We start from the raw sequence: 229,072 nt of genomic DNA, 5'->3' as shown, positions 1-229,072 counted from the left end.
AAGTTTACCAACAGCTTTTGGGGGTGAGGGGAAGGCTTCTGGAAGCACGTGCCATCTCCCTGCCTCAGTTACCCAGCCAAGGGGACGGTGACCATTTCTCCCACTGCTGAGGATGAAGACAGTCCACAACGCAGGAAGAACAGGCATTGAGGGCGCAGGATGTTCTGTGAGTGCAAAGTGCCCTTGGCCCCATGTACTAGAAAGGATTTTCTGTATTTCTCTGAGAACAGTTTCCACAGACTTCACCTTGGCTTCCGACACCACCACAACCACGGAGCTCAGCCGCTAGAGGGAAATCCGTAGCACCTTGGCCGACTACAACGGGCTTGCGTCAGGACTCAAGTTCTGAACTTCCCTCCTGTCTCCTTTAGACGTATGGAAGTAGCCGTCCTGCCAGCCTCCCAAGAAGCTCAATGCTGATTGGGCGTATGGGTCCAATGGGAGGCTGCGCTCTGCGAAGACCCGCCTCAGACGGGTCGACTGCTCAGCGACAGGCGGCCGTTGCCGAGAAACCGAGTAAACACGAGTCCGGCAGGCCTGCCCCTGTGCCTCGGGAGGTGGTGGCTCCGGGAACCGGAGAGGGGGGTTTACCTCTGCCGAGATGGTGAGCTAGTCGAGGATGTCGGAGCTACTTGTTTATTAATTGGCTTAATTGTATTTTAGAGATAGTCTGCTTCTAAAGAAGGATTCAAAATGCCTAACTGGAGAATTTAGTGGGAAATGCGTATATTTGCTTTCAGAGGCCTCAGGTGCTGCTGTTCAAGCAACGGCTGGCTTCCAGCCTTTACTCATTTTCTCCACACATTAGCTCTGCCTGGTAAAAATCTTGTTTCCCTTATTTCTGGCAATTTGGGGGAAGAATAAGAACCGCTGAACAAATGAGTGGAAATGAAAGTCCAGGACAGCGAATAAATAACAGCGGATTGATCTCTTGAATCTGTTAATACAGATTTAAGAAAATCTCACCAGCTTCTGGACTGCATTTTGGCCGAGGGGGAAGCGGGAGGGGTGGAGAGGAGGAATTTCCCACCTGGTGGTCAAGAGCTAGGTTTGTAGAGCTCGACTGCATGTTTTTGAATCCTAGTACTGCTATTTAGCTGAAGAATATTGAGTAAAGTTGCTTGTACTTTTCATGCCTCATCTATAAGATAGGAAATAATAATAGTACCTACTTATTTGATATATCTACCACGCATACTCATTTATCATGGTATGGTTTTCTGAATTTAGAAAGGAAGCCAAAGGCCCTTCGTTTATTACTGTTACCTATATTTCTACCATTTGTTTCTGGATCGTATATCAGCATATTTTTAAAAATTAGATTTTGGAATACCAAAATGTGCACACTTTTGTTTTTTTGGCATTATAGGCCTCCAAAAGAAGAACTTTGAGCTTCCACGAAAGGCATCAAAAATTAGTAAATGAAAACTACTGCCAAAAATTGCATGTAGACGCATTAAAAGAGGTAGAGCATCACATCAGAGACCGAATGGGGCAAAGTGAAAGTGATGAGCGTGTGGAACGCAAGAGGTTCCTCAGATTACTACAGAATGAACAGTTCGAGTTGGATATGGAAGAGGCCATTCAAAAGGTAAGTTTTACTATTCGTTTTTACATCTTTTTTTCTTCATTTTCTCCTTGGAAATGATAAAAACCAACTGATCATACTGGAATTAAATAGACAACAGCCTCAGGCAAAGGATGCCTCCTGAGTCAGCCCAGTGTAGTGGTGAAGACTGGGTTTTTTTAGAGCTAGACTAGTATTTAGTATCTATGAGTCTAAATACTAGCCTCCTAATACTGGAACTTTGGATAAGTTGCTTTTACTTTTATATCTCATCTATGAAATGACAATATTTATAATACCCACTTCATAGGATTGTTTTAATTATTAATGAGTTAATACATGCAAAGCCTTTGGAATAGTGCCTAGAACAAAGTAAGCACTCAGGCTTTTTTTTTTTCATAAGTAAAATAAAAATTTCATTAAAAAATGTCATGAATGAAATCCATAAGTACTAACTTCCACAGTTTTGTTCATGTAAGTACAATTCTGTTGTTTTCCATAATATTCTAGAGACAAAAATTTAAGAATATCTTTTTTGATTTAATGGAGATTTAGCATGTACATTATTAAGTAGTAGAAAATGAACACAGGTATGAATTTACTCATATTTTTAATTTTTGAAGAACTGCCTTGAACAGTTCAGGTACTATATATGTATATAAATCCTAAAATATGGAGATAATTTCTCAGTGGAAACTGCTAAATATTTTAAGGGATGAGAGTGGCAAAAAAAGGAAAACTGGTAAGAAAAATATGTTCTCGTGAAAAAGATGTTCAGCATTTTTTTAGTTCCTGCTATGTGTTCAACATTTTGTAGGATGTTGTGGGGAATGGCAAAAACAAATTTTAAAAGTGGTATTCATCCCTCCAAGTTCCAAATTCCAGAAGCTTAGACATGATATTTTAACCCTGAGCAGTAAGCTCCTAGGGGTTAGATATTTTTCTTATTCTTTTTATTCTTTTTTTTTTTAATTTTTAAAGAAAATACAAGATATGTCAACTCTCTCCTGCATGGTTCAGTATGCATTTTATAGAAATGGGTAATTTCTTACATAGTAGTAGTATAATGCCAGTATCTCACCTGGTAGAATTATCATTAAGTCCCAGGTATCACTTAATACAATGCATAAACCAGTTTCTGTGATTTTGTCAAAAATCTGCTTTCACAGTTGGTTTGTTTTAATCAGGATCCAAATTCACACAGTATATTTGGTTATGTCTCTTTGGTCCCTCTTAATCTAAAATAGCCCCTTCCTCATCCTTTTTTTTTAACTTCACATTTTTAACATTAAAGAAACAAGGCCAACTGTTTTATAGGGTATCCCCCATTCTGAATTTATGTTTGCTTTCTCACTGGATTTTTTAATTTGCTGCCCTCTCTTTTCTATTTCCTCTAAATATAAGTTACCCCTAAATGCATGACTAAATTTAGGCACAACTTTTTTGGCAATCACTACAGATAGTGATGCTATCCTTGATACACAAAAGTAGGCACATGATAACTGGTTGTTCTACTTTTAGTGATGCTAAGGTTGATCAGTGGGTTTAGTGAGACATCCTGCTTCCTCCATTGTAAAGATCCCCCTCAAACTTTCATCTCTGGTTTCACCAATATATCTTTTCTTCCTTTAGGCATTGCAAAACATTGATTTTCTAATTTTGTTACTGCTTTCACATGTAGCTGAAATTCCTGTATAAAGAACTTTCCCTCATCAACTACTTGGTACCATGAAATACAGTTTGTACTGGAAAGGAAGGTAATTAATTTTCAGAGTAAACAATTGGTGCCCCAGTCATTTCTGTTAGTGTCTACCTATGCTTTTTTTTTTTTTCAGTAGTATCTATTTATTTAGTTATTTTTTTTTTGGTATAATTAATCTACTGTTACATGAGGAACATTATGTTTACTAGACTCCCCCCATCACCAAGTCCCCCCGACAAACCCCATTATAGTCACTGTCCATCAGCGTAGTAAGATGCTGTAGAATCACTACTTGTCTTCTCTGTGTTGCACAGCCCTCCCCATGCCCCCCACCCCCCACATTATACATGCTATACATGCTATTAGTAATGCCCCCTTTCTTTTTCCCCGCCCTTGTCCTTCCCTTCCCACCCATCCTCCCCAGTCCCTTTCCCTTCAGTAACTGTTAGTCCATTCTTGGGTTCTGTGTTTCTGCTGTTGTTTTTTCCCTTCAGTTTTTTCTTTGTTCTTACACTCCATATGAGTGAAATCATTTGGTACTTGTCTTTCTCTACCTGGCTTATTTCACTGAGCATAATACCCTCTAGCTCCTTCCATGTTGTTGCAAATGGAAGGATTTGTTTACTTCTTAAGGCTGAATAATAATCCATTGTGTATATGCACCACATCTTCTTTATCCATTCATCTACTGATGGACACTTAGGTTACTTCCATTACTTGGCTATTGTAAATAGTGCTGTGATAAACATAGGGCTGCATCTGTCTTTTTCAAACTGGGCTGCTGCATTCTTAGGGTAAATTCCTAGAAGTGAAATTTCTGGATCAAATGGTATTTCTATTTTGAGTTTTTTGAGGAACCTCCATACTGCTTTCCACAATGGTTGAACTAATTTACATTCCCACCAGCAGTGTAGGAGGGTTCCCCTTTCTCCATATCCTCACCAACATTTGTTGTTGCTTGTCTTTTGGATGGTGGCGATCCTTACTGGTGTGAGGTGATATCTCATTGTGGTTTTAATTTGCATTTCTCTGATGACTAGTGATGTAGAGCATCTTTTCATGTGTCTGTTGGCCACCTGAATTTCTTCTTTGGAAAACTGTCTGTTCAGCTCCTCTGCCCATTTTATAATTGGATTATTTGCTTTTTGTTTGTTGAGGTGCATGAGCTCTTTATATATTTTAGATGTCAACCCTTTATCGGATCTGTCATTTATGAATATATTCTCCCATACTGTAGGATGTCTTTTGTTCTATTGATGGTGTCCTTTGCTGTACAGAAGCTTTTCAGCTTGATATAGTCCCACTTGTTCATTTTTGCTTTTGTTTCCCTTGCCCATGGAGCTATGTTCATGAAGAAGTTGCTCATGCTTATGTCCAAAAGATTTTTGCCTATGTTTTTTTTCCAAGAGTTTTATGGTTTCATGACTTACATTCAGGTCTTTGATCCATTTTGAATTTCCTTTTGTGTATGGGGTTAGACAATAATCCAGTTTCATTCTCTTACATGTAGCTGTCCAGTTTTGCCAATACCGCTCTGGTTCGTTGAAGAATGCATTAGGAAATTTGATAGGGATTACATTGAATCTTTGGGAAGGATGGGTAGATTGCTTGGGGCATGATGGCCATTTTGACGATATTAATTCTTCCTAGCCAGGAGCATGGGATGAGTTTCCATTTGTTAGTGCCCCCTTTAATTTCTCTTAAGAGTGACTTGTAGTTTTCAGGGTATTGGTCTTTCACTTCTTTGTTTAGGTTTATTCCTAGGTATTTTATTCTTTTTGATGCTATTGTGAATGGAATTGTTTTCCTGATTTCTCTTTCTGCTAGTTCATTGTTAGTGTATAGGAAGACCACAGATTTCTGTGTATTAATTTTGCATCCTGCAACTTTGCTGAATTCCGATATTAGTTCTAGTAGTTTTGGAGTGGAGTCTTTAGGGTTTGTTATGTACAATATCATTGTCACCTGCAAATAGTGACAGTCTCACTTCTTATTTACCAATCTGGATTCCTTGTATTTCTTTATTTTCTCTAATTGCCATGGCTAGGACCTCTAGTACTATGCTGAGTAACAGTGGGGAGAGTGGACATCCTGTCTTGTTCCCAATCTTAGAGGAAAAGCTTTCAGCTTCTTGCTGTTTAGTATGATGTTGGCTGTGGGTTTATCATATATGGCCTTTATTATGGTGAGATACCTGCCCTCTATGCATATTTTGCCGAGAGTTTTTACCATGAATGGATGTTGAATTTTGTCAAATGCTTTTTTGCATCTATGGAGATGATCATGTGATTTTTGTCCTTTTTGTTTATGTGGTGGATGATGTTGATGGATTTTCGAATGTTGTACCATCCTTGCATCCCTGAGATGAATCCCACTTGATCATGGTTTAGGATCCTTTTCATATATATATATATATATATATATATTTTTTTTTTATTAGTTTTATTTTGGTATCATGAATCTACAATTACATGAAGGACATTATGTTTACTAGGCTCCCCCCTTGACCATGTCCCCCCCACATATCTGTTCACAGTCACTGTCCATCAACATAGTATGATGCTGTAAAATCACTACTTGGCTTCTCTGTGTTGCACAGCCCTCCCTGTGCGCCCCCCACACTATACATGTTAATCATAATGTCCCCTTTCTTTTTTCCCGCCTTTATCCCTCCCTTCCCACCCGTCCTCCCCAGTCCCTTTCCCTTTGGTAACTGTTAGTCCATTCTTGGGTTCTGTGCTTCTGCTGCTGTTTTGTTCCTTCAGTTTTCTTTTGTTCTTATACTCCACATGAGTGAGATCATTTCGTACTTGTCTTTCTCTGCCTGGCTTATTTCACTGAGCATAATACCCTCTATCTGCATCCATGTTGTTGCAAATGGTAGGATCTGTTTTTTTCTTATAGCTGAGTAATATTCCATTGTGTATATGTACCATATCTTCTTTATCCATTCATCTACTGATGGACATTTAGGTTGCTTCCATATCTTGGCTGTTGTAAATAGTGCAGCGATAAACATAGGGGTGCATCTGTCTTTTTCAAACTGGAGTGCTGCATTCTTAGGGTAAATTCCTAGAAGTGGAATTCCTGAGTCAAATGGTATTTCTATTTCGAGCATTTTGAGGAACCTCCATACTGCTTTCCACAATGGTTGAAATAATTTACATTCCCACCAGCAGTGTAGGAGGGTTCCCCTTTCTCCACAACCTCGCCAACATTTGTTGTTGTTTGTCTTTTGGATGGTAGCCATCCTTACTGGTGTGAGATGATATCTTGTTGCGGTTTTAATTTGCATTTCTCTGATGACTAGTGATGTAGAGCATCTTTTCATGTGTCTGTTGGCCACCTGAATTTCTTCTTTGGAAAACTGTCTGTTCAGCTCCTCTGCCCATTTTATAATTGGATTATTTGCTTTTTTTTGTTGAGGTGCGTGAGCTCTTTATATATTTTGGATGTCAACCCTTTATCGGATCTGTCATTTATGAATATATTCTCCCATACTGTAGGATGTCTTTTGTTCTATTGATGGTGTCCTTTGCTGTACAGAAGCTTTTCAGCTTGATATAGTCCCATTTGTTCATTTTTGCTTTTGTTACTCTTGCCCGGGGAGATATGTTCAAGAAGAGGTCACTCATGTTTATGTCTAAGAGATTTTTGCCTATGTTTTTTTCTAAGAGTTTTACGGTTTCATGACTTACATTCAAGTCTTTGATCCATTTCGAATTTACTTTTGTGTATGGGGTTAGACAGTGATCCAGTTTCATTCTCTTACATGGAGCTGTCCAGTTTTGCTAGCACCATCTGTTGAAGAGATTATCATTTCCCCATGGTATGTCCATGGCCCCTCTATCGAATATTAGTTGACCATATATGTTTGGGTTAATGTTTGGAGTCTCTATTCTGTTCCATTGGTCTGTAGCTCTGTTCTTGTGCCAGTACAAAATTGTCTTGCTTACTGTGGCTTTGTAGTAGAGCTTGAAGTTGGAGAGCAAGATCCCCCCACTTTATTCTTCTTCTTTCTCAGGATTGCTTTGGCTATTCGGAGTTTTTGGTGTTTCCATATGAATTTTGACGATATTAATTCTTCCTAGCCAGGAGCATGGGATGAGTTTCCATTTGTTAGTGACCTCTTTAATTTCTCTTAAGAGTGTCTTACAGTTTTCAGGGTATAGGTCTTTCACTTCCTTGGTTAGGTTTATTCCTAGGTATTTTATTCTTTTTGATGCTATTGTGAATGGAATTGTTTTCCTGATTTCTCTTTCTATTAGTTCATTATTAGTGTATAGGAAAGCTATAGATTTCTGTGTGTTAATTTTCGAATGCTGTACCATCCTTGCATCCCTGGGATGAATCCCACTTGGTCATGGTGTATGATCCTCTTCATATATTTTTGAATTTGGTTTGCTAATATTTTGTTGATTATTTTTGCATCTACGTTCATCAGGGATATTGGTCTGTACTTTTCTTTTTTGGTGGGGTCTTTGCCTGGTTTTGGTATTAGGGTGATGTTGGCTTCATAGAATGAGTTTGGGAGTATCCCCTCCTCTTCTATTTTTTGGAAAACTTTAAGGAGAATGGGTGTTATGTCTTCTCTGTATGTTTGATAAAATTCCGAGGTAAATCCATCTGTCCTGGGGGTTTTGTTCTTGGGTGGTTTTTTGATTACCAATTCAATTTCATTGCTGGTAATTGGTCTGTTTAGATTTTCTGTTTCTTTCTGGGTCAGTCTTGGAAGGTTGTATTTTTCTAGGAAGTTGTCCATTTCTCCTAGGTTTTCTAGCTTGTTAGCATATAGGTTTTCATAGTATTCTCTAATAATTCTTTGTATTTCTGTGGGGTCCGTCATGATTTTTCCTTTCTCGTTTCTGATTCTGTTGATGTGTGTTGAGTCTCTTTTTCTCTTAATAAGTCTGGCTAGAGGCTTATCTATTTTGTTTATTTTCTCAAAGAACCAGCTCTTGGTTTCACTGATTTTTTTTATTCTTCTCAATTTTATTTATTTCTTCTCTGATCTTTATTATGTCCCTCCGTCTGCTGACCTCAGGCCTCATTTGTTCTTCTTTTTCCAATTTCAATAATTGTGACATTAGACTATTCATTTGGGATTGTTGTTCTTTCTTTAAATATGCCTGGATTGCTATATACTTTCCTCTTAAGACTGCCTTTGCTGTATCCCACAGTAGTTGGGGCTTTGTGTTGTTGTTGTCATTTGTTTCCATATATTGCTGGATCTCCATTTTAATTTGGTCATTGATCCATTGATTATTTAGGAGCATGTTGTTAAGTCTCCATGTGTTTGTGAGCCTTTTTGCTTTCTTTGTACAATTTATTTCTAGTTATGCCTTTGTGGTCTGAAAAGTTGGTTGGTAGGATTTCAATCCTTTGGAATTTACTGAGGCTCTTTTTGTGGCCTAGTATGTGGTCTATTCTGGAGAATGTTCCATGTGCACTTGAGAAGAATGTGTATCCTGTTGCTTTTGGATGCAGAGTTCTGTAGATGTCTATTAGGTCCATCTGTTCTAGTGTGTTGTTTAGTGCCTCTGTGTCCTTACTTATTTCTGTCTGATGGATCTGTCCTTTGGAGTGAGTGGTGTGTTGAAGTCTCCCAAAATGAATGCATTGCATTCTATTTCCTCCTTTAATTCTGTTAGTATTTGTTTCACATATGTTGGTGCCCTTTGATGTATTTTTGAATTCGGTTTGCTTTTATTTTGAGTATTTTGCATTATGTTCACCTGGGATATTGGTCTGTAATTTTCTTTTTTTTGTGGGTGTGTTTGCCTGGTTTTCGTATTAGAGTGATGCTGGCTTCATAGAATGAGTTTGGAAGTATTGCCTTCTCTTCTATTTTTTGGAAAACTTTATGGAGAATTGGTATTATGTCTTCTCTGTATGTCTGATAAAATTCAGCGGTAAATCCATCTGGCTCAGGGGTTTTGTTCTTGGGTAGTTTTTTGATTACCACTTCAATTTCTTTGCTGATAATTGGTCTGTTTAGATTTTCTGTTTCTTCCTTGGTCAGTCTTGGAAGGTTGTATTTTTCTAGGAAATTGTCCATTTCTTATAGGTTTTGCAGCTTGTTAGCATACAGATTTTCGTAGTATTCTCTAATAATTTTTTGTATTTCTGTCGGGTCTGTCATGATTTTTCTCATTTCTGATTCTGTTGATATGTGTAGATTCTCTTTTTCTCTTAATAAGTCTGGCTAGGGGTTTATCTATTTTGTTTATTTTCTCAAAGAACCAGCTCTTGGTTTCATTGATTTTTTCTGTTATTTTATTGTTCTCAATTTTATTTATTTCTTCTCTGATCTTTATTATGTCCCTCCTTCTGTGGGTTTCCTTTGTTCTTCTTTTTCCAGTTTCAATAATTGTGACTTTAAACTATTCATTTGGGAATGTTCTTCCTTCTTTAGATAGGCCTGGATTGCTGTGTACTTTCCTCTTAGAACTGCCTTTGCTGCATCCCACAGAAGTTGGGGCTTTATGCTGTTGGTGTCATTTGTCACCATATATTGCTCGATCTCTTTTAATTTGGTCATTCATCCATTGATTATTTAGGAGCATGTTGTTAAGCCTCCATGTGTTTGTGAGCCTTTTTGTTTTCTTTGTACAATTTATTTCTAGTTTTATGCCTTTGTGGTCTGAGAAGTTGGTTGGTAGAATTTCAGTCTTTTTGAATTTACTGAGGCTATTTTTGTGGCCTAGTATGTGATCTATTCTGGAGAACGTTCCATGTGCACTTGAGAAGAATGTGCTGCTTTTAGGTGTAGGGTTCTGTAGATGTCTGTTAAGGCCATCTGTTCTAGTGTGTTGTTCAGTGCCTCTGTGTCCTTACTTATTTTCTGTCTGGTGGCTCTGTCCTTTGGAGTGAGTGGTGTGTTAAAGTCTCCCAAAATGAATGCATTGCATTCTATTTCCTCCTTTGATTGTGTTAGTATTTGTTTCATGTATGTTGGTGCTTCTGTTTTGGATGCATATATATTTATAATGGTGATATCCTCTTGTTGGGCTGCCCCCTTTATCATTATATAATGTCCTTCTTTATCTCTTGTAGCCTTCTTTGTTTTGAAGTCTATTTTGTCTGATACCAATACTGCTCCACCTGCCTTTTTCTCCCTATTGTTTGCATGAAATATCTTTTTACATCCCTTGACTTTTCGTCTGTGTATATCTTTGGGTTTGAGGTGAGTCTCTTGTAAGCATCATATAGATGGGTCTTGCTTTTTTATCCATTCTGTTACTTTGTGTCTTTTGATTGGTGTATTCAGTCCATTTACCTTTATTGAGAGATACGTACTTATTCCCATTGCAGGCTTTAGATTCGTGGTTACCAAAGGTTCAAGGGTGGCTTCTTTACTATCTAGCCATCTAAGTTAACTCTCTTATTAAGCTATTATAAACACAGTCTGATGATTCTTTATTTCTCTCCCTTTTTACTATTCCTCCTCCATTCTTTATATGTTGGTTGTTTTATTCTGTACTCTTTTATGTTTCCTTTGACTGCTTTTGTGAGTAGTTGATTTTATTGTTTGACTTTAGTTAGTATTTGGCTGGTCTGCTTTCTTTGGTATGATTTTATTTTCTCTGTTGACATCTATTTAGTCTTAGGAGTGCTTCCATCTAGAGCATTCCCTTTAAAGTATCCTGTAGAGGTGGTTTGTGAGCCACAAATTCCCTCAACTTTTACTTGTCTGGGAATTGTTTAATCCCTCCTTCATATTTAGATGATAATTGTGCTGGATACAGTATTCTTGGTTCCATGCCATTCTGTTTCATTAAATATACCATGCCATTCTCTTCTGGACTATAAGGTTTTTGTTGAGAAGTCTGATGATAGCCTGATGGGTTTTCCTTTATAGGTAATTTTTTTCTCTCTCTGGATGCCTTTAATACCCTGTCCTTGTTTTTGATCTTTGCCATTTTAATGATTATATGTATTGGTGTTGTCGTCCTTGCGTCCCTTGTGGTGGGAGATATGTGTGCTTCTATGGTCTGAGGGACTGTTTCCTTCCCCAGCTTGGGGAAGTTTTCAGCAATTATTTCTTCAAAGACACTTTCTGTCCCTTTTTCTCTCTCTTCTTCTTCTTCTTCTGGTACCCCTATAATGCGAGTATTGTTCCATTTGGATTGGTCATACAGTTCTCTTAATATTCTTTCTTTCCTGGAGATCCTTTTATCTCTCTCTTCCTCAGCTTCTCTGTATTCCTTTTCTCTGATTTCTATTCCATTTACAGTCTCTTGCACCTTGTCCTGTCTGCTCTTAAGTCCTTCTATTGATTGTTTCATTTCTGTTATCTCCCTCCTGACTTCATCCCTTAGCTCTTGCATATTTCTCTGCAGGTCCATCAGCATGGTTATGACTTTTGTTGTGAATTCTTTTTTAGGAAGGTTTGTCATATCTGTCTCAGCAGACCCTCTCTCTGGGGTTGTCTGAGTGATTTTCACTGTAACAGATTCTTTTGCCTTTTCATAGTGATAGAAGTGGTTGCCGGCAGGTCGTGCGTGTGTCAGTTGGGGGAACAAAGTCCCTTCCTGCTTACAGATTGCCTTGTCCTTCTCTGCTGCCTGTGCCAGTTTCCCACACACCAGGAGCAGTCTCTGGGATAATCTCCTGAGCTGCTGTGCGTTGGGTGGCCCTCAGGATAGCCTAGGGCCCTGCAGGGGGTCACAGACACACCGTGTGTGTCTCCTGCGAGAACAGTGCCCCTTCATGCCTTCTGGACCTTGCTCTGGCTTCTTCTGTCTGTGCTGGGCAGCTGCGTGCCAGCGGCAGCTTCTGGGTCTGTCTGGGTTTGCTGCATGCTGGGAGAGGACTGTCTGATTGCCCTGGGTGTGGCTGTTCCCCTGGCTGCTCCACAGCTGTGGCAGTTCAGCTGGTTTGCTTGCAGCGCTGGCAGGAGGGAATAAATGGCATTCTGCTTATCGCCATGAGGGGCTTTGAAGCTGCATTACCACCCAGTGGGTTAGGTTGGTCACCTGAAATTCCTTAAGATTCCCAGCCTGCTGGGCTGAGTGTGCTGGTATGATTTTGTCCAGCTGTTAAGCCCCTGTCCCTTTAAGACTTTTAAAATGTGCCCACTTTTCTTTTGTCCAGGGTAGCCAGCTCTGGGGACCCGCTTGCAGTCTCCATCTTGGATTTTACTTTTCCATTTCTGTAATATACTGTACACTGTGTTTGTGCTCCTGGTGGAGATTACTAGGGCTGGTTATTTAGTAGTCCTGTGCTTCTACTCCCTTCCCACTCTGATTCTTTTCCTTCCATCGGTTAGCTGGGGTGGGGGATAGTGCTTGGATCCCACCGCCTAACGGCTTTGTATCTTACCCTTTTCATGAGATGCTGAGTTCTCACAGATGTAGATGTAGCCTGGCTGTTGTACTGTATATTCTGGTCTCTCTTTTAGGAATAGTTGTATTTGTTGTATTTTTGGAAACATATAATTTTGGGAGGAGATTTTCACTGCCCTACTCTCACCACCATCTTGAGCCTTTGCTAAGAGGTTTCTTTTAGGTATTTAATTATTTTTGATGCAATTGTAAATGGAATTGTTTTCCTCATTTCTCTTTCTGCTATTTCATCATTAGTGTATAGGAATGCAACAGATTTCTGTGTATTAATTGTGTACCCTGCAACTTTGCTGAGTTCTAATAGTTTTTTGGTGGAGTCTTCAGGGTCTTCTGTATATAGTATCATGCTGTCTGCAAATAGTGACAATTTAACTTCTTCCCTACCAGTCTGGATGCCTTTTATCTCTTTGTCTTGCCTGATTGTCCTGGCTAGGACCTCCAGTACTATGTTGAATAAAACTGGTGAGAGTGAACATCCTTGTCTTGTTCCAGATCTTAGAAGAAAAACTTTTCAGCTTTTTGACATAGAGTGTGATGCTAGCTGTGAGTTTGTTGTATGTGGCCTTTATTATGTTGAGGCATGTATCCTGTACAGCCATTTTGATGAGAATATAATTTTTATTATGAACAGAGTTTGAATTTTGTCAAATGCTTATTCAGCATCTGTCAATGCTGAATTTTATCTTATTCAGTTTATGTGGTTTTTATCTTTTTTTTTGTTAATGTGGTGTATCACATTGATTGATTTACAAATATTGTATCATCCTTGCATCCCTGGAATAAATCCTACATAGTAATGATGGGTGATCCATTTGATGTATTTTGAATTTGGTTTGCTAATATTTTGTTGAGGATCTTTGCATCTATGTTCATCACGGATTTTGATCTGTGATTTTCTTTTTTTGTAGTGTCTTTGTCTGGTTTTAGTGAGTGATGCTGGCCTCATAGAATGAGTTTGGAAGTACTCCCTTCTCTTCTACTTTTTGTAATACTTTAAGAAGGATGGATATTAGGTCTTCTTTGAATGTCTGTGCAGCCATCTAGTACTGGACTTGTTTGCTGGGATTTTTTTGATTACCAATTCAGTTTTGTTGCTGGCAGTTAGTCTGTTTACCTTTTCTGTTTCTTTCTGGTGAATCATGGAAGGGTGTACTTTTCTAGGAATTTGTCCATTTCTTTAGGTTGCCCAATTTATTGGCATATAATTTTTCATAGCATTCTCTAATAATTGTATTTCTGTGATATCCATTGTCACTATTCCTTTTTTCTCCTTATTTTGTTTATTTTTGTACTCTCTTTTATTCTTGATAAGTCTGGCTAGCTGTTTGTCAATTTTGTTCATCTTCTCAAAGAACTGGCTCTTGGCTTTACTGATATTTTTTCCATCTTTTTATTCTTTATTTATTTCTGCTCTGATCTTTATGACCCTCCTCCTGCTAACATTGGGTTTCATTTGTTCTTTTTCAAGTATCTTTGTGAGTTTAGACAGTTTGGGATTGTTGTTCTTTCTTAAGGTAGGCTTGTATTGTTATGTACTTGCCTCTTAGAACTGCTTTTGCAGCGTCCCACAAATTTTGGACTGTTGTATTTTTGTTTTCATTTGTCTCCATGTAGTGCTTGATTTCTGTTTTGATGTATTCATTGATCGATTGATTATTTAGAAGCACGTTGTTTAACCTCCACGTTTTTGTGAGCTTTTTTGTTTTCTTTGTAATTTATTTCTAGTTCATACCATGTGGTTTGAGAAGTTGTTTGATACAGTTTAAATCTTTTTAAATTTATTGAGGCTCTTTTTGTGGCCTGCTACTGATCTGTTCTGGAGAACATTCCATGTGCACTTGAGAAAAATGTGTATCCTTCTACTTTTGGGTGCAATGTCTGTAGGTACGTTAAGTCCATCTGATCTAATGTTGTTCAGTGCCTCTGTTTCCTTACTTATTTTCTGTCTGGTTGATCTGTCTGTTGATGTAAATGGCATGTTAAAATCCCCTAAAATGAATGAGTTGCAGCCTATTTCCCCCTTTCATTCTGTTAGTATTTCTTTTAGGTGCTCCTGTGTTGGGTACCTAGATATTTATAATTCTTGTATCCTCTTGTTGGACTGACCCCTTTATCATTATGTAATGTCCTTTTTTGTCTCTTGTTACTTTTGTTTTGAAGTCTATTTTGTTTGATGTAAGTGCTGCTGCTTCTGCTTTTTCTCATTATTTGCATGCAATATCTTTTCTGTCTGTTCACTTTCAGTATGTGTGTCTTTAGGTATGAAATGAGTCCCCTGTAGGCAGCATATAGGTGGGTCTTGTTTCTTTATCCATTCTGCCACCTTATGTCTTTTGATTGGTACATTAAGTCCATTTACATTTAAGGTAAGTATTGATAGGTATGTCCTTATTATCAGTTTATTAATTGTCTTCTGGTTGTTTTTGTAGTTCCTCCATGTTCCTTTCTTCTTCTCTTATAGTCTTCTCTTTTTACTTAATGGTTTTCTTTAGTATTGTGATTGCATTTCTCTTTTTAAATTTTTTGTGTATTTGTTGTAGGTATTAGGTTTGTGGTTACCATAAGGTTGAAGGTCAGCTTCCCAACTATATAACAGTCCATATTAAGTTGATAATTACTCTATTTCGAGCACCATCTAAAAGTACTTTTTTATTCTTTTTCATACTCCACACTTTATGTATTAGATGTCATAATCTGCATTTCTTGTGTACTCCTTGACTGATTTTGTGTATAGTTGGTTTTACTACTTTTGTTTTAATTTCATATTTGCTTAGTAAGTAAATGGTCTATTACCTTTACTGTGGGTTTATTTTCACTGGTGAAAACTATTTAGGCTTAAGAACATTTTATAGAAGTCCCTAACATATCCTCCAATGCCTGTTTAGTGGTTACAGATTCCTCCAGCCTCTGTTTATCTGTTTAATCTTCAAATTTGAATGATAATCTTGCTAGGTAGGGGATTCTTGGTGGAAGGTCTTTCTGTTTCAATACATTAAATATTTCATGCCAGTCGCCAGTCCTGTCTGCTAATAGCCTGATGGAGTTTCCCTTATAAGTAATCTTTGTACTCTTTTTGGCTGCTTTCAGTACCGTCTTTTTATCCTTCTCTTATCCCCTTACTGTTCCTCTTCCTCTGCTTGTGGGTTGGGTTGGGGGAAGAGCTGGTGTCTCAATTGATCCAATTGATCATGCCTTTGCCATTTTACCCTTCTCTGTATGGTCTTTTCTTCACCAGGTGCAGGTGGTCTGTTCTGTACAGCAAAGAAAACCATCAGTAAAATGATGTCTTCTCGCTGTTCTCTCATTCTGGTTTTGATTTGCATTTCCCTGGTGATTAGTGAGTGAGCATCTTTTCATGTGTTTTTTGGCCATCTGTGTGTCTTGGGGAAAATGCCTATTCAGAAGTTTTGTCTATTTGTTAATTGAATTATTTATTTGTTATTGAGTTGTATGATTTCTTTATATGTTTGGCCATGAACCCCTTTTCCAGATATATTATTTGCAGAGATCTTCTCCTATTTAGTAGGTTGCCTTTCATTTTACTGATGGTTTCCTTTGCTGTACAGAACCTCTTTATTTTGATGTAGCTCCATTTGCTTATTTTTGCTTTTGTTGTTCTTGCCTTGGAAGCAGATCCAAAATAAGTATCACTAAGATTGGTCAAGGAGTTTACTGCTTATGTTTTCTTCTGGGTGTTTTATGGTTTTGGGTCTTACATTCAAGTCTTTAATACATTTTGAGTTAATTTTTGTATATGGTGTAAGATAGTGGTCCAGTTTCATTTTTCGCATGTAGCTGACCAGTTTCCCCAATACCATTTATTGAAGAGACTGTCCTTTCCCCTATGTATATTTACTTCCTTTGTCTTTAATTAATTGACAATATAGGTGTGGGTTTATTTCTGAGCTCTCTATCCTGATGCATTGACCTATGTGTCTATTTTTAGGCCAATACCATACTGTTCTGATTGCTATAGTATAGTTTGAAATCTGGGAATATGATACTTAAAATGTTGTTCTTTCTCAAGATTGCTTTGGCCCTTTGGGGTCTTTTGTGGTTCAAAGTAACAGTCATTAAGATGCTCACCAAATTTGGGAGATGGACACACTTGGGAGAAGTACCAAACATAACTGAAGAATACAAGAGAACTGTAAAATACACTAGAGAAGTTCAGCAACAGACTGGATGAAACAGAAGAATGGATCTGCATACTGGAAGACAAAGCACTGGAAATCACCCAGACAGAACAGCAATTTAAGAAATAAAGATAAGAGAGCCATGAAACAACATCAACTGCAATAATAGTTGCAAAATAGAGTTCTCAGAGGAGAAGAGAGAGAATGGGATAAAAAAAACTTATTTGAAGAAATAATGGCTGCAAATTTCCCTAACCTGGGGAAGGAAACAGACATCCAGATCTAAGAATCCCAGAGAGTTCACCATAATGCTCTTGAGAGTCATCTAAGTTTTAGTTGGATATGTCAAGTTATTGTGTAGTAGTGTATGGTAGGGATGTTCTGGTTGTTTTCTTTAAAATTTTGCATATTACATTTCATTCTTTGTGATGTACAGTTCTGTCAATCTTGACAAATGCACAGATTTATTTCTGCCATTGATAAATATCATGCAAAACAGTTGCATCACACCAAAAGTTTCCTTTGTAGTGAATCCCTACTTCCCCACTAAATCTCTGGAAACCATTGATTTTCTCTTTGTCCCAATAGGTTCACCTTTTCCATAGTATCATATAAATGGAATTATACAATATGTCTTCTTTTGGATCTGACTTCTTTTATTTAGCAAAACAAATTTAAGATTCCATGTTGTATAAATCATTCCTTTTAATTGCTGAATGGTATAGTAGTGTCCTATTACATGGTTGTATATAGTTTGTTTATCCATTCACAGGTTGAAGGAAATCTGAGTTGTTTCCAATTTGGGGCAATTATGAACAAAGTTGCTATGAACATTTGATTGCAAACTCTTTTATGAGCATACGTTTTCATTTCTCTTGAATTGATATCTGGGAGTAAGATGGATAGATCATATGATAAGTGGGTGTTTCATTTTATGAGACTGCCAAACTGTCTTCCAACGTGGTGTACTATTTTGTATTTCTTCAAGTAACGTATAAGAATTCCATTTGCTTTGTGTCATCATACATACAAGCTGTTCTTCCTGTTAATTCATATTTTTATTGAGATAATTATAGATGCATGTTCAGTTGTAAAAAAATAATACAGAGAGATCCTGTATACCCTGCACCCAATTTTGTCAATGGTACATCTTGCAAAATTATAGTTCAATATCACAAACGATATCAACAATATACAATCCACCAATCTTCTTCAAATTTGCCCAGTTTTGCTTGTGTTCATGTGTTTGTGTGTGTGTATTTACTTCCGAACAGTTTACCACATGTGTAGGTTTATATATCCAGTACCACAGTTAATATCCAGAAGAGTTTCATGACCACAAGGACCCTTCGTTTTGTCTTTTTATACTTTTTTTATACTTCTTGTTTTTATGTCTGTTTATACTTTTTAATGGAGCATACTTTTTCTTGTCCACCCCTACCTTATCTCTTACTCTGGCAACCACTTATACGTTCTCCATTTTTCATTTCAAGAATGCTATATATACACATAACTCAACAATAAAAAGGTTAAAAAAATGTTAATGGGCAAAGGATTTCAATAGCCATTTCTCCAAAGAAGGATTTCAAAGCCATTTCTCATTAGTCATTAGAGAGAAGAAAATCAGAACCACAACTGAGATACCACTTCAGACCTATTAGTATTTCTATAATTTAAAAAGAAGTAAAATTGGTGTTGGCAAAGATGTAGAGAACTTGGAACCATCGTACATTGCTGTTAGAAGTGTAAAACAGTTTGGTAGTTCCTCCAAGAAGTGGAAAATGGTTTGGTAGTTCCTAAAAGTTTAAACATAGTTACGTATTACCAAGCAGTTCTACTCTTAATCATATACCCGATAATTGAAAACATGTCCACACCAAAACTTGTACATGAATGTGCATAGCAGCATTATTCATGATAGCCAAAAAGTGGAAACAACTCAATGGCCTACCAGCTGATAACTGGATACATAAAATGTGTTATAGCTATACAGTAGAATATTTTATAGCCATAAAAAGGAATGAATTACTGATACGTGCTGCAACGTGGATGAACCTTGAAAACATTATACTGAATGAAAGAAGCCAAATACAAAAAGGCCACATACTATATGATTTCTTTTAATGAAATATCAAGAGTAAGCAAGTCCATAGAGATACAAAGTAGATTTGTGGTTTTCTGAGGCTCGCAGGGCTAAGGGGAATTGTGAATGACACTATCAAATATGGTGTTTCTTTTTGGGATGATGAAAATACTCTGAAAACTTGCATCCACCTAAAAACCTGCACATTGATGTTTGTAGCAACTATTCATAATTGCCAAAATGCATAAGCGACCAAGATGTCCTTCAGTAGGTGAATGGATATATAATACAGATAATAGAATATGTCAGCACTAAAAGAAATGAGCTATCAAGCTGTGAAAAGACATGGAAGAACCTTAAATGTGTATTACTAAGTGAAAGAAGCCAATCTGAATCCAGTTACATGACATTCTGGAAAAGGCAAAACTATAGAGACAGTAAAAAGATCTGTGGTGGGGCGGAGCCAGGATGGCGGCGTGAGTAGAGCAGTGGAAATCTTCTCCCAAAAACACATAGAGCTATGAAAATATAACAAAGAAAAATCTTCCTAAAATAGAGACCACAGGACACAGGACAACATCCAGACCACATCCACACCTGCAAGGAACCAGCGCCTTGCGAAGGGGGTAAGATACAAGCCCCGGCCCGGCGGGACCCGAGCGCCCCTCCCCCGGCTCCCGGCGGGTGGAGAGAAACCGGAGCGGTTTTTTTTTTTTTTTTGGCAAGCGCTTTTTGGAAGCCTTAGAGGGACGGGCCCCCATTGCTGGGGAGGCAGGGTGGCGGGACCGGTGAGCAGGTGCCTGGGAACGGCGCCGGAGGACAAAGAATATCCCGCGTTTCTCCCTGCGGGACCGGCGGACGGGCGCCTGAGACCAGTGCCTGAGGACGGAGGAGGTTGCGCGTTTTTCCCCCCTTTTTTTTTTTTTTTTCTCTTTTTGGCGAGTGCTTTTTGGAAGCCTTGAAGGGATGGGGACCCCAGTGCTAGGGAGGCAGGGTGGCGGGACTGGTGAGCGGGTGCCTGGGACCGGCGCCTGAGGACAAAGAACATCCCACGTTTTTCCCTGCGGGACCGGTGGGCGGGTGCCTGAGACCGGCACTTGAGGACAGAGGAAATCGCGTGTTTTTCCCCTTTTTTTTTCTCTTTTCTGCGAGTGCTTTTTGGAAGCCTAAAAGGGACAGGGACCCCGGTGCTAGGGAGGCAGGGCGGCGGGACTGGTGAGTGGGTGCCTGGGACCGGCACCTGAGGACAAAGAATATCCCGCGTTTTTCCCTGTGGGACCGGTGGGTGGGTGCCTGAGACCGGCACCTGAGGACGGAAGAAATCGCGCGTTTTTCCCCTTTTTTTCTCTCTTTTTGGCGAGTGCTTTTTGGAAGCCTTGAAGGGACAGGGACCCCAGTGCTAGGGAGGCAGGGCGGCGGGACTGGTGAGCAGGTGCCTGGGACCAGTGCCTGAGGACAAAGAATATCGAGCGTTCCTTCCCTGCGGGACCGGTGGGTGGGTGCTTTTTGGAAGCCTTGAAAGGACAGGGACCCTGGTGCTAGGGAGACAGGGCAGCAGGACCAGTGAGCGGGTGCCTGGGACCGGCACCTGAGGACAAAAAAAAAAAAAAAAAAATCGCTTGTTTTTTCCTTTTTTTTTTTTTTTTCTTTCTTTCTGTTCCCTCTCTCATTGTTGCTGTTGTTGTTTTGGTTTGGAGAGTGCTTTTTGGAAGTCTTAAAGGGGCAGGACAGGTCACTTAGACCAGAGGCAGGGAATCTGGGGATCTCTGGGCACTCTAACCCCCTGGGCAGCAGGGAGCACAGAGGCCCTTTACGGAGATAAATAGCCTCCCGGCCGCTCCCCCTCCAACGGGGCTTCACCATTTTGGAGGAACAGCCCCAGCCAGGCCAAGCCCACAGCAACAGCGGAGATAAACCCCAAAGCAACTGGGCAGGAAGCAGAAGCCCTGTCTGCGTACAGCTGCCCAGCACAAGCAACTAGAGGTCGCTATTCTCCCAGGAAAAGGCTACAAACCAACAAGAAGGGAAGCTCGTCCAGCGGTCACTTGTACCAGCTCTGCAAACTATCTCTATCACCATGAAAAGGCAAAACTACAGGCAGACAAAGATCACAGAGACAACACCTGAGAAGGAGACAGACCTAACTAGTCCTCCTGAAAAAGAATTCAAAATAAAAATCATGAACATGCTGACAGAGATGCAGAGAAAAATGCAAGAGCAATGGGATGAGATGCAGAGAAAAATGCAAGAGCAGTGGGATGAGATGCAGAGAAAAATGCAAGAGCAGTGGGATGAAGTCTGGAAGGAGATCACAGATGTCAGGAAAGAGATCACAGAAGTAAAACAATCCCTGGAAGGATTTATAAGCAGAATGGATAAGATGCAAGAGGCCATTGAAGGAATAGAAGCCAGAGAACAGGAAAGTATAGAAGCTGACATAGAGAGAGATAAAAGGATCTCCAGGAATGAAACAACACTAAGAGAAATATGTGACCAATACAAAAGGAAAAACATTCGTATTATAGGGATACCAGAAGAGGAAGAAAGAGGAAAAGGGATAGAAAGTGTCTTTGAAGAAATAATTGCTGAAAACTTCCCCAAACTGGGGGAGGAAATAATCGAACAGACCATGGAATTACACAGAACCCCCAACAGAAAGGATCCAAGGAGGACAACACCAAGACACATAATAATTAAAATGGCAAGGATCAAGGACAAGGAAAGAGTTTTAAAGGCAGCTAGAGAGAAAAAGGTCACCTATAAAGGAAAACCAATCAGGCTAACATCAGACTTCTCAACAGAAACCCTACAGGCCAGAAGAGAATGGCATGATATACTTAATGCAATGAAACAGAAGGGCCTTGAACCAAGGATACTGTATCCAGCACGACTATCATTTAAATATGATGGTGGGATCAAACAATTCCCAGACAAGCAAAAGCTGAGGGAATTTGCTTCCCACAAACCACCTCTACAGGGCATCCTACAGGGACTGCTCTAGATGGGAGCACCCCTAAAAAGAGCACAGAACAAAACACACAACATATGAAGAATGGAGGAGGAGGAATAAGAAGGGAGAGAAGAAAAGAATCTCCAGACAGTGTATATAACAGCTCAATAAGCGAGCTAAGTTAGGCAGTAAGATACTAAAGAAGCTAACCTTGAACCTTTGGTAACCACGAATCTAAAGCCTGAAATGGCAATAAGTACATATCTCTCAATAGTCACCCTAAATGTAAATGGACTTAAAGCACCAATCAAAAGACACAGAGTAATAGAATGGATAAAAAAGCAAGACCCATCTATATGCTGCTTACAAGAAACTCACCTTAAACCCAAAGATAAGCATAGACTAAAAGTCAAGGGATGGAAAAACATATTTCAGGCAAACAACAGTGAGAAGAAAGCAGGGGTTGCAGTACTAATATCAGACAAAATAGACTTCAAAACAAAGAAAGTAACAAGAGATAAAGAAGGCCACTACATAATGATAAAGGGCTCAGTCCAACAAGAGGATATAACCATTCTAAATATATATGCATCCAATGCAGGAGCACCAGCATATGTGAAGCAAATACTAACAGAACTAAAGAGGGAAATAGACTGCAATGCATTCATTGTAGGAGACTTCAACACACCACTCACCCCAAAGGATAGATCCACCGGGCAGAAAATAAGTAAAGACACACAGGCACTGAACAACACACTAGAACAGATGGACCTAATAGACATCTATAGAACTCTACATCCAAAAGCAACAGGATATACATTCTTCTCAAGTGCACATGGAACATTCTCCAGAATAGACCACATACTAGCTCACAAAAAGAGCCTCAGTAAATTCCAAAATATTGAAATTCTACCAACCAATTTTTCAGACCACAAAGGTATGAAAGTAGAAATAAATTCTACAAAGAAAACAAAAAGGCTCACAAACACATGGAGGCTTAACAACATGCTACTAAATAATCAATGGATCAATGAACAAATCAAAATAGAGATCAAGGAATATATAGAAACAAATGACAACAACAACACTAAGCCCCAACTTCTGTGGGATGCAGCGAAAGCAGTCTTAAGAGGAAAGTATATAGCAATCCAGGCACACTTGAAGAAGGAAGAACAATCCCAAATGAATAGTCTAACATCACAATTATTAAAACTGGAAAAAGAAGAACAAATGAGGCCTAAAGTCAGCAGAAGGAGGGACATAATAAAGATCAGAGAAGAAATAAACAAAATTGAGAAGAATAAAACAATAGCAAAAATCAACGAAACCAAGAGCTGGTTCTTTGAGAAAATAAACAAAATAGATAAGCCTCTAGCCCAACTTATTAAGAGAAAAAGAGAGTCAACACAAATCAACATAATCAGAAATGAGAATGGAAAAATCACGACAGACTCCACAGAAATACAAAGAATTATTAAAGACTACTATGAAAACCTATATGCCAACAAGCTGGAAAACCTAGAAGAAATGGACTTCCTAGAAAAATACAACCTCCCAAGACTGACCAAGGAAGAAACACAAAAGTTAAACAAACCAATTACAAGCAAAGAAATTGAAACAGTAATCAAAAAACTACCCAAGAACAAAACCCCGGGGCCGGACGGATTTACCTCGGAATTTTATCAGACACACAGAGAAGACATAATACCCATTCTCCTTAAAGTGTTCCACAAAATAGAAGAAGAGGGAATACTCCCAAACTCATTCTATGAAGCCAACATCACCCTAATACCAAAACCAGGAAAAGACCCCACCAAAAAAGAAAATTACAGACCAATATCCCTGATGAATGTAGATGCAAAAATACTCAATAAAATATTAGCAAACAGAATTCAACAGTATATCAAAAGGATCATACACCATGACCAAGTGGGGTTCATCCCAGGGATGCAAGGATGGTACAACATTCGAAAGTCCATCAACATCATCCACCACATCAACAAAAAGAAGGACAAAAACCACATGATCATCTCCATAGATGCTGAAAAAGCATTTGACAAAATTCAACATCCATTCATGATAAAAACTCTCAGCAAAATGGGAATAGAGGGCAAGTACCTCAACATAATAAAGGCCATATATGATAAACCCACAGCCAGCATTATACTGAACAGCGAGAAGCTGAAAGCATTTCCACTGAGATCGGGAACCAGACAGGGATGCCCACTCTCCCCACTGTTATTTAACATAGTACTGGAGGTCCTAGCCACAGCAATCAGACAAACAAAGAAATACAAGGAATCCAGATTGGTAAAGAAGAAGTTAAACTGTCACTATTTGCAGATGATATGATACTGTACATAAAAACCCCTAAAGACTCCACTGCAAAACTACTAGAACTGATATCGGAATACAGCAAAGTTGCAGGATACAAAATTAACACACAGAAATCTGTAGCTTTCCTATACACTAACAACGAATCAATAGAAAGAGAAATCAGGAAAACAATTCCATTCACCATTGCATCAAAAAGAATAAAATACCTAGGAATAAACCTAACCAAAGAAGTGAAAGACTTATACTCTGAAAACTACAAGTCACTCTTAAGAGAAATTAAAGGGGACACTAATAAATGGAAACTCATCCCATGCTCATGGCTAGGAAGAATTAATATCATCAAAATGGCCATCCTGCCGAAAGCAATATACAGATTTGATGCAATCCCTCTCAAATTACCAGCAACATTCTTCAATGAATTGGAACAAATAATTCAAAAATTCATATGGAAACACCAAAGACCCCGAATAGCCAAAGCAATCCTGAAAAAGAAGAATAAAGTAGGGGGGATCTCACTCCCCAACTTCAAGCTCTACTACAAAGCCATAGTAATCAAGACAATTTGGTACTGGCACAAGAACAGAGCCACAGACCAGTGGAACAGATTAGAGACCCCAGAAATTAACCCAAACATATATGGTCAATTAATATTTGATAAAGGAGCCATGGACATACAATGGCAAAATGACAGTCTCTTCAACAGATGGTGCTGGCAATACTGGACAGCTACATGTAGGAGAATGAAACTGGACCATTGTCTAACCCCATATAGAAAGGTAAACTCAAAATGGATCAAAGACCTGAATGTAAGGCATGAAACCATTAAACTCTTGGAAAAAAACATAGGCAAAAACCTCTTAGACATAAACATGAGTGATCTCTTCTTGAACATATCTCCCCGGGCAAGGAAAACAACAGCAAAAATGAGCAAGTGGGACTACATTAAGCTGAAAAGCTTCTGTACAGCGAAAGACACCATCAATAGAACAAAAAGGAACCCTACAGTATGGGAGAATATATTTGAAAATGACAGATCCGATAAAGGCTTGACGTCCAGAATATATAAAGAGCTCACACGCCTCAACAAACAAAAAACAAATAACCCAATTAAAAAATGGGCAGAGGAACTGAACAGACAGTTCTCCAAAAAAGAAATACAGATGGCCAAGAGACACATGAAAAGATGCTCCACATCGCTAATTATCAGAGAAATGCAAATTAAAACTACAATGAGGTATCACCTCACACCAGTAAGGATAGCTGCCATCCAAAAGACAAACAACAACAAATGTTGGCGAGGCTGTGGAGAAAGGGGAACCCTCCTACACTGCTGGTGGGAATGTAAATTAGTTCAACCATTGTGGAAAGCAGTATGGAGGTGCATCAAAATGCTCAAAACAGACCTACCATTTGACCCAGGAATTCCACTCCTAGGAATTTACCCTAAGAATGCAGCAATCAAGTTTGAGAAAGACAGATGCACTCCTATGTTTATCGCAGCACTATTTACAATAGCCAAGAATTGGAAGCAACCTAAATGTCCATCTGTAGATGAATGGATAAAGAAGATGTGGTACATATACACAATGGAATACTACTCAGCCATAAGAAGTGGAAAAATCCAACCATTTGCAGCAACATGGATGGAGCTGGAGAGTATTATGCTCAGTGAAATAAGCCAAGCGGAGGAAGAGAAATACCAAATGATTTCACTCATCTGAGGAGTATAGGAACAAAGGAAAAACTGAAGGAACAAAACAGCAGTGGAATTACAGAACCCAAAAATGGACTAACAGGTACCAAAGGGAAAGGAACTGGGGAGGATGGGTGGGCAGGGAGGGGTAAGTGGGGGGAAAAAGAAGGGGGTATTAAGATTAGTATGCATGGGGGGGAGGGAGCAAGGGGAGGGTGGGCTGCACAACACAGAGAGGACAGGTAGTGACTCTACAACATTTTGCTAAGCTGATGGACAGTAACCGTAATGTGGTTGTTAGGGGGGACCTGATATAGGGGAGAGCATAGTAAACATAGTATTCTTCATGTAAGTGTAGATTAAAAATTTAAAAAAAAAAAAAAGAAAGAAAGAAAGAAAGAAAGAAAAGGGGGATTACTCCTTAACAGGATAAAACTATTGGTAAATCAAAGATCAACGCATGCTTTAAATATCCTTAATGTTGATCACTTAAAGGGTGTCAGATGATCAGCTATGGAGGTACTCTTTTCTGATAATATTCCTTTCTCTTAATTTAAAAAAAAAAAAAAGCAGTTACTGTGTGCTGACCTCCAATGAGTTCTGCACAATGGTATAGAGGGCATGTCAAAGTGTGGGCAAAGGGTCTGTTTGTTTCTATGCAGAAGATCAAGGCCTAGCTTGGATACCCAGAAAATGAACTAAGATACGATATGAGGAGGAGCTTCCGGCATCAGCACTCTCTGGAGGACTTGTGCCGGGGGATGATCATCAAAAAGCCTCCACAGGGATCCGGACGATGCTGCAGTTGTGGCTGCATCCAGCCCACCGTCTCCTGGACTTGCCATAAGAATGAGGAGGGAGATGTCTAGGCTGGCATGTGCATACAGTGAGACAACGAATTTGACCGGATCTGTACTGTTGGAACTCAACCAGGAGTTGGGAGGGGTGCAAGTTGTAGCACTCCAAAATCTCATGAGTATAGACTATCTATGGTTAAAAGAACATATGGGATGTGAACAGATCCCAGAAATGGGCTGCTTTAATTTGTCTGATGGTTCAAGTACAGTTGGACAATATCCATCATATCATAGATAAATTTTCACAAATGCCTAGGGTGCCTAAATGGTTTTCTTGGCTTCACTGGAGATGGATGGTAATTATAGATTTGCTTTGTTTATGTCACCGTATTCCTATTATGTTAATATGTGTGTGCAAATTAGTTAGTAGTTTAAAACCTATACATACTTAAGGTACTATACAAGAAGATATGTCAAAGAAATAATCAATCCTCCCAAGTTTCCCTCATATGCTACATCTATAGCTTTTCTTCTTCCTTCCTAATTACAACCCTTAAATAGAATTCGTGCCTCATATCGAATTTACCGAGTATCATAATTCCTCCAGGTGGTAAAGATACCTCGAGACAAGTGCTGGGCATAGAAGCCACAGGGCATAAATCTGCAAAGAAGTAAAAAGCTAACCTTTGCAAACAATATGGCTTCTCTCTGACTTACCAACTTTACATTTCCCTGTATGGCCCCGGAAGATGACTGGTTAGCCAGAGACGGGTAAGATTCCTCAAGGGAGGAACAACCTAAGACAGGCACAGTCGCAGGGGGGCCATCAGGTGAGAATTTGGGGATCAACAGAGGTGAGGCTCAGAACCTCACCCCCCCTGCTTTGAGAGAAATCTTCTGCATCCGTGGATGTCTTGCTGCCCTTGTCTAGCCTGGATTAATACTTAGTCCATAGGCACACACCTGATCATCTGATCATCTACATTTTCCCTCTTACAGCACTAAACTATGTTTTCTACCTTTATCTTGCATCTACCTACCACTTCAGCATTTTATTAAAAATAAAAATAATAATAATAATAGGAGAAATGTGGGATCAACATATAAATCAAGTACAAAATTCAAACAAATATTCATATTTGACCTGATTGTTTATAGGTCATAATGCGTGATCAAAACCGAAAGTTTCTGTGATGAATGCCCTTGTACTGTTCACCATGTAAGAATTTATTCACTATGTAAGAATTCGTTCACCATGTAAGAACTTGTTCGTTATGCTTCAGAAGATTGGAGACTGACGAGAATTAGGCTTGAGATGGATTAATGATTGTACATTGAGCGTTGACCCCCCTATACTGAATTTTATTGTTGTTAACAACCATTTGATCAATAAATATGAGAGATGCCCTCTAAAAAAAAAAAAATATGAATGGATAAAAAAAAAAAAAAAAAAAGATCTGTGGTTACCAGGGTTGGGGGGAGGGAAGAATGAACAGGTAGAGCACAGAGGATTTTTAGCGTAGTGAAACTATTCTGAATGATACTGTAATGGTAGATATATGTCATTAGAAATTTGTCAACACCTGTAGAATTTACAACAGGAGTGAATCCTACTTTGAACTATGGACTTTGGGTGATAATGGTATGTCAATGTGGGTTTATTGATTGTAACGAATGTACCATTCTCCTGTGGATGTTGATTGTGATGGGTTGCTGTGCATGTGTGTATATGGGAAGAGGGTATATGGGAATTCTCTTTATGCTTAATTTTGCTGTGAACCCAAAACTCCAAAAAAGTAGTCTTATTAAAAGACAAGTTCCAGAGCTAGTTAGTGATTGCTGCCCAACACTGTGAATGTACTAAAAATCCACTGAGTCGTGGATTGTGAAAGGTGAATTTTATGCTATGTGAATCATACCTCAATTTTAAAATAAAGAAACATGTTCCAAAATCATTACATAAATGGGATCAAACAGTATTATATATAACTTTTTGGGATTGGAATTTTTCACTCAGCATAATTCTTAGAAATTCACCCAAGTTGTTGGTTGCATTAGTACTTCATTCCTTTTTGTTAAGCAGAGTATTCCATGGCATGTGTGTACTACAGTTTATTTGACCACTCATCTGTTGAAAGATTTCTGGGTACTTCCAGTATTGGCTATTTTGAATAAATATGCTGTAAATATTTGGGTACAGGTTTTTAAATAAACAGAAATTTTCATTTCTTTGGGATAAATGTGTGAGTACACTTGAGTTGTATGGTAATTGCATGTTAGCTTTATAACAAACTACCAAATGACACCAGAATGGCTGTATCACTTTACATTCCCACCAGCAATGTGTGAGTAATGCAGTTTCTTACCAGTATTGGTTTTGCCACTATTTTCATTTTAGCCATTCTCATAGACATGTAGTGATATACCATTGTAGTTTTAACATGTATTTGCTGATGGCTAGTGATGTTAGCTATCTTTTCATGTGCTTATTCTTTCTAAATATAGACTATAATGATGCCTTTAGATCTTTCTACTATTTTACAGGCAATACAAAAGAGAAACAAGTTAAATGATATCCTGGGGAAGCAATCAAATTCAATATGTGGGACATTATGGGACATATGTCCTAATTCCTACTCAAGCTGATCAGTGGCTTGGAAAAAAAAGTGTGTATATTGTGGTGCCTATTACAGAATAAAAGAGACTTAAAAGAAATAATAGCCACTTGTAATATTTGGATTTTGATTTGAACAAACAACAAAAACATTTTTGTGGCAACTGGAGAAACCTGAATGTGGACAAGGTTAATATTAGACCTTACTAAGGAATTTTTATCTATAATTTATTTAGGCATGTTAATGATATAGTTGTTAAATAAGAAGAGAGAGAGATCAATACTGAGTCATTTACATGGTAATGATATGCCTAGGATTTGTTTGAAAATATTCCAGCAAATACAAAAAACAAAAAGAAAGACTGGAGAGGAAGAGTAGAGAAAAACAATTGGCAAAATATTGATAATTGTTGAAGATGAGTGATGGCTACCTGAGGGTGTATTTTAATACTCATTTTACTATTGGTGATCTTTGTAATTTTCCATTGTAAACTATTTGGAAAGGTATTTTGTATTTTAAAATAAAACATAGTAGATTGTTGCTGTGAGGGCACTTGTCATTTTCTTTTATAAAACAAATAAATTCAACCTTGATGAAAAAAATCTGATTCTGGAAGACAAACACCTTAAGTTAATTTTTTTTTATTCAGGCAGAAGAAAATAAAAGATTGAGGAAACTCCAACTTGAACAAGAAGAAAAATTGGCTACAGAATTGGCAAAACTTAAACATGAAAGTCTAAAGGATGAAAAGATGAGGCAACAAGTAAGGGAAAACAGGTATCTTGTTTTCTATACATTTCATTTATTTAGTCTTTATCTTTAAAATTTTATGTAATGCTTTGCACCTGAGAGTGAAACTTCTTTCTTTTTACCATTGCACTTAGTTACCCTTCTGCTTGGAAATATGTATTGCTTAAAGTCCTGTCCATTCATTTGAGAAAATTATTCATAGAAGTAAGGTGTACCATTTAAGTTGGAAATAAATGCCAGTCCCCTCTGCTCTTTCCTCATAATTCTTAAAATGACCTTTAATAAAAAGCTGATTCATGCATCCTCCTTTTAGAGAAACCTTAGGCTATACCTAAGTTAATTTTATACCCCTATGTAAATTTCCTACAGTATTTCTGGAAAGTGCCTGGTCAGCTGTGGTGTAACACCTCTGACTGCAATAGGAACTTTCTTTTTCATTCAACCCTAAGTTTGATAATATTTCCCCCCTATTGTTTCAAAATTGATATCCCTGTAATCCCCCCCATGCATTTATCTCAGTTCTGCTGTCAGAGGAAAAAAAAGACAAATTAATTTAGTTCTTCTGAGAACTAACAAATTAATTTAGTTCTGAGAACTAAAGCCTTTCATATTTATGAATACAATAAATTTTTTCTTGTGTATATTAAATGTCCTTCATTCCTTCATTTCTTCCTTATGTAACATGGTTTCAAGTTTCTTCACTATTCGGGCTCTCTTCTATAATTTATGTTACTGGTGTTCCTTAACAAAATATGCCCCCACAATTATGTATAATACTCCAGGATACTGCTTAGTACCCCTAAGAGTGGGACTATTAGCCACATTGTTCTAGATTATGTTTCTTAATGTTGCCTAAGATTGAATTCCTTTTCCATCCCTTCACTTTTAGTCTGTGTATGTCTTTGGGTTTGAGGTGAGTCTCTTGTAGGCAGCATATAGATGGGTCTTCTTGCTTTTTCATCCATTCTGTTTTCTATTACTCTGTGTCTTTTGATTGGTGCATTCAGTCCATTTACATTTAGGGTGATTACTGAAAGATATGTACTTACTGCCATTGCAGGCTTTGGATTCGTGGTTACCAAAGGTTCAAGGGTAGCTTCTTTACTATCAAACCGTGTAACATAACTCTCTTATTAAGCTATTATCACAGTGTGATTATTCTTTATTTCTCTCCCTTCTTATTATTCCTCCTCCATTCTTTGTATGTTAGGTGTTTTATTCTGTACTCTTTTGTGTTTCCTTTGACTGCTTTTATAAATAGTTTATTTTATTTTCTGCCTTTAGTTAGTATTTCGTTCATCTGCTTTCTTTGCTGTGATTTTATTTTCTCTGGTGACATCTATTTAGCATTAGGAGTGCTCCCATCTAGAGCGGTCCCTTTAAAATATCCTGTAGAGGTGGTTTGTGGGAGGCAAATTCCCTCAACTTTTGCTTGTCTGGGAATTGTTTAATTCCTCCTTCAAATATAAATGATCATCATGCTCAATAGAGTATTCTTGGTTCAAGGCCCTTCTGTTTCATTGCATTAAATATATCATGCCATTCTCTTCTGGCCTGTAAGGTTTCTGTTGAGAAGTCTGATGATAGCCTGATGGGTTTTCCTTTGTAGGTGATCTTTTTTCTCTCTCTGGCTGCCTTTAATACTGTGTCCTGGTCTTTGATCTTTGCTATTTTAATGTAATATGATCTCGGATTTTACTTTTCCATTTCTCTAATATCCAGTACACCATGCAAAGTGTGTCTGTGTTCCCGGTGCAGATTACTAGGGCTGGTTATGTAGCGTCCTGTGCTTCCACTGCCTCCCCACTCTGATTCTTTTCCTCCTGCTGGTGAGCTGGGGTGGGGGCAGTGCTCAGGTCCCACCGGGTCGTGGCTTTGTATCTTACCCTTTTTGTGAGATGCTGAGTTCTTGTAGATGTAGATGTAGCTTGGCTGTTGTACTGTATCTTCTGGTCTCTCTTTTAGGTGTAGTTGTATTCATTGTATTTTCAAAAATATATCTGGTTTTTGGAGGAGATTTCCGCCGCCCTATTCACACCGCCATCTTGAGCCTCCCCCACTGACTTCCTTTTGAGGGGCAGCCGTGTCACACTGTTTATGAAACATCAGGGCTGAATAAATGCCCATCCTGTACTTATGTAGTTGAATATATTGGAAATTTACTTTGATAGTTGTTACATTTTATCTTTATTGAACAGGGTTTCTGTAGATTATATGAGCCACAGATGAGCTTCAGGAGTTCGGAGCCTCATTGAATTATGTTCATATATTTGGGAAATGTACCTGTGTGTATGCTTTCCTGAGTCCACAAATCCTATCGAAGTTTCTAATGGATTACTAATTCTTAAAAAAAAAAAGATTTAATATTACTGCTGTTTTCATATTGTTTTGGTCTCAGACTATCTTTTGGGACCTTAATTCTTCAATCATTGTTAGTTACCATTCATGGTTTTATATTATCTGAAGATGAAAAATACTTTCATCATGTTTTTGTCTAATCCACTGATAAAAGAATTAAAATAGGATGGACAGTGACTGTAATGGGGTATGTGGGGGGGACTTGGTGATGAGGAGTCTAATAAACATAATGTTCCTCATGTAAATGTAGATTAATGATACCAAAAAAGAGAGAATTAAATAGAAGAGCTTTACATTTCTAGCGGTTTCAGACTAGGTTTTCAGATTAATGTTTGTTCCCTCTGAGAACAGACTATCTGGAGACAAAATAAAAATAAATTCTGGGAAAGGAAGAAAACCAGAATGGTGAGCCTGGCATCTGCAGCTACATTTCTCCTGGTGGTTTCTGCTAATTCCAAAAGTATGGCTGAGAGTTAAGAAGTGGAGCAGAGTTTGTCCAGTAAGTGTATGGCAGGGTGTTCAACCTCATTCTACAAGATTTATGCTTAAGATTTGCACACTTTAGTCCATGTTTTACTTAAATAATACAGAATTTAATTAGATTTTATTAGATAGAAACAGATGAAAGATAATGTTGAACAAGTTAGTGGAAAATACCCAGAATAAACCATGGCAAGATGAAAGAACAGAAAAATACAGAGAACTTAAAATTTGAGATACTTGCTATGCTCGAAAGTTCTAACTTGTATAATTTTGATCCTGGTAGTAGAAATGAAAGAGGTGCTGCAGAAGCAATATTTGAATTGAGAAAACTGCTCAACCAGAAAGGTGCCTGCAGGAGTCAGCTCCTAGCACTGTGTTCTCGTCCCAAGCAGCCAAGCCTGGGCGCAGTGCACCCAAGCATCCTGCTGTTCTGCACCCCCTGCCATCATGTGCCCACACCCCCCATCCGGCCCTGAGCCCATCCCTTCCACCCTGTGAGCCAGCAGGCAGTGCCTTTGCTGCAGGGTAGGCAGAGGGCGGCCCCTTCCACAATAATCCCAGCACATAATTTTTTTAATTCAAGAAAATATTTACAAGACAATTTAATTATTGTTGGATTTATGATAAAAATACATAAAGCACAGGTTAGTATACAATAGTAATGAAAACCACAACTATACTCATCTTAGTCAAACTCTTGAAATCCAATGGAGAAAATCATAAAAAATAAAAAAATCACAAAAGTGCCACACCCTAAAGACTACTACTTTCAAAGGAGCAGCAATAAGGAATGACTGAATTTTGAAAAGAAACACTAGAAACTAGAAGGCAGTAGATTTAAAGGACTAAAAGGAAATAACAGTCAATCTAGAATTTCTCCCGTGAAAATTTTCTTCAAATTTAAGACAAAAGTCATTCAGTTGAGCACTCTTTCATATAAAGTATGCTGCCTCTCAGCAGTGTCAAATTGCTAAGAGTTTTATTTTGTACATAAGCCATGGTAAAATTTTGACTGACATGCAGAAATGGGCCATTTCTCTGATCAGTGTATTCATATGCAAATCAGGAAGTTTAAATTCAAGGAAATGTTTGCTGTGGTGCTTAAAATATATCCTAAAGAGTTCAAAATTACTATATTAAGATTAGCCTCTTTAAATTTAAAAGAGATCAATTTTCAAAACCCAGGGTTAATTTTTAAAACTCATAGAAATTTATTTTGAAAATAGCTGTTTGAGTTCTGAAGTCATGGGACTCTTCTGTTTGATTTTTGAACATAATTTTTTTAATTAAAGAAAATATTTAAAAGACAGTTTAATTTTATCAGTGCTTTTAACTGGAGAGGAGAAACTCACTGCCCATTTTTAGAAATCCTGTTTTAATTTTAGCACTAAATATAATTTATAATTTCAATTATAATTATATAATTGTTAGAAACTATATATTTATAACATAGTTAACACATAGCTTTATGAAAGCAAAAACAAGTACCTTATATACAATTTGTATTTTAGTTGAGCAAAAACTAGCTCAAAGAAGAGACAGTCTTTCCTTATTAAATATATAACCAGTTCCTCACTTATGCCAATACAGTTACATTTCTGACTGATAATCAAGATGTTAACTGTCAAGTAAAGTAGTGGAGGTGGATGAAAAAAATAACATTTCAGATAAACAAAACCAGAGAATTGATCACAATAACCCTGTATTAAGGGAAATACTAGAAGTTGTTCTTCAGGTAGAAGAATGAAATTGATCCCAACATTAATTTCAGAACTTCAGGCAGGTAAATGTGTAGTAAATATAAGTGAAATTTGAATGTGTAAGCATTCTATTATGTCTTTTGGCACTGAAATATATATAAAGTTTAAAATACAACTATAATAAAAGTAAGATAGGAAGTAAATACATGGAGTTAAAGTGGTCAAGAAGCTTTTATTGTTTAGTAAAAAATAATGGACAAATTTTATTAGATTTGTAATCTCTAATAAAAAATTAGAAAAGAGAATATGCAATTAAATTAAGAGAAAAGAAAATATGATAAATGGTGAATCTAAAAAGACACTATGTAGTAAACAGTTACCATAGCAGGCCTGAGACTGATAGCCTTTGAAAGTACTGCTTGCAGGTTTGGTCTTGGCTGGCTTGGGAAACTTGGATTTGGGAAAGGTTTCTACCACTCTGTGATAAGAGTACCTAAACTGTTTCCCTTCTGGGAGTCTGGAATTTTGGTATGTGCAAGGCAAAGGGTGCCTCCATGACTAGCCCCTTATATAAACTCTAGGTACTAAGCCTCCAATGAGCTTTCCTGGTGGACATTTCACTCATGTTGTCACGACTCATTGCTGGGAGAATTAGGCATGTTCTGTGTGACTCCACTGGGAGAGGACTTTTGGAAACTTGCAGCTGATTTCCTCCAGACTTTGTCTCATGTGCCTTTTTCCCCTTACCGATTTTGCTCTGCATTTCATATTTCATTGTGATAAATCATAGCCATGATTATGAATACATGCTGAGTCCTGTGAGTCCTCCTAGTGAATGGCTGAACCAGGGGAGGGGGAGTGGTGGCCTTGGGGACACTCAACATAGGCAAAAAGAAAAGAGAACCTAAAATAGAACAAATAGAAATAAAATATTAAGATCGTAAATGTAAACCTAACTATATTAGTAATTATAAACATATTTGAAACATTACCAAAATAGACTATACGTCATGCCAGAACAAATTATCAACAGATTTTCAAAGCATTTAAGTCATAGATAGTATGTTCTCAGACAACACTGGAATTAAACTAGATGCAGTAACAAAAGAGATACCTAGACAATCTTTGTATGTTTAGATATTTTAAAATGTACTTCTAAATAACCCTGAGGCCAAGGAAGTAATCAAAATTGAAATTAGAAAGTATTTTTAACAATGTTAATAAAAATACCATATAGTAAGGTTGCAGGATTGGATTGACTTCAGCAAAATGGTGAGGTAGTTAGCTCCAAATGCCTGTCTAAACAACCCCAAAACCTCCAAAAAACAGGCAGAAACTTTCAGAACCAACTTTATAAGAACTATGGGCAACAGTCAAAGGTGTGTAGCAACCAAGTGAATGCTGAATCAAGAAAAGTGCAGTTTAGAAATGGTAGCAAAGCTTTGTGATATTTTGACTTGTCCTTGCTTTGTCCCCTCCAAGCTCTGAGGCAGTCTTGAAGACAGTAGCCCTATTGTATCTGCCCCTGGTTATGGAGGGAGCAGAGCAGATCTTAGAATATTATTGTGTATTTATGTTGTAACCTGCCTGGAGGCTACCTGAAAGACTGACACAAGACATTCATCTGTTTTGCCTAACTCACAACTCACTCAGGCCAGAGAAGCAAATTGTACCTCTGGTAAGGACTTACTTTCCAGAATGTATAAAGTATTCCTACAATTTAATAACAAAAGATAAGCAACCCAATTTAAAATGGGCAAAGTACTAAGAGATTTTTCCGAAAGAAGAGAGACAATGGGCAATAAGCACATGAAAAAATACTCAACATAATAAATCATTAGGGAAATGCAAATGCAGATCAAAGCTACAAGGTACCATTTCACACTTACTAAGATAGCTACAATGAAAACAACAGAAAATAAGCAAATAGTATTGGTGAAGATGTTGATAGATTGGAACCCTTGGCCATTGCTGGTATGTAAAATGGAGGTAGGCACTGTGGAACACAATATGGTGATTAAAAAGTTAAGTATAAAATTACCATATAATATAGCAATTCCACCCTTAGATATACACCCAAAGAATTAAAAACTGGGACTTAATCAGATACTTGTAAACCAATGTTCAATGATGGATCATTCATAATAGCCAAGTGTTAAAAATCACCCAAGTGTCTGTCAACAGATGAGTAGATAAATTGTGGTGTACACATACAATGGAATATCATTCACTTATAAAAAAGAATGAAGTTCTGATACATGCTACATTATAGGTGAACCTTGAAAGCATTGTCAAGTGGAGTGAGCCAGACACAAATGGCCAAATACTGTTTAATTCCACTTATATGTAATATCTAGAACAGGCAATTTATAGACACAAAAAAACATAGATTACAGAGGTCACCATGGAACTAAGGGGAGGGAGGAATGGGGAATTATTGCTTAAAAAGGTACAACATTTCTGTTACAGGTAATGAAAAAAAATTTGGGAAAAGTATTGGTGGTTGCAGAATATTGTGAATGTGATAAACACTACTGAACTGTATACTTAAAAATGGTTAAAGTGGAAAATTTTTGTTATATTTTAGCACAGTAAAAAAAGTTACAGGATTAAAAGAAAAACTCCAAATTTATGGGGTGTAGCTAAAGCTGTTCCTTGAGAATACTTATAATCTGAAATGACTACTAAAAAGCACTACATCTGGAATTATTAGAAGATGAAAAGCAAATTTCTATCTGGAAAGATTACAAAAGAGTAGAAATGAATGAATTAGAATGTAAACATAGAATCAACAAAGCTCAAAAGTGTATCTTTAAAAATGCTATTGAAATTGATAATAATTCCTGGCAAGAATGATAAAGTGTAAAAGAGAATGCATGAATAACCAATTTTAGGAACTGATCATGGAATATCACTCTAGGTCATACAGATATTTACTAGATCATAGCATGTTATTGTGAACAATTCTATGCAAATAAATTAGAAAATTTAGATAAAATTCCTAAATAGCAAAGTTTACCAAACTGACTGGCATAAGTAGAAATAGAATGCTAAATGTTCCTGTAAGTTTTAAAGATACTGCATCTATAATTACATAAACCCACATGGCTAGGTGGTTGGTAAATGTTATAAACCACTTAAAGAATAAGTAACACCAATCTTTAGGTATGTAGTTTTTCAGAATGAGAAAAGAGGGAATAATTCCCAATTTTTAATCAGGTCTCTACCTGAATAGGATAAGAAAATTGTAGACTAATTTTTCTCATGAATTTAGCTATTATAATCTGAAACATATTAGTCAATATCAAATCCAGTGGTATGTGAGAAAGATAAAATATCTGACCAAATTTAATTCATTCTAGAAACATAAAGTTGGTTTAATATTAGAAAATTAATAAGTTTAATTCAACCCATTAACAGAATATAATAGGAAAAAACCTTATGAGCAGAAAAAGCCAATGACATAAAAAACCGTATAATTAAAAAAAATTGGCAAATTTAGGAATAAAAGGGATTTACAGTAACATCATATTTAATGACAAATGTTAAACACTTTTCCTCTGACTTTATGAATCACTGTATTGGACACACCAATTAAGTGCATCCAGTGCAATAAGGCGAGAAAAGTAAATGAAAGATGTTAGTATTAGCAGTAAAGAAATAAAAGTTTAATCATTCACAGATGATATGATTATGTACACAGAAAACCCAAAAGCGCCTACATATAAATTATAAGGTTAGCAATGCTGTTGGATATGAATTCCATACTACATTAATTGTATTTCTGTAAATCAGCAACAATTAGAAATCAAATTCATTTTCTCACATATGACTAATTGATCCAGTACATTTATAAAAATCTCTTTCTAAATCACGGTACTGCCAGCTATGTCATAAAGTAAGTATGTGTATTTGCATGGATCTATTTTTGAATTTTCTATCCCATCCTTCTGCAACTGAAGTTCCATAGGAGAATTAAGCACCACAGAAAATTGAAATTTTTCAGATAATTTATATGAGCATAAAAATAAATACCTAATGAAATAGGTGTAAAATTTCAATACAAAACAAAACAAAAATAAACCATTATTGATAGACTTTTTAAAAACTAAATAATTGGAAGGATATACCTTGTTTATTTAAACATTTCAGTACTCTCCAAATTTATTTTAAACATTTCAATACTCTCCAAATTGATTTATGCATGCAGTAGAATCCTAATCAGAATCCAAGACAGTTTTGTATATATTATGATGTTTGACAAGCTGATTATAAAATATATATAAAAATACTAAGTATCAAGAATGGCTAAGACAATCTTTAAGAAGACCAAAGTTGGAGAGTACCTCTCCAGGATAGTACTACTTTATGTCTGTGGGGTAGGCAACATTTCTTAAAACATGATACAAATGTCCCTGACAGTAAAGAAAAAGATTGGTAAATTAGAAGACTTCTCTTTCATCTAAATAAACTGCTATGAGAGTAACCACAGATGGTCGGAGGTATTTGCAATGCGTATAACCAACAAAAGACTCGTATCCAGAACATACAAAGAACTTTTATGTAGCAATAATTAGTAGACAATTCAGTATAAAAATTGGCAAAAAAATACTGAAAAGAACTCCACAGAAAATACATGAATCAGACATATGAAAAGTTCTCAGTTCCATTAGTAATAGAGAAACATAAAACCTCAGCGATATATTACATACCCACAAGAGTGATTAACTTAAAAATAATAAAAAGAAAATATTTTTTACTAAGGATGTATAAAGCACTTAGGTAAAATTTATGAGAGTGTAAATCTCTAAAAGCATTGGAAAACTGACATCTACTAAGTTTGAACACAAGTCTATCCTGACTCAGAAATTTTACTTCTAGGTATATATCCAATAGAAATGTGTGGACTTGTTCTTCAAATGAAGATCATTTATGTACATGTTGGTTGTTTGGAATTTGATGCATTTTTTAAATACAGGCAATGTTATGAATTGTGATTGGATTTGTACATTGGTTTATGCACATTAATACTCCAACAAAAACCCCCTTTAAACATCTCAATATCTTAGTAGAGTAAAATACGTAGGCTAACCTAGAAAATTATTTCTCATTTATATTATTATTTTTATGAAAGAAGCCAATCTTATGTCATATACATTTGTATCTACAACAGTAAAGGCAAGAAGGACACAACACCACCAGGAATATCTCCCTTTCCTTACCCATTAGGACTTTCTCTTTGTAGGTATGGGATACTTGTAAGTTGAGTTTATAATAGGTAAGTGACTCTGTGTTCCAGTAAAAATTATGTAGTACATCTAGGTGACATCTAAGGACCCTTTGAACTCATAATTCATATTATGTCATATTCAGAATTATGACTGGCACATTAAAATGAAAAGTTTTAAATGGCAATTTGTTTTCACTAAGGTTAGGGACATGATAGATTCAAAAGCAGTTCAGAGATTGTCTGAGGTCAATCCCCATTTTTTAGCAGGTAAGTAAAGAAGCCCAGAGAAGTGAAGCAAACTTACCCATGATCACTCTCTCTTCATAATCATCATTAAAAAAAAGTTACTGTATAACGGGTACTTTTCTAATCTCTTTATACACATTAACTAATTTAGTTCTCACAATTACTACTTTTACAGATAACAATTAAGGTATTAAATTTAAGTAACTTGCTTAGGTTTAAACCCCTCCACTATAGATCTTGATAGTGATAGTATCAGTAGCTGGACAGGAATTCAAACCAATAGTGATAAGCACCTCTGAGCCAGGAACTGGCAAGGAAATTTTTAGTGGTGATTATTGAAAACAATAGGGTTGTTTTGTCCAGAAAATCAATTAAAACATTCCATTTTATACACATTCTGATTCGTTTTTGGATGAAGGGAGAGAGGGTATTTTCAAAATATTTAAGTAATAATTTAAGTGTATTTTACACATTTAGAAAAAATTCTTTTAAATTTCAGATATAGGTTATTTTTAAAATTAACATAGTCCTCAATTTTAAATTTCTGTTTTTTTTAAACAGTATTGAGCTCAGAGAATTGGAGAAGAAATTAAAAGCAGCTTACATGAATAAAGAAAGGGCAGCTCAGATTGCAGAGAAGGATGCCATTAAATATGAGCAAATGGTAATCATGTTACTGTTTTCTATATTTTTGCTTTATTATGTTTTAAAAAGTCTAATTTTTCTAATTATGTTTTCTATGTATTTTGCTTCATTTAGACAAAGGTAGAACAAAGTTTTGAAAATTATTACATATCATAAAGGATTTATGCTGTTATATTTCACAAATACTTTTATGCTTTTCAGATCCTTAGGTATAGGACCTCATGTTTTATTTAATATTGAAACTTGTTTAATTTGATATTAGAGCCTTTTGGAGATACAAAGAATTAGGTTGCTACTTGGAAAGAACAGCTATATTCAGTAAGTCCCATCATTCCTTATGGTCTCTAACTAATTATTCTTTCACAAACCAATGCAGTACAAGTTGTTAGCATGATCAATATATTTTAGAATGTCATTATATTTTTTATTTGTTAAATGCTTTAAAAAGTAAACTATAATTTTAGGTGGAAAACTTTCCTACTTTATAAACAGAAATCTCTTCTTCTCATGTTTTCTTCTATTTTTAACTCTTTTCTAACTCCTGTTATACTGCCACGTTCATGGCAAGAGTTACACTTGGGCAAAGGAGTTTCAGACATATACACCAATAGAGTTATACAGCATGATGTAATTTGGGGTTCATTTGAGTGAGCACTTAAAAGCACATCATCACTTGAGCTCTCATTGTCATACAGGGAGGTTAGACATAGATAAAAGGTCTGGTTGTAGTATTGCAGTCTTTTAAGCTCCCGTCTCTCATTTCTCTATTATTTCATAGATCACCTTGGTGGTAGAGTCACCTCTCTCCTAGATCCCTTTCAAAAATATTATATGGCATTTAAAGATGAGCAGGTAGAGTAGAGGTAAATGTTCTGGCTTTTAAAATTGACCAGAATGTAAGTTGAAAGAAAAAAAGCAAGTTACAGAAAAAGAAGTTGGCCAGTAATACATATCAGACCATTTTTATTTTTTAAACCTATTCATATATGTATGTCTTTATCAACACACATGCATATTATCTGTGTGTTATATATCTCAACACCCATTTGTTCACAGACACACTTAGAGGGATGATACAAAAATATGTAACTAGTGCAGTGCAATATAGGCATCAAATAAGAACAGGTACTGGACATAGTGACGTGTGCATGTGTGTGTATGTTAGTATAGAAAAAGTCTGCAGGCTTATACAGCATGATGTTAATGGATAGCCTTTGGTGTGGCAGACAATAGGAGATGGTGAGGAGATTTCATTTCCTAAGCCATGTACTCTACCCATTCAAAATACAGCAATCAGTAATAAACTAAAATAAAAGTTGAAGAGCAGGAAAAAAGATGGTGACATGAGAACTGAGGCAGAAACCTCCTCCTAAAAGCACATATAACATGAAAATACAGCAAATATAACTAATCCTGAAAGAGCAACTGGAAAGAAGGCTGCAACAGATGGCCTAATCTGGGAAAAAGAGAAGACCTCACAGAAAAGGTTAAAGCAGCAAAGCCATGATCTGGTGGGACCCAGGCCCTCCCACAACCCCAGGTCACAGGCAGGAGGAAGAGAAACAGAGTGGGGAGAGAATAGAAGCCCACAACTACTAAACACTCACCCCTGGAGATCTGCTTTGGGAGCACAAACCCACATTATGTGATGCTCTGGATATTAGAGGGGTTGGAAAGCAAAGACAGGCAGAATACTCAGAGAGACTGAGATTCCACCACTTGTGGAGAACAGGTACCCACAACCAGCCACTCTGGGACAAAAGAAAGGTGGGCACTTTGAAAGACTTCCCAACAGCAAGAGGGCTGTGAAAGGGGCAACGACTATACAGAGCTTGCAGTTTGGGAGAAAGGACAGGTGGAAAAATCATCTCAGAACACTCAACCCAGCAGGTTGGGAACTCCCAGGATCTTCAGATGCTCCATCCCCCTGGCTAGCAAAATAGCACTGAAGCCCCACACTGTGATATGCAGTGTGCCACTCCTTCCTCCCGACAGGCACTGGTCAGCACCCTGCCATCGTGCCAGGCCTATCAGAGGGTGGCTGTGCCTATAGCAGCTACAAGGGCATAATGCAGACACCTCCCTGCGTGCTCGGTCCACTAGCCCTGGCAGTGGAGGCAGGCACTGCAGCCAGGAAGCAGGAAAGAGCTTTTTCCTCCCTGTAAGAGCTGGCACTGCACACATGTGACCCCTATCATCACTCCAGGTGCTGGGCAGCTCCAGAGAGTAGAGCTGGGCACTAGAGGCTGCCACCTACAAGAAGTTGTTATTCCATAGACATCATTAGAAATATGAAATAGCATAACAATTTTGTGCAAACCAGAATCCCTCAAACACCAGAAAGCAGGCTAAGTGAAGTCACCAATCTTCTTGATAAAGATTTCAAAATAAAAATCATAAACATGCTCATGGAGCCACAGAAAAATATTAAAGATATCAGGGAGGACTTTAAGAAAGAGAGAGAAACTTTGAAAAATATAGTATTTGAAATGAAGCATACAATAGAGGGATTTAAAAGCAGATTAGATGTGGTAGAGGAAATGGAAATGAAATAGAGGTTAGACAACAGGAAAACAGAAGCTGAGGCACAGAGAGAAAAAAGGATCTCTAGGAATGAAAGAAAAATAAGAACTATGCAACCAATCCAAATGGAACAATATTTGCATTATAGGTGTAAGAGAAGAAGATGAGAGAAAAAAATGGGATAGAAAATCTCTGTGGAAATAATTGCTGAAAACTTCCCCAATTTGAGGAAGGAAATAGTCTCTCAGATCATTGAAGTGCAGAGATCTGGCACAAGGGACCCTAGGAAGACAACACCAAGACATATAATAATTAAGGTGTCAAAGGTCAAGGACAAAGAGAATATTAAAAGCAGCTAAGAAGAGAAAAAAGATCATGTACAAAGGAAAGAGTATCAGGTTATCAGCCAAAACCTCACAGGCCAGAAGGGAGTGGAATGATATATTTAATGGAATGAAATAGAAGGTCCTCAAACCAAGAGTATTCTACCCATGATATTTAAATTTCAAGGAGGGATTAAACAATTTCCAGATAAGCAAAAGTTGAGGAAATTTACCTTCCACAAACCATCTCTACAGTGTATAGATGGAAGTGCTATAGGTGGAAGTGCTCTTAAGACTAAATAGCTGTCACCAGAGAAAATAAAACCACGCTGAAGGACATAAACCAATTAATAAGCAAATGCAAAATTAAATCAACTACCCACAAAGTCAAGGGATACACAAAGAGTACGGAATATGACACCTAATATATAAAGAGCGGAGGAGGAATTTAAAAAAGGATAAAAAAAAACACCTTTAGATAATGTTTGAAATAGGATAAGAGGTGAGTTAGGTTAGACTGTTAGATAGTAAAGAAGCTGCCCTTGAATCTTTGGTAACCACGAATCAAAAGCCTGCAATGGCAATAAGTACATATCTTTCAATAATCACCCTAAATGTAAAGGGACTCAATGCACCAATCAAAAGACACAGAGTGACTGAATGGATAAAAAAACAAAACCCATCTTTATGCTGCCTACAAGAGATTCACTTCAAACCCAAAGACATACACAGACTCAAAGTGAAGGGATGAAAAAGATATTTCATGCAACTACTAGGGGAAAAAGCAGGAGTTGCAGCACTTGTATCAGACAAAATAGACTTCAAAACAAAGAAAGTAACAAGACAAAGAAGGACATTACATAATGATAAAGGGGTCAGTCCAACAAGAGGATAGAACCATTATATCTATGCACCCAATGTAGGAACACCTACATATGTGAAACAAATACTAACAGAATTAAAGGGGGAAATAGAATGCAATGCATTCATTTTAGGAGACTTCAACACACCACTCACTCCAAAGGACAGATCAACCACAGAGAAAATAAGTAAGGACACAGAGGCACTGAACAACACATTAAAACAGATGGACCTAACAGACATCTACAGAACTCTACACCCAAAAGCAGCAGGATACACATTCTTCTCAAGTGCACATGGAACATTTTCAAGAATAGGTCATATACTAGATCACAAAAAGAGCCTCAGTAAATTCAGAAGGATTGAAATTGTACCAACCAGTTTCTCAGACCACAAAGGTATGAAACTAGAAATAAATTATGCAAAGAAAACAAAAAAGCCCACAAACACATAAAGGCTTTTCAACATGCTCCTAAATAATCAGTGGATCAGTGACCAAAATAAACAGATCAAGCAACATATGGAGACAAATGACAACAACTCAACACCCGCAAACCTGTGGGATGCAGCAAAGGCAGTTCTAAGTGTAAAGTATATTGCAATACAGGACCTTAAGAAAGAACAACAATCCCAAATGAACAGCCTAAACTCAAAATTAATGAAACTAGAAAAAGAAGAAAAAATGAAGCCCAAAGTCAGTAAGAGGAGGGACATAATAAACACCAGAGCAGAAGTAAATAAAATTGAGAAGAGCAAGACAATAGAAAGAATCAATTAAATCAGGACCTAGTTCTTTGAGAAAATTAACAAAATAGATAAACCCCTAGCCAGACTTACCAAGAAAAAAAAAGATTCTATACACCTAAACAGAATCCAAAATGAGAAAGGAAAAATCAGTTAAGACACCACAGAAATAGAAAGAATTATTAGAGAATACTATGAACAATTATACACTAACAAATTGGTTAACCCAGAAGAAATGGACAACTTTCTAGAAAAATACAGCCTTCCAAGACTGACCAAGGAAGAAACAGAAAATTTGAACAGACCAATTACCAGCAATGAAATTGAATTGATAATCAAAAACCTATCTAAGAACAACCCCTGAACCAGATGGCTTCACTGCTGAATTTTATCAAACATTTAGTGAAGACCTACTACCTATCCACCTTAAAGTTTTCTAAAAGTAGAAGAGGAGGGAATACTTCCAAACTCATTCTATAAGGCCAGCATAACTCTAATAGTAAAACCAGGCAAAGATATCACACAAAAAAGAAAATTACAGACCAGTATCCCTGATGAACATAGATGCAAAAATACTCAACAAATGTTAGCAAACCGAATTCAAAAATACATAAAAAAGATCATCATGATCAAGTAGGATTTATTTCAGGGATGTAAGGATGGTACAATATTCAAAAATCCAACAACATCATACACCACACCAGCAAAAAGATGGACAAAAATCACATGTTCATCTCAATAGATGCTGAAAAACATCTGACAAAATTTAACATCGATTCATGATGAAATGGGTATAGAGGGCAAATACCTCAACATAATAAAGGTCATATATGACAAACCCACAGCCAACATCATATTTAACAGTGAAAAGCTGAAAGCTTCCTCTTCAATTGGGAACAAGAAAAGGATGCCCATTCTCCTCACTTTTTATTCAACATAGTAGTGGATGTCCTAGCCACAGCAATGAGACAAAACAAAGTAATAAAGGTATCCAGATTGCTAAGAAAGAAGTTAAACTGTCACTGTTTGCAGGTGACATGATATTGTGCACAAAAAACCCTAAAGAATCCTCCCCAAAACTGTAGAACTAATAACTGAATTCAGCAAAGTTGCAGGATGCAAAATCAATACACAGAAATCTGTTGCATTCCTATACATTAATGATGAACCAATAGAAAGAGAAATCAGGAACACAAGTCCATTCACAATTGCATCAAAAAGAGTAAAATACTTAGGACTAAACCAAACCAAGTAGGTGAAAGACCTATACCATGAAAACACAAGACACTCATGAGAGAAATTAAGACACCAATAAATGGAAATATATCCCATGGTCATGGATAGGAAAAATAAGTATTGTCAAAACGGCCATCCTGCCTATAGCAATCTACAGATTCTATGGAATCCCTTTCAAAATACCAACAGCATTCTTCTACGAACCAGAACAAACCATTCTAAAATTCATATGTAACCACAAAAGACCCTGAATAGCCACAGCAATCCTGAGAAGGAAGAATAAAGCTGAGGGCATTACGCTCCTCGACTTCAAGTTCTACTATAAAACCACAGTAATCAAGACAATTTGGTACTGGCACAAGAACAGACCCATAGATCAATGGAACAGAATTGACAGCCCAGATATAAACATATCATATATATGATAAAGGAGCCATGGATATACAATGGAGAAATGACAGCCTCTTCAACCACTGGTATTGGCGAAACTAGACAGCTACATGTAAGAGAATGAAACTGTATTACTGTCTAACCCCATACACAAAAGTAAACTCAAAATGGATCAAAAACCTGAATGCAAGTCGTGAAGCCATGAACCTCTTAGAAGAAAATACAGGCAAAACCTCTTGAATATGAACATGAGCAACTTTTTCCTGAACACATTTCCTCGGGCAAGGGAAAGAAAAGCAAAAATGAACAAATGGGATGACATCCAACTGAAAAGCTTCTGTACAGCAAAGAATCCATCAGCAGAAAAAAAAGGCATTCTACAGTATGGGAGAATATATTCATAAATGACTTATCCAACAAGGGGTTAACATCCAAAATATATAAAGAGCTTACAGGCCTTAACAGTCAAAAGCAAAAAACCTGATTAACAAATGGGTAGAGGATCTGATCAGACACTTCTTCAAAGAAGAAATTCAAAAGGCCAACAAGAACATGAAAAGATGCTCAGGGAAATGCAAAGTAAAACCACAGTGAGATATCACCTCACACGAGTTAGGATGGCCAACATCCAAAAGGCCAGGAACAAGAAATGTTGGTGATGATGTGGAGAAAGGGGAACCCTCCTAACACTGTTGGTGGGAATATAAGTTGTTTAACCATTGTAGAAAGCAATATAAAAGTTCCTCAATAAATAGAAATACCATTTGACCCAGGAATTCCACTCCTTGGAATTTACCCTAAGAAAACAAGATCCTAGAGTTAAAAACACATATGCACCCCTATGTTTATCACAGCACTATTTACTATAGCCAATGTATGGAAGCAACTTAAGTGTCCATCACTGGATTAAATGGATAAAGATGATGTGGTACACATACACAATGGAATATTATTCAGCCATAAGAAGAAAACATCCTATCACTTGCAACAACATGGATGGAGCTAGAGGGTGTTATTCTCAGTAAAATAAGGCAGGTGAAAAAAGACAAGTACCAAATGATTTCACTCATTTGTGGAGTATAACAATAAAGAAAAACTGAAGGAACAAAACAGCAGCAGATTCACAGACTCCAAGAAGGGGCTAGCGGTTACCAAAGGGAAGGTGTTGGGAAGGGTCGTTTGGGAGAGAGGGAGATAGGGGATTAAGGGACATTATGATTTGCACACATAATGTAGTTGGGTTATAGAGAAGGCAGTATAGCACGGAGAAGACAAGTAGTGACTCTCTAGCATCTTACTACACTGATGGACAGTGCCTGCTGTAGGGTGTGTGGGGGACTTGATAATATGGGTGAATGTTGTAACCACGATTTTGCTCATGTGGAACCTTCATAACATTGTGTATCAATGAAACCTTAATAAAATAAAAAAAATAAATAGAAGTTCAATATTCACATTGAAAAAACAATAAAGTAGAACATAAAAGCGGTAATATTTTACCATGTTTGCAGTTTTAAATATTCTGATAATTGGAGTTATTCAAGGCTATTGAAATCATTTTAATCTAACTCCTGAAATAACGGCTACTATTTTCTAAATAAAATCGATAATATTAAAGTCAAGTTCTCCTAGGAATTGACTAGATGTCAGGATATCTAGGTGCCAGTTTTGGCTTTGTCTCTCTGAGCCTTAGTTTCCTTCTCTGTGAAATGAGAACACTGTATTTCCGTAAGTGTGTGGTAATCTGTACATGAATATTTTTGTCACTTCATATTTTTCCTAGAGAACCTAGTAGAACATGTACTAAGAAAACAGAAGCAAAGAGAATTTTGGTCCAGTCACTAATAGTGTACATGTTAAAGGCATCAGTTAGATAAGGAATGGCATTCAGCATTTGTATTTTAGCTGTTTCTTCTTTTATGTGTGATGCTGGTAAGCATTCTAGTGCTTTGGATGTGATCATACTGATAAAGGGTAATAACTATTTGCCCAATATATTTAATTTAATACTTTATTATGTGATTTCAAAATGCTCAGAACAAGTAAGAGGTTTAACTCAGTCAAGGGGCAAGTTGTCTCCGACTCAGGAAATGATCTTGAAGGAGTGAATTAAAAGGTGCAGAAAACAGGCACAGTGTATGTGACATAGTGACTCTTTTAAGTTAAAGTGATTACAGAGGGCCTTTACTAAATGAGAACCGGAAGACTTCAAAGGCCAATGGCATGAAAGAAAGTTTAGGCTGGGAGAAACTTAAGAATTGCTCAATGCTATTTTATGGAAGACTTGTATAAAAAAGAGTACCATCCTTTAAATAGCAGTTAAAGTTAAGTTTTAAGTTTGAAAATTGCTTACATCCTCTTAAATAGAAGAAAAAGACTACTGCTTTGGCAACACAGTTACTAATAAGTGCTTCTAATTTTACTTGTTTTCAAATGTGGAGTTATTAATTATCCTTATCCTGTACTGCCTTGAGAGAGCTACTTGAAGGATTAGGAAAACCTTTTTAAGATTTGATTCATCATTCAAATCCTTCAGGTAACAGCAGCTTATGTTGGCTTTTTACCTAGACAGATGAAAATATTTTATGTAAAAGCTTTAGGATATTCAATTTCATTTGTTTAAAATATTCTAGCACACTATGGCGAAATTTGAAAATGGAAAGTTTAATTTTGTTTTAATAACAGAAACGTGATGCTGAAATAGCCAAAACCATGATGGAAGAACATGAGAGAATAGTAAAGGAAGAGAATGCTGCAGAGGACAAACGAAATAAAGTAAAAGCACAGTATTATCTTGACTTAGAGAAACAACTTGAAGAACAACAAAAGAAAAAGCAGGAAGCTTATGAACAATTGTTGAAGGAGAAACTCATGATTGATGAAATTGTTAGGAAAATCTATGAAGAAGATCAATTGTAAGTTTATCCCACCTTTCTTCCATGCCTAAACATTTAGATGAGATTTATCTTAGGCTTGTTTTGAAGAGGTATAGCACCAAACAATGCTACATAGTTCAGTGCTTAATAAATTTTATGATTACATAGATGAGTCCAACTCATATTCATCTTTTAACATCATAATTGATTACCTAATAATTAATGCATATGAAGTGACAGAATGACTAAACCTTTGTGTTTCTTAAATTTGTGCATGTCATATGTCAGATGATGTGTTTTTTGACAATTACCTTGGTAGCTGAAGTTCAGAGTGATGCAAGGCTTATGTAAAGAGGTTGTAGCCTTTCTGAAATGAGATCATAAAACTTAATCAATAGGTTAGAGAAAAGCAAAGTAGTATTTTACTTGAAAATTCTTAGGTGTCATTCTATATGGTGGCATCTAGTGGATACTCAAAATGTTTGTTGCATGAATGATTGAATGAATAAACTATAAATAGGGAAGCCATTTCCCCCACATTGTCATCAACTGAAGGAAATGACACTTCTGTTTTTTAATATTCTACTATTATAGCTGTTACTATAAAGCTGCACTATTACTTTTTAGGGAACAACAACAAAAATTAGAAAAAACGAATGCAACTCGAAGGTATATTGAAGAGTTCCAGAAAGAGCAGGCTCTTTGGAGAAAAAAGAAACATGAGGAGATGGAAGAAGAAAACAGAAAAATCATAGCATTTGCCAACCTGCAGCAACAAAGAGAAGAAGATCGGATGGCAAAAGTTCAAGAAAGTGAAGAAAAAAGGCTACAGCTTCAGAATATGGTATTAAAAAAACCGCTTCTTTTAACATTGGAGAAATTGTGAAATATTTGTTATGAAATTTGATTCTTATAAATGTTGGTGTGTGTATTTTTTATTTAACAGCTGACTAAGAAATTGGAGGAAATGCTGCAGCAACGTGAAGATTTGGAACAAATGCGACAAGAATTATACCAGGAAGAACAAGCGGAAATACATAAGACAAAATTAAAAGTAAGTTTTGTAAATGGAAATAATGATTAACATAGAAAAGAATATCATTTTGAGATGTAACATTAGAAAGATAATAGATTTAAACCCAACCACATCGATAATTGCATTATATGTAAATGGTAAAAAAACACAATTAAAAAAGAAATTTTCACGCTGAATAAACAAGCTAGACTACCTCAGCAGCAGTTCACAACTGCCAACTATGTTGCCTTCAAGAAATACAATTTAAATATGAAGATACATACAGTTTAAAAACAAAAGGATGGAGAAAGATCTACTATGCAAACATTAATCAAAAGCAAGCTAAGGTGGAAATCATGGTGTATTGGGTAAATTAATCTAGAGAATGTAATAGTTCCAAAAGTATATGAACTTAAATAAGGTTCAAAATTCATGAAGCAAAACAGAAAGGGGAAATAGACAAATCCATAATTATAGTTGAAGACTTCAATATTCCTTTTTATTAACATATAGAATAAATAATCAGAAAACCACAGGATATAGTGTTGAACAACAATATCAACAAACTTGATCTGAAGCCAAGATAATTTGCTGATTTTCTGATTGGGTTATTTGTTCATTTCTTGTACAGTTTTGAGAGTTCTTTATATATTCTAGATACTTGTCCTTTGTTAGGTTTATAGTTTAGAAATAGTTTCTGCTAGTCTGCAGCTTGTCTTTTCATCCTCTGAACAAGGTCTTTCTCCAAGCAAGTATTTTCCATTTCTATGATTTTGTTTTTATGGATCCTTCTTTTGGTATCAGCTCTAGGAAGTCTTTGCCTAGATGTTGAAAAAAAATTTTTTTTCTTCTGAAAGTTTCCCATTAAGTTTGTGATCCATTTTCAGTTAATTTTTTGTGTAAGGTATGAGACTTAGGTCATTTCAATTTGTGCTTTTGGATAACCAGTTGCTCCACACCATTGTTCAAAAGGTTATTTCTCCTTATCTGAGTTGCTTTTTCACCTTTGTTAAAACACAATTGAGTGTATTTCTATGAGTCTGTTCTTGGGATATCTATTCTGTTGATCTATGTTTCTATCCCTGCACAGTTTTGATTACTGTAGCTATATAACAACTCTTCAAAATTGCTTTAGCTATTAGAGTTACTTTGCCTTTCCATATACATTATAGAATAATCTTGTCTCTATCTGCAAATGGTCTTCTGAGATTTTGATCGGAGTTGCATTAAATCTGAGTATTAGTTTGGGGAAAATTGACATGTTCACTATGTTGAGTCTTCCAGTCCATGAACACAGTATGACTCTCCTTTTATCTAGACCACCTTTGAATTTTTTCCACCACTGTTTTACATCTTTTAGTGTGTAAATCCTGTATTTTGTTAACTATTTAATTTTTGAGCAATTATACGTGGAATTTTAGTTTTAATTTTAATGCCCATGAACTCATTGCTAGTGAATTGACTTTTTTATATTGTATCTTGCAACCTTGTTGAATTCACTTAGTAGATGTTGGAATTTTTTTTCCCCCTTATATACTCATGTCTTTTGCAAAAAGTGACAATTTTATTGCTTTCTTATTTATATCCCTTATTTTGTTTCCTTTTCTTGCCTTATTATACTGGCTAAAACTCCCACCACTGGCTAGTGCTGTGTTGAGTAAGAGTGGTGAGAGTAGACATCAACAATCTCTGCCTATTTTAGGGGAAAAACATTCTGTTAATTGTAGGATTCTTTATAAATGCTGTTTATTAAGTTGAGGAAGTACCCTTCCATCCCTATTTTTTGGAAGATTTTTATCATGAAGTGGTGTTGAATTTTGTCAGATGCTTTTTCTACATCAATTGATATGATCATATGCTTTTTCTTCTTTAGGCTAATGCATTATAATAATTGATAATTTTGAATACTGAACCAGACTTGCATCACTGGAATAAATCCCACACAGACATGGTGTATAGTTCTTTTCATATAGGCTGGATTCTATTTTCTAATATTGTGTTAAGGGTTGTTGTATCCATATTCATGAGGTATATTAGTTTTTAGCTTTTTATACTGCTGTCAGGTTAATACTATCTTCATAAAATGAATAGGGAAGTATTCCCTCATTTTCTACTTTCTGGAAGAGATTGTGTAGAATTGGTGTTAATTCTTTTTTTAAACATTTGGTAGAACTGTCCGGTGAAATTATCTGGGAGTGAGGTTTAATTTTTTTAGAGTTTTAAATTATTAATTCAATATATTAATAGTCACAGGGATATTCAAATCATGTTATTTCATATTTGGTGAGTTTTGGTGACTTGTGTTTCTCCAGGAAGTAATCTATTATGTATAGTTGTCAAGCTTATGTGTGTACAGTTGTTCATTCTATTCCCTTATCCTTTTGATGTCTGCAGGATCTGTAATGCTCATTCCTGATACTGGTAATAATGTCTCTTTGCTATATCTTTCCTAAACCTTTCACTTTAGGTCTTTTAATTTCATTAATTTTTTAATTGACACTTTCTTGAGGTATAGTTGACATATAAAATTGTAGGATAAAGTGAACATTACTGTGATTTGATATATGTTTATATTATGAAAGGATTCCACCCATCTAGTTAATTAACAAATCTATCACCTTATTTTTGGTGAAAAAATTTACATTCTACTTTCTTAGCAAATTTTAATTAGTCAGTTCAATGTTACCACCTCTAGTCATCATAGTTTACACTAGAACCTCAGACCTTATTCATCTTATAGCTGAAAGTTTCTACCCTTTACCAACCTCTCCTTATTTCACCCACCCCCTAGCCTTTGGCAGTCATTTTTCTACTCTGTTTCTGAGTTTGATGTTGTTACATTTCACATGTAAGTGCTACTATGATTTTTTGTCTTTCTCTGTCTAGCTTATTTCACTTAGCATAATGCCCTCAAGGCCCATCCATGTTGTTGCAAATGGCAGAATTTCCTTTTTTTTGTGTGGTTGAAAACATTGCATGTTAGATATCTTACACATTTTCTTTATCCATTCATCCATTGGCAGACGCTTAGGTCATTTCCATGTCTTGGTTATTTTGAGTAATGCTGCAGTGAACATGGGAGTGCAGGCATCTCTTTGATATCCTATTTTCACTTCCTTTGGGTAGAAGTCTGATTGCTATATCATATGGTAGCTCTATTTTTAATTTTTTGAGAACGTCTATACTGTTTTCCATAGTGGCTGTACCAATTTATAGTCCCACCAACAATACACAAGGGTTCCCTTTTCTCTACATTCATGACAATACTTATCTCTTTGTTTTTTGATGATAGCCATTCTAAGAGGTATGAGGTGGTATCTCATGCTTTTGATTTGCATTTCTCTGATGATTAATGATATTGAGCATCTTTTCATGTATCTGTTTGCTATTTGTATGCCTTTGGAAAAATGTCTACTTAGATCCTTTGCCCATTTTTTAATTGGATTTTTTGTTCTGTTCAGTTGTGAGTTCATTATAGATTTTGGATATTAACCCCTTGTTGGATATATGATTTGCAAATATTTTCTCTCATTTGGTAGGTTGCCTTTCCATTTTATTGATGGCTTCCTTTGCTGTGCAGAAGGTTTTTAGTTTGATATAGTCCCACCTGTTTATTTTTGCTCTTGTTGTCTTTGCTTCTGGTATCAAATCAAAGACCAGTGTCAAGGAGCTTACCCCCTATGTTTCCTTCTAGGAGTTTTAAGTTTCAATTTACTTATTTTTTAAAAAAGAACCTGCCTTTTATTTCATTAATATTGCCTGTTGGTTCTGTATTTTCAATTCCACTGATTTCTGCTCTTTATTTCCTTCCTTTAGCTTATTCTGAGTTTACTTTGCTTCTCTTTTTATAAGTTTTTGAAGTAGGAGCTTATTAGATTAATGACTTGAGACATTTCCTACATGCATGCATTTAGTGCTAATAATGCATTTTCCTAAATATATGCATTTAGTACTACAAATTTGCCTCAGCACTGTTTTAGTTGCATCTCACAAGTTTCAGTGTTTCTTACTTTTATTTTCCTTAACTGTGATGTATTTATTTTCCTTAATACTTCTCTTTGATCCATGAATTATTTATGTGTGTTGCTTAGTTCCCTAATATCCAGAGATTGTCCTGTTTTTTAAAAAATTGATTTCTAGTTTGATTCTACTGTGGTCAGAGAACACATTCAATAGGATTTCATTTTCTTTAAATTTGTTCTGTGGGCACTTGAAAAGAATGTGTTTTCTGCTGTTGGATGAAATGTATGTTCTGCGAATATCAATTAAATCCTATTGGTGGTATTGTTGAGTTCTTCTGTGCCTTTGCTGATTTTCTGTCTAGTTCTATCAGTTGTTGAGAGAGGGTTGTTGAAGTTTCTAATCATAATTGTGGATTTCTGTATTTCTTTTTTCACGTGTCTTTTTAATTGAGGTAAATTCTGTCTAGTTCTGATTTTCTGTCTAGTTCTATCAGTTGTTGAGAGAGGGTTGTTGAAGTTTCTAATCATAATTGTGGATTTCTGTATTTCTTTTTTCACGTGTCTTTTTAATTGAGGTAAATTCACATAAAATTTACCACCTTAACCCTTTTAAAGTATACAATTCAGCATTTAGCACATTAATAATGTTGTACGACCATCACCTTTGCCTAGTTCCAGAACATTTTCTTTACCCCTTGCACCCATTAAGCAGTCACTCCCCACTCCCTACTCCCCTAGTGCCTGGAAACTACTAATCTGCTTTCTGTCTTTATGGGTTTGGCTATTCAGATACTTCATATAAATGGGATTATAGAATATGTGACCTTTTTGTGTCTGGCTTTTTTCCTTTCATGTAATGTCTTTAAGGGTCATCCATTTTGTAGTATTGAATTCAGTAATTCACTCCTATTTTTAGCTGAATTATGTTCCATTGTATGGATATACCACATTTTGTTTATCCATTCAACAATTGATGGATATTTGGCTTGTTTCCAACTTTTGACTTTTGTGTATGTTGCTGCTTTGAACACTTGTGAACAAGTTTTTGTTTGAATATCTTTTAAAAATTCTTTTGGATATATACCTAGTAGTGGAGTTTTAACTTTTTGAGGAACTGCCCAACTGTTTTCCACAAAGGCTGTATCATTTTACCTTCCTGCTACCAATAAATAAGGGTTCCAATTTCTCTACATATTTTTCAACACTTGTTATTTTCCATCATGTACAAAAATTAACTCAAAGTAAGTAAGACATAAAGCTGAAACTAGAAAACCTCTAGAGGAAAACATAGGAAAAAGTCCTAAATGAACTTAAGAATGGCAAAGATTTCCTTAGTAGGACAAAAAAGATGAGACATTAAAGAAAAAGTTTATGATAGGGCTTCATCAAAATAAGAATTTCCTAACATTGTTGCAAAATGACAATTTAAGCCACAGTCTTGGGGAGAATATTCCCTATACATACATCTTACAAAGAACTTACCTAGAATATATAAAGAATACTTATAACTTGGTAGTATACTATAAAGAACCCAGTTTTTTAAATGAACAAAAAGTTTGAACAGACACTTCATAAAACAAGATACATGAATAGCCAAGTACACAATAAACTGTAGCTACTAGGATTATTGTTTTTAATATTTTTAGCTACAGCAAAACATTTTAGATACACTGTTTCATCAATGAGGAAGGAATAGCATGTATTTATATCAAAACCAGTTGCATATATATTCTTAATGATTAACTGCATAATGTAAACTGTATACATTTCTTTTAAAAAACATGTTAATGCAGTCCACTTAAATATATACCTAGTATCAAATTACCCCCCAAAAATTAAGAATAAAATGATGGATAACAAGCATATGTGAACAGTTGGGAAGCAGATAAGCAGAGTCATCACCAGGTAAATAGAATGCCAAATTAACTGCAGATGTCACTGATAAAATGTATAACTGATAATGTCGGTATAACAGAATAAATGTGTAATCTTCCGTGTAACATTGCATTAAAGTATGTAACTTTAAAAGCTATGAGATATCCAGAGAAAATTTACTGGAATAATGCAAGGGGAAAAGGTGTTCAACACCACTAGAAATTAACCTATTAATTTTAACAAATATTTTAACCTATTAACTGAAAATTTAAAGTATTCTTTTCAGTTATTATTGGCTGAAGGTGAAATTTGCAGACAATTTAGAGGATGAGATTTTTTGTAAATCCGTGAGATTTTGTAAAACTGACCTCTGAGGCTATTATTAAATGAGAAATAGTGGAAAAAACTATTTAAGTAATCAACTTAGTAATTTAGTGAAACAATACAAATTCAATTTGAGGCAAGAATATGTAAGGAAATTATGCAGATACAAGTGGAAATTAACTAAGAATCAGGAATATATTAGCATTAATTAATCCAATTGCTTTATATTGGGGGAAAGATTTTACTCTGAAAAAATAATAAAGAAAACAAAAACAAAATTAAAAAGAATAAAGGTTCTGTAAAGAGATTAGAAAAAAGGTTAATACTAATAAATGTGAAAACCTTGATGGTACAATTTTCTAAGTTAGAAATACAGTGATTTCAAGAAATGTAGAAAAGTCAGACAAAATAAGATTACTAAGGATATCTCCTATATCAAAAGCCTTTTGTGCCCTGCCTCATATCCTCTCAGCCTCACCTTTGACTTCAGCGGCAGCCGTGGAAAACAGTTGTGAGGACTTAGACCGACTCTGCTGACAGCTTCCTAAAATGTGGGAGTGTGGTTGGGGGCAGGGAGCTAACATTCTCTGGAGCATCTTTCCACCCACAGAGGACAGAAATGAAGTCTTCCTGCCAGCCTTCAGGAAGGCTCTGAAAGGCAAGCACATTCCTCATAAGGTGCTGGCAGGACTAAGCCTCAGCGCCATGATGGTGACCAGCTCCGTGAGGTGCCCTTGTGTTGGCTTCCCTTCCTTCCCTGTTCTGTCTCTCATTGTACTTCCCGAGATTATCTCCCTTATAAAGTATCTATACACAAGATCTTGTGTAAGGCTCTGCTTTCAGAGAACCGAGACTAAGATAACCTCTAATGGTTTCCAGTCTCAGATATTTTTTATTAAGGTATCATTGATATACAGTCACATGTGCAACATTGTGGCTACTAGACTCCTCCCATTATCAAGTCCCCACCCCATTACAGTCACTGTCCATCAGCATAGTAAGAAACTATAGAATCACTACTTGTCTTCTCTGTGCTATATTTCCTTCCCTGTGCCCCCGTTACATTATGTGTGCTAATCATAATGCCCCTTAATCCCCTTATCTCTCCCTTCACCCACCCTCCCCAATCCCTTTCACTTTGGTAACTGTTAGTCCATTCTTGGGTTCTGAGTCTGCTGCCGTTTTGTTCCTTCAGTTTTTGTTTTGTTGTTATACTCCACAGATGAGTGAAATCATTTGGCACTTGACTTTCTCTCTCTTGCTTGTATCACTGAGCATAATTCCCTCTAGCTCCATCCATGTTGTTGCAAATAGTAGGATTTGTTTTCTTCTTATGGCTGAATAATATTCCATTGTGTATATGCACCACATCTTTTTTATCCATTCATCTACTGATGGACACTTAGGTTGTTTCCATTCTTGGCTATTATAAATAGTGCTGCGATAAACATAGAGGTGCATATATCTTTTTGAATGTGGGATCCTGTATTCTTAGGGTAAATTCCTAGGAGTGGAATTCCTGGGTCAAATGCCAGTCTCAGATAGTTTTATAGCAATTTGCTTTAAAACTTGAATGAGCAGCTATTTCTCAAACTATATAATGGTTATTATATATAACTATATAATCTCAAACTATTTAGAACATGAGATAGAAAATTATGCAGTTCATATTATGTAACTATAATCCCAATCCAAACATATCAAAGAGCACATGAACTCTTTTCTAGTTGAAAAACTATAATGAATTGTATATTTTGTTTTGTCAAACAATTCCCTGATTTTTAGCTAGAAGTCTTCACCATTGGATTAAACTAAAATTTGTTTTAGAGATGGATGTTAGGAAATGTCAAAGTTCATTTGGTTCAATAGGTACAAAATTTCTGTGTGCAAGGTATTATGATAAGCTCTGGACCTTTTCTACTTCTATACAGCAAGTGGCAAATAAACACAAGCAGTATATTATAAGAAAAATTATGTGCCCAGCATCCGAAAGACAAATAAGATATGCCCTTTAGGAATTTATTTTTAGTAAGGAGAATAAAGCATGTACATATGAAATAAAATTAGATGACAGAAAAATTAAATCGTATCAGAGGCCGAAAAGAGAGGTACATAGGAGTAGAGTCATTAGAACAGATTTTTGGAGGAGGTAGATTAGACAGGGATAAGTGGAGAAAGAGAGGTTGATACTCAAGGTAATGCACAAAGTTGCAACAGCTGGTACTGCAGATTGGCTCACATAAACCCCACTCCTATCCCTTTTAAAAACATTTATCTTACTTTTATTATAAAGACTATAAAGTTAAAATGACATTTCTCTAATTTAGCTAGAATTCTTCATATGACCCAAAGTTATCTCTAACAGTTTTCCCCCTTCTTGAAGGTGGAAATGGGCAAAATGAGATAATAGCCACATATAATAGGAAGATCGAGTCATTGGGGATAGCTTTGGTAGAGTTATGATCATGGCTCAAATTCCATGATGGTGACTCTACCAAAGATAGATGGTAACCAAGGTGGTAGCTTGGTTTCTGGCCCCCTTGGAAGTTATTATATATCACCTGATGGCCTATAGTAAATCCTTTTTAGTCTGTGTTATTTGTAAGTAAGAACTCTGACCATATGGCTGTTGTTAAGGCAATATATTGAATGCCTTAGGGATACTGGTCTTTCTGGATGGAAACTGGGCAAGTTTGGTTCAATTAGAGGATTTAAAATTTGCATCAATACTAATTGAATAGCTGCTAAAGCAAAAATAGTAAAATGTTACTGGTAGAATCTAGGTGTTAGGTATATGAATGATCACTGTAAAATTCTTTATATTTTTTAGTTACATTTGAAATTTTTCATAAAATGGGAAAATTAAAGCTTGCAGGGAAGGACTTTAACTGCTCCAAATAAATTCGAATTTCCATGAGAAACTTCTGTCATTGCTAGATTATTCTGAAAAATATCAATAGACTTTTTTTTTTTTTTTTAGGCAACAGTCTAGAATGATTCATAGTTGGTACAGATTTCACAGACCACAGATTAATAAACTCAAGTGTGCAAAAAAAGTTTTTACATGCTCTTTTTCAGCTCTCTTTAAAGGAGTTGGTGTTAATTCTGAGTACAGAAACAAGATGGTAAATATATACAAATTAAAATATAAAAATAAGTAACTAAAAGCAATCTAAATGTAGTATGTCATTTATCCAACTAAAATGATGGGGGAAAGTGTTATCTTGAGAAGGTGTAAATTTTTCAGTTTTATTTCATATTGTAACACTAAGCTTAACCACGCTCTTGTACCCTTTCTTTGTAAATCTGCTGTAAAGAACAGTCACTGAATTAACTTTCATATGTATTATTATTAGGAGGAAGCAGAAGAGAAATTGAGAAAGCAAAAGGAGTTGAAACAAAATTTCACAGAGCAGATGGCCTTGAAGGGACTGGCACTGCAGGCTGCAAAAGAGGAAGAGGAGGCCTTTAGAAAAGCCATGCTAGCTAGACTTGCTGAGGATGGTCGCACAGAGTTGATGAATGCTCAGAAACGACGGATGAAGCAGCTAGAACACAGGAGGGCTGTGGAAAAACTTATTGAGCAGCGTCGCAACCAGTTCCTTGCAGACAAAGTAAGAAAGTTTTTTGTTTTGGGGTGTTTTTTTTTTGCTCATTATCATTGAACAACAATCAGCTCATCTAGTCACCCACTAAACATTTAACAGAGGACATTTTATGTGCCAGGTGATGTTAGATATGTTTACTTATGATATATAAAATTTCTGGCCAATTTATGCATCTAGAAAATATGTTTGATGCTTCTATGTGCTAGGCACTGGTTGGTGTTGAGAACATAAAGATGAATACAACTCAGTTCATGTCATCTATGAGTGTATGGTCTTGGTTTAGAAAAGTATATAAAAACAATGGCTATAAAGAGATCAAGTGCATGTGATAATAATTATACAGTTATGGACATCTTGGTATGGTAGAGAGGAAGACAGATCACGAATGCCCTGGATCCTATTTTAAAGAAAGTGGACCTTATGCGAAGGGACCCACTGAAGAATTAAGAAAGCTACTTGATAAGATATGCCCTTGAAAAGATGACTCAAATAGGATTGAGGATAGATGTGAGAGGGCTAAGACTGGTACAGGGAGACCAGTAAGGAAATTATTACAGTATTCCCACCGATGTTGATAAAAGCCCAGGCAAATTGAGAAGGGATCTTAGAGATGTGAAGGAGACAGAACTGATGCAACTTCATGACCAGTCAGGTCTGGAGAGGAGAGAGAACTAAGGCTACTACTACTACTACTAAATAAGGCTATTGCTTCTGTCTCCAGTGAGTGGTGGGTGATGCCCTAAAGAAAAATACTCTGAGACCATATATAATTCCTTTTTGTCCACATTGATTTTAAAGCCCAGGGGGGCATTTTGTAGTTGGAACTGTGGATTTGATAGTCGGAGAGGGAACTAGTTTTGTGCCTTGGGACACATTGATTTGTGTTCCAACCGTAAAACAAAACTTATGTAATCTGCCTCACTAGATTGTGCTTTAGGAACCAAATGAGGTAACATTTAAGTACTTTAAAAAGGTAAACAGCTCTAAATATGAGAGTACAGATTAGGCATATGGTAATATTTTTGAATAATAATAGAGGAGGTAGTAAACACAACTAACATTTATTGAGTATTTACATATGTCATTCACTAGTCTAAGCTTGTTACAAGCAAAGTAATAACTTTCAACTTTCAATTCTGTGAGTTAGGTACTAGCACTATCCCCATTTTTAAAGTTGTGGAAACTGAGGCATAGATTATTTACATATATATTGCCCAAGGTTTCACAGGAAGTAGGTGGCAGAGCTGGGATTAATAAGTCTTTTCCTGCATGGGTAGACAAAAAGAAATTCCAGAATTTTCTTCTAATCAACAAGTACTGACCTGCTAGGCATTCTGCTGAGTGTTGGTAAGGGAACCAAAACAAATAAAAGTTATTCTGGTAGCTTCTAAATCTAGTGCAGAAAATAAGGTATAGATACCCCTAACGTGGGGTTCAGTTTTTGGTTCCCCTCTATTCTTATTCACCTCATGCCATAGTTGTTAACATATTTCTAGATGCCTAAATGACACAGCTAGATATATAAAACTATGAAGAATGCATTTCTTAAATGTACAGTGTAAATATTAATAGAATCTGATAATGTATAATTCACTAATTGTGCAATACATTTATGGCAAAACTGTGTGGGTTTATCTGGAAATACATAAAAATGAATAAAAAGTCTGTTCTAAGTTGGCAGCATATGGAATTACCACATGGAAAAACTTGAATGATTGAGTTTAGACATGGTACAGTAGGAAATTGGTTATCATGATATATGGTCTTTAAAAAGAGGAGAAAGTAATAATTCAAGACCGATGTGATGAGCACCTGGTATAAGTTAACAGCATTGGAAGGAGAGAGAAAGAGAAGAGTTTAAATATTTTTAAAGAAAGAATAGAAAAGACAATTTTTTTACCACATAGGGTGGTGTGGAAGAAGGAGTCAAAATAACACCAAGATTTCAAATATGAGAAACTCAAGGAATACAAATGCTGTTAGGTTTTGAGTTGGAACAAAAGATAAAATGACTTCAGTTTTAGTCATGTTGAGTTTGAAACAGAAATGCAGGTTGAAAATATCCTGAAGATAGCTGAACTGAAAAAGCTTAGGTCAAGTTTTCTAAGAAGTGTGTATCTGGCATTAAGCAGGATAGAGAGGTTCAAGCTAGGATGATTCCCCAAAGTATATATTATAATAAGAAACAATAAAAGGTCCATAACTGTGTCTTGGAGAACATTCTAATTTAGGAGGTAAAAGGAGGAGAAAAAACTGACAAGACCAAGAAATGATCATAAAGGTAAGAGAATCTAGATGGTGTAGTCACAGAAAACCAAGAGAAATCACCTCTGTCTTTTGCCTGCTCCATGAAATGCTGAGATACGTGGGGTTCAGTTTTTGGTTCCCCTCTATTCTTATTCACCTCATGCCATAGTTGTTAACATATTTCTAGATGCCTAAATGACATAGCTGGAAATCTTGTAGGTGCCTTAGAATTTAGGTTTCCAAAAGTGAACATACCATATAAACCTTTCCAATTTCTGTAGCCTGAATCTTGGTTAAAGACAGCACATTCACTCACTCCACCGCCCAAGCTTATCACCTTGGAATCATTCCTGGGTTTCCCCCCTTTCTTACCTAGTAATTTTTAATCAGCCACCAAATCCAGCTGACACTACATAAGTAACAACTCTTAAGTCCAGTTTCTCTTTTTCATAAATTAGTTCAGACATTCAAAACCATTCCCATGGGCTGCTGAAGCTGCCTTCTACCTGGTCTCCTTGTGATTCCAGTCCATCTGCCATTAGTTACCATGTTTTAAAAAAACTTACCATGTCCCCCTCATGCTTCAGACGTAAGTGGATTCCTACAGGATGAAATCCCAATTCCTTAGCTTTGACATAAACCAGTGCTCTGCTCTGACTTCATTTAAGGGAGGTGATTATCTATTAACTATCCAGCATTTGCCTGGCAAGTGATAAATGCTTAATAAATGATTGTTGAAATAAGGAGGGTGATCAACAGCATGAGACACAGCAGAGTAATTAAGGAGGCTGAAATTAAAAGGCTTTTGAAAGTGACCAGAAGGCTTTGAATATTATATGCCTAGAAGGAGGTAGAACGAGCAACCGATTGTCCTATCTCGCGGCTTACGGAGCTAATCAGAAAGCTCCTGGAAAATTAGCAAGAAAACTGTAAATGAAACCAGATAAAACTACCTAAAGCACAGATACCCTATAATATATTTATGTCTTAAATTTAAAAAAATTATGATGTTCCCAATATGAAGCTGTGGGTTTAGCATTAAGTGTTGGAAGATTGGGTCATATTTTTGTTCTGGCTCAAGGATAAGGGTGGGTTTTCATGATCATGGAACTCATTAATCCACCCCATCACACAATCCTTTAAGGCTCTATTTTTATTTCAGAGATATTCCTAAGTAGGTGTCTATCACTGTGTCTATATATAAAAAGTCATGTGGTTAATCAGACAAAATCTGAAGCTTCCCCAGAGATCGTTTACTACTAGCACTACTACTATTCAGAATTTGTCCTTAATGGACAAGTTGGTTTCATACCTATCTAAACCATTTAATTTACTATAAAATGTTTATTAGAATAAATACCTAATGAGATGTACCATATCTAAGGAGAGAAATCCTGCATTATTCCTAAATTAGAGACTATATACATCATTGGACAAAAAATCTAACAAGTGAACTTCCATTAAATTATAGAACTTCTTGCATCTCCCTTTTAAAGGGGATAGATCAGTTAGGATTAGGTTTGGCTATGAGTAGTCTCAAAGCAACAGTGGCTTAGTAGTTTACATTCTCTCAATAGAAGTCTAGAGGTAGGTAATTCAGAGTTGGAACAGAGGCTTTATTCAGGCTTCAGCAACCCAGGCTCCGCCTAGCTTTTCATTTACGGCTTCTGTAGGGGATAGCCTTTAACTTCATGGTCTAAATTCTACTTCAGCCTTTATATCCATGTTGCAAGCAGCAGATGCATATGGCAGAAGAGAAGGGGGGGGATAAAGGGTGCATTAAGATTGATTCCCAGAAACTGCCATATGACGCTTTTGTTTATATTGCATTGGCAAAAATCTACTCCTGTTGTGAGCACACCTGACTGAAAGCCTTAGAAATGTAGCCTTAAAAAAAATTCTGAAAACTACTTCATGGCAGATTCTATTACCCTATATCATCAAAGATATAAAATAAGAGCATCTGAACTCTGGATCAGCAGCAAGATGGGTGATGTCTTTTATCCATTAGCTATCAGTGCTGCTTCTGATTCTGTAATAGATAAAATACATAGTAAACAGCATATTCTCATGTGAAACAATTCCAGATTTAAGTGGCATTGCATATGGCTGTGTCCTAGCATCCTTGTTTATCTTCATCCAATTACTTTGAAGAGTTATTAGGTCATTTAGAAACCTGCCTTCCATTGTAGCAAACAAGACAGATAATCTCTTTTCTGGTTTACATGACTTTGACAAAATCGTCTGAAGAAATAGTGACTCTAGTAAACTAGTTACTTGAAAGACAAGCTCAGCATTAATACCACTTTAATTCATCACTGTTTTAGTGGTCTGCCTTTAGCATCCTTCCTTATCCAGCAGGATTACTTGGATTGGCAACAGGATTATTTGGATACAGGATTATTTGGATACAGGATTATTTGGATACAGTTCCATAAGCGTTCTTTTAAGCCCTAAAACCTTTTAAAGCAAATCATCTCTTCCATATTATATGGCACAGGATTTTGGTGTAGTTATCTTAAAGTATTCAGAGCCCTTTCCTGAGAAATACTGGTTCTCCTTTTGGAACTCTTGCTGCTACTCTTGTACTTCCTTTAAGGTTTTTTTTTTTTTTTGGTATCAATCTACAGTTACATGAGGAACATTATGTTTACTAGACTCCCCCCATCACCAAGTCCCCCCCACATACCCCATTACAGTCACTGTCCATAGCGTAGTAAGATGCTGTAGAATCACTACTTGTCTTCTCTGTGTTGCACAGCCCTCCCCGTGCCTGCCCCCCCACATTATACATGCTAATCGTAATGTCCCCTTTCTTTTTCTCTGCCCCTTATCCCTCCCTTCCCACCCACCCTCCCCAATCCCTTTCCCTTTGGTAACTGTTAGTCCATTCTTGGGTTCTGTGAGTCTGCTGCTGTTTTGTTCTTTCAGTTTTTGCTTTTTCTTATACTTCACAGATGAGTAAAATCATTTGATACTTATCTTTCTCTGCCTGGCTTATTTCACTGAGCATAATACCCTCTAGCTCCATCCATGTTGTTGCAAATGGTAAGATTTGTTTTCTTCTTATGGCTGAAAAATATTCCATTGTGTATATGTACCACATCTTCTTTATCCATTCATCTACTGATGGACACTTAGGTTGCTTCCATTTCTTGGCTATTGTAAATAATGCTGCGATAAACATAGGGGTGCATATGTCTTTTTCAGACTGGGCTCCTGCATTTTTAGGGTAAATTCCTAGGAGTGGAATTCCTGGGTCAAATGGTATTTCTATTTTGAGGAACCTCCATACTGCTTTCCACAATGGTTGAACTAGTTTACATTCCCACCAGCAGTGTAGGAGGGTTCCCCTTTCTCCACAACCTTGCCAACATATGTTGTTGTTTGTCTTTTGGATGGTGGCCATCCTTACTGGTGTGAGGTGATATCTCATTGTGGTTTTAATTTGCATTTCTCTGATGACAAGCGATGTGGAGCATCTTTTCATGTGTCTGTTGGCCATCTGAATTTATTCTTTGGAGAACTGTCTGTTCAGCTCCTCTAACCATTTTTTAATTGGATTATTTGCTCTTTGGTTGTTGAGATGCATGAGCTCTTTATATATTTTGGATGTCAACCCTTTATCAGATCTGTCATTTATGAATATATTCTCCCATACTGTAGGATGCCTTTTTGTTCTATTGGTGGTATCCTTTGCTGTACAGAAGCTTTTTAGCTTGATATAGTCCCACTTGTTCATTTTTGCTTTTGTTTCTCTTGCCTGGGGAGATATGTTCATGAAGAAGAGGCTCATGTTTATGTCCAAGAGATTTTTGCCTATGTTTTTTTCTAAGAGTTTTATGGTTTCATGACTTTCATTCAGGTCTTTGATCCATTTCGAATTTGCTTTTGTGTATGGGGGCTACAGGGTTTTAAAAAATTTATAAAATATATATTATCCATTTCTTTTTGTCTTATACTGTAAGATGCCTTTAGCACGTGGTGTATGGTAAGCATTCAACAAATATAGGTTGAATTAATTAGGAAAGCACTGTTTTGAACATTTTTTCCTTTGTAATGAAGATACTGTCCTGAAAATAGGTGCTTGCCTCCCTAAAATAGTTTTGACAACTTCTTAAAAGATTAATGTATTTCATGACAATTAATAAAATTGCATTTACATTTCCAGCAACATGAACTGGAAGAATGGCAGTTGCAGCAAAGACGACAAGGATATATTAATGCAATTATTGAAGAAGAAAGACTAAAACTTCTCCAAGAACATGCTACAAAATTACTAGGCTATCTTCCTAAAGTAAGTGAGATTTTAGTCATGGTGTAATTTTGATGAACTCTCGTAGTGGGGAAAAACCATGGTAATAAGGATTTCAGAGGGCCTGGGTTTCGCTCCCTTCTTGTTGTGAAGCAGCAGTGGGAACTTGGGCAGTCACTGAACATCTCTAAAATGAGAGAGTTGGTCTTGGCACATTCTTAAAGTATAAGCTTGATTTATTGAATTCAAATTTTAGAGATTCTTTTCTCCCCTTTCAGTGTAGGAGGTCTAAATCCAAACTACTTTAAAGTAATAATTATATATTTTATACCAAAGCTGATAGTAATACAAGAAATCTTGTAATTGATAACGCTAGTAACAGACATCCTCTGAGACAGATGTGCCCTATAACAGTAGAGTCCTGGGGTTTAGATATTTTTGTAGGGAAATAATTATGTAGATGGAGAGAGCCCAACAAACCTGATATCCTAAAATGACTTTTATCTTTTAGGTCCTAATGGCCCCTAATGACCTAAGTTATTCTTTAGATCCTTTAGATTTTTCAGAGGGTAAATGGCTTAACTGCAAACCTGGATGGACTCTTTCCTGCAAGACTGAATGCTGCTTAGCCACAGAACTGAGGCAAGAGCTAATTCCATGTATATGAATCTGGCAAAGCTCAGTCTCATACTATGAGCTCCCTAATGTCATATTGTAGGGCTGTTTCAAGACAAGGGTAGGGTACAGTATATATGTAAAATTCATTCCCCTTTAGTCAACCCAAGCAGTGGTCCTTTTTAGTAGTAAAAGCCCAGATTCCTATCACAAGTTACTACTCTTGAACTGATAAATCAGGAAATCAGGTCAGTCTAAGAAAATTCTGTCATAATTTTCAGAGAATAGAAATGATTTTTTTCATAAATCTATAATTAGACTTTATTATCTTGGGGATAACAGTCTTACAAGCACTGAGTGAAATATTCTGGCCTTCAAAGTAACCCACAAAATATTTTTCTTGTAGGGAGTATTTAAAAAAGAAGATGATATTGATATGCTTGGTGAAGAGTTTAGAAAAGCATATCAGAAAAGGCATGAAATTTATGAAGAGAAATAGTATCAAGATTTGGTAAAACCTGGATTTTTTTACATTACCACTAGATGTCAGTGTAACCTTTGTTTTATAGTTCAGTGACGGCAATCCATTGTCTGGATTTTCTGAAGTACCTCTGTATTTCATCATTTGTAAACAATTATCTATAAGAAAATGTTTTCTGATAAAGCAATTCATTTTGCAGTTATATATTCAGAATTTAAAAAAAATTTTTAAATCAATCAAACTGTTGTTTTTGTACTGATAATTTGAAGAGCTGAGTTCTACACCACATTACAACACTCCAAACCCAAGAGGCTGCCTTCTCCATACCACTCCTACCATTCAGAGCTTTTTCTGCATTTGGCTACAGTTCTGTATTTATATTTAGCAATGTCCCTAATTTGTCCAGGGAACTAAGTGTCTAAAATTAATTTGGGTTTAAAGCATCTTTTATACTATCTTTAATAAGGGAGGAGAAAAGTAAAGAGCAAGGAATTTCAAAGTGTTTTACTACCTAACTTCAAAACAGAATTTCTCAGATAAGCTATCACCTATGAACTAAACCTAAATCGCCAGAATATATTTTCTATTCAAGCACAGTTAAAAAAGCATACTCAAAAGTTAAATTCTTATTGGTTTATTTTACAAAATACTTAGGAATTACTCTGATTTCATTTCTCAGTAAAAATTCAAACCATTACAATTGAAATAAATTATATATCTGTCACACAGTTTTAGTTATACAGACTAATTAAAGTAGATCACTTATGAATCTCCCCATTCAAGTGCCTTCATAAATTCCTCTTCTGTGAAAGACAGCATCTTGGCAGCTTCAATATGCATCTATATATTTTTAAAAATATTGATATTGTTTATTATTAAGAATAGATCACAAAAACTAGAAATCTGTACAAGTGTGTGTATGCTATCAAATTATAAGCTCTGTAATAGGAATGTGTACTATAAGTCCAATAAACACACTTGAAATGGTAATTATACCCAAGGGCCTATAAAAAGTCTGCTTGTCTAACAGTGCTATTGAAACTAACCTGTTAAGAGAACACTAATGCCTAACCTTTGCATAAAGGAAAAGTGGCAGAGCATGACTTCATATCTTCTCACCACCAGGTAATTGATGTGTAGAGAAGGGAGCGATAGTGGTTTTCAGTCAGCTTTCCCTGAGGTTTCAAGAGGCAAACCAATCCCCTAAGATAATCGTCATTCCTGCATATGGTATTTTCTTCAGTTAGGGAGTACCCACACTGTATTTACCAGTCCCAGTTTCCACATTACTAATTTACTTGGATGACACATTATATATATATGAAGATTATAAAATTTTGTGCCTAAGCATGTCAAACAAAACATACCTAAAGTAGAAATACTACCTATTTTAGAGGTTCAACTGTTTCAAATACTCACCTTCTGCCTTTTTAAAACATCAATTAATTTTAATTGTTTCTTGAACCCTATCATTAATTCTCCTTTTTGCTTTTCTAGCTTCTTGTTTTCTGCTTTTAATGCTTCAATTTTCTTGTGTTCTTCATTTGCTATATCCTGTAGAAGAGAAATATTCCCATATATTCTTTGCAGTCTTTTCATGGAAAAATTATAACTATCATCACTTCAGTAATAAAAACTTTATCTGAAAAATTTTTTTAGTTTTCTTTAAACTATTAAATTACCGTAACTTTGATAACTTGGTGCTCACCTCTCTTGCATTTTAAACTTTTAAAAAATAACTCATTCTAATTCCAGTAATGGCATAGTAGCTTGTATTGGAGCAACTCTCCTGAGAGTAACAAATATGAACTCTGGACACAATTTTAAAAACATATTTGAAGGCACAGATGAATAATAAATAGTAAGCAGAAACTGGGTGATATGATCCTTGAAAAAACAGAAGCATTCTGGTTGAGATCAACATTCAACTGGCTTCTTACTGGGCTAAGGAATGACTAACGTGGCTGCCAGGATGGTGGGAAATACCCTGGAAAGAAAGGATCTCTCAAAATTCCCTCAAACCCTTGGTATACACTTAATTACCATATATGCAGGGTGAGACTCCTAGGAACACATGAACAGCAACAGCTATGTTTTCTAAAGAGTTGAACAGAGAATAGAACCACCAGACATCAATAAGAAGAGTACTTGAACAACACTACATATACACTAAATGTTATATACAGAACAAAAGTTAAATACAGAGCATTCCACTCAACAGTAGCAGAATACACATATTTTTTTCAAATGCACATGGAACATCCTCCAGAACAGATCATATCTTAGGCCATAAAACAAGTCTAAGTAAATACAGACAGACTGAAATTATACAAACTATCCTTCCTGTTCACACCAGAATGACACTAGACATCAACAGCAGAAGGAAAACTAGAAAATCCACAAATAGGTGGGAATTAAACAGCATACTCTTAAACAACCAATAGGTCAAATAAGAAATCACATGGGAAATTAGAAAATATCTTCAGCCAAATGATTATGAAAATGCAATATAACAAAACTTATGTGATGCAGTGAAAGCAATGCTACAGGGGAAATTTATCACTATAAATACTTATATTAAAAAAGAAAGATGTCAAGTCAACAACCTAGCTTTATAACTTAAACTAGAAAAAGAACTAAACCCAAAGCTAGTTGAAGATAGGAAATAATAAAGATGAGAGCAGAGATAAGTGAAAGAGAGAATAGAAAAACAGTATAGAAAAAAAAAATCAATGGAACCAAGAGTTGGTTCTTTGAAAAGATCAACAGAATTGATAGGCTTTCCCTAGACTGACTAAGAAAAAAAGAGAAGATTTAAATAACTAATACCAGAAATAAAAGGGACATTACAACTGATTTTGTAGAAATAAAATTATGAGAGACTTTACAACTAATACCACAGAAATACAGAGGATCATAACAATACAGTAACAGTTGTACAGCAGCAAACTGGGTCACCTAGATGAAATGGATAAATTCCTAGAAACTCACAACCTACCAAGACTTAATGAAGAAGAAACAAAATCTGAACAAACCTATATAACTAGTAAGGACTTTGAAGGAGTAATTAAAAACATCAACAAATAACAGCCCTGGGGAATTCTCTCAAACATTTAAAAAATTAACACCAACCATCCTAAAATTCTTACAAAAAACTGAAAAGAACAGAACACTTCCATACTTATCCTATGAGGCCAGCATTAACCTGATACCAAAGCCAAACAGAGACACTACTAGAAAACCACAGACCAATATCCTGGCAAATACTGAAGCAAAAATCCTCAACAAGATAATAACAAACTGATTTCCATAGCACATGAAAAGGATTATACACAATGACTGAGTGAGATTCATTGCTGGAATGCAAGGATGGTTTAACATGAAAACTAATCAGGGTTAATACTTCACAGTAACAGAATGAAGGGAAATGACACGATCATCTCAAATGATATAGAAAAAGCATTTGACAAGATTCGACACACTTTCATTATAAAAGCACTCAACAAACAAGAAATAGAATGATAGATACTACTACAACATAATAAAAGCTGTATGATGAAAAGCCCACAGCTAACATCATACTCAATGGTATAAGATGGAAAGCTTTCCCTGAATGATGAGGAATAAGACAAGGATGAACTCTTGTCACTTTTATCCAACACAATGCTGGAAGTCCTAGTCAGAAAAGCAAGAGAAGAAAAATATATAAAGGGCATTCAAATAAAAATGATTATCTCTATTCATCTGTCAGAACCAATAAATTAGTTTTGGCAATGTTGCTGGATACTGAACACACAAAAATCAGTTGTGTTTTAATATGCTAAAACAATGAACATTTCTTAAAAGAAATTAAGAAAACAGTTCCATATTTAATACCATCAATAAAAATAAAATATTTAGGAATAAACATAACCAAGGAGATGAAAAGACTTACCCTGAAAACTTCAAAACATTGCTGAAAGTATTTAGAGACAAATAAATGGGATGACATCCTTTGTTCATGGATTGGAAGACTTAATATTATTAAGATGTCAAATAGATCTACAGATCCAGTGCAATGCCTACCAAAATTCCAATTGTGTTTTTTCTAGAAATAGAAAGATTCATCCTAATATTCATATGGAATGTCAAGGGACTACGATAGCTAAACAATCTTAAAAATGTAACAAAGTTGGAGTTCTCATACTTACTGATTTCAAAACATTAAAAAGCTACAATAATCAAAACAGCATGATACTGACATCAGACAGACATATAAACCAATGGAACAGAGAGCCCAGAAATAAACCATTGCTCATGGAAACAAATTATTTTTGACAAGGATGCCAAGACCATTCACTGGGAAAGCACAGCCTCTTAACACAAACTATTTTAGGAAACTGGATAACTCCATGCAAAGGAATGAAACAATACCTCTGTATCATACTGTATACAAAAGTTAACTCAAATTACCTAAATGTAAGCTATAAAACTATTACAAGAAAACACAAGAAATGATTCATGACATTAACTTTGGATATGATACAAAAAGCACAAGCAACAACAAAAAGTAAACTACTACATCAAAGGACACTAGACTGAACAGGCAAACTATGCTATCTGCAAATCATATATCTGATAAGGAGTTAGTATACAAAATATATAAAGAACTGCTACAAATTAGTGACAAAACACAAATAAACAATTTTAACTGACAAAGGAAGAATATGTAACAGGGACCATATGTAGCCCACAAAGCCAAAAATAGTTATTAGCTGGCCCTTTACAGAAAAAGAGTCCCTAGCCTTGGCCTATGTAGAATCCTAAGGATTCTAGAGTAAGGGACTTTGATACAAATTCAGTATATGAAAGTAAACTGTATTACTCTATTCTAGCAACAAAAATTAAAAATTAGAATTTAAAAAATTCACATGAGAAAAGATGAAATATTAAAGAGATAAGTATTAAAAGAATATATAGAACTTGTATACTTAAAAGTACAAAAACACCATTAGAGAAAATGACGAAGGCTTAATAATTAGATATACTCTATTCATGATGTGAAAGACACTATTAAGAGGTCACTTTCCCCCAAATTGCGAGGTGATTCTGAAATTATGTGGAAGTTACACAATCTATGAAAAGAACAAAATTAAAAAAGCTTTTTAAACAAAATTTGAAAAACAAAGAGTAAAATTACACTATGATATTAAGATTTATTATAAAGACATAATAATCAAGATAGTATATTATTACCATAAAGATGGACATACAGATCAGTGGAACAGAATAGAGATTCCGAAAATAGTTCCAAACATATTGGAGGATCTGATTTTAAACAAAGGTGCCAAAGCAATTCAATGGTGAAAGGCTAATCTCAACAAATAATGTGCGTATATGTCAACAATGAACTTTGACCTTATATCATATACAAAAACTCACATAAAACATAAAGCTCAAGCTATGCATCTTCTATAAGAAAACATAAGAGAAAAATCTTAATGACCTTAGGTTTAGCAAAGAACTCTTTAGGACATAAAAAGCACAAATAATTAAAGAAGACAACAGAGTAAATCTCATCAAAATTTAAAATTTTACTCCTCAAAAAAACTGTTACAAAAATAGAAGGCAAAGGATAAAATATCTGCAAAGCATATATATGTACATATATGACAAAAGACCTAGGACATATGCATATAGGGAACTTATAATTCATTTATTGTAACTAGTCAACTCAATTAAAAAAATGAACCAAAGGGATAAAAATGAAGGACATATTAAGAAAGTATGTTCTTTAGTTAATGATGCTGTTGCGATTTGTTCATTAACCATACTAAATGTACCACATGAATTTATATGTTAGTTTCTAAGGAAACTGTGTGATTATAGAAATGCTCTGTACTAACTCCATAATTTTTATGTAAATCTAAAACTTAAAAAAAATAAAGTTCATTAAAAAAAACAAATCATTTGCAACAACATGGATGGAGTTAGAGGGTATTATGCTCAGTGAAATAAGCCAGGTGGAGAAAGATAAGTATTGAATGATTTCACTCATCTGTGGAGTATAAGAACAAAGAAAAAACTGAAGGAACAAAACAGCAGCAGAATCACAGAACCCAAGAATGGACTAATAGCCACCAAAGGGAAAGGGACTGAGGAGGATGGGTGGGAAGGGAGGGATAAGGGGGAAAGGGGGGCATTACAATTAGCACACATAATGTGGGGGCTGGGGGGCATGGGGAAGGCAGTATATACAGAGAATACAAGTAATGATTCTATAGCATCTGACTACGCTGATGGACAGTGACTGTAATGGGGTATCTGGTGTGTACTTGATAATAGGGGGAGTCTAATAACCATAATGTTGCTCATGTAATTATACATTAATGATAAAAAAAAATGAGCTAAAGACTTATATAGACACTTCACCAAAGATACCTAGACTCTCCTGAACAACCACTGAATCAAAGAAGAAAATAAAAATTACCTTGAGACAAATGAAAATGGAAACACAACATACCAATTATGGGATACAGCAAAAGCAGTTCTAAGAGGGAAGCTCAAAACAATAAACATCTACCTTAAGGTACAAGAAAGATCTCAAACTAACTCTATGCCTTGAAGAACTAGAAAGAGAAGAACAAACTTCTGGTTGAGAACCAAGCTAACAGAAGGAAGGAAATAAGCCCAAAGCAGAAAAAAATGAAACAAAACAGGGAAACAATAGAAAAGCTTAACAAAACTAAGAGCTGATACTTTGAAAAGATAAAATTGGCAAACCTTTTGCTAGACTAACCAATAAAAAAACATAAAGAACCCATATCAACAAAATTATAAATGAAAAAGGAGATATTACAACTGATACCACAAAAGTACAAAGGATGATTAAGAGACCACTATGAATAACTATTTACCAACAAACTGGGCAATCTGGAAGAAACAGAAATATTCTTAGAAACATGTAACCTACCAAGGCAGATCAGGATGAAAGAGAAAATCTGAACAGACCAATTAAAAGTAATCAAAAATCTCCCAACAATGCACAGTCCTGGACCAGATGGCTTCACTATGGGTTTTACCAAACATTAAAAAAAAAAATGAATTGCAATCCTCAAAATCTTCCCAAAAATTAAACTGCAGAAAATACTCTGAAACTCATTTTATAAGGCCAATATAAAGGACATTACAAGAAAAAACTACAGGCCAATATCCCTGATGAATTATAGATGCAAAAATTCTCAATATAATAGTAGTAAATGGGACTCAGCAGCGCACTAACAGGATCATGCACCATGACTGAGTGGAATTTACCCCTGGGTGGTTCAACATAGGCATTATACATCACATTAATAGAATGAAAAAGAAAAACCACAAGCCCATCTCAAGACAGCAAAAGCATTTGACAAAGTTAAACATCCATTCATGATAAAAACTCTTAACAAATTAGTTTTACAAGGAAGACACCTCAACATAATAAAGGCCATATATGACAAACCCACAGCTAACAACATATTTCATAGTGAAAGGTTGAAAGCTTTTCTCTAAGAAAAAAACTTTCCCTCTCACCACTCTGATTCAAGATATTATCAGAAGTGCTAGAAAAATCAGGCAAGAAAAAGAAATAAAAGCCATCACAATTGGAAAGGAAGAAGTAAAATAGTCTCTACTTACAGGTGACATGATTTTATATGCAGAAAACACTGAAGACACCACCAAAAAAAAAAAACCCATTAGTTCTAATCAAGAAATTCAGTAGAGTTGTAGGATACAAAATTAACGTTCAAAAATCAGTCACAAACAAATTATCTGAAAAATAAATAAATAACCCCATTTATAATATCATCAAACCAATAAAATACCTAGGAACAAATTTAACCAAGGAGGTGAAAGATCTGTACACTGAAAACTTTTAAGATACTCATGAAACAAAACAAGGAAGACACAAATGGAAAGGTATCTTGTATTCATTGACTGGACGAATTAATATTGTTAAATTGTCTGTGTTACCAAAGCCATCTATAGATTCAATGTAACCCCTATCAAGATTCCAATGGCATTTTTTTATAAAAGAAAAAATGCTCTGAAAGTTCCCAACCTGCTGGGCTGAGTGTGCCAGGATGATTTTGTCCACCTCTCCTTTCTCCTGAGCAGCAAGCTCTGTGCAATTCTTGCCCCTTTTGCAGCCCTCTCACTGTTGGGAAGTCTCTCAGACTGTCCGTCTTTCTTTTGTCCCATGGCAGTTAGACAACACAAAGTAATAAAAGGCATCCAGATTGGTAAGGAAGAAGTCAAACTGTCACTGTTTGAAGATGATATGATATTGTACATAAAAAACCCCTAAAGAATCCACTCCAAAACTACTAGAATATCTGAATTCAGCAAAGTGGCAGGATACAAAATTAATACACAGATATCTGTTGCATTCCTATACACTAATGATGAACTAGCAGAAACAGAAATCAGGAAAACAATTCCATTCACAATTGCACCAAAAAGAATAAAATACCTAGGAATAAACCTAACCAGGGAAGTAAAAGGCCTATACCCTGAAAACTACCCCATGCTCTTGGGTAGGAAGAATTAATATTGTCAAAATGGTCATCCTGCCTAAAGCAATCTCAGATTCAATGCAATCCCTATCAAAATACTGACAGCATTCATCAACAAATTAGAACAAATAGTTATAGTTCTAAAATTCATATGGAACCACAAAAGACCCCGAATAGCCAAAGCAATCCTGAGAAGGAAGAATAAAGCAGGAGGGGTCACACTCCCCAACTTCAAGTTCTACTACAAAGCCACAGTAATCAAGACAATTTGGTACTGGCACAAGAACAGACCCATACATCAATGGAACCTAATAGAGAGTCCAGATATAAACCCACACATAAATGGCCAATTTATATACAATAAAGGAGCCATAGATATACAATGAGGAAATGACAGCTTCTTCAACAACTGGCATTGGCAAAACTGGACAGCTACATGTAAGAGAATGAAATTACATTATTGTCTAACTCCATACACAAAAGTAAACTCAAAATGGATCAAAGACCTGAATATAAGTCATAAAACCATAAAACTCTTAGAAGAAAACATAGGCAAAAATCTCTTAAATATAAACATGAGCAACTTTTTCTGAACACATCTCGGGCAAGGGAAACAAAAGCAAAAATGAACAAGTGGGACTACATCAAACTAAAAAGCTTCTGTACAGCAAAGGACACCAACAGACCAAAAAGCCATTGAACAATATGGGAGAATATATTTGTAAATGACATACCGGCAAGGGGTTAACATCCAAAATATATAAAGAACTCACAAGCCTCAACACTGAGAAAGCAAATAACTGGATTAAAAAATGGGTGGAGGATATGAACAGACACTTCTCCAAAGAAGAAATTCAGATGGCCAACAGGCACTGGAAAAGAAGCATCACGTTGCTAATTATCAGGAAATACAAATTAAAACCACAATGCAGTATCACCTCACACTAGTTAGGATGGCCAACATCCAAAAGACAAGGAACAACAAGTGATGGTGAAGATGTGGAGAAAGGGGAACCCTCCTACACTGTTGGTAGGAATGTAAAATAGTTCAACCATTGTGGAAAGCAACATGGAGGTTCCTCAAAAAACTAAAAATGGAAGTACCATTTGAACCAGAAATTCCACTCCTAGGAATTTACCCTAAGAAAACAAGATCCCAGATTCAAAAAGACATATGCACTTCTATGTTTATTGCAGCACTATTTACAATAGCCAAGACATGGAAGTGACCTAAGCGTCCATCAGTAGATGAATGGATAAAGAAGATGTGGTACATATACATAATGGAATATTATTCAGTCATAAAAAGAAAACAAATCCTTCCATTTGCAACAACGTGGATGGAGCTAGAGGGTATTATGCTCAGTGAAATGAACCAGGTGGAGAAAGACAAGTACCAAATGATTTCCCTCATTTGTGGAGTATAACAACAAAGCAAAACTGAAGGAACAAAACAGCAGCAGACTCAGACTCCAAGAAGGGACTAGTGGTTACCAAAGGGGAGAGGTGGGGGAGGGTGTGGGGGGAGGGATGGAGAAGGGGATTGAGGGGTATTATGACTGGCACACATGGTGTGTGAGGGTTCACAGTGCAGCACAGAAGACAACTAGTGACACTGTGGCATCTTACTACACTGATGAACAGTGACTGCAATTCGGTGTTGGGAGACTTGATAATATGGGTGAATGTAATGACCACAATGTTGCTCATGTGAAAACTTCATAAGAGTGTATATCAATGATACCTTAATAAAAAAATTTTTTTTTAAATATAAAACTCAGACATACGGCTTTTGGTATCTACCCAAGATAAATGAAAATATATATTCAAAGGCTTACATGACACTTCATGGCAGCTCTATTTCTAATACTAAAAAATTGGAAAACAAACTTAATGTAATCAACAGGTCATATAGTTTGGTATATTTATACCATATATAAAATTATTAAGAGTAAACTGCTGTCACATGTAACAATGTGGATGAATCTCAAAATAACTGTATTGAGTTACAGAAGACACATTTTTAAAAAGACTAAAAAGTTCTAAGAAAAATGCAAATAAGTTACCTGGAGATGGGGGTTAGAAGAAAGGCATGAATCTTAGAGAGACACAAGGAAGCTTTAGGGGGGTGATATATTCATGATCTTTATAATGATGATTATTTCACAGGTATACACATCATCAAATTTTATACTTTAAATATGTACAGGTTTACTGCATGTCAATTATACCCCAGTAAATGTGAAAAAATATATATTGAAATATATATACCTAAAAATATGCAAATAAAAAAAATGTGCCACACAATTAAAGTATCACTTTGAAGGTTCCTTCTTTGACCAGCCTTGTTACTGAGTTAACAATAAATCTTTTCAAAGAACCAGATTTTGGTTTTATTTTCTCTATTGTCTGTTTTCTATTTTCCCTGAATTATGCTTCTTATTATACTCTTATGTCTACTTGTTTCAGTTTTTAATTTGCTCTTTTTCCTTATTAAATTGAAAGCTTTGACCATTGATTTTCAACCCTTTTTTTTTTCTAATACAGTATTCAAAAGATAAAATTCCTGGATGAAAAGTTTATCTTGAATAAATCTAAACTGTTTTTATGGTGTGTTGCTGGTTTTACTTATTTTTTTATTTTATTGGAGAATCATTGATATACAATATTATATTGGTTTCAGGTGTACAACATAGGAATTAAACAGTTGTGTACATTACAAAGTGTCGATGGCTTTAAACTAAGTTGTTCACCAAGTTCTCATTACCTGAATTTGCAAAATGACTAGCCAGAATTAGGAGTCATTTATTGTTATGGAAACAGGTTTTTCCTTCTACTTCTCTAATGTATGTGCTAAAAGAGAGATCAAATCTACAACCATTATCAGCAAATCCTGACATACACACGTTGTTTCTTCATGTTACATATACATTATATTGTCTTCAAAATCTCTTCAGAATGCACCAAACTGGAAATAATACTCTAATAAAATGCTAATTATTTGCAGGTTTGTAAAATTACTTCCTAACTTGTTCACGTATAACTTCTCTTAACATACTCCAGTCATCATGCTGTCAGTGACAGCTCTTGAACGTGAACATACTCTCAACATATGGCATAAACTATCTCACAAAAGAGATCTTAAAAGTCTACAGTCACTGTAACATATTTGCCTCTGTTACAGCTTTTGGAGGATTTATCAACAACAGTTTAGTTCTATATCCTATAAGTGTTATTCACTTAATCCAAAATGTATCATGTGTGTGTAATGAGGGTGGCTCTTAATTAAATTAATCATCCAAGCCATTATTAAATCATTAAATATTGTCCTAAGGGAGAGATTCCACTGGAGTATCACTTTCAGGTTGAAAAAGACTAATAGCCAATATTTATACAGTGTACAAAAGGCCTTCTCATACACCGATATTGGAGCCTTCATTCATTCAACAGATAATTCAGAAATTGAGTGCTAATTCAATGCAATCATTGGCTAGAAACTAGGGATAACAACAGTGATCCTCACAATAACACCTTAACAGTGGTTATCAAAATGTCTCACAACAAGGCGCATCGGCATCACTTGGGAACTTGTTAAAACTGCCCATTTTCAGGCTTTACCTCAGAACTACTGAATTAGGAACTCTTGGCTTGGGGCCCAGGATTCTATGTTTTAACAAGCCCACCAGGTAATTCTGATACATGCTCAAGTTTGAGAGCCACTGCCCTCAAGTAAGCAGCCTCTTTGCATTATAGATTGGAAAACTGAGGATCAGAGAAGAGATACAGACTTGAGATACAAGAGTCTTTTTCCACCATTTGTCCCCAGAGATTAGAAAAGCATCTGGCATATAATATGTGTACACAAAAAAGATCTGTTGAATGAAAAAAAAAAGAATGAATCCTCCAAAAAGTTGTGCTATTATCCAATTATGGTAATACCCAAGCAATATAATCCTAACTTACTATGTACACATTGATAATGAATGTATTTCTTCTGAAAAGAGAAGTGTTCATTATGACATCAAGAATTATTTTTAAAAACTATTATTTTTGACCCTTGCATAAAAGAAGTTAAAGGAGATCACTACCCGAAACTATTATTTCCATACCTTGTTATTTTGCCTTAATTTACTTAACTCCAATTTATACTTTTCTGCTTCCTCTAGAGCTCTATTCAAGCGAACTTCTGTAGCACTTTGATTAGTGGCAGCCTGTTTTTGTAGTCTTGTTTTACTTTGTAATTCCTGTATAGTAAAAGAGATATATGGAACATTTATAAATATACCATAAGTTCTATTATTTTACAACATTTTCCATGACCATATTCCTTATTTTCTCCTACATTTATACATAATACACACACACACATACACACAGCATGCCAGAGGTTGAGCACTGAGTGACAGAAGTCTCAGGAAATTCTAACCCTGACAAGTTTTAAGGAAATATATTCTTAAAGATGTAGCTGCAAATTAGGCTTTCAAACTTCTTTTTGGTTTGGAATTTTCTGCCTGTTTTTATTGACTCCAAAATAAAATATACATGTCCTGCACATTTGTTTTATAAGCAATTCTTTATTACTATTGTTCTTCCTTTGGAAACCTCCCAAAATACTTATGTAAGGCACAAACTCTCTTATAAATACTGTGTTTATGTAAGCCTGAAAAATACATCACTTAAGATGTTTTTGTTAAATACAGAGCATTTACATTAGCCTTATATGAAAATCCCAATTCTGAACAAAAACAACAGATCTTACGGATTATTTTCCACATCTTGGGGTGGATTTAGGCCTGCACTTCTGCAAACAGTCTGAGATACTGTTGTAGAGAGTCTACAGGCCACACTTGAAGAAACAAACATACAGGATAAACTCCAAACTCTACCATAACTTGGTACTATAAATTTGTTCTCATGCCGCAGATGTTCCCTTTGGCTCTGTCAACATCACTTGACTCTGTTCCAAACAGCCAAGATGTTCCTTGCCTGAGCCTTTGCTCACATTCTTCCTTGTGCCCTGACCCCGCCCTATTCCTCATCTTCACTGGCTAGCACCTACCTATCTTTTAAGACTCAACTAGTGCTTTATACTAGGGTTCTACCTCTTTTCAAGAAGCTTTCCTCAGTATCTTCCTCACTCTCTTCCCTGGTTGGATTAGGTTCCCCTTTTCCAGAGCTTCTATAACACCTCGGTATACATACATCATAGTACCTGCTGTGTAGAACTAAAGCTATCCATTTACTTCATTTCCCCCATTACAATGTAAGTTCCTTGAGGATAGGAACTGTCTAATTTCTGTATTCCCAGCACTTTAGTGGCAGGTAAAAGGCACTAGTTTACTTAACCAAATTTATTTTGTAATAACAACTTACTCTTCTTTGCAACCCCTACAATGCCTAGTACAGAGCCTTATACAAAACAGATACTTAATAAATATCATGGGATTGAAATGATGCAGTTAAAAACACAGTTGTCTGTTTTCTTCTTTTATAATTTTTTTCTCCTGGCTGTTATCACTATGTTTTATTTAAAAACTGATCTCCCTGGCTCTGAGTAATTAGGGGCAAAACAAAACAAAACAACACACATGCTGCTCTTTATGTACATTTCTAAACAAACCAAACTGTGTATGGATACCATCTGCTTTCACCAGCCTTCTTCACAGCTTTGTGGGTGGTAACTGCACTAAGAACAAGCTGGTTTTATCTCACTGTTCACATGGAAAACGCAGAGATTCTCATTAGTTACAAAGTCCACAATTTTTGCTGCCTCATTTCAGCCTCCTCTCACAGAAATATGGAAATGGATCTGTGCCCTTCTCTTTCCTCCTGGTGACTTTGTAACTTACTACACAGAAAAATGAAAGCCACCCTCTACTAAATGATAACTCCCTACCCCTGCATCAATATTGACCATTTCTTGGGAGAAGTGAAAAAGAAAAAGAATAGCCAGAAGAACAGTAAAGGAGGACATAAAGTATTCCTATATGAGTAAATCCACTAAAGAAAGAGAAAAACCTTATCAAAACCTTGGAAACATTTCTGTTTTCAACCATACACAAGTACTTTTTACAAAGTTCAGACAAGATACTGAAAGTGTTATGAGAGCACCTGCATCCTGAAAATAATAAAGTGAATCTATTGTTAACAAAACAATCAGGCAGTTTACATAGTGCTAGAGAAAAATTTTCTGAAAAATCTCAAGCCCTGAACTTTACATTAATTTTAAAAGAAAAGGCTGGATAGCTTAAAAAAAAAAACAAGTCTAACTTTAAAATTCAAATACTACAAGGTCAAAGAGGAAATAATTTGCCACTCTCTCATCATTTTTAAAGCATTCCTAAGGCACTGAAAGAGGGCAAGGAGAGAAGTATCTATCAGTAGACACTGCACAAGATAAAATGTAAATGTTTTAAGAGTAACACAAATTACCATAGTAATTCGGATGAAGAACAAGCAAGATGACACAAACGATCAGATAAGGTTCTAGAAACAAGTGGCTTAAGCACAAAAAGCAATAAACTTAGAACCAGAGAACCAGCCAGCTGTGGCAGACTGTTCCCACATCCAAAACTGGGAGTAACAGTATCTATACTAAATAGGTTTTACTTATTCAACACATTTATCAAGCACTTCTACATGCCAGGCACTTCTACATGATGGGCACAGAATAGTTAACCAAAGTTCCTCCTCTCATAAAGCTTGCATTACAGAGGAAGGGATAGATCGCATATACATACAGCACACACACACACTCACTCATCTGTAATATATGGTAGTGATTTAAGGGTTATGAAGAAAAATAAAGAAGGGTAAAAGGACAGAGCAATGGGGGCAGGGAGGTGTGAATACTTATTTAAGACAGAGTAGTTAGGGGAAGACTTTCAATCATGTGAAAATGATTAACATAAAGATCTGGAGGAAAGAATTACAGACGGGAAGAACAATGAAGACAAAGCATTCATAAGGCACTGAGAGAGGGCGAGGAGTAAAGTATGTATCAGTGGACATAGACTTGAGGCGGGAATTCAAAGATCAATGAGGTGGTGAGTGTGGCTTCAGTTGAGCGACACAGGCACAGTATTAGGTATTAAGAGAAAAAAGCAGGGTGGGCTTAGGTAGGCCTTGCAAACCCCGCTAGGAGTCTGTACTGTATTCTCAATGGCATGGAACGTCTTTGGAGGATTTTCAGTAAGGCGTGCATGTGTGTATGTATGCCATGAGCTAAGTTGTTTAAGGATTACTCTAGCTAACGTGGTATTCTACTGAGTACAAGAATACCAATTTGGAGGTCATTGGAATAGTATAAGTGAAAGATAGCTTGGACGTGGGTAAAATAGTGAGTTTTTAGTAAGTGGTTAATTCTATGTATTTTAAAGACAGAATTGACAGGACCTGTTGGTGGGCAGGATCTAGGTGTGGGGAAAGAGAAGGATCCAGATGACTCTTGGATTTTGGCCTGAACAACTGGATGTCTTTTACTGAGACGGGCAAAAGGAGAAGCAGGTTTGTAGAGGTCAGGGAAGCAGAAGCTCCACTTGAACACAGGAAGGTTGACATACCAAGCAGATGTACAAAGGGGGTAGCAAGAGATGAGTCTGGAGTCAAAGAAGAGGTGAGAGCAAGAAATAGAACGTAGGGGTGATCAACATATGTATTGTATATAAAGCCCTGGAAATGAATGAGAACATCTAAGCATTGGACGTAGACAGAGAAAAGAGTCAAAGACTGAGTACTGGATGTTTCAACATGTAAAGGTCATGAAAATGAGGGAGAAAATCATGAGTGTGGTGCTCCAAAGCCAAATAATAGTGTTTCAAAGTAATATGTGAAATATTGCTGAGATATAAATTATTACAAGGAATAATAATTGACTAGAACTGGCAATGTGGATTACTGGTGACCTTGCTGAAAAGGTTTCAGAGGCAAAGTAGAGACAAAAGCCTAACCAAGTAGTTTCAGGAGAGAATGGCAAATGAGGAATAGATATTGAACAAAGACAAATATTTTAAGAAGCTTCGCTATAAAGGAAAGCAATGAAAGAGAGCTAGAGGTAGATGTGAAATGTTTTGAAAAATATTTATTAAAGATTCTATAGCATGTTTGTATGTTAATATGAATAACCCAATAAAGTAAATTTCATTTTTGCAGGAGAAAGAAAGACAGGATAATTACAGGAGTAAAGTCCCTGAGCAGGAGAGAGGGTAGGGGATCCAGTGAACAGTTCTTTAGTGAAGAGTCTAACACTTTAGACAGAAGAGGTAATAACTCCTTGCAATGAAGGGGAAAGCAGAGTAGATGAGTATAGTGGTTGATGGGTAACAATGATAGAAGGAAGAAAAGTTACCTTTTGATTCTGTTTTCTTAGTAAAATGGGGCAAAGTAATGAATTGAAAATGGGACGGTTGGGAGACATATTAGAAAGATGAGAAAAGATCTATTTAATAATGACTTCTTAAAGTGGGAGAGGGAACTGAGTTCTCAAAAAGTGGGAGAGGAAAATGCCATTACACTTTAGATTTGTAAATACATTTAAAGTGGGACCAATTCACTTGGCTGTGTTATTTCTGTCCAGCCACAATCACTGCTCATGAGTAGGCATGCCACAGTAAAATTGTTTAACTAGGGTTGGGTTTTGTACACACACTACATTGGCAAGGAAATTAAAAACATATGCAAGGCATAATTAAGTGCTATACCATGGAACCTGTGTGAGGGAAGAAGGCAATAAAGAACATGGGGGAAGGGGTAGATCTATATAATAAAAATACATGACTAACATATGCACCCCTATGTTTATCGCAGCACTATTTACAATAGCCAAGAAATGGAAGCAACCTAAGTGTCCATCAGTATATGAATGGATAAAGAAGATGTGGTACATATCACAATGGAATATTATTCAGTCATAAGAAGAAATAAATCCTACCATTTGCAACAACATGGATGGAGCTAGAGGGTATTATGCTCAGTGAAATAAGCCAGGCAGAGAAAGACAAGTATCAAATGATTTCACTCATCTGTGGAGTATAAGAACAAAGAAAAAACTGAAGGAACAAAACAGCAGCAGACTCACAGAACCCAAGAATGGACTAATAGTCACCAAAGGGAAAGGGACTGGGAAGGATTGGGGGGAAGGGAGGGATAAAGGGAAAAAAGGGCATTATGATTAGCACACATAATGTAGGGGGTGGGGTATGGGGAAGGCAGTATAGCACAGAGAAGACAAGTAGTGATTCTATAGCATCTTACTATGCTGACGGACAGTGACTGTAATGGGGTATGTGGGGGGACTTGATAATGGGGGGAATCTAGTAACCAAGGTGTTGCTCATGCAATTGTATATTAATGATACCAAAATAAAAAATAAAAATAAATACGTCACTACACACAACTATCATTATGTATGTGATAGTAGTTTGTAAACTATACAGTATTAAACAAAGGTAAGGTACCATTAATAGAATGACATTACAGGATAAATATAGGTAAAAATGTTAAAAGCTTTCTTTGCAAGATAAGGAAATGACTTGAAGTAGTTGAGAAAATGTTTTTGACGATTTCTTCTATGAAAGCAAAAAAAGAACAAAGCATTTTAGGAAATAACAGCTCGGTTTTAGCTGGAGCAAAAGATAACAGAGAGCAAACATCTTTTATAAAGGTGATGATGATAAGAATATTATGTTACTAATGATAGGACTGTTCATGTATCTATGGTGAGAGAAACTTGTGCAATGTACCTACTGACTTCAAGATAACTAAAAACACAAAACAGATTAAATCCTCCAGTGATGATAAAATAAGGACCTAACATAAAAACTCACTGTAAACAACTAGAAAAAAATGGACAAAATATAATAAATGTTTAGAGATACTGGAAAACAGTAGGATTGTCATCCTGAGAGAAAATAAACAAATGAGGTAGTCCTACAATTATTCTTGAATTCTATCTGGAAGGAATATTCACAGGGAGAAGAAATACAAACAGCCCTAGATGTCCACTGAGTTGAGGAGACAGAGATCAGAGTTGGAGGAGACTGAGGGAGCTGAAAACTGTGTGGTGGATTCAAATCAGGAGGAACTACATTAGGAGAGAGCTTCAGAAATGTACATAGGAAATCCCTTGAGTCTACTGAGGACTAGTACAAACCTGCATACAGGAAAAATCAGTAAGGCCAGCCAAAGAACAATTAGGGAATTGTAAATAGAACAGGTTCCATAGCTCACACAGGGTAGGAAGATATATGAGCTCTAACTAGCAAGAATGGAGAGCCCTCAGTGATCATCTGGGGCACTGAGTGGAGATTCTGGAATATTTCTTTAGGGTAAGTTTTAGTGGTAAAGCTAAACTATTTCTGGATGCTACTCTAGACACACCCTAGCGAAACTTAAAAACAGACATCAAAGGGACTTAACTGGAAAATAAGTACCTGTCAAAACCCAACATTATCTTCAAAAAATACACTAAACATGGATACTTAATATTCAATTAAAAAGAGGAAAAAAGTAACAAAGAACAGTTGAGGAAAATAGAAAACAAACAGAAACAGTGTTCACAATGTCTAGCATCCAGTATAAAATTACTAACCAAGCCAAGAAGCAGGAAAACAAGACTGATATCCAGAAGAAAAATCAGTCAACACAAATAAACCCATAAATAAGAAATATAATGGATCTGGAAGAAAGGCTGTCAAAACAGCTATCTTAATTATATATAAGTACTTAAGCAAAACATTAATATAATAAAATGATAAACTGAAGATATAAAAGAGAATCAAATGGAATATCTACAGATCAATAATATAGCAATATGAGCATCTCATTAATTAGGAATAAGAGCATATTAGACACTGCAAAGAAAAGATCAGTTGAACTACTGAAGATGCAGCAACAGAATATATCCAAATAAAGAATATGAAGAAAAAAGGGTTAAAAACTAACAACTCATCAGTTACCTAATATCACTGATATACTATCACTGTGATAATATCAACTGGTCTAACAAAAGTATAATGGGAGTCAGGTTAGGGGACAGAGAAAGGAGATACAGGAAAAAAGTATTTGAAGAAATAATAGCCAAATTTTTCCAAATTTAATGAAAACTATAAATACAGATTCAAAAAGTCCAACAAATTTCAAGTAGAATAAACACACTCCCCACACAAAACTCAGAAGCACATCATTTATTAGAAATTGCTGAAAACCAGTGACAAAGAGAATGTCTTATGAACAGAGATAAAAGACACTAACATACAAAGGTAGAGAGAAAAGAATTACTGTGGACTTTCTGTCAGAAACAACACAACTCAGAAAACAATGGGAGGACATCTTTAAATACTAAAAGTAAACAAACGCTGTCAACCAAGAATTCTTTATCTAGTGGAAAATACTCTTCAGAAATTGAAGGGGCAAACACACAAGTGCAAAACTGGTGAAATCTGAATAATATCTGTGTATTGTACCAATGTCAGGTTTCTGGTTTTGATATTATACTACAATTATGTTAGATGCTACCACTAAAGGAAACTGAGTGAAGGGTACACAGGACCTTGCTGTATTATTTTTGCAACTTCCTGTGAATCCACAATCTTTTCAAAATAAAAAGATTTTTCTTCTACGTAAGGAAAAAAATATTTTTCAGAGAAACAAAACAGAATTAGTGACTAGCAAACTGACACAACAAAAATTTAAAGGGTAGTTATTTCAAGCAAAATGTGGAAATAAAAGATCTACAGAAAGAATACTAAAAATGGTAAATATAAAGGCATTTTTGTATTATAACCTTTTAAAAATATAATTGATGATTTAAAGAAGAAATATTGTGGGATTTATGACATTTAAAAGTAAATATATGACCACAAAAGTATAAAGGAAAGGAAAGAAAAAATGGAATATATTGTTGTGAGGGTTTTATATACAGTATAAGGAACAGTATGATGTAATTTGATGGTAGACTGATGTGTACTGTACATATTAAATCTATGACAAAAATATACAACAAAGAGATACAGCTGATAGTGAAGAAAAAATGGAATACTAAGAAATATTCAATTAAAAAGATGAAAAAAGTAACAAAGAACAGTTGGGAAAAATAGAAAACAAACAGAAAGATGACAGATTTAAATCCAAACATCATAAGCTGCATTAGCATAAATGGTCTGAACATTCCAAAAAGAGATGGAGACTATTACAGTGGATGAAGAAGCAAAACCCAATTATATGCTATGTATAACAAACCTATTTTCAATATAAAAACAGATTAAAAGTAAAAAAGATGAAAAAATATATGCCATGCAAACATTAAATATAATAAGACTGGAATTACTATACTAATATCACATAAAGTAGACTTTGGAAAATGGATATCATCAGAGATTTCAAAAACAGTATTTTATCATTATAAAGTTGCACTAATCAAAACACTATTATAATCCAAAATGTGCAGGTATCCAAAACTAGACTAATACATGAAGGCAAAACCAATATAATTGAAAGGAGAAATAGATAAACCCACAATTCCAGACAGAATTCAGCACCAGTAACCCTCTCTCAATAATTGACAGAAAAAGAAAATCAGTAAGGGTATAGAACACTTGAACAACACTATTTGTTCAACAAATTTGGCCTAATTAATATTTGTAGAACAGGACATTCAATGCAACATAATTCATATTCCATTCAAGTACAAATGAAGCATTTACCAAGAAAGGCCAAATGCAGGGTCACAAAACTAGTTGAAACAAATTTTAAAAGGATGAAATCATATTGAGTAGGTTTTCACACACCACAGAATTAAATTAGAACTCAATTAACAGAAAGACATGAAAAAAACACCCAATTATGTAGAAATTAAACAATACACTTCTAAATAAGCCAATGGTAAAGAAAAATCAGGAAGGAAATTAGAAAATACTTTGAATGAAATGAAAATAAAAACATCAAAATTTGTGGGGTTTAGGTAAAGTAGCACTTAGAGGAAAATTTATAGCTTTAAATGCTTATGTGAGAAAAGAAAAAAGTAGAAAATTAATTATCTAAGCTTCTACCTTAAGAATCCTGAAAAATAAGACTAAATTAAACTCAAATAAGAATGAAGGAAAAGCTAAAGATAAGGGTAGAAATAAATAGAAAATTGATAAACAGTAGAAAAAAATCAACACAGCCAAATGCTGATTGAAATGTTCAATGAAATTGATAAGTATTTAGCTAGACTAAGAACAAAAGGGAGAAGAGACAAATTATAAATATCAAGAATGAAATGGGGTCATTACTATAGATCTTACAGGCATTATATATATAGCAAAGGAATATTATAGACAAATTTATGCAAATAAATTTTACTTTTATGAGATGGCAGAATTTCCCAAAAAACACAAACTACCAATACTGAGTCAAAAAATAATAATCCAAATAGACTTATATCCATAAAATATGTGAATTGGCAATTAAAATCCTTCCCAGAAGAAAACTCTGGTCTACATAGTTATTACTGATGAATTATATCAAACATTTAAATCAATGAACATATAGATGAATGTAACAAAATAGAGAATCCAGAAATAGACCCACAAATAAAGACAATTCATTTTCTCCAAAGGTGCAGTGGTAATTAAATGAAGAAAGAACATAATTTTCAATAAATGCTGCTGTTGATTACCTGTATGAAAAATAAAATGAAATTTGACCCTTATCCTCATGCCATACACAAAATTAACTTGAAATAGATCAGATTTCTATATGATACATATATACATAAAGGCTAAAACCATAAGACTTCTATAACATAGGAGAAAATCCCAATGACCTTTAAGAGGGCAAAGATTTTTTGAATAGGATGAAAAAAGCACAAACCCTACACACACATACAATCTGGAATTAAGTTGCTGCCTTTTGAAAGACACTGTTAAGAAAATAAAAAGCCAAGTAATTTCGGGAGAAACTATTCACAATAAATAGTCTTCTAGCAAAGGAATTATACAAAGAAACATAAAAAAATCCCTTACTACAACCCAGCATTTTTTAAGTGACCACAAGATTTGAACTAACAAAAGAAGATATATTAGTGGCCAATAAGCATACGAAAAGATGCTTAAGATCAATAGTTATAAGGGAAACACAAATTGAACTATAATGAGATACTACTTCTGCCCCTTGAGAATGGCTAAAAACACCCTGACAATACCAACTGTTGGTGAGGATAGAGAGAGAGAGCAACTGGAACCTTCATATACTGCTAGTGGGAATGAAAAATAATACAATCACTTTGGAACACTTTGGCAGTTTCTTAAGTTAAACATACACTTTCTATAATACCCCCAAATTCTACTCCTAGGTATTTATACATCACGAATGATGTTGAATGTGCCTACACAAAAATATTTATCTACACAAAAGACTTCTACATGAAAATTCATAGTGGTATTATTTCTAATAGTCCAAAGCTGGAAACACCACAAATGCCCAGCAAATGGTAAACAAACAAAATGTGGTAAATCCATAAATAAATACTACTCAGCAATACAAGGGAATAAACTACAAAACATTCAACACTAATGAATCTCAAATCACTATGCTGAAAAAAAAAGCCAGACACAAAAAAGTACATACTATCATTCCATTTATGCAGAACTTTAGAACAAGGAAAACTAACTAGTGAAAAAATGCAGATCAATGGTTGCCTGAGGCCATGGTTAGAGGCTGGAGATTTATGGGTAAGGGACACAAAAGCAATTTTGGGGGATGATAGAAATTTTCTTTACCTTGATTGTGGTGATGGTTAAAAGGATGTGCTAATTTGTCAAAACTCAATCAACTGTACGACTAAAAGAAGTATATTTTATTGTATATAGGTTATTCTTCAATAAAGTTGATTTTTAAACAGAAATTAACAGAAAAAATCCAATGCTGAAATAAAATATTTTTTGTTTTTATATTTTAGTAATGACTCCATCTGTATCAGCAGCTAACATAAGTTAATGTACATAGTAATTTTTTAAATTTGGAGATGGTTTAGACATTTATTTTTCCTTATACCTTTAGCTTTTACAATCCACCATTTCATATTTCCACACAGCAACAAGCCAACAATAAACACTGATATTTTGAATATATGTTTTGCCATTTAATTTGTATTACCTATTTCCAATTAAAGTGTCTCTTTTTATTGACACATGCATTAATCTTACATGTTAACCAATAATAGAACTACACCCTTGAGATGGTTCATGAGGAGAGGGTTTTTATTTTTTCATTTTTTTTCATTTTGGTATCATTAACCTACAATTACAGAAAGAACATTATGTTTACTGGGTTCCCCCCTTCACCAAGTCCCCCCCACATACCCCTTCACAGTCACTGTCCATCTGTGTAGTAACATGCTGTAAAATCACTACTTGTCTTCTCTATGTTGCACAGCCCTCCCCGTACCCCCCACGCACTATACATGCTAATCGTAATGCCCTCTTTCTTTCTTCCCGCCCTTATCCCTCCCTTCCCACCCATTGTCCCCAGTCCCTTTCCCTTTGGTAACTATTAGTCCATTCTTGGGTTCTGTGATTCTGCTGCTGTTTTGTTCCTACAGTTTTCCTTTGTTCTTATATTCCACATATGAGTGAAATCATTTGGTACTTGTCCTTTTCTGCTTGGCTTATTTCACTGAGCATAATTCCCTCTAGCTCCATCCATGTTGTTGCGAATGCTAGGATCTGTTTTTTTCTTATGGCTGTGTAATATTCCATTGTGTATATGTACCACATCTTCTTTATCCATTCATCTACTGATGGACATTTAGGTTGCTTCCATATCTTGGCTATTGTAAACAGTGCAGTGATAAACATAGGGGTGCATCTGTCTTTTTCAAACTGGAGTGCTGCATTCTTAGGGTAAACTCCTAGAAGTGGAATTCCTGGGTCAAATGGTATTTCTATTTTGAGCATTCTGAGGAACCACCATACTGCTTTCCACAATGGTTGAACTAGTTTACATTCCCACCAGCAGTGTAGGAGGGTTCCCCTTTCTCCACAACCTCACCAACATTTGTTGTTGTTTGTCTTTTCGATGATGGCGATACTTACTGGTGTGAGGTGGTATCTCATTGTGGTTTTAATTTGCATCTCTCTGATGATTAGCGATGTGGAGCATCTTTTCATGTGCCTGTTGGCCATCTGGATTTCTTCTTTAGAGAACTGTCTATTCAGCTCCTCTGCCCATTTTTTAATTGGATTATTTGCTTTTTGTTTGTTGAGGCATGTGAGCTCTTTATATATTTTGGATGTCAATTCTTTATCAGATCTGTCATTTATGAATATGTTCTCCCATACTGTAGGATACCTTTTTGTTCTATTGATGGTATTCTTTGCTGCACAGAACTTTTTAGCTTGATATAGCCCCACTTGTTCATTTTTGCCTTTGTTTCCCTTGCCCGGGGAGATATGTTCATGAAGAAGTCACTCATGTTTATGTCCATGACATTTTTGCCTATGTTTTCTTATAGAAGTTTTATGGTTTCATGACTTACATTCAGGTCTTTGATCCATTTGGAGTTTACTTTTGTGTATGGGGTTAGACAGTGATCCAGTTTCATTCTCTTACATGTAGCTGTCCAGTTTTGCCAGCACCATCTGTTGAAGAGACTGCCATTTCCCCATTGTATGTCCATGGCTCCTTTATCAAATATTAATTGGCCATATATGTTTGGGTTAATGTCTGGAGTCTCTATTCTGTACCACTGGTCTATGGGTCTGTTCTTGTGTCAGTACCAAATTGTCTTGATTACTGTGGCTTTGTAGTAGAGCTTGAAGTTGGGGAGCGAGATCCCCCCCACTTTATTCTTCCTTCTGAGGATTGCTGTGGCTATTAGGGGTCTTTGACGGTTCCATATGAATTTTTGAACTATTTGTTCCAGTTCATTGAAGAATGCTGTTGGTAATTTGATAGGGATTGCATCGAATCTGTATATTGCTTTGGGAAGAATGGCCATTTTGATGATATTAATTCTTCCTAGCCAGGAGCATGGGAGGAGTTTCCATTTGTTAGTGACCTGTTTAATTTCTCTTAAGAGTATCTTGTAGTTTTCAGGGTATAGGTATTTCACTTCCTTGGTTAGGTTTATTCCTAGGTATTTTATTCTTTTTGATGCTATTGTGAATGGAATTGTTTTCCTGATTTCTCTTTCTATTAGTTCATTATTAGTGTATAGGAAAGCCACAGATTTCTGTGTGTTAATTTTGTATCCTGCAACTTTGCTGAATTCCAATATTAGTTCCAGTCGTTTTGCATGGATTCTTTAGGGTTTTTTATGCACAATATCATGTCATCTGCAAATAGTGACAGTTTGACTTCTTCTTTACCAATCTGGATTCCTTGTATTTCTTTGTTTTGTCTGATTGCCGTGGCTAGAACCTCCAGTACCATATTGAATAACAGTGGGGAGAATGGGCATGTCTGTCTTGTTCCCGATCTCAGAGGAAAAGCTTTCAGCCTCTCGCTGTTCAGTATGATGTTAGCTGTGGGTTATCATATATGGCCTTTATTACATTGAGGTACTTGCCCTCTATACCCACTTTGTTGAGAGTTTTTATCATGAATGGATGTCGAATTTTGTTGAATGCTTTTTCAGCATCTATGGAGATGATCATGTGGTTTTTGTCCTTCTTTTTGTTGATGTGGTGGATGATGTTGATGGATTTTCGAATGCTGTACCATCCTTGCATCCCTGGGATGAATCCCACTGGTCATGGTGTATGATCCTCTTCATATATTTTTGAATTCGGTTTGCTAATATTTTGTTGATTATTTTTGCATCTACGTTCATCAGGGATATTGGTCAGTACTTTTCTTTTTTGGTGGGGTCTTTGCCTGCTTTTGGTATTAGGGTGATGTTGGCTTCATAGAATGAGCTTGGGAGTATTCCCTCCTCTTCTATTTTTTGGAAAACTTTAAGGAGAATGGGTGTTATGTCTTCTCTCTATGTTTGATAAAATTCCGAGGTAAATTCATCTGTCCCCGGGGTTTTGTTCTTGGGTAGTTTTTTGATTACCAATTCAATTTCATTGCTGGTAATTGGTCTGTTTAGATTTTCTGTTTCTTTCTGGGTCAGTCTTGGAAGATTGTATTTTTCTAAGAAGTTGTCCATTTCTCCTAGGTTTTCCAGCTTGTTAGCATATAGGTTTTCATAGTATTCTCTAATAATTCTTTGTATTTCTGTGGGGTCCGTCATGATTTTTCCTTTCTCATTTCTGATTCTGTTGATGTGTGTTGACTCTCTTTTTCTCTTAATAAGTCTGGCTAGAGCCTTATCTATTTTGTTTATTTTCTCAAAGAACCAGCTCTTGGTTTCACTGATTTTTTTATTCTTCTCAATTTTATTTATTTCTTCTCTGATCTTTATTATGTCCCTCTGTCTGCTGACCTCAGGCCTCATTTGTTCTTCTTTTTCCAATTTCAATAATTGTGACATTAGACTGTTCATTTGGGATTGTTCTTCCTTCTTTAAATATGCCTGAATTGCTATATACTTTCCTCTTAAGACTGCTTTTGCTGCATCCCACAGTAGTTGGGGCTTCATGTTATTGTTGTCATTTGTTTCCATATATTGCTGGATCTCCATTTTAATTTGGTCATTGATTCATTGATTATTTAGGAGCATGTTGTTAAGCCTCCATGTGTTTGTGAGCCTTTTTGCTTTCTTTGTACAATTTATTTCTAGTTTTATACCTTTGTGATCTGAAAAGTTGGCTGGTAGGATTTCAATCTTTTTGAATTTACTGAGGCTCTTTTTGTGGCCTAGAATGTGGTCTATTTGGGAGAATGTTCCATATGCACTTGAGCAGAATGTGTATCCTGTTGCTTTTGGATGTACAGTTCTATAGATGTCTATTAGGTCCATCTGTTCTAGCATGTTGTTCAGTGCCTTTGTGTCCTTACTCATTTTCTGTGTGGTGGATCTGTCCTTTGGCGTGAGTGGTGTGTTACAGTCTCCCGAAACGAATGCATTGCATTCTATTTCCTCCTTTAATTGTTAGTATTTGTTTCACACATATTGGTGCTCCTGTATTGGGTGCATATATGTTTATAATGGTTATATCTTCTTGTTGGACTGAGCCCTTTATCATTACATAATGTCCTTCTTTATCTCTTGTTACTTTCCTTATTTTGAGGTCTATTTTGTCTGATACTAGTATTGCAACACCTGCTTTTTTCTCACTGTTGTTTGCATGAAGTATCTTTCTCCAGCCCTTGACTTTTAATCTGTGCATGTCTTCTGGTTTGAGGTGAGTCTCTTGTAAGCAGCATATAGATGGGTCTTGCTTTTTTATCCATTCTATTACTCTGTGTGTTTTTATTGGTGCATTCAGTCCATTTACTTTTAGGGTGATTATTGAAAGATATGTACTTATTGCCATTGCAGGCATTAGATTTGTGGTTACCAAAGTTTCAAGGTTAGCTTGTTTACTACCTTACTGTCTGACCTCACTCGCTTATTGAGCTATTATAAACACCATCTGATGATTATTTCTTTCCCTTCTTTTTCCTCCTCCTCCATTCTTCATATGTTCGGTGTTTTGTTCTGTGCTCTTTTTAGGAGTGCTCCCATCTAGAGCAGTCCCTCTAAGATACCCTAAAGAGGTGGTTTGTGGGAGGCAAATTCCCTCAACTTTTGCTTGTCTGGGAATTGTTTAATCCCTCCTTCATATTGAAATGATAATCGTGCTAGAGACAGTATCCTTGGTTCAAGGCCCTTCTGTTTCATTGAATTAAATACATCATGCCATTCTCTTCTGGCCTGTAAGGTTTCTGTTGAGAAGTCTGATGTTACCCTGATGGGTTTTCCTTTGTAGGTGACCTTTTTACTCTCTCTGGCTGCCTTTAGTACTCTGTCCCTGTCCTTGATCTTTGCCATTTTAATTATTATGTGTCTTGGTGTTGACCTCTTTGGATACTGTCTCTCGGGAGTTCTGTGTGCCTCCATAGTCTGAGCAACTATTTCCACCCCCAGTTTGGGGAAGTTCTCAGCAATTATTTCTTCAAAGACACTTTCTATCCCTTTTTCTCTCTCTTCTTCCTCTGATACCCCTATAATGCGGATATTGTTCCTTTTGGATTGGTCACACAGTTCTCTTAATATTGTTTCATTCCTGGAGATCCTTTTATCTCTCTTTGCATCAGCTTCTATGCATTCCTGTTATCTGGTTTCTATTCCATCAATGGCCTCTTGCATCTTATCCATTCTGCTTATAAATCCTTTCAGAGTTTGTTTCACTTCTGTGATCTCCCTCCGGACATCTGTAATCTCCCTCCAGACATCTGTAATCTCCCTCCAGACTTCATGCCTTAGCTCTTGCATATTTCTCTGCAGCTCTGTCAGCATGTTTATGATTTTTCTTTTGAATTCTTTTTCAGGGAGACTGGTGAGGTCTGCCTCTGCAGATCCTTTCTCAGGTGTAACTATCTTGGTATGGACTAGATTTTTTTGCCTTTTCATGGTGATTTCAGTGGCTGTAGGCAGGTTGCAGGTGTGTCAGCTGGGAGAAGAAAGTGCTTTCCTGCTTGCTGGATGCCTTGCCCTTCTCTGCTGCCTGTGATGGCTACCTGCACTCCTGGAGCAGCCCCCGGGTTAATCTAAGCTGCTGTGGGCAGGGTGTCCGTCAGAGCAGCACAGAGCCCTGCGGGGAGTGGCAGGCACACCAGGTGCACTTCTGTGTGCTAGCAGCGACCCCGCTGGGCAGCTGTGTGGCAGCAGTGGCCTTTGGGTCTGGTCGGGGTGGCTGTGCGTTGGGCTGGGATTCCAGTCGGCTCCTGGGAGCATGCCTGCTCCCTCTGGCTCCGCTGCTGGTGCGCATGGGGCTTTTCCGTGCAGGCTTCTACTGGGCTCTGGCTTCACTGCCGCCGGTGCGTGTGAGCTGCGCCCGGGTTGTTCGGTTGCGCCGCTGCAGGCTAGCCCTACGGCACACAGATCTGCTCTCGGTTCCTTCTAGCGCTTCCGACTGCGGCGCGCGCTGCCACTCTCCTGCTACTGGGCCCATGTGTCGGGGTCTGTGCCAGTTGGAGGAACGACTGGCAGGCTGCCTTGTTCTGTGAGGGGCTTCAGAGCTGCACAGCCTCTGTTTAGGGTGCCTGTTTCCCCAGTACTCCCAGCTGCCGAGACAACTTTGTCCAGCTATGGGGTCCCTGTTTCTTTAAGACTTGCAGAAAGCATTCACTTTTCTTTTGTGTCAGGGGCGCCAGTTGCGGGGACTGCCCCCAGGTTTTGCTTTTTCGTTTCTCTAATATCCAGCACCCCATGCACCTTGTGTCTGCGTTCCGAGTGCGGATTTCTAGAGCTGGTTGTTTAGTAGTCCTGGGCTTTCACTCCCTCCCCATTCCAACTCCTTTCTTCCCGCTGGGTTTTGGGGTGAGGGAGCATTTGGGTCCCACCTGGCCGTAGCTTGTATCTTATCCCCTTTATGTGATGCTGAGTTCTCACAGATGTAGATGTATCCAGGCTGTTGTACTGCATCCACTGGTGTCTCTTTTAGGAATAGTTGTATTTATTGTATTTTCATAAATATATATGTTTTGGGGAGGAGATTTCCTCTGAACTACTCACACCACCATCTTCCCATGATCCCCAGTAATTTTTTAAATAATTGGCTTTTTCAGGTTTATAGAAGGAGCTCCATTAAACTCAAGGTCTCCCTTGCATTTCCGTGATGTTCACACTGAGATTTGTGTCTAGAGAGATATAAAATAAATGGAACTAGCAGAAAGATTCAATCTCGCATTCCACATAACCCATGAGGTTTTTTTTATTATGAAGGTATCATTGATATATACTTATGAATGTTTCACAAGAAAAATAATGTGGTTGCTACATTCACCCATACTATCAAGTCCCCCCCATACTCCACTGCAGTCACTGTCCATCAGTGTAGTAAGATGTCACAAAGTCACTACTTGTTTTCTCTGTGCTACACTGTCTTCCCCATGACCCCCCACGCACACCATTTGAACTAATTACAATGCCCCTCAATCCCCTTCTCCCTACCTCCCCACCTGCACTCCCCTACCCCTTCCCTTTGGTAACAGTTAGTCCCTTCTTGGAGTCTGTGAGTCTGCTACTATTTTGCTCCTTCAGTTTTGCTTCATTGTTATACTCCACACATGAGGAAAGTCATTTGGTATTTTGTCTTTCTCTGCCTGACTTATTTCACTGAGCATAATACCCTCTAGCTCCATCCATGTTGTTGAAAATGGCAGGATTTGTTTCTTTCTTTCTTATGGCTGAATAGTTTTCCATTGTGTATATGCACCACATCTCCCATGAGAGTTTTTATACCTCTCTGGCTGACAGGTAAGATAAGTATGCAAGCTGGAAAGTTCAGAGCCAATGAAAGTTTTCATAAAAATATTCTGATAGCCAGTGTATTTTATAACTGTGTATCATAACTGTTTAGCACATTCACTGTGAACCAAAGTTTTAAATATTTTACTCTAAACAGCAATCAGATTTGGGGATAGCTGTGTGTTTATGTCCATTTAATTTAGGGGGACTGGAGAAAGCGTCTACATGATTTATAGAAACAACACAGACTTTGGAGTTAGAAAAACATGGCTTGAATCCTGCTCTGCTACTACTGCATAACCTTGGGCAATTTGCTTAACCTCTGAGAGTCCATTTTTCTTTCTGTAAAATGTGTTTTGCCTGGCACACAGCACTCAAAAAATGTTAGTTCCATTTCTGCCTATACAGAGATAGATTATAATCAATGTAGCTCTTTAGGAACATTAATCTATGGGCAGAATACAGGACAATGAATATGGAAAACAGTAAGGACAAAAAATAATCAGTGAGGAAGTTTCAGAAATAAAATAATAGCTCAAACCAAGTAGTGGCAATGGGAACTGAAAGAAATAATGAATGAAAACATCTGGAAGAATGCACAGAATTGGGTATGAGGACCAAGAACAAGAAGAACAAAGCTGTAGGCAAGGTTTCTAGATTATGCAAGACTATAGCAGTGATATGACCAGAAGCTTGGTTGCATGATGACAAATGGTAAGGTGTCATGACAAATTTAAAATTGTTTCCCAAATACAACAGCTTTTTTTTTCTTAGACCACTTGTCTGTATTACTTAAACCAACAGAAATATAACACAAACCATATATATAATTTTTAATTTTCTTGTAACTACTTTTAAGAAGAAACAGGTAAAACTAGTTTTAATACTACATTCCTCTTATCCCAGTATATCCAAAATATCATTTCAACATGCAACCAATATAAAAAATGTTAAAAAAAGAATATTCTTTATTCTTTTTTGTATTAAGTCTTCAAAATCTAATGTTTATTTTACACTTAAAGCACATCACAATTTGGACTAGCCACATATGATTCATGGCTATTGTACTGGACAATGCAGGTTTATACAATTAGATTCTATAATTTTTATTTCCAGATGAATAGGTAAACAAAACATGGAACCTTCATTCACTGTTATACTACTAGCAATGGAAAGGACTAGACTATAACATGGATGAAGCTCATGCTTTATGCTAAGTAAAAAAAAAAAAACAAAAAAAAAAACTTGAGAGTACTAAGTGATTCTATTCATATGACATTCTGAAAAAGGCTAAAATATAAAAAACAAAACAGATCAGTTGTTGCCTGAGACTGGAAGTAGGGACTGGACTTGATTAAATTCACGTGGGGAATTTTTTGGGATCATGGAAATGTGCTACATGTCAATTATGGTGATGGTTATACAACTACACATTTGTCAGAACTCATACAACTATAAAAAAGTGATTTACTGTATGTAAATTTTAATTCAATAAATCTAAATTTAAAAAATTTATTACCAGGAGATAATGCTAATTATACAAGACCAAAATGTTTAAAAATAGGCTCTTTTATATGAACACAGTAAAGAAAAATATGACATGGTAATGAAGAAGGCATAGTTTATGTAAACCTTAATACATGCTAAATTGTATAATTTTTATCAATTTTTTAAAATTGATACTTTAAAATTGATTACTTTAAAAAGTAATACTGTACAGTATGTTTTATTTTCACTATCACAATGGTGCACTAATACAACAAAAATTTAATGGGATGTAATTTACAATATATTTTCCCCTTATATATGTCACAAAAACACAAGCATGCCTCCCCCAAATTAAAAAATTAAAAACTTCTGTGCTTCAAAGGATACCAAAAAGTGAAATGACAACCCAGTGAGTGAATGGGAGAAATATTTGCAGACTGTACATCTGATAAGGGACTTGTATCTATAATGTATAAAGAATACTTACTACTCAATAATTTTAAAAATGGGCAAAGGATCTAAACAGACATTTCTCAAAGAAGATAAACAAATGGCCAATAAGCATATGAAGAGATGTTCAACATCATTAGTTTTCAGGAAATGCAAATCAAAATGATAATGAAAAAACCATATCATACCACTAGCAAGGCTATATGTGAAAAGATAGATAATCTAACATGTATTGGTGAGGATGTGGAGAAATTGGAACACTTACAGACTGATGGTGGAAATGTAAAAATGGTATAGTTTGTTTGGAAAACAGCAGTTTCCTCAAAAGTTTAAACATAGGGTTACTAAGTGATCCAGGGATTCTACTCCTAGATATATAACCAACAGAAATGAAAACATTACGTCCACACAAAAACTTGTATATGAAACGTTCACAGCAGTATTATTCAAAATAGCCCCAAAGTGGAAATAACTCAAATGTCCATCAATTGAAAAACAGATACATAAAAAGTGTTATATCCATAGAATGGAGTATTACTCTGTACAAAATAATGCAGTACTGTCATGCACCACAATGTGGATGAACCTTGAGAACTTTATGTGAAGCAAAAGATGTCAGTCACAAAATACCACATGTTGTATGATTCTATGTACATGAAATGTCCAGATCAGGCAAATCTATCAGTGAAGAAAATACATTAGAAATTTCCTATGGCTGGAGGGGTTTGGGGAAAGAGGGCACAAGTATGGTGGCTAACGGTATAGGATTTCTTTCTGGGGTGATGAAAATGTTCTAAAATTGATAGTGGTGAAAGTTACAAACTGTGAATATCCTAAAAGCTACTAACTGTACACTTTGAAAGGGTGAAATGAAATTATATCTCTACAAAGCTATTAAAAAATACTCTCCTCTATATGATGGAGTATTTAGTAAATACTAACAAAATAACTGAACCAGAAGTTGTGTCTATACGAATGTGTAACTTTAATGTTTTAGTGTATCTTTGGCATTAAGTTAGAAAAAAGAGCAAAATTGTTACCTTTTCTAATGAAGACAGCTGTTGGTATAATCCATCACATTTTTTGTTTGCTTCTTCAAAAAGAGTTTTGTATTTTTCTGCTTGAGACTGTTGCAAATTAATTGTTCGCTGCTGTCTCACACAATCTTCTTCAAAATTTTTTATCTGAGACTTTAAATCCTGAATTTCATCCTTCTATAGTTATGGAATTATAGATGTGAAAAAAAGCACAAGATCTATTGTCAAAACATAAAGTAGAAAACAAAAAGGAACTTCATATGATCTTTGGTATTTATACCCATGAAGAAAAACAAATTACATTCCATTTTCATCTTCAAAAATATAACTCAGATGTTTTGTTTGCATTTAATAGCTTATACTTGTAAGTCTAATACAGAGAATTCTAATGGCTAACAAGTATTAAAATTCTTTAGCTCTGAAAATTCAACATCTCAGAATAAAGTTCAATATTTACGTACAATTTTTCAATTCAAATTTAATTGTGAATTATATCTTAATGAAGCTATTTTAAAAATAATTGAAATTCCTCCTAAAATGTCTTTGAATATTAGACATTTATTTGGAGGTCTTAAAAAACTTACCTTTTTATTGCATTCACATACAACATTATCCAATTCCTCCTGCATAACACGGAGTTTGGCCTTTAGAAATCTGATCTGTGCTTCTGTGGATTTAAATAATTATTTATTGTCTTTCACTGAATCTAAGATGCTTTCATTTTAAGAGAGAATTAGTTTATGAGGAAAAAAGTGCTCAAGAAAGGGTGTCTGACAGGAGGTCCCTGTTTGGGACACTAAATACCCCAACATAAAGGTGAATGAAAAACAAATTCACCAACACAAAGTAACTATTTACAACCTGACACTGGAACTGGATAAAGAAAATGGGAAAGACACAAAAATCTCTCCTGAGAATCTGAACCACAAGCCAGTATTCACACAAATTTTCAGATTGAATTCATACTTACCAAGGTAGTCCAAAACACATCTAACAGAACTTAAAGTGGTTTCAGGTCAGTAATGTCCCCAAATGTTTGGCAGAAACAAACACAAATCCTCTCTAGTGAAACTCAGTCTCGACTGCTGTGGTTATAAAATTCCATTGATGGTAACACTCCAATTTCACAGAAGTTAAAAAATGTAGTATATGTGTCAGAATCAAAGAAATACCTTTCTGCCAAAGCTTTCTCCCACAAACCCTCATTAAGATCTACTTTTTGTATTTCATTGCTAGCAAAAGTTCTTTATTCTATAATATCAGCAGTAAATCTTTGAAGTTTAGAGGCCCAAAAAAATAAAATGAAAACTGAACTTAGAACTCACTTGTTATTCATTTGATCATTCATTCAAAAAATATACATTAAGTCTCTACTATGTTTCAGGCATAACAGGGGAATTAAAATACAAGCTTTGCCCTCATGGAGCTTATCTTGAGTAAACACTCTGAATTGCCTCTTAGAAATCTTCGGGATAAATCCCACAGAATACAAAATATCCCCACATACACTTCCTGTTGAAAGCTCTTCTTATGAAGTGGCCCCCCTGTTACCGGGAGCTCATGAACCATAGTGGCTCTAACCCCACTAAGATCTCTCTAGCTGCACCTCTCCTTCCAGCATTTCACGTAACTCCAGGTTAGCAGGGGACAGAAGGGAAATGATAACTTTAAAGGTGTGAAGTTTGTGGTAGTTGGTCTCTAGAGGGAGAGAACAAAGAAAGAATGGAAGAGCATGACTTTTACCATCTCTTTCCCCAACTCTAACCTGAATAGTATCATCAAGGAACGGGGTGCTCCTGTCTCTGCAGGCTCACAACACTAAACTCCTCTCCCCATCTGACTCTGACTTCAGTCTTACCAAGAAGTCTGTGCTACTAAACTACTTTTTAATCTTTTCTTCCCACAGGTAGCATAGCCATTTTAGGCAATTATCTGGAATAAGAGAAAACTCCCCAAAAGGGGAGAACTTAGGCCAAAGATTTTGAAAAGGGAGATAGGGAAGTAAAGTGGCAGAGAGGTGATTCAGAAATAAGAAAAAAGTAGCAGTTTAAGGTAGTCTATCTGTGCTGGTTCCATATATCTGGGAGCAGGAACACTGTAACAGGGCCATGGGTGACTGTGTACTGAGGAATAGTCAACATGTGATCATTGTGTCCTTGAAGGCATCTTAACAGAAACAAAAGGCAACTTCCTGCTTCACTTACCTTCTCTTCTGATAACTACTCCCAGAAAGCTTAGAAAGGTCAGTAAATGTAATAAATTCATAAAATGAATTGCTCCTCATTTATGACTAACTAGCAGGCAGCATAATAATCATTACACATATAAATTTTTATGCTTTTTACAGAATCAGAGAATTTTAAAGATAAACTTTATGATTCTCTAATACAAACTAAATTTTCAAATGAAACTGCTATTACAGAGATTGTGTAAGTGCCCTGACTGGTCACAACTGAACAACATTAGAACAAAAAAACACATAAGAACACAAAAGAACACAATAACTATGTTCTATATACACTCAATTATTTTACTTTTGTTTACAATAGCATAGGTGGTTCCTCATAAATTCAACAATTTTAGAGGCTTTACTGATACGCTGTTTTTTAGATTATCTAAACAATATTGATTTTCTCGTGATATGCAGAGAATGAATTTATAAAAAAGAAAATTACATTCATTAGAAAAGTCATTTATTTCACCTGATGCTACATCAGTAATTCATCCTTTTGCAGGTGTTGATTTAACACGCACTAAGTAAAATACAGTAACATTAAATGACAGAAATTTAAAGACAGAAATTTAACGAAATTTAAATGTCATTAAAAAAAATCATTTTAGTGTTTTAATGATAAGCTATAAGGCACTTTAACCTTAGTTGAAAAGTGGTCAATGTAACCAATATCATATAGTCTTTTTTGTTTTTACCTTTTATAATGGAAAATATAAAAAATACACAAAGTTGAAGATACTAGTTCAATGAAACATTACCTATACATCACCCATTTTCAATTATTGACTCATAATGAATTCTACTTCATCTATAATCTTCCACTATATCTTATAGAAGATATTGAAATAAATGTCAGAAATAACAATATATTTTTTAAATGCAAGAAAAATAGTCCCCAAATATCTTTTTCTAAGTAATTGGAAGGAAAAAATTAAAGGAAAGCTTACCTGTTCCAATGTCTTTACTAACACCACAAAAAATATCATCATCATCTGTATCACCAGAAAAGCCTTCTTCCTCCAGTTGCCCTTCAATTTTGCTAATTGTTTTTATAAGAGAAAAGTCTGAGAAATCCTCTGGAATGGCAACATCATTGGCAGTTGGTACATCAGAGTATTTTGATTTTATACTAAAAAATATATATATATATATATATATATATGGGTGTATGTACACTGTATATATGCAAAGGAGATAGGACTCTTATCCAAATAAGCAAAATTATAAATTGTATATTTATGATGAAATCTACAATTGATACTTTCAAGAACTACATTTTAAGAAACTTAGTAGACTTTCAATCTTTATGAATCATACAACCACAGAGCTAGAGCTAGAAAAGCCTTTATGAAACCAGTTAGTCTAGACTTTACCTCTGAACCCGTGAACATTAAAACTAAGAGTAATGAACTTGGCCTTCTAAGTCAAATCCAGTCTTTGGCTTTTACTTTTATGTGCCACTGTAGAAAAACTATACAAGTTGGTATCACTTCTAGCAATATGTCTGCAAAAGCTGAAGAATAATACCTCTTAAGAAAGAATTATAGAATGAACAGTTATTTTTCTAAACTCACTATTTCCTTTCCACCCTAAAAAAACACATGTTAACCAGGATCAAAGTCAATGAAAAAGTTGGATTTGACTTTTTTTAATGAGGCAATGGAAGAAGCATGAAATAGAAGTCATGTCTGAAGGTACTGAGCAATGTGCCAGGCCTAACCCATCAAATTTATGAATTTGAAAGCCTTACTTTTCACTTTTTACTTACTTTTAAAGCCTAACTTACTTTCAGCAAATAAGCAGAATTCCATTTGGAAAAACAACCTTTCTTTAAAAAGTAAACTTAAAGTCTGAAAATAAGACAGCCCTTTCCAGTTATGCATGTATGTATGTACTTACACATATACTGTATGTTCTCTTTTATCCTATCAGTCTATTTTAGATTTCTTTTTGTTAACTTTTCACTCTATTTTTTCTCTTTTATTAAAAAAAAAAGTTCTTTAGCCAGTTAAGACACAAAAATTAGCAAAGATTTTTCCAGAATTATAATGCAATTATCAGTTTGGGTAAGTAATAGACATATAAATTTAATAACTTACTGTGAATAAGAAGCTGATTGGTACAATCCACTGTAGGTGTGACCTTTTTCTAGAAGATCTCCTACCCTAGAAAGCCTCTTGTATCCCCTTTTTAGGTTTAAAATACTAAGAACAGTCTTGAATTCTTTCTCACCAAAACCAACAGAATGTAAATTATAATTATACTATAGTCTTATTTAGAGAAGGCCAATCATTTTCTATCTCAATATACACAACAATGTATGGTGCTCTGTTAAATGCTCAAAAAGTAAAATGTTTAGTCTATTTGAGTGAACTGGGAAGATAAAGACACCTAGGTTATAGTCTTAATTCTAAGAAAATATCTCACTAAAAATAATATGTAAAAAACATTTGAAATGTGGCAATTTTGCTTAAGAGAACACCACAAAATATTCAGTAATAGCTGTAAAACATTTCTATGTAGAAGGTGTCTTAAATTATTGGATAAGATATATACACTATAATTTTATATATTTTAGGTATAAAAATATTTGCAGAAACAGAAAGAGCTTAATAAATAAGAATGATGGAACTGTGGATCATAAAGCTAAAAAAGAAAAGTAACATTTTAAAACTGTACTATACCTTAAATGTGTTTTCCTTCCTTTACTTGCAGAGCGTAGTTTGGTTTGAACTTTGTTTACTGGATTATTGTTTTTGTTCTTTGACTACATGAAAAGAATTTAAACTATTGATTAGATTCTAATCATTTGCCAAGGAAAGCAATTTTGTAATAAACAGAATTGCTGGTTTCCTACACAGAAGAATGGCTATTGTCATGGAATTAATCAAAGTGTATTTTAAAGAATCCCATTATTGTCCATACTTACTACTTTATTCAACATAGTACTGGAGGTCCTAGCCATGGCAATCAGATACCACAAAGAGATAAAAGGCATCCAAATTGGTAAGGAAGAAGTTAAACTGTCACTATTTGCAGATGACACTAAAGACTACACCAAAAAACTGTTAGAATAACCAGATTCAGCAAAGTTTCAGGATACAAAATTAATACACAGAAATCTGTTACATTCCTATATACTAACAACAAACTAGTAGGAAGAGAAATCAGGAAAACAACTCCATTTACAATTGCATCAAAAAGAATAAAATACCTAGGAATAAACCTAACCAATGAGGTAAAAAACCTATACTCTGAAAACTATATGACACCCATGAGAGAAATTAAAGACACCAAAAAAATGGAATCTATCCCATGTTCATGGACAGGAAGAATCAATATTATCAAAATGCCCATCCTGCCCAAAGCAGTTTACAGATTCAATGCAATCCCTATCAAAATATCAACAGCATTCTTCAACAAACCAGAACAAATAGTTCTAAAATTCATATGGAACCACAGAGATCCTGAATAGCCAAGGCAATCCTCAGAAAGAAGAACAAAGCTAGGAGCATTATGCTTCCTAACTTCAAGTTCTACTACAAAGCTACAGTAATCAAAACAGTATGAAACTGGCACAAGAACAGACCCATAGATCAATGGAACAGAATAGAGATACCAGATATAAACCCACAAATATATGGTCAACTAATATACAATAAAAGAACTATGGATATAGAATGGCAAAATGACAGCTTCTTCATATGTCTCAACACCCAAAAAACAAGTAACCCAATTAAATAATATGCAGAGGAACTGAACAGACATTTCTCCAAAGAAGACATACAGATGACCAACAAGCACATGAAAAGATGTTCCACACTAATCATCTTGGAAATGCAAATCAAAACCACAATGATTAAGATATTTACCTCACACCAGTCTGAATGGCTACTATCCAAAAGACAAGAAATAACAAATGTTGGAGAGGATGTAGAGAAATGGGAACCCTCCTACACTGTTGGTGGGAATGTAAATTGTGTAACCACTGTGGAAAGCAGTATGGAGGTTCCTCTAAAAACTAAAAACAGAAATACCATTCAATCTAGTAATTCCCCTTTTAGGAATTTACTCAAAGAAAACAAAATCCCTGATTAATAAAGATACATGCACTCCTGTGTTTATCACCAGATTATTTACAATAGCCAAGATATGGAAGCAATCTAAGTGTCCATCAACAGATGAATGGATAAAGAAGAGGTGATATATATACACGATAGAATATTATTCAGCCATAAAAAGAAAATAAATCCTGCCATTTGTAACAACATGGATGGATCTAGAGGGTATTATGCTAAGTGAAATAAGCCAACAGGAGAAAGACAAATACTATATGATTTCACTTACTTGTAGAATATAAAAACAAAGCAAAACAGAATGAACAAAACAGCAGTAGACTCACAGACATTGAGAAGTGACTAGGGGTTACCAAGGGGGAGGGGTTGGAGTTGGGGGAAAAGGGTGAGGAGGATAAAGGGGCACAATAATTCACCATCACAATATAAGCTGGTCATGAGGATGGTAGTACAGCATGAAGACTATAGTCGATGATTGTGTAACATCTTTCTATGTTGATAGATAGTAACCATAGTAGAGGGGATGAGAATTTAATAATATGGGTAACTGTTGAACCACTGCGTTGTACATTTGAAACTAATATAAGATTGTATATCAATACTTCAATATAAAAAAAAGATACCAGAACTATACAGCTGGAAAAGACCTAGCTATCTCCAGGACCAAGAGATTCAAAGATAAGGAAAATGAGTCCCCAAATTCAAGGATATTCAGCTCTCTAGTAGAACATTAAACTGGGTGTTGTGACTCTCAGAATTTAGTTCTTCTCACTGATTATTCCCCAGAAAGGCCTTCATATATGCTGTTCCCTTGGCCTAAATCCCCTGGGTGAGGAACTTGTAGATACCAGTATGCCCAGCAGCGAAAATAGTTACCTCTTACTGTAAATATTTAAATGAATGAATTAAACTTTCAAATCACCTTCTTTTTATTCAAATTTTCTTTTTCAGTTTTTTTCTAGTAAATTTGGGCTTCAGAGACAAAACTAAAAGTCCTTAGGTTATAGACTCATTTCACTTGGAATTTTTTCCAGTGTACCTCCAAACTGTTCAGTGAAATTATGAGACAAAAAAAGATTCAATTTATTTTATGAGCAACATTTCATGAAGACATCTCTTCTGAGTATGCTATTTCTATAGAATCATAATCCTCTGTTTTGTCTAGAAAAAGTCTAAAAAATAAACTAAATGCTACAGAATGTAAATGTAGTTACATGAAAATAAACTAAATTCTACAGAATATAAATATAGTCATATGAAAGTTTGATTTCATACCTTAGTTTCTGAATGTAGATGAACTGTCCCTTCAGATATCAGACCTCTACAGACCAAAAATAAACATTATGCATTAACAGATGAAACTAAGCCAAGAAACAAAATAATTCAACAGCAATTATATTTTAAAAAGAAAATATACAAACATCAACTAGCCTTTCTATAATTCTAGTTATGCACATGCTAATTTATTTTGAATGAGTGTCACAAACAAGCAAAGTGCTTAGGCTAAATAATTCATTTTTGAGAAGATATACTATAATGTCACTATTTTGTAGGAAAATTAGCACAACTTCTAACTAATGGAAACATAAGGAGTGATAACTGGCCATACAAAGAGCTTCTCTGTTTCACAAAATGACTCACCAAAGGGCTTTCTATTGTTAGCCTACTCAAGTGTTAACCTTTGTCTGATGCATTAAACAAATGACTTGGTCCTTGTCTGTTTTCTCCATTACACTGTGAACTTAATTAGGGTAGGAATCATGTCTGCCTTGCTCACAGCTCTGTACCTAGTACTTAGCAGGGTACCTGGCATATAAGCTCTTAAATCTGCACTACATATTTTTTAAGTGCATAAATAGATCTAAAATGCGATTCATTTTTATGCTCATGTTGTCAAAATACATTTGTAGTTTAAAACTAGTGTTTATGGGGGTCTTCAAACTATGGCCCACAGGCTGAGTCCATGCACACCCACTCATTTGTGCACTGTCTACAGCTGTTACGGCACCAAATAAACAAAGCTGAGTAGCTGCAACAAAAACCTTATAGCTCACAAAGCCTAAAATATTTACTACCTGGTTCTTTATAGAAAAAGTTTGCTACCCCTCAGCACAGTCTAGATCATCCCCAACACATGATTAATACTTCTGAAAAATCTGCCACAATAGTACCTATTGTTGCTATGGAAAAGAGAAAGAAATTAACTCCATTATATCCCCTGAGAACTCCAAACCATAGCAGAGGACATAAAATTATTTTCCATCAGATGCCCCCTACTAAACTAGTCAGACATAGGTTATTTTCCTATTAAACACAAAGATGTACTTTGATAAATAGTATTAAATACAACCTCTTAAAGAACTAGAAATAGCTCTGGGAAGAAAAAAATCATCAAAATATCTTAAAATTACAATCTAAAGAATCATTCTCACGTGACATGAAAATGTTACCAAAGTTAATACAAATTTTAAGTGTCTCTTTAATCACCCTCATGTTAAATAACATTTGCCATTTCCATACTTTTGTTGCATTTTCCATCTCCTTTCCCTTTGCCATATACACACAGATATCAACAAAAAGACATTTAATGGTTATCTGTTTTGCTCAGGTTTAGCAGAGTGACATTACTTTGCATTTCCCTGAAAAATGAACTAAAACACATTATTCTGATTATTTCTGTTGAAATTTTCCATTAAAGGAAAATATGATTGAAATGATTTGTGTCATAAACTTTACTTCCAACAGACCAAAGGATATATATACCTTACCATTAGGAAACTAAATTCTGGTTTCCCTACCATAGTGTTTGGTAGAGTAAACCTGAATGTAGAAGACCTATTATAATACACACTGCCTCACTGTAATCATTTAGGTGAACTATTGTTGTTACAAATTGAAATAGATTGTCTCTTTACAGAATTATCCCTTCAGCAATTCCTGCTAATAGTCAAGTATTATGTTTCATGTGGTAAATGCCACCTACCTGTTCAAAAAGTAGCATTAAAAAAAAAACCTAAGTGTCTATCAGTAGATGAATGTATAAAGAAGAGGTGGTAAATACACCCAATGGAATATTATTCAGTCATAAAAAGAAAACAAATCCTACCATTTGCAACAACGTGGATGGAGCTAGAGGGTATGATGCTCAGTGAAATAAGCCAGGTGGAGAAAGACAAGGACCAAATGATTTCCCTCATTTGTGGAGTATAACAAAGAAGCAAAACTGAAGGAACAAAACAGCAGCAGACTCATAGACTCCAAGAAGGGACTAGCGGTTACCCAAGGGAAGGGCTTGGGGAGGGTGGGTGGGGAGGGAGGGAGAAGGGAAATAAGGGGCATTATAATTAGCATTCACAATATAGGTAGGTCACGGGGGAAGGCAGTATAGCATGGAGAAGACAAGAAGTAGTGACTCTATAGTATCTTACTATGCTGATGGACAGTGACTGCAATGGGGAGGGGGGACTTGATAATATGGGTAAATGTTGTAACCACAATGTTGCTCATGTGAAATCTTCGTAAGATTATATATCAATGATACCTTAATTTGAAAAGAAAAACCACCTGATTTATGTAAGCAGAGGTGTCATCACCTCTTTACACTTCAGGAAATTTTAGTAAAAGAAAATCAACAGATTTATTTTTATGCTTGTGAGATCAGTCTCTCACTTGCTTCAAAAGAAACTAGGGATTAGCTGCTGTTACCATAATTTCAATCTTTTAATTTACTGGATAAAAGCCATGCTAATCTTATTTGCAATCCAAATTTTGGAATTTTTTAAACTGTTAAGCATCATTTCCCATAAAATATCAGAAAACATTATATATATGGATAAGTAGTTTCACGTTATATGTACACATAGAGAAGTGTATATCAAATGATGATGTAAAAAATATTTTTATGGGAAAATTCTTTGAATTAAAAAGTAAAAAAAAAAAAGGCAACACACTAGGCATTAACTCCCTGGGGGTAGGACCTGGTCAATTTACTAACCATTGTACCAGGTGTAGGTAGACAAGGCACTAATGGTGTTAAAAATTTTTCAAGTTTATTGAAATGCAATTTACATATAGTAAAATATACCCTTTTTAGGTATATAGTTCTATAAATTTTAACAAACATAGGGTAACATAACCACCACAACAGCCAAGACAGAGGATATTTCCATCACCCAAAAAATTCCCCTGTGTCCCCTTGTAGTTAATACCCTCCACTAAGCTCCACACACAACTAATCTGATTTCTGTCCCTATAGTTTTACCTTTGTCAAATGTCAAACAAATGGAATCACACAGAATATATAGTTTTTAGTTTGGCTTCTTTCACATCTATGTTGTTGTTGTAACAGTATTTCATTACTTTTTATTGTCAAGTAGGATTTCATTGCATGGATATGCCATAATCTATTTATCCATTCACTACTTAATAAATATTTGATTATTCCCAGTTCTTGGCAATTTGAATAAAACTGCTATAAACATTTGCATACAGGTTTCTTCTAGGACATACGTTTCATTTTTCTTGGGTAAATAGCTAAAGGGGAATTGCTGGATTGTACGTAAAACTATTTTTGAATAGATGAATAATGTCCCAATATTTCAAGTATGAGTCAAATATATTGCACTTAAATAAAATTTTTTTTGTTGTTTCTAAACCCTCTAAAGTATTTAAACATTGTATCTTCTTAGGGCTGTGTAACTCTTACAGCCTGCTTCTTCATCTTACAAGATTGGGAGGATCCATAGCTGTTTTAAGATAAACAAACCCAAATAGTTTTAGTCTGTCACTCTTAAACTTTTTTGCAGGTACAACTCTCAAAAAGCAGAGTTTACCTATTTGATTCCAGTCAGTTTCATGTACAGTACCACATGCACAGTTCTTTCCAAGACTATACTTTTTTGCCTTGAACCCTCCCCTGGTTCCCACCCCCCAGTTCACACTTTGAGGTTGTTAGATTTTATGGGGAGACTATACCTTTAGTTAGATCTTTGCCCTGAGCCCTTTTATCCACTGGAAAGTTAATAAGTGCCATTTAAAATTATCCTTGCCATGAAGAACCTTAATTCGCTGGAAAATGTTATCAATAGTTGTGAAAACTAACTTGTAGTCTGATCTTTGCCTGAAGGTTGAGCTTTAATAAGCTTTTGTTCTTCAAAGATTTTCTCAATTTTATCTCCTAACTTTTGAGGTCTAAAAAGCAGCTGACTCTACAAAGTAAGGGTAATCAAGACAGTGTGGTGCTGGCATAGAATTGATATATAGATCAAATGTAAGAGAATTGAGAGTCCAAAAATAAAACCATGTGTCTCTGGTCAGCTGGGTTTTGACAAGAGTACTAAGACCATTCAGTGGGGGAAAGAACAGTCTTTTCAGCAAATGGTGCTGAGACAACTGGATATCCACATGCCAAAGAATGAAGTTTAACCCTTATCTCATACCAGGTACAAAAATTAACTCGAAGTGGATCAAAGACTTAAATGTTAGAGCTAAAACTAAACAACTGTCTTCAAAGAAAGCATGTGGCAAATCTTAATGACTTCAAGTTTAGCAATGGATTCTTACATATGACTCCAAAAGCCCAGGTAACAGATGAAATAAATAGATAAACTGAATCTCATCAAAATTAGACGGTGACTCTTTCAATATTACAAGGCTTCTAGTTTCTGGAATCTCCACATTCCCATTCACTGTGCCTCCAAAACAGCTAACTCTTTCCCAAACTTGTCTCTTTCTTATAATCCATGCCAAATACAGCTAACAGTAACAGTGCATATTACTAATATTTTGTTTTCCAACCTCTCCCCCTAAGAGCACAAGTTCATTAATACTTGTTCTGCCTCTCAAATTACCAAAGAACAGTTTTACGAAATCTGTTGCCGCTACCTAACAGTATTCCTCTACCTTTCCAGCCTCCAATATCAGTTTACTTGCTGGCTTAATTTAAACCTAACTGCAAAGCTAAAGCCACACTTTTAGAGTTTTTGTTATACAACAACTGACTCTCAATATCAGTTGCTATGCTACTTAGGATAGGCTAGGATATTAACCCCAAAATCTCAGTAGCTTACACTTGAAGTAGCAGTAGAGAGGAAGAAAAAGCCTTTTTCCACATGTTCCACATCACCCAGAGACTAGGCTGGGAGGTTTCATTCACCAAGTAGATTTTCATTGATCATGGCACAGAAAGAGTCAGCTGGAGATTCACACAGACTACGTCTGTTTAGGCTTAGAAGAGAAGAATTGGACTTCTACTCATAGCAAGAGACTTGGAATGTTTGATGATCACCACCATATCTACTGTAAGATTTTATAGTTTTATTCACACAGATCCTGTACTTTTCCTAAATTTGTTTCCAAATATCTTTTTCACTAATTTCTTCACATATCTGAAGTTCACATGAAAATCAAGGAAAAATGGATTTAATACATTGTTTTTACTAATTTATTTATTTTTACATCTTCATAAGCGATTTTAAAAGAAAGGCAGTATAGTATGTGAGAACAGGTTTAAAACTCTTATCAACTGTGGTTTGAACCTCAGTGAAATCACACACTATCTATATCCTTGGGCAAGGTACTGAACTTCCCTAAACTCCAGTTTTCTCATTTTTAAACTGATGACAATAATACTTATTTCAAAATAGGAATCTGGGAATTAAATGAGATAAAAATAGGTAAAAGGTTTATATTGTATCTGATTGGCATAAGTGCCCACTTGTTTGTATATCATACACGATTTTACTCTTCAGAAAAGGATTTCCAATACTTACATGCAAAAAGATTTAATATTAAGATTCACATACATCATCAAAAAATGGCATTAGGTAATTTAAGTCACTTACCTTAAACTGTTATCATCTTCCTCTTTATGTGATTTAATTTGTGTTGAAACAGGCCTAGATTGTACTTCTTGCTGCTCTCTCTAGTTAATTGAGTAAAGGTAAGTCATATAGAAGAAAACACAAAACTAGAATACACTCAAATACCTTTCTGATCATTAATCATTTCAGACTTGTTCACGGTTTATATGAAATCAAGGCACAGAATTCTAAATGCTGTGGTATAAAAATAAGACCTGTAGCAAAGTAGTTTCACATTCCATTTATTTTGAATTAAAGAAGTCAAATGCTGAGTTTAAGAAATTACCATCTGAGTATTAATGATGATTGTTTTCCTTTATTCAGCTTATGTCCAGAGAAAATGTTACTTCTATTCTTACTGAATTACCAGTGTTAATTCTATATAGCTACTCTCCAATATTAATCTTGAAGCAAAGGGAAAGATTATGAAATATTAATGTTCTTAGTGATTAGATTGGAACATCTAAATGGAAAACACTTTTTCAGTGACTTTCAGAAAATGCTTATCAAAAACATATAGGAACATATGTACATACACCTATACATATATTCATGTTCCATTTGTGATGATTCATTGAGCTGAAAATTTTTGCCCTGGGTACTTGCTTTTGCATGTATGTTATATATCAAATTAAAAAGTTAAAAAAATTGCACTTACAAGAAATTACTAATAATGTACATTTACTTACTATTACTTCCTCAGCTTGTCGAACCAGATCAGCTGTTTTTGCCTCCAATTCTGCATTTAAACGCCTAAAAGCAGAAAATAGTATTGGTATATACTGAAGATGCTACGGTACACTTTAGCCAAAACATAACTATTAGAATACTATCTCCAATTTTCCATGATTCCTCCTGCTTTGTAACAGAAAGTCAAACAGTGTAGCTCTGACCTCTCTCTGGCCCTCACTTAAGGTGGAATGACTTATTTGAGAAGAATAAACTTCTTTAAGTTCAACTCAGTTCCACTCTCTGTCTTCTTGGGATCAGCTTCAGCTGGGGACGGGAAGTGGAGCAGAGTCAGGAAAGGGTCTACTTTGGTCTGGGGCATTGCTGTGCCCAGCCAGACAAATCTGGGGTTTAGTGAGCAGACCTAATGTGGCTCACACCTCAGCTATGTATTTCGATAACAGCTTCATCAGAAAAAAAAGGTGATTATTTTGACCTCTACCTGTCACTCTTTCTTTTTAAAAAATTTTTCAAGGCAGAGCCAAGATGGCAGCGTGAGTAGAGCAGCAGAAATCTCCTCCCAAAACCACATTTATCTATGAAAATATAACAAAGACAACTCTTCCTAAAATAGAAACCAGTGGACACAGGACAACATCCAGACCACATCCACACCTGCGAGAACCCAGCACCTCATGAAGGGGGTAAGATACAAGCCCCAGCCCAGCGGGACCCGAGCGCCCCTCCCCCCAGCTCCCAGCGGGTGGAGAGAAGTCAGCAGGGAGGGAGAGGGAGCCCAGGACTGCTGAACACCCAGCCCCAGCCATCCAGACCAGAGCCCAGACACAGTGCATGTGTGGGGTCCTGGATACTAGGGAAACAGGGCAGCAGGACCAGTGGGCGGGTGCCTGAGGCGAACTCCGGAGAACAAAGAAATGGGAGCAGCCTTTTTTTTTTTTTTTTTGGCGAGTGCTTTTTGGAAGAATTAAAGGGACAGGGACCCTAATACTAGGGAAGCAGGGAAGCAAGACCGGTGAGCGGGTGCCTGAGACAGGCGCCTGAGGACAAAGAAATCGTGCGTTTTTCTTTCTTTTTTAAAAAATTATTTATTTAATTTTTTTTCTTTCTTCTTTTGTTGTTGCTGTTGTTGTTTTGGTTTGGAGAGTGCTTTTTGGAAGTCTTAAAGGGGCAGGACAGGACACTTAGTCCAGAGGCAGGGAATCTGGGGATCTCTGGGCACTCTAACCCCCTGGGCAGCAGGGAGCACAGAGGCCCCTTACAGAGATAAATAGCCTCCAGGCCGCTCCCCCTCCAAGGGGGCTCCACTATTTTGGAGCAGCGGCCCGAGCCAGGCCACGCCCACGAAACAGCAGAGATAAACTCCATGGCAGCCAGGCAGGAAGCAGAAGCCCTGTCTGCACACAGCTGCCCAGCACAAGCCACTAGAGGTCGCTATTCTCCCAGGAGAGGAAGGCCACAAACCAACAAGAAGGGAAGCTCTTCCAGCGGTCACTTGTACCAGCTCTGCAAACTATCTCTATCACCATGAAAAGACAAAACTACAGGCAGACAAAGATCACACAGACAACAACTGAGAAGGAGACAGACCTAACCAGTCCTCCTGAAAAAGGATTCAAAATAAAAATCATGAACATGCTGACAGAGATGCAGAGAAAAATGCAAGAGCAGTGGGATGAAGTCTGGAGGGAGATCACAGATGTCAGGAAGGAGATCACAGAAGTGAAACAATCCCTGGAAGGATTTATAAGCAAAATGGATAAGATGCAAGAGGCCATTGAAGGAATAGAAGCCAGAGAACAGGAACGTTTAGAAGCTGACATAGAGAGAGATAAAAGGATCTCCAGGAACGAAACAACACTAAGAGAACTATGTGACCAATCCAAAAGGAACAATATTCGTATTATAGGGGTACCAGAAGAAGAAGAGAGAGGAAAAGGGATAGAAAGTCTTTTTGAAGAAATAATTGCTGAAAACTTCCCCAAACTGGGGGAGGAAATAATCGAACAGACCACAGAAATACACAGAACCCCCAACAGAAAGGATCCAAGGAGGACAACACCAAGACACATAGTAATTAAAATGGCAAGGATCAAGGACAAGGAAAGAGTTTTAAAGGCAGCTAGAGAGAAAGAGGTCACCTATAAAGGAAAACACATCAGGCTAACATCAGACTTCTCGACAGAAACCCTACAGGCCAGAAGAGAATGGCATGATATATTTAATGCAATGAAACAGAAGGGCCTTGAACCAAGGATACTGTATCCAGCATGACTATCATTTAAATATGATGGCGGGATTAAACAATTCCCAGACAAGCAAAAGCTGAGGGAATTTGCTTCCCACAAACCACCTCTACAGGGCATCTAACAGGGCCTGCTCTAGATGGGAGAACTCCTAAAAAGAGCACAGAACAAAACATACAACATATAAAGAATGCAGGAGGAGGAACAAGAAGGGAGAGAAGAAAAGAATCTCCAGACAGTGTATATAACAGAGCTCAATAAGCGAGCTAAGTTAGGCAGTAAGATACTAAAGAGGCTAACCCTGAACTTTTGATAACCACGAATTTAAAGCCTGCAATGGCAATAAGTACATATCTCTAAATAGTTACCCTAAATGTAAATGGACTTAATGAACCAATCAAAAGACACAGAGTAATAGAATGGATAAAAAAGCAAACCCCATCTATATGCTGCTTACAAGAAACTCACCTCAAGCCCAAAGACAGACTAAAAGTCAAGGGATGGAAAAGCATATTTCAGACAAACAACAGTGAGAAGAAAGCAGGGGTTGCAGTACTAATATCAGACAAAATAGACTTCAAAACAAAGAAAGTAACAAGAGATAAAGAAGGACACTACATAATGATAAAGGGCTCAGTCCAACAAGAGGATATAACCATTCTAAATATATATGCACCCAACACAGGAGCACCAGCATATGTGAAACAAATACTAACACAACCAAAGAGGGAAATAGACTGCAATGCATTCATTTTAGGAGACTTCAACACACCACTCACCCCAAAGGATAGATCCACCGGGCAGAAAATAAGTAAGGACACACAGGCACTGAACAACACACTAGAAAAGATGGACCTAATAGACATCTATAGAACTCTACATCCAAAAGCAACAGGATACACATTCTTCTCAAGTGCACATGGAACATTCTCCAGAATAGACCACATACTAGCTCACAAAAAGAGCCTCAGTAAATTCCAAAATATTGAAATTCTACCAACCAATTTTTCCGACTACAAAGGTATAAAACTAGAAATAAATTCTACAAAGAAAACAAAAAGGCTCACAAACACATAGAGGCTTAACAACATGCTTCTAAATAATCAATGGATCAATGAACAAATCAAAATAGAGATCAAGGAATATATAGAAACACATGACAACAGCAACACAAAGCCCCAACTTCTGTGAGATGCAGCGAAAGCAGTCTTAAGAGGAAAGTATATAGCGATCCAGGCACACTTGAAGAAGGAAGAACAATCCCAAATGAATAGTCTAGCATCACAATTATCGAAACTGGAAAAAGAAGAACAAATGAGGCCTAAAGTCAGCAGAAAGAGGGACATAATAAAGATCAGAGAAGAAATAAACAAAATTGAGAAGAATAAAACAATAGCAAAAATCAACGAAACCAAGAGCTGGTTCTTTGAGAAAATAAACAAAATAGATAAGCCTCTAGCCAAACTTATTAAGAGAAAAAGAGAATCAACACAAATCAACAGAATCAGAAATGAGAATGGAAAAATCACGACAGACCCCACAGAAATACAAAGAATTATTAAAGACTACTATGATATGCCAACAAGCTGGAAAACCTAGAAGAAATGGACAACTTCCTAGAAAAATACCACCTCCCAAGACTGACCAAGGAAGAAACACAAAAGTTAAACAAACCAATTACAAGCAAAGAAATTGAACTGGTAATCAAAAAACTACCCAAGAACAAAACCCTGGAGCCAGACAGATTTACCTCGGAATTTTATCAGAGACACAGAGAAGACATAATACCCATTCTCCTTAAAGTGTTCCAAAAAGTAGAAGAGGAGGGAATACTCCCAAACTCATTCTATGAAGCCAACATCACCCTAATACCAAAACCAGGCAAAGACCCCACCAAAAAAGAAAATTACAGGTCAATATCCCTGATGAATGTAGATGCAAAAATACTCAATAAAATATTAGCAAACAGAATTCAACAGTATATCAAAAGGATCATACACCATGACCAAGTGGGATTCATCCCAGGGATGCAAGGATGGTACAACATTCGAAAATCCATCAACATCATCCACCACATCAACAAAAAGAAAGACAAAAACCACATGATCATCTCCATAGATGCTGAAAAAGCATTTGACAAAATTCAACATCCATTCATGATAAAAACTCTCAGCAAAATGGGAATAGAGGGCAAGTACCTCAACATAATAATGGCCATATATGATAAACCCACAACCAACATTATACTGAACAGCGAGAGGCTGAAAACTTTTCCTCTGAGATTGGGAACTAGACAGGGATGCCCACTCTCCCCACTGTTATTTAACATAGTACTAGAGGTTCTAGCCACGGTAATCAGACAAAACAAAGAAATACAAGGAATCCAGATTGGTAAAGAAGAAGTTAAACTGTCACTGTTTGCAGATGATATGATATTGTACATAAAAAACCCTAAAGACTCCACTCCAAAACTACTAGAACTGATATCGGAATATAGCAAAGTTGCAGGATACAAAATTAACACACAGAAATCTGTAGCTTTCCTATACACTAACAATGAACCAATAGAAAGAGAAATCAGGAAAACAATTCCATTCACAATTGCATCAAAAAGAATAAAATACCTAGGAATAAACCTAACCAAATAAGTGAAAGTCCTATACCCTGAAAACTACAAGTCACTCATAAGAGAAATTAAAGGGGACACTAATAAATGGAAACTCATCCCATGCTCCTGGCTAGGAAGAATTAATATCGTCAAAATGGCCAACCTGCCCAAAGCAATATACAGATTTGATGCAATCCCTCTCAAATTACCTGCAACATTCTTCAATGAACTGGAGCAAATAATTCAAAAATTCATATGGAAACACCACAGACCCCAAATAGCCAAAGCAATCCTGAAAAAGAAGAATAAAGTAGGGGGGAATCTCATTCCCCAACTTCAAGCTCTACTACAAAGCCATAGTAATCAAGACAATTTGGTACTGGCACAAGAACAGAGCCACAGACCAGTGGAACAGATTAGAGACTCCAGAAATTAACCCAAACATATATGGTCAATTAATATTTGATAAAGGAGCCATGGACATACAATGGCGAAATGACAGTCTCTTCAACAGATGGTGCTGGCAAAACTGGACAGCTACATGTAGGAGAATGAAACTGGACCATTGCCTAAACCCATACACAAAAGTAAATTCAAAATGGATCAAAGACCTGAACGTAAGTCATGAAACCATAAAACTCTTAGAAAAAAACATAGGCAAAAACCTTTTAGACATAAACATGAGTGACCTCTTCTTGAACATATCTCCCCGGGCAAGGAAAACAACAGCAAAAATGAGCAAGTGGGACTACATTAAGCTGAAAAGCTTCTGTACAGTGAAAGACTCCATCAATAGAACAAAAAGGAACCCTACAGTATGGGAGAATATATTTGTAAATGACAGATCCGATAAAGGCTTGATGTCTAGAATATATAAAGAGCTCACATGCCTCAACAAACAAAAAACAAATAATCCAATTAAAAAATGGGCAGAGGAACTGAACAGACAGTTCTCCAAAAAAGAAACACAGATGGCCAACAGACACATGAAAAGATGCTCCACATCGCTAATTATCAGAGAAATGCAAATTAAAACTACAATGAGATATCCCCTCACACCAGTAAGGATGGCTGCCATCCAAAAGACAAACAACAACAAATGTTGGCGAGGCTGTGGAGAAAGGGGAACCCTCCTACACTGCTGGTGGGAATGTAAATTAGTTCAACTATTGTGGAAAGCAGTATGGAGGTTCATCAAAATGCTCAAAACAGACATACTATTTGACTCAGGAAAATCCACTCCTAGGAATTTACCCTAAGAACGCAGCAATCAAATTTGAGAAAGACAGATGCACCCCTATGTTTACTGCAGCACTATTTACAATAGCCAAGAATTGGAAGCAACCTAAATGTCCATGAGTAGATGAATGGATAAAGAAGATGTGGTACATATACACAATGGAATACTACTCAGCCATAAGAAGAGGGAAAATCCTACCATTTGCAGCAACATGGATGGAGCTGGAGGGTATTATGCTCAGTGAAATAAGCCAAGCGGAGAAAGAGAAATACCAAATGATTTCACTAATCTGTGGAGTATAATAACAAAGGAAAAACTGAAGGAACAAAACAGCAGCAGAATTACAGAACCCAAAAATGGACTAACAGGTACCAAAGGGAAAGGGACTGGGGAGGATGGGTGGGTAGGGAGGGATAAGGGGGGGGAGTAGAAAGGGGGTATTAAGATTAGCGTGCATGGGGGGGAGGGAGAAAGGGGAGGGCTGTACAACAGAGAAGACAAGTAGTGATTCTACAACATTTTGCTATGCTGAGGGACAGTGACTGTAAAGTGGTTTATAGGGGGGATTTGGTATAGGGGAGAGCCTAGTAAACATAATATTCTTCATGTAAGTGTAGATTAAAGATTAAAAAAAAAGAAAAGGGGGATTACTCGTTGATAGGATAAAACTAATGGTAAATCATCGATTAACACATGCTTTAAATATTCTTAATTTTGATCACTTAAAGGGTGTCAGATGATCGGCTATGGAGGTACACTTTTCTGATAATATTCCTTTCTCTTAAAAAAAAAAAAGCAGTTCCTGTGTGGTGACCTCCAATGAGTTCTACACAATGGTATAAAGGGCATATCAAAGTGTGGGCAAAGGGTCTGTTTGTGTTTATACAGAAGATCAAAGCCTAATTTGGCTACACAGAAAATGAACTAAGATATGATATGAAGAAGAACTTCCAACATCAGCACTCTCTGGAAAACTCATACCAGAAGATGATCATCAAAAAAACTCCACAAAGATCCAGGCGATGCTGCAGTTGTAGCTGCATCCATCCCACCGCTTCCTGGACTTGCCATTGGAATGAAGATGGAGATATCTAAGCTGGCCTGTGCATACAGTAAAACAACAAATTTGACTGGATCTATACTGCTGGAACTCAACCAAGAATTAGGAGAAGTGCAAGTTGTAGCACTCCAAAATCTTACGACGATTGACTATCTGCAGTTAAAAGAACATATGGGATGTGAACAGTTCCCAGGAATGGGTTGTTTTAATTTGTCTGATTTCTCTCAGACTGTTCAAGTACAGTTGGACAATATCCATCATATCATAGACAAATTTTCACAAATGCCTAGGGTGCCTAACTGGTTTTCTTGGCTTCACTGGAGATGGCTGGTAACTATAGATCTGCTTTGGTTATGTAACTGTATTCCTATTATGTTAATGTGTGTGTGCAATTTTAGTTAGTAGTTTAAAACCTATACATGCTTAAGTTACTCTACAAGTAGATATGTCAAAGAAATAATCAATCCTCCCAAGTTTTCTTCCATCTGCTACCTCTATAGCTTTTCTTCTTCCTTCCTAATTACAACCCTTAAATGGAATTCGTGCCTCATATCGAATTTACCAAGTATCATAATTCCTTCAAGTGGTAAAGATACCTCAAGACAAATGCTGGGCATAGAAGCCACAGGGCATAAATCTGCAAAGAAGTAAAAAGCTAACCTTTTCAAACAATATGGCTTCTCTCTCACTTACCAACTTTACATCTCCCTGTATGGCTGGTTAGCCAGAGACGGGTAAGATTCCTCAAGGGAGGAACAACCTAAGAGAGGCACAGTCGCAGGGGGGCCATCAGGTGAGAAATTGGGGATCAACAGTTGTGAAGCTTAGAACCTCACCCCCCCTGTTTTGAGAGAAATCTTCTGCATCCGTGGATGTTTTAATGCCCTTGTCTAGCTTGGATTAACACATAGTCTACAGGCACACACCTGATCATCTACAATTGCTCTCTTACAACACTAAGCTATGTGTTCTACCTTTATCTTGCATCTACCTACCACTTCAGCATTTTATTAAAAATAAAAATTATAATTATAATAAAGGGAGAAATGTGGGATCCACATATAAATGAAGTATAAAAATCAAACGAATATTTATATTTGACCTGATTGTTTATAGTTCATAATGCGTGATCAAAACCGAAAGTTTCTGTGATGACTGCCCTTGTACTGTTCACCATGTAAGAACTTATTCACTATGTAAGAATTTGTTCACCATGTAAGAACTTGTTTGTTATGCTTCAGAAGATTGGAGACTGACAAGAATTAGGCTTGAGATGGATTAATGATTGTGCATTGAGCACTGACTCCCCTATACAGAATTTTATTGTTGTTAACAACCATTTCATCAATAAATATGAGAGATGCCCTCTCAAAAAAAAAAAATTACATCATGACCTCAACTTGTTAAATAAAAGTTAAAAATAAAAATAATAAAATAAATAAAAAAAATTTTCAATCTATTTGGAGTCTAGCAAAGAATAGGAATACCATTTGGCCCCATCTAGACTGCAAGAATGGCAATACTACTGAAGAAAACTTTGAAGGAAAAATTGCTTGTAATACTACTACCATTATCCAATTATTTTTATTTTTAATATTCCCTTCTAATTTTCATGTATATACACAATTCTAAGATGTTTTCCTATAACAATATAGAAGCAATATGTTTATCTCTAGAAATCTTTATAATTAGTGCCTTAAATGGGTATACAATATTTTAATGAGTTACAGTTTACATAATGCATTAAATTGTTCCTACTGTTAGTTTAAGTCCCTTTTTTTACTTTTAAAGGTTAACACTATAATAAACATCTTCAAAAGCATGTTTTATTCTAGTCATAGGTCACATATCTAGACCATCTAGGCTCTTCTGAAGTTATATGAAGAAATTGTTGAGCAATTTTAACAGTAAGGTATCTTGATGTTTCTTCTTAGATACGTGATTCAGAAATAATCCAAATCACCACAAATCCCCACTCCCAGAAAAAAAAAGTACCATATTCATTCCTAAAAGAGTCTGCTGCTTTAAGAAATATTCTTAGGATGAGTTAATCAAAAGAAAAATATTAAGACTTGAAGTTGCATTTAGGGTGCCAGTACCTGATTTTTCACATTTCCCTTACAAGAATCATGAGAACTTAAATAGAAGCTCTGATCAATATAACAGACCAAGATGACTCTGAAGACTATTCTTCTGCTCCAAATGCAGGGAAATGCTGGATAAAATGTAATGAAAGAAATATCACTAAACTCGAAGTCAGGCACGGGAAATACCCTGGCCCTAAAAATAAAGCTGCAAGTCAAACTGAGAGCAGTAAACAGGAACAGAAGGCAAAACAGCTTACCAGCTAGAAACTGACACGAGTGGGAGTCATGAAGGGTGACACCTGTAAAACGCAGGCCACAAAAACACTACCCATAACTTACGTGAACGGAAATGAAACTAGAGCCATAGGTAGAAAAGACTCTCTTGTGGGTTAATTAGAGCATACAGGAGTACAGTCCAAATTCACCTTATCCAGATGGTATAGAGACACGATGCCAAAACTTTAGTATAGAAAGCTGGACTGAAACCAGTGAAAACTCTGATAAGCTAGGACAGGTCAATGTGAAACCACCCTAGAGGGACATTTCATCTAGAACATATGGAGCTTCCTCAGAAAGCAAATCCTACTAAAGACAACTTCACAAAGATAACAAGTTGCATGAAAAAAGAAGTCACAAAAACAGAAAATCAGCAAATGCAACCAAATCTGTACCATAAGAACTGGAAATAAAACAACCTAAAATAGATTTTTAATTAAGCATTTTTCATTTACAAAAGGAAAAAAAAGAGGAAGAGTAGAAAACATGAGGGAAGAACCACTATTGACTACAAAAGAACACTTAATTTGGAAAAGAAACAAACAGAAATTATCTTAAATGAGAAATATAGTCATTGAAATAAAAAACTCAAACTCAGTGGATAAGCTGAACCACAGAATGAACTGAGGAGGGAATGAATGAATTAGAAGGCAGATAAGAAAAAAATTACCTGAAAGGAGACACAGAGAAGCAAAATGACAAAAATACAAAACAGAGGTTAACATCCATTAAAGACAGACTGAATGACAAAGATGTACATCTATCTAATAGAAGTTGCAGAAAGAAATCCCAGAGGAGAGAGAATGTCAGTATTTGAAAAGATGCTGAGAATTCTCTAGAAATGAAAACATGGATCTCAAGTAGAATTAAGAAAACAAATACGTATCTATACACATCTAGTGAAACTGCAAAACTTCAGAGACAAAAAGAACACTCTATAAATTGCCAAAGCAATTATTTTAAAAGAACAGAAGAAAAGTAGTCTACCAGCTATGGAACCAGCTATGGATACAGATTGTCAGTCCTGATGAACGCTCTTAATTCATTCTGTAGAGTCCCTTGCATTTTTTTTTATAACAACAGTTATATCATATACAAATTATGATAGTTTTGTCCCATTACAGTTTCTCCATACACTTTCTTTTCTTCTCCATCTGGTTAGAAGCTCCAGTGCAGTATGGAAATAGGAAAAGTGATGGTGAGCATCCTTTTCCTATGGAACATTTAGAAAAATTGAACACATCCCTGATCACAACAGTATATACATTGTTTGATTGTAGGACAACTAAAAATAAACTTTAAAATAACTACAATAAAAAAAACCCCAACAAACCAACCTACGGGCTTGGCAACTAAAAAACACACTCCTAAATAATCACTCTGAAAATAATAAACTATTTAAAACTAAGAAACAGCAGAAGAAATACATATATCTAAATGGGTGCTAACATACAGAAAAGCTATAATAGGGGAGAAATTTATAGAAATTAATGTATTTATTAAGAAATAAGAAAAAAACTAAAAAATGAAACTAAAAAAGAAAAAACTAATCCGCCACAATTGGAAGAGATAGAATATATACCAATAAAGAAACAACAAATCAGCAATAAAATCAACAGCTCGTTCCCTGAAAAGACCAATGAAATAGATAAACCTTCCAGCAAGACTGAAAGAAAAGACAATATTGCAAAGTTCTCAAAAGGTGTGTATGATTTTACAAATTCATTCAAGTTTGAAACTTAAGAGCATAATTAGAGTAAATTTATGCTAATACATACATTAAATGGACACTTTTCTAGAAAACTATTAAGTGACCAAAACTTATTCTGGAAGCATTAGTATATCTAAATAAATGAATAACTGTTAATGATCCAGAATCAAAAGGCAAAAAAATTCCATCAGCAATACCAAAGAATATCAGACTCAGCTTCACACTTTTAATCAAAGGATCCCTTTACAAAAAGCTTGCCAGAATGGAAAAAGCAGAAAACGAAAACTATTCAGTTATTTCATGTGGCTAGGGTAATACTGCTTTCAAAATCAGAAAGAAAAAGACCTAGAGAAAAGTGCAATACCTATCACACTTTTGTTCATAAATGCAAAAAACATACACTAAACTATAGCAATCAAATTCAGCAGTCTTGAAAAGAAAGTAAGAAATCTGCTCTGCTGTTCAGTATGTCAAAATATTAAATGGGAGTAGTGGGTATTCACCAAAATTCTTTTGGGAAAAGTTTTGATAAGATTTAACATTCAAAATAGGAAAATTAAAGGAAACAGTGTCCTTAAACCTGATACAAGAATCTACCAAAAACTCTACAATAAAACTTAAATATTGGGATAAATTATTAAAAGTGGGTTCCTGAAAAATCATAACCAACGTAAGGATGCTCACCATCACTTTTCCTATTTCCATACTGCACTGGAGCTTCTAACCAGATGGAGAAGAAAAGAAAGTGTATGGAGAAACTGTAATGGGACAAAACTATCATAATTTGTATATGATATAACTGTTGTTATAAAAAAAATGCAAGGGACTCTACAGAATGAATTAAGAGCGTTCATCAGGACTGACAATCTGTATCTATATAAATATAGGTGTAGGATCAACATAAAAAATCAGTAATGTTCCTACACATCAAACCAATTAGAAATAGAGTAGAAAAGCCATTCATCATAGCAAGAAAAACTGTAAGATGCCTTGTAATAAATTACATATACAAGACTTTTACATAGAAATAAAGTAAACTATTATTAAGGGACTCCACCCCATGAGAAAAAAAAGCCTTTGTAAATGAAGATGTACCATATTTGTGGAAGAGAAGATTCAAAAGCACAGAGATGTCAGCTCTCTGCAAATTAATCTACAAATCCAACGTAACTGGCATATACCAGGAAGGGGTGTGGGGAATGGGGGGCCTGCCTATCAGTTATCAAGACCAGTTAAAAGAGATGTGACATAATTTTGTTGTTTAGTTTTCTGGCTTTAATACAGGCATGAAACTACTTACTTCAGTGATCAGCATATTCCTTAGTTTAGCCTCACAGATAGTGATTATTTCCTCCAACTATTTGACAGGAGCTGATTATAGAAGATTCTGGACTGGGATCCCTGGGAAGTGCTGTTAAAAAAGACATGCCTATGCTTTAAATATCCTTAATGTTGATCACTTAAAGGGTGTCAGATGATCAGCTATGGAGGTACTCTTTTCTGATAAAATTCCTTTCTCTTAATTAAAAAAAAAAAAAAGCAGTTACTGTGTGCTGACCTCCAATGAGTTCTGCACAATGGTATAGAGGGCATGTCAAAGTGTGGGCAAAGGGTCTCTTTGTTTCTATGCAGAAGATCAAGGCCTAGCTTGGATACCCAGAAAATGAACTAAGATACGATATAAGGAGGAGCTTCCAGCATCAGCACTCTCTGGAGGACTTGTGCCAGGGGATGATCATCAAAAAGCCTCCACAGGGATCCGGACGATGCTGCGGTTGTGGCTGCATCCAGCCCACCGTCTCCTGGACTTGCCATAGGAATGAGGAGGGAGATGTCTAGGCTGGCATGTGCATACAGTGAGACAACGAATTTGACCGGATCTGTACTGTTGGAACTCAACCAGGAGTTGGGAGGGGTGCAAGGTGTAGCACTCCAAAATCTTATGACTATAGACTATCTATAGTTAAAAGAACATATGGGATGTGAACAGATCCCAGAAACGGGCTGCTTTAATTTGTCTGATTTCTCTCAGACTGTTCAAGTACAGTTGAACAATATCCATCATATCATAGACAAATTTTCACAAATGCCTAGGGTGCCTAAATGGTTTTCTTGGCTTCACTGGAGATGGATGGTAATTATAGATTTGCTTTGTTTATGTCACCGTATTCCTATTATGTTAATATGTGTGTGCAAATTAGTTAGTAGTTTAAAACCTATACATACTTAAGGTACTCTACAAGAAGATATGTCAAAGAAATAATCAATCCTCACATGTTTCCTTCATATGCTACATCTATAGCTTTTCTTCTTCCTTCCTAATTACAACCCTTAAATAGAATTTGTGCCTCATATCGAATTTACCGAGTATCATAATTCCTCCAGGTGGTAAAGATACCTCGAGACAAGTGCTGGGCATAGAAGCCACAGGGCATAAATCTGCAAAGAAGTAAAGAGCTAACCTTTGCAAACAACATGGCTTCTCTCTCACTTACCAACTTTACATTTCCCTGTATGGCCCTGGAAGATGACTGGTTAGCCAGAGATGGGTAAGATTCCTCAAGGGAGGAACAACCTAAGACAGGCACAGTCGCAGGGGTCCATCAGGTGAGAATTTGGGGATCAACAGAGGTGAGGCTCAGAACCTCACCCCCCCCTGCTTTGAGAGAAATCTTCTGCATCCGTGGATGTCTTGCTGCCCTTGTCTAGCCTGGATTAATACTTAGTCCATAGGCACACACCTGATCATCTGATCATCTACATTTGCCTTCTTACAGCACTAAACTATGTTTTCTACCTTTATCTTGCATCTACCTACCACTTCAGCATTTTATTAAAAATAAAAATAATAATAATAATAGGAGAAATGTGGGATCAACATATAAATCAAGTACAAAAATCAAACGAATATTCATATTTGACCTGATTGTTTATAGGTCATAATGCATGATCAAAACCGAAAGTTTCTGTGATGAATGCCCTTGTACTGTTCACCATGTAAGAATTTATTCACTATGTAAGAATTCGTTCACCATGTAAGAACTTGTTCGTTATGCTTCAGAAGATTGGAGACTGATGAGAATTAGGCTTGAGATGGATTAATGATTGTACATTGAGCATTGACCCCCCTATACTGAATTTTATTGTTGTTAACAACCATTTGATCAATAAATATGAGAGATGCCCTCTCAAAAAAAAAAAAACAAAAGAGAGGGAACTAAGATATAAAAAAAAAAAAAAAGACATGCCTACCATGACAACATGTGGCAAAATACTCATATTCGTGCTTCATATAATAAAGGCCAGACATTTTACTCTTCTGTACGCCACAGAAGTAATCTACAGCTTCAGGCAGACCCAGGAAGCTACGTAGTTCTTATGTCTCAGATTTGCACATCCAAGAACAGGCAACAGAAGAAGTAATAGCTGGCCACCTTTACTGCAAAACAATTACTGTTAAAATAGAATAGCTCCTGTAGATGTCTTTAAGGTGTCATTAAGTAGGACGATAACAACACACCAGAGCCAGGTGCAAAATATACCCTTAAATAATGATATGAATTAACCTAATCAATGTATGTGCTATTTGGGGCTACCTGGTATGTGATAATGAAAATAACCATTCTGGGTTGATCACAGCTTATTCATAACTGTACATGGACAGTAGGCTAATTGCTTAAGATCCACTGCATCAGAGGGGGATGTTATCTTCCTGCATACTATGGCAAGCTGGCATATGCCTAGTTCATCTAAAGACAGTGAATGTCAGTTTTAACTTTACGCTTTAATTTTAAGTATAGATCATGTGGTACTCCATGTTTAACCATTAGAGGAACTTCCAGATTGTTGTCCAAGTTTTAAACGAAATTAGTCATTTTAAAATAAAAAGAATTTGAGTTGTTAAAATATTTTATTTTAAGGGCAAACAAAAGACATGGTCTCCAACCTTATGGAGCTTACAGTCCACTGGAGGAAACAGACAAAAAGTAAACTAATAAATGAATTCATTTTCACAAATTACTCGAATTCAAAGAAAAATTGGTAAGACAATAAAAAGAGAGCATAATTAAGGGAGGGAATATGTGACTGTCCCCGAGGAAAAAGTTTGGCGAATTTAAAGGCCACAGGGACGCGTAGTTAATAGGCAAAAAACAGAGATATGATCAAATAGGAGAGGAGCCATATCTGACGGAGCTTTGAAGTACAAATGGAAACCACGGCAGTTTTAGTTAAAGAAGTGACACGATCAGACTGAAAGCTACTTCTGGCTTTTGTGTGATACCTGGGGGGTGAAGAGTGTAACGGTCCAAGAATGAAAGAACCCGTGTCAGGTGTAATTCACTAAGAGCAGATACGGGGAAGGAAATCCTCCTCCCAACTCCACCAAACTGCGATGAGAATGATCATTCCAATTGCACTGAGACTCATGCTTTCAATTTAGAAACCAAGCCTAAAAGAAATTTACATACGTAAACTCTAGGAACTTGGAATTAAGTGGACTTCCTTAAACTGGAAACTTAACTATTATTGGCAATTTCTGCTATCCAAATCACTTCTGATGAATGTTTACTTGGGCTGAGTTTTCACCTCCTTCAAATACCTGTTAAGACTCAGGTGAGCGTAAGTGAAAGAACAGTGAAGAAGAGCAAGAGAACAGGACGATGAGAAGAAAATACTGGACGGTGAGGGTCCCAGAGGTCCAGTCAGGCATCAGGAAAAGTACTTGCAAGCAGCCTCCTTTAGATAAAAGAAAGAAAACACAGAGCCGCCGAATTTCTTACTTATACTCCTCCTCCTTGGCGAGGAGGTCCCGGCGAGGTACGGTAGGCTGCGGAACGCGCGGCGCGAGCGGCGCCCCTGGAACGCTCCGTCTCTGCAAAAGAGATGAGACTTTCAGACCCCCAGGTTGGATGAGGTTAGGCGTCCTCGGGCCGGCCCAGAATCCAGTCACTCCCGAAGTTAAGGGTTGAACTGACCCCGGAGCCAAGACCTTTCCCCGCCATCTTTCGCGACCAGGACGCCGTTCCCGAGGCAACGACGCCCCTTCCCGCGAGAGTTACCACCTCCCGGGCAGCCTCCGGCCTGGGCGCAGACTCAGTCCGCTCCCGCCCGCAGGGCTCGAGAAGGGCCTGAGGGCTGGGAAGTGGGCACAGCCGAGGCTTTACCCAAGGGTGGTAAACTCTAACTATACGATGCGTTGCCCCGGGAGCCAAATCGATGCGTTGATTTGTCAATTCTTAAGTTGGGGTTGGAGGGGTTGCAGCCGTGGAAGACAGGTCCGTTTCTAATACTCAATAGGAAGCAAGCTAGTTTTAAAGCCCCTGCTCTGTTGTGCTTTTCCAACTGAGTGGCAAACCCGACCTACACGCCTTTAGTTTAAAATGAACTCTTCAGAGGAATTCTAAATTCTGCTTTCTCGTTTATTTATAGTATTGTTAAGGAGCTAGGCTGTCAAGTCAATCAGGCTAAGTTCCTGTCCTGGCTCTGCCCATTTACTATCTGTCTGGTCTTTGGGCAAATCACACTGTATCTGGGCTACTTGATCTGTAAAGTGGGAGTAAGAATAATGGCCATCTCACAGAGTTAATATTAAGAATGTGTGCTTAGATTAATGCCCAGAAGACAGTTAGCAGTTAAAATGTCCAACTTTTTTGGAAAAATTACTGAGAGTGCAGAAATAAACCTTCACATTTAGGGTAAACTGATCTTACACAAGAGTGCCAAGACCATTCAGGGTAAAGAAGTCTTTTCAACAAATGGTACGGGGATAAGTAGATAATCTCATGCAAAAGAATAAAGCTGAACCCTTACCTCAACTCAAACTGGATCAAAGACTTAAGAACTAAAATATAAATCTCTTTGAAGAACTCACTGGTGTGTGTCTTCATCACCTTGAATTAAGTAATGATTTCTTAGATATGACACCCGTAGGTAAAATTGCAATCTTTCCAGAATCTCTTGCCTGGCTTTAGTGCATCTCCATATCGACAGCCGTTTCTGAGGGATGGAGAGAAGTAGTCCAACTCCGTATCAATGGGTAATCACTTGGGCAATTGATGGTTTACGTGAACCTGACAGGTTAGGGATACTATTTGCTGGGTTCTTCCACAGCAGGAGAGAAAGAGAGAGAGACGCCAGACGCTTTTTGTAAGCAATAAACGGGTTTTAAACTTTATTTCTCCCTTTGACTAATTATGGTTTCCCCTAGGTATTTTGCCCTGGCATTTCCTCTCTCCGGAGTTAATCTGCTAGTAGTCGGCAGGACCTCTGAAAATGAAATCTGTCTACATGGGTGCAAACTTTGGGTGGGCTGCCCCTAGAATGGATGGGAAGATTCCCCGAACCCCCTGAACCCCTGTGGTTGGTGGGGAGGCCCCAGTGGATGCAGTAGCAGAGGGTGCAGCTTCACCTGGGAGCCCCCTATCTGTGGGGCTTCCAATTTGGGAGCCCCTAGTGGAGAATTGGTCTAGGGTAAAGCACCTCCTGCAGGGGTGGGGCCTTCCCTAGAACTGGGGAAGGGTAGAGACACTGGAAGCTGCAAAATTAGCCCTCCGTGCAATAGAAGGCTGCTTAGAGGCCCTGAGTGGCCATGTAGCAGCTGGCATTATAGGGTCTCTTTCTCTCAAGATAGGAAAATGTTATCAAGGAGAGAGAATTATACAGGAGAAAGAGAGGGCTGTCGAGAAAGAGAGGGTTATCAAGAGGGTTATTGACGAGAGAGAGTGACGTCGGCAGGATAGACACGTACTTCAGCACTGCTTGGAGGAGCTGGGTGATTACCTGTGGGATACCCTTAAGGAAGAGAGACCATTATTGAGCAGATGGATTGCGCTCCTGGAAGATTCCTTAGCAGCAGCAAGGGGGGAGGAGGCAGGAGAAGCCATGTTGCAGGAGGCCATGGGGGAGGGGGAGGAAAGACTGGTGCCTTCAGCCCAGAGATGGTGGAAGAACTGAGGGGAGAAGATGAGGAGGCGGAGCCATGAGCCAATCTGCTGCTGAGGTCACCACCTGAGGTACCAGCCTCTCCTGTATTAAAGGCCCGCCCAGCGTAATTAAAAAAATAAAACAACCGCAGGCTCCTCAGGGGGAGGAGCCACCCCCTTTCCAGGTTGTGGAGCACTCTATGCTCCGCCCCTGTACCCAGGATGAGCTGGTGGACATGAGTGTCTGGTAGAGGCAGAAGCCATCAGAATCTCTGCCTACATGGCTTTTATATCTCTGGGATATGGGAGTGGAAAGCATTGTTATGTCAGGTACTGAGATGAGTAGACTGGCTTCCCTGGTGACTCACCCTTCCCTCTAGCAGGGTTTGCAAAGTGCCCGTCACACCTCAGGAAATCAGACACTTCTGGAATGGCTGACAGCTGCCATCAGGGAAGTTTGGCCTAATTAGGGTGATTTACCATATTTATCCACTAGCTGGAAAATGCATGTGGAGCTCCAAAAGGTATTGTGGGAAATTGGGGCATGAAAAATATCATCTATAATATGGACCCCTAGAGCCCCAGTGAGTTGTTGTTCACCGTAGGAATGAGAAATCTGGTGCCCCATACAGCTCCCACATCTCTTTTTGGGTCCCTACTTGTCCACCACATAGGGCAACCCATAAGTGAGACTACTTATACTTTAGCACATCTGGGGAGGTTGAAACAATAAGGGCATGGAGGGACGTATGGGCTACGACTGAAAGAAGAAGTGCAAAAGACCCTGTGAAGGTCTCGAGGACCTAGATGTGGGTTGATTTGATAAAGGCTGGGGTAGTGAAAGAAAAACTTTATGGGCAGTGCAATAGAATCTTGTTAGAACTTTGGCACCAATTAAAGCCAGAGCAGCAGTTCCAGTCGCTGAGGTCCAGGACACGGAAACTGGAGTCAAGGCCTCATGCCAGCCTGTGTCCCTACAAAACTTCCTAGGGGACAGTGCTCAGGATTCGGCTGGGCCCTCACTCCCACAGGAGGATGATTGGGCATTGCGGTTTGACTGAGGTAGGGTTCAAGGTCTCCACCTTGGGGGATGTGGTGGGAACTGGAGGCCACATGTAGAATTAGCAATTCATTGGTTCCCTGTGAATGTACAATGTGGACACAGGAGCTGAGTGTTCTCTGATTCATGGCAACCCTGAGCATTTTCCCGGAACCCCTGCTGTAATAGATAGCTATGGGGGTAAGGCAATTAAAGTGATGAAAGTCCAAATCCCAAGGGGGATAGGGTGTTTACTCCCAAAGGAGTGTACTCTGTATACATTTCTCCCATCCCTGAATATATTTTGGGGGTAGATATCCTGCAGGGTCTATGGTTATAGACGACTAAAGGTGAGTTCAGACTGAGGGTATGTGTGGTAAAGGCAGTCCTGAGGGGACACATTAAGCACCCACCTGTAGCTCTGCCTGTACCTAGGCGAGTGACAAGTACTAAGCACTATAAATTGCCTGGGGGACACAAGGAAATTGGAGAAACTCTACAGGAGTCGGAGAAACTGGGCATCATAAAGCCCATTCATACTCCTTTTAATTCCCCAGTGTGGCCAGTGAAAAAGCCAGACGGCTCCTGGCATATGACCGTGAACTACAGGGAATTAAATAGTCACACCCACTTTGCATGCTGCTGTTCGCTCTATAGCAACCATTCTGGACACCCTCGGCCATGAACTGGGAATGTTGTAGACCTTGCTAGTGCTTTCTTCCCTGTTGACATAGCACAGGAAAGTCAGGAACAGTTTTGCCTTCACATGGGAAAGCTAGCAATGGACATTCACTGTCCTTCCACAGGGATATCTGCACAGTCCCACCATCTGTCATGGACTTGTAGACCAGGACTTGGCCACATGGAAGAAACCACAAACAATGTGGTAGTATCACTACATTGATTATATTTTGCTCACATCTGATTCTCTTGCAGATTTAGAAGGGGCAGTTCCTAGGCTGCGGCAACATCTACAGGAGAAAGGATGTGCTGTGAACAGCACCAAGGTTCAGGGACCTGGTTTTTCTGTAAGATTCTTGGGGGCTGTATGGCCAGTTAAAACTAAAGTTATTCCTAAAGCACTCATAGACAAGACCCAAGTTTTCCCTACCCCTACCACTGTGGCAGTATTACAAGAGTTTTTTGGGTCTTTTGGGCTACTGAAGAGTGTTTATCCCACACTTGGCACAAATTCTGAATCCCTTATACTGGTTGGTACAAAGGGCATCAGGTGGGACTGGGATGAGACATGTGCAGCTGCTTTTACTGCTGTTAAGTGAGCAGTCAAGGCTGTACAAGCCTGAGTGTAATGGACTCATCAAGGCTCTGTGAGCTAGATGTTCATGTAACCAAAGGTGGTTATGGATGGGGTCTTTGGCAGCAGCTTGAATGGACATGCCAACCTACTGGATTCTGGTCACAACTATGGAAAGGGGCAGAGGTCCAGTACACATTGATAGAGAAGCAACTGGCTGCTGTGTACTATGCCTCGCTAGGTAGGAAGCCCATCACTGGAACACCTCCAACCAAGGTAATAACCACCTGTCCCATCACGGAGTGGGTGTGAGACTGGCCCCAAAGGCCATGGAGTGGCATGGCACAGATGCCTAGACTGGCCAAATGGGGCACATTTTTACAGCACCATAGTGTCCTCTCTATCAGCCCCTTAAGTGGAGAACTCCAACACTTATTGGGGCCAGTGGCCTATACCAGTGGAAAGCAGGGAGAACTTGCTTTTGAGCCACTGGTATCAAGAGTCCTTATCAGGAGGTAAAAGCCCCTATACCTGAAGATACTTGGTATACAGATGGCTCCAGTCATGAGCAGCCCCCAAGTGGAGGGCTGTGGCTTTCCATCTTAAGACTAAGACAATATGTATGGAGGATGGAGAAGAGAAGAGCAGCCAGTGGGCTGAGTTGCGGGCAGTATGGCTCATGGCCACCCAGGAGCCTTCCCCCATAGTTGTCTGCACTGACAGCTGGGCTGTCTATTGGGGCTTGACCCTGTGGCTATGAATGTGGTACCATGCCAACTAGATGGTTGGTCTCTTTGGGGGCAAGAGTTGTGGCAAGACCTAGGGGCCTCTGGTCAGACAAAGACTGTTACTGTATATCATGTGACTGGTCATTTGCCTTTGGCATCCCCAGGGAATGATGAAGCAGACACATTGGCCCAGGTGCATTGGCTAGAAGGAAAGCCTGCCTCTGATGTAGCCCAGTAGTTACATCAGCGTTTGTTGTATGCAGGGGAAAAGACAATGTGGGCTGTAGCACATTGGTGGGCCTTGCTGTTGACTTTTGAAGAAGTCAGCAGTGCCCAGAAGGAGTGCCTTGTGTGATCTGGGTGGGACTTACACCGAGTTCCACAGCAGCATGAGACAATAGCAAATGAGTTGATACCACTTGTCAGGTAGCAGATAGACTACATTGAGCCACTGCCCATATCAGAAGGATATCGGTATACCATGACTTGTGTGGACACAGCTACTGGCCTGTTGGTTGCTTTCCCTTCACATCATGCAGATCAGCAAACCACCAAAGGGGGCCTAGGGTATCTCTTTGCAGTCTATGGCCAGCTGCAGGTGATTGAGAGCAATCAAGGCACCCACTTTACTGGACATGCGTTACAGGAATGGGTGCAGCAATTAGGAATAAAGTGGAAGTTTCATGTACCTTACAACCCTACTGGGGCAGGCATGATAGAGAGGTACAATGGTTTGTTGAAATCTGCCCTGAAGTCAGACACCAATAGTCTACAAGTCTGGTCAGTTCACTTATGGACAGTATTATGCATTTGAATGAGAAGCCCTCAAAAGGAACCTTGAGCCCTGTGGACATGCTAACACACATTGCTGCCTCTCCTATACAAATGTATATGCAAACCCAAGAGGAGTTGTTGAAGCCAGGACATGGCCAGCAGAGCAACATCCTGCTGCTAGCCCCAACTGAGTTAAGCGCTAAAGACTCTGTTGAGTGGATGTGGCCCTGGACATTTTGACACATGGCCCAGGAATGGCTGGCCCTTCTGTTACCTTGGGGAAAAGGCCTGGAAGCTGGCCTCTTGGGTGTTTCTGAAGTGACAGTAGAGTGGCCTTCAAAGATCACAGTAGTGTATTCAAAATGTCCAGGAGATAAGAGCATCTTATGGGGAAGTTCTGTTTTACTCTTATGGCCACTGCATTTTCTCCCATAGCCCATCTATAACTCCCACAGGAAGAGGGGGTGTTAGTATGGTATACTAGACCAGGAAGAGAATCCCATTCCTGCCACTTTCCTATCACAAAACCACTCTCTTGCATGCATCTTACCTGATGGATAAGATTTACCTATCCTGGTGTTATTAAAACATGTATCATATTTCCCTTAAGCTTATTTTTTTTTTACACTCCCTGTGGTCTGGACCTACCCCCTGTCTGTAACTGCCACAATGATTGTTCTGAACTCCCTACCTGTTCAGCTACTGACCACCTGTGGAGTGGGCAAGCTATGAACTGAATCTGCATAGCACTTTGAACCTAGCTGAATCTTCCAGCTTAAGGATTATCATGATTTTATTCTTTTTGCTATTTTATGTTATTAGTTTTGTTACAATACTCCAGTTTTCTCAAACAGGGGCCATTGCAGAAGATGGGTAATGAACAGTTTGTAAGGTGAGATTTCTGGAGGGGTGGACTGTGGGGAAAATTGCAAAATTTCCATAATCTCTTGTGTGGTCTTAGTGCATTTTCATATCAATAGGTGTTTCCAAGGGGGTGGGGAAAGAAGGCCATTCCATGTCTATAATTGATTACATGGGGGAGTGAGGACATATCTGGACTGCAGAGGATGGGTGGGGTCCCCTTTTCTGCAACTGGGTTGTGAAAGACATGGGCAAGCAGAAGTGGATGACTGTTTGTAAGCAATAAACTGTTTTCTTCCACTTTATTTTTCCCTCTGACCAATTTTGGTTTCAAAGGTATTTTGCCCTGGGCTGGGAAAATATTCTACCCCCCAACCAAGTTATGACTACTAAAACTCAAACCCAAGTGAAAAATGGGCAAGGTGGAACCAAGATGGTGGCATGAGTAGGGTAGTGGAAATCTCCTCCCAAAACCATATATATTTTTGAAAATACAACAAATACAACTATTCTTAAAAGAGAGACCAGAAGACACAGGACAACAGCCAGGCTACATCTACATCTGCGAGAACCCAGCACCTCACGAAGGGGATAAGATACAAGCCACGGCCCAGGGGGACCTGAGTGACACCCCTACCCCAGCTCCCCAGAGGGAGGAGAGGAGTAGGAGCGGGGAGGGAGAGGGAGCCCAGGACTGTTAAATACCCAGCCCTAGTCATCCACACCAGGAGCGAAGACACACATGTGTGGTGTACTGGATATTAGGGAAACGGAACAGTAAAACCTACGAGTGTGTTCCCATAGCCGGCAACCTGGGACAAGAGAGAAGAAAGTGCTTTTTGAAAGTCTTAAATGTACAGGAGCCTCATAGCAGGACGGAAGCATGTTGGCACACTCAGCCCAGCAGCTGGGAATCCCAGGCAACTCTGGGCACCCTAACCCACTGGGCGGCAGCACAGCTCTGAGGCCCCTTATGGCAATAAACAGACTCCCATCCATTCCCCCTTTGGTACAGTCCTGCCCAAGCAGAGCAGCAGCCTGAGGCCAGCCATGCACAAAGCAGCTGTGCAGAGCTTCCTCCACAGCAGCCTGGGCAAGAATCAGAGACCCTATCTGTGCACAGCTGCCCAGCACAAGTCACTAGGGGTTGCCATTCTCCCAGGAGAAGAAGGTGAGGAGCAAGCGGGAACAGACTCTGTTCTCTCAGCTGACACATGCACCAAATTTCCACGACTACTTCTATCGCCATGAAAAGGCAGAAGAATTTGATCCACACCAGAATCACACAGACATACTCCCCTGAGAGGGAACCTGGGGAGATAGACTTAGCCAATCTTTCTAAAAAAGAATTCAAAATAAAGGTCATAACCATGCTGATGGACTTACAGAGAAATATGCAAGAGCTAAAGGAGCAAGTAGGGAGGGACAATACAGAAATAAAACAATCTCTGGAAGGACTGAAAAGCAGACTGGATGAGGTGCAAGAGGCAGTTAATGGAATAGAAATCAGAGAACAGGAACACAGAGAGGCTGATGGAGAGAGAGATAAAAGGATCTCTAGGAATGAAAGAATATTAAGAGAAATGTGTGACCAACCCAAACAGAACAATATTCACATTATAGGGGTGCCAGAAGAAGAAGAGAGAGAAAAAGGGATAGAAAGTGTCTTTGAAGAAATAATTCCTGAAAACTTCCCCAAACTGGGGGAGGAAATAGTCACTCAAACCACGGAAGCACACAGAACTCCCAACACAAGGGACCCAAGGAGGACAACACCAAGACACATAATAATTAAAATAGCAAATATCAAGGACAAGGACAGAGGATTAAAGGCAGCCAGAGAGAGAAAAAAGGTCATCTACAAAGGAAAACGCTCTAGGCTATCATCAGACTTCTCAAAAGAAACCTTACAGGCCAGAAGACAATGGCATGATATATTTAATGCAGTGAAACAGAAGGGCCTTGAACCAAGAATACTATATCCAGTACAATTATCATTTAAATAATATGAAGGAGGGATTAAACAATTCCCAGACAAAAAAAAAGTTGAGGGAATTTGCCTCTCACAAACCACCTTACTTTAGAGAGACTACTCTAGACGGAAGCACTCCTAAGGCCAAATAGATGTCACCAGAAAAAATAAAACCACAGCAAAGAAAGCAGACCAACCAAATACTAACTAAAGGCAAAAAATAAAATCAACTACCCACAAAAACAGTCAAAAGAAACACAAAAGAGCACAAAATAAAACACCTAACATATGAAGAATGGAGGAGGAGGAATAAGAAGGGAGAGAACTAAAGAATCATCAGACTATGTTTATAATAGCTTAATAATTGAGTTAAGTTAGACAGTAAAATAGTAAAGAAGCTAACCTTGAACCTTTGGTAATCACGAACCTAAAGCCTGCAATGGCAATAAGTAGATATCTTTCAATAATCACCCTAAATGTAAATGGACTGAATGCATCAATCAAAAGACACAGAGTAATAGAATGGATATAAAAGCAAGACCCCTCGATATGCTGCTTACAAGAGACACACTTCAAACACAAAGACATACACAGACTAAAAGCCAAGGGAAAGAAAAGGATATTTCATGCAAACAACAAGGAGGAAAAAGCAGGTGTTGCAGTACTAGTATCAGACAAATAGACTTCAAAACAAAGAAAGTCACAAGAGATAAAGATGGACATTACATAACGATAAAGGGTTCTATCCAACAAGAGGATATAACCATTAGAAATATATATGCACCCAATACAGGAGCACCAGCATATGTGAAACAAATACTAAAAAAATTAAAGGAGGAAATATAATGCAATGCATTTATTTTAGGTGACTTCAACACACCACTCACTCCAAAGGACAGATCATCCAGAAAGAAAAGAAGTAAGGACACGAGGCACTGAACAACACACTAGAACAAATGGACCTAATAGACATCTATAGAACTCTACACCCAAAAGCAACAGGATACACATTCTTCTCAAATGCACGTGGAAAATTCTCTAAAATAGACCACATACTAGGCCACAAAAAGAGCCTCAGTAAATTCAAAAAGATTGAAATTCTACCAACAAACTTCTCAGACCACAAAGGTATGAAACTAGAAATAAATTGTACAAAGAAAGCAAAAAGGCTCACAAACACATGGAGGCTTAACAACATGCTCCCAAATAGTCAATGGATCAATGACCAAATCAAAATAGAGATCTAGCAATATGTGGAAACAAATGACAATAACAACACAAAGACCCAACTTCTGTGGGACACAGCGAAAGCAGTTTTAAGAGGAAAATATATAGTAATCCAGGCATATTTAAAGAAGGAAAAACAACCACAAATGAATAGTCTAAGGACACAAATATCAAAATTGGAAAAAGAAGAACAAATGAGGCCTAAAGTCAGCAGAAGGAGGGACATAATAAAGATCAGAGAATAAATAAATAAAATTGAGAGGAATAAAACAATAGACAAAATCAATGAAACCAAGAGCTGGTTCTTCGAGAAAATAAACAAAAAGATAAGCCCCTAGCCATACTTATTAAGAGAAAAAGAGAGTCAACACACATCAACAGAATCAGAAATGAGAAAGCAAAAATCATGATGGACCCTACAGAAATACAAAGAATTATTAGAGAATACTACAAAAAACTATATGCTAACAAGCTGGAAAACCTAGAAGAAAGGGACAACTTCCTAGAAAAAATACAACCTTCCAACACTGACCAAGGAAGAAACAGAAAAAACAGACCAATTACCAGGAAAGAAACTGAAGTGGTAATAAAATAATACCCAAGAGCAAAACTCCCGGGCCACATGTATTTACCGCCGAGGTTTATCAGACATACAGAGAAGACATAATGCCCATTCTCCTTAAAGTTTTCCAAAAAATAGAAGAGGATGGAGTACTTCCAGACTCATTCTATGAAGCCAGCATCACCCTAATACTAAAAACAGGCAAAGACCCCACCAAAAAATAAAATTGCAGACCAATATCCCTGATGAACATAGATGCAAAAATACTCAACAAAATATCAGCAAAACGAATTCAGAAATACATCAAAAGGATCATAAACCATTTCCAAGTAGGATTCATTCCAGGGATGCAAGGATGGTACAACATTAGAAAATCTACCAATATCATCCACCACATGAACAAAAGAAAGGACAAAAATCACATGATCATCTCAATAGATGCTGAAAAAGAATTCAACAAAATTTAACATCCATTCATGATAAAAACTCTCAACAAATTGGGTATACAGGGCAAGTACCTCAACGTAATAAAGGCCATATATGAAAAACCCACAGCCAACATCATACTGAACAGCGAGAAGCTGAAAGCTTTTCCTCTAAGATCGGGAATACGACAGGGATGCCCACTCTCCCCACTGTTATTCAACATAGTACTGGAGGTCCTAGCCACGGCAATCAAAGAAATACAAAGAAATACAAGAAAAACAAAGAAATACAAGGAATCCAGATCAGTAAAAAAGAAGACACTATTTGCAGATGACAGGATATTGTACATAAAAAACCCTAGACTCCACTGCAGAACCACTAGAACTAATATTGGAATATAACAAAGTTGCAACATACAAAATTAATACATAACAATCTGAGGCTTTCCTACACACTAATGATGAACTAGCAGAAAGAGATATCGAGAAAATCCATTCACAACTGCTTCAAAAAGAGTAAAATACCTAGGAATAAACCTAACCAAGGAAGTGAAAGACCTATACTCTGAAAACTACAAGACACTCTTAAGAGAAATTAAAGAGGTCACTAACAAATGGAAACTCATCCCATGCTCTTGGCTAGGAAGAATTACTATTGTCAAAATGGCCATCCTGCCCAAAGCAATCTACAGATTCAATGCAATCCCTAACAAATTACCAACAGTATTCTTCAACAAACTGGAACAAATAGTTATAAAATTCTTATGGAATGACAAAAGACCCCAAATAGCCAAAGCAATCCTAAGAAGGAAGAATAAAATGGGGAGGGAGGGAGATCTCACTGCCCAACTTCAAGTTCTACTACAAAGCCACAGTAATCAAGACAATTTGGTATGGCACAAGAACAGAGCCACAGACCAGTGGAACAGAATAGAGGCTCCAGACATTAACCCAAACATATATGGCCAATTAATATACGATAAAGGAGCCATGGACATACAATGGGGAAATGACAGCCTTTTCAACAGCTGGTGTTGGCAAAACTGGACAGCTACATGTAAGAGAATGAAACTGGATCATTGTCTAACCCCATACACAAAAGTAAATTCAAAATGGATCAAAGACCTGAATGTAAGTTATGAAACCATAAAACTCTTAGAAAAAACATAGGCAAAAATCTCTTGGACATAAACATGAGTGACTTATTCATGAACATATCTCTCCAGGCAAGGGAAACAAAAGCTAAAATGTACAAGTGGAACTATATAAAGCTGAAAAGCTTCTGTACAGCAAAGGACATCACCAATAGAACAAAAAGGCATCCTACAGTATGGGAGAATATATTCATAAATGACAGATCCAATAAAGGGTTGACATCCAAAATATATAAAGAGCTCATGCACCTCAACAAACAAAATGCAAATAATCCAATTAAAAAATGGGCAGAGGAGCTGAACAGACAGTTCTCCAAAGAAGAAATTCAGATGGCCAACAGGCACATGAAAAGATGCTCCACATCGCTAATCATCAGAGAACTGCAAATTAAAACTACAATGAGATATCACCTCACACCAGTAAGGATCGCCATCATCGAAAAGACAAACAACAACAAATGTTGGCAAGGTTGTGAAGAAAGGGGAACCCTCCTACACTGCTGGTCGGAATGTAAACTAGTTCAACCATTGTGGAAAGCAGTATGGAGGTTCCTCAGAATGCTCAAAATAGAGATACCATTTGACCCGGGAATTCCACTTCTAGGAATTTACCCTAAGAATGCAGCACTCCAGTTTGAAAAAGACAGATGCACCCCTATGTTTATCGCTGCACTGTTTACAATAACCAAGATATGGAAGCAACCTAAATATCCATCAGATGAATGGATAAAGAAGATGTGGTACATATACACAATGGAATATTATGCAGCTATAAGAAAAAAACAGATCCTACCATTCACAACAACATAGATGGAGCTAGAGGGCATTATGCTTAGTGAAATAAGCCAAGTGGAGAAGGACAAGTACCAAATGATTTCACTCATATGTGAAGTATAAGAACAAAGGAAAACTGAAGGAACAAAACAGCAGCAGAAGCACAGAACCCAAGAATGGACTAATAGTTATCAAAGGGAAAGGGACTGGGGAGGATGGGTGGGAAGGGAGGGATAAGGGTGGAAAAAAAAGAAAGGGGGCATTATGATTAGCATGTATATTGTGGGGGGGCATGGGGAGGGCTGTGCAACACAGAGAAGACAAGTAGTGATTTTACAGCATCTTACTACGCTGATGGACAGTGACTGTGAAGGGGTATGTTGGGGGGAACTTGGTGAAGGGGGGAACCTAGTAAACATAATGTTCTCTCTGTAATTGTTGATTAATGATACCAAAATAAAATGGGCAGAGGAGCTGGACAGACAGTTCTCCAAAGAAGAAATTCAGATGGCCAACAGACACATGAAAAGATGCTCTACATCGTTAATCATCAGAGAAATGGTAATTAAAACCACAATGAGATATCACTTCACACCAGTTAGGATGTGCACCATCCAAAAGTCAAATAACAACAAATATTGGTGTTGATGTGGAGAAAGAGGAACTCTCCTACACTGCTGGTGGAAATGTAAATTAGTCCAACCATGTGGAAAGCAGTATGGAGGTTCCTCAAAAAGGTCAAAATAGAAATACCATTTGACCCAGGATTCCCACTTCTAGGAATTTACCCTAAGAATGCAGCACTCCAGTTTGAAAAAGACAGATCCACTCCTATGTTTATTGCAGCACTATTTACAATAGCCAAGAAATGGAAGCAACCTAAGTGTCCATCAGTAGATGAATGGATAAAGAAGATGTGGTACATATATACAATGGAATATTATTCAGCCATAAGAAGAAAACAGATCCTACCATTCACAACAACATGGCTGGAGGTAGTGGGTATTATGATCAGTGAAATAAGCCAGGCGGAGAAAGACAAGTACCAAATGATTTCACTCATATGTTGAATATAAGAACAAAGGAAAAACTGAAGGAACAAAACAGCAGCAGAATCACAGAACCCAAGAATGGACTAACAGTTACCAAAGGGAAAGGGACTGGGGAGGATGGATGGGAAGTGAGGGAGAAGGGGGTGCAGTAAGAAGTAAGACGTCCTTACGATTAGCATGTGTAATGTGTGGGGGGGCACAGGGAGGGCTGTGCAACACATAGAAGGCAAGTAGTGATTGTACAGCATCTTACTACACTGATGGACAGTGACTAATGGGGTATGGAGGGAAGACTTGGTGAAGGGGGGAGTCTAGTAAACATAATGCTCCTCATGTAATTGTAGGTTAATGATACCAAAGTAAAAAAAATTATTTAAAAATGGGTAAGCATCTTGAATAGACATTACTCCAAAGTAGAAATACAAATAGCCAAAAATCACATGAAAACTATTCAATATCATAAGTGTTCAAGGAAATGCAAATCAAAACCATAACGAGATACCACTTTACAACCACTGGAAAGACTATAATAAAAAAGACAGGCAATAACAAGTGTTGGGGAGGATGTGGAGAAATTCAAACCCTCATATGCTATTGAGAAGGTAAAATTATGTAACCACTTTGGAAAAGAGTATGAGAGCTCCTCAGAAGTTTACACATAGAGTTAACACATGATTCAGCAAACCACTGCTAGGTATATGCCCAAAAGTATGAAAACATACCCACACACACAAAATGTACACATATGTTTATAGCAGCATTATTCAGAAGAGCCAAAAAAGTGAAAATAATCCAAATGATCATTAGTTAATGGGTAAGTAAAAAGTGAATAAATATTATTTAATATAAATAAGTGGACTATAATTCAATACGAAAAAGGAATGAAGAATGGTTATGTAGTATAACCATGGATAAATCTTGAAAGCATGAAATGTGAATGAAGCAATTCACAAAAGACCACACATTATATGATTCCATCCCAATATGACCACATATTATACAAAATGTCCAGAATAGGCAAATCTATAGAGACAGAAGGGACATTAGTGGTTGCCTACCTCTGGCAGATAATAGGGGACTGCCTAAGAAATTGCAAAGGCTTTTTTGGAGAGGGGTAATTAAAATGTTCTAAAATTATCATTATGGTTGCACAATTTCATGAATACACTAAAAACCAATAAATAGTATACTTTATATTGGTGAGTGAAGAGTAGGTATGTGAAATACATCAATCAAGTTCAAATGTTAAAGAAAATAAATTATTAAAATGAAAAACTCAAGGCATGGACAAACTATACCATACTAATTTTAATACAAATAAACTGGGGTAGCTCTATTAATTTCAGAGAAAACTGGTTTCAGAACAAAGAAAATTATCAGTGACAAAGAGCATTACACAATGATAAAGAGGTCAAATCTCTACAGAGACATAACAATCCTTAATGTGTATGCATCTAACAATTGACTGTCAAAATGCATGAGGCAAAAACTAATAGGACTTCAAAGAGATAGATAAATCCACTGATATATCTGGACACTTCAACACTCCTCCTTCAGTAATTGATAGTTCAAGCAGGCAGAAAATCAGTAAGGATAAAATTGTCCTGAACAACCAATTTGATCTAACTGATATTAGGAAAATACTCCTTCCAACAAGAGCAGAGTACACATCCTTATCAATGTCACATGGAACATCACCAAATATACCACATTCTGGCCCATAAAATGTACATTAATAAATTCAAAAGAATAGAAATTTTCTAAGTTTCCTAGGGTTGCTGCCACAAAGTACCAAAGAAACTGATTATCTCACAGTTCTAGAGGATGGAAGTCCAAAATCAAGGTGGCAGCAAGGCCATGCTCCCTTCAAAAGCTGTAGAAGAGAATCCTTCCTTGCCTCTTCCCAGCTCCTGGCGGGGGCTTCCGTGCACAGGCATTCTTTGGATTTTAGCTTCATCACTCTGATCTCTGCCTCTGTAATTACACAGTGTTCTGCCTGTGTGTCGCTGTCTTTATGTGGCATTTCCTTTTCTCATAAAGATTCTAGTCATATTGGCCAAGGAGTCTGTTTTATGTCAGTCTCAGCCTATCAATAGTAATGCTGTTAAGTAGGAATATCTGGGCCCTCACTACTGTGATGAACCCCCACAGACATATCTCCAACTGGAGCTACTGTTGTGCCTGGACTAATCCATGTGGTTCTCATAATGATTGCAAGATGCAGCTCAGCAACAACTGCCAGGGAACTTTGAAAGAACATGGTTCATTACTCACAAGTCTGGGGGATACACTGCATGCGCAAGGGTCATGCACCAAGGTCACAGGTAGAGAGAACATGGACCTGGGGTCCTGTCTTAATTGGCATCGAGGGTGGGTTGCTTGGGTTTTCCCCAATTCACTATTTATTGGAGAATTTTAAACCATAAGAGTGGGAATTAGGGTATGGGAAGGGAAAAGTAGGGTCACTCAAGAAGCTACCTGGGTCACCCAGAGATTTCTAAAAGGGGAACCTCATTGAGTGGCGAATACCAGGCTCCTTAACTAGTTGTTTAGCTAGAAGCTGTATCATCTTGGCAATATGTTCATTTGAGATGGATGTCCTTGAAATGGATCCTTGGCAATAGAAAACTTAACATCAGGCACTCACACTACAGACCCACACTCATGACCTCATCCCAACTTGATTACATCTGCATAGACCCTAGTTCCGAAGTAAGATCATATTCACAACTTAGTGGGCTTGGGGTAGGTTGAGGGTGTTAGGATTTCAATGTATCTTTTAATGGGACACAATTCAACTTATCACACAAATCATACAAACTATGTTCTCAGACTGTAATATAATTAAATTAGAATTTAGTAACAGAAAACTAGCTGGAAAATCCCCAGATACTTGGAGATTAAACATACTCTTCTAAGTAATACAAGAGTCAAAGAAGTCTCAAGAGAAATTTTAAAACACTTGAAACTAAATGAAAATACAACTGAACAAAACCTGTTGGATGCAGGGAAAGCAGTACTTAGGAGTGCTTAGATTTAAGGGCATATATTAGAAACAAAGAAAAATCTAAAATAAACAATATAAGGTTTCACCTTAGTCAATGAGAGAAAGATTATGGAAACAATTTAGTCTTAATTTATCTCTTCTTGGTTACAAGTTTAGTAGAAAAACTTTAAATGTGTTTTCCAGTTTCAGTTATTGAAGAACTTTGTAACACAAATTCATATAAGGAAGTTCTCACTTCCTCTATATCTATAGAAAAAGCTACTGTTATTAAAAATATGGATTATCTCCTCAATATTTTATGATAAATGCAGATGCCTAAGTAAAACCCATCTATTCATTGAAATAACTTGCTTTAAAATTATCAGAAAAAAACTTTTTAAAGATTATTTCAATGTTATACAATAATATGCTATAGAAAAGTCAACTTCTTATAACAGTCATGCTGAATACATAAAATGAATAGTCAAGAAAAATTTATTTCCATCTCACCACTGTCCCTTACCATGATTACCTAATCTATTTTGGAATGGAGAGATGATTTCTGGTTGTTCTTCCTCAGCAGACAGAAGCAAACCAGAAGACACACTTACCCCTCCTTATTCTTTGTATTTTTGAGCACCTTCAAATATTGTGTAACTAATGTCAGATGAGGTCAGACAAGAGTGTGTTAAATCCATAGCCTTTCAGGAGCAAAAGCAGAGCATTAGCTGTGATTATTCAAAGATCTTCTCTATGCCAATGTTTATGTGAAATAACTGTTAGATCTGGTTGTAAGGCTACACCATACTTTTGATTGGGTTATCATCCCCCCCAAAATCACCCCCCAAAATCACAGAAATCTCTTCAACTCATGCCTCCATAATACCAATCTTCTGATGTCTTTCAAATGATACTTGCTACCTAATAAATGTCTAAAATACTCAGCTGTAAGTCAAGTCATGGGTGGCACACATTATCATCTCTCACGGTGCTCCTCTTGAATAAGGAAGTACTTCACAATAAATTTTTCAAAGTACTTTTGATTTCTTCTACTTTAAATGGACATTTTACATTCAGAACTAGTCTTCTATAATTCCGTTCCCCAAATACTTGACAAAAATTATGAATGTTTATATTTATATGTAGCCACCACATCTATTTGGAAATAATGTTTCAGGGTAATGAGAAAGTATAAAACAGAGCATTTAGCTATGGAAACATTGTGAAAACAAACAGGAATTTAAAGGATTGAATTCTGGCTGTTTATCCAATAAATTTCACCACTTTGAGAGTTATCTCAAATAAACATTTGTAGTTAATTCAATAATTGGAGCTGGTAGCTGGATAGAGAAAAGTCTTAAGTGGGGCGGGGGCGGGGGATGCTAATGGGAATTCAATTCAATGTGTGCATAAAGCAAACACAACTTGGAAATTGTGAGTATCTGAGATATCGTTAATATTAGCCAGACCAGAATTCCAATCTATTTAAGATGAAGTGTTTTTAAAATTCAGATTAAATTATACACAAAATCATAGAATTTTAGAGCAGTACCTAACCTTACATAAGCCTCTCATTTTATAGTAATGAGGAAATCAATTTCTAAACAGATTTAAAAATTCACTTAAGGCTGCATGGTTCATTAACAAGTAGATTTGGGATTAAAAATCAGATTTTATGACCCCAATCCCATTGTTTTTTAATACAATTTAAAAAAATTAGAGTAGTAATATTTCTCTAATGTGCTACACAATCAAAATTCAACCCCTAGAAATGCTAAAACTAAAAAGTTTGAAATATAAAAATAAAATACTTGTTATTTCAGAGGTGAAAACTGGGCTGGATAGGAAAATTCCTTATTTATAAAGTTGTATGTTAGCACTCCATAAAATGTTTAAAATGATGATGGTGAAAATGAGACTGAAAAATTGCAGAAGTCAAGACAACAATATGTTAGAATTTGTGATTAAGGAAGAGCTAAAACATGTAGTAGATAATATAGGAATTCAAGAAGGGAGAACTGGAAATCTTGAGAAATAAGGAAAAACTTATGGGGAAGGAACGATTTGATCTGGGCCTTGAAGAACTTATAACATTTGGCAAGCACTGGAAAATAAAAGAATCATTTGCTTGTAAAGGGAAGGGGAGCCTGGGATGTCTGGGGTGGAGGTTGATGGTGGGTAGCAGTGAGTAATAAGGCAGAATGATAGTCAGAAAAAACAATGAAGCCTCTTGAACCTCAGAATAGTACTCTATGTTTTTTTAAGGAAAATTCACCCAATGCTAGTTAATAAAATGAATAGGAGGATAAAGACCCTGTGCAAGGGTCCTTGCTAGAAACTATTTTGGTAATCTAGACATTTAAAGTATTTGAAAGAAACAAAATTGTACTTTGAAAGACAATACAGTATTGTGCAAAGAACATGATTTTAGACTCAAATTCTGAGCTAGATTGTTTGTACTACTACCTAATAGCTTGTATTGATCCAATACCTAATACCTAATGCAACCTTCAGTAAATAATTTACCTATCCTGAGCCTCAATTTCTTATCTGTAAAATGGATAAACCCATATTGTAGGGTTGTTATGACAATCAATAGGTGGTACATACAATTATCCTTAAATACTCTATGATTCATAGTTTTTCCACATTTAATCTAGTTTGGTCCTACCTTTGAGATGCCTCATAACCAGAATCATTTACTAGTAGAATGGACTGTGTTGTAGGATATGAATTTCTTCAGCACCAATAGGAATTCACAGAGAGGCTGAATGGGAATATATAGTATGGATATTTTGAAAAGATTCTGGCATTGTTTGAGACATTTGTTATGGACTGAATGTTTGTGTCCTCTCAAAATTCATGTTGAAACTCTATGCCCCAATATAATGGTATTAGGAGGTAGGGCCTCTGGGAGGTAATTAGGATTTCATGAGGGGGATTAGTGCCTTTATAAGAAAGAGTCACCAGAGAGTTTGCTTCCTCTCTCTACTCTCTGCCATGTTATGATACATGATGTCAGCACTCTGTAGTTCAGAACAGCGCATTCACAAGAGCTCAACCACGCTGGCAATCTGACGTTGGACTTCTACCCTCCACAACCGTGAGAAATAAATTTGTTGTTTATACACCAGCCAGTCTATGGTATTTCTGTTACAGCAGCCTGAATAGATGAAGAGTAATCATGGAACTAGATGATTTCTCCAGTGTTGAGATTCCATTGTTGGAGACCCAAGGAGGACAACATCAAGACATATAATAATGGAAACAGCAAAGATCAAAGACCAGGACAGAGTATTAAAAGCAGCCAGAGAGAGGAAAAGATCACCTACAAAGGAAAATCCATCAGGTTACCATCAGACTTCTCAGCAGAAAATATACAGGCCAGAAGGAGTGACATGATATATTCAATACAATGAAACAGAAGGACCTCAAATGAAGAATACTGTATCCAGCAAGATAATCATTTAAATTTGAAGGAAGGATTAAACAATTTACAGACAAGCAAAAGTTGAGGGAATTTGCCTCCCACAAACCACCTCTACAGGGTATTTTAAAGGGACTGCTCTAGATGGAAGTACTCCTAAGGCTAAATACATGTCACCAGAGAAAATAAAACCTCAGCAAAGGAAGTACACCACCTAAATACTCACTAAATGCAAAATAAAATCAGCGATCCACAAAGTCAGTCAAGGGAAACACAAAGAGTACAGAATAAAACACCTAACATATAAACAGTGGAGGAGGAAGAAAAAGAAGGGAGAGAAATAAAGAATCATCAGACTGTGTCTATAATAGTATAATGAGTGAGTTAAGTTAGATGGCTAGATAGTAAAGAAGCTGCCCTTGAACTTTGGTAACCACGAATCCAAAACCTGTAATGGCAATAAATATATATCTATTGATAATTACCTGAAATGTAAATGGACTGAATGCACCAATCAAAAGACACAGAGCAATAGAATGGATAAAAAAGCAAGAAGACCCATCTATATGCTGCCTACAAGAGACTCACCTCAAACCCAAAGACATACACAGACTAAAAGTGAAGGGATGGAAAAAGATACTTCATGCAAACAATAGGCAGAAAAAAGCAAGTATTGCAGTACTTTTATCAGACAAAATAGACTTCAAAACAAAGAAAGTCACAAGAGATAAAGAAGGACATTACATAACAATAAAGGATCAGTCCAACAAGAGGATATAACCATTATAAAATATAGATGCACCGAACACAGGAGCACTGACATATGTGAAACAAATACTAACAGAATTAAAGGAGGAAATAGAATGCAATGCATTCATTCTGGAGACTTCAACACACAGTTCACTCCAAAGGACAGATCCACCAGACAGAAAATAAGTAAGGACACAGAGGCACTGAACAACACACTAGAACAGATGGACCTAATAGACATCTATAGAACATTCCCCCCAAAAGCAGGAGGATACACATTCTTCTCAAGTGCACATGGAACATTTTCCAGAATAGACCACATAATAGGCCACAAAAGGAGCCTCAGAAAATTCAAAAAGATTGAAATCCTACCAACCAATTTCTCAGACCACAAAGGTATAAAACTAGAAATAAATTGTACAAAGAAAGCAAAAAGGCTCACAAACACATGGAGGCTTAACAACATGCTCCTAAATAATCAATAGATCAATGACCAAATTAAAACAGAGATCAAGCAATATACAGAAACAAATAAAAACAACAGCACAATGCCCCAACCTCTGTGGGACACAGTGAAGGCAGTTGTAAGAGGAAAGTATATAGCAATCCATGCCTATTTAAAGAGGGAAGAACAATGCCAAATGAATAGTATAAAATCACAATTATTGAAACTCAAAAAAGAAGAACAAATGAAGCCCAAAGTCAGCAAAAGGAGAGACAAAATAAAGATCAGAGAAGAAATAAATAAAATTGAGAAGAATAAAAAATAGAAAAAAATAATGAAACCAAGAGCTGGTTCTTTGAGAAAATAAACAAAACAGATAAACCCCAGCCAGACTTATTAAGAGAAAAAGAGAATTTACACACATAAACAGAATCAGAAATGAGAAAGGAAAAATCATGATGGACACCACAGAAACACAAAAAATTATTACAGGACAGTATGAAAAACTATATGCTAACAAACTGTATAACCTAGAAGAAACAGACAACTTTATAGAAAAATACAACCTTCCAAGATTGGCCCAGGAAGAAACATAAAATCTAAACAAACCAATTACCAGCAATGAAATTGAATTGGTAATCAAAAACTACCTAAGAACAAAACCCACAGACCAGATGGATTCACCGCTGAATTTTATCAGACATTTAAAGAAGACATAATACCTATTCTCCTTAAAGTTTTCCAAAAAATGGAGGAGGAGGGAATACTTCCAAACTCATTCGATGAAGCCAGCATCACTCTAATACCAAACCAAGGCAAAGACATCACAAACAAATAAAATTGCAGACCAATATCCCTGATGAACATAGATGCAAAAATACTTAACAAAATATTAGCAAACCAAATTCAAAAATACATCAAGAGGATCATACACCATGAACAAGTGGGATTCATTCCAGGGATGCAAGGATGGTACAACATTCAAAAATCCATCAACATCATCCACCACATCAACAAAAAGAAGGACAAAAACCACATAATCATCTCCATAGATGCTGAAAAAACATTTGACAAAATTCAACATCCATGCATGATAAAAACTCTCACCAAGATGAGTATAGAGGGCAAGTACCTCAAAATAATAAAGGCCATATATGACAAACCCATAGCCAACATCAAACTTAACAGTGAGAAGCTGAAAGCCTTTCCTTTAAGATTGGGAAAAGACAAGGTGCCGACTCTCTCCACTTTTATTCAACATAGTTCTGGAGGTCCTGGCCATAGCAATCAGACAACACAAAGAAATAAAAGGCATCCAGACTGGTAAAGAAGAAGTTAAACTGTCAGTGTTTGTAATGACATGATATTGTACATAAAAAATCTAAAGAATCCACTTCAAAACTTCTAGATCTAATATCTGAATTCAGCAAAATTGCAGGATGCAAAATTAATACACACAGAAATCTGTTGCATTCCTATACACTAACGATGAACTAGCAGTAAGAGAAATCAGGAAAACAATTTCATTCACAATTGCATCAAAAAGAAGAAAGTACCTAGGAATAAACTTAACCAAGGAAGTGACAGACCTATACCCTGAAAACTACAAGATACCCCTAAGAGAAATTAAAGAGGACACTAACAAATGGATATTCATCCCATGCTCTTGGGTAGGAAGAATTAATATAGTTCAAAGGGCCATCCTGCCTAAAGCAATCTATAGATTCAATGCAATCCCTATCAAAATTCCAAAAGCATTCTTCATCAAACTGAAAAAAAAAGTTCTAAAACTCAGATGGAACCACAAAAGATCCTGAATAGCCAAAGCAATCCTGAGAAGGAAGAATAAAGTAGGGGGTTTCGCCTCCCAACTTTAAGCTCTACTAAAAAGCCACAGTAATCAAGACAATTTGGTACTGGCACAAGAACAGAAGCACAGACCCGTGGAACAGAATAGAGAGTCCAGATATTAACCCAAACATATACGGTCAATTAATATATGATAAAGGAGCCACAGATATACAATGGGGGAAATGCCAGCCTCTTCAGCAGCTGCTGTTGGCAAAACTAGACAGTTACATGTAAGAGAATGAAACTGGATCATAGTCTAACTACATACACAAAAGTAAATTCAAAATGGATCAAAGACCTGAATGTAAGTCATGAAACCATAAAACTCTTAGAAAAAATTATAGGCAAATATCTTCTGGACATGAACATGAGCAACTTCTTCATGAACATATCCCTCCGGGCAAGGGAAACAAAAGCAAAGATGAACAAGTAGGACTATAACAAGCTTAAAAGCTCCTGTACAGCAAAGGACATCATCAATAGAACAAAAAGGCATTTTACAGTATTGGACAATATATTCATAAATAACATATTTGATAAAAGGTTGATATCCAAAATATACAAAGAACTCATGCACTTCAACAAACAAAAAGCAAATAATCCAATAAAAAATGGACACAGGATCTGAACAGACACATATTCAAAGAAGAAATTCAGATGGCCAACAGGCCATGAAAACATGTTCCTCATTGCTAATCATGAGAGAAATGGAAATTAAAACCACAATGAGATATCACTTCACACCAGTTAGGATGTGCACCATCCAAAAGGCAAACAACAGCAAATACTGGTGTTGATGTGGAGAAAGGGGAACTCTCCTACACTGCTGGTGGAAATGTAAATTAGTCCAACCATTGTGGAAAGCAATATGGAGGTTCCTCAAAAAACTAAAAACAGAAATACCATTCGACCCACGAATTCCACTCCTAGGAATTTACTCTAAGAGTGCAGAGCCCAGTTTGAAAAAGACATATGCACCCCTATGTTTATCGCATCACTATTTACAATAGCCAAGATATGAAAGCAACCTAAATGTCCATCAGTAGATGAATGGATAAAGAAGATGTGGTACATATCACAATGGAATATTATTCAGCCATAAGAAGAAAACAAATCCTACTATTTGCAACAACATGGATGGAGCTAGAGGGTATTATGCTCAGTGAAATAAGCTAGGCAGAGAAAAACAAGTATCAAAAATGATTTCACTCATCTGTGTAGGATAACAACACAGAAAAAACTGAAGGAACAAAACAGCAGCAGAATCACAGAACCCAAGAATGGACTAATAGTCACCAAAGGGAAAGGGACTGGGGAGAATGGGTGGGAAGGGAGGGATAAGGGGAAAAAAGGGCATTATGATTAGCACACATAATGTAGCGGGGTGCACGGGGTAGGTAGTATAGCACAGAGAAGGCAAGTAGTGACTCTATAGCATCTTACTATGCTGATGGACAGTGACTGTAAAGGGGTGTGTGGTGGGGACTTGATAATGATGGGAATCTAGTAACCACAATGTTGCTTATGTGATTGTATTTTAATGATACCGTAATAACAAACAAACAAATAAAAAGAATGAAACTGGATCCATATCTTACACCACTTACAAAAATCAACTCAAATAGATGAACTATTTAAATGTAAAAGCTGAAACTATGAAATTTCTAGAAGAAAATATAGGAACAAATTTCCGACATGAATCTAGGTAATGATTACTTGGATATGACACCTAAATTATAAACAACATCATAAAAAATAAACAAGTTGGACTGCTACAAACTAAAAAGCTTCTGACAGCAGAAGAAACCACCAACAAAGTGAAAAGATGACCTACTGAAGGGGACAAAATATTTGCAATCCATATATCTGATAATGGCTTAATATCCAAAACACATAAAGGTATACAACTCAATAGCAAAAAAATAAATAAATGAAGAAATGAGCAAAGGACCTGAATAGATATTTTTCTAAAGAGGATATACAAATGGCCTACAGATACATGAAAAGGTGCTAAACATCACTAATAATTATGGAAATGATATGGAAACCACAATGAGATATTACTTCCTGCCTGTTAGAATGTCCATTAAAAAGACGAGATAACAAATTCTGGCATGGATGTGGAGAAAAGAGAGCTCTTGTGCATTATTAGAGGGATTGTAAATTGGTAATGCCATTGTACAAAACATTACGAAGGATCCTCCAATAATTAAAAATAGAACTATCATATGATTCAGCAATTCCAGTTCCAGGAATATATCCAAAAGTAACAAAAACACTAACTTGAAAAGATGTCTTTACCTCATGTTCATAGTAGCATTATTTACAATAGCCAGGACAAAGAAATGACCTAATATTGTGGTAGATATACTAGGAAATATTCAGCCATAAGAAAATGAGAAAATCCTATCATTTGTAAGAACAAGGATGGATCTTGAAGCCATTATGTTAAGTGAAATAAATTGCAGAGAAAGACAAATTCTGTATGATCTCACTTACACATGGAATCTTATAAAAAAGAACAACAAATAATAGAAAAAGAGATCAGACTTGTGGTGACCACAGGTAGGGATGCGGGCAGGACAACTGGAAGGTGGCCAAAGGTACTTAGTTACAGGACATATAAGTACTAGGGCTATAATGTTGAACATGATGACTCTAGCCAACACTGCTGTGTGATCTACAGAAAAGTTCTTAAGAGAGTAAGTCCTTGGAGTTCTTCATCACAAGGAGAAAATATTTTTTCCTTTTCTTTTTACTGTATTTGTGTGAGAAGATGGATGTGAGCCGGACCTATTGTGGGAATCATTTCCCACTACATGTAAATCAAGCCATCATGCTGTATGACTAAAACTTATACAGTGATATATGTCAGTTATTTCCCAATGAAATGAAAAAAAATAGACACATAAAGGGCAATAATGATTTATTGACTTCTGAGGAATCATGGAGAAGAGTGGACAATAGAACAACATTTTTAAAGTGCTGAGAGGAAGAACTAACTGAGAATTCTTTATCCAGCAATAAATACATGTCAATAATGAAGGTGAAATAAAGACATTTTCATATAAGAGGAAGTATGCAAACTTTTCACCTGGAGACCTGTAGAAATTTATCATCAGGGGAGGTCTGAACCATCAAAATATACTATAGAAGTTCTTTAGGCAAAAGTGAAAAGCTACCAGTTGAATCTTCAAGAAGGAATAAAGAACATCAGGAGTGGTAAATATTGAAAAAAGTGTAAAATACTATTTGAATGGCTTTTTAAAAGAAGGTAAAGTGAATCTTCAGCAAAGGAAACAGCATTAAAAAAAGGCATGAAGATGGGAAACATGGTGTGTTAAAGAATTACAAGCACTTCATTGCTTGGAATGGTACGTGTGACAGGAACACTCAGGGGCATGCCTGCCATGCTAAGGAGCCCGGTCTTAATCTATGTGAAAAGGTTTTCTAGCCAAAAAATGACACCATGAGATCTGTATTTATACAGATCACTCAGGCTACTCAGTGAAGGATGAATCTGAAGGGGTAAGACTGATTGGAGGCAGGAAATTCAAGCCATTGCAGTGATCCGAGAGAGATGTTAGAGAAAGTACATCACCCCTATTTCTCTAAACTCTTCCACCGAGATACTTAAGCTTGGGCCTTTCTTCCAGTCTAGACCTTTGGGTTTTTTCCTTCTCCCCCAATTCAACAACATGAGTACAGGCCCAGCTCCTCCTCCTTGCACCAAGGTATCCGATTCAAGAAACCCTCTCCAGTGCCTGAGATTTATGGTCCTGAAGATTACGCATCCTCGTACATGTCATCTGCTCAGAACCCCCGTGTGGAGACTGCTGTCTCTCCTCCTTTCTCTATGTATCTGCTTGGGCAGTACAGCCCTGATTCTTCCACCAGTCCCAGAGTGAAACTACAACCTGCTCCTGTAGAAGAGCACAGTAAGCAAGGAGGATAAAGTCCAGGTCAAGAAACAAAAGATCAGAACTATGTTCTCTCAGACATAGCTATGTGCACTCAGTGATAGGTTTAAGAGACAGAAATACCTCAGCCTCCAGCAGATGCAAGAACTTTCCAGCATCCTGAGCCTTAGCTCAAGCAGGTTAAGACGTGGTTCCAGAACCAGAGAATGAAATGTGACAGGTGGCAGAAAAACAACTGACCAAAGAATAGCAAGTGTTGAGAGCTCAGCAGCTATAGAATACTCAGGCCTATCACCTGGGATGCCTGGAGAACACTTCTGGAATCCTTGCAATGTGGAGCAACCAGACTTGGAACAGCCAGTATTGGAGTAACCATTTCTGGAACAGTCAGACCTGGTTCACACAGGGCAGAATAACCAGGCTTGGAACAATCAGTACCACAGATTTGAAGAATCCTTGCAACCCCAGATCCAGTTCCAGTAAAATGTTGTCAGTGATTTGGACGCCACCTTGGAAACTTCTGGAGAAAGCCATAATATACAAGAGCAAACCGCTAAGTATTTTAGTACCCAGCAAATCATGGATTTATTCCCAAATCACTCCATGAACCTACAGCCTGAAGATGTGTGACAATGGGTATATTATTCAATCTCAGTTTGGGCAGTATTACTTCTGGATTTTTCTTCTTTTACAGTTATGTATCTCTGTCTTGATGTCCTGCATCTTAGTATGCCTATTGTGTAAATGGGGGTGGGAGGGTTTCATTGGAGACCAATCAAAGAGGTTTCAGTAGCCTTGGCTGCTATGGACAATGTGGTAAAAGCTGTCTGGCTATATATAGATTACTAGGTATAACTAGTTTGGATATCTTTGGGATCTAGAATCTAACCTCAAGAATAGAAGTAAATACTAAGATGTGTGATGAAGGATTATTCATATTTTCTGGGGTTGGGAGGTTTTACTTGCTAAAAACCTTAATTATTAAGGTGAAGTGTTAAGCTATAAATGTGCTTCCTTGATTTCCTCTGCCTCTTCTGCTTGTGCTGTTTTACTACAACCCCTAATTTGTTCATTAGTCTAGTATTTGTAGAAAGATATTTTCTATTTTGATAACATCATGATAATAATAGTACCAGTTTGGCTGGTTGGTGTATAAGTTTAAGTATGAATAAATAAAACATCAGTTTTATCTTTAAAAAGAAAAAAGAAGGAAAGTACATGAAGAAAACCTGATCTAAAGAGGTAAAGGAATGGAAATTTGAAGAACATAGCTGAAAAAATATTTTGGAAGTAAAATCTGTATGAATCAGAGTTTGTGAATGATGTAGAAAAAAACAGCACTTGGGTAATTTTAAAAAATCCAAGGAGTTTCCTTAATACAGACCAATTTACTGTGTAAGTTTCTGGTGACATTGTACTGGGTCCTAATCCATGTTGCCCATTTCATTCATAACACCTACTTAAGGCTCAAACCTCCTATACAATACTGGGTGATTATGATCCTCATCCCCTCGGCAACAGCTAATTTGACTAGGGTGCCTGGTAGGGAGAGAGATTAGACAATCAACACATAAACCAACCAAGAACTAATGATGTAGCCAGTATCAAAAGATGAAGCAAGCCGATCAGATTTTTAAATCCCTAAAGAAAAGGTCATTTAATAGTTAAAGTCAAGGCTGAATCTTCCTGTCCATGAGAGAGGCTAGGTACCTTGGCAAATTCAAGAACCCAAGAAGAAATACGGGAAGAAGAGACTCCGCACAACAGAGGGACATGGTAGTTCCAGAAAGATGCAAAAGAATAAGGTAACATCCTTGGTTTCTCTGGCTGTAACAGGGACTCATAAACACTTTTTGTTGTTCTTGGATGGAAGAATAAATAAATGATAAAACACGTTAACAGGTGAAGATGATTTTCCAGTGCCAGTTTCTGTAAAGTAGTTTCCTGCAGCCTATCTTCAGGGCCCTCAGAAACCCCCATCTCCCTACGATCCCATTTCTGTTCCCTTATGCTTAACTCCACTCCATCCCATTTCACAATGTCCTTTGAACATCCGTATTTTTTAATTAAAAAGGTGGATCAAATGATTGACAAATTTGTTGCAATTTTTTCAATATCTCTGCTCTCCAAAAAGTCAGAAATTCTTGGTATGTACCCACACCACTGATGGATACAGTTTTTGGCTCTGGAAATCAAACAGCCTATACAAGCTCTAACACCTAGAGCTTGAGGACCTCATGCAGTTTTGATAACTCAAATCTTGAAGACTATACTCCTTTGGAATCACTGTTTTCCTGCTGAAAAATGTGTTCCCTGTAGGTATCAAGTCTTTGAAGGCCTTTTTTGGGTAGCTTTCTAGGCTGCTACTTTTCTCGTACCTTCTTAGACCAGGTATTCTGTTTGGATCAAAGCCTAGGTGGGAGTGAGGAATGATAACAGTACCCAATCATCACTACAGAAAGCCTTTCTGTCCTCCAGATCTAAAAGTTTATCACATTTATTTCAGAATAACACAGCCAACTGTCTGAGCCAGTAGCAGAGACCCCAAACTACTGGAGAAAAACATTCCCCTTTTGCACCTTTGAATGGAATGACTGAACGAAGAAATACAGTTTTTTTCCTTTGAAAAACTTTTAAAAAGAATTGAGATGTTTTCTCACTGCTGCTGCTTAGAATTGGATACTGCTATACACATTCTGCTTGAAGGAGGAAATTAGATGAAAAAGGGAACAGAGGTGATTAGCCTGTCACTGGAAAGGAATATTAAAGAATGGGAAAACAAATTTGTCAGTTCCTTAAATAACCAGATGAAATAATTATAGCTAATTGTTTCTGAATTATCTAGCTATGACTCAAATCCTTTATTTCTGAATTTTTCTTCCTTCCCTTTAATTTTGTCTAAGGCATAGCATCTGAATTTCATATCCCCCTTTAACAAGCATTATCTACCCCCCCACATGACCTAGCTATCTTCAACATATCCTAAACAAATTATAAAATTAGCATTTACTTGAGAGCATGATAATGGAAATAAACATAGCCATAGACTACTCAAATGTGAGAAAATCAGCTAAATTCTATTTATATGCTTTTACAAAATGCTGTGTACCAGGTGTTTCCAATCCACTGGTCTGGAAAAGATCAAAAAGAAAATCTCCAATAATAATAAAACAAACGGTTTCTCTCTGGGTCCCCAGCAGTTGGAATCCCAGTTGTCCTACCTCTTACTGCCCAGTAATTTCTGTCCCTAACCATTCATAGGAGTGGGAGTACCTCACAAACTCTCCATGACAAAACAGAAGCCAGCTCAAACTCTTTTAAATTCCCTCTTTTTGTTAAATTCTTCTATTTTGAGATTTTTAGATCAGATGTAGTTGTAAGAAATCATACAGAGACATTCTATGTACCCTTTACCCAGTTTCCCCCTATGGCAATGTCTTGCAAAACTATGACATCACAACCAGGATATTGACATCAATAATCAAGATACAGAACATTTCCATTACCACAAGGATCCTTCATATTGGATCCTTTATATAGTTACTTTTTTACAGACACATCCACTTTTCTAGCATCCCCAATCTCTCCTGAAGCCTTCGTTAACAATTATTCTTCATTGCTATAATTATGTTATTCCAAGAATCTTATGTAAATGGAATTTTACAATATATAACCTTTTGAGATTGGCTTTTTTTTTAACTCAGCATAACTCTCTGGAGAATCATCCAGGTTGCTGCATGTATCAACAGTTCATTTCATTTTACTACTGAGTAGAGTTCTTGGTATGGATGTATCAGAGTTTGTTTAGCTTTTTACTCATGGAAGGACATCAAGGTTGTTCCCAGTTGGGGATTATTACAGAAAAAGCTGCTATTAGCACTCACATATAGGTTTTTGTATGAACATATGCCTATGATCATTTCTTTGGGATAAATGTCCCAGAGAATTGCTGTGTTGAGTGGTAGTTAAATGCAGTTTCTTAAGTTTATTAAGAAACTGCCAAACTATTTTTCAGTGACTGTACCAAAACCAGCAATCTATGACTGATCCAGATTCTCTAATATTCTCATCAATATTTAATGCTATCACTATTTTAATAGTGACTCTTTCAAATCATGAACATAATATGTCTTTCCACTTGTTTAGAGCATCTTTTATTTCTTTCCTCAGTTTTGTGCAGTTTTTAGCATACAAATTCTATACAGATTTGGTTAAATTTACATCTAAGTATTTTTTTTAGAGATTGTAAATGGTATTGTATTTTTTATTTTGGAGTCCATGTGTTCATTACTAGTATATAGAAATATAATCCCTTTCTATTTTTATCTTAAATTGTGAGACCTTGATAATCTCACTTATGAGCTCTAGAAGATTCTCTTTGTAGAATCCTTAGGGTTTCTATGTAGATAAACATATTATCTGCAAATAGGGACAGTTGTATTCTTAAGATTTCTATGCCTTGTGTTTCCTTTTCTTACCTCATTGAACTGTCTAAAACCTAAAGCCCTATGTTGAATAAGAGCTGTGTGAGTGGACATTCTTGCCTTGTTCCTGATCTTAGGAAACATTTAATCTTTCACCATTAAGTGTAATGTTAGCTGTAGGGTATTTGTAGATGTTCTTATCAAGGTGAGGCAGAGTTTGATTTGAGAGTTTGATCATCAAACTTTGTGAAATTCTGTCAAGTGCTTTTTCTGTAACAATGGATAAAATCATGTGAATTTTCTTACTTAGCTTGTTAATAAAGATTACATAGATTGGCTTCTGAATATTGAACCAGGCTTGCATCTCTTGAATAAATTCCATTTCTTCACAGTGTGTCATTCTTTTAATGTTTTGTAAAATCCTATTTGCTAATATTTTGTTAAAGATTTTTGCACCTATATTCCTGCATTTTGGTCTCTACTTTTTTTTGTATGTCTTTGTCTGGTTTTGGTGTCAGAGTAATACTGGCTTCATAAAATGAACTGGAAAGTTTTCCCTCCTCTTCTGTTTTATGGAAGAGATTATGTAGAATTGGTGTTGATTCTAAACATATGGTAAATTTCTCCAATGAAACCATCTTGCCCTGGGGATTTTCTTTTTGGTAGTTTTAAAATTATGAATTCAATTTTTAAAAAAGTTATAGGGCTTACCATTTGCAACAACATGGATGTAGCTAGAGGGTATTACGCTCAGTGAAATAAGCCAGGTGGAGAAAGACAATGATTTCACTCATTGTGGAGTATAACAACAAAGCAAAACTGAAGGAACAAAACAGCATTAGACACATAGACATTGAGAAGTGACTAGTGGTTAACAAGGGGGAGGGGTTGGGAAGGGTGGATGGGGAGGGAGGGAGAAGGGAATTAAGGGGCATTATAATTCATAATCACAATATAGGTAGGTCACAGGGAAGGCAGTACAGCACAGAGAAGACAAGTAATGACTCTACAGCATCTTACTACGCTGATGGACAGTGACTGCAATGGGGTGTGTGGGGGACTTGATAATATGGGTGAGTGTTGTAACCGCAATGTTGTTCATGTGAAACCTTCATAAGATTGTATATCAATGACACTTGAACAATAAAAAAAGTTATAGGGCTATTCAAAACATTTATTTAGTTTGTGTTTTTGAGGGAAAGCTATCCCTCAAATTTATCTGTACAGAGTTGTTCACATTATCCCCTGTTTATCTTCTGATATCTGCAGGATCTATAGTCATCTCAACTGTTTCATTTCTGATAATGGTAATTTGTGTCTTTCCTTTCTTCTTTCCAATTTTCCTACAGATTTCTCAATTTTACTGATCTTTTCAAAGCATCAGCTTTTTGTTTCATTCATTTTTCTCTATTGTTTTTGTTTTTAATTTTGTTTGCAATGCCCTTACCTTTATTATTTTCTTCCTTTCCTTGTTTTGCTTTATTTTGCTCTTTTCTAGCTTCTTGAGGTGGTAGATTAGATTATTGATTTGAGACTTTTCTTTTTTTTTTAATGTGTGCATTTAGTTGCTAAAAATTCCCTCATAAATGTATGCTTTAGTTGCATCCTATAAATTTCAACATGTTGTATTTTCAATTTCATTCAATTTAATGATTTAAAAATTTCCTTCAAGACTCTTTCACCCATAGATTATTTAGAAGTGTGTTGTTTAGTTTCCAAGGTTTGGAAATTTTCCTGTAGTTTTTCTATTGATTTCTATTTTGATTCCACTGTGGTCAGAGGACACACTCTATATGATTTCACTTTTATTAAATTTTTTAGGTTTATTCTATGGCCCAAGATTATGTTCTATTTGGTGAATGATCCATGTACACTTGAAAAGAATGTGTATTCTGCTGTTGTGGGGTGGAGTGTTCTAAAAATGCTTGTGAGATGCTATTTGTTGATGGCATTCTTGAGTTCTTCTACATCCTTGCTGAATTTCTGTCTAGTTGTTCTATCACTTGTTGAGAAAGGGGTGCTGAAGTGTAATTGAGGATTTGTGTATTTCTCCTTTCTATCAGTTTTGGCTTCATATATTTTGCAGCTCTGTTGCTTTGTGCATAGACATTTGGGATTGGTGTGTCTTCTTGGTGGATTGACTCTTTTACCAACCTGCTTACAACATTATATTTGAAGTGAGTTTCTTGTAAACAGCATATACTTGGATCATGTTTTTAATGAAATCTGCTAATAATTATTTTAATTTAGACCATCTAATAAGTAATGTGTAAAGAATTAACTCTGCCATTTAATTTTTGTATTTTTTTGGATCTTTTTTTCCTTTATTTTGGTATCATTAATCTATAATTACATGAAGAACATTATGTTTACTAGGCTCCCCCCCTTAACCAAGTCCCCCCCACATACCCCTTCACAGACACTGTTCATCTGCATAGTAAGATGCTGTAAAATCACTACTTGTCTTCTCTGTGTTGCACAGCCCTCTCCATGCCCCCCCACACACTATACATGCTAATCGTAATGCCCTCTTTCTTTTTCCCCATCCTTATCCCTCCCTTCCCACCCATCTTCCCCAGTCCCTTTCCCTTTGGTAACTGTTAGTCCATTCTTGGGCTCTGTGATTCTACTGCTCTTTTGCTCCTTCAGTTTTCCTTTGTTCTTATACTCCACATATGAGTGAAATCATTTGGTACTTGTCTTCTCTGCCTGGCTTATTTCACTGAGCCTAATACCCTCTAGCTCCATCCATGTTGTTGCAAATGGTAGGATCTGTTTTTTTCTTATGGCTAAGTAATATTCTACTGTGTATATGTACCACATCTTCTTTATCCATTCATCTGATGGATATTTAGGTTGCTTCCATATCTTGGTTATTGTAAACAGTGCTGCGATAAACATAGGGGTGCATCTATCTTTTTCAAACTGGAGTGCTGCATCCTTAGGGTAAATTCCTAGAAGTGGAATTCCTGGGTCAAATGGTATTTCTATTTTGAGAATTCTGAGGAACCTCCATACTGCTTTCCACAATGGTTGAACTAATTTACATTCCCACCAGCAGTGTAGGAGGGTTCCCCTTTTTCCGCAACCTCACCAGCATTTGTTGTTGTTTGTATTTTCGATGATGGCCATCCTTACTGGTGTGAGGTGGTATCTCATTGTGGTTTGAATTTGCATTTCTCTGATGATTAGTGATGTGGAGCATCTTCTCATGTGCCTGTTGGCCACCTGAATTTCTTCTTTGGAGAACTGTCTGTTCAGCTTCTCTGCCCATTTTTAAATTGGATTATTTGCTTTTTGTTTGTTGAGGCGTGTGAGCTCTTTATATATTTTGGATGTCAATCCTTTATTCAATCTGTCATTTATGAATATATTCTCCCATACTGTAGGATACCTTTTTGTTCAATTGATGGTGTCCTTTGCTGTACAGAAGCTTTTTAGCTTGATATAGTCCCACTTGTTCATTTTTGTGTTTGTTTCCCTTGCCCGGGGAGATATGTTCATGAAGAAGTCACTCATGTTTATGTCCATGAGATTTTTGTCCATGTTTTTTTCTAAGAGTTTTATGGTTTCATGACTTACATTCAGGTCTTTGATCCATTTTGAATTTACTTTTGTGTATGGGGTTAGACAATGATCCAGTTTCATTCTCTTACATGTAGCTGTCCAGTTTTGCCAGCACCATCTGTTGAAGAAACTGTCATTTCCCCATTGTATGTCCATGGCTCCCTTACCATATATGTTTGGGTTAACGTCTGGAGTCTCTATTCTGTTCCACTGGTGTGTGGCTCTGTTCTTGTGCCAGTACCAAATTGTCTTGATTACTGTGGCTTTGTAATAGAGCTTGAAGTTGGGGAGTGAGATCCCCCCCACTTTATTCTTCCTTCTCAGGATTTCTTTGGCTATTTGGGGTCTTTGGTGTTTCCATATGAATTTTTGAACTATTTGTTCCAGTTCATTGAAGAATGCTGTTGGTAATTTGATAGGGATTGCATCGAATCTCTGTATTGCTTTGGGCAGGATGGCCATTTTGATATTAATTCTTCCTAGCCAGGAGCATGGGATGAGTTTCCATTTGTTAGTGACCTGTTTAATTTCTCTTAAGAGTATCTTGTAGTTTTCAGGGTATAGGTCTTTCACTTCCTTGGTTAGGTTTATTCCTAGGTATTTTATTCTTCTTGATGCCATTGTGAATGGAATTGTTTTCCTGATTTCTCTCTCTATTAGTTCATTGTTAGTGTATAGGAAAGCTACAGATTTCTGTGTGTTAATTTTGTATCCTGCAACTCTGCTGAATTCCGATATTAGTTCCAGTAGTTTTGCAGTGGAGTCTATAGGGCTTTTTATGTACAATATCATGTCATCTGCAAATAGTGAGAGTTTGACTTCTTCTTGACCAATTTGGACTCCTTGTATTTCTTTGTTTTGTCTAATTGCCGTGGCTAGGACCTCCAGTACTATGTTGAATAACAGTCAGGAGAATGGGCAGCCCTGTCTTGTTCCCGATCTCAGAGGAAAAGCTTTCAGCCTCTAGCTGTTCAGTATGATGTTGCCTGTGGGTTTATCATATATGGCCTTTATTATGTTGAGGTACTTGCCCTCTATGCCCATTTTGTTGAGAGTTTTTATCATGAATGGATGTTGAATTTTGTCAAATGCTTTTTCAGCATCTCTGGAGATGATCATGTGGTTTTTGTCCTTTTTGTTGATGTGGTGGATGATGTTGATGGATTTTCGAATGCTGTACCATCCTATCCTTGCATCCCTGGGATGAATCCCACTTCATCATGGTGTATGATCCTCTTGATGTATTTTTGAATTTGGTTTGCTAATATTTTGTTGAGTACTTTTTCATCTATGTTCATCAGGGATATTGGTCTGTAGTTTTCTTTTTTTATTGGGGTTTTTGCCTGGTTTTGGTATTAGGGTAATGTTGGCTTCATAAAATGAGTTTGGGAGTATACCCTCCTATTCTATTTTTTGGAAAACTTTAAGGAGAATGGGTATTATGTCTTCTCTGTATGTCTGATAAAATTCCGAGGTAAATCTATCTGGCCCAGGGGTTTTGTTCTTGGGTAGTTTTTTGATTACCAATTCAATTTCATTGCTGGTAATTGGTATGTTTAGATTTTCTTTCTTTCTGGGTCAGTCTTAGAAGGTTGTATTTTTCTAGGAAAATTCTAGGTTTTCCAGCTTGTTAGCATATAGGTTTTCATAGTATTCTCTAATAATTCTTTGTATTTCTGTGGGATTCGTCATGATTTTTCCTTTCTTGTTTCTGATTCTGTTGATGTGTGTTGACTCTTGTTTTCTCTTAATAAGTCTGGCTAGAGGCTTATCTATTTTGTTTACTTTCTCGAAGAACCAGCTCTTAGTTTCAATGATTTTTTCTATTGTTTTATTCTTCTCAATTTTATTTATGTCTTCTCTGATCTTTATTATGTCCCTCCATCTGCTGACCTTAGGCCACATTTGTTCTTCTTTTTCCAGTGTTGATAATTGTGACATTACACTATTCATTTGGGATTATTCTTCCTTCTTTAAATTTTGCCTGGATTGCTATATACTTTCCTCTTAAGACTGCTTTCGCTGTGTCCCACAGAAGTTGGGGCTTTGTGTTGTTGTTGTCATTTGTTTTCATATATTGCTGGATCTCCATTTTAATTTGGTCATTGATCCATTGATTATTTAGGAGCATGTTGTTAAGCCTCCATGTGTTTGAGAGCCTTTTTGCTTTCTTTGTACAATTTATTTCTAGTTTTATACCTTTGTGGTCTGAAAAGTTGGTTGGTAGGATTTCAATCTTTTGGAATTTACTGAGGCTCTTTTTGTGGCCTAGTATGTAGTCTATTCTGGAGAATGTTCCGTATGCACTTGAGCAGAATGTGTATCCTGTTGCTTTTGGATGTAGAGTTCTATAGATGTCTATTAGGTACATCTGTTCTAGCGTGTTGTTCAGTGCCTCTGTGTCCTTACTTATTTTCTATCTGATGGATCAGTCCTTTGGAGTGACTGCTGTGTTAAAGTCCCCCAAAATGAATGCATTGCATTCTATTTACTCCTTTAATTCTGTTAGTATTTGTTTCCCGTATATTGGTGCTCCTGTGTTGGGTGCATATATGTTTATAATGGTTATATCCTCTTCTTGGACAGAGCCCTTTATAATTATGTAATGTCCTTCTTTATCTCTTGTTAGTTTCTTTATTTTGAAGTCTATTTTGTCTGATACTAGTACTGCAACACCTGCTTTTTTCTCTCTGTTATTTGCATGAAATATCTTTTCCATCCCTTGACTTTTAATCTGTACATGTCTTTGGGTTTGAGGTGAGTCTCTTGTAAGCAGCATATAGATGGGTCTTGCTTATTTATCCATTCTATTACTCTGTGTCTTTTGGTTGATGCATTCAGTCCATTTACATTTAGGGTGATTATTGAAAGATATGTACTTATTGCCATTGCAGGCTTTAGATTTGTGGTTACCAAAGGTTCAAGGTTAGCTTGTTTACTACCTTACTGTCTGACCTTACTCGCTTATTGAGCTATTATAAAAACAGTCTGATGATTATTTCTTTCCCTTCTTTTTCCTCTTCCTCCATTCTTCTTATATTGGGTGTTTTGTTCTGTGCTCTTTTTAGGAGTGCTCCCATCTAGAGCAGTCCCTCTAAGATAACCTGTAGAGGTGATTTGTGGGAGGCAAATTCCCTCAAATTTTGCTTGTCTGGGAATTGTTTAATCCCTCCTTCATATTTAAATAATATTCGTGCTGGATACAGTATTCTCGGTTCAAGGCCCTTCTGTTTCATTGCATTAAATATATCATGCCACTCTCTTCTGGCCTGTGAGGTTTCTGTTGAGAAATCTGATGATAGCCTGATATGTTTTCTTTTGTAGGTGACCTTTTTTCTCTCTCTGGCTGCCTTTAATACTCTGTCCTTGTCCTTGATCTTTGCCATTTTAATTATTATGTGTCTTGGTGTTGTCCTCCTTGGGTCCCTTCTTTTAGGAGTTCTGTGGGCTTTTGTGGTCTGAGGGACTATTTTCTCCCCCAGTTTGGGGAAGTTCTCACCAATTATTTCTTCAAAGACACTTTGTATCTCTTTTTCTCTCTCTTCTTCTTCTCGTACCCCTATAATGCGGATATTGTTTCCTTTGGATGGGTCACACAGTTCTCTTAATATTGTTTCATTCCTGGAGATCCTTTTATCTCTCTCTGCATCAGCTTCTATGTGTTCCTGTTCTCTGGTTTCTATTCCATCAATGGCCTCTTACATCTTATCCATTCTGCTTATAAATCCTTCCAGAGTTTGTTTTATTTCTATAATCTCCCTCCAGACTTCTGTAATCTCCCTCTGGACGTCATCCCTTAGCTCTTGCATATTTCTCTGCAGCTCTGCAGCATGTTTATGATTTTTATTTTGAATTCTTTTTCAGGGAGACTGGTTAGGTCTGTCTCTGCAGATCCTCTTTCAGGTGTTGTCTGAACTATCTTGGACTGGACTAAATTTTTTTGCCTTTTCATGGTGATTTCAGTGGCTGTAGGCAGGTTGCGGGTGTGTCAACTGGGAGAAGAAAGTCCTTTCCTGCTTGCTGGATGCCTTGCCCTTCTCCGCTGCCTGTGTCAGTTACCCACACTCCTGGAGCAGCCACCGGGTTATTCCATAAGCTGCCATGGGCGGGGTCTCCGTCAGAGCAGCGCAGAGCCCTGTGGGGAGTGGCAGGCATGCCCGGTGCACTCCTCTGTGATAGTGGCGCCCCTGCCGGGCAGCTGTGTACCAGCAGTGACCTTTGGGTCTGGCCCAGGTGGCTGTGCATTGGGCTGGGATTCCGGTCGGCTGCTGGGAGCATGCCTGCTCCCTCTGGCTCCACTGCAGGCGCACACGGGGCTCTCCTGCATGGGCCTCTGTCAGGTTCCTCTGGCTCCACTGCTGCTGGTGCGTGTGAGCTGCACCCGGGCTGTTTGGTCGCTGCCGCTGTGGGCTCGCAGGAGCCTCCCCTGGTCCCCTCTGGTGCCACTGGCGCACACGATCTGCTCCCAGTCCCTTCTGGCGCCACTGCCCCCAGCACATGCTGCCACTCCCCTGCTACTGGACTGGTGTGTTGGGGTCCGCACCAGTTGGAGGAATGACTGGCAGGCTGCTTAGTGCCATGAGGGGCTTCAGAGGTGTGCTGCCTCCCTGGGGTTTAGGGCGCCTAAGTTTCCCAGGGATTCCCAGCTGCTGGCTAAGTGTGCTGTGACGACTTTGTCCAGCTATGGTGTCCCTGTCTCTTTAAGACTTGCAGAAAGCATTCGCTTTTCTTTTGTCTCAGGGGTGCCGGTTGTGGGGACCTGCCCACAGGTTTTGCTTTTCCATTTCTCTAGTATCCAGCACCCCATGCACCTTGTGTCTGCTCTCTGGGTGTGGATTTCTAGAGCTGGTTGTTTAGCAGTCCTGTGCTTTCACTCCCTCCCTGTTTCCACTCCTTTCTTCCCACCGGGTTCTGGGTTGAGGGAGCATTCAGGTCCCTCCTGGCCACAGCTTGTATCTTACCCCCTTCATGTGATGTTGAATTCTCGCAGATGTAGATGTACCCTGGCTGTTGTACTGCATCCACTGGTGTGTCTTTTAGGAATAGTTGTATTTATTGTATTTTCAGAAGTATATATGTTTTGGGGAGGAGATTTCCTCTGAACTACTCACGCCGCCATCTTCCTGTGATCCTCTGGATCTATTTTTTTTTACTTCTCTATTTTCTCTTCCTGCCTTCCCGTGGGTTACTTGAGTATTTTTTAGAATTCCATTTTGATTTTCTCTAGTGATTTTGACTGAATCTCTTTAACATTTTTTTTTAGTGGTTGCTCTACGTAGCAGATTATATATACATAATCACACTCTACAAGTACAATCATTTACGAGTCAAGTAAAGTATAGAAACCTTAGCTATTTTTTCATCTCTTTCCCCTCTCTTGTTTAGAATATAATTGTCTTAATATTGCCTTTGCATACATTGAGAACCACATCAGGGTTATTATTTTTGCTTCAAATGTCAACCATAATTATGAAAACTTAAGAGAATAAGGAAAGCTTATTGTATTTATCCATTGTTTTGCTTACCATGTCCTTTCTTGCCTCTTGGTGTTCCAAGGCTGCTTATTAATTGTTTCATTACTGTTTAAAGAACTTCCTTTAGCCATTCTTTTAGGATAAATCTTCCTGGCAACACATTCCCTTAATTTTCCTTTATTTGGGAATGTGTTGATTTCCCCTTAATTTTTGGAGGATATTTTCACTGGATATAGGATTCTTTTTTTTTTTCCTTCAGTACTTGAAAATACTGTGTCACTTTCTTCTGGCTCCCAAGGTTTCTGATGAGACACTTAACATTGTTCTAACTGCTTTTCCCTTATAGGTAAGATGTTGTTTTTCTTTGGCTGCTTTCAAAGTATTTTTTTTCTTTTTAGTTTTCAGAAATTTGATTATAATGTGTCTTGGAGTAGGTTTCTGTGCATTCACTCTACCTTGATATGCTGCTCCTTTCTTTATCCTTTGGCTAAGAGAGCAGAGTTTTTCTTGGGGTTTTCTTCATCAGTGATTTTTGGCATTTCAAGTTTCTGGCTTCTTCAGCTCCAAGTCTGAGATATACGAGACAAAAAAGAAAACCCAGTTATCATCATGTCATTCTTTGGGTCCTTGTCATTCTTTGGGTCCCAACATACCTGGCTGGTATACCTTCTTTCATCCACATTTCAAAGTCTTCCTATATTTGTTTTATATATAATTTCTAGAGTTTTATTTGTACTCAATAGGAGAAATAGAGATAAGTACATGTACTCTATCTTCCTGCATGTCGAATCTACATCTTTTTTAATGGAAAACTCAAAATCAAAATAAACCTTGATGGTCAGTTCTAAGACCGGAGGTTTACAGGGGGTGCTCTCTCCAACCTCTACATACGTGGTAAACATCTCAGAGAAAAAATGTGTGGTCAGGTCATAAAACATCCCAAATGAGTTATCAATCAATATGGTCGTTATGAAGAATACTGATATAGGTATCCCTCTATTTTCCTAGGTATTCTCCTATTAAGTTAGGAGAAGAATGGGTTGGAGAACTTGAGACCCTAGACAGCAAGTCAAAACACCAAACAGAGAGTGGGGTGACTTAATTCTGGAGATGGGACAGGGGCTTTTAGGGGCTTCAAATGTTCCTTTCATGAATAAGCTAGGGTTATTTTAAAGATTTGGAAAGCAATACTAGCCTGGGCTCCAAGAAGCACCATTCACAATCTTGCCCTTGCCCATCCCTGGCAAGAGCCAGACATATCTTAACCTAGTCAGTCTTCAATTCTAAAAAATCATATAATCTACATTCTCCAATGAATGAAGTCAGATACCCGAAATCACATCTCGGCTGCACCTTCCTGCTTGTGTTTCAAGTTTCCTTGGCATCTTCTTCCAAACTCAGTTCAAAAATTTGGACCCCTTCTTTTCCATTGAGATTCTACCCTATTATCTGTTTTTCTAAAGAACCCCTGAGCATTTATAGTGATCTATTACATCTCAAATACATAAAACTCTATGAGGACAAGGGCAAGCAGGGCATGTTTATGTTAGGCACCCTTTTATTTGTATTTGGGACTGCCATGCATTCTGATACCCACTTATGATGGGCATTCCACTCAGCCTAATTGATCAGTTCCCATCTCAGGTTAACCCTGTGGCCCTTTCACATTGTGATAGGAAGGATTAGGCCCAGAAGCCAACTGCATATCCAGTAGTGCCCACAGCAACATGTGGTCTGGTTAAAGGTCTTTAGAGCAACACTTCTGACTCCACATTTTCCTTGCTCCAAAGGTATTACTCTTCTCTGGGTCTGATTCCTTCATAATAGCACCATAATCTAGTCACGTTATCTCAATCTTTGCCTTATCTTGGCAGTTTTCCTTGTCCAAGTTTTCCTACTTCTTACAACCAAGGCAACTCTTGCTCTGGGACTTGGCTGACATATATGCTGCCATTCCTTCCTTAATAAGCCAGGAAACACTTGCCCTCAACCTGGGGTGCAGGCTCAGAATCCTCAACACAGTTCTCCAAGCACATAAGTTGATTGGCATTACAATTCCTGCCCTTTTTGGTTACAGCCTTGTATCCCCAACTGTCACAGAAAACTGCCCTATCCATTGATGTCTATGTTTCCAAAATATCTACTGCTTTCACCACTCACTCCTTTCGCTGCACCCAATTTATATTTATTCAGTGGGGATCTCTTATTATTGGAGGATACCCAAAAAGTTCTACTACGAGTATCTATCTGCATTTACAAGATTACCACTGGTGTATAGAAGAAAGTTTTCAAATAGATAGACAGATAAGTAAGTCATTAAACAAACAAATAAACAAGATGGAGATAGGAGATATTTTCTCTAAACCATAGTAGGCTGTTATCTATCCTGCTTACTGAGTAGACCGAGTTGAGATAATGGATAATAGCAGGTATTGTGGATAGGGATCAAGCATTATTTTGGACAGGGACAAACACTTAAGCTAATAAGGAAGTATCCAACATTCCTGTAATTCTTTGCATGTTCCAAGCATATTCTTAATTTAAACATTTTTTCTTTGTTTCTTAAGAAAGAAACAAACCTTTTCTTGTGAGGCTTTGTATATATACACTATATAATAGAAACAAATGTGTACATAGTGTTTTAGTCAGTTCAGGCTAAATAATATTCCACTATATGGATAGCCTCAGTTTGTTTATCTGTTCACCAGCTAATAGATATTGGGGTCTTTTCTACTGTGGGGCTATTATGAAACACACTGCTATGAACATTCATGTTCAAGTTTTTGTATGAACATGATTTCAACTCTCTTAGGCACATACCTAGGAATGTAACTGCTATGTCATAAGATAACTCTATGTTTAACTATTTGAAGAACTGCCAAACTGTTTTCCAAAGTGGCTGCACAATTTTACACCCCCCACAAGCAGTGCACAGATTCTTCACATCCTCACTAACACATACTATTTTATTTTTTTGATAGTGGTCATCCTAATGGGTGTGAAGTGGGATCTCATTGCGGTTTTGATTTGTGTTACCTGATGACTAATGATGCTGAACATCTTTTCAGTGATTATTGTCCACTTATGTATTTTCTTTGGAGAATTATGTATTTATATTCCTTGCCCATTTTAAAAATTGGGTCATTTATCTTTTTTATTATTTAGTTGGAGGTATTCTTTTTATATTCTAGAAACAAGTTCCTCATCAGGTATATAATTTACAACAATTTTCTCCCATTCTGTGTCTTTCCCATATTCTTGATGGTAAGATGTGTTTCTAAGGTAACTATCGTTTGCATCCAAATTGTTATTTATTATTTAACGAATTGAAATTTATTGGCAAAGTTTTTCATAATATCCTCTTTATCTTTCCAATTAATATAGTATCTGTGGTGAAGTATTCTCTTTCTGCCTCATATTGGTAATGTTTTCAATCTCTCCTTCTTATTTCATTAGTCCTAAATATCAATTTTATCAAGATTTTCAAAGAACCAACTTTTAGTGATATTGATTTCTCTCTATAATACATTTGGTTTCTATTGATTTCTGCTTCTAGCCTTATTATTTCCTTCCTCCTACTTTCTTTAGGTTTGATTTGCTGTTCTTTCTTTATTGTTTCTAAGAAGTTTGGCAAATTGATGTTTAGCCTTTTATCTTGTCTAATATATGCATTTAAGGCTATGAATTTCCTCCAGGCACTGGTTTAGCTATACCCAACAATTTTGGTAAGTCATATGTGCCATATCAGTTCAAATATTTTCTAATTTCTGTGTCAGTTTCTTCTTTCATCCATGAATTATTTTAAATTCGTTTTTTTCTTAATCATAGATTTTTCCATTTCACTGCCTTAACTCCTTTTTCTCTTTTCTCTTGTTATGTTGACATTTTCTATTTTTCTTGCTTCAATAGCCTCTTAGAAAGGCAACTTGGAGCATTACATGGCATCTGGGGCAATGCAAGGTAAATTTTTACCTTTAGAAGAAGGTAAAATCATCTCTCTGAAGTATTATGCTTAGTTTCTTTCCTCATCTGGCTGATAATATTCAGAGTTAATTTAACTTGGGAATTCTCCCCAGAAGGAATGTATGCACTACTAATATTTGGGAAACAAGTGCTGAGAGATTCCAATTTTCCTCTTTCCAGGAGGTACCAGTTTGGATGCAGCTGCAGGAAGTTTCTTGAATGGTACCCTTAAGAAAGCCTAATTTGTTCTTGTGGATTTTATTTCAGTCCAGTATAACCTCTTGTCTATTTTCTTGTAATCAAAGCTTTTTAAAAAAGTAATTTATTGCCTGTTAGGAAGTCACTGCACTGGGCCAGTGTTTAGATGTACTTCTTTCTGGCATCCCCAACCACAATACTTTCTATAGCACATGAGAGCTTCTCTTCTCTTTCTTTTTAATTAATACCAAATGCTCTGAACCATACTTGTTTTTACTTCTTTTCTTGGCCACAGATAGCTAGATAGGTGGTTGTTGCAAGCAGATGACCATAGGAAGGAAGATTATTCTTAATATTTGACTTTTTAAAATCAGCTATCTTGGGATTTCATTTTCTAAAATGAGCAGAGGGAGTGACATAGCTTGTTTGTTTACTGGTTCTGTGAATTTTTCACTCAACCTCTCTGAACCTTAGTTTACTAATCTGAAAAATGGGGATAACAACACTTCTGGCTTCATAAGGTTATTGTGAAGTGTGAAAGCAATGAATATTAGGTGTTAGGAGAGTTTCTTGCATATACCAGTTATTTTCATGGAACCATGGATAACAGCATCAAGTGAAAAGAAAGGGATGATATTTTAGTCCTGAGGTGAAAGTTCTTGTTTGAACTTTCAAAATTCCAGCCTCTGGGCTTCATCACAGGAATCAGCATAAAACTGAATCTATGTCAATGTAATTGAAAATCCTACTTGTAAAAAAAGCATAGTTGATATGAAAAGTTGGGTATAGGTACATTTGATGACCAGTATAAACTCAAAGCTTAAAAAAGAAACTACCTTTTCTACCTCTATTTCTAAAATTATTAGTATTTTTGTCCACCACCAGTTCTCATGTGTATCTAGAATTAACATTACAGCTCTCCTATACTCAACATTTTTATATTTATGATTACCATTTAATATACTTTATATTTATTTTTCTTTTGCATATTCTTATTCACTCATGGCCTTTCACAATTAGCATTAATATTATTATTTTGCTGCCCATTATTATCAGTTTCACCAATGGGAATATTTAAGGGGTTCCAGATTTTTGTTTTTAGTACTACTCTCCAAGAAAAATAACCAGGAAGAGAGGAGCCAAGATGGTGGCATGGGTAGGGCAGTGGAAATCTCCCAAAACCATATACATTTTTGAAAATACAACAAATACAACTATTCCTAAAAGAAAGACCAGTGAATACAGGACAACAGCCAGGCTACATCTACATCTGCTAGAACTCGGCATCTCACAAAGGGGGTAAGACAAAAACTGTGGCCCAGTGGGACCCGAGCGCTCTCCAAACCCCGACTCCCCTGCAGGAGAAGAGGAGTCAGAGCAGGCAGGGAGTGAAAGCCCAGGACTGCTAAACAACCATATCTAGCAATCTGCACCAGGATCACAGACACACACTGCATGGTGGGCTGGATATTAGAGAAATGGAAAAGCAAAATCTGTGAGCAGGTCCCCGCATCCAGATCCCCTGGCACAAAAGAAAAGCGAGTGCTTCTTAAAAATCTTATAGGGACAGGGGCCTCAAAACTGGACGGAACTGTCCCGGCACACTCAGCCCGGCAGGCTGGGAATCCTGAGGAATGTCAGGCACACCAGCCCCCTGGGTGGCAATGCAGACCTGAAGCCTCTCAAAGCAATAAGCAGCCTGCCAGTTGTTCCACCAGCCGATGGGGCCCCCGACACAGCAGCCCAGTAGCCGGAGAGCAGACGAACATGACCGCAGCAGTGGTGGAGCAGCCCAGGAGCAGCCACGTGTGCTGCTGCAACAGTGGAGCAGCTGCCCAGAATCTCCTTCAACTGCACAGCCATCTGGGCCAGACCCAAAGGCCGCCGCCGGCACGCAGCTGTCTGGCGCAGGCAGAGAAAACTGGGACAAGGCGGGAAGAGGCATTGCTCTCACAGGAGAGCACACTCGGTGTGACAGGCACTCCTGGAAGGGCTCTAGGCAACCTGATGGCAACCCCGCCCACAGCAGTTTGGGGGATTAACCCGGAGGCTGCTCCAGGAGAGTGGATAACTGACACAGGCAGCAGAGAAGGGCAAGGTGACCAGCAACAGGAAAAGGCTTTGTTCTCCCAGCTGACACATGAGCTACCTGCCTACTGCTACATCTATCACCATGAAAAGGCAGAATTACCCAGACAAACCCCAAGAGAGGGCCTGGGGAGATAGATTTAACTAATCTTCCTGAAAAAGAATTCAAAATAAAGGTCATAACCATGCTGATGGAGCTGCAGAGAAATATGCAAGAGCTAAGGGATGAAGTCCGGAAGGAGATTACAGAAATGAAACAATCTCTGAAAGGACTTAAGAGCAGACTGGATGAGGTGCAAGAGGCCACTAATGGAAAAGAAATCAGAGAACAGGAATGCAGAGAAGCTGATGCATAGAGAGATAAAAGGATCTTCAGGAATGAAAGAATATTGAGAGAGCTGTGTGACCAATCCAAAAAGAACAATATTCACATTATAGGGGTACCAGAAGAAGAAGAAGAGAGAAAAAGGGATAGAAAGTGTCTTTGAAGAAATAATTGCTGAAAACTTCCCCAAACTGGGGAAGGAAATAGTCCCTCAGACCACAAAAGCCCACAGAACTCCTAAAAGAAGGGACCCAAGGAGGACAACACCAAGACACATAATAATTAAAATGGCAAAGATCAAGGACAAGGACAGAGTATTAAAAGCAGCTAGAGAGAGGAAAAAGGTCACCTACAAAGGAAAACCCATCAGGCTATCATCAGACTTCTCAACAGAAACCTTACAAGCTGAAAGAGAATGGCATGATATATTTAATGCAATGAAACAGAAGGGCCTTGAACCAAGGATACTGTATCCAGCACGAATATCACTTAAATATGAAGGAGGGATTAAACAATTCCCAGACAAGCAAAAGTTGAGGGAATTTGCCTCCCACAAACCACCTCTACAGGATATTTTAAAGGGACTGCTCTAGATGGAAGCACTCCAAAGGCTAAATAGATGTCACCAGACAAGGCACCAAGACCAGCAAAAGAGCTACCTGAATATTAAGAAGATATAGAACTTATGGAAGAGAAGAATGATGATATCAGCACCAAATGCAATGTTAGGATTTGGAGTTTTCTCATTAACCTTGTAAATTTCTCCAGGAAAAAAAAAGTAACCAGAAACCAGGATCAGCTATCTCCAGATGTGAAGTTACATTTCTCATAATGTTTCTGAAACTAATCCACACTAAAACTCCTACATGAAAATCTCTATCTCAGTCTTTCACAGGAAACCTAACCTAAAACAGTATCACACCCACTGAATAAGTTGAGATCACCTACATGAAAATCTCTATCTCAGTCTTTCACAGGAAACCTAACCTAAAACAGTATCACACCCACTGAATAAGTTGAGATCATGGGTATGTGAAGCATAATTTATTACTGCTGTAAACTAACAATGGCAAGTCATCTGAGGAGAAAAGAAAGTACTCCAACTACACAACTGCACATGATGGTCCTGGATTGGTGGTGCTCTGCTAAAGTCTAAATCAATCTTCATACATATAAAGAAATGGATTGTTGTTAAATGAAACACATGAAGTTGAATCTCTGGAATCTAAATGGCTGTATCTTGTAACAGAATCCACACATATAACATAGTTTTTTTGGATTCAAACATATCTGTATTAAGTACTATTTGTGAACTGCAAGTATGAATCATTGGCATTTGAATACATAGTACACTTTCCCACACTGTTTATATCTTTTAAGCACTATCATAATAAACATACAGTTGAGTGGCAATTGGATGAAGTATAAACAAATTCATTGTTCAATGAGATTTAAATAAAGCAATTCTTGAAAATGTAGCAAAACCTGGAACCTGTCTAAATGTTCAACCAGGGAATTAAGTAAATTATGGTATAGTATATCATCATTAGTGATGATATGAGGAGATCTACATTTATTAACATAGAAAGATGAGACATGGTATTTACTAATTGTCAAAGCAGTCTGCAAATTAATATTATGGAATGACATTATTATTATTTTAATTTTTATATCATTAATGTACAATTACTTTAACACCATTGTAGTTACTAGACTCCCCCTATTATCAAGTCTCCCCCACATACCCCATTACAGTCACTGTCCATCAGTGTAGTAAGATGCTATAGAATCAATACTTGTCTTCTCTGCATATACTGAATTTCCCATGTCCCTTCTGTCCCACACGCACATTATGTGTGCTAATCATAATGCCTTGTTTTCCCCTTATCCCTTCCTTCCCACCAATGCTCCCCAGCCCCTTTCCCTTTGGTAACTGTTAGTCCATTCTTGGGTTCTGTGAATCTGCTGCTGTTTTGCTCCTTCAGTTTTTTCTTTGTTCTTATACTCCACATATGAGTGAAATCATTTGATACTTGTCTTTCTCAGCCTGGCTTATTTCACTGAGCATAATACCCTCTAGCTCCATCCATGTTGTTGAAAATGGTAGGATTTGTTTTCTTCTTATGGCCGAATAATATTCCATTATGTATGTGTACCACATCTTCTTTATCCATTCAACTACTGATGGACACTTAGGTTGCTTCCATTTCTTGGCTATTGTAAATAGTGCTGTGATAAACATAGGAGGCATATGTCTTTTTCAAACTGGGGGACTGCATTCTTAGGGTAAATTCCTATAAGTGGAATTCCTGGGTCAAATGGTATTTCTATTTTCAGTTTTTTGAGGAACCTCCATACTCCTTTTCGCAATGGTCGACTAGTTTACATTCCCACCAGTAGTGTAGGAGAGTTTTCCTTTCTCCACGTCCTCGCCAACATTTGTTGTTGTTTTTCTTTTGGATGTTGACCATCCTAACTGGTGTGAGGTGATATGTCTTTTGGATGTTGGCCATCCTAACTAGTGTGAGGTGATATCTGTGTGAGGTGAGATGACTGGTGTGAGGTGAAAACTGTGGTTTTAATTTGCATTTCTCTGATGATTAGGGATGTGGAGCATCCTTTCATGTGTCTGTTAGCCATTTGAATTTCTTCTTTGGAGAAGTGTCTGTTCAGCTCCTCTGCCCATTTTTAATGGGCTTATGTGCTTTTTGTTTGTTGAGGTGCATGAGCTCTTTATATAATTTGGATGTCAACCCCTTATCGGATATGACATCTATGAATATATTCTCCCATAATGTAGGATGTCTTTTTGTTCTATTGATGATGTCCTTTGTTGTACAGAAGACTTTCAGCATGATATAGTCCCACTTCATCAGCTTTGCTTTTGTTTCCCTTGCCTGGGGGGATAGGTTCATGAAGTAATTGTTCATGTTTATGTCCAAGAGATTTTTGCCTATGTATTCTTTAAAGAGTTTTATGGTTGCATGACTTACATCCAGGTCTTTAATCCATTTTTGAGTTTGCTTTTGTGTATGGAGTTAGACAATAATTTAGTTTCATTCTCTTACATGCAACTGTCCAGTTTTGCCAACACAAGCTGTTGAAGAGGCTGGCATTTCCCCATTGTATATCCATGGCTCCTTTATTGAATATTAACTGACCATATATACTTGGGTTTATATCTGGCTCTCTATTGTGTTCCACTGGTCTATGGGCATGTTCTTGAGGCAGTACCAAATTGTCTTGATTACTGTAGCTTTGTAGTACAGCTTGAAGTCAGGGAGCATAATTCCCCCTGCTTTATTCTTCCTTCTCAGGATTGCTTTGGCTATTTGGGGTCTTTTGTCATTCCATATGAATTTTTTTACTATCTAGTTTATTGAAGAATACTGTAGTTATTTTGATAGGGATTACATTGAATCTGTAGATTGCTTTACACAGGATAGTCATTTCGACAATATTAATTCTTCCTAGCGAAGAGCATGGAATGAATTTCCATTTATTAGTGTCCTCTTTAATTTCTCTCAACAGTGTCTTGTAGTTTTCAGGGTATAGGTCTTTCATTTCCTTGGTTAGGTTTATTCCTAGGTATGTTATTCTTTTGATGCAATTGTGAATGGAATTGTTTTCCTGATCTCTCTTTCTGGTAGTTCATTGTTAGTGTATAGGAATACAACCGATTTCTGTGTATTAATTTTGTATCCTGCAACTTTGCTGAATTCAGATATTAGATATAGTAGTTTTAGAGTGGATTCTTTTGAGTTTGTTATCTACAATATCATGTCATCTGCAAAGAGGGACAATTTGACTTTTTCCTTACCAATCTGGATGCCTTTTATTTCTTTGTGTTGTCTGATTGCCGTGGCTAGGACCTCCAGGACTATGTTGAATAAAAGTGGGAGAGTGGGCATCCTTGTCTTGTTTCTGATCTTAAAGGAAAAGCTTTCAGCTTCTCACTGTTAAGTAAAATGTTGGCTGTGGGTTTGTCATATATGGCCTTTATTGTGTTGAGGTACTTGCCTTCTATACCCATTTTGTGGAGAGTTTTTATCATGAATGGATGTTGAATTTTGTTGAATGCATTTTCAGCATCTATGGAAATGATCATGTGGTTTTTTATCCTTCTTTTTGTTTATGTGGTGGATGAAGTTGATGTTGATGGATTTTCGAATGTTGTGCCATCCTTGCATCCCTGGAATGAATCCCACTTGGTCATGGTGTATGATCCTTTTGATATATTTTTTTTGAGGGGGCATCTCTCATATTTATTGATTAAATGGTTGTTAACAACAATAAAATTCAGTATGGGGGGGTCAATGCTCAATGTACAATCATTAATCCATCTCAAGCCTAACTCTCATCAGTCTCCAATCTTCTGAAGCATAACAAACAAGTTCTTACATAGTGAATAAGTTCTTACATGGTGAACAGTACAAGGGCATTCATCACAGAAACTTTCAGTTTTGATCACGCATTATGAACTATAAACAATCAGGTCAAATATGAATATTCATTTGATTTTTATACTTGATTTATATGTTGATCCCACATTTCTCCCTTTATTATTATTATTATTTTTATTTTTAATAAAATGCTGAAGTGGTAGGTAGATGCAAGATAAAGGTAGAAAACATAGTTTAGTGTTGTAGGAGAGCAATTGTAGATGATCAGGTGTGTGCCTGTAGACTATGTGTTAATCCAAGCTAGACAAGGGCAATAAACCATCCACGGATGCAGAAGATTTCTCTCAAAGCAGGGGGGATGAGGTTCTGAGCCTCACCTCTGTTGATCCCCAATTTCTCACCTGATGGCCCCCCTGCGACTGTGCCTGTCTTAGGTTGTTCCTCCCTTGAGGAACCTTTTGATGTATTTTTGAATTTGGTTTGCTAATATTTTGTTGAGTATTTTTGCATCTATGTTCATCAGGGATATTGGTCTGTAGTTTTCGTTTTTGGTGGGGTCTTTGCCCGGTTTTGATATTAGGGTGATGTTGGCTTCATAGAATGAGTTTGGGAGTATTCCCTCCTCTTCTATTTTTTGGAAAACTTTAAGGAGAATGGGTATCACATCTTCTCTGTATGTCTGATAAAATTCCGAGGTAAATCCATCTGGCCCGGGTTTTTTTGGTAGATTCTTGTATCAGGTTTAAGGACACTGTTTCTTTTAATTTTTCTATTTTGAATGGTAAATCTAATCAAGGAGAAAGAGTATTAGGTCTTCCCCAAATGTTTGATAAAATTTGGCAGTGAAACCATCATTTCGGGGGTTTTCTTCTTAGGTGGGTTTTTTATTACAAATTCAATTTCTTTGCTGATAATTTGTCTATTCAGATTTTCTGTATCTTTCTGGGTCAGCCTTGGAAGGTTGTCTTTTTCTAGAAAGTTGTCCATTTCTTTTAGATCATCCAGTTTGTTACCATATAATTTTTCATAGTATTCTCTCATAATTCTTTGTATTTCTGTTGTGTCTGTAGTGATTTTCCCTTCCTCATTTCTGATTCTGTTTATGTGTGTAGACTCTACTTTTTTCTTGATAAGTCTGGCTAGGGGTTTATCTATTTTGTTTATTTTCTCAAAGAATGAGCTCCTGCTTTCATTGATTCTTTCTATTGTTTTATTCTTCTCAATTTTATTTATTTCTGTTTTAATCTTTATTATGTTCCTCCTTCTACTGACTTTGGGCCTCATTTGTTCTTCCTTTTCTAGTTTCATTAATTGTGAGTTTAGACTGTTCATTTGGGATTGTTCTTCTTTCCTGAGGTAGGCCTGTATCACAATACATTTCCCTTTTATCATGGCCTTTGCTGTGTCCCACAGGTTTTGTTTTGTTGAATTATTGTTGTAATTTGTCTCCATATATTTCTTGATCTCTGTTTTAATTTGGTCATTGATCCATTGATTATTTAGGAGCAGGTTATTAAGCCCCCATGTGTTTGTGGGCTTTTTCATTTTCTTTGTGTAATTTATTTCTAGTTTCATACCTCTGTGATCTGTGAAGCTGCTTGGTAGAATTTCAATCTTCTTTAATTTACTGAGGTCCTTTTTGTGGCCTAGTATATAATCTATTCTTGAAAATTTTTCATGTGCACTTGAGAAGAATGTGTATCCTGTTGCTTTTGGATGGAGTGTTCCATAGATGTCTGTTAGGCCCATCATTTCTAATACGTTGTTCAGTGCCTCTGTCTCTTTACTTATTTTCTGTCTGGTTGATCTGTCCTTTGGAGTGAGAAGTGTATTGAAGTCTCCTAAAATGAATGCATTGCATTTGATTTCCCCCTTTAATTCTTTTAGCATTTGTTTCACATATGTAGGTGATCCTGGGTTGGGTACATAGATATTTATAATAGTTATATCCTGTTCTTGTACTGACCCTTTTATCATTATGTAATGTCCTTCTTTGTCTCTTGTTACTTTCTTTGTTTTGAAGTCTATTTTGTGTGATACAAGGACTGCAACTCCTGCTTTTTTCTCACTATTAGTTGCATGAAATGTGTTTTTCCATCCCTTCACTTTCAGTGTGTGTATGTCTTTGAGTTTGAAATGAGTCTTTTGTAGGAAGCATATGGATGGGTCTTTTTTAAAAATCAATTCAGTAACTCTATGTCTTTTGATTGCTGCATTCAGACCATTTACATTTAGAGTGATTATCGGTAAGTATGTACTTACTGCCATTGCAGGCTTTAGATTCATGGTTACCAAAGGTTCAAGGGTAATTCCCTTACTGTCTAACAGTCTAATTTAAGTCACTTCATATGCTGTTACAAAGGTACTTTGTTTTCTTTCTTTTCTCTCCTTTTCCTTCCTCCTCCATTCTTTGTATGTTATGAGTCACATTCTATTTTCATTGTCTATCCCTTGGGTGACATCTATTTAACTTTAAGAATACTTTCATCTATAGGATTCCCTCCAACATGCACTGTAGAGGTGGTTTGTGGGAGGTAAATTCTCTCAGCTTTTGCTTATCTGAACATTGTTTAATCCCTCCTTCACATTTAAATGATAACCTTGCCAAGTAGACTATTCTTGTTTCAAGGCCCTTCTGCTTCATTGCATTAAATATATCATGCCACTCCCTTCTGGCCTGTAAGGTTTCTGTTGAGAAGTCTGATGATAGCCTGAGGAGCTTTCCTTTGTATGTGATCTTTTTTTCTCTCCCTAGCTGCTCTTAAAAGGCTGTCTTTATCCTTGATCTTTGCCATTTTAATTATTATATGTCTTGATGTTGTCTTCCTTGGGTCCCTTGTCAACTTGGGAGATCTGGGAACCTCCATGGCTTGAAAGACTATCTCCTTTCAGCAATTACCTCCTCAATGACACTTTCTATCCTTTTTTCCCCTCTTCTTCTTCTGGTACCCCTATAATGCTAGTATTGTTCCATTTGGATTGGTCACACAGTTCTCCCAATATTCTTTCATTCTTAGAGATTCTTTTTTCTCTCTATGCCTCAGCTTTTTGTATCCTCCTCTCTAATTTCTATTCCATTTACCGTCTCTTCTACTACATCTAATCTGCTTTTAAATCTCTCCATGGTATGTTTCATTTCAGACATGGAATTTCTTAATTATTGAATCTCTGACTTAAATTCATTCCTGAGTTCTTGAATATTTTTCTGTACCTCCATAGCATGTTTGTGATTTTTATTTTGAACTCTCTTTCAGGCAGATTGCTGAGTTCAGTTTCATTTGGGCCTTTTTCTGGAGTTTGTGAGATTTTGGTCTGAACCATATTGTTTTGACATTTCATATTTCTGTGTGGTGCCCACTGGTGCCCAAAAGCTCCAATCTCTGGAGCTGCTCAGCCCCTAGAGTGAGGTTGGGGATCTTTGTGAGTGGAACTTGTGCCTCAGGGAGGAAAGATCTGTTTCTTGGTTCCCATCTGTGGAGCCTGTCTCCAGTGTGAGAGCCAGTGGGCCAAGCACCCAGGTGTAAGCCTCTGTGCTTGGCATCTCTAGCTGTTGTGGGTGAGGCCTCCCTCTGGCTGGCCTGACGCCAGCACAGTGACTGCTGGTTTGTGAACCATTGCTGGCAGGCTAGGAGGAAGGCTCAGCAGGCTCCATGTCACAGTGGGGGGCCTCGAGTTGAGTATTCAGCCAGGGGGATGGAGCACCTAAAGCTCCTCAAAGTTCCCAAACAGCTGGGCAGAGCATACCCAGGCAACCTTGTCCAACTCTCTTTTCTCCCATGCAGCAAGCTCTGTGCAAACCTCACCCCTTCAGGAGGGCTCTCGCTGCTAGGAAGCCTCTTAGACTGCCTGCCTCTCCTCTGACACAGAACGGCCAGAGTGGATCCCTGTCCTCCACAAATGGCTGAAATCTCAGTCTCTCAAGCACTTCACCTGTCCAAGCTTCCCAACACCCAGAGCACCACACAATATATTTTTCTGCTTGCAAAGCAAATCTCCACAGCTAGGTGTTCAGCAGTCCCAGGCTTCCACCCCCTCCCCACCCCATTTCTCTTCTGGCTGGTGAGCTATGGTTGGGGAAGGGCTTGGGTCCCACTGGATTAAGGCTTTCATAGGTTACCCTGTTTTGTGAGGTCTGCTCTGTTCATGAGGTCTGTCTGCAGTTTGGTGCAGCTTTCTTTCCTATTGCTGTTTTAGGGTTAGTTGTATTAATAAACTATATTTTCATACTATTTGTGGTTTGGGGAGGGGTTCTCTGTCTCACCTCTCATGCCACCATCTTGAATCCCCATCCTGAATGACATTATTTTTATGATAATTTATATTCAGGTAAATATATATATAGGAAAAATTCTGAGTAGAAGTACAGCAAAATGTTAATTCTTAGTAATTATTATTATCATTATTTTGCTTATTACTCCAAATGCTGTGTGTCCCATGCCATATTCAAGCCAACTGTTAATGGCTTCTGCTGTGCCTGACATCTCTTTACTCCAGAATTTTGGAAGACAGCTTGCCTGTGAGCAGGCTGAAATGCTGAGGCAGTAGCTCACCCCTGAGGTGGCATAATTCCGAGGCATTTATTTTTCAGCCTTTTCCATTGTTTCTCCATGAGATTTCTCTCTAGTTGTGTGCGGTGATAGCTGGCTTAATAGCACACCCTTCACTGGCTGGATTCTCTTCCTTTTATTACTTCTGCACTCCCCTAAGATTTTCTGCATTTCCCAAATAATCTGCTTACACTCAAATCCTTGTCTTGTCTGTTTTTGGGCAAATGCAAATGAAGATATTTATCTGTAATTTTTAAATACTTCTACTAAAACAGATTATCTATGTGAAAATTTAATAAAAGTTTAAAAGCATTTTCTATCAGATTTTTAATAAATCAGACATATTAAAACATAATCAGAAGAAAAGAGTTCATTCTGTGTTCTTCGATAAATGTTTGTGTAAAGGTTTCTATTTTAAAGCTGTGATGGGGGTATGAAAACTATTTTCAAATATCAAAATGGCTGGTAAGTAAAAGAAAAATTGGACGTATTCAACATGACACCAAAGAAACCATAGAAAAAGAGGCTAGTGGGTGGGAGTCACAAGGAGAAGGATTTCTATTCAAATCAGAACTTCCTAGCAGTTAAAGCTGCCCCAAATTAGAATAAACTGTCTCTGGGAAAAGAGCATTTCCATCAGTGACAAATGACAGTGCATAAGCAGAGGCTGGATGTCCCCTTGACAGGGACAGTAGGTGCTAAGGATCTTTAACATCCCTTTCAGCTTGGAGAGTCTCTAATTTTTGAGTCTCAATCATCAAATTATGTGGCTATCAGGGACCCATTTATACATTCTTGCTAATGATACCTTAAGTGTTGGATTATTTGGGACCGTATGTTCATTTCCAGACCTTCAGATATGAGTGAAGGGATAATTGCAGCACCTTGTATACATGGTAAATGCACATTCAGAAAAACAGAGGGAGAGATAGATTTAGGACTCTAGATAAACCACCAAATTTGGGTCCAAAATATGTTGATATAAAATTGCCCTGATCCACACTGGCTATAGTGTGACCATGAAATCATCTTGTTTTTCATAATTTTCCAACATTTGAAGTATCTTACACATAAGCAAGAGATCATCAAGAAAGGTCCATTTGGACAAACAGGAAAATTCATCATGCATCCTTAAAAGGAGAAACACAGTTCTTTCCTGACCTACATCAGGAGAGAGAACAGAAATGAGAAGAAAGCCAATGTGTGATACTTTTGGATCTCCCAATTTTGCTAATGAGTAATGTCCCCATGTGGTTAAAGGAGATCAGAAAATACAGGATTGAAGAAGTGAGAACAAAGGGAAGTAGAGAGCAGCAAGGATGGATAAAAGCAATGAGGGTATTTCTCTGTCACCTTGGGAATCCCCAGTCTTCTGTCCCATTACCCCCCATAAGCCATATCAAGTTTTCTGGATCACAGACCTCCTGTATTTTGGTTTGGAAAATATGGCTCCATTGGTGTGATGACAAGACTTCTGGGTCCCAAGGCCCATGGCCTGGCCCTTGTTTCACCACTAGCTAGCTTGTGCATTGACTTTGAGAGTGTGACTTTATCTTTCTGAGCCTAAATTTCCCCATGTGCAAGCAGACTATATGATTTTAAGTTTCCTTTCAGCATTAACTCCTTGTACTTCTACCAAGATGGTAGACAGTGCTACACTGAAGGAGAGACCACATACTCATCAACCAAAGTCCTTACAAAGCAGACTGTTTCACCTGGTCTGTTTCCAAACTGACTTAAGCCAGTTTGATTATCAGGCTCTATTGGAAACTCCGCATGGCTAAAGGTAGGTGAGGGCTATCAGTCTCTTCCCCTACAATCTACTATGTGGATTTTATAATGCAACCAAGTTCCAGGTTTAATGCTGCCACTTACACATTTTACTAGTAAGCAGCAATAAAAACAGACCTTCAGTATAAGCTGCTAAAGCCAGCTGTCTGTCCTTTCAAAGGCTCAGCAAGTAACTTGCATGACAGATTCGCTCAAAGCAGATGCAACACGATTGAGTTAATCATCTCATCGAAGTCAGACCACAAAATCCTTAAGTGACTTGTATGTAGGATGAAATGGAATACTAAGCACACAGTACCATTCCAAACTGTAGAGACTAATGGGTTCCCCAGATTTTTCATACCTTGTCCCTGTTCACGCAACTGCAGAAGGACCAATCCAATATTCCTAGCCAATCAACATGTTTTGAAACCCACTTTCTTCACCAATAAAAAAAAATCTGTGACATGTATTTTGCTAAATAACAAGCTCTCTGTGATGATTAAGGACTTTGGGAATGCTGCCTGTGGAATGTGAGCTTTTCTTTTGTGCCCTACTGATGGATGAATACAGAACTCAATATTAATTAGCCTGCCTGGAGTGTAGATTAAAATTATACACATACATCTCACACTGTCCATAATGAACTGAAGTAAATTATAGATATGTAACAATATGATGTGAGGACTTCCAGGAGGGACTGTTCTCCAAAGAGACCCAAAGTTGCATTATTCATAATTTATTTTTCTTAGGTAGTTCCCTATGACATCTTTCTTTTTGTTTTTTACCTCTTCCTTCCCTCATACTGTTCTCTCTTTACCATTCTTCTTACTGTCCTCTTAACTGTCCTTCACATTGTGGATAAAATGAGAGTTCCTGTGGCCAGGATTCTCACCTGGCCCTGGTTGACTAGCTCACGGCACACCTGTGGGCAATACATGGCTGTTGACTCTATATACAGAGCTCCAGCCAGTGCTCTGCACACGACATGGTGGCAGGGCTGCAAGGCTGCAGGAGAGCAGAGCAGAGCAGAGGCTGGAGTGGTGGCAGTGCCAAGGACAGAGGCCCAGAGGATGGCTGTGCAGGCTGACTGTGCAGAGAGGCCCAGAGGACGGCTGTGTGGACAAGCCCAGAAGATGGCTGTGCAGACAGGGGGGCCCAGAGGCAGAGACCCAGAGGCTTGCTGCATGCACTCACTCTGAGTGAATGGGATTTTAGTGACTGACTGACCTACCACCTGGAAATAAAGTTGGGTATAACCCTTTCACCCAAAAGAGTGTTTTGCTGTCAATTCCTTTGGTCACACTGAATCCATAGCGAACCTGCCCAGGGCTGAAACCCATTGGCAAGACAACATCTTCTCTTTATCATGTGATACTCTTTTGTAATATGATAATATATTGCATTAATATATTAGCACTTTAGCATGAATTATGGTAATACTATTCGGGCCCCTTTGTTCACCCCTCACACATGTCTGGCTACACTTTGACTCTGTGCTCCCTCACTCAGGCAGCAGTTCCTTCTTGAGTGTTCTGTGCTCTGCCTTTGACCCACAGATGGTTTGCCACATCTTGTTTTGAGAATACTCTGGGACTGAGGGTTTAAGTGTTAATGTCCAATTTGCAACCTGGTTACTGCAGTCCTGGTGTATTCTTGTTTGACCATTTCATACATTCACACCCACTGGGAACTGTAACCCATGAATTATAGAGTAGAACTGAGTTTTGCAGGGGTAGGAAATAAGAAGTTGGAATAAGAAAATGCACATGTTAGTTTCTGTGCTTGCTGCATTTACAGCACCATAGCAGGATATGAGGGATTAGCATACCTGGCAGGCTGTGACTGCAAAGTAGCTCAAACAGCCATCGATGAGTCACAAGTCTGTTTAGGCTGCATTCCATGTGTACTGAAGAGACTGTACTGAGTTCTAGCTATGAATTTGCCTTAGAAGCCTCTCCATTTCCTAGTTCCAGTTACTTCCTCTCACAAGATCCCTAAGGGACATACATGCCTAAGCAGTGAGGGCAGAGGAAAACCACGCAACACTTTAGTCATAGGCTAGTGAGACCCTATGGCCTGGTTTTCCAGGATAGTGCTGAGATGCAGGTGTAATTACTGATAGCACATTTTTTACTCTGAATGTGTACCTTTTTGATTGTAAGTTATATGGCTCCCTTATTATGTACAGCATACATACACAACATATAACTCTCCCTGTCCTCCCCCAATGCCCCATGGAGGTAATATAGAGAAAAGAGAAATTAGACAAGACAGGGATGAAAGAAAGGGATCATATTATTCCTAGCATTGACAAGTAACATTGGAAGCCAGAATTCTGTCATGCCTCTCAGAGTGGAAGCAATATACGATAAAAGCAGTTCTTAGGGTGGAATTTGAGTTTTCACAAATGTGGAGACTAACAATGATATTAAGTCCCTGAAACTGGAGAGTGACAATCCAAAAGAGAAGTATGGTCAGGCAGGAAGGAGATGCAGGAAGCCATGCAGAGTGGACCAGAATAGAAACCAATTGCTTAGTCAAAATGGCTGAAGGAGGAACTGAGAGGTGATATTAGAAGTAATTATATGGTAGAGGTCCTTAACTTGGGCTCCACGGATAGACTTGGGGTTCTATGTCACTTCCGTAAATTATAACTAAAACTTCTTGTGGACATAAAATATTCTGGAAGATCTATCCGTAATTTTCACCAGACCCTCCAAAAGGTCCAAAAAATTACGAACCATTGCTTTATGGTATTTGCAGTTCTGATATATATTAAAAGATATATTGAAACATAGCTAGCTCTTATTCCAGAGTGTGGGTTTAGTCATTCTTAACACAGCTACCACTAAGTTTCACAAAATCCTAAGTGAATAGCCTTAACAGGGCTAGGAGGGTTCTACCTGAGTTTGACAATAACAATCCCAATATTTAGAGTGGTGAAAACCAGATAAGCAGCACTGTTAACAAAATGCTCTCTTAACACAGCTTATTTTTGTCAAGGTGTACTGCACATTATAGAAGCCCTTGGTAATTCTATACTTCTTAGGATAACATAGAGATAGACTTTCAAGTAAAATACCATTTCAGATAAGGATGAGAGAGATATGTCTTAAATAAGAAAACTCTTTCTGCAATGCCATTTGAGGATATTTTTGTTCTTTTTGACTTTTGGTTTATTCCTTCTTAGTAGGGGATTTAAATGCCAGGTGAGTTAGGGTGTGATTGGCTTATATGGCCCTTATTATAATAAAATACTGAGTTGTAGGTAGCTCTACCTCTGCTACAGTTAACCTCATACTTGTTCCTACCATTAAATATCTGGATACCCTTGTGAAAAATAATTTAACTTCTCTGGGCCTGACGTTCGTAATCGCCAGACATGAATGAGAACACTGGATTTCATTAGATGTTATCCAGGGTTCCTTTCAGCTCTGTGATTTTATAGCTTTATATTTCTAGGAAGGCATTTGTGTTTATCATTCTTAAGCTTATGTAAAAAACTCTTGGGAAGAAGGGGCACTTTATGTTCATTCAGGATAATGTCTAAGACAAAAAGAAAATAAAAGATAAAACACTAATCAAGAACTTTAGGCAGCTGGGGAGAAATCCTCTCAGGAAGTTTTCCTTCACCTAACAATTCTTCCTCCTCCTGGAAAAGACTGGCCAGATTCCAGGAGTCTTTTTGGATAGGCTTCCAGTGGATAAGACCACCATGCCTAAATGTCACACATACACACATATATATAACAGTGCAGCATGGATTCTCTCTTATAACTACAAGCCTGTCCTAGCTGAATCTTTTGTGTCATCTTTTCCACTATGTAGAAACAAATATAAAACTAAGCCAAGCTCCACTTCTCTGGCCTTCTCGTCCTCTTCCCTTTCCTGGACACTCTTTGCAGGACTCCTGCCCTTCTGTTCTCCTTTTTTCTGGAACATGCAAAGGTCCTGGTATTCAGAGGAAGGATACATGCCCCTGTCGCGAGTAACCAGAACATTGCATGTGGCAGGGAGAGGGGCATGTGAGGTTGAAGGCCCAAGTAGGGTTATGGATTGTACCTGGCAACCCTACCCTACTTACACACAACATGACCCTGAGTCAAAAGAAGCATTTCCTGGTTATGGTCAGAATTGAAAATGGTCCCCTAATAGACAAAATTATGAGGTTTTCATATAATTCCCAGCCTTAGCCCAGCAACAGTCATTTACAAGCACAATAGTGCTTATGATTTAATTATATTCAATTATACTTAACTACATGTAAGCTGTTTTCATTCTGACAGTTGTGAGGGACCTGAAGAATGATTACCCCCTTTATTTCATGGCTCTTATGTCATCGTAGGTTATGTCACTGGAAATTCAAAATCTAATATATTTCACTCTAGAAGTATAAAGTCTCGTGTATTTTACCCCAAAAAAGAAATTTTCGGTATGTGTCATGCCAAACAATACCAGATTCAAACAGAATTATTGTTTTCTGTTCACATCTATAACCTTTGTCTTCATGAATTAGTATAAGAAGTCAAATTCTTCTTTCTAATCAATTAGGCTGGACTGTAGCAATTTTTCATTCTTATGTAACAGCAATTATTCAAATACTTGGATATGTTTCTTGTAATCTTAACTCTTATTGCTAAGAACCCAGGGAACTGCTCTTCTCTTCCTTCTATAAAAGCTCTTAGAGGCCCTATGAATCAAGACACAAACCATATCAAAAACTGCTGCAGCCTTATGCACATTGTCTTGGGTATCTCTCCATTTACTCTGAAGGTGTTTGCCCAACATCAGCTTCCTTTGGGCTCCAGCTCATTCCATTTCAGACCTTCTTGGCTCTTGTCATCTAGCTTCATTTGGACAAGTGACCAGTTTCTGGCCATTTACCCTACCTCTTTTAGAACATGGATTTAAGTAATTGTGTTCATGTAAAAGCCAGAGGACAAGGAAACAATTGATGCAATCTATACAGGTCAGCCTCCTGGGGAAAAAATAGGATAGAGAAGGGTAGCGAGGAGGGATAAATGAAAGAAACCAACACAATGGCAAACTGAATTTAGGCATTTTGTTCTTTGACTTTTTCCTTTACTCTCACTTTGAAGCATTGTTCTTTCACCTAGCAAAGAGATCTCAAGCAACCCCATTCTATGGGTCCTCTACCCATGTTCAGACAGGTTCAAGTCCTAAGGTGAACACAGCTGAAGGTGCCAAAATGGTACCCCACCCCACAAAACAATGATACTCAAGGTATCTTTCTCTGAGCATAAGAATTTTTGGCTCTGATTGTGAATAAATTTTCTCTTTGATTTACTCTTTCATTGTGAAGAAAATAATCAATATATATCCAGATGCTAACAAACTGCCATGCTAGTTCCCAGATCTCAGTCTTATGAGTTTTTTTGAATGGTCCATATCTCCAATTCCTTTGTATATTCAAGGACTATGAATAAGCCATTGTGTTAAGTGTTAGGGGTTGTTTAGGACTGAATGTTTGTGTGCTCCCAAAATTTGTATGTTGAAGCCCTACCCCCCAGTGTAACTGTATTTGGAGTTAAGGCCCATACGAAGTTAATTAAGGTTAAATGACGTCATAAATGTGGAGCCCTGATCTGATAGGATCAGTGTCCTAACAAGAAGAAACACTAGAGAATCCACTTCATGTTCTCTGGTACAGACAAAAGGCCATGTGAGGATAGTGAGAAGGCAGCCATTTGCAAGCAATGGGGAGTGCTCTCACCAGAAAATGAATTAGCCAGAACCTTAATCTTGGTCTTTCATGTTCACTGAAGCATTAGTCACATGAACCAATACAGGGAAGTTACCTAAGTTGCTCCTAAGATCAGAGATGATAATATGACATCTTCTCTGATCACTTTACTTAATATTGTACTGGAGGTTCTATCTAGGACAACTAAAAAAAGACAAAATAAAAGGAATTCATATTGGAAAAGAAGAAATAAAACTATTTATCTTCAGATGATATGCTCTTGTACATAGAAAAATATGAAGGAATTCACAAAATGTACTATTAGAACTAAGAAAAGAATTCAGCAAAGTCACAGAATGGATCAATATAGAAAAATCAGTTACATTTCTACACACTAGCATAAGAAATTTGAAATTGAAATGAAGAAAAAAATCCATTTGTAACATTATAAAAAATAATAAAATACTTAGGAATAGAGTTCTGGCTCAAGATGGCAGCGTGAGTAGGGCAGCAGAAATCTCCTCCCAAAACCATATATGTTTTTGAAAATACAACAAATACAACTATCCTTAAAAGAGAGATCAGAGGATAGAGTACAACAGCCAGGCCACATCCACATCTGTGGGAACTCAGCATCTCACAAAGGGGGTAAGATACAAAGCTGTGACCCGGTGGGGCCCGAGCACTCCCCCCATCCCAGCTGGTGGGAGGAAAGGAGTTGGAGTGGGGAGGCAGTGGAAGCACAGGACGCTAAATAACCAGCCCTAGTAATCTGCACCAGGAGCACAGACGCACATTGCATGGTGTGCTGGATATTAGAGAAATGGAAGGGTATAGGGTCTGTGACAGAGACTGCAAGTGGGTCCCCACAGCATGCTCTCCTGGGACAAAAGTAAAGCGGGCGCTTTTTAAAAGTGTTAAAGGGACAAGGGCTTAACAGCTGAACAAAATTGTCCCAGCACACTCAGCTCAGCAGGCTAGGAATCTTGAGAAACTTCAGGCCCCTTAACCCCCTGTGGGGGAATGCAGCCCCGAAGCCCCTCACGGTGATAAGAAGCCTGACATTCATACCTCTGGCCTGTGCTACAAACAAATCGGCTGATGCGCCACAGCTGCGGAGCAGCCGGAGAGAGGCCCCACCCACAGCAACCACCCAGAGTCTCCTCCCAGCGCACAGCTAACCGGGACAGGCAGCAGAAGCCAGAGCAAGGTCCAGAAGGCATGAAAGGGCACCGTTTGTGCCGGAGAACACACCCGGCACGGCTGCGACTCCCCAAAAAGCTCTAGGCTAGCCTGAGCGAGGCCCCACCCACGGCAGCTCAGGAGATTGTCCCAGAGTCTGCTCCCAGTGTGTGGGTAACCGGCACAGGCAGTGGAGAAGGGCAAGGTGACCAAGAAGCAGGAAGGGACTTTGATCTCTCAGCTGACACACGTGCCACCTGCCTGAGACCACTTCTATAGCCATGAAAAGCCAGAAGAAACTGGTCTAGTCAAAAATCACTCAGACAACGCCAGAGAGAGGGCCTGGTGAGATAGATGTCTGTTAGGTCCATATGTTCTAATGTGTTGTTCAGTGCCTCTGCCTACTTATTTTCTGTCTGGTTGATCTGTCCTTCAGAGTGAGTGGAGTGTTGAAGTCTCCCAAAGTGAATGCATTGCATTCTATTTCCCCCCTTTAATTCTGCCACAGAGTCACTACTTATCTTCTCTGTGCTACATACACTGTCTTCCCAGTGGACCACCCACCACACACCATGTGTCATGTGGCAATTGTAATACCCCTCAATACCCTTCTCCCTCCCTCCTACCCCACCCTCCCCCACACCTCCCCTTTGGTAACCACTAGTCCCTTCTTGGAGTCTGTGAGTCTGCTGTTGCTTTGTTCCTTCAGTTTTGTTGTTGTATTCTTAAAATGAGTGAAATTATTTGGTACTTGTCTTTTTCCACCTGGCTTATTTCACTGAGCATAATAGCCTCTAGCTCCATCCATGTTGTTGCAAATGATAGGATTTGTTTTCTTCTTAAGACTGAATAATATACCATTTTATCTATATACCACATCTTCTTTATCCATTCATATACTGATGGACACTTAGGTTGCTTCCATATTTTGGCTATTGTAAATAGTGCTGCATATGTCTTTTTGAATATAGAATCTTGTTTTCTTTGCTTAAATTCCTAGGAGTGGAATTACTGGATCAAATGATATTTCTATTCTTAGTTTTTTGAGAAACCTCCATATTGCTTTCCATAATGGTTGAACTAATTAACATTCCCACCAGCAGTGTAGGAGGGTTCTCCTTTCTATGCATCATCACCAGCATTTTTTGTTCCTTGTCTTTTGAATGTTAGTCATCATAACTAGTGTGAGGTGATAATTCCTTGTGGTTTTAATTTGCATTTCCCTGATAATTAGCAGTGTGGAGCATCTTTTCATGTGCCCATTGGCCATCTGAATATTTTCTTGGGAGAAGTGTCTGTTCAGATCCTCTGCCCATTTTTTAATTGGCTTATTTGCTTTTTGCTTGTTGAGGCGCATGAGTACTTTATATATTTTGGATGTTTATCCCTGGTCAGATATGTCATTTATGAATATATTCTCCCATACTATATGTCTGTCAAAAAGGCTGCCTTTTTGTTCTCTTGATGGTGTCCTTTGCTGTACAGAAGATTTTTAGTTTGATGTAGTCTCATTTGTTCATTTTTGCTTTTATTTCCCTTGCCTGAGGAGATGTGTTCAGGGAAAAGTTGTTTATGTTAATATTCAAGAGATTTTTTCCTATGTTATCTTCCAAGAGTTTTATGGTTTCATGACTTACATTCAGGTACTTGATCCATTTCGAATTTACTTTTGTGTATGGAGTTAGACAATAACCCAGTTTCATTCTCTTACATGTAGCTGTCCAGTTTTGCCAACACCAGCTGTTGAAGAGGCTGTCATTTCCCCATTGTATATCCATGACTTCTTTATTAATTGACCATATGAACTTGGGTTTATATCTGAGCTCTCTATTTGGTTCCATTGATCTATGGGTCTGTTCCTGTGCCAGTACCAAATTGTCTTGATTACTGTGGCTTGTAGTAGAGCTTGAAGTCAGGGAGCATAATTCCCCTACCTCTATGCTTCCTTCTCAGGATTGCTTTGGCTATTCGGGGTCTTTTGTAGTTCTATATGGATTTTAGAACTATTTGTTATAGTTTGTTGAATAATGCCATTGGTACTTTGATAGGAATTGCATTGAATCTGTAGATTGTTTTAAGCAGGATGGCCATTTTGACAATATTAATTCTTCCTATCCATGAACATGGGATATATGTCCAGTTATTGGTGTCTTCCTTAATTTCTCTCATGAGTATCTTATAATTTTCAGGGTATAGGTCTTTCACCTCCTTGGTTAGTTTTATTCCTAGGTATTTTATTCTTTTGGATTTATTCTTTTGAAGTTGTGAATGCAATTGTTTTCCTGATTGCTCCTTCTGCCAGTCCATTGCTGGTATACAGGAATGCCATAAATTTCTGTGTGTTTATTTTGTATACTGCAACTTTGCTCAATTCAGTTATTAGTTCTAGTAGTCTTGGGGTTGGTTCTTTAGGGTTTTCTATGTACAGTATCATGTCATCTGCAAACAGTGACAGTTTAACCTCTTCCTTACCAATCTGGATGCCTTTTATTTCTTCATGTTGTCTGATTGCGTGGCTAGGACCTCCAGTTCTATGTTGAATAAAAGTGGGGACAGTGGTCTTCCTTGTCTTAGAGGAAAAGCTTACAGCTTTTTTGTTGTTAAGTATGATGTTGGCTGTGGGTTTGTCATATATGGCCTTTATTATGTTGAGGTACTTGCCCTCTATACCCATTTTGTTGAGAGTTTTTATCATGAGTGGATGTTGAATTTTGTCAAATGCTTTTTCAGCATCTATGGAGATGATCGTGTGGTTTTTGTCCTTCCTTTGGTTGATGTTGTGTATGATGTTGATGAATTTTGAATATTGTACCATCCTTGCATCCATGGAATAAATCTTACCTGATCATGATGAATGATCTTTTTGACCTATTTTTTTATTTGGTTTGCTAATATTTTGTTGAGTGTTTTTGCATCTATGTTCATCAGGGATATTGGAATGTCATTTTCTTTTTTTGTAGTGTCTTTGCCTGGTTTTGGTATCAGAGTGATGCTGGCTTCATAGAATGCATTTGGAAGTATTCCCTCCTCTTCTAGTATTTGGAAAACTTTAAGGAGGATGGGTATTAGGTGTTGAATAAATGTTTGGTAAAATTCAGAGGTGAAGCCGTCTGGTGCAGGGGTTTGTTCTTAGGTAGTTTTTTGATTACCAATTCAATTTCATTGCTGGTAGTTGGTGTCTTCAGAATCTCTGTTTCTTCCTTGTTCAGTCTTGGAAGGTTTTACTTTTCTAGAAAATTGTCCATTTCTTTTAGGGTGTCCAATTTGTTAGCATATAATTTTTCATAGTATTCTCTAATAATTCTTTGTAATTCTGTGGTGTCTGTAGTGATTTTTTCTTTCTCATTTCTGATTCTGTTTATATGTGTAGACTCTTTTTTTCTTGATAAGTCTGGCTAGGGGTTTATCTATTTTATTAATTTTCTCAAAGAACCAGCTCCTGCTTTCATTGATTCTTTCTATTCTTTTATTCTATTCAATGGTTTTTATTTCTGCTCAGATCTTTATTATGTCCTCCCTTCTACTGACTTTGGGCCTCATTTATTCTTCTTTTCCTCCTTTCACTAATTGTGATTTTAGACTGTTCATATGGGATTGCTCTTCTTTCCTGAGGGAAGCCTGTATTGCAATATACTTCCCTCTTAGCACGGCCTTCACTGCATCCCACAGATTGTGCAGTGTTGAATTATTGTTGTCATTTCTCCCCATATATTGCTTGATATCTGTTTTTATTTGGTCGTTGATCCATTGATTATTTAGGAGCATGTTGTTAAACCTCCATGTGTTTGTGGGCTTTTTTGTTTTCTTTGCTTAATTTATTTCCTGTTTCAAACCTTTGTGGTCTGAGAAGCTAGTTGGTACAATTTTAATCCTTCTGAATTTACTGAGGTTCTTTTTGTGACCTAGTATATGATATATTCTTGAAAATGTTCCACGTGCACTTGAGAAGAATGTATATCCTATTGCTTTTGGGTGGAGCATTCTGTAGATGTTTGTTAGATCCATCTGTTCTAACATGTTGTTCAGCGCCTCTGTCTCCTTACTTATTTTTTGTGCAGTTGACCTGTCCTTTGGAGTGAGTGGAGTGTTGAAGTCTAAAGTGAATGCATTGCATTCTATTTCCCCCTTCAATTTTCTATTTGTTTCAGATACGTAGGTGCTCCTATGTTGGGTGCCTAGATATTTATAATGGTTATATCCTCTTGTTGGACTGACTCCTTTATCTCTATGTAATGTTTTCCTTTGTGTCTTGTTTTGAAGTCTATTTTGTACCACAGAAGTACTGCCACTCCTGCCTTTTTCTCTCTGTGGTTTGCATGAAATGTCTTTCTCTATCCCTTCACTTTCAGTCTGTGTATTTCTTTCAGTTCGAAGTGAGTCTCTTGTAGGCAGCATATAGACAGGTCTTATTTTTTTATCCATTAGGTAACTCTGTTTTTTGATTGGTGCATTCAGTCCCTTTAAATTTAGGGTGATTATTGATAGATATGTACTTATTGCCATTTCAGGCTTTAGATTCATGGTTACCAAAGGTTCAATGATAGGTTCTTTATTATCCAACAGTCTAACTTAACTCCCTTAGCACACTATTTAAAGCACAATCTAAAGGTTCTTTTTTTTCTCCTTCCTTTTCTTCTTCCTCCATTCCTTAAATATTAGGTGTCATATTCTGTACTCTGCGTGAATCCCTTGACAGACTTTTGGAGTAGTTCATTTAATTTTGCATTTGCTTAGTAATTAATTGGCCTACTTCTTTTACTGTGGTTTTATTTCCTCTGGTGACAGCTATTTAGCCTTAGGAACACTTCTATCTACAATAGTCCCTCCAAAACACACTGTAGAGATGCTCTGTGGGAGGTAAATTTTCTCAACTTTTTCTTTTCTGGGTATTGTTTAATCCCCCCTTCAAATTTAGTCAATAATCTTGCTGGATTGGGTATTCTTGGTTGGAGGCCCTTTTGTTTCATTGCATTAAATATATCATTCCACTCCCTTCTGTCCTGTAAGGTTTCTGCTGAGCAGTCTGATGATAGCCTGATGGGTTTTCCTTTGTATGTGATATTTTTCTCTTTTTGGCTGCTTTTAATATGCTGTCCTTATCCTTGATCTTTGCCATTTGAATTATTATATGTCTTAGTGTAGTCTTCCTAGGGTCCCTTGTGTTGGGAGATATGTGCATCTCCATAGCCTGGGAGACTATTTCCTTCCCCCGATTGGGGAAATTTTCAGAAAGTACCTCCTCAAAGACACTTTCTATCCCTTTCTCTATCTCTTCTTCTTCTGTTACCTCTATAATGCAAATATTGTTCCATTTGGATTGTCCACACAATTCTCTCAATATTCTTTCATTCCTAGAGATCCTTTTTCTCTGTCCCTCAGCTTCTTTGTATTCCTGTTGCATAATTTCTATTTCATTTACTCTCTCCTCTTCCTCATCTAATCTCCTTTTAAATCCCTCCATTGTATGTTTAATTTTGGATACTATATTTTTCAAAATTTCTATCTCTTTCTTGAATTCCTCCCTGATGTCTTGAATATTTTCTGTAGCTCCACGAGCATGTTTATGACTTTTATTTTGAAATATCTTTCATGAAGACTGGTGAGTTTAATTTCACTTGACCCTCTTTCTGGTGTTTGTGGGACTTTGTTTTCAATCAGGTTCCTCTGGTGTTTCATATTTGTAGGTGGCGCCCTCTAGTGTCCAGAAGCTCTACTCTCTGGAGCTGCTCAGTCCCTGGAGCAATGGCAGGGGTTGTCGTCGAGTGTCTCTGGTGCCTTGTGTGAGGAAAGAGCTCTTTCCTGCTTCCCAGTTGCAGTGCCTGCCTCCACTGCCAGGCCAGTGGGCCAAGCACACAGGGAGGAGTCTCTATACTATGACTTTGTAGCTGACATAGGGGGGCCTCCCTCTGGCTGGCCTGGTGCAATGGCAGGCAGCAGGTTTGTGACCTGGTGCTGGCCAGGAGGAAGGAGTGGCAGGTTGCATATCGTGGTGGCGGGCCTCGGAGCTGTGTTGCCAGCCAGAGGGATGGAGCACCTGAAGCTCCTGAAAGTTTTCAACATGCTGGGCTGAGTGAGTCAGGACAATTTTGTCCACCTGTCCTTTCTCTTGAGCAGCAAGCTCTGTGCAATCCTTGCCCCTTTAGCAGCTCTCTCACTTTGGGAAGTGTCTCAGAGTGTCTGCCTTTCTTTTGTCCCAGAGAGGCTGGTTGTGAGTACCTGTTCTCCACAACTGGCTGGAATCTCAGTCTCTCCAAGTATTCCATCTGTCTTAGCTTTCCAACTCCACTGATCTCCAGAGTGCCATGGTATGTAGGTTTGTGCTCCCAGAGCAGATCTCCAGGGCTGGTGTTCAGCAGTCCTAGGCCTCCAGCCCCTCCCTGATCTGTTTCTGTTCCTCCTGTCAGTAAGCTGGGGTAGGGTAGGGCTTGGGTCCTGCCAGATTACAGCTTTGGTACTTTACTCTTTTCCATGAAGTCTGCTCTTTTCCCCAGATATAGGCAGTCTGTTGCAGCATTCTTTCCTGTTGCTCTTTCAGTATTTGTTGAATTTGCTATAGTTTCATAATATATGTGGTTTTGGGAGGAGGTTTCTGTCTCACCTCTCATGCTGCCATCTTTAAGCCAATCTAGATGCTTAATTTGAAGGAAAAGTATAGAAGCAACTGAAGCCACTTGGGACTGCTTATAGATTACTTTCCTTGTTGATGGCAAGAAATTTTTGTTGGCAGAAGTAGATCTAGAAATTCAGAATAAACTCAGGGTCACATCTTGTAGATGTGACAAACAGCATTGTGACTACAGTTAATAATACTGTATTGTATGTTTGAAAGTTGCTAAGAGAGTAGATAATAAAAGCTCTTATCACAAGAAAAGAAAGTATAATTACATGTGGTAATGGATGTTAATTAAACTTATTGTGGTGATCATTTTACAATATATTCATATATGGAATCATTATGCTGTACATCTGATACTATTATAATTTCATACATCAATTATATCTTATAAATAAAAATTTTAAAAAGACATGTAGGAACAAACCAAAAATAAAAAACTCCATTCCTACATAATAACTGAAATTATGAACTTCATTTATATTACAGGCTTCTCCTTCCACATTCAGCTCAGATTTGCTCCACCCAGGAAAGCCTGTCAGAGAAGCCAGAAGTCAGGAAAGGGAGTATGATTCACTTCTTCCCTTCCCTTTTACTGCATTCTACTGCTCCTCCCACAGTTTTACAACTCTCGAAGGCTGGAGTGCGAAGGGAGAGGAGAGGAATGCAGGTCAGAAAACTTCTTACTTTATTGATGCTGATGCTGGTTGCTCTTGGCTCCTTTTAGATTGGCAGGTGTTTTAATCTGGCTCTTTCTTTCCTAGAGGGTGTTTGGGTTATTTTGCAAATCCTACCACCACCACCGTGCGGTATCCCAAATCCATCTCTATTCCAGCTACTCATTTGTGATTTCTTCCACATGCTGAGGTTTCTGGGAGCTCACATTTGGCCTCCTTCTTAGACAGGGACTAAGACAACCCCAGGCCAGCTTTCTGCCACATTATCAACTCAGGTCTAATCTTGGGAAACACTACAACTCTTTTGCTGTCACAGACTCTAAATGGGCAGCTACTTTCCAAACTACAGCCATTTGCCACTTCCTCTAAGCTCTCATCCTTTAGATTTTTCAGCTATAATTTTGATACCTGTTCTCTATGCTCTTGCAGGACACACATGTTAAGCTCTTTAAGTGGTTTTCTTAAATTCCTCTCTTTTGCCTTGAGGTGAAGGGAAAGCACCCAAGCCTTCATGCTCTTCCCACCATGTAGGAAGTTTATATAAAATACTCATAAGTTTATATAAAATTATGTGGATTAAAACTTTTTAATTAAAAATAAGATAAAGCATTTAAAGAGCCAAGCACAGTGCTGGGAAGATATTAAGCACGGATGAATGTTAGCTTTTATTGCTAAATATCAGTTTTCCTGACAGGTCATCTATATGATTGTAAGAAATGGAAAAAAGAATCACCTCTTAAAAACCTAGCTACTTACATGTCAGTAAATCAATTCCCTTTATTGAAATAAAAATATTAGAAATATTAGGGCTATCCTTTGTGTCTTATATTTTTACAACAAAGATGGTATGACATAGCTAAGTGAGACAAGTACATCTGCAGACGCAAAGAAAGTTTTACCAAAACAGGAACCACTATGAAAAAAAAACTAAACGTACATGGCACAGCAATTCAAAATGGTTACAGTTGAAAAAAAAAACACACACAAAAAAGGAGGCAGCACAGTCAGTACAGCAATTTTGGTGCCATCTAAACTCATTTTTATAAATGAGGTGAAATATTAAATGAAATAACTTACAATAGCTATAATTGTTCCTTGCAGATCACACAAACAACATGGCAGAGGCAACTGGGAGGGGCCTTAAAAATACTGAAATGATAAGAACTGTGTTCTTGTTATTTGGGGCACCCAGGTGTAACCAGAGTGCATTCACTATTCATGCCTTCATTCATTCAAAAAATATGCACCTCATATGGGCAACGTGTTTTCCAAGAGCCTGTGATGGCTTTAAAGATCTATGACACAGTAATTGGCCTTAAGGTATGTGCAGTTTAGTTGGAGAGGGTGAACAAAGCATGTTGTTTTTCTATTTAGAAATATTGTGGAAAACTAAGCTAGGTAGGTAGAGCTTAGGTACTTATTATTAACAGAAATATTTGTTGTTGCTGTCAAATTACACATTTTCAAATTGAAGCTATCTATTTTCAAGTGTGTTGCTGTTGGGTAGTAGATAAAAAATTACTCAAGTGATATAAAAGTATTTGTTTCTGTATATCATGTATATATGCATTTTTTAAATACCAGCACACAAGAAATGCCCTAATTTTCAAAGACACTAGTTTTTACTTAATTGGCTCACATTTCATTTCCTTCTGCAATTTACCTCTACCCTCATGGCATGCAATATGCAGAACTTGGTAGGTGTATTCTAGCCAACATAATGTTTGGCCAGATGCCATTTCCTGTTCTTTTAACAGAATCTCTGCAGTATTTTCTCTAAATGCTTTTTTCTGTGATATAATCTATCTTCCTTCTTTGTGTCACCCTTTTTTTTTAAAGCCTATCACATAACCCAATAAGGATCTAAAAAGCTTTATTTCAGCAGCTTCTAATCTGCTATTGAATTCTTCCCAGACCGCTGATTTAATATCTGTGTTCAATATTCTAATCTACTAAAGAGGAATGTAGCTCACCTTAACCTGCTTCTTTCAACCTAGGAGAGTAACTAAAAAAAAAAAAGATAGAGTAATTAAATGCATCAGCTTCCTGATTTGAGATCTTTAAAATATAGCTCCATTATTTTGACATGAGTTCCCAAGATATCAGACTCACCCATATTAAAATTTAAGGCCAAAAGCATCCCAAAGATAAATGTAAATTACCTCTGGATTACTCAATCTGTTTTTCCTGATACAGACAATTGAGATGACATTATGTTTTTCACAGTGAAAAGTGATACCTTTGGCTAGCAATTAGCCTTTTTATACAACTTTGAGATATTGTAGCCCAAAGAGATAGAGTACAGACTTGTTAAGAATTCTTTTTAATGTTACCTTTAAAATAACTTTAAAATTGGGTCATAATGAGTGATTCTTGAAAAATCCCCAGCTAATTTTAATGTCTTAGCTTTAAGTAATGCTGAAACACAATGGCTTCATCTTGAAAATTTGACAACCAAATTGATACTAATTAAAGCAATATGTGCAAGTTTCCTAAAGCAAAATAGAATTTGAAACTCAGTAACAAACTAGAATCACTGTCACAAAATTAGATAATTAGAAGATTTTAAAAGAAGCACAAGTGTAATACAGTAGAGAGCAGGTAATTCTAAAGGTATTATATGGAATGTAATTTATGTGAATTTTTAAAAAGATATAATACTTAAGTGCATTTAACAATGCTGATGCTTGGATAAGCCTGACCCTGAGGTGTACTGGTGTCTGAATCCAGACTAGGACAGGAGGAACAGTTCCAGTTATAGGACTGGTGGTGGGGCAGCAAGCTAGCGTTCAAATGACCAATTCACCACTGATTCAGACTGGCAATTAAATCTGGGGCATTGCAGCTGGCAAGCGTAGAGAGAGTAGAAAATAATGAAGTTAGGGGATGCAGCAGTTTTGGATTTCAGGACCAGAAGTCAAACCAAAGCCTGGCGTTTGTGGGGCACAGTATTCTACCCTTAAGAGGTTGTTAGGGTCCCATTCACATGGATTTGGTTCAATACCCTTGTTCCAAAGGGGAGCTTGGATTCTGTACAGTTAACTGAGGCAGAAATCCAGTCAAATAACCTTGGATAACACAGAAGGAGGAGCAGAGACTGTGGCTTTGGGGCCTATGAAAGCCAGGGCTCTCCCCAGGCATGTAAAACCTAGGCTTAAAGCAGCAAAACTAATCCCACACTTTGATGGCTCTGGTTTGAATCTGATAAAATATTTCCTCTTAAGTACAAAGGTACAAAGCAATGGTCAAGAATCTAGTGAGGCTGAATGTCAGGTTGAAGACACAAGTGCCTTCTAAAGAACAAGGCCAGAGAAGGCAAAAATGAGGGCCTAGTCCTCAGGAAGTTATCATGATATAGAAATAGAATACCCTAAAAGGAATGGACTGTATTCAGACAGATCCACAAGTATGTGCTGCTTAATTGATATATCCAGTTAGGACACCAGAGTGGTGCCTCCTTAAGGATACTTGGTGAGTTAATTTTTAAAATCCAAAATGTTATGAGAACTAATATTATTAGCTTCATTTAGTGAGCATCTTTATTGGGCCAAGCACTTTTCATAAATATCTAGAATGCTCTCAACAACTTATAAGGCAGTTAGACTTACCACTATGTTATGTTACAGGTAGGGAAACTAAGACTGAGAGAGGTATAGTAAATGGCCCTTATCCACTCCATTTAAAAGGTGCTGAACTGGGTCTGGTCTCAGTAAAGCAATTAAGAAGAAATAGGCTTATATTGTGGAATAAAATGCATAGTTTATTACCAGTTAACTTAAGCAAAAAAACCCACAAAATCATTTGCATATATAGGTAAGCTTATTTTATATATGTATTTATAGCAAAATGAAAATAAAATATTGACTTCATTACAGGACCTTTAGACTTCTCATGTTAACTGGTCCTGTCTCATTCTGATATAGTGAAATCTTTAGATAGTGTCTGCTCTTCTCAATCTCTGCCTTGGTTTCTTAGTGTCCACTTTTTTACTCCCTGAATTGGCCTATAGATCTATTGCCCGGTTCCTATGCTAATCCTAAATGAAAGAGAACTTGTGTTTAAAATCTGCTGGTGTTCAATCCTGTCTTTGGGTCACATCCAAACGTTACCATGAAGCCTCCTCTCAGTCATTCTCAAGCAACTGACATCAACTAACACCTGATGACAGGAAAAGATAAAGAAGAGGTAATAGAATTAGTTAGGATAATAAAAATTTAAAAGAAAATTGCAACAGGCTCCTTAAAATTATAGAGAAGATGCTGTGGATGCCATACTATATCTTTCACAAAGATGTTCCATTATAAAGTAACATTTATAATTAACATCCAGTGTTAATTAAAAACTCAATTTCTAATTGGAGATGAAAATAGTATAGGTGTTCTCATATGTAAAATAGGAATCAGATGAGGAAGGTTGCAACACTAAGATATCACTGATTTCCAAGCAAAATAAGAGATGCATCAATAAACAAAAAGCATACATTGGGCATCTGAAAGGAGAGGGAAGTTCAAGGTAAAGGATGAGAGGGGAGTGTCCCTTGGTGAGGCAGGAAAGAAAGGGAATAAAGGAAAAGAAGCACCATCAGCAATGATCTGAGCGGAGAAGCAGACATTTGTCAGTGCAGGGCAGTTTCCTGGTCCTAGGAAATGCTAGTGAAACTTGAACATCTTTTTGTCAGTCCACCCTATCAACTTCCCTCTCTCCCATCTTCAATCAAATGTATTGGTGGGCTGTGTTCTATTCACCTGGCCCTACTGATGGCTCCAGAAGTAGAGATAAGGCCCAAGCCAGGTGTGAGTTTAGCCAACTGTACAGTTAGGAGGAGCAATGTCCACACGAGATTGCCCTCGCTTATGACACCAACTGCAAGTTCAGGGGATTCCCAAAACCACACTCAATATTGATAATTTGCTGGAAGGACTCAGAAGGCACTGAAAGCTTCTATACCCACAGTTACGAGTTACTACAGGGATTAATATCAGCCAAGAGAAGACGTGCATAGGGAGAGTCCAGGTAGCTTCCAAATGCAGTTTCTGGTTGCCCTCTCCACACTCCACATGCAGTCATGGCCAATGTCAGCTCCTCTGGCTATGATGCGTGATGACATGCATGGCTGGCCAGGGAAGCTCACCCCATTTTTGGTGTTTAGAGGTTTTTGGGGTATACTGCCTCTATGGCTGACCTTTAGTCTCCAGTCCCTTCTGGAGGCAAAACTGACACTGAATGGCCCAATGCCCCCATCATAAATCGCATTTGTGGACTAAGTCCCCAGGCAACAAAGATACTCCTACCAGACAGGACACTCCAGGGCTCCAGAGATCACCTCCTGGTAGTTAAAGGCAAAGGCCAGCCTCTCTTTGGGTAGTTCATTCTTTACCACATACTGGGCCAATCAGAATTCTTCCCCAGGAATTTTCTGTGTGGAGACAGGAGGGCACCGTTTTAGTTGGGATCTCTAGAAGTAGAGTTTGAGACTGAAATCTTGCGTAAGTGATTTATTGAGGGGGTTTTCTTAGGAGAAAGCTATCGGGATGTAAGGGAAGAATGATAGTATAGGAGAAGATGCTAAACAAACAAAGACATGGTTTCAGCTGAAGTCCAACCATAGCCTGATCCCACACAAAGCCCTGAACAGGACTGAATGCACCTCAGAACTGACCCACCTTGAAAAGGTGTTTTGTAACTTCGTATCAGTCAGCCATGGCTGTGGGCCATCTAGGGGGGTGGACATTTTTTCCCAGGCATTTCTGGATGAGGCAGCAACTAGTAGCCCAAGGCAATTCTCCAAAGTTGGGTGCAGCTAGGAGCCAATATCAATCAGCCACACTGGGAGCAGCTCAAGGATAGATGCACTGATATGGCAAAGGGGGTATGGGTAGGCCACCAATAGCATTTACTATAGTTCATGACTTGCACTGCTCAGATCAGCTTGCCTGTCACAGTGAATTCACTCCAGTCAGTCACGCTTTTCCAGAATTCTGATTGTTCAAAATTTATGGGGGAAGTTACAAAAGGAGGGTCAAAGGACTTCAGCTGCCTTCTTCTATGTTTGATCCCAAGGCCAGATACCCATCATGTCCCTCCTCCACTGCTCAATCTAGACTACCCTGTTGGCAAACATTTTCACTGATCTAGGTTTGCCCAGTGGAGTAATTCAGACCCTCACTGCACACAGCTGAGGCCCTTCTCAAGCTGTGGCTGCTACTTTTGCCTATTTATGATGAAAATCAGGCAGGGGGACAGTAAGAGATGCTACACTGGATCACCTGAATATTAAACCCATTTCTCCCTGCTCCTTTATGTATCAACAGTCCTACCTCTTCATAAGATGAAGGGCAATTACCCCTGCCAGTGTGGTAATTACTTTCTTTGCTTACTAGCTGCTGTAGAGGGACAAGAAGTGCAAAGTGATTAGAAACCAGCTTCAGCATTAAGTTTAGAGGTACTCTATGCTCCTTGGTGGAAGGACTCTTCCCTCTGGAAACTTAGGCCTCTCCACCCACAGAAGCGAACACTGCAAGGACACGAAGACAAATTCAGCAGGGAGGTCATTGGAAGTGAAGCAGAGTGGGGGTACTACTGTTTCCACCCCTTAGTTCCTGAACCTGTGTATTCTAGGTCCCCAGTAGTTAGATGTATACAGCATTCTGAACTGCCCCTTTCTCACATGGGAGTTATCTCCAAGCTAGCACCTCAGCAGAAGCTTCAAAAAGCCACTGAAGCACATTATCAAGCTGACAGCTCCTGGATTGTGCTGTATGTTTAAGAACAGTGGATTCCAGTCACATGAAAGTTGTCTCATCTCCTTTGTGATAAGGTAGGTCCTTCATTCTAGGGAAATATTACATGGGATCTCATGTCAGTAAATTGGTTTATGAGCCCTCAAACAGTAGTTACATTAGGCTCTGTGAACAAGAAAACACACCCATGGTCAACAATCACAGTTAGAATGAGTCTTTGCTTACTCAAAGGTGGACACTATTCCTTGTAATCAATCTGCTACCAAATGACTGCAAGGAGACCAAATGGTCTAGTCAAGGGATTGTAAATACCCCCCTCAATGATCCCAAGCAAACTCAAGCATCATTGGCCCATCAGCTCCATACCACTCTCTACGGTCATGACTGAGGCCAGTAGTATCCTCTTCTCCTGCTCAGACTTGCAGCATCTCTGACCCAGAATATCTTTCACATATGTATTTAGAAAAGTGTCTCAATCTGTATTACAATCTATATAAAGAATTCAAAATTTATCTAAAGTATCTAGGTACATCAATACTGTTTCCTGAACTGTTAGAGACTTCTATTTTCTACTTTAAGTTAGTTCTACCTTTGAATGCTGTTTGTACAATAAAATGGAAGGAAAATAGGAGCTAGAGTCCTTACTTAATTACTTAAAAACATTACTTAATCTGCCTAAAAGAGCGAGAGTACCTTTTTAATTCTACTAATCCAATAATCTAAACATCTTGAAAGAAAGTCAGAGAAGTGGCATTTATTTTTAGTATTTCTTACCCAATGGAACTCCAGCCTTCCAGTCTTAAAGACTCATGACACATATTGCTGTTCATCTTTTAATCATGTACCATTCCCTTGATTTGATTTTTTTAAGGTCATTTTAAAGCCAGAGCTTATCACAAAGCTCCTTATAATAGCTAATTTTCTTTATTTACATGCTGGCTACCTCATTTTCCCAATGAGATAATGATTTCATAGTGATAATTTCATATTTATAAGAATCTCTTAAATATTTTGAAGATATTCTAGACCTAGTATCATAACTTTATAGATATTCTAGTCCTAGTATCATAACTCATTTTTCTGTATTTAAAGTAAAAAAACGATTTCTGGCTTTGACAATCCCATTTTCAGTTCTATAAGAGAGTACATGATCCCTTTCTTCAGAGATTTCAGTCTCACATTATATTCAGCTCTTTGTTACAGATTTAAATCTATAGTTGCATTCCCAATTATTGTATTATTCTACCTTATCAGAGAATTTTTCCACAGAACAAGTATGTATCTTCAGAAATCCTTCTTTTCATTAGATTCTACAAAGAAGTCCAAACTCAAGTTATTTTAACTACTATTGGTACTTTGATTTGGTGGTTTTCTTTACGATTTTCACATAAAATTATTTTACCTCTCCCCCATCCCCAGAAATTTTGTCCTCTTTAAAATTGTGGTATAGTTTCTGAAGATTAGGTTCTTTGTTCTAGGAGTTCTGCAATATTCTCTAATCAAATGCTGTAAAATTCTACCTGATCTAAATGTTCTGAAGTTCAGAGGTGGGATAAACTGGTAAAAGCAATAGCTTTGTAATTAAATCATGGATAGGTTGTAGCCTATCTATGCATGAGATGGAATGAGCAAATGTATTTCAAAAAAACAAGAAGATCCAGAAAAACTCAAGCTATGTTCAAAGCATGAGTGAACTAGTTTATCTGGAGGGTTGGAGAAAAACCTCCACTGGTCTTGTTAACTGATTGGAAATGTTAGGGTTAGACTTGAGAGTTAAATCTGAAATGATATGTGGAAGATTTACATTCCAAGCTAGGAAATGTGGAAGGTTCAGATGCCAAGCTAAGAATTAGGATATTATTCTGGAGTTAAACGGACATCCCAGATGGTATTTGAGAAGGGAATCAATGTTATCAAAGCTTTATTTTAGGGAGATGTATGATGACATTAAGCAAATCTATTAGATGGAGAACTAATGACAGTAAAGAAATTCTGAATTAACTCAAACCTGGGAATAAGACCTTGTAGGACAGTAGCAGAAGTGGAAATAATGGATAGATGGGAAACCCATTTCAAAACACAGGGCTTTTTGGCTGTTCCTAAACAAGTTAAACATAGAATTACCACATGACTAGCAATTCTACTCCTAGGTATATACTCAAAAGAACTGAAAATAGGTATTCAAACAAAAACTTGTATACACATGTTGATTGCAGTATTATTCATAATAACCAAAAAATGGAACCAACTTAAATGTTCAAATAATGAATAAGGAACATGTATAATATTCCATTCATATGATGGAATATTATTTGGCAAGTAAAAGGAATGAAGTACTGATATATGCTACAACATGGATGCATATCAAAGCCATTATGCTAAGTAAAATAAGCCATACACAAAAGGACCAATATTGTATGATTCCATTTATTTGAAATATCCAGAATAGGCAAATCCAGAGAAACAGAAAGCAAATTAGTGGTTTCCAGGGATTAGGGAAAGGGGATGGGGAGTGACTATTTAATGAGTACAGCATTTCTTGGATGATGAAAACGTTCTCAAACTAGATGGTGACAATGGTTGCACACTACTGAGAATGTACGTCATGCCACTGAATTGTAATTTTTAAATGGTTAAAATGGTAAACTTTATGTTTGTGTATTTTAACACACACACACACACAAACACACAGGGCTTGCTAACTTATTGGAAATATTAGGGAGAAAGGGTGAGTCATGATATTATTTGAAGTATAGTTGATTGGGATTCTGATGGCACGACTAAATGAAAGAAGAAAATTAATTAGGGAGCTCATCAGGGGGAAACTGGCAATATGGCAAGAGGGAAGGTTGTGGAGGTCAACATGAGGTTTTCTTTAGCTGGCTTATTTGAAGTGGGCAGTTAATCTTGCACCCAATAGTACACCAGGAAGGGGGAGCTGATGCCTATTGATAATCATGAAGGAGGAGACTTCACCTAAATGCTTTAGACACTGCCTCAACACTGTGAAGGGTACACCATCCAGGTCCCCCTTCATGGAAGTTTTTGCTCCAGCTGCTAGAAGTGCTGTCAGTGGGCAGCCTTTAGCTGTAAACACTTAATGGGCTGTTCCTCAGCTACAGATGGCACTTAGCCTAAGGTCATGCACTTTCCAGGGTAGCCCATACCCAATGACTCATTAACTGGGAGATACAAAGCCCTGCCATTTGGAGAAACTATGATGGGGCTTCTTTAGCTCCAGAGCTCTTCCATGGGTTCCATTAAGGCAGATGTCTGGGCCTGTATCTTCTCCCTCTGCCTAGTGCTGCTTCTCTCCTCATCTTCCATTGGTATTGATCACAAAGGCATGACCTAAAAAACATCCTGCACCCTAACCTCCAATTCATTGTGCTTCCCAGAAAGTCTAACCTGCAATAATTGGTGCCAGGAGTGGCCTAAGAAAACAGGTGAGATGGGTTTTTAGCTCATTCATTCATTACCCACCTGGTATGGAGGATACCATCACTGACGGTAAATGAAGCACAGCCAGCCACTGGCTACAGAAAGCAGTGTAATCGTTCAAATTTCCAGCTGGGATGGCTTAGCAGTGGAAAGAAATACCCTAGCTGATTTGATGTATTTAAGAAATACGTATACAAGAGTAACTACAAAGACAATGGAATTCCATAACTAATGCTAACCTGGATTGATGCTCCAGAAAAAGGTAACAAAACGCTGAGAGTAATTAAAAGTCAATGGAAAATCAAGCAGAAAACCAGGGGGCCCCTTAGCAGCCTGCAAGGTGGTTCTCATTTCCTGCAGCAGGAGGGCAGAGAAAACAGGACCAGGACCAGAACTTAATTGTCAGAGTAAATACTTTCCACAAAAGTTCAACTTTCAAACAAGACAGGTATGCTATGCTAAGGTCAGGCCCTGTTTGAGAAAGAACTGGGCCTTAACACTTGGAGTTGGGATGTTTGGGTTGATACACCTGAAAATCTTGAATTCTCAGATTTCCCTGAAGCCTATGAGCCGGCAGAAGAGCCCAATCACCCCTGTTTAAAGCCACCACTTTCCTGTTGCTTTAAGAAAATGCAAGTTTCTACCCTCTGCAAGACAATATGTGCCCCTTTCAGAAACTGTGAGGTAGGCAATTGAGGGAAACTTCTGATGGGGGTCACAGCATAACCTAGCTGGGAACATGTTGGGCCTATTAAGGACAGAAAGGAGATGCAAGACCCAGCCAACATGTGCTGGAAAGAGGGAAGTGTGCCTGGGACTGTACTCTGGAATGTGTGATCAAAAGGATTAGCACAAAAGATTGGAAAAGGAGTTATTAAACCATAAGATATGTATTTAACACCTGTAGCAAGGATTCTGAGAAAGTGAAAACTTACTAATTGGATAGCACCTAGAAAATGAGAAATGGAGAAAATGATAGCCCATAATAAGGGAGGTCAAAATAACAGAATTCCGGTGGCCGATGGGAAAAGAGATTTAAAGGCATAAGAAAATGAACATGCTGGAGTACATACACTGTATCAGACAAAACAAAACAAAAAAATTCCTCTAAGTGATTATGTGCCATGGGAAGACCAGAGAAGACACAATTTAGCAAGACCATAATGGATGTGCTGGTGAGAAAAGCATCACTAAAACCTCAGGGTTGGTTCTTTTTTGTATGCCTGGGCTGGTGATAGGGCAGATGATTATAGTACCAGGCTCGCTTATGGCAATGGGGAGGAAAAAATCCCAAACAGAGACCAGGGGTTAGCACTTAATCATTAGAAGCTAGGTAGAAGCCATTACTGCAATGAGCAGCCAGCTCAGACCCATGACCAAGGAGCAGTGACCCACAGTTACAGAGATGGTTAGTAGACTGTTACATTCCTAGGAGCAAAAGAGATCGACAAACCCAGATGTATTACTCAGCTTGTACCATCAGAAGAAGTCAAGGATGGCTCATTAGGAGGCTGAGGACAATTTTCCCAATAAAACTTCATGGTCTTCTGCCCATTTTCAGAATTCAGCCAGTTTGTTGGATCTAGAGTATGCCAGCTTCTCAGAAGGGAGAACCATACAGCAGCAGAGCAGATGTACATGGTACAATCATTCCCCAGTGGGACCAATGGCCATTTATGCAGATACATATATACCGGGAAAAGGAGACTGCCCATACATTTCAGGAGCTGTTGGATGTCACACGAAGATGAAGAGAGCATCTGGAAGAACAGTGCCCCTTTCTCACATGGGAGTTAAAACTGAGAACAGCAGTGGTGCCAGCTGAGGATGAGAGCCATCTAGACTGAGACAAACTGCAATTATGGGGGCTGTAGTTCACGTCACTAACATTCCTCTTCTAAGTCTTTCCCAACAGGAGAGGCCCATTGGAATCTTAAGTTTCTCACTGAATATATATTAAGAAGCAGATTTGAGCACTGCAGAGGTGGATAGTGATGAACATGAAATTGGGATGTCCAGACCCCTTTTCAAAGAAGGACTTGCTGTCCAGTTGCTGGGTTTTCTGGAGCCAGCTCTCAGCTCCTCCCAGGGTTGCCTCAGCTGCAGAGATGTCCCTCACCCAAGGCCACACTCCTTCCCAGTGGCAAAGTTAGCTAACTTGCAGCATGCAAGGAGAGCTCAATCTCAGGTCCTTCACTGCTCTTGACAAATCCCAGAAGTTTTGGAGAAGGGAAAGTGGAGAAAAGAAGTGAAGTAGGAAGTCTCCATTCTAGCTATGGCTGGGATTCTTCTAAGTAATCATAATCAAGCACCCATCCACCTTGAAGTTTAATTTTCTTTAACACAATCTCTCTACACAAAGGATTCATACTTTTTCTAGTGGGTATAACTTTGATTTTATTTATAGCAAATTTAGGCTTTATGTTAAAAGAGCACAATATCATCCTTGACCTGGGCTAAATACAAAGCATCTGAACATTAAGTAACAATAAAGGATACTCAGCTTAAATTTCTTTTCCCTCTCCCTGCATTTCTCACCTGATTATAGCAAGGAGGGTATAGAGGTAATTGTCTTAGCTGGCTCTGCCTCAGTAGGAATACTGGTGGTATTATTGTAAATATGTCAAATTTGGGGTGATAGTGGAATACCCAAATAGAAGTTTCCAGTAGGCACTTGGATGAAGCTTGGGAAAAACATAAAAACTAGATAAAGATGTAGTGATCTGAATGGCAGTCACAAGCTTGGCTAAGATATACCACTTACTTTCTTTTTCTATACTTCACCTTACTTTCTGACCCTGACTGATATTCTGCCTCCATTTCACGGGGCTGAAAATTGACCTCAGCCATTCTGGGGGAGGTCCTTCTCCCTGGGCTGTGCTCTCATTCCAGGGTCTAAACATTACCAGGGTAGGAAGGGAACTTACACAGTTCCCAGGGGGAATGCACTGTCCTGTCTCCATGGTCCCTCCAATTCTAGAGACATATGTCAAATCCAAAGCGGGAGGTGGGGAGTCTAGCAGAAGATTTACCCAAATTAAACTGAGGCCCTAAAAGGCTACATGCTCAGGGTACAGAGAAAACAAGTAAATTTTCTCTAATTCTCACTTCTAGGGGACTGCAGAGAACATTGTTTTGGAGCTGAAAAGAGCAAAGGAAGAAGAAGAAGGAATTAAATCTTCTCTGAGAATCTGTGACTGTACAGTATACCTTCCCACAGATGTGCTGCCTGGATTTGTAACGCGTGGTAGTCCAGAAAACCTCAAGTCATGAACTCACTTGGGGATGGTCCTGGACTGGAGCCTGGCAGAAGCAAATACAAATACTCTCTGGAGAAAGTATTATGGCGGGCTGAGTAGATCTGCCTCCCCACAAAACAAAAGGTACCCATGTTCTAATTCCTACCACCTGTGAATATATCTTACTTGGCAAAAGGAACATTGCTGATGTGATTAAGTTATAAATCTTTAGGTAGATTATCCTGGGTTATTGCCCCATTGTTATCACAAGGATCCTTATAAGAAAGAGGCAGGGGGATTAGGGACAGAGTCAGGAGATGTGATGACAGAAGCAGTGGTTCAGGTAATGTGAAGAAGAGGCCATAAGTCAAAAAATGCAGGCAGCTTCTAGAAACTAAAACAGGCAAGGAAACAGATTCTTCCCTAGAGTCTCCAGAAGGAATGCAGCCCTGCTGACACCTTGATTTTAGACTTCAGAACTATGAAAGAATAAAATATGTTGTTTTAAGCAGTTAAGTCTGTGGTTAGTTGTTATGGAAGCAATAGGCAATTTATAATGTCAATATAGGCCTCAAAGAATCTCCACCACTAATTTTCAAAACAATGAGTTACACAGAGTCAAAATATCAAGCATAGAAAAAATCTAAGGAGAGGGAATGAAAATCAGAAGAAATAACAGAATGAGTAGCTACACAAAGTATTCAGATGTAAGAATGGTCAGACTAAATTGAAAAATCTACTGTTTAAAAAAATGAAAGACAATTTGAAATTTTCTGTAGACAATAGGTATAGAACAGATCTAAAATGACCAATTAGAGACTTCCAGAAAGAAAAATACATAATAACCACAATTTAAAATGTAATAGATATGTTTATCAGATTAGCCCGCTGAAGAAAGAATAAGTGAGTAAAAATAAATAAATTAGAAGAAATCATCCAGAATACAGCACATAATACAAAAATACATAAAATATCAAACATTAAAAAAAATAGGGATGGAGTGACAAGGTCTAACACACAGTTATCAAAATTCCACAAGGAGAGAATGAACAGAGGGAACAGATGAATGAACAGAGAAGAACAGATAATATTTTAAGAGATCAGCACTAAGAATTTTTAGAACTGATGAAAGAAAATGATCTACAGCTTCAATGGAATAAGATGAATAAAAAGAAATCTAGGTATATTTAACAATCTAGTCACATCATAATGAAAATGCAGAACACCAAAGCCAGTCTTAAAGGAAGCCAGATGTAAAAGATCTCCTTGGAAAGAGCAACTAACACTCATGACTTATTTTTTAATAGAACAATGGAAGCCACAAGAGTGTAGAATATCTTCAACTGTTCTTAATTAATTAAAACTTAATGAAGCAGGAGGAGCCAAGATGGTGGCATGAGTAGGGCAGCGGAAATCTCCTCCCAAAACCATATATATTATTGAATATACAACAAATACAACTATTCCTAAAAGAGAAACCAGTGGATACAGTACAACAGTCAGGCTACATCTACATCTGCGAGAACTCAGCATCTCATGAAGGGGGTAAGATACAAGCCGTGGACCGGCGGGACCTGAGTGCTCCCCCACCCCAGCTCCCTGGTGGGAGAAAAGGATTTGGAGTGAGGAGGGAGTGGAAGCCCAGGACTGCTAAACAACCAGCTCTAGTCACCTGCACGAGGAGCACAGACACACAGTGCACAGTGTGCTGGGTATTAGAGAAACGGAAAAGCAAAATCTGTGAGTGGGTCCCCACAGCTGGCACCCCTGAGACAAAAGAAAAGTCAGTGATTTTTTAAAGTCTTAAAGGGACAGGGACCTCACAGCTGGATGGAAACATCCCAGCACACTCAGCCCAGTAGCTAGGAATCCCAGGGAACTCCAGGTGCCCTAACCCTATGGGTGGCAGTACAGCTCTGAAGCCCTTCATGGTGATAAGCAGCCTGCCAGTCATTCCCCCAGCTGGTGCACCCCCGGAACACAGCAGCCCAGTAGCCTGAGAGCAGCAGCAGCACAGCAGACTGGTAGCGGGCATGCGAGCGGGCAGTGGTGGAGGCCGAGTGACTATGTGTGGCAGAGCAGCCTGGGAGTGGCTGTGCATTGAGCACCCACACAGAATCTCTTCCCAGCGGGCAGCCACCCGGGCCAGACCCAAAGGCTGCTGTCAGTGCACAGCTTCCTGGCGCAGGCAGAAGAAACCAGGGCAAGGCATGAAGGGGTACCACTCTAGCAGGAGAGCACACCCAGCATGCCTGTCACTACCCGCAGGGCTCTGGCTTACCCTGACAGTGATGTTGCCTACAGCAGCTTAGAGGATTAACCCAGAGGCTGCTCCAGGAGTGCAGGTAACTGACACAGGCAGCGGAGAAGGGCAAGGTGACCAGTAAAAAGGAAAGGACTTTGTTCTCCCAGCTGACACACACACTACCTGCCTACAGCTACCTCTATCGCCATGAACAGGCAGAAGAACCTGGTCCAGTCCAGAATGACCCAGGCAAACCCCAAGAGAGGGCCTGGGGAGATAGGTTTAACCAATCCTCCTGAAAAATAATTCAAAATAAAGGTCATAACTATGCTGATGGACCTGCAGAGAAATATGCAAGAGCTAAAGTAGCAAGTAGGGAGGGAGAATACAGAAAAAAAAACAAACTCTGGAAGGATTTATAAGCAGAATGGATAAGATGCAGGAGGCCATTGATGGAATAGAAATCAGAGAACAAGAACGCATAGAAGCTGACACAGAGAGATAAAAGGATCTCCGGGAATGAAACAATATTAAGAGAACTGTGTGACCAATCCAGAAGGAACAATATCCGTATTATAGGGGTACCAGAAGAAGAAGAGAGAGAAAAAGGGATAGAAAGTGTATTTGAAGAAATAATTGCTGAAAACTTCCTCAAACTGGGGGAGGTAATAGTTGCTCAGACCATGGAAGCACACAGAACTCCCAACAGAAGGGAACCCAAGGAGGACAACACCAAGACACATAATAAAAAAAAGGTCACCTACCAAGGAAAATGCATCAGGCTATCCTCAGACTTCTCAACAGAAACCTTACAAGCCAGAAGAGAATGGCACGATATATTTAATGCAATGAAACAGAAGGGCCTTGAATCAAGGATAGTGTATCCAGCATGTTATCATTTAAACATGAAGGAGGGATTAAATAATTCCCAGACAAACAAAAGTTGAGGGAATTTGCCTCCCACAAACCACCTCGAAAGGATATTTTAGAGGAACTGCTCTAGATGGAAGCACTCCTAAGGCTAAATAGATGTCAACAGAGAAAATGAAATCACAGCAAAGAAAGCAGACCAAACAAACACTAACCAAAGGCAAAAAATAAAATCAACTACTCACAAAAGCAGTCAAAGGAAACACAAAAGAACACAGAATAAAACAACTAAGATATAAAGAATGGAGGAGGAGGAATAAGAAGTAAGACAAATAATCATCAGACTGTGTTTATAATGGCTTAATAAGCGAGTTAAGTTAGACAGTTAGTAAAGAAGCTGACCTTGAAACTTTGGTAACCACGAATCTAAAGCCTGCAATGGCAATAAGTACATATCTTTCAATAACCATCCTAAATGTAAATGGACTGAATGCACCATTCAAAAGACACAGAGTAATAGAATGGATATAAAAGCAAGACCCCTCGATATGCTGCTTACAAGAGACACACTTCAAACACAAAGACATACACACATGGTAAAAGTCAAGGGATGGAAAAAGACATTTCATGCAAACAATAGGGAGAAAAAAGCAGGTGTTGCAGTACTTTTATGAGACAAAATAGACTTCAAAACAAAGAAAGTCACAAGAGATAAAGAAGAACATTACATAATAATAAAGGGTCAGTCCAACAAGAGGATATAACCATTATAAATATAGATGCACCCAATACAGGAGCACCAACATGTGTGAAACAAATACTAACAGAATTAAAAGAGGAAATAGAATGCAATACATTCCTTCTAGGAGACTTCAACACACCACTCACTCCAAAGGATAGATCCACCAGACAGAAAATAAATAAGGACACAGAGGCACTGAACAACACACTAAAACAGATGGACTTAACAGACATCTACAGAACTGTATACCCAAAAGCAGCAGGATACACATTCTCCTCAAGTGCACATGGAACATTTTCCAGAATAGATCACATACTAGGCCACAAAAAGAGCCTCAGTTAATTCAAAAAGATTGAAATTCTACCAAACAACTTCTCAGACCACAAAGGCATAAAACTAGAAATAAATTGTACAAAGAAAACAAAAAGGCTCACAAACACATGGAAGCTGAACAACATGCTTCTAAATAATCAATGGATTAATGACCAAATTAAAACAGATATCAAGCAATATATGGAGACAAATGACAATGACAGCATAAAGCCCCAACTTCTGTGAGACACAGTGAAGGCAGTTCTTAAAGGAAAGTATATAGCAGTCCAGGCCTACTTAAAGAAGGAAGAACAATCCCAAATAAATAGTCTACAGTCACAATTATTGAAACTGGAAAAAAGAAGAATAAATGAGGCCCAAAGTCAGCAGAAGAAAAGACATAATAAAGGTTAGAGAATAAATAAATAAAATTGAGAAGAATAAAACAACAGAAAAAATCAATGAAACCAAGAGCTGGTACTTCAAAAAAATTAACAAAATAGATAAGCCCCTGGCCAAACTGATAAAGAGAAAAAGAGAATCTACACACATCAACAGAATCAAAAATGAGAAAGGAAAAATTATGATAGACCCCACAGAAATACAAAAAATTATTAGAGAATACTATGAAAATCTATATGCTAACAAGTTGGAAAAACTAGAAGAAATGGACTTCCTAGAAAAATACAACCTTCCAAGACTGACAAAGGAAGAAACAGAAAATCTAAACAGACCAATTACCAGTAACAAAATTAAATTGGTAATTTAAGAACTACCCAAGAAAAAAAACCCTGGACCAGATGGATTCACTGCTGATTTTTACCAGACATACAGAGAAGACATAGTACCCATTCTTCTTAAAGTTTTCCAAAAAGTAGGAGAGAAGACAATACTCCCAAACTCATACAATGAAGCCAACATCACCCTAATACCAAAACAAGGCAAGGACCCCACTAAAAAAGAAAATTACAGACCAATATCCCTGATGAATGTAGATGCAAAAATACTCAATAAAATATTAGTAAACCGAATTCAAAACTATATCAAAAGGATCATACACCATGACCAAGTGGGTTCATCCCAGGGATGCACGGACGGTACAACATTCGAAAATCCATCAACATCATCCACCACATCAACAAAAAGAAGGGCAGAAACCACATGATCATTTCCATAGATGCTGAAAAAGCATTTGACAAGATTCAACATCCATTCATGATAAAATTTCTCAACAAAATGGGTATAGAGGGCAAGTACCTTAACATAATAAAGGCCATATATGACAAACCCACAGCCAACATCATACTTAACAGTGAGAAGCTGAAAGGTTTTCCTATAAGATTGGAAACAAGACAGGGATGCCCACTCTCCCCACTGTTATTCAACACAGTACTGGAGGTCCTAGCCATGGCAGTCAGGCAAAGCAAAGAAATACAAGGCATCCAGATTGGTAAAAAGAAGTCAAACTGTCACTATTTGCAGATGACATGATATTGTACATAAAAAACCCTGAAGACTCCATTCCAAAACTACTAGAACTGATATCTGAATTCAGCAAAGTTGGAGGTTACAATGTTAATACACAGAAATCTGTTGCTTTCCTGTACACTAATGATGAACTAACAGAAAGAGAAATCAGGAAAAGAATTCCATTCACAATTGCATGGAAAAGCATAAAATACCTAGGAGTAAACCTAACCAAGGAAATGAAAGACCTATACCCTGAAAACTATAAGACACTCTTAAGAGAAATTAAAGAGGACACTAACAAATGGAAACCTATCCCATGCTCTTGGGTAGGAAGAATTAATATTGTCAAAATGGCCATCCTGCCTAAAGCAATCTACAGATTCGATGCAATTCCTATCAGATTACCAACAGGATTCTTCAAGGAACTGGAAGAAATAATTTTAAAATTCATATGGAACCACAAAAGATCCCAAATAAGCAAAGCAATCCTAAGAAGGAAGAATAAAGCAGGGGGCATCTCACTTCCCAACTTCAAGCTCTACTACAAAGCCACAGTAATCAAGAAGATTTGGTACTGGCACAAGAACAGAGCCACAGACCAGTGGAACAGAATAGAGGGTCCAGATATTAACCCAAACATATATGGTCAATTAATATATGATAATGGAGCCATGGGCATACAATGGGGAAATGACAGCTTCTTCAACAGCTGGTGTTGGCAAAACCGGACAGCTACATGTAAGAGAATGAAACTGAATCACTGTCTAACCCCATACACGAAAGTAAATTCTAAATGGATCAAAGACCTGAATGTAAGTCATGAAACCATAAAACCATTAGGAAAAAACATAGGCAAAAATCTCTTGGACATAAACATGAGTGACTTCTTCATGGACATATCTCCCCGGGCAAGGAAAACAAAAGCAAAAATGAACAAGTGGGACTATATCAAGCTGAAAAGCTTCTGTACAGCAAAGGACACCACCAATAGAACAAAAAGGCATCCTACACTATGGGAGAATATATTCATAAATGACAGATCCGATAAAGGGTTGACATCCCAAATACATAAAGAGCTCATGCACCTCAACAAACAAAAAGCAAATAATCCAATTAAAAAATGGGCAGAGGAGCTGAATAGAGACTTCTCCAAAGAAGAAATTCAGATGGCCAACACACACATGAAAAGATGCTCCACATTGCTAGTCATCAGAGAAATGCAAATTAAAACCACAATGAGATATCACCTCACACCAGTAAGGATTGCCACCATGCAAAAGACAGATAACAACAAATGTTGGTGAGGTTGTGGAGAAAGGGGAAACCTCATACACTACTGGTGGGAATATAAACTAGTTCAACCATTGTGGAAAGCAGTATGGAGGTTCCTCAAAAAGCTCAAAATAGAAATACAATTTGCCCAGGAATTCCACTTCTAGGAATTTACCCTAAGAATGCAGTAGCCAATGCACTCCTATGTTTATTGCAGCACTATTTACAATAGCCAAGAAATGGAAGCAACCCAAGTGTCCATCAGTAGATGAATGGATAAAGATGATGTGGTACATATACACAGTGGAATGTTATTCAGCCATAAGAAGAAAACAAATCCTACCATTTTCAACAACATGGATGGAGCTAGAGGGTATTATGCTCAGTGAAATAAGCCGGGCGGATAAAGACAAGTACCAAATGATTTCACTCATATGTGGAGTATAAGAACAACAAAAAAACTGTAGAAAGGAACAAAACAGCAGCAGAATCACAGAACCCAAAAATGAACTAATAGTTACCAAAGGGAAAGAGACTGGGGAGGATGGGTGGGAAGGGAGGGATAAGGTGGGGGGTAAGAAAGGGGCCATTATGATTAGCATGTGTAATGTGGAGGAGTCTAGTAAACATAATGTTCCTCATGTAAGTGTAGATTAATGATACCAATAAATAAGTAAGTAAATAAAAGCTAGGAATATTACAAAGAAAGAGAAAAAAATTAATGAAACGATTGCAACCTGCAATTCCATGTACCTAGAGAAAATATTTTTGAGATCAAAGGCAAATTCTAAAGGATATTCTTCAGGCGAGAAGAAAGTAACCTCAAATAGAAGGTCTGAGATACAAGAAGGAATAATGAACAAAAAAGGTGTGCATCCATTGCTTAATCTAAGTGAACAAAGCATTTCCCTGATTACTGATGTTGAGCATCTCTTCCTGTACCTACTGGCCATTTGTATGCCTATTCAGATTCTTTTTCCATTTTTACATTGGATTATTTGGCTCTTTGCTATTGAGTTATATGGTTCCTTATATATTTTGGCTATATGGTTCATAAATATTTTCCTCCGTTCTGTAGGCTGTTTTTTCATTTTGTTGTTTCTTTTGCTGTGCAGAAGCTTTTTAGTTTGATGTACTACAACTTATTTTTTATTTTGTTGCCTAGGCTTTGGTGACATAATCAAAATATCATTGCCAAAATCAATGTGAAGGAGTTTTTCCTGTTTCCTTCTAAGAGTTTTGTGGTTGCAGGTCTTATAAGTCGCTAATCCATTTTGAGTTCATTTTTGCAAGCAGTCTAAGATTGGGGTCCAATTTCATTCTTTTACATGTGAATATTCAGTTTCCAACACCAACACCAGTTATTGAATATTAAATAATAAGTAAATTAAATATTCTTGGCTCTCTTGTCAATATTAGTTGACTATATATGCATGGGTTTATTAATTCTGTTCCATTGGTCTATGTGTCTGTTTTATGCCAGTACTATATTGTTTTGATTACAATAGCTTTGTAATATAGTTTGAAATCAGGAAGCGTAAGGCCTTCAATTTTGTTCTTCTCTCTTAAGATTGCTTTGACTATTTAGGATCTTTTGTGATTTCATAAGAATTTTAGGATTGTTTTCTCTATTTTTATGAAAAGAATGCCATTGGAATTTTGATAGGACTGCACTGAATCTACAGATTGCCCTGGATAGTATGGATATTTTAACAGTATTAATTTTTCTGGCCCATGAGTACTGGATATCTCTCAGTTTATATATGTCTTCAATTTCTTTTGTCTATATGTCTTAACAGCTTTCAGTGTACAGACATTTCACCACCTTGGCAAAATTTATTCCTAAGTTTTTTTTGATGCTATTATAAATGGGACTTTTAAATTTATTTTTCAGATAGTTCATTGTTAGTATACAGAAACACAACTAATTTTTGTACATTTATTTTGTATCCTGCAACTTTCCTAAATATGTTCATCAGATCTAAGAGTTTTTTTGTGACATCTTTAGGGTTTTCTACATAATATCATAGAGATAATTTTTCCTCTTCCTTTCTGACTTGAATGCCTTTTTTTTTCTTTTTGTGGCATAACTGCTCTGGCTAAGACATTCAGGAATATGCCGAGTAGGAGTGGTGAGCTTCCTTGTCTTGTTCCTAATCTTAGAGGAAAAGCTTTCAAATTTTCACCATTGATAGTGATGTTAGCTAAGAACCTGTCACAAATGGCCTTTGTTATGTTGAGGTATATGCCATTTGTTAGGAGTTTTTAATCATGAAAGGATGTTGGATTCTGTCAAAAGTTTATTCTGCATCTAATGAGATGACCACGTGATTTTAATCCTTCATTTTGTTAAAGTGATTCATCACATTTATTGACTTGTGGATGGTGAATCATCTTTTGCAGTCCTGGAATAAATCCCACTTGAACATGCTGTATGATTCTTTCAATGTGCTGCTGAATCAGTTTGATAGTAATTTCTTGAGAATGTATGCAACTATACTTGTCAGGGACATTGGTAATTTTCTTGTAGTGTTCTTATCTGGTTTTGGTATCAGGGTAATGCTGGCCTTGTAAAATGAGTTTGGGAATGCTCCCTCCTCTTTAATATATTGGGAGAGTTTGAGAAGGACTGGCATTAATTCTTCTTTAAAGGTTTGGTAGAACTCACCAGCAAAGCCATCTTGTCCTGGGATTTTCTTTGTTGAGAAGCTTTTGATGATTGTTTCCTTACTTGTCATTAGTATGTTTGGATTTTCTATTTCTCATGATTCTGTCTTAGAAGGTTGTATGAATCTAGGAGTTCATCCATTTCTTCTAGGTTGTCCAATTTGCTGGCATGTAATTGTTTGTAGTAGTCTATGATGATCCTTTATACAGTAGGCCCTCCTAATCTGCAATTTGGCTTCCCATAGTTTCAGTTACCTGAGGTCAACCATAGTCAGGAGCAGATGATCTTTCTTCTGACACATTGTCAGGTCGATAGTAGCCTAATGCTACATCACAATGCCCTCATCATTCACCTCACTTCATCTCATCACACAGCATTTCATCATCTCACCATCACAGGAAGAAAGGTGAGAACAGTACAATATTTTGAGAGAGAGAAAGAACACATTCACAGAACATTGAAGTACATTATAATTGTCCTATTTTCTTATTAGTTACTATTGCTGGTCCTTTACTGTGCTTAACTAACAAAGTAAACATTATCATACATAGGTATGTGTAGGGAAAAAACATAGTATATATAAGGTTGAGAACTATCTGTGTCTTCAGGCACCTAGGAAAATGAAAAAAAGAAATACATATTTCCAAAGTGAAATGACCATAAGGATGTTAAAGTAGGATATACAGTGGGTGATGAGATCATCAAGTATGATTGGAATATTTGTAGAGAGCACATCTGGGGAGAAAATGGGCTTCATTTACCTGCATGATCAGTCAATAATTGCCCAGAAGTCAGTTGGAAATATGTGTCAGAATGCAGAGGAGATATCAGGCCTAGAGTTATAAGAGTCAGTGTATGAAGTTGTGGATCTGAATTACCTTGGAAGAGTGAAAAATAAGAAAGGGGCCAAGGACTGAATTCTGGGAATCCCCAAAATCTTTCCATGTTTTTATCATTCTTTTCTATTTTTAGTATTTTTAATATGAAAGGAATATATTAAATAAAAATATTTCTCAATAAATTATTTTAAATAAAAATAAAATTTAAGTAAAGAATAAGTAGAACAATGTTGGGAGTATGAAACCATAATTTTTTATTTTGTCATATTTTTTTATTCAAAGAGGAAAACATCATCTTTACAGAAAATTACAATCATGCACACTCTCCTCACTCAGTCATTATTATATTCCATTATGTTTCTTTCCCATCTTTTCTCTACACTTTTTTAATTTAACACAACAAAATAATTATTCAGTGAATATAACTTTATATTCCTTCTTCCTATTTACTATTATATAACAGCCATTTTTACATTCTATCCACATATACTTGGTAATATTGTAATATAATCTATCTAACTGATATCATAACTCATCTGTTCTCTCATTGTTAGACACCATTTTAAATGATATTTAAATGAAATATTTATGCATAAAGGTGTTTGAGGGTTTTTTTTGTATTTAGGATTATTTCCTTAGGATAGTTCAAAAAGTGTAATTACAAGGACAAAGAAATAAACATTGCCAAAATACTTTCTATAATATCTGTACCAATTTACATTTCCATAAGCAATTGATATAAGCATCTTACACTAATTTCAGGAATTGCGCTATCAAACATAAGAAATCTGTTAAATTTATAGGTGAAAAATGGGAGGTCATTTTAATTTGTATTATTCTGATTACTGCTGAGGTTGGACATTCCCCATGTTCACTGAAGACATGTTTTCTCTTCTGTGAATTCATTTCCTTTGTATATCAGTTGAAGTCTCAGTATTTTACCAAATTTGTATGAGCACTATCAAATTAACTGTTATTTTTTTCCCTCCAGGTATATGTTTGTCCTTTAATTGTAGCGTGATTTTTCTTTTGGAATAAATAGAAAATTTGAATGTATACATAATTAAATATTTCCCTAATTTCTTCTGTTGCTTTTCAGCTGTTTCTCTCCAAAAGTTTGATAAACATTCACTTCTATTTTTTCCTGTTTTGATTTGTTTTTACATACTTGAACCATCTGGAATTTATTTTGATGCTTGATGTGAGGTGAGAATCTACATAATTTTTTCCCAAAGTGCTGAACATCACTCCAATGAATAACTCCTTATATTCCATTGATTAGTGAT

The 229,072-nt window shown here is 37.3% G+C and overlaps 2 protein-coding genes and 1 pseudogene across 5 annotated transcripts; 2 read left to right on the top strand and 1 right to left on the bottom strand.

Annotated features, from left to right (window-relative positions):
- The first annotated feature begins 480 nt into the window (after positions 1-480).
- Positions 481-68,565, top strand: MNS1 (meiosis specific nuclear structural 1). Of its 2 annotated transcripts, XM_073211890.1 has the most exons (10): positions 481-604; positions 1,370-1,591; positions 29,877-30,004; positions 40,556-40,658; positions 49,402-49,631; positions 50,220-50,436; positions 50,539-50,646; positions 60,125-60,382; positions 66,795-66,920; positions 67,900-68,565. In XM_073211890.1, exons 1-10 carry the CDS (start codon positions 602-604, stop codon positions 67,990-67,992), a joined length of 1,488 nt encoding a protein of 495 aa, XP_073067991.1. In that variant the 5' UTR covers positions 481-601; the 3' UTR covers positions 67,993-68,565. The 2 variants fall into 2 exon arrangements, with proteins under 2 accessions (XP_073067991.1, XP_073067992.1); XM_073211891.1 differs by lacking the exon at positions 40,556-40,658 and having other exon boundaries at positions 29,877-29,990.
- On the bottom strand, positions 33,094-131,933 carry TEX9 (testis expressed 9). 3 transcript variants are annotated; one of them, XM_073211893.1, is made up of 12 exons: positions 131,862-131,933; positions 131,667-131,758; positions 115,660-115,723; positions 114,953-115,032; positions 109,386-109,431; positions 106,719-106,801; positions 104,982-105,163; positions 102,386-102,468; positions 101,805-101,978; positions 80,615-80,749; positions 69,394-69,528; positions 33,094-35,422 (listed from the first exon to the last, which is right to left on the bottom strand). In XM_073211893.1, exons 1-12 carry the CDS (start codon positions 131,886-131,888, stop codon positions 35,396-35,398), a joined length of 1,128 nt encoding a protein of 375 aa, XP_073067994.1. In that variant the 5' UTR covers positions 131,889-131,933; the 3' UTR covers positions 33,094-35,395. The 3 variants fall into 3 exon arrangements, with proteins under 3 accessions (XP_073067994.1, XP_073067993.1, XP_073067995.1); XM_073211892.1 differs by lacking the exon at positions 33,094-35,422 and adding an exon at positions 68,593-68,814; XM_073211894.1 differs by lacking the exon at positions 33,094-35,422 and adding an exon at positions 68,593-68,814 and having other exon boundaries at positions 104,982-105,073.
- A 26,855-nt stretch (positions 131,934-158,788) lies between these two features.
- Positions 158,789-159,640, top strand: LOC140843292 (homeobox protein NANOG-like; annotated as a pseudogene).
- Positions 159,641-229,072: the final 69,432 nt, after the last annotated feature.

This window comes from Manis javanica, chromosome 8 (genome assembly GCF_040802235.1).
Source record: "Manis javanica isolate MJ-LG chromosome 8, MJ_LKY, whole genome shotgun sequence".
Lineage (NCBI taxonomy): Eukaryota > Metazoa > Chordata > Mammalia > Pholidota > Manidae > Manis > Manis javanica.
This window is presented reverse-complemented; position numbering and strand designations above follow the sequence as displayed.

What these genes read in the sequence shown, in the direction of transcription:
- MNS1 (XM_073211890.1), top strand. An exon ending in CAACAAGTAAGGGAAAACAG is followed by an intron (nt 30,005 to 40,555) that starts GTATCTTGTTTT and finishes TTTTTTAAACAG; the next exon opens with TATTGAGCTCAGAGAATTGG. An exon ending in TACATAAGACAAAATTAAAA is followed by an intron (nt 50,647 to 60,124) that starts GTAAGTTTTGTA and finishes TATTATTATTAG; the next exon opens with GAGGAAGCAGAAGAGAAATT.
- TEX9 (XM_073211892.1), bottom strand. Translation starts at nt 131,888, where the DNA reads ATGGCGGGGAAAGGTCTTGGCTCCGGG. An exon ending in ATCTACATTCAGAAACTAAG is followed by an intron (nt 106,802 to 109,385) that starts GTATGAAATCAA and finishes CTTTTCATGTAG; the next exon opens with TCAAAGAACAAAAACAATAA. An exon ending in AGCTGTCTTCATTAGAAAAG is followed by an intron (nt 80,750 to 101,804) that starts GTAACAATTTTG and finishes TTTACTATACAG; the next exon opens with GAATTACAAAGTAAAACAAG.